The sequence below is a fragment of the Erpetoichthys calabaricus genome, chromosome 16 (genome assembly GCF_900747795.2).
Source record: "Erpetoichthys calabaricus chromosome 16, fErpCal1.3, whole genome shotgun sequence".
Lineage (NCBI taxonomy): Eukaryota > Metazoa > Chordata > Cladistia > Polypteriformes > Polypteridae > Erpetoichthys > Erpetoichthys calabaricus.
The window spans coordinates 26,654,186-26,942,543 of NC_041409.2; the positions used below are offsets into that span (position 1 = coordinate 26,654,186).

Genomic DNA, 288,358 nt, shown 5'->3' on the forward strand with positions numbered 1-288,358 from the left:
TCTTGCCCTACGTGTACCTTCTGTGCCTTTCCATAATAAATAAACCTATAAATACCTGGGAGTGCAGCTGGATGATAAACTGGACTGGACTGCCAATACTGATGCTCTGTGTAACCTTAGAAGGCTGGCGTCCTTCAACACCTGCAATCAGATGCTTCAGATGTTCTATCAGATGGTTGTGGTGAGCGCTCTCTTCTATGCGGTGGTGTGCTGGGGAAGCAGCATAAAGAAGAGGGACGCCTCATGCCTGGACAAACTGGTGAGGAAGGCAGGCTCTATTGTAGGCACGGAGCTGGACAGTTTGACATCCGTGGTGGAGCGACGGGCGCTGAGCAGACTCCTGTCAATAATGGAGAATCCACTGCATCCATTGAACAGGATCATCTCCAGACAGAGTAGCAGCTTCAGCGAGAGACTGCTGTCACAGTCCTGCTCCACTGACAGACTGAGGAGATCGTTCCTTCCCCACACTTTGCAACTCTTCAGTTCCACCCGGGGGGGTAAACGTTAACATTATACAAAGTTATTGTCTGTCTGTATACCTACATCGTTATCACTCTTTGATTTAATATTGTTTTATATTAGTATGCTGCTGCTGGAGTATGAGAATTTCCCCTTGGGATTAATAAAGTATCTATCTATCTATCTATCTATCTATCTATCTATCTATCTATCTATCTATCTATCTATCTATCTATCTATCTATCTATCTATCTATCTATCTATCTATCTATCTTTCCAGAGTATCCTGGTGTGTCGGAGCCTCTCTTGACCAGTGCTCCCTCCCTCTCTCGACTGCATTCCCATAATGCCTACTTCCCAGACTCTGTCATTTGGAGGTGTCTTGCTCGCTTCCTGTCCACATTTATACTTCACGTCTGTGAAGGCGACTCCCAGCGTGACTCCTACACCTTTTCTCCTCCTCTTGTGTCCCAGCCTCTTTTTCACAGCTCTTCCTGTTTTGATCGCATCACCAAAGCCAAACTGACCAATCAGATTGCTCTAAGGGTGCGGCCGCACATGCAGACCTTACCGGTTTATTATACAGTAGATAGATATAATAGATTCACACACACACACACACACACAGACACAGCATATATAGTAATGAACTATCGTATGGAGGAGTTAGTTGGGTTGGTTTGTGCCTTCTAGTACTGTGATCATGAAATATATCCAATTTATGGTACAGTGTGGCATACAGTACATATTGTGACCGGAAGACAGACGTGCACAAGCCTCTTCATAATGTGTAAACAGAGTGAACCCTTGAAATAAAATTAAATGAAACAAAAACTGGATGTGATGGCATTAACACAAAGATGGCATTTTCAGCCCAACAAACAAAATGCTTCTTAGCTTAGAAAAACGTGATGACTCTTGCTCCAGATTAGGTTACGGGTCCAATATCAGACACCATCCTGGAAGGTCAGCTGCCCTCACTTGGTGGCTTCTTGAAACTGTGGGGGAGAAAAGGAGAGACAGTTAGGATGACCGCCCCCTCTTGTCCTGGAGTGGCATTGCTTACCTCAGAAGATCCAGAATGATAATCCCAGGCACAAGTGTGTGACAAGATTTATACACATACAGATTTTTTAAATTTTCAATACTGGTGTGTATCTATAAAACAAATGTATGGGTGTTATTTGAGTGGCACTTATTTGCAGCTAAAGCTGGGTAAAACATGTCAATTTATTTATCAACAAAGGGCAGCACAGTGCTGAGTGCTGCAGACGTTTATTCCTTCTATCGACTGGCTTCTCTCAATGTGGAGTTTGAATATCCATCTGGGTTTTCTCCATTACGCTGTCCCTATCCCCATCAACATCATACCCTAAAGACACACATATTCGATTAATAGGCTACTCAAACGGACCCGCTATCACCTAACGCTGGGGGTTACGTGACTGTGTCCTTTCCTGCCTCTGGCACCCTGCGACCTTGAACTGAAATGAGCAGGTCTGATCAGTAGCTGGATGGATGGACAATAATGAACCGCTAAAGATGACTAGCTTTCTGTCTATTTATGTTTGTTATTTTCTCCCCATGTTAATAAAGATTATCATAAATCCATGTACAGAAAAACCTTGGATTACAAGTAACTTGGTCTGTGAGAATTTTGCAAGACGAGCTAAAATTTGTAATAACTGTTAACTTGATAAACGAGCGAGGTCTTGCAATACGTACGTTACAGTATACGCTTTGTATGCTGAGCGTCACGGGATCACAACTGAGCAGATGATTGTGGGTAATCATCTCCCATGCTCGTTCTCAGTCGGCGTGCCTCACTCGTACAGTCAACATCCGTACGAGCGTATACTGTTTACGACAGCATGGTGACCGCGAGTGTGTGTGTGTGTTGTGACATGTGAGTCCCTGTCATGCACCCCAAAACACGAGGCTGAGTCTCAGTACTTTAGCAACACCAGCTTTATTCAGCGTGAAACAGGGACAGCGCGGTTATTTATTGTAGCGGGTTCTGCCGCTCTCCTATACACAGACACAGCAGTCAGACAGCGTCATGGCCAGGTTAGTGGCCCAGTAATCCTGTGCCCTGCATTTCTAATGTACCTTGCATCACCCATCAACGGCAGGCGCTTATAGCATGTCCGCGATCTTTTCAGATTCGCTTTTACGGAGAACTGCTACAGCACTGGGAGCCTGCAATTGTTTCGGGACGCTCTTCTGCATGTCGTCCCGTTGTGAGGGATCCCAAAAGAGTTTAGAATCCTTACAGTGCGTAAAGCATTTTATTTTATTTTGTGTCCAAGTGTGGTGACTCTTCAGGCAAAAGCAACTGTCATTGGAGAGGAATCTTGTTCAAGTCGCAAAAAAGAAGAAGATTCCAGTGTGCCAACAGATAGCAGCGTTTCCATTAGTTAGAGTGAAAGTCGTCCTACATGATAACCTTCCTCCTCCTCTCGTCTCCCTCACACCAGCCATGATTGTTTTCACAGGTAAAGTGTAGGTTCATTTGTCTTACATATTTTTACTTTATATTTTGTATTAATCTTTGTTATATGAATAGTTTTGGGTTGTAGAACGAATCATCTGAGTTTCCATTATTTCTTATGGGGGAAATTCACTTTGATATACGAGTGCTTTGGACTACAAGCACGTTTCTGGAACGAATTACACTCGCAATCCAAGGCACCAGTGTATATATTCTCGTTCGTCCTTATGTCGGTCATTATCACAAACTTAAAATTTCAGATGTTAGCTTTCGACTGCTGAGACGGTTGCAGATTCTTTTCACCTTAAAACAAAGGCAGGACGTCGTCTTCGAGACAAAGAGATGCAGGTGCTTGATGCTGGGTTCATTTTCTTTTGGTTACACAGTCGCACTCAGCCTGGCACATTGAAGACGCACCAGTTAGTTAGGAAAGCCCAGGGAAAGCCTTTCTGAGTTGTGAAGGGTTCATCTTGTTGAGAAACAAACTTGGCCTCCACTCATAGACTGGTCATCACTTGCGTGGGGGCTTTTCCTAACACAATTGATTTTTTACAAGTTCAGACAGGCCAAGCCCAGGGCTCTTAGACGTACTCAGATACACTTAGATTTGGCATTGAAATAAAATGGATGAATCAGAATTTGGTTATCTGAGCCGTTCTTCTCCGCAAAACTTTATGTGAAGTACTATATGAAATAGTGATGTTTCATGAAATGCATCTTATTTATTTTTCTGACATTTTTATCTAAAGCAACTTAAAAATCAACCTATTTGAACAATATGAGGACTGTCAGGCCGAGTGTCTCACTTCAGGTCATGTACTGCACCGGAGGGGACACTTGTGGTACACCGTCTGCTGCCTTACCAGTTTGTCACATTGTCCGCATAAATGGTGGGACCTGGGAGAGCCTTCTTCCATTTGAATGAAATTTTAATAGCATAATACTGACATTATTTTTAAAAAAATCAAAATTCTCACCTAGTGTCCATAATGAGCCAGAAATGGATGAAGGTTTTGAGGTGCCATAAAACTCAGTTTCACTGTTTGTGCACAAATCCTGCATGCTGCTTGTTTTGTAAGGCTCCCCAATCTACGTACTTCCTATCAGATGTGTCTTGAGTTAGTCTCCACAGTGCCAATGCTCTCAGCCCATCACACCATGCGGCTTTGCACAAAAAACGTTTTCTGCCGTCCAGTAAGAGTGGAAAACAACTTAGGATTCTGAGGTTGATTTTGATTTTACAAACAGAAGAGAGAGCATTTTTAAAGTGCGTTGTTTAAGGTGGAGTGGCTAGGGATCTGCACTGGCAATCGGAAGGTTGCCTGTTCGAATCCTGTAAATGCCAATAGGGACTCTGCTCTGTTGGGCCCTTGAGCAAGGAAGGCCCTTAACCTGCAATTGCTGAGCGCTTTGAGTAGTGAGAAAAGCACTATAGAAATGCAAAGAATTATTATTATTATTTAAGCCTCTGCTATAGGAATTGTTCTTATTTAGGTAAGCCATTTGACTTCCACGGCAAAAACTGTCATGTCACAAATGAAAGTAACGACATTAGGAACAATTACAACACATGCAAAAATATTACCTCAAATATGCTTCTACACAAGTGTGTCGGATAGCTGCATTACAAAGACAAACATTGAAAATGAATGGCAAATTATGTGATAGGAGAAAATTGTGTGCCATAGATATGATTTACATTTTTAAAACTGTTAATCTTCTAATAAGTGTACTGAGCAGGTAGGGGTGGCACAGTATTGCTGCCTGGAAACAAACCATTACAGCCACTCATACAACAGATACTGACAGACAGAAGACGCGCCACTGGGCGGCTCTCACGTCCTCACTTACTCAGGCTCTTTACTTTTGGGAGAAATGAAGGAAATGGCACATTTACACATTTTCTTTGGTTCACTTTCCATTTTTGGTACATTGATAAGAGAGCTCAAGTTCTATTTTTGACGTGTTACTTTTATTTTTAATGAAACTATTAATTCCTACTTGTGGTATACTATAACAAGGGATTTAATTCCTGCACGTCGGCTTTGCCAACTGAAACAACACATGACGGCAAACAGATAGCCTGGTGAGGCGGGGAGCCGCCATGCAGCACATCCCTCTGTGGCTTTGGGGTGCGTCCTCACCCCCTTCATTTTTAGAAAGATACACGCGATCATCACAGGCTGGTCTGTTTAGAGTCTACCTGCTTAGATCTGGGCAGACCAGACAAGTATATACAGTAGATAAAGAAGGCACTATATAAAACAGAGAAACATAGATAGATAGATAGATAGATAGATAGATAGATAGATAGATAGATAGATAGATAGATAGATAGATAGATAGATAGATAGATAGATAGATAGACTTAGCGTAGTTGGCAGGATTAGATAGATAGATAGATAGATAGATAGATAGATAGATAGATAGATAGATAGATAGATAGATAGATAGATAGATAGATAGATAGATAGATAGATAGATAGACTTAGCGTAGTTGGCAGGATTAGATAGATAGATAGATAGATAGATAGATAGATAGATAGATAGATAGATAGATAGATAGATAGATAGATAGACTTAGCGTAGTTGGCAGGATTAGATAGATAGATAGATAGATAGATAGATAGATAGATAGATAGATAGATAGATAGATAGATAGATAGATAGATAGATAGATAGATAGATAGATAGACTTAGCGTAGTTGGCAGGATTAGATAGATAGATAGATAGATAGATAGATAGATAGATAGATAGATAGATAGATAGATAGATAGATAGATAGATAGATAGGACTTAGTGTAGTTGGCAGGATTAGACAGACAGATAGATAGATAGATAGATAGATAGATAGATAGATAGATAGATAGATAGATAGATAGATAGATAGATAGATAGATAGATAGATAGATAGATAGATAGATAGATAGATAGATAGATAGATAGACTTAGCGTAGTTGGCAGGATTAGACAGACAGATAGATAGATAGATAGATAGATAGATAGATAGATAGATAGATAGATAGATAGATAGATAGATAGATAGATAGATAGATAGATATGAAAGGCACCATACAATTACAAGGATGGACAGATAGACATAGAAGGTGTTATGATAGTTATGAAAGCATTTCTATGAAACAGAGATAGATGTGAAGAGATGTATGAAATTAATAAGCATATGGATGTTGAAATAGTGAATAAAAAGTGTTGCAAATATCAAATAATCTCAAAAAAAATTTAAATGATCTGAAATTAGTAATATTTTAAATAAACATATATATATATATATATATATATTTTTTTTTTTTTCTATTAAAATGTGTAGAATTTTCAGCACCATTTACAAAATAAAGTAATTCTTCATGTTCACAGCTTTAATAAAGAGGTTTATTCGAATGTGAGAGTCTCAGCATTTAAAGACTGTCACATTTTATTTCGGCACCCAGCATGGCTTGATCCTTTTTTATTCTCTAACTTGGTTTGACAGGGAAAGACCCGCGGAGATGTAGCATCTTCTCCCCACAGCTGTGGTGGAACTGCAACATATTGGACAAGCAGCATGAGGTACCACCACTGTTTGTTCTTGGTCTGTACCTGATGTTTATACAAGGATACCTATGCAATTAGGTTCAAAAGACTGTATATTGAAAAAGACAAGACGATCATCCTTTTTGGAGTCAAACAAACACCAGCATTATGTTGATTTTTATACCTTAGCTAATAAGATGGCTCTGAACAAACTGCTTGCAGGCAAACTAATCATTGATCTTCAAAAAGCTGTAGCCAGCCATAGCCTCAACACATATATTTTATATATATATATATATATATATATATATATATATATATATATATATATATATATATATATACATACTCATGTAGATAGATAGATAGATAGATAGATAGATAGATAGATAGATAGATAGATAGATAGATAGATAGATAGATAGATAGATAGATAGATAGATAGATAGATAGAGATACTTCAAGACATTTTAAACATTTTTCTTAATAATATTTAGATTAAAATAGTCTACAGTAATTCTTCAGCCTTAACATATAGTATATGTTTAATTCCCTTTTATTAGTTCGTAGCCTCAGAATGCCAACAATGACAGAATATCAGTCATAAATCTGTGCTTTTGACTGTTATTATTCTGAGAAGCATTTTCATATCTATATATAATTGTGACACATGGGTTTCAAAGAAGTCCTTTTTTTTTTTTTTTGCTCAAAAAACCTTTAGCATAGCAGACCTACTCAGTCCACTTTTATTGATTTATTTCTTTTTATTCTGCATATGTTTCGACATGGCATCAGAGCAGTGAAAAGCTCCCTAGGATTTACTTTCATCAAAGCAGATGCTTCCGTGGGTCTTTAGAATAAATGCAACTACAGATAACAATTGGCAAAAAAAAGGGAGATTTGTGTCTTCGCTGAATGATGGACCATAATGATATTCAGAAGGAGGCCCCCTGCTGAGGGAGAAGGCAAACTGTTCCTAAGCAACAAAACACATTTTCTATTAAAATACAGACAAGGTCTTCAACATAATCTCCATAACACAACCCTGACTCTCAATGTGGATATGGAATACATAAAGCATAACTTCACAGCTATGTCTGCGGAGAGTTAGAAGAAATATGTCAAAAGGTAAAAGTACGCTGCTTCATTACCTGTAAAAATGATCACCTCAGGACTTTTAGGTGTGACATTATCAATCTGACAGCTATTTAAAATGTGATTAAAATCTGGGTCTGGACAGCCTCTCCATTTGTAGTTTGACTGGCGGCGTTCAAATTTGAAGAAGAACATGGGGTTAGCCTGCCATCTAGTGGCCATTTCCTAGAATCTACACAGGTGCACCATTGTACAATAGGATTGTTAGAATTCGTTTTTAATTCTGAACTCATCATCCTCATGATTGAAATAATTTAATTTGATAAAAAAAATATTAGTCTGCAAATATAAAAACGTATATTCACAAATTAAAACAACTGTGTGCATTGAAATAATATTTCAAATGGTGCAGTCACCATGTTACAGCATGCTGCCTGCTTGTACCAGAGCACAGCACAAATTGTTCAGAGCGTCAATCTGTTATGTATTTCACATATTTTAGCTCCAAAATATCCATATTAGTCATTCCACACTTTAGCATAACTGATAAATAACACAGACGGTATCTTTCTGCATGGCCATGGATCTTCATTGTAGTCTACTTTTTCCTTTTAAGTAGAGAACAGAGAAAGATTTCCACTTCTGTTCATAAAGCTACTCGGCCCAGTTAGGAGATATTTATGATACAGGAGGAGATTCAACAACAGATAGACAGACAGATATGAAAGGCACAAAGTAGCAGATACAGTGTTGTGAAAAAGTAATTGCCCCTTTCTTACCTTTCTCTTATTATTTTTCATTTTGACCCAACGCTGATGTTTTCAGGTCTTAATTCAGTCTAATATTAGATGACGGATGAGTTAGTACACAGATCACACTTCTTAAAACTTATTTCATTGACCTAATAAGCAACAACTGACAACGACTTCTAGTTAACTCCGTCCAGTCAAAGGGATGATTAGCGTCCTCTGGTCCTCACTTATTGTGACCCTTACCATCAGAGTGTTTTGCCAACACGTCATTTGGCAATCAAAAAAATAAACAGTCCAGACAGGGCCACAAAACCATTGCTAAGTCTCTGGGACCCCACCAAACCACAGTGACAGGCATAATCACGAAAACGAAAATACTTTACAGACGATTGAATCTTTCCCTGAGTGGCCGGCCTGCCAAGCTTCATTCCCAGGGTGCCACATAAAATCATCTCGTTGGTTTAACTGGACTCCGAGGGACGTTCAGTGACTCGAATATTTTCTGGTTTCCATCCCCTGACTTGAATCGTCTTTTTCACAGAGTTGAGGGGAGTGTTCTTTTTGTCTTCATTGTGTAGGTTAGGCCATCATCCTGACTCATCACAACTTGGACCTTCCACATGCAGGAGACATTTGCAATGCGATCAGCTAAAAGCCCAGACAGGGTATCTCCATTGAACCAATTCGGTTACTTCTAAAGCCAGCGAGGCTGCACCAGCGATGACTTAGGGGTGTCTTATTAAAGCTGTGTTTCTGTTTGTCATTAATTCAGGCCACTGTGCAGAGATCTGTTTTCATTTTTTCTGTTGATCAGTGCCAAAAAAGTCCAATGAAACCCACTGTGACTCAACGCTGTACATCAATACAATGGGAAAACGTTCAAAGGCGGCGAATGCTTTCCAGAGGCTCTGTGACAAGGTGTGGAGATTATTCTGTCCATTAAAACTCTACAAAGGATACCCTGAGTAACAGTTAGGTCCATAAATATTTGGACAGAGACCACTTTTTTCTAATTTTGGTTCTGTACATTACCACAATGAATTTTAAATGAAACAACTCTGATGCAGTTGAAGTGCAGACTTTCCGCTTTAATTCAGTGGGGTGAACAAAACGATTGCATAGAAATGTGTTCCAACTAAAACATTTTTTGAACACAATCCCTTCATTTCTGGGGCTCAAAAGTAATTGGACAAATGACTCAAAGGCTATTTCATGGGCAGGTGTGGGCAAGTCCATCGTTATGTCATTATCAATTAAACAGATAAAAGGCCTGGAGTTGATTTGAGGTGTGGTGCTTGCATGTGGAAGATTTTGCTGTGAACAGACAACATGCGGTCAAAGGAGCTCTCCATGCAGGTGAAAGAAGCCATCCTTAAGCTGCGAAAACAGAAAAAACCCATCTGAGAAATTGCTACAATATTACGAGTGGCAAAATCTACAGTTTGGTACATCCTGAGAAAGAAAACAAGCACTGGTGAACTCAGCAATGCAAAAAGACCTGGACGTCCACGGAAGACAACAGTGGTGGATGATCGCAGAATCATTTTCATGGTGAAGAGAAACCCCTTCACAACAGCCAACCAAGTGAACAACACTCTCCAGGGGGTAGGCATATCGATTATCCAAGTCTACCATAAAGAGAAGACTACATGAAAGTAAATCCAGAGGGTGCACTGCAAGGTGCAAGCCACTCATAAGCCTCAAGAATAGAAAGGCTAGATTGGACTTTGCTAAAGAACATCTAAAAAAGCCAGCACAGTTCTGGAAAAACATTCTTTGGACAGATGAAACCAAGATCAACCTCTACCAGAATGATGACAAGAAAAAAGTATGGAGAAGGCGTGGAAGAGCTCATTATCCAAAGCATAGCACATCATCTGTAAAACACGGTGGAGGAAGGCAGTGTGATGGCTTGGGCGTGCATGGCTGCCAGTGGCACTGGGACACTCGTGTTTATTGATGATGCGACACAGGACAGCAGCAGCCGAATGAATTCTGAGGTGTTCAGAGACATACTGTCTGCTCAAATCCAGCTCAATACAGCAGTCAAATTTATTCATGATACAGTGGACAATGACCCAAAACAAACAGCCAAAGCAACCCAGAAGTTTATTAAAGCAAAGAAGTGGAAAATTCTTGAATGGCCAAGTCAGTCACCTGATCTTATCCTAACTGAGCAGGCATTTCACTTGTTGAAGACTAAACTTCAGACAGAAAGGCCCACAAACAAACAGCAACTGAAAGCCGCTGCAGTAAAGGCCTGGCAGAGCATTAAAAAGGAGGAAACCTAACATCTGGTGATGTCCAGGAGTTCAAGACTTCAGGCTGTCATTGCCAGCAAAGGGTTTTCAACCAAGTATTAGAAATGAACATTTGATTTCCAGTTATTTAATCTGTCCAATTACTTTTGAGCCCCTGAAATGAAGGGATTGTGTTCAAAAAATGCTTTAGTTGCCTCACAGTTTTATGCAATCGTTTTGTTCACCCCACTGAATTAAAGCTGAAAGTCTGCACTTCAACTGCATCGGAGTTGTTTCATTTAAAATTCATTGTGGTAATGTACAGAACCAAAATGAGAAACAAGTTGTCTGTCCAAATATTTATGGACCTAACTGTATAACAATACCTACTCGCCGATTCCATTCCTTACAGTTGAAACTGACAGTTTAAAACCTCAGATATCTTTTTGTAGTCTTCCCCTAAACCAGGAGACTCAACAATCTTTGTTTTCAGATCTTTGGAGAGTTGCTTTGAGGATCCCATGCTGTTGCTCTTCAGAGGAGAGTCAAAGTGAAGGAAGCACAACTATGCTATTTACCACCTTAAATCCCTTTATATCTCATGATTGGACACACCGGTCTACGAAGTTCATGTCTTAAAGAGCTCATCACACCAAGTAATCAGCATTGAGCAGTGACAGGCATTCAAATCAGCACAATGACAAGGGGACCCACATTTTTGCACAGCCAGTTTTTCACATTTAATTTCATACAACTAAATACTGCGTCACTGTTTGAAAAACACCGCAGTACTCAGATGTTCCTAGGAAATGAAAGACATACCACGGTTACCTTTTTTGTTGAAAGGAGTCATTATGCAGGCTGAGAGGGGTTCCCAAACTTTTGACTATTTTAACACTTCAGTCATGTCACCTCTTAATAGGTTTGCTTAAACTGAAAAGGTTCAACGGCTTCAATCTCTCCTCATAACTCAAACCTCTCAGTCCTGAGGTCAGCCCAGACTAAAGTTCTGTAACAGTTATATAATATGTGAAGCATTTAAAGTTTTGTTTAAAACGGGTCTTATGATTGAAGAGATCTGACAAATTAAAGGTTAATGAATAACCAACCAACTCAACAAAATCAACATGTGGGATATGCAAGAATGCCTCAAAGGCCTATTGGCGGTCTAACAATCTACTCACTAGGGTGAAGTGGCCATTTAATGGATGCTGTCGTCTTATAATAACTGGACTAGGATGGCTAAACGAACAGAATCCTAAGAAATGAGTAAGCGAGCAAACAGGCCTCATATAAAATGACACAAATATGAGGGAACTGAAGCATACGGCATGGGGAAGAGGGTTAAAGTTGTAGGGGACATACTCGTTTGATTGGCTTCCCATCTTATAAAAGTCGACATTATATACAGTTCAACTTGTGTTGGTGTCTTTTGTTGGTCTTGTACCGCGCTGTCCTTGATCCTGGCAGACATACCAAAATTTCACATGACAAACTTGAACTTCAACTTAAGCAAAGATAAGCAAGTTATAATTCAGAAAGATGAAGAAAATAGCCAAGCACCACATATACTAAATAAAAAGACAGCAAAATACAGATTAGACTTTTTTAGATTTATTTTAATTTATTCAAAGGAACAAATAGGAAAATTAATCATTGGAAGTAAGGGCATGGAGGGGTGTAAATCCACACCGGAGCAGGTAGCAAAAGTACAATTGAGCTTCACCAAGCTTTGTTTTGCCACGAAAACACACGGTCAGGGACATGATAGGAAACCGAAATCCACGCACTCAAGACAGCAGTTAGAATCTGGAACACTAGCACCAATGATAAATTAATAATTATTAACTCAAAGATGAACACATGTAATACCGCACTACTACCTGGAACGCCATCATGACAAAGGAGGGTCGCTATAAGCAGAAGAAATGGATACTCCGGTATAAAATTGATCAAGCCTGTGGAAATCACGCATACAAACTGACAATATAATTGTGATGCTTCAAAAATGGGTCCTCACTTTTTATAAAAATTGTGTATCTGCACAAACATCCAAGTATGTGATTCACCAATTATGGAATTTATCAACACATTTTCAATTGCCATAAACAAAGATGAAACTGTGGACAATCTTACCAATGCCTACTCGTTCTTTTAGTACTAAGTGTGGCATTTACAAATACATTTTAAGTGAAAGTAGGTAAATTGTTCTGTACCCCTGAATAAGTATATTACTCTCACATACGCAAGTGGCAGAATCATTTTAAGAACTTGGTAGACAAAACTACAATGCTTGGCAACATGTAACACAAATATCAAACGGCACTGAAACCTACAGGCTAACAGAAGGGCTAACAACATTGTTTTGGCAAAAGTTTAAATAAAAAAAATGTGCGTTATGATATACTGACATGAATAATATACATGGTTTCTGGTACAGTAAACTTGGTGGATACTAAACAGAAAAGATCACTGCAAACCCCACTGCCAAGACTGAGCCTAGCATAGCAAAGCAGTGTTGCCAATATGGCAATTACTTGCCCAGTTGAGTAGACCTGTGTGTCACCTCATTCTTTTGTTTCAGAGGCAGTCTGTCACTATGCTCTGTACTGTTCACTTTGAAGTTGGCATTAAACCCAATACTTCCTTTTTAATTTCCTCACCGTCCAACTCTCAGACTTGATGATCTGCCCCATGGAATAGGACGATGCGGGCTAACCTCCACAAGATGAGCTACTCATGCACTGCCCTACACATTCATATGCCTTTACACACGCATTAAGCTGTCTCATTTAAAAAAAATAAAGTGATTCCTTAAATTAAAATGTGTGCGTGCGTGTTGGTCTAGCTTCAAAATGAACGGCATTTTTAATTTTTCTGTTCCCTTTTTGGGCTGCCTCATCATTTAATACTACATATATTTTTAGGAAAACTGTATGAAGAACGTGGATGGGAAAGATGTGTGTGTCGTACAACAACTGGTCTCTTATTACGTCTTGCAGCGAGGTCTACAATGGTCTTTTGAAACGCTGATAGAAAGACAATGCTTTTGCATACTTATTGTGTAAATACTAATTAGGACTAATGCAAAAAACTTTACTGTAGGTTAATTATTTGAGCCCAGAACTGTAAAACTATCATCCAAAACGTATTACTAAAAATCTGTGAAAGCTGCAAAATAAATTTGTTCCGTTCAAAAGTATGCGCCCCATAATCAACTGTTACTGAAATGTCAATTCAGACGGCTTGCCTTACACTCTCACTTTCTCAATATAACTTTTTCTACAAAATAAATTCTGAAGCACTATGTTTGAGATCAGGCATTAAATCTTTTATATTAAAAAAAAAAATGTTTAAATTGTTCACACACTCAAACAGCCCGTCATTTTATTACACATATACATTCAAACCTTATAACCAAAAAACTGGGATGAAGTATATCATTCCAAATATTGACAACAGGATTAATTTACTCCTGTTTATGTGAATGCAAATGAATGGGTTTTAAAATATTTCTTGAAATATAGAGAAACCATCATGTACAAAGAAAATTAATATAAGCAATTTATTACAGATTGTTATACTTCACGTTTATTCAAAATCTTGTCTTGGGTGAACAACACAAGGAAAAAATAGTCGGGGGGGGGTTAGGTCAAGGCAAGGGTATGATAGTCTATTGATGACTTGAGTGTACAGAATTTACTTGGGGGACATTCAACGTAAAAAACAGAGAGCACTAATATGTAGCACCTTAATTGATGTTGTGTAATAAATACTTCAATGTCAGTTGGTCAATCAGCAATAAGAAGCATCTTCTAGATGGTCTAATCATACGGACTTTTGTAGTATTCGGCGACAACCCAAGGTTGCCCTGGAAATGGCCGAAAAATACATTTCATTGAAAAAATGTGAAATCTTTGCCAAATAATGGATTACGGAAACCACAGAATAATTTAGAAATTTCTGCTGAATTTTGTGGATGTGCCCATTTTTCTAATGCTAATAGGATATCTTCCTGAAATTAAATGTTTTTATTTTAAATAAGCAAACATCTTTTTTTGAGAAAACGATTTCTAGTATACAACTTTTTGGTGAGGACAATTCAAAACCTGAGCTACTCCACTTTGCTTTATTCAAATTAAATTGTACATTTACTCTTTTGCCTGCCTTTAATTTCAGAAAAATAATCCTACAGAAAACAGAAAAGGCACTGAACAAGACATCACAATAGATTTGCTTATTAGTACATTTAGTGGTCTTTGAAAAATACAAGTCTTTTTATTCTTTGTGTTTACAGTGCATATCAACAGCGTAAAACAGGCTTCATTCAAATTAAAATGAAGTCTATTAGCTTAAAAATTGTTTTTTTGTTTCAATCCTGTAGACTTTTTAGTATAAACAATGGAAAACAATAAAAAACACACACTTAAGCATTTCTTGTACAATGTGAAGGTTTGACATCATTGTTGTTCATCTTCACCTATCACAGATTTTGATGTGATGCCATCAAGTGTGCACAGAAAGAAAGAGTTTCGATCCCTGATCAAAAAGGTGGAGGCTTCATTCAAGGTCCTTTTAGATTTACACCAGACACCTCAGTCTGTGACACATAGTGTATCTTATTCATTTTCATGTGTGAATGATTCAAGGTCCTTTGAGGGTTTTGCTGTCTTTCTACCTACTTAGTCTCAATTTTATTGAGTTTTTCACAACTGGAATGGGATTTGAAGGTAGAATGGGAACATCTGAGAGATCATTGCTAGGAGCTCTCTGCAAAAGAAACAAAAAATTGCATCAGTAATTATTCTCGATTCTTGACTAAAAGCAGAACTGAGCTTTGTTGGACACACGATCTTTTGTCATTTTTAAGGTAAACAATGCTTTTAACACTAGAATCCCTAAAGCCCAAGAAAAATGTCATAATGCCAGGCCACCTTAAATTCCTTTGCATCTCTTCATCAGCGTCTTTGTTTTGCAAATATTAATCAGCACAAGCAGCCTGCTATCCCATCCCCACCAACGCAGCTGAAGTCAGACACAAAAGTTTCAGAGCTCAAGTCTGTTTATCTGGGTGTGAGCTGGTGTCTGGAATTATACAAGAGAAATAATAAATTGTAATCTGGAATACATACATTTCATGTGTGTTCCATGTCTACAATGATCAGGGTAAATGAAGGATGACAGGAAATGCATGGCAAGAAATGCTGAACACAACTAAAACAGAAACTTTTTTCATGTTATAGTAATAATTGCCAAAATGTTGAAGTATATAATTTGTGAAGACTGAAGTCCAAATATCTAATAAACACTTTCACAAAAGGTATAACAAAACAAGTGGACTTTTATTCAAGAATACAAGCAAAGAAATAGAAATCGTTCAATATACAGGTTGCTGTCAATATGTAAAAACCGAAGCCCAACTATCAATCGACACAAAGCCGACATGTCAGCTTGGCTGGTGTAGAGTTAAGAATTGTTGCCTCTTAATCACCAAGTGGCAGGTTTGAGCCCATGTTCTCTCAGTTTTGAGCAGTGAGTTGCTATTATTATTACTGTTATATAATAAAAACATACATTTGATTTGAGTCTGTAACACCCAGTGTAAATTTTTGTTAGTTTAGCATTTTTATTTTTACATTTTTATTCTCTCAGTCACATTCACGTGGTACAATGAATTTGCCTCTCCCTCTCTGAGTTGATAGTATTTACTTCCACTCTTTTCACAAGAGCAGTGATGACCACAGTTGGTGCTGTGGTTGATGCCTGGTCAGAACTATTTGTTGTACTGGCAATCAAAAATACGATGCCCATTGCCTGCTATCATACTATCGCGTGGCATTTGCGCTCTGACAAAGACATCGGTGCAAAACGTGTGGAAAAATGACAGATTTGCTGAGATCTCAGACATCTGGCAAAGTTTTGTTGAGAACTATGTTTTGAGTTACAACCCAGTACAACATATTACTGTTGACGAGCAACAATTTTCAACCAAGGTCTATTGTCCTTTATTGCAATACATCTCAACCAAGCCGGACATATTTGGCATGAAGTCTTGAATTGTGGCAGATTTGGAGAGAATGCCACTCCTTACTTAGGAAAAGATGGCAGTCATCCCACGGGAGAAAGACTTTCCAAGACTGTGGTCATAAAGCCATTTCTGGACAAAGGCAGAACTGTAACAACAAACAACTTCTCCATGTTGCTTTTGTTGACTAATGGACTGCTGCACCGCAACACAACTCTGTTTGGCACCAAAAATAAAGTGGGATGGGAACTTCCACCTGTAGCTAAAGTCACTTCAGTACGCAAGCAATTTTCCACGCTAGTATTTAGATCTGGCAGTACGATGTTGAAGATGTATGTGCCCAAAAAGAAGTCTCTCTGCATTCTCAGTACCATGCACCATAATGTGGAATTTGGGCAACATCGGAAAAAAACCATGATGTTTAAATGTATGAAGGTGTGCGTGCATGCACAAGAGAGACAGAGACAGATTTGATGTCATTCAAGTACTTACTGGAATATAAACACTTTCACAAAGGTATAACGAAACAAGTGTGCTTTTATTCAAGAATAAAACTGAATAACAAAAAATTCAAGTGACTACAAGATACCAAGAAGACATGATTCGCCAGCGTTTATATGTCTGCTTATATCCATTCAGAGATATCTTTAACAGGTAGACTCAATTCAAATGCATGTTTTTATTACATAATAGTAACAATAATAAGCAGCTTACTACTCAAAACGGGGAAAACCTGGGCTCAAACCCACAACCTCTTGATTAAGAGGCAGTTCTTACCTCTACACCAGCTAGGCAGAAATATCGGCCTTGCATCAACTGATATTTAGGCTTGGGTTTTTATTCAGTGACAATAACATGTAAATTGAACAATTTCTTTTTCTTTGGTCATATTCTTGAATAAAAGCACACTTGTTCCGTTATACCTTTTGTTAAAGTGTTTATTTGATATTTGGACTTCAGTCTTCACACCTTATACACTTCATGTCAGAATTTTGGCATTATTACTATAACATAAAAAAAAAGTTTCTGTTTTAGTGTTCAACATTTCTTTCCTAATATTTCCTGTCATCCTACATTTACCCAGATCATTGAAGACAAGGAACACAAATGAAATAATCGTATTCCAAATAACAAGATATCATTTACCCTATACAATTCCAGACACCTCACACCCAGATAAAGAGACTTCAGTTTCAGTGTCTGAGTTGACTTCAGCTCCCTCTGTGGGGGATGAGTGAGCAGGCTACCTGTTGCCAGTGCTGACACATTTGTAAAACAAACACACTGATGAAGAGGCCCGAAAGAATTTAAGGTGCCCCGGCACGGTTTTTCCATAGGCTTCAGGTATTCTAGTGTTAAATCAGCAACATATTTTATTTCAATACTGGGCCTCTGCCCAAACCACACAACTAATTGAAGTACAACAGAAGGCTTCAATATAAGATGGAATTTAGTAACTACTGACAGAAGTGCAAAGCACTATAACCGTTGATTAGAAAAAATAATCAAAAGAAATAAATTCATGTAAACAAAAAAAAAAAACCTTAAATCTGCAATTAGCTTTTCTACCGATTCCTGCATGGTTGTTTTTACTATGAATAAGCATATTTTTTTTTTTGAACTGGGAGCAGAGATAAATGCTTTGCTTTGGCATGAGCATAAGGCTGAATTATGAATTAAAACTTGTCTACTTTGACATTAATCATGCATTACATTAAGCAATAATTCCATTTCACAGAATCCATGCTCTACTCTGAAATATTTAACCATTTCAACAAAATCGAATTAACATATTCCCTGATAACCCTGAGTTTCATTTTATCTGTTATTTACCTTGGGAACCAGTATTTTATGTTTTAATACAATTTCCCTTTTTAGCTAATTTTATTAGTCAAATGTAGTACCTATAATAATATACAGAGTGATTTAAAGTCATCAAATACTTTATATTACCTGAGCATATGTAACTTATGAGCTAATGACAATTGAAGTTTATCTTACAAATGTAAATCTTATTTGTTTATGAATTTAGTTTTTTTTATGTAAATACTAATATCAATATATTTAAAATTGCTATACATTAATGATAAAAGGAGGGCCTACAATAAATAAAAAAAAAATTCTAAAATAACCAACTGATTTCAGTTTTCTTCAGTATGTTATGTATTAGAGGTATTAACTTGTTTTCAATATAATTGTAAACATTAGCAGCTTGACATAATAGACCATCACATAAACATTAGAACATTCTATTTAACCTGAGGCCATATAGCTGATTTTCAAATAGTCTATGATGTAGCCAAATACAAAGTGTAAAGGAAAACATTTTGTGAAAAACTATAAAAGCCATTTCTTTGCTTGTTAAAATGCTTTTACTAATGAATATCTTCTGTCCATGACTTTGTTTAGGTATAACTGCTCCAAAAAAACAGGAATACCTAAAGTTTTTGAATACTACTATTGCTGCTATTTTCTACAAAATTTCCATTTTAAATGACGTTTTTTATTTTTATAAATGATCACTTGTTTCTTGGCTACAACATTACGTTTTACAACAGCGGCAAATGCAGTTATTCTCACATACCTTAATGCTGTCGTCACTTATTTTTTCACTTTCACCACTATTTACAGCAGGACTAATTATTTCACCATCCTACAAAAGTAATTTTAAAGATGAATTAAAATATATAAATTTAACTATTATTTGTTTAAAAATGTATATACTCCTTTGTGAGGTTAAAAAATACAACAATTTCAAAGTAAGATATTTCACTTAAAAATGCCTTCATGAACACAAAATGCATTAAGACAAAAAATTGTCCACCAAAATATATGGTATATTGTGCCGTGCATGTTATCTTCCTCATTCACAAATAATACTCTCGGAATGCACAAGCCTAATTTGAATATTACTTCAAAACAGGATGTTTTCTTGAAGATTGCACTCTTGATTTGCTCTCCTTTCCACTTTACCTGTAAATTAAAAATCTGTTCAAATATTTTGAAATTTGAATTTAATCTATACTTGTGAACGTAATATTCTGAAAGTAGCTAGACCAACTATACACAGACATCTTTTACTGCAAAATAGAAGAAGAAAATCCACATTGAAAATGTATTCTTGCCAAAGATGACATTAACAATCCTCCTTCTATTTGGAGAATTCAAATGGATGGATAAAACCAGCAAGCATCTTGTAGACAATGGAGAATTTTCTACCAATAAACCGGTAAGTAAATAGGAATATGTTATGTCTAGAGTCTTAGAAGAAAATAAGTTTGAAAGAACAGTCTGTAAATTAAAAAGTTATTCATATGGCCAAATAAGAGCAACACACTGTACACATCAGGAGAAATTTCAGCATTAGTTATAATCCATGTTCTGTTGCAAGATAAGGACTCTCTTATGAAAATAAAATGATATACCGTAGATACTCGCGTATTAGTTGAAAAATGTATGCCTTTAATTAATTCATTAAAAGAAAAAAAACAGGGTCGACTTATCCGTGTGGCAACACAATTTAATAATTATAAGCCAGCAATGGGTCTTTTTACTTCTGGTACATGCTTCCTCAGTTGGCTTGCCCAGTTGATTTCATACAAGGGACACTATTGGCGGATGGCTGAGAAGCTACCCAATTAGAGCAAGCAGTTAAGTTCCTGTGTGCTGATTGGCTCAGCGACGGAGCGCCACATTCGATTCCGTTGCATTAACCAGGAAATCTCGTCTCGCTCATTCAGCATCATCGTGTTTCGCTGTGTAAAGAGTTAACTTTTGTGCTCTTTTGTGTTTATCTTTGTGCATAGTTAAGCCCTTCGTTATGGCTCCAAATCGATCTGCTCCTGCTACTGCTTCAGAGGCTGTGCCCAAGCGCCAACGGAAGATGCGAATGATTGCCATAATTATAATTATTTATAATTAGTTTTACCCTCGACTTATACGCGGGTCATAACAAATTTCGTAATCTTCGGCTTAAAAAATACACTTAACTTATCTGCGAGATCGACTAATACGCGAGTATCTACAGTATACTATGAAGAGTCCGGGCGTACAGGTAAGAGGAATATTTGTAGTCTCTACTTAGAAATAAACAGAGGCTACATTTAAGATCTTCCAATTGTCAAAAGATAACTGAAGAGACAATACATATTTTGTAAAATATTTAAGAAGGCATGGGAAGTCAGTGCTTAGAGTATACAATTATTTTATTGTACCAGACGGTCAGTACTTTAACCAAATTTCCTTTGGTCAGTATGATCTCCCAATTTAAATTAACACAACACATTAATGCGTAAAAACGCATAGTATGTAGGACTTGACATATTTATTTTTCTACCAAAGACATGGTCAAGGTTTCCTAATCTTACCAGACAACTGTAGCTGAACAACAACTTTTTGGTCAGCTATCACAGCCGGCCCAGATTTTGTTAGTATTAACTTGCTTTTACTTTTACTCACTTGATCCATAATTTTTCTGTAATGGTTAACTCTTTGCTAAATGTATATCTTTTCAAAATGCTATTTTAAACACTGTAGAAAATTTTTAATAAATTTGCAAAAACCTCAAGTAAACTTTTTTCACATTGTCATTATGGGGTGTTGTGTGTAGAATTCGGAGGAAAAAATGAATTTAATCCATTTTGGAATAAGGCTGTAACATAACAAAATGTGGAAAAAGTGATGCGCTGTGAATACTCTCCGGATGCACTGTATATATTATATACTGTATGTGTGTGTGTGTGTATGTTACATGATAATAAACCTGAACTTGACATTATAGAGTAGAAGGTCCAGACGCCAAGATTGTTAAAGTCCTCTAATGCTTTTGAAACTTAAAAAATTCATAATTACCAACCAGTATTAAATGTATTTCCGATCATAATGTTTAATTATTAACGTTTTTAAAAACATTTTTTGACATTGGTTAATCATGTGCTGATTTGCCTTTTTTCTTATCTACTGCATATCCCACTAGGAGTTTGTTTTATATAAATACCAGTAATGATTATTATAAATTGTATGGATACGGGGCTACACAAAAAATGCCTGACCACATACTGGGGGTTAAATGTTTGCACCATGTTATGTACCATTTATATCTGCTTGGTTAGGCAACGGTATTTGTGTGGCCTACTACAAACTAGGGTTAGGCACCATCATATTGCCTGGACTTAAAACTCTGATTAATAAAAGGAGTTAAACCTCCAATGGAAAACAACATTGAAAGTGGCTACAATTGGTTGTTGCTTAGTAAATATGCTTGGTCGTATTACTGAATGATTAGTCTTGGAAAGCACACAGCTGGTTTATGCTCATTTATGTTGACACAGCAGCTGTGACGATGATCATTCCATACACTGTCTTCGTTTGCAGAACAAGATTTTACTTAAAATTATAACATCCTAGTTTACCTATAAGGTACCTCTTAGGTCTAATTCATTCTTCACATTACATGCACTACATTGAAAACACATACTGTGTACAAAGAAACAAATACAGTGAAATGCATACACTATTTTGTCTAATACATTACATACTAAAAGGCATGCAATGTATGATGAAATTTTGGCTCATAGATTATATACAAATACAGTCAACCCTTGATCAACAACCACCCTGACATGCGAACAACTTGCTTTACGACCAAAATTTTTGTTTTGAATTACTACTAACATCTTGCGTTACGACCCGAATGTGGTCACGTGTATCCGCTTGTGCGATTGTAAACAAACAGCCAAGAGCGTTTGTAAGCGTCAGTTGGACCCCAGAAACATGTTTGTGTGGATGTAATTTTGGTCAGTGCAGTGATTTATATATTATTAATTTCGATAATTGTTAAGGAAGGAAGCAAAGGTAAAGAAAGCGATCACAATTGAAATGAAGAAGGCAATTGTGTGGAAATATAAGAGTGGCGTTCGTGTGACCGATCTCGCTAATATGAACAGCATGTCGAAATCCACCATCTCGACAATTTTACAAAGAAAAGATTTGTATAAGGAAACTCCTTCCAAACAATAACCACCTTCCATTTCATTCTCGTCCTCCTCCCTTCCTGCAAGCCAAAGATGTCAACTTAAATGGTGAGTACAGTATGAAATTGTTGTTTCTGGTAGGCTAGGCACTTTTTATAACTTTTTGGTTAGTACATTAGAAAAAGTATTGGTGTTTTTGGTAAATTATGCACATTATACAACCCTTTTCTATTACAAAAAGTTAAGTAAGTGTTGCTGTGGGCGGTTCGGAACATATTAAGGGCATTTCCATTATTTCTTATGTGAAAAATAGTCTTGACTTACAACCAGCCCTCGCGAACGAATTGAGTTCGTAAGTCAAGGGTCCACTGTACTTTATTACAATAGTAATAGTGGTAATAATCACTTATTGACTTGACTGTTACAGACTTGTGATATATATACATTTTTAATTTGCAGGGTATTAGCAATTACAAATCAAAGAGGTTATGCATTTGTATGTATTGTGCTGTAGGTTTTCTTCAGATCAGCATCTAAGTATGGGCAAGTACATTACCTCTTACTGTCACCATGTTGTAATGTTTTACTCAGCACAAGTATTCTCCCTTCATAACAAAGAAGAATCTGCTCATTTTACACATAGATTCCATAAAAAAAGACTTGTATTTTTCCCATTTAACTCTAATCTCAAAATTCCTTAATTTCTGGGGCCTCATGTATAACGCCGTGCGTAGAACTCACACTATAACATGGCGTAAGCACAAAAGCGGGATTGTGCGTACACACAAGAATCCAGATGCAGGAATCTGTGCGCACGCATACTTTCACGTTCTTCCACTACATAAATCCCAATTTGCGTGAAAAGTAACGCACGTGCACGCGCCTTCTGTCCCGCCCCAACTCCTCCCAGAATTATGCCTCTTTGAATATGCAAATCAATATAAATGTGAAAAGACAATGGGAAAAGCACAGGGGAAAATGTAAGAATTTCAGCGAATACCAAGTGGAGGCAAAGGAAAAACATACTATTTGTTGGTTTAAACAGTGGTATAATCAACAAAAGAAAGTTGATCGAGTGACAGAGTGTCGGAAAAACTGGAAAGATCAAATTCACAAAGTCGCACAGTGCCCGAAATAAAAAAGAAATCACATATCAAAGTTGCTGTGAAAAGGCGAGTTGTAGCCCACCGTCTGAGTGTCATATGAAAGCGTATTAGGGTACAAACAAAAAACATAGGCACACAGTGGGAAAAAAGCACAAAATGTCAACTTTAATCTTGAAATTTCCACTTTAATCACGTAGTTTATTTTGCCATTAAAGAAGAACATCATAAACTTCATCTTAAAATCGTTTATTTTACTAGTTTCTCAAGTAGCATGTTAAATGGTTTGTTCTGTGTTTGATCTTCTATGTGCTCTGTGTGTGTGAATCACTACGTGCTTCCGTTCTTTCTCTTTCTCCGACAGGACACAGAATGCATTACATTCGAGATATTACAGCTCTCTGAATAATTAAAATACTGAGATGTATATGTGATATCATTTTCATGATGATAGGAATGAAAGCATGTTATTAAACATGGGAACACGGTGGCGCAGTGATTGTTCATATCTCACACAAGAGGCTTGCTGCGCCATGTGCGACCGTCGATGAAATAATTTATTACAGAAGTACTGTCTCTTTCAAACGTACTAACCTCCAATTCCTGTCCATACTTTTCTTTCTCCAATCGCCACACAATCAGCTCTGTAATAGACGTTAAGCCATTTGTAAGCTTAGAATGCCGATTCTTCAAAACTTTTAAGGAACATTGAAATATCTTCGTAGTACATGTTTAATTATTCTATTCGTCTATCCTTCCAGTGTCGCGTCAGCACCAGCAAGAATACAGCGCAAGGCAGGAGCTCTCCTTGAACTAGCTATACGCTGCGGCACCGTGTCCTCACATGTTTAATTATTAGCAATACAGATTATTTAAATGAAGTTAAAGTTTTATCTGTATACTATAAGCAACATATTTTGCTGCATTTCATCCTAAAAATGATATTGTCATCATACGCGCTTTATAAAGTAGCGCAGGTTGTGCAATATTATAACTGTAGTGCAAGTTTACAGTGAGGTGATTGAGTGCGTTTATAGTTCTTGGGATGAAACGGTTTCTGAAACGCGAGGTCCATACAGGAAAGGGTTTGACGCTTTTTGCTGTGGTTGAGGTAGTGTGTACTTGAAACTGTATACCGATAATTCTCTTTCCGATCATCTGCTGCTGTGATTCACACTCAGATACAGTGATATAAATACTCCGAGTGGTGCAGTGAGAGTAATATGGAAAAAGATGATCCGCAGTGGCAACCCTTAACGGGAACAGCAAAAAGAACAAGATGCAGTGAGCGTAACAACACTAAAGCAGTTCTGGTATTTGGAATACTATGGCTATTCCCTGGCCCATTATATTGCAGCAGGTTAATTACAATCAGATGCATTACACTAATAAACAATATGCAGTTAATTTCAGTGTATTTATAAAGCCGCGTCAGGAATGTGGAGCTAAGAAAGAAAGGATGAGCACACAGGAACAGTAGTTTGACCATTCTGTGGACCATTATATTGTTACAGGTTAATTACAATCAGATGCATTAAATTTATGAACGATATGCGGTTAATTTCAGTGTATTTGATAAAGCCGCCGCCGTGGATGTGAATCTAAGAAAGGGTAACCACACAGGAACAGTAGCACTGCTTTGACACTGGGTGCCGCCAGTCTGCAAAACCGGGCGGATAAATTGCGTACGCCAAGGAATGAGTTACCGTGGAAATGTGCGTGGCTTTACGCCAAGTTTAGGTTTTATACATCGCGATTTGAGCGTGGAAAGGTTCGTACGCAACATTTCTGTGCGTACGCACCGTTTATACATGAGGCCCCTGGTCTCTTGGGTCAAATAGGCATGGTATGGGATGAAGCAGAGCCAGTCCTGGCAGGATCACGCACAAGGCAAAAACCAAATTTTAAATGGAGAAAAAACACTTTTGCTTGCATTTAACATAAAATACATTCCAAAATGGAGTCACTGTGTTATATTTTGGATTGCATGCATTTTAGTATATGGTCCATAAAAATAATAATAATTCATTACATTTATATTGCGCTTTTCTCAGTACTCAAAGCGCTATCCACACAGGGAGGAACCGGGAAGCGAAACCACAATCTTCCACAGTCTCCTTGCTGCAAAGCAGCAGCACTACCACTGCACCACCTGTTTGGGTTTGACGATTTTAGAATAAAGTGTATAAACTTCACTATAAAGTGTACACATTTCAGTATATAGCTAAACGTGTTTCAATGTACATTCTGAAGTTTCACTACAATTTATACATATTTTATGGTATAATATTTCAGTATATAATGTATCTGTCACTGCAGGGTGTATGCATTTCAGTGTACAGTGTGCTTTAGTATATTGTGTATGCCGTTCAGTATATAGTGAAATCTTTTTCAGTAGACAGTGCGTGCATTTTGATATAAAGTATATGCACAGTTATGGATGATATAAGTCCTAAATTACACTTCATATTTAGCCATGCCACTTTTTACGAATTTCTAAGTATCATGACTAACAGCTAGGAAGCTGTTGTACGTGATGATGGTAGGACAGTCTCCAAAAATATTTAAAAGATTAACTGCCAGTATAGCTATTGTTTTATCTATAAAGGAATTTAACAGACTGTACACTAATATCAGAATTAGAAATTACATAGCATCTTTACACACTGTTAAACCTTTCCAGTTTTGCAATTATATGATATCTTCTAAATGTGAACTAACAAGTTAGGCAATATAGAATGAAAGGGCTGGGAACTGCACAGTACAAATTAAAATGTTACAGGGAATTCATGTGCGATTAGGAGACAGTTTATAGCCCAAATAAGTGTGATTATCCAACAGAAGGAAGTCCAGCCTGATGACCTCACTTCCTCCTCTAACCATATATAAACGCCATTTTGTAGATACCGTGATATTTATGTAGACAAACATATTTCCAGTAAAGATGGTTTATTACTAGTGCTAAGATAATGCTGAAAAACTATGTACCAATAATAAGAATCTTTTAATATATACAAAAGACCACTGATGAAGGTTCATGAGCACAAACTTATTAATTTTGTTTTGAATTTAAATTCCATCTATATTTTCTTTTAACAAAAAAAAAAAAATACCTCTTTGTCCACAGCCATCTTTACATCAGAGAGAACTCCATCACCATCGGGAACTGCAACATTTTCACTGGCATCCTAAAAAGTTAAACATGTATAGTAAATTGGAAAAAAAGGATGTATGGTAGTATATTCAGATCTACAAAAGAAAATTTGAAATAAATGTACAATCAAAATAATATTTAGATTTGTTGGCTTAATTCTTGCAGACTTAATCCTCGACAGAAACAGCACCGTATTTCGGCACAACCAATATTGACTTTGTAATGACGTTCATACCTCTGGTCCTTTTAATCTCTTAGGTGCTTCCTCTAAATTAGGAGATGCGGGTCTCTTCACACTTGGTTTTACAGCTGCATTTCCAGCAGGTCGTGGGGTTTGATTAATCACACGTGTAGAAGAAACTACTCTGATTAAATTGGGTTTTGGAGATACAGAGTTACCAGGAGATTTTACAGGAACATTTTCACCAGACAGACCTTAAAGTGGAATGATATCTCAATTAGATGTAACAAACGTACAAAAAGTTCAATATAAGTGATTTTAGCATGTACATACCCCCTGAAACAACTGCCAAGTCAGTCTTTGATGGAGTGTCATGTGTCTGACTATTAGTTGCAGAGGTTGTAGGACTAAGCCTGTTACAAAAGTTAAAAGATTAAAACAAATTAAAATTCACTCCACTACAATGTAACTTTCCAAAGCAGTTCATGATTTTAAATTGAATTATGTATTCAGTGGAACCATCTTAAACGGGCATGGGGCTGAGTAAAACAATTGACTTGCTATGCAGGCTTAAGAAGGTTTCTTAACTTGACAATTATATTAACTGCAGGAGATGAAAAAAAAAACAAAAAAAAAAAACGGTAACACTGATTCGGAAACCAAATCACATGGATAAAACAATCAGCTAATAAAAATGCAATAAATAGAAAATACCTAAACCTTCCAACTACAATACTATATATTGAAAAATAAAGCATGTATTAATTAGAAATTACATTCTAAGTCTACTATCAAAGTGAAGCTCAAAGCTGCATATAAGAATCTCACCAGAATACTGCTGGTACATATGTAGCCCAAAAGACTATGAATTGTCATGGTTGCAAAACATAAAAAAATACTGTTTAGAAAACTTATACATTCAGAAATTACCCCTGCGGACTACTGGAGCGTATCTGAGAGATGCTTTTCAGAACAGCAGTGGGAGAAGGCACTGACATACTATTATCACTGTCCAGAGATAGATCCAAGCTATTTTCATTTGCCAGTCGAATACTCTCTGTTGAGTGCTGTAAGTAAAGAAGGGAACAAATAACTCTTTTAAAATTATTTAATAATCATGACATTTATTGTCTATTTACCAAAGGTCAACCCAAAAAGAAAAAATTTGTAAAGTTAAGGCTTTACTATATGGGAATAACCAAAGTATATTAAAAATGTTCAATTGGCAAAAAAATCATTTATATTTTTCAAAGCTTGCTAAGAAAAAACTGAAAAATATGACAAAAAAATTAACAATTAGCTAATTTTTAATACTACAAGATCTCTTACCTTTCTCTTTTTTTGTATAACAAGATTTGGCAAAAGCTGATGTAATTGTTTTCTCTTGACATGCATTGCAGTTATTTTCATATCCTGTTCAAACATTTTACTGTTTATTGCTTGCCTGTAAACTAAAGCAAAATTGAATATTTAGCTGTGTTGCTGCTAAAACACTGGAAATGTCTTTTTACTAACCTTTCAATAAAGGAGTATCTAAAATCAGGTGGTTATAGGGAGACAGTTCATCACAAGCAGTTGCTAACAAGAAATTTATTAAGGTTTAGAGCCCAAATGCAGAGAACTGACATCCTTCATGCATTATCAATTTTCTGTACTAATATTCAAGGAACTGGACTGTCATTGCTCTGGATGATTAAATATGGTTAATTAAAGACTATAACCAACCAGTATCTAAATGACTTCTGCAATCGAAAAAAGAACGTACAATGAAAGGTTAAATCAATTTCAAATAAAACAAAAATAATAAAATGCAACAATTAACTTCAACCCAACCTTATACCTAACTTAATTCTGCTTTTCTCACCTTTGACTTTCCCTATACTGAATTCTCACAATACTTTTATAACCTTGCCTTGCTATCAGTTAGTCACCAATCTTCATGTGCGCACACATTGCTTTATAGAAGTGAACCAGCCTAGCGTGTGCCCGCTCACTTGCTCAACTGACATTGACAATGCATACCCAAGAACGTCTCTCTCCCAACTCGCGTATCTTCAAGCTCACACCTGTCAAAGCACCCTTTGTAATCCCCAGCTGGCACAATTCAATAAAGCCGCAAAAGCTAACTTTTCAAAAGACCGTCAAGCTTTTCCCTTCTTGCCATTTTCAATGTAGCGCCAACAGGCGAGAAACTATAAAGGCAGTGGACAGGTGGACAACCTCTCTCCTCAAGGACCCTTCGAGGAGAAACCACCTCAATACTATCCACCCCTCTTGCCACTGACATTGTCCTACTCCCATTCAAGTACACCTGAAAGGATTTTATTTTAAAAGCAGAAAACTTACAGGGCACAAATAAATTATATTCAGGTGGGCACTAAGAGAAACCTTTATTTCCACGGAGAAAGATGGCAAGCATACGCATAAAACTGAACTGCTGTTAAGTAAGTTGCATCCTCAGCTCATGTTATTAAAGATGCTGGTTGCTGACTTCGGCAACATCATACACATGACAGCTAGTGACGAAGAGGTTACTTACGTGCATAGTGTGCTTTTAAGTGAATGCGTTTGTATGTGTGTGTGTGTGTGTATATATATATATTTGTAGTCTGAGTCCCGACCCAATTGTATGGGTGGTTACCTACCAGGTAATGCATGTGGTTGGTCTGCCCTCGGCAAACATCCTGATGAGCCCAAATGAGGGCGAAACACGTGTCACATACTCTTTGCATTATTTGACAGTAAACTATGCAACATATATATTACACAGTATCTCACAAAAGTGAGTACACCCCTCACATTTTTGAAAATTTTTATTATATCTTTTCATGGGACAACACTGAAGATATGACACTTTAATACAGTGTAAAGTAGTCAGTGTACAGCTTGTATAACAGTGTAAATTTGCTGTCCCCTCAAAATAACTCAACACACAGCCATTAATGTCTAAACCGCTGGCAACAAAAGTGAGTACACCCCTAAGTGAAAAATGTCCAAATTGTGCCCAAAGTGTCAATATTTTGTGTGACCACCATTATTTTCCAGCACTGCCTTAACTCTCTTGGGCATGGAGTTCACTAGAGCTTCACAGGTTGCTACTGGAATCCTCTTCCACTCCTCCATGACGACATCACGGAGCTGGTGGATGTTAGAGACCTTGCGCTCCTCCACCTTTCGTTTGAGGATGCCCCACAGATGTTCAGTAGGGTTTAGGTCTGGAGACATGCTTGGCCAGTCCTGCAACTTTACCCTCAGTTTCTTTAGGAAGGCAGTGGTCGCCTTGGAGGTGTGTTTGGGGTCGTTATGTTGGGAATACTGCCCTGTGGCCCAGTTTCCGAAGGGAGGGGATCATGCTCTACTTCTGTATGTCACAGTAAATGTTGGCATTCATGGTTCCCTCAATGAAATGTAGCTCCCCAGTGCCGGCAGCACTCATGCAGCCCCAACCCATGACACTCCCGCCACCATGCTTGACTGTAGGCAAGACACACTTGTCTTTGTACTCCTTACCTGGTTGCTGCCACACACACTTGACACCATCTAAACCAAATAAGTTTATTTTGGTCTCAGCAGACCACAGGACATGGCTTCAGTAATCCATGTCCTTAGTCTGCTTGTCTTCAGTAAACTGTTTGTGGGCTTTCTTATGCATCATCTTTAGAAGAGGATTCCTTCTGGGACGACAGCCATGCAGACCAATTTGATGTCATACGTCTATTTTCAAAAGACAACCTCTGGATATGACGCTGAGCACGTGCACTCAACTTCTTTGGTCAACCATGGAGAGGCCTGTTCCGAGTGGAACCTATCCTGTTAAACCACTGTATGGTCTTGGCCACCGTGCTGCAGCTCAGTTTCAAGGTGTTGGCAATCTTCATATAGCCGAGGCCATCTTTACGTAGAGCAACAATTCTTTTTTTCAGATCCTCAGAGAGTTCTATGCCATGAGGTGCCATGTTGAACTTCCAGTGACCAGTATGAGACAGTGGGAGAGCGATAACACCAAATTTAACACACCTGCTCCCCATTCACACCTGAGACCTTGTAACACTAATGAGTCACATGACACCAGGGAGGGAAAATGGCTAATTGGGCACAATTTGGACATTTTTCACTTAGGGGTGTACTCACTTTTGTTGCAAGCGGTTTAGACATTAATGACTGTGTGTTGAGTTATTTTGAGGGGCCAGCAAATTTACACTGTGATACAAGCTGTACACTGACTACTTTACATTGTATCAAAGTGTCATATCTTCAGTGTTGTCCCATGAAAAGATACAATAAAATATTTACAAAAATGAGAGGGGTGTACTCACTTTTGTGAGATACTGTATATACATTCAAATGAAAAAGTTTGGAAACCGCTCTCAGCCTACATAATAATTTACTCTTTACTTTCAACAAAAAAGGATAACAGTGGTCTTTCATTTCCTAGGACCATCTGAGAACTGGGGTGTTTCCGAACAAAGATTTTTAGTGAAGCAGTATTTTGTTGTATGAAATAAAATCAAATGTGAAAAACTGACTGTGCAAATGTGGGTCCCCTTATAATTTTGCCGATTTGAATGCTTGTCACTGCTCAATGCTGATTACTTGGTTGATGAGCTCGTTAAGCCTTGAACTTCATAGACAGGTGTGTCCAATCATGAGATATAAAGGTATTTAAGGTGGTCAATTGCAAGTTGTGCTTCCTTCCCTTTGACACTCCTCTGAAGAGTGACAGCATGGGATCCTCACAGCAACTCTCCAAAGATCTGAACACAAAGATTGTTGAGTCTCATGGTTTAGGGGAAGGCTACAAAAAGCTCTCTCAGAGGTTTAAACTGTCAGTTTCAACTGTAAGGAATGGAATCAGGAAATGGAAGGCCATAGGCACAGTTGCTGTTAAACCCAGCAGGTCTGGCAAGCAAAGAAAAATACAGGAGCGGCATATGCGCAGGATTGTGAGAATGGTTACAGACAACCCACAGATCACCTTCAAAGACCTGCAAGAACATCTTGCTGCAGATGGTGTATCTGTACATCGTTCTACAATTCAGTGCAATTTGCACAAAGAACATCTGTATGGCAGGGTGATGAGAAAGAAGCCCTTTCTGCACTCACGCCACAAACAGTTGCTTGTTGTATGCAAATGCTCATTTAGACAAGCCAAATTCATTTTGGAACAAAGTGCTTTGGACTGATGAGACAAAAACTGAGTTATTTGGTCATAACAAAAAGCGCTTTTCATGGTGGAAGAAGTACACCACATTCTAAGAAAAACACCTGCTACCTACTGTCAAATTTTGTGGAGGTTCCATCATGCTGTGGGGCTGTGTGGCTAGTTCAGGGACTGGGGCCCTTGTTAAAGTTGAGGGTCAGATGAATTCAACCCAATATCAACAAATTGTTCAGGATAATGTTCAAGCGTCAGTTACAAAGTTGAAGGGGTTGGATATTCCAACAAGATAATGACCCAAAACACAGTTCGAAATCTACAAAGGCATTCATGCAGAGGGAGAGGTACAATGTTCTGGAATGGCTGTCACAGTCCCCGGACTTGAGTATCATCGAAAATCTAGGAGATGATTTGAAGAAAGCTGTTCATGCTCGACAGCCATCAAATTGAACTGGAGAGATTTTGTATGGAAGAATGGTCAAAAATACCTCCACCCAGAATCCAGACACTCATGAAAGGCTATAGGAGGACAGCAGCTAGAGGCTGTTAGATTTGCAAAAGGAAGTTTAACTAAGTATTGATGTCATATCTCTGTTGGGGTGACCAGATTTATGCACCTAATTTTGTTATGATGCATATTGCATATTTTCTGTTAATCCAATAAACGTAATGTCACTGCTGAAATCCTACTGTTTCCACAAGACATGTCATATATTAAAAGGAAGTTGCTACTTTGAAAGCTCAGTCAATGATAAACAAAAATCCAAAGAATTAAGAGGGGTTCCCAAATTTTTCATACGACTGTACATATATGTAAGCACCCGTTTCTGCATACCTTAATATAAATTGACTTTACTTTCAGATGACATAGTTAAATATCCTATTCAGACTTGCACATTTAGGCTTTTTCAATTTAGTGAAGTTGACTTGAACAAAACAGTCAAGGACAACTAATGAGGATAATTTTTACAGCAATGAGTGATTGTGAATATTAGAAGAAACGAAGAAGACTGCTTAATGCTACAATACTTCTGAAAAAGTAGATTCAAACTTACCCGTATCTGTGAAAGACTGTATATCATAAGTGAGATCAACATTGAGATTCTCGCTACTCTCCATTTTCTTAAATACTATTCCTATTACCCACATTGTGCAGAATTCTTCCCTGAAAAATATATACATAACACAAAAAGTTATCTATTTTAAAACTATGTCTTATGAATGTAGGATCAGTGACAATAAAAGATACAGAAAAAGGGCCCATATGATAGTTATTATTACACACTAACAGAATGATATTTAACTTGGAATACATTATCATCATGAAATGTAGTGCTATTTAAAGGACTTAGATTTTTTTAAATAGGAAACTATATACTTATTAGTACAACCGCTCAGTACCTGTTTATCTTTTAAATACTAGCAGATATCATGTCAGTACCTATCAAAACATCCAAGTATACTGTATAACACACTGTAGGTCATCCACTGGTCCACAAAACACTTAACAGTTTTTATAACATGTAATTAGAAAACAACCTCAAAAATGGAACAGATATTATCAGAGAGACAAGTATAGTAAAACTGTTTCCAAAATTTCTACTTAACTGCTATTTAACACGAAGTGAATGCCCATTTTATTTTATATTCCTGTGCTTCTAATGAAACTGCTCATTCAGTTACAGCATCATGAAAGTAAATGATACTTAAAGGTGAAGGGAACCAAACTTAACTGTGTGCAAGACTACAAAAACCTTTGTTAAACAAAGCAAAGTATGTATCTGTTAATTTACAGTAGCTATACTTATACAGCCAGTGAAGAGACCACTTATATAACCATCAAATTCACATAACATACGTATCACACCATCTGCCTTTCAGCAATCCATTCTTTACATTGTTTTACATCCCTCACAAGTAAACACAGTTCTAACTTACTAATTATTAAACTAATTGCTTTTAACGTTTTATCTAAGTGTTACATGTTAAAACTAGTTCCTTTAGATGGCTAACTAAATCATAATGTGATGGTGCTTTTTTTTTTGGTTACAGGAATAAAATATGGCAGCGGCATTATCTTTAACATAACTAAAAATGATTTGACAAATGGATCTTTCGCATTTAATATATTCAATGGTTTGTCCACTGAGAAACGCTTACAGGAAAACTAAGGAGCAGATAAACAAGTGCTAGAACTGGCTGAACAAGAAAAGAAAATCATAACATTGTGTAAGGGGGCTCAGCTGAAGTGTGCTGAACAAAGGCAATCTACTTTTAGCTTAAGGAACAGCTAATAGGTTTGTTTTTTGCTCACTGCATGAAGGGTCCAATTTGAGATTTTAGAGTGGCCAAGCAAACGGAAGGAAGCAAAGGCAATCACCATGCAAAATTATTCATGCCATTTTAATATACAACTCTGATCTATTGGTCTTATGAAACAAAAGTGTTGAGAATGATGTTCAAAGAAGGCATGTGTATCAAGAATTAAACAAAAACCCTTTAAAGGATAAACCCTCACAAAACTTTCAACAGTCTCATGAATCCATTACTCTCTATCGACCACATATGAGAGATGGACATACAGAACCAAATCTATGCCTCAGAGTGAGAGCATCTCACTGAAATGGCTGCCATAAGACATAAGCTGCTGCCTGTGGTGGTGCCCCCATTATTACACCATAACAAGCTGATACAATAAACACTGCCCCAATATTTCTGTAAAATTCTCAACTATTGTGTGACTGACTACAATTCTGTCTGTTTGCTACTTTGCAAGAGTCATGTCAAATTGAGGTCTGTATGATAAGCTTAAGAAGGACAATACTATTAACAAGCAAAATATATTAAGAATTCCACCAGAATATAATCAAGGCAATGCGCATACCTGTATATGCTGCATGCTACTCAGAAGCCCCCTCTTTTCTGAGGAAAACACAGTCCTTGCACTCACAACTTCATTGTGAACTGACATGAAAGTAAAATTAACGTGCTACATTAAAGATCTACTACTTTAGCCTGTGGTTATTTTTTTTTTTCTATCCTACTGCTCTGCATTTTGAACCACAAGAGTACTCAGAGCAGTTTTTCTAAAACTTCTCCAGAGATCTAAAAGTATCATTTTGCATATGATTCTGTCCCATTTAATCCCTGTTTAATGTTAAGTTCTTTTCATTAAAGCAAATGATAAATGATTTCCCTTTTACTACAGCACTTTCAAAATCCCAAATTTTAAAGAGACTTTGTGTCAGCCAAAACATCATGACATACAATCAGTCTATTTTACTTGGCTGTAGGTTTGAACAATGCATAAAACAATGAAATATAATAGGAAATATTTAGGCCACCTTTATTAAAATACAGCTATTTCTGCAAAGGATAAAAAAGTATGACAGACTGTGCAGGCCCCGACTTGATACTGTGAAGATCCTGGTTTTCCAGGCGCCACCAAAGATGCCCAACTGGCCTTTTATTCTAAATGTGTTTATATAAATGGTACCCTGCCACTGCCCATTGGTGAAATCCAAAATAATAAAACACGTCTGCTTTTGATCATTGTGCCTCTTGCCGGCTCTTTTACTTTGTTAACTATTCTCAAACTGTCACTCTTTCTTTCTGATCCTTGTCAGGATAGTGTGCCACAAAAGAAGACACGAAAAGGAACTTAAATCTTTACTGCAATTAACTACATCTTTGTTTATATTTTTACTTTTTTCTACTTGTCGTGTGTCTGCAAAACATGAATTGCTTTTGACAATGCTGCATGGTTACCATTTGTAGCAGCTGGGTCATATTATGCACTAAAAAAGTGTTTCGAAGTGTCTCGCTACTACAAGTACAGCTGCAAGGAATGGGCACAGGGCATTTCCGCAGGAATAGTTGAGTAACATGGGTGAGGGATACTGCCTTTGCGCTCAATAGGAAGAGCAGTTTCACTTGTGCACAAGCCATCAGTTCTAGACTGAAAAGAACATGGCAGTGGTAATGCTTCAGCTTGGGATTTTGATGGCACTTATATTTAAATAACATTTGCTTGTGTACCAATAGGATTTTTTTTCCCCAAAAGCATATACAAACATACATGTAATGCACAGAATCATTACCTAAAATCAAATATTTTTACATTTTTTAAATCTGAACATTCAAACTTAATTTTTTGGCTAATTTGACAGACCTAACTTACAGGATGAAGACTAAACAGAAAAGTACGCATTATGTGTACTGAAAGTTAATAATTCAGTAAGCATCAGCACACAAAAAATATCAAGAATAAAATTAAACAGTTACTGTACTTCTGCCACAGTGAATAACTAAAGACACCTGAAAAGAAATAGCTCTTTCTTCAAGAAATCACATATTTAAATTGTTAGTTGCTAATTATTTAGTTGAAATGATTTTATAAACTTGTTGGTATGAATGTTGCTATGTAATCTTCCTCCCCAAAAGTATGAAACATACTTTACATTCAGCAAATATTTCATATCTCAAAATTGACTTGTCATCTTTTATGGCTCATCATCCACTTGTAAAAATGTTTAAATGTTTTGCAGTCATCACCGCATATCTCCATTTTTTTTTGTCTGCTTCCGTTTAAACACTCCTCCTTCATCAGCATGCCATTCTATTTCAACACACAAATATTCATTCACCAATTTGTAGGGAAAGTTATACATATTTTTCCACCACTCCTATTTTCATTAAGATTCTTGGTGAACAAGTAAGTAGTTTTGTACATAATGTTGGCCTGGAGAATATATTATATTCTGTCTTAATGACATGTAGATATTTTTGTTAAAAGCAAACATTACTGTATAATCTGAAGTTGGGTAACTGTTAGATTAAAACTTCAAAATGGAAGTTTAAGATATAGAGTAAAAAATATGGTCTAAAATGGATCTTTTTAAGTATTGTGTGTTCCCATATGATCTACCTATAACAATTTTTCATCTGGATTGTTCTAATGGGAGAATCAAGTGAATAGGTCTGGCAGGCTTCGCTGGACTGAATTGCCAGTTGTCATCTAGTTTGTTCTAATATTCTAATGTAAAAATTTATTTTAATGAAGAAAATTAAGTTTTGTTCAAGATGCATGCCATCCAATTGATCCTTCTTGCAATTTTCTAGTCTTCAGTTACTTTGAATTAATGTTTTAAGCTAATTAAACTGTTTCCTAAAATTGAATCCTCTGGGTGAGAATTACATTACATATATTTCATTTTAGATTGTTACTGAAATATATGTTTTGTTTTTTTAAAAGACATTTATATTATTCCTTTGATATTATTAATATACAGTGGGTACGGAAAGTATTCAAACCCCCTTCAATTTTTCACTCTTTGTCATATTGCAGCCATTTGCTAAAATCATTTAAATTAATTTTTTCCCTCATTAATGTACACACAGCACCCCATATTGACAGACAAAAAAAAGAATTTTTGAAATTGTTGCAGATTTATTAAAAAAGAAAAACAGAAATATCACATGGTCCTAAGTATTCAGACCCTTTGCTCACTATTTAGTAGAAGCACCCTTTTGAGCTAATACAGCCATGAGTCTTCTTGGGAGAGATGCAACAAGTTTTTCACACCTGGATATGGGGATCCTCTGCCATTCCTCCTTGCAGATCCTCTCCAGTTCTGTCAGGTTGGATGGTAAACGTTGGTGGACAGCCATTTTTAGGTCTCTCCAGAGATGCTCAATTGGGTTTAAGTCAGGGCTCTGGCTGGGCCATTCAAGAACAGTCACAGAGTTGTTGTGAAGCCACTCCTTCGTTATTTTAGCTGTGTGCTTAGGGTCATTGTCTTGTTGGAAGGTAAACCTTCGGCCCAGTCTGAGGTCCTTAGCACTCTGGAGAAGGTTTTTGTCCAGGATATCCCTGTACTTGGCCGCATTCATCTTTCCCTCGATTGCAACCAGTCGTCCTGTCCCTGCAGCTGAAAAACACCCCCACAGCATGATGCTGCCACCACCATGCTTCACTGTGGGGACTGTATTGGACAAGTGATGAGCAGTGCCTGGTTGTCTCCACACATACCTCAGTGCAAGACACATGACAGCCCGCATGGAGTTTGCTAAAAAACACCTGAAGGACTCTGAGATGGTGAGAAATAAGATTCTCTGGTCTGATGAGACCAAGATAGAACTTTTTGGCCTTAATTCTAAGCGGTATGTGTGGAGACAACCAGGCACTGCTCATCACTTGTCCAATACAGTCCTCACAGTGAAGCATGGCGGTGGTAGCATCATGCTGTGGGGGTGTTTTTCAGCTGCAGGGACAGGACGACTGGTTGCAATCGAGGGAAAGATGAATGCGGCCAAGTACAGGGATATCCTGGACAAAAACCTTCTCCAGAGTGCTAAGGACCTCAGACTGGGCCGAAGGTTTACCTTCCAACAAGACAATGACCCTAAGCACACAGCTAAAATAACGAAGGAGTGGCTTCACAACAACTCTGTGACTGTTCTTGAATGGCCCAGCCAGAGCCCTGACTTAAACCCAATTGAGCATCTCTGGAGAGACCTAAAAATGGCTGTCCACCAACGTTTACCATCCAACCTGACAGAACTGGAGAGGATCTGCAAGGAGGAATGGCAGAGGATCCCCAGATCCAGGTGTGAAAAACTTGTTGCATCTTTCCCAAGAAGACTCATGGCTGTATTAGCTCAAAAGGGTGCTTCTACTAAATACTGAGCAAAGGGTCTGAATACTTAGGACCATGTGATATTTCTGTTTTTCTTTTTTAATAAATCTGCAACAATTTCAAAAATTCTTTTTTTTGTCTGTCAATATGGGGTGCTGTGTGTACATTAATGAGGGAAAAAATTAATTTAAATGATTTTAGCAAATGGCTGCAATATGACAAAGAGTGAAAAATTGAAGGGGGTCTGAATACTTTCCGTACCCACTGTATTTTTGAAGTTATGTAGGATCTTGAAAAGTGTACAATCAAGTATAGTATTCTCAGTTTAAGACTTACTTGTCTCCTCCTTCTTTAGGGCCTGGGAATGACTGGGGATTTACATGTGCTAATGTGATGAATTCATTCTTTTCCAAGTTTCCAACCAAGATACGAATTTTTGATTCTACAAGACCAACCCTGTGAAGAAAAAAGCCAAACAGGTATCTTTATTTACCTGTGCATACCCAAATGGACCACAGTTCTACAAGTTGTTATAGTATAAAATTAAAAAGTCTAAAAAATTCTGAGGAATTAGGGACTTTTTTTAAGACAGTTATTTGTATTGCACTCATTAACTAGTTTATTGCAGTGTTACTTGGCTATGTATATTCATTTAAGGATTCACACTAATTTAGTTTTTTACTTACCATTCCAAGTGTTGCTTCTCTGTTGGTGCACTGGCTAGCAACACAATATAATGCCTTGGAATAAAAATAAAATGTACATTAAAAACACCATTTGACTGTATCCATTCAAAAACATTTCAGAACTTGAAATGTAAAGATCCTACTCTGAAAAGCAACCATATCAGGAAACGGTTTAGAGAATATTCTTCAAAAAGTCATCATGATCCAATCTCAGTTGCATTCTTATTTATCTAAACACCAAACTGCTGGAGGAAATGTGTGTTGTTACATTTTGTAATGTATCACTCATATTAAGCTGTGTTAACTTTATTACATTTAAGCATTTACAGCACAATTTAACATTTTTTTTGGCAAGTGCATTAAAAAATTAGGCTAAGACTACTCACTTGGGTATACAAAGGGGAACTGGTGACTAAAGGTTCATTTTATTCATTGACAAAAAGCAGCACAAATAGATGTGATGAAAGCAACAATAAAATCAATTTATAATCTATATATATAAAATTCTTTTCGCGTTTGAAACAGAAATTACGTATGACCACAGAGGAACAGGAAAAACATTTTTAATAAACCAGATTCTTGCCGAGAGAGCGAATGGTGACATAGCTCTGGCTGTAGCGTCATCGGGAATCGCTTCTACATTATTAGATGGAGGCCGTACAGTACATTCGGCATTGCAATTACCATTAAACCTCGCTCACAACGAAAATCCAATTTGCAACATACGCAAGGGCCCTGGAAAGGCAAAAGTCTTGTAACATTCAAAGATAATAGTTTGGGATGAGTGCACCATGGCACATAAAAGAGCTTATGAAGCCTTGAACCGAACAATGCAAGATCTCAGAGATCCTACCAAAATAATGGGAGGTACTGTCATTTTACTCGCAGGAGATTTTCGTCAAACATTACCAGTTATTCCACGAGGGACACCAGCAGATGAACTCCACGCGTGTTTAAAATCCATGCTTCTCCCACGGTCAGTTATGCAGTGGAACCTCGGTTCACAACCATAATTCGTTCCAAAACTCTGGTCGTAATCCGAAGCAATTTCCCCCATAGGATTGTATGTAAATACAATTAATCCGTTCCAGACCATACGAACTGTACGTAAACATATATATTTTTTTTTTAAGTTTTTAAGCACAAATATAGTTAATTAAACCACAGAATGGAGAGCGTAACAGTAAACTAAATGTAAAACATTGAATAACACGGAGAAAGCCTTGAACAACAGAGAAAACTAACACTGCAATAGTTCGCGCTATAGCACTTCCTGAGCAGCTATTCTTTACTCCACCCTAGCAGCACGCTGCTTCTCTTTCGTCGACATCTTTTCGCATTAAAACTGATTAAGTTAATTTTTGTGTTGCAATTACTTAGTGCGTTTTCTTTAACCTTTCACTTAATCTGGCCCTTAAGTCTTCGATCTGCCTCAAGAATGATTAGTGAAGGTGGTAGGGAATGAGAACGGCACCCATACGCATCCACTGCACGGCCACCCTGCTGCGCGCGGCCGAGAGTTGATTCTACAATAAAATAAAATAAAGATAAAAAGAGTAATAAAATCATCACCCCGAAAGTGGATAGTAGACGTCACGTAGTATATGTGTACCAAATTTCAAGTCAATAGGTGAAACGGTTTGCAAGCTACAGGTGATTTAAAATCATGGACAGACAAACAAACAGCCATGGTAGCGTATTATAGAAGAAGATTTTACTGTTTAATAATTTATATTTATATGCAATGTGCTTCTTATTTATTACTTCATATTCTCATATGATAATGATGTTAATAATGTTTATATTGATTTCTATGTTATTGTAAGTGCTCTTTATTTGTTGAAAAAATAAAACTGGCAATTAAACTTATTTTATAAATACAACATTTTATTTTTTTTCCCCTTGCACTCAGTGAGCGAAGCCACTGGGTAATCAGCTAGTCCTACATAAATTTTATTAACTGTAATGCACCAAATAATTTATTATTTTTATTATTCAAAGTAGCGGACACATTTCACTAGAAGTGTCAAACTTCCTTGTCTCGTATATCAGACTAATTAAAGATGTGAAACATTTTAATTAGGCTGCTGTTGTACATGGCTGGGGGTCAGACTCAGCCGGGACGCCTGGAGGGACCGAGAGGTGGCATATTTGTCCTCCGGGCCACAAGGGGGCAACTGCCCTGGAGCAGAAGAGGGCCACAGAAGGGGAGCAGGGAGGCTCAAGTCCGTGGAGGCCCATATCCACCGCCAGGGGGCACCCTGAGCCTCATGGCGCCCGGGACTTATTTACTTCTGCCACACCCATGGAGGACGATCCTTCCAGGGTCACCCGAAGTGCTTCCGGGTGTTCTCCTGATGCTTCCGCCACACCAGGACGTGACGTCAGGTAGAGCACCTGGAGCTCATCCGGGTGAGGATAAGAGGGGCTGCCTCCCTCCAATCACCGAGCTGGAGTTGTGAGCAGGAGCAGGACGATGCTCCTGGAGAGAGAAGACAGGTGGCCCAGGGACAAGGAGAGAGAAGGCCTAGGAGAAAGGTGACTGGGGCTAGAGGCACTGTGAGTTGTGCGGGACTGTGTTGTGGAAAAGGAAAATAAAAAAGATTTTGGATAAAGATGTGGTCTTCGACTGGTGGAGTCTGGGCAAAAATCACACTGCTCAGTAAAATACAGAATAGTATAGTGTACTACAGTACAGTGTGTATGTTTTAATATGCGCAGACCAACAGCTATAGACAAAATGAATAATTTTTGCTGTAAATTAATGCATTTGAGTGGAAAAGTGACATGTAAAGGTGCATGGGAACATCAAAGTAGGAACGAAAAAAAGGACAAACAAAATGGTAAATATAGAATGATAGTATATGTGTGTGTATATATATATATATATATATATATATATATATATATATATATATATATATATATATATATATATATATATATATATATATATATACACACACACATACATAAAATCCAACATCTGTATGTTTGTCCGCTTTTCACAACAGAACTACTTAACGGATTTAGATCAGGTTTTTTTCTATTATTTGCTTGAACATTCCGGTTGATTTTGTGACTTCTCCTATTAAACTAAAAATCAAAGTTCGCTTGCAGGAGTGATACATTCACGCTAATCCGAGAGAGTCTGTGGGATGAGGGGAGGAGAAAGCGTGACGTCAGGAGTGGGGAGCCAGACAGGGCCCTCTTCACTGCCCTGTTTCACTACTACACGGGCAGAGTCGCGGGGGACTGCTAGTTTAAAATAAAAATCACTTCACAATAATCCTGAGTATTATATGGCTTTAATCCTAAAAGAAACAGAAATAAACCGAAAATAATTTACACTCAATTCCCAGCATTCACAACTGGGTTAGAAATTACCAGAATTTTCTACCTTATTTTTTTTTTTTTTTTATATATATAAAAGTATTTTTCTAAAACAAGGGACTATAAGGAAGAAAATGTATTTAAGCCTTTTTTAACTAAATAAAACATAATAATCTGACACATAAAAAAAAACTTTATTTCAAAATTACATTAACAGTAGGAATACTGAAAATATGATACAGTGATGAAATTACAAAGCATGGAAAATAATCATGCAAGCATTACCAAAAATTTAAGTTTCTTCAAATAAAAAATGAAAATGAGGGTGGGGAGATAATCACATACAAACAAGTAACTTCTTTTATAATTGCATTTTGTAGTATTATTACTAGTGAAGCTAGTTCTGTAGAACTACATACTCTATATGCTCAATTTTATTGATTTAATATAATAATAGTAATGAAAGCACTAATTAATGTGACATACTTTCAGTTGCCAAAAAGATTAAAGAAAAAAAAGTACTGAATATATTTATGTGCATAAATAACAATTTTAGCTGACATTCATATAAATCTTTTGGTTTGCTGGATTCAGGTTCATTACTGAGTTTAACTACAGAAATATATATTTAAATTAAAATAATTACCAAGAAATAATGTAAATAATGACTTAATGGCGAATCAAGTAGAATAGCTTGTGAATAATATTTACCAATAAGGAGACATGGTTTTCTTGACAAATATGCAAAATAATTTTGCTAAGCTGATGTATATGGCCTAAATGCCCATTATATTTGCAGTACAGACAACACAACTTCCTGTGATGATACAAGCAAACTTTAAATTAGGTAGGGACAAGCTAAAGTCAGTTTCACTTCCTCATGTAAATTCTGTCAGTTTTGAAGAAATTACACACAGCTCCACCCAGATATCCCAAAATAGGCACTTATTTTAAATAAATTTAGGCTTCATTAAGGTTTATTATTTACATTAAAGTTTATTAAGATATATTTTAACCTATTTATTTTTGAAACATGTCTATAGTGTATATTATATACACATTATATTATATATATATATATATATATATATATATATATATATATATATATATATATATATATACACACACACGCATATATATATATACATACATACACACACACGCACACAACCCCCATTTAAAAAAGTGCATTTTTGAGAAAAGAAATACAGGGTGCACATTTTGTACTAAAGCATTTTATTATACATTTTTGAAAAATATGGAGAACACAAAGGATTTATAAAAAGTATTCCCTTAATTAATTACCAATTCTGCAAGATTTTGTTTCATTTAGCAGACCGCAAAAAATAAAAGTTCAAACTCCCCTTAAATATTTTATCATGATATAAAAGTTTACAATGCTAATTGGGCAAAAGTAAAAAAAAAAACAAAAAAAAAACCAAGTAAACAAAACACATACTTGTACTTCTGAAAAAAGTTTGGTGCTTCAAAAAGTTTGGACCATTCCGTTTTATTTTGCAATATTTCATCAGTAATGGCAAGACCTGCAGAAATATACAAAATATTCACATTGTGAAGGAAATTAAACCAAGTGAAAATTAAAATGCGGGATTCATTCAAGAATTTTGACTTCACACAAATATTACTGCAAAGGAGCATAGAGTTTGTACTGATAGATAAAGCTGGGAGTATGTAGTTCAGATATTCATAGTCCCATCAGACTTATTAAAGGCAACAAAATGGTAAAAATGTGTCAAAAACATATGAAAAAACTATCACTTATAAGGAATAATAACTAGTCTGAGTCAAAGACTAGAAGCACGAAGCTTAATAATACAGATCAATGCTCCCCTTATAGATGACTCTGAAAGATTAAATCAATAAGGTTACTGAGGAGAGAGAGAGTGAGAGAACCGATTGCCAAAAAAAAAAAAAAAATCACATTTGTTGGATATGATGGAGGGTTTTCAAAATTTAAAAATATTGCTGATGTCCAAAGCATTGAGCCAACATATATAGACATTCACAACCAAAATGACAGTTGTTATTTTGCTGGTTTGGGATACAGGACTCCATCCTGTGAGGGAAGAGGATGTATAAGCAAAAGTCTTGGTAGCCCAAGCCATAATTTTGTGAGTTCAGTCAGTAAATGGAACAGACAGGTTTCATTAAGTGATATTGAGCTCACTAAGCAATAACTAGTGAATGATGTGATAACATCCTAGACATGTAAGTGACCATTTCAAAAACCTCAGATGTTGAAAAGCATTTACTGAATAATTAACTGACTAGATAATGAAAAGATATACGATGCTCTAAGACATACTTTTATTGCTACAACTGTATGTATTGCCACATTAATGATTAAAACAAGATTTCTGTACACTGTTTATCAGTAAAGTGTAAAGCACATTATGCCCAATAACTGATGGACTTTCTTCATTATACCTAAACCATTCATAAGGAAGGCATGATGCTTGGCAAGTTATTGCATTTGGTCAGCTCTTGGGAGGACAAAGATATTACTCCAACTGACCACATACCAAATATTTAAAGAGATGATAAAATATTTACCATATATAACTTTTGAGGAAAAAAAATAAGATACATTTGGGATGGTCCAATTACCGCTGTAAGAATAAGGTTACTTTGTTGTAACTGCATTAACATAAAGTTAAATGCCAAATAGTGTCTATGAAGCAGTGGTTTTTAAAATATAGAAATTATGATTTAGTATTGGACTAATTTTGTAGTCAGACTGAAAAAAGAAGCTCTCAAGCTGAGGTCTGCTTGGGACTGATTTTAGTTCACTCTCCAGAAATGTTGCTTTGGTTCAGTTCTATTTTCTTGGTTATGAATGGTGTACAGTGGAACCTCGGGTCATGAATGTCTCGGAACACGTACAAATCGGGTTAAGACCAAAAAGATCGCCAAACTTTTGCATCTGTTCACGACCACACACTCAGACAACAAACAAACCAGTTTCCCTTCCGGTTTGTATGCGCCGATGATTTCCGCACATGTTCAGTCTCTCCCTGTGCATTCGCTGTGAACTCTTTGTGCTCTATTTCGTTTCCCATCCAGTTTGTACGCGCCGGTGATTTACGCACCTGTTCAGTCTCTCCCTGTATAGCACATTGTTCTCGGTCAGACGTCCATCGCGCAGGGGGACTTTACCTAAAAACTGTAATCTCCTCTCCACCCACTCTCAACTAACAAGGTTAGTTTTTTTGGTTGTTTATGGTTAGTTTTTGTATAAATTAAGGATTTTCAAATGTTCATTTTTTTACCCTGCGCTTAAAACTCAAAAAAAAAAAAAAAAAAAGGGTTTACAGTGAGCGGTTCGTAAGGCTGTAGCGTGAACTCTTGCAATGTTAGTTTTCTCTGTGTTATTCAATGTTTTTACATTTAGTTTACTATTACACTGTGCATTCTATGGTATAATTATTTTTGTGCTTAAAAATCTTTAAAAAATATATATTTACATACAGTTCATACGGTCTGGAACAGATTAATTGTATTTACATACAATCCTATGGGTTGCGACCAGAGATTTGGAACGAATCACGGTCTTGACCCGAGGTTCCACTGTATATAAATTCATACATAAATATTTTTTTTTAAATTTTTGTCACTGTATTACTAAAGAAGCTAGCTTTTTGAGTTATTTAAGACTAGACAGTACCACTGCAAGTACAAAATCCATAGCCTATTTAGGATGATCTTATATTCTACAAGCTTTTTAACCTGCTTAAAATAAATATCACTTACAAAATACGGATTAGCTAGATACATTCATGTTTTGTTGATTGTGTGACTGTTATGTTTTTATTTGTACAGGCAGGAATAATAAAGAAAAAATAGAGGAAAACAAAAAGGATTTAGGGAACTTTTAAGTACACAGCACAACAGCTGGAGTAACAACTGCTACAACAACACAGAATACAGAAATGCTGCTTCTAAAGAGCATTACAATACGGCAAGGCTTGGAGTTTTACTTTTTAAGTAGAATACACACTTTCTATTTTACCCACTGTATGTTGTATTTCTTAAGATGACTGTCATGTATTCACTGTTACTTCACCACACAACTGTAATGATATTCAAAGCAAAAAAGATATAGCTGACTCACAGTCGGAAGGACATTTAAGAGAAAAGAATTCCTAAGTGCCACATGCACACAAAATGTCTCCCATGTAGCATGCAAGACAAATTTCATATTTACCTTATAGAGAATCTTTTCAGAGTACACCATCACAAGGCTGTTTATCTTGGAATATACCTTTCACTATTATAAAATTATCAGACAAATTTGTTTAGAATCAGTTTTTCCAAAAATTGAATAATTTCAGTTTTAATGTACAATTCTAAAATGTCTACTAAACTCCTTGTTAAAAGTATGTTCTTTAAATATACATAGTATCGTGGATTTAAAAATTAGTGTATAAATACCTACATTTCTGGAAAAAAGAAAAGTCTATACAGGGGGTCCTCAGGTTACAACGTCTCGACATACAACGTTTCGAGTTTACAATGCTCACTGCCATAAAAACTTAAAATGGGGAATTGAGTGTTTCGTTAGCATTGTACTTACAGACTACGTGGGCAAACTAGTTTGGCTGCACGCGGCAAGTACACGGCGTCTGAGTGAGGGAGATGGTGAACTAGTTTGGTTGCACGCAGCACATGAGTTTCGTTTGTGTTGCTTTGTTTACCGACTTTTTGGCCCTTATCATGGCTCCTAAACGAAAGTCAGGGTCTTCAGATGGTAGTGCTTTGAAGAAGAGGAAAACCATCACGATGGAAGTGAAATTAGACATTGTAACGAGATCAGAAGGAATAAAAGGTAAGGAATTTTTTTTAACACTCATTTTTTGTCATTTTTTTCTGCTACTACAGTACAGTGTACAGTACATTTATGTCCTTTTACTGTGGCTTAGTTGTGTTTTTATGTACTAGATTATGATTTTGCAAATGTTTTAGGATAGGTAAGTAACTTAGGCTAGGGTGTGTTTCGACTTCCACCAAAATTCGGGTTACATCACTGTAGTAGGAATGGAACCGAGTCGTAACCCGAGGACGCCCTGTACTGATAAATATATTTATCATACCATCATCACAACAGACTGTCAGGGTCACGGGTGCCACGGTGTGGCAGCACTTGGCCCAAGGGCAGTAAACGGCTCTGAACGTGGTGTCAGTCAATCACAGAGGACTCTCAAATACATATATCCAAATAAAGAAACTCAAATATATTAATTCAATAAATAATTTTATTCTTCATAAAAATCAAGAAAAGAAAATACTTCAAAAGCAATACAAAATCCACAAACAAACAAAACTAAGTTTATATTTAAAATGTATTTATCTCTGTAAACACTTCTAACATACCATATGAGGACACAAACTTATGAACTAGAACTAAAACATTATTTTACTGTGTTTATAAAAGTATTAAATTTAAATATGCTTAACATTTTTTAAGAAATGAGCACATATCTTTTTGCAATTCACTTTAATCAAGTCTGTAATTTGAGAACTAACACACACTATTAAATTTTATTTATGATGGGCTGTGCTGCTTTTTTGTCATGACATAATAGGGGGAAAATGTACAATGGTACACCACTTAGATATGTATAATGGCTACATAAGGTAAACTTGATTATGGCCCTGTAGTCATTACAATAGTTAATTCATACACTAAAGACATTCAATCTAAACAGCATAAAGGCAAAACTGCATTTGACAAAGTGGAATTTTTTACACCGGGTAATCTACAGAAATAAAAAATTAACACAGTGAATTAAGTTTTCAGGTTGTTCTAATTAACTGAAACATAACAATCCATCCTGAAAGATATGTATAAAAAAGTGCATTCCTATAATATGTTGTTAAAATGCTTAGTGTTTCTTCTTATATTAATATAACTAAAGCAATGAATTTGCTTTCTTATTTGACATATGAGGTAAGACACAAAAATAACCGGACTGGTAAAAAAATATATATATTTATTGATGAATTACAGCATTCTAAACATTGTCACCTTCTCTCTACTCCCCCCTCCTGATCTCTACACCGTTCCACACATGTCTTCCATTGATTGAAACAGTGCTAGAAGTCTTCTTGCCCGAGTCTCTTCAACAGGCTTGCCATTTTTGTCTTCACTTCATCCATTAAAGAGAAATATATGTTCCCTTCAGGTCACTTTTTTTTTTTTTTTTTTGATCCCGAAAATCAAATCACAGGAAGCTAAAATCAGGCGAACAGGGAGGATGATCGAGGACAGGAATGCTTTTTGTCAGTAAAAAACTGCTTTATGGAAAGAGAAAATTCACGAGAAATTTGATGTGTATTTGCTGTTCGATTTTTTTCACCTGACATTATCGCTGCAACTAGTGTAGCGACTGTTGTGCAAGTACTGAGTGGGCTATTCACAGGATATACCTAGCCGGTTGGTGGTTTGAGAGGGCGCGTAGGAGGGGATAGAGTTCTATGATTCACATCCGGCCAACCTCCAGACGGTTTTTCAGGAAAGTCCCAAGCCCAGTCCGGTTACTTTTGTGTCTCACCTCGTATACTTAACTAAAATATGTTTTTTTAAATTTAACTATCTCAACATCTTAATGTTTTAGAATGCAGTAGGAAAGACACATGAAAATGGCTACACTTCATTTGCAGGGATATTTTAATTTACTGTGTCTTCTCCCTTAGAATCAGTAGAAATACACTGAGAAATTATGAAAGCACAAAACCATATCAGTGCTTTTACAATGGTAAGACAAGTTTAATCCCCCTCCATTATATACGAAGGCAATCCCAAAAGTAAGGTCTCCAAAGCGGTGGGGACGTAGAGAAACTGTTTGTACGGCTGTTGGCCACACTGTTGTGATTGGTGCTTCCTCCACTCCCAAACAAGCATGTGCGGCTTCGCTGGGATGCTCAATCTTGGCTTGGCAGCCCTTGGAAATGGAGCTCCCATTGAACGCTACCGCAAAGTGCGAAGTTCGCGCAGTTATTTGATTTTTGAACGCAAAAGGCATTAAACTGGTTGAAATTCATCGCCAATTGACGGAAGTGTATGGACAGTCGTGCATGGATGTCAAAAACGTTCACAAGTGGTGTAGAGAGTTTACAGCCGGTCATACTGAAATTCACCCAGTGACTACCACCTGTTCCGTAAGTTGAAAGAACATTTGTCCGGAAGGTGATTCTGCTCCGATGAAGAGGTGAAAGATGAGGTTCAACGCTTCCTGAAGGACATGGCGGTGAGCTGGTATGACATGTGCATTCTAAAACTACCACAGTGTCTACAAAAATGCATCAACCGAAATAGCGATTATGAAGAAAAATAAATCATTCTTTAACCTTTAAAATTATGTAAATATTATAGAAAATAAACGGTTGTTTGTATTTCTAAAAAAATAGGAGACCTTACTTTTGGGATTGCCCTCGTTCATATCAGGGATATTTTGTTGTAGTTTTTAAAAGTTAGGGATGGACCACTGAAAACTACAGTAGAACAAATGGATAGTAAGTATGGAGAGGAGAAGTTCTTGAATACACTTAAAAATATCACTCTTAATAGGAATTGTTCCTATTATTCAAAAACAGGGACTGTCAAAAAAAAAAAAAACTTTATGAACACTTGAACAATAATAATTCAAGCTTTCATCAGAAGAATGGTTTTATTAGTTAAGGTATCCTACTACAAAATCAATGATATACAGTATACCTCCTTGAAAATCTATGCACAACACACCTGCTAGAGCACATTCTTTTTAATTCATGTAGTTCTTTGTATGTATCCATTAAAAACCTATCATGTATCATGAAACGCCGCCCAAAGCAACTCAGGAGTTTATTAAAGCAAAGAAGTGGAAAATTCTTGAATGTCCAAGTCAGTCACCTGATCTTAACCCAATTGAGCAGGCATTTCACTTGTTGAAGACTAAACTTCAGACAGAAAGGCCCACAAACAAACAGCAACTGAAAGCTGCTGCAGTAAAGGCCTGGCAGAGCATTAAAAAGGAGGAAACCCAGCATCTGGTGATGTCCAGGAGTTCAAGACTTCAGGCTGTCATTGCCAGCAAAGGGTTTTCAACCAAGTATTAGAAATGAACATTTTAGTTCCAGTTATTTAATTTGTCCAATTACTTTTGAGCCCCTGAAATGAAGGGATTGTGCTCAAAAAATGCTTTAGTTGCCTCACATTTTTATGCAATCGTTTTGTTCACCCCACTGAATTAAAGCTGAAAGTCTGCACTTCAACTGTGTCTGAGTTGTTTCATTTAAAATTCATTGTGGTAATGTACAGAACCAAAATTAGAAAAAAGTTGTCTCTGTCCAAATATTTATGGACCTAACTGTACAAACTCCAATAACTTTCAAAATAAAAGGAGTTTAAAAGAGAATAGCAAGAAAGTAGACCTGGGGACCCACATTCTAAACCATCACCCATAATATATTACAGACATGTTGTAGAAAGTTCCAGTAAAACTATAGTGGAAGTGCAAGTAGTGCAAAGCAAGTGGACAGTATGCTACAAGGAGACTATCTGGCAGAAAGTGAAGGCCATTTTGACAACATTGCAAGACATTCCACCAGGTTGTCATACTCTTTAATAAGAGAAACGGAATGTAGGCCAAAACATATACAATAGCTCTATCTTTTTTTTTCTTAAACAAATCTATTTGGCTTCAGGATTTGCTTACCTTGTTTAAACTCTTCAATCATAACTGCACGTGTAGAAACAGATACATTATATGTTGAGTTCTGCTGAGGATATGCTGGTGTAATGATAGGCATCAAGTGGTATCTATCACTTGGATTAACCTTTTGGGAAAAAAAGGAAGAATTAACAATTATTTAAACCATCTATGTAGGGTGTTGATGATCTATTATTTTCTTACATGGTGTAAAAAGGACCACTCTTTCTTTCTCAAATCAGAGTGCTGTGGAACAAGTAAGAGGGAGATGTGCACCTCCGATACTATTACTTTCTAAAATTTAGCCTTGTATACAATCTCACCAAACAGTAATAAGTGTTCATCTGCACTCTTGCTCCATTTCATCCATACTAGGATAAGAAGCAGTAAGACATGCTCCTTTCAAACTATACCTCTGTCTTATTCACTGGCATTAAGTCATCTCGGTCTATGGTTATGAAACTTTGTTCTGTTCTACCTCTAGCTGCACTCAATTTACACAAGGTGCTATATTCGGCTCTTGTGTGCAGTGTCTGAGTCACCATAAAGTAAAACGGGTACATTGTAAATTAAAACCATTGAAATACATACATTTGAAGTTACTACTATATATAACTACAGTAATCCCTCGCTATATCGCGCTTCGCCTTTCGCGGCTTCACTCCATTGCGGATTTTATATGTAAGCATATTTAAATATATATCGCGGATTTTTTGCTGGTTTGCGGATTTCTGCGGACAATGGGTCTTTTAATTTCTGGTACATGCTTCCTCAGTTGGTTTGCCCAGTTGATTTCATACAAGGGACGCTATTGGCAGATGGCCGAGAAGCTATCCAACTTACTTTTCTCCGTCTCTGTCTTGCGCCGACTTTCTCTGATCCTGACGTAGGGGGATTGAGCAGGGGGGCGGTTCGCAAACCTAGACGATTCGGACGCTCGTCTAAAAATGCTGAAAGATTATCTTCACGTTGCTACCTTCTGTGCAAGCTGCTTCCTGAAGCGACATGCTGCACAGTGCTTCGCATACTTAAAAGCTCGAAGGGCACGTATTGATTTGTGCTTGTTTGTTTTTCTCTGGCTCTCTATCTCTCTCTCTCTCTGCTCCTGACGGAGGGGGTGTGAGCTGCCGCCTTCAACAGCTTTGTGCCGCGGTGCTTCGCATACTTAAAAGCTAAACAGCCCTATTGATTTGTTTGCTTTTTTTCTCTCTCTCTCTGACATCTGCTCCTGACTTGAAGAGGAAGATATGTTTGCATTCTTTTAATTGTGAGACGGAACTGTCATCTCTGTCTTGTCATGGAGCACAGTTTAAACTTTTGAAAAAGAGACAAATGTTTGTTTGCAGTGTTTGAATAACGTTCCTGTCGCTCTACAACCTCCTGTGTTTCTGCGCAAATCTGTGACCCAAGCATGACAATATAAAAATAACCATATAAACATATGGTTTCTACTTCGCGGATTTTCTTATTTCGCGGGTGGCTCTGGAACGCAACCCCCGCAATGGAGGAGGGATTACTGTACAGTACAAACTAAGAGGGATAGGCAAAAATCAAGTTCACTGTACTTTACAGGCAATGAGAGATATTTCACTATACAGAATTTTTCAATAGAGCCAATACCCAGGAATGTGTACCACATTTATGTACTGGACTTGAAGTACAGAAGATGTTTTATCTGAAGCATGCAGGAAGAAAACAATCTATTTTTTCAGCTATCAATACAACACAGATGGCTTAAATACTTGTAGTTTCAGCACCAAATAACACATGCTAATCTTAAATCTAAACTAGCAAAGACAGAGCAGATTTTCTTCCAACAGTTTACAATACCATTCATCTATTTAATAAACTCCATTTCATTATTTGACTAAAAAAGGCCACATATTATACATAAAATCACACTATCTTGTATCTGACAAATTTAGTTACCAACAAATACACGTTAACTGTAAGAGAAAACGTGACTTCCCGGAGGAAAGCCACTTGGAGATCCCGTAAACTCCAAACATTAAAAGCACCAGTTAGCAAGAGACCCTGGGTCCTAAGGAGTGCAAACTAACAATGCTATCCATTGAGACAGGCTGACATTTTTTCATTTAATGCAAAACCAAATCATTTGGTAAAAGACGACCAAGGAATCCCGATATGCTCATTCCAATGTGATAACTGGACAAAGGTGAAAGTAACTAATAGGATTTAACGGGTAAAATTACTTTTTCCTTGTAATGATGTGTATGGATATGTATGAAGAACTACAAAGGAATATAAATAAATAATAATAATAAAAAAAAAGGGATTACCCTTGGGTCCCAAACTGGAAGATTGAGGTTACAATCCTCTGGCTGCTTTAGAAGGACTGGATTTGGCCATTCCCTATAAAAGATATAAATACAGAAATGCTAATGTTGAATAATATCAGAGTTAAAAGATCTCTCTAGCAGCTTTAAATACAGTAAAATGCAGTATGTAGGTAAAAATCAATGTTTCATAAATGATCCAAAAGAATGGCACAAAACTGAATGCTTTCATCTCCCAATTAATCACAGCCAATTTATTAGAAAAATCTTCTGCATTGCCATCATATTTTTAAACATGGTACACAGTTGCAAAAATAAACAATAATTCTAACCTGCAAATCTTCATGACATGGAAGAAAATCACTGATGTAGCTAGCATATAACTTATTGATTTCAACAGAAGCACAGTATACAGTGCAAATTTACCAAAATTTATTCAAGATTCAACAATATGAAAGTTTACTTTTCATATTTTAGATAATGCCAACTCTTTTTTTTATATGTAACATATGCAATATTAGACTAAATTTTTGGCCTAAACTTGATCGATTTACAAATCAATTCACCAGTAACTAGGTTTCATTTAAATGTTAACATTAATATAAACAGCATAGAATGCCGCGCCTTCCGTTACACACACCAGGATGGAACCCCTAACTGATAAACTAAATGTGCCAAGTTCAAAATTTGAAGAAGCAAAACAATTTTAAACAAAAAGACTTGGGTATCTGCCATAAAAAATACATCCTGTAATTTAATAAAGACTTAATATGTTTTTATTGTATTTATGTATTAAATTTAGCTGCTGCGACTACTGCAATTAAAATTTTCAAATGTTAATATTTCAAAATTCAAACATTGAATTAAACTCAAAATTCACAACAGTTTTTCTTTCAAAGTCCTAAATGTTTATATCAAACTTTGAAAATTTCTAAGAAGTGGTCTTGCTATTGTTGGCATCAGCTTTTAAAAATGTGATACGTAAAAGCCTGAAATTGAACTGATAAAAATGTGTCAGAAAATCTATTTGGCTCTTAAACGCTGAAGAGTTCAAGCTATTCAAAATCTTTGTTGAGAACTGATCCATATGATTTTGAATTAAAGGGTTTACAAATATGTTTCCATAGAAACATATAGACAACAGACACACAGATCTTTCGACAAATGCTGAGAAAAATGTTCAAAGGATATCAAAACATGTTTTTAATTGAAAATCTCTTTTGTTCAGGAAAACAGTACTTCCTGCACTTGGAATAAAGTAAAGATAGGTGTGGCAAACTATGTACAATATTAATCAGAAAAAATACCAAGTACTGTATGTTTATTCATAATCAATTCAAGATAATAAAATATCAAATTATTAAAAATTAAATAAGTTCAGACGGACCATTAGTTTAGAAAACGTCTTAAAAAAGAAAAAATGATCAAGGGTGGACCAAGGAGGATTATTTTGCAATCATGTGTGATTTAACAATAGATCATAAAAACCTAATGATTAAAACCTTATCACTCAGAATCAAGAATTGTTTGGATCTTGCCAGCTTTACATAAGTATAAAAATTTACTGTTACTTTTTTTTTTTTTTTTTTTTTTTTAAAAGAACTTCCAAGCATAATAATTTTAAATAAGTTAAAAAGTAGATTAACTAATGCATTTTACTAAAATGTGCAGTAAACATTTACCATTTTGAAAAGACCAGGAAGAATTTATGCACTAGGGTAGATGCTACTGCATTTGGATACAGCTGACAAGTTCTTGCAACTAACATAGCCCAGGAAACACCACCAAGAAAGCCGAGAATATTGGAATAGATATTGTGACCTACAAAAGAAAATGGTAATAAATGGATTAGAGCATTGTGATTACGTAAAGTGTAAAAGCTGTAAAAAATACATAAATGATGGATAATCTAAGGGAAACTAATTTTTGAAGCTGTAACCAGTTAACGTTGTAACAATAGGTTCAACTGTTTTACAATAAGATGATTATTGAATGGGTCTAATTTGCTACATTTACAAATCTGGCTACTGATAGGTAGTATATCCATGGGGTGTTTAAACATGCACTCATTAAAAAAAAAACAAAAAAAAAAACCTTTAAAACAAATGCATTTTAACCCATAGTAAACTTCCGCGTATCTATGCTCAGCATCATTTAAAAATAGATGTACATATTTGTTAAAATCTGAGGAATACTTAGGGACAGTGAGTAGTCACGGAAACTGATAGTCAGGATGTCAACCATTACATCCCCTTTACAATATTACAGGATAATTTAGAGCAGATTGAAGATCAACGACAGCCCGGCTTGGGTGGCTTGGGGCCAAAAGGAGTGGGACTGATATAAATGAGGATTTTTCTTTTAACATTAATTCCTCTCATTCTGTCTTAATATATCCTTTCCATTTTAAACAGCTGCAATTCCCAGTGGGTCTATGTCGTATAGCCACGCATTTGACGTAATGAAGGCAGGTGTCTCATCTATCTACACCACCAACTGCAGCAGAGTCCTATCATGTGAAGCATGAAAACAAAGATGATCGATTTAGGAACATTTATGTTAGGCAGCATGCTCAGTAGAGACTGGGGAGTCTTTTGACCTTGGAACCCCCTAAAGATGTTTTTTTTTTCTCCAGCCTAATTGGAGAATTTTATTTGTTTTTTTCTGTCCACCTGGCCATTTGACCCTACCTTGTTTTGTTGTTACTTATTCTTTAATATAAATTGCCTCATCTGGTTTTTCTTTTCTTGGAACTTTTTCTTTGTCATCTTGTAAAGCACTTTGACTACACTGTTGTATGGAAATGTGCTACATAAATAAATGTTGTTGCTGTATTTATGTTCAAGCTCCTTGTGTTATGGACTACTTTATGGTGCTTGCTCAGACAATGCAAGAAAACACAGGTATCACTAATATTTTGTAGATCATAGTACCCTTAACTTTTGCAGCTTTGTTATATTTGGCTCAGAAATGGGCTAATTAGTTGCCCTAATGATGAAAATACAATATTGTTCCATAAAATTTACATTTTGGACATCTTTATAATGTTAACAATATAAAAATCATGATACAGTATTTCAGTATAAAAAATGCTCCTGGTAGTTCGATTGATGGACTCTATCCTTAACATATAAAATACAAAAATTTGAAAAGCTTAGATAATCAGGAATTTGTTTCTGATCAAAGAATTACTATAAGGAATACATGCAGATGTTATCTGCTTGAAAGGCACTCATGTGTCATATAATAAACCGAACAAAGACAAAAGACGGACAGTTCTTGCTCTGCAAGTTGCCTCCAAGTGTTTCCATACAAAGGGTCTTCACTGTAAGAAATCCTCATGTATGCCGTTTTACATATTGGTTTCAGATAATGCTAACTTTTCCCTAGAAATATCTACTAGTATGTCACATTTTAGATATTTTTTCATGAATGTTAAATTAGATGAAAAAAGTATTAGAAGACTAAATGTTAATTATGAAATTGGAAAGATGTGTATGTTTAGTATTGTACCAAAAAACATATTTAGCAAAAGTTAATTAGAATAATTCACACATGACCAATACTATATTTGTTTAAGCCTTTATGTTTAGGTTCCCATATTGGAATGTACATTGCATTTGGGTGGTGACAAAGCTCTGCAAGAAGTGTTTGAACTTTTTTTTTTTTTTTTTTTTGTAAATAAGTAAACGTTTTGATAATCATGCTTATTAATCCACAGATACCAGCCTTTATTACCCTCAGTCTTATTGTATTATATTACCTGGACTTGTGTTTAACCTTCTCACATTCTATCCCAGGCAATATCAAGTAACTCAACATCTTTAAATTCATGGAATTGCTTAGATATTTTAAGAAAGAACTTCTGGAATTATGTTAATATGTACTATGGTTAAAAAGAGAAGGGAAGTTGCAAATGCCTTTATTAAGAAGGATATAAATATGAAACATGAGTATAAAGTTAAACTGGAAAAGATGTTACCATCCAATGAAGACAGACACAAAGAAACATACTCACTAAAGCAATCTGTTATCAGGATAGCACAAGCCCCATTTACATTACTTTTTCCAAAATGGTTTTAAGTAATCAAACATCCACACTTCTGTCATTACAGATGCCTTCATGATACTGAGATAGCTACATGACCAAAATATCTGTTTATAACTCATTACTCAAGGATGTCCAATATGTCAAAAAACATGCAACTTTAAAGTATAAGGAACAGCAGTTTGAGACATGAGCAAATTACACAAAAATGTCATAAATCATTAGGTCATTGCAGTAAAAGGTGGCACATATATGGCAGCAAGTGGTTCTTAAGTAGATCATTTAACATAGGAAGTACAAATTACTCATTTTTATTACTAATTTTTTGTTTTTGTAAACTTTTGCCAAGGGACTTACCAAGCAAGTTATCATTATAAATACACACATTTTTATATACTTTGAACATAGGCAAGTTAAGTAACTTGCTTGCTTAGGGTCATACTGTGAGTCAGGAACTCGACCAGAAACCTTGTGATTTACAGTCAAGTGCCTTTGCCATTACACAATGCAGAAATGGAAAGCATCAGATTTCCTAAATGAACAGAAATACCCTAAATTTCAGTTGTTCCACTGTAGCATTCCATCAGAATACTACAATGTTACAATCAACGCATACTGACCCATCATTTGTTCAAAAAACACATTTTTTAATCATTTTGAAAAATGGTCCTTGTAAGCACCCAGAAGCATATTTAACACTAGAATTACCAAAGCCTACGAAAAAACTCGTAGATCCGTCCCACCTTAAATCGCTTTGCACCTCTCCATCAGCGTCTTTTGTCCTGTAAATGTGTCGATAAGAAGCAAGGAGCCAGCAGCCTACTATCACATCCTCCAACTGCCACACAGTTTTCTCAGCTCAAGTCTGTTTACCTGTGTGTCAGTTGCTTAGAGTTGTATAGAGTGAGAAGACAAGAAAAATGACACCTAAATACTATATGGTTATTTGGAACACATGCATTTCAAGTGTATTCCGTGTCTACAACAATCTGTTTTAACGATGTGTTTATAAACGTTTTTCATGTTTTAGTAATAATTGACAAAATGCAGACATGACGTGTTTAATGTGTGAAGCCTGAAGTCCAAATATCAAATAAACATTTCCAATTATAAAAGGTGTCATTTTGCTTGACTTCTCACTTTATACAACTCTAAGCAACTGACACGCAGGTAAACAGACTTGAGCTGAGAAAACTGTGCTGCGGTGGAGGGGATGTGATAGTAGGCGGTTTGCTCCTTGCTGCTTATCATCACATTTACAGAACAAAAGACACTGATGGGGAGGTGCGAAGCGATTTAAGGTGGGATGGGTCTACAAGTTTTTTTGTAGGCTCTGGTAATTCTAGTGTTAAAGGTATACTCCCAACCACAAAAAATGAAACTTTGTGTTCCTTAACCCAGGCAGTTTGTAGTAATGGTCAAGAAATATTTTTATATCTCGTGTTTTCTTGGACAGGAGCATATGGTGACCAACACTGGACAACAATTCACAAAACATCCTTGAAACTAATTGTTACTTGTGTTGCATAATCCACATGACAAGTTACCCAGTTGTATGCTCACAACATGTACATATTCTTTGCTAAAATATTGCTAAATAAATAACTCTGGAAAAAGGAAGTAGTCCAAAAATAGGGAGCTCCATCACAAGTGCTTGCACTTTAGAACTGAAGACAAGACTCTTGACCAGTGAATGAGATTATATTTTTTTTTCCTCCACCATCACTGCACACTACCTGGGGTAAATATTATTCTAAAAATTACAGATCAAAAAATAAAGGGCATGGCTTAAACACTTCACTAAAGTTTAAATTATATGAATTGCAGCTGCCTTTTCAGTATTTCAAAACTAAATTACACCGAAGCAATATAACAATTATATTAATATTTTGTTGATACCTTGAAAGAGGTTTATGGTAATCATCTTAGGTTTTAAGTTAAAATAAGTAAGTACAAACAGGTCAAAACAACTGTTAAAAACCTATTTTTCCTCAGTGGCAGATTTATTGAAGAGACCTGTGATTTGACCAATTAAGAGGAAATCAAACTGGAAACATACTGTTTCATACATGCATACTACATGCTGCACATAAGGTTGACATTAATTCCTTGAATATTTCTAGAAATAATAAATATAAAATGAATACTTACGCTTTGCCCATAATTTAATAGCCCTGAGGGTAAGTCTAAAGTTATCAATATTTGGTACCAAATGCAGAATTTCATCAGTAACTCTACAACCTATGTAGGGAGGAAAAATATATATTAAGATTTGAAATTTATGAAACTTATAATGATTTACAGTATATACAAAAATTACAGGTGCACCAATCACAGTAAAATTCAAAATTATTCTGCCAATCTCAAAAAGTCATAATATTTTGAAGATGCCACATGGAAAATTCTAATTTTCACTGGCAAAATGTATCACTTTAAGCAAGAAATAAGACACATTCTCAAACTTCTAAACATCTCCAAATGGACAACCAGACTTTACATCTATTTCCGTACCTGCCGAGCCCAATTCAGAGTCACAAGAGAACCAAGATGATTTGTTTATACCTTTAGAATAATAATTCATTACATTTATATAGCGCTTTTCTCAGTACTCAAAGCGCTATCCACACAGATAGTATACAGTAAATGGTAATAGCAGTTACATTCATGAGTGTGTGGGACAGAGTAGGTGTCTGCTTCAGTATACCTGTGTACTTACCACACAGGGTAGCACATTTGGAAATGTGCCCATTGCTGCCAGGTTAAACATCATGACCCTGAACAGGATAAGGATGGAAAAAAATTGCATATATGATGGTGTGGCATGCATTAAACATTAACAGTAGGCATCATTTGCTGAACATATGCTTTTAGTTTGTTTTTTATTTATTTTTTTTTTATTAATATGTCAGCAACAATAGTGCCCTTATTTTCAATTTTCTATTTCGCTATACCTGACCAAAAGTAACAACAGATGAAATTATGCAATAATCTATTTAATCACCATTTTAACCAACTGGAGTAAAGTAAAATGAAGAATTTTGGTGATGTAGCCATGCTCCGACGTTTGTGCAAATTTCATCATCTTTTCAAATAATAATTCCAAAGTGTTACGTATTTTTATTTTAAACTCAGCTACAATAATATGCAAACATAAATTCACCAGGATTATATACAGCTTCTAAATTGCTCCAAAAGTACAAAAATTGTAAATATTGGTGCTTAGCATATACAGGGGTATTGTGGAATCACATAACAGATCATTGAGGCAAACCAAATCTGTGTTGTTCAAAGTCTTGAGTACCTGAACATACCGAAATATGTCAGATAATCCATTCAGAAAGGCAGAAAACTTGCTAAAATCTTTTAATTGTTATTAATATTTTTTCAAGAAAAGCTGACAATGGACAGAGACATGGTGTGTATCAGCGGAGTATGTATTAGGGGTGGTCAATTCACACTTAACATTAGGTAACAAACCCGCCCAGACGGATTATGAGAACAAAAGTTGGTAAACTAGCAGGCTGGAAGAAGATTATCCGCTGTGGCAACCCCTAACAGGAGCAGCTGAAAGAAGACGACGACTCACAATGTCTAATCAGAAAGACGGTTATTTTCAGAAACATGTACAGAAGATCACAAAACATTCAACATCCATCCATCCATCCATTTTCCAACCCGCTGAATCCGAACACAGGGTCACGGGGGTCTGCTGGAGCCAATCCCAGCCAACACAGGGCACAAGGCAGGAACCAATCCAGGGCAGGGTGCCAACCCACCGCAGGACACACACACAAACACACCCACACACCAAGCACACACTAGGGCCAATTTAGAATCGCCAATCCACCTAACCAGCATGTCTTTGGACTGTGGGAGGAAACCGGAGCGCCCGGAGGAAACCCACGCAGACACGGGAAGAACATGCAAACTCCACGCAGGAAGGACCCGGGAAGCGAACCCAGGTCCCCAGGTCTCCCAACTGCGAGGCAGCAGCGCTACCCACTGCGCCACCGTGCCGCCAAAACATTCAACATGTTTGTAAGAAATGTAGCAGTGTGAGAGAAAGATACCATTTTTTTTCCAAATGTCAACTCTATATAGAAACAAATTGCACACAAATGTATAAAATAACAAAATGATTGTGATCATTCGCAGTGTTTTATAAAGCTTGGTACAGTAATCCCTCGCTACTTCGCGGTTCACTTTTCGCGGATTCATGACTTCGCGGGTTTTTAAATACAAGTGATTGCCCGCCTATCGCGGAAGTTATGTTCCAGACCCATCAGCAACAGGAGAAAATCCGCGATATAGAAAGACCATATAAACAAACATTTTTATAGTTTAAGCCTTAAAATACCCATCCCACATGCTTTAAACACATGTAAACTTATAAAACACACTTTGTTAACACATATGATAAGTGGATGTCGGGCTAAGGATATGAGTAACATCTCACTATTATAAAACATTTTAACTTCACACAAGACAAGACAGTGAGACAGGAAAATAGGTGCTGTACAGGCTTTTAAATTATTGACACGCAGAGCGACAAGCAGCACAAAGCCAGCACAACGTCCACTTCTCCTTAGCGTTCATTCAGCTCCCCACCCCCTTGACAATGCGAAGTGGCAGGAGCATACTGCGCCTCCGGGGAGGGGGGTTTGAGCGAACGTGCATTCAGCCCTCACACCCCCACTCCTCCTCCTCCTCCTCCTTCCGAACGCGCAGAGCGACAAGCAGGCATTTTGGCAGAAGCAGCACAAAGTCCATTTCTGCTCTGCTGAGAGTTCAGCTGCCCCCCTTCACAAAGCGAGTGCAGACACATCGACGTCTGATCGCTACGTGCAGTGTTGGTCTGCGGTGTTTAAGAATGTAGAAAGTGTTTAAGAGCATAGGAAGTGTTTATAAGAGTGTGGGAAAGGTTAACAAGAGAGTGAGAAAGGTTTAGAAGAGTGTGGGAAGGGTTTATAAAGCCTTAAAATATGTATAAATAATAAAATAAATATAGGTTGCTACTTCGCGGATTTTCACCTACCGCGGGGGGCTTTGGAACGTAACCCCCGCAATAGGTGAGGGACTGTACTTAAGTACTATTTGTCTCATGATGAAAATGTCTTATTTGCTGCATTGGAGAGAAGAGTTGTTCATGTGCTTTTGAATTCAATGTAGAAAAATTGGTATGCAGAAAATAATTAAATCCAATAATAAAATAAGATTGTAGCCTTTTACTGTATGCTACCTACCTTTACTGTAAAATTAGTATTTGTGTCGTGACATTTATTTGCCATATCGTGACTTCACTGTTGCAAGTTCTGTTAGCAAGTGGGGCAATACAAGATGGCAGGAGTCTTAGAAAGAGTTATATCATCATACATCCTCCGTAGAATTCTATGTGGAAAGGTAAAGAGCATAGTATGAAAGATTTTGTTGGGACTACCTTACTTGAACAAATATTAATTTTGGTGTATTATGCTTTTCCAAAATGGGATCACATACATGTCTCTATTTTTTCCTATTCCAAAAGACAAATGCTCTCCAAAAGTCAGATATGCTATGGGAATTTGCTGAATGCCATTCCGAACTAGGCTTTCAGCCGAGTCTCATGCTTTCCCCAAGTGATGCACTTCACGCTTGGAAAGCAACACCAGCATATTCATCAACATATGCTGTGTCCAGTGAAATCAACTGTTAGAAGAATTGTCAAATGACCATTACCTAGAGTTATACTACAGCTGTGTCTTCTCCTTGGAGGCGGAGACCAATTTAGCTTTTATTAGCATGTGAATATGGCTCCACTTACATCTGCAGGAACAAAGCAGCTGAAACTCTGCTGTTTCTAAAAAGGAGAAACTGCAACTTTTGTCTAATTCACCTAATTTTAAAAATAACATACAACACTTACAAATGTAACAACTGTTTAAAAGTAACTACCATATGGGACAGAGGGGCATCCCGGCTAAGAAAAGGGAAGAATTCTTACTTGGACGGGCTACCCCAGGTGGATCTACAGGCACCCTGGCAAAGCCCCAGATGGATGGATAGACATCCTGACTGGTTATACTTACGGTACCTTTCCTGGTCAGGATAAAAGGGAAGGACACTCTCAGGGGCCGTTTAAATACCCAAGAACAGTTGATGGCTGCAACCCTGGATGGATATAGATGCCCAATAGGATACCAACAGGGAATGCTGGAAATTGTAGTTTAGTAATGCAGCCCTGCTGGGGTCTGTGAGTGCCACAAGAGGGCGATGGAGGGAGTTACACTACAACTATTTGGGACATTGGAAGCACTTCCACATTGTACTAATGGGCAAAACCCTGATACAGGAAGTACTTCCATGTCCCCAATAAAAAGGTCAGAGCTGGGATGAAGGAAGGCAACACTCGACTGGAGGAGAGCGGGGAGGTGGCGAGAGAAAGAGAGAGGATGTAGAGACGACTTGTGTAAACAAGATATTTGTGTAATAAAACACTTTGTTTGAACCTGGGGCAGTTTTTTGTGCTTGTGTTTGGGGTCTCGGGCTCACTGACTTACATACAGTACGATCAAAATGGAACAGGCTTTGCCTTATTGGGAAGCCATCAGCTTACAATTGACCAATTAGCCTGCCCAATTTGTAGACTATCTGCTCTGCTACCTTGCCCTAGGATTGGAAGATAGATGGATACGTATGCTAAGATGAGGGTACGCACAGTACTGGATATCATCCAAAGTGAAAAATGTTGAATAAATTGCTCCTGTGAAAAAGTACCTAACTATCTGAAAACAACAGATTTGCTGGATTAGTTTAATAGGACACTTGTGAGTACAATCACTCTACTAAGAACACAGACTTTCAATAACGCAACAAGAACCAACAAACTGGTAAATGCAGCAAATATGTCTTAGCCATCATCAATAGGATTGTCTTGACAAGAACAAATATAACCATAATGATCATATACAAAAGCCAAAAATCATTATGAATAAATCCCTGGAAATCAGTTTTAGAGGACCCTTTTTTGCTATTGCAGAAAGACTAATTCACAATATAATCTACAAAAAAAGTCTTGTCTTTAAGACATTTCAATACCAGAATTGAATGGTTCTGTGTTATCTCATACAGTAAGACCTCTCCTCTAGGGAAACACAACCTCAATAGGTCTTACAAGGAACAACTAGAGTTCTTATGTGAGCACAACGGCATTTTTGAGCTTGGCTGCTAAGATGATCGAGTCAGATCTTCACTTAAAGAATATATTCTTCATGTGCAAGAACTTTCTAGATCCATGTCCTCACAGTGGCATTTAAGAAATTCCTTAAAAATTGAAACTTCTTAAAAGCAAAGTCCATGTTATTAAAGAAAACAATGAGCCAAATTTTCAAAGACAATGGAAGATACTTATCTACCCAGCCTATCTTACATGGCTCATATGCTCCCAGTAGCAGTAAATAAAGAGGTGCTCTCCCAGTGAAGCCTAAACTATATTGTAGCAATGGAATGAAAAATAGATGGACATCTGCCTCACTTGAATACTCTTGGCTTCAGAGTGTACAAACTCAATTAAATGAGGCAAATAAACACAACAGGATGTGAAGTTGGAAGAGCACATACTATAAGGTATAAAGTCTTTTGACAGCATAAACATACTTTAGACGAAAATGCCGCAGACCCTGAAAAAAACATTTGAGAGGAAACATTTTTGTAAGCTCCTCAGAAGGTGTGAGGAGAGTTAAAAAGATAAGCCCATTTATAGTGACCACTGTAGAAGACATCCCATCAACTGTTTTACTGAAAAGACTAGAAGGAAAAAATGATGTGCAAAAAATACTATTTTAGAGGCCATTCAGAGAGGATTCAATGACATGCTCATTAAGCCTTTTTACTATGTGGTTACAGTGCTCAATTCCAAGGTATGCCAGCAGCTACTGCTCTAATTAAATGTCTAATATACATATTAGTTAATTATTAAATTTCTTCAAACTACAATCATGATAAAATATATATAAAAAAAAAATTACAAAATATAGCAGTATAAATACTTAAATAATTATACACGTTTCTTGTCCTTTTTTTGGTACACTGTATTAATACCCAAGGAAAACTTTCAAACACAAGTCACAAGGAAAGTAATTTCAACAAGAATCACAATTTCACAAACGAACAAGCAAGGGAAATTTTACAGTTTACACAATGTTTTAAAAAAAGAGGAATAAAACTTAAGAGGAGGCTGAGATTACGTGAGCACAAACACAGCATGTCATCAGAGAAAATATTCTGCAGTTCTCTATTTGTGGTACATGATGAAATACTAGAGAAGAGTTTTCAAGTAGTGTAAACCCCAAGCACCCCTTCAGTATCTCAAAAGCGACCTGTCAGAAGCACTGGTTTCAAAAGGCAAAAAGACAACTTTTTACTAGCACACCAGTAAGAGTAATTTTCCTGCACTTGCTTAAGATTACCTTTCTGCACCCTGCAAGAGTACAGACAACAAATATTTTTTCATCCCTGTTCCACACTTGCTAAATGAAATAAACAGATTATTTAGCGAGAAAACTGAAAAGCTACGTTTTGTTAAGAAAAACCTGCCAACAATGTTAAGTGAGACACAACAATCTTAAAAGACCCGCTATCTTGAAACAGCTTTTTTACAGTTATAATCTACATATTTTACAATTTACTTTAATAAGGATGTAGCCTCTTTTTGTTGTAGCAACTGTGTAATATTTATACAGTACTACTGTAAATTGCAAGAAACATACATACACACACACAGCAGATCAATTTGAAAGGGCATGTCAAAATAACCTAAAAACACAAACAAAAAAATGTTGTGGAAGGGAAGGTAACCCAGCTACTTTGGTAAAGCTAACATCCATCACTCAAGAAACCGCTGCGTGAAAAATGTATATTATATATATATATATATATATATATATACACACACACACACACTTTGTAATTTTGTACTTTAAAATAACAGGCTTTTTTTGTCACAGGCTGAATCCTTTGGTGATGGTGTGGCTCTATTATGAAAGATGTGAACAGTACAGTGAAAAAACGTCCATGTGCAGACTTTTATCACACTAGCTGTGAAAAGCCCGGGGTCCTAGAATTAGTGGCAGAAGGAAAAGTAACTTTGTCTTTCTTTCGGAGGTTTCGTTTTGCTGATGTGCTGGCCCCGCTTGTGTTATTAGCGACTAAACGAGTTTTCTGTTTTCTCGGAGGTAGAGTCCTCACCCCGACTCCACCTGTCACTTCTAGGCCAGACAGACACACACTTCCACGCGTAGAGGTTTATATATAAGATATTCTGTTGCTTTGCTGATGCATATTTTAAACTGTTGGTGGAAGAGTGTGATGCATTATGTGTTTTATATGCATTAAAGATATAAACAGGCAGTGGCAACCATACCCCATTCTTTGATTATGTCAGTTTGCATGATGTGTTTCGAAAAGGACTAGGTTTTCAAATGTCACATTCATGTGAAAGCTGCAATTTTAAACAACTATGCATGAGCAATAAACATTTCATGCTCTGCAAAAAAAAAAAAGTGAAAACATTACTAAAACTTAAAAAGCATACAGAAATACACGTAGCACCCAGAATTTTTATCCTACATTTGAATATATTCAAATAGAAGTTATTTTTACCATGAATAATATAATCTTAATTTAAGGCTAATGTAACCCAGTGTCCCCAAATGCAAATTAAGGTAATTTAGAAAAAACAAATCGAGAATAAAAATCACATTTTAACAAATATTAAGGCATTCTTGTAACATGGTGCAGATTCACGGTTTATGTATACGCTTCGCCTATACACGTAAAAACTCGAACCAGCAGACTGAAAGACAGCTTTGTCCCCAGAGCTGTGAAGTCCATCTGCCCCTGCTGATACACACACCTACATCTACCCCAACCTTCGCCCCTGTAGACATGAAAACGCACTTTCCCTTGTAATCAAACACACACACTCGTATTCCTTCCCTGCAGACCCACACACACAGATCACTAGTCTCTGCAGCCGTACTACCTCAGGAAAAGCCTGGACTTGATAATGTTTTATTGCTGCTGTCTTTTATACTATTTTATTTTATTATTTATAGTGTATTGTGTATTTTAAGTATTCTACCTTGAAGCCAAGTCCTACCAACAAAAAATTTTGTTAAGTGTATGCATAATGACAATAAAGAATTCTATCTATCTATACATTGGAGCTGGTTCTTATCATTTTATTAATTGTTAACTTAAATTCACTTACAAGAGAGTTAAAGAAACAGAAATATTATTGGGGATAGGTTAACATATGTGAACAATGGAATTTGTACATTTGTAAAGGTCCGACTGAAATACAGTTATTACATTAAAAAAAAAAAAGTAGGATTTCAATGGAGCTAAGGTTGGGATGGGGTTTATGCAATGAAGAAAATAGAGCAAAGTCAAATAAACAAGAACAGAAGAGGATATTAGGTCACTTCTTTTTAAAGTAGTATAATATTTCACATAGGCACTGTTTATGATGCTGAACATGCATATGTGAATAACTAATGTAAACAAATTGTCAGGTTCATCTAACATACAATATTATGAGGCAAAATACAATTTTCTTAACTTTGAGAATAAATAGAATGCAGGAAGCCACCTCCGTCATCAATACAGAGGGAGCTAGATTTTCATAAAACATTTGTTCTTTTATAAATAACATTCTGCATCCTCCTACATATCACAATTGAATTTCCTCCCATACATATTTAATTTTAATCCATAAAAAATTACACAATTATTTTCAAGGAGGTAAAAATGTCTTCTATTCTGTCATGCACACTCAGTTTACAAAGGGTGTGTATATTTGTGCAAGTCTTTGTGTGTTTATGGGGCTGAATTCAATGGATCAATTCAACTTACAGAACTGATTACCTTTTATTGCGGGTCACATTTTGAAACAGCTTTATAGATTTTGGGTACTAGTCAGAAGCACTTGTTAAAAACAATAATTATGAAAAACTCTGCAGAATGTCATATCCTAATTATTTCTATCCTTAAATGTCTGAACAGCCACTTAATTGCTTACATACATATCAACATGGTCTTAAATAAGTAAATAGCCGTATTGCTCTAAGTTTCTGTAAAAGTTTTAGTTTCCCCTTAGGACATTCAGATAAGTGTGTTTTATTTGTCCCCATCTACACAATGACATCTAAAAATATACAGTGGAATCACAAATTGTCATTGGAGCAACAACTACAAGTGAATACTACAGCCTATGAAAAAATATAGATACAACAGACAGTCTAACACAATATTTAAATGTTAAATTAAAATGGAAAATAAGATCAAATCCAGAAAAAAAAAAAAAACTACAAAAAAAGAAGAGATTACAAATTGAAGATACTCACCATTAAGACTTCGTATACACCGGATATCAAGATTTTTAAGTAATCCATCGTCTAAAAGATCCAAATCTTCTGGGACTGTTTGCAAAGCTAATCGTGCAAACAAAATATCAATCTAGAAGGAAAGGTAAACATATAGACACAATTGTGCAACGCACTAAAAAATTTTTGAAGGCAAAATTAAATCTGTATGTGTGTGTAAAGCTAAAACGAAACCCTTACCTCTATACCATCAAAGCAAAGTTTTATTACAGGAACAAATGCTTCTTCTACAGCCTTCAAAAAAATAAAATTAAATGAAAAATGTATTATTGCATTTTTTTTTTTTTTTTTTTTTACTTTTGACATAACACCTATCAAAGCAAATCATATAAACTAAAATTTATAAGTGGTGGACTCAGTTTAAAATACTTTAAGTACAAGAGTTAAAATATTGTGCAAACTGAATAAACCCACAGCAAGTTGAAAATTTTGCTATAAAAATCATGCAATTAGTGCTTAAAAATTTAATTACCAATTCATACAGTTTAAAATAAAGTTCACACATAAAAACTAAACTGGTCTTTACTAAATGTCATAATTTCAATACATATGTACATATAAATTCTGATACCAACCCTTAAATCTTTGACTTCATCCTGTTGCTTAAGCTTCTCATAAAATGAAGTGAAAAAGTCTGATCTATCCACGTGACGAGGAGAAACACACAACGCATCAATATCAGCACCTAGAAAATTAATTTATCCAAGTTCAAAACAACAAATGAAGATTGTTTCATTCATACTGTATCTTTAATTCAAATACTGCACAGTGTGCTGGGCTTATACTTGGAAGTGCTCTTAATAAAAATACAATGAATTACTATTCCACACACTTTAGATGTGTTTGCCTTGTCTCCTTTTCATTTAGAGTATCACAGAAAATAGACAACAAATACCTTTTGTGTGAACTCCTAATCTATAGGAGCCAAATGTGAAAATTTTCCCACCAACATTTTCAATAACAGATGATGGTAAATTCTAAATGGAAATATAAAAATACAAAAAAGACGTTAATCAAATGAACCAGCCAAATCAATGCAACTTTAACACTTATACAACACTAAACTGAACAGTGTGCAAACTTCTGCCAGCACAGAAATACAATATATATATTAACTACAACAAATTCATGCATATTATCTACCCTACTGATTGAAACCAATGCTTTCAAACTGAATATAGGTAAATTTAAACTGTTAGGAAATATTAATGCCTACAGTACATCACTCAACTTTGCCCCCTAAAAAAGGTATAAAGTCTTCAATAAACATGGTATCTTTAAAGTAGCTTGTCACTGTATTATCCATACTTTATTATTAGATAAAAATAAATCTTTCAGGTAGTTCTGTCAAGATGAGAACACTTCCACTGAGCTCATATACACTAATCCTGGCCTGCAAACAGATATACATATCCAAAGTAGTATACATTTACCTTAGTTTCACTGATTTCTTTGATCCACTCTTTAACCAAACTGTTTAACTTTCCCAAAACTAAAATTCTACACAAAACAGAAAAAAATGGTAATTAGTTTGCTATTTTTTCTTATAACTCAAAATTATTTTCACAAAAATGTAAACAAAACATGAAAATGAGCTTTAATTTTCTTGCGATTCTTTTTAATAAAATTCAATTCATATTTTTAATAACTGCTATACTTTTCTTCTGGAAATAAAATAGTAACAACTATACAATTTTGTCACTTAAACAGTTTCCAGTATCGGTAACCACAAAATAAATATGCATTACTATATAAAGAAATACAATAATTTTCTTATGTTAAACACATCTTCTCTACAAATTGAGAAAGGAATGTAAAAATGTTTACCTCCGCTGAAGTTCCAGTTCCTCTTCAAATACCCCATAAGGCTTCAAAGCCTCAGTCAGTTTCTGAGTAAGACTTCTGTCAGACTCCTTGGGAGGGGCAAGGCTAATTGGTGAAGTGATGCCATAATGCTTTGCAGGTTGTGGTGATGCTTGATTTACTACAGGGCTGTAAAAAATATTTTGAGTAACTAGTTTTGTAATTTGTAACACTGCCTGTTATGATGTGTATTAAGTGAGAGAGCTAAATATATGAGACTTAAGACAGGTAAATAAAAATACTGCATATTTTTTAACCAAAACGAAAATTTCAAAAGCCACCGATATCGTGGGGAAAAAAAAATGCTGACATGTTGGAAAATAAAGTTCACTTTTTGGGAAAATAAGGGATTTGAGAAAAAGCACTTAGTTCTGTTTAATTCTTGATTTGGTATACTGTAGCTGCCGGACACCCTTGTAGTAGTCAATAATACATTTTAAAACAAGATGGTAACACAAAAATCTATATATGTAAGTATGGGAGCAAACCCAATTTTTAATTACTGACATAATGATGTCAAATAATTAGGTAAGAAAACAATAAATGTCCAATATCTGAAATTGCACTTAACACAATCACACCAATAAGACTGTTTTTTGCATTTCTTTAATGATGAAATAGAAATACATTTATGTAAAAAGTAATTATTTTATGTTTGTTAATTTGTTTCAGACTGTACATTTATTTGCTGCATAATCAAGCAAAAACAAAAATATTCTCTGTAATACAGAAACTTTTTCATAAAGTTCTATATACAAAAAAAAAGTAATCTCTGAGAATAATCTAACAACATGACATACCATTATACTATTTCGGTATATATACTAAGATATGCAGAAAATGTCAACCTGTATTTGAGGAGAAAGATCTGTCTTAAAATTAATTGACCTTTCTTTCCTACATTCACTGTGGCTCACTTGCCTTGCAGCAGTCTGCATCACAAAAAAGGAGACTAGAAGTTTTCAATTTATTGCAGAGGTTTACTTTCATACAAATAACATTTTGTCAAAAAAAAAAAAAAAAAAAACCTATACAAAAGTTTCATTACTTTTTTTTTTATTATTATTTACAAATTGTGACAAAAAATAGAAATGCATAAACAAAGTGCTTACAAACGTCCATGCCAACAAACGTAAAGCGGCAGGAAATGCATGTTAAGTTACCACATATGAATGCCATACAGGTGCAGGTCATTTGTTTCTTTGATTTTCGGTGGGACGCACTGAATATAGAAAAATCGTAACTGGATAAATTCGGGAATAGTTGTACTCTTTTGTTTTAATAATCTTGTTTACGTTCTATTCATCATAACCTCAATGCTTTTTTGAAATTGTCACTCTGTGGATTATATGTTAAGATATTTTCTAGACAACTTTTATCCACTGTTAAAGACATGTAATAAAACTGCAATTTCATAAATATCTACATTTTAAGACCGCTACATTAACAATGTGTATTCTACACCTAAACATTTGTTGACTGCGTTCGCTCAAGTGAACAGGGCCTCGTTTCAAGTTTGTTAACAATAAAATGTGTATTGTTGATTAGCGCAAAAGGTCAACCATCAAGCCCAAAACAAGTAATCAGAAAATTGTAAAGAAGAGTCGATCAAATAAAAAAACGAAATTAGTTTCTCATTGCAAATGATCTTACTCCCCGTTAATACCTTACAGGTGGATGTCTTCCAACTGGGACACATCACGTTTGCTTAAAGCATTCAAATTGAGAAAATAGACGATTAACGAGCCTCCGCCGCTTCCAAAATGCTTTTTTATTTCAACTGAAGTACACAAGTCATGAACGAATGCCTAAATTTACTCCACAAACACACGCACGCACACACACACATGTTAAACCAGGAAAAACAAAGTACCGCGTTGGTAAGGGTACCTACAAATGAATACTGTTTTGTACTGGTTTACATAATTAAAGTGGAAAATGGACCACTCTAGTAAACAAATTAATTTGTCTTCTCTTCTGCTTGCTTGCTTTCTGATGGTAGACGTTATTTTCTGTAGTCAAACTCGGAAGGCCTCTCGTTCTGCTCCAGGGTGATGAAAAACACTTTTCCATTATTGAAAGATGCAATACCTTGCAGTGTACTTACAAAGGCATGGTAACTCCAGCGCGAACTATTAAACACCCAAGACCGCCCTGGTCATGATAAAGTTTAATTTTTATGTACAATTGCCTGGGTACAAAAATAACAAAAAAACAAATTTCCTCAACTAAGCTTTTTCACTATTGTTGTCGTTTCTTCTTTTACGTCTCAACATGGCGCTGCCGCTACCACAGCAACCTTTGGGAATGACGTCAGACGTAAAACGTACAGACGCTTTTACGTAATGGTGCATACGAGTCCAAGAGTATATGGTAGGCTGCAGCTACTGCAGGTGTGGAGCTCCACTCTAGACGCCCCTGTATGTGTCAGGTGATTCAGCAGCAGATAATTAACGTAATGAGAACTTTTTCAATCGCGAGTTGTTTTGTATTCTAATAACACACATTAGATCATCAAACAGAGAGCTGTAAAGAAAATGTTCGTATGCGATTCACCAAAAAAAGGTGTTTAAACATTTTTTGAGAAAGTGGCAGATCTATGATTAAATACAATTCAGAGATAACCAGAATAACGACTTTGGTTAAATAAAAGTATAAACGGACCCGGTTATACTTATTAGTTGCAGCTTTCGGTTCTTCGTATTTCTTATCAGACATCTGGAATTATGCATCCGTCGTCGTTTACTTATCTTATCCTGATCAGTTCTACATTTCGTACTTGGCTTACGCTTGTTTTTTATATAGGCATTGATATAGATTGCCTCATCTACTCCAAGATATTTTAAGAAACTGGAATATTTGACTTTTAAATTATAAATACCCATAATAAAATAGAGTAATATTGAATTGCCAATGTTATGCACCTGTTTGCCGACTTCAGCTTTCAAATGCAAGCCGTAATTGCATTTTCTCTTATTTACGAGACGATCTGATTGATTTACGAAGCGTTAATTTGTGAAATCATTTTCAGCTGACTGTCATCATACCAAAAAAAAGGAGAAGGTTTCATCCTTCTGTAAAGCAATGTACATTCGGTGTAGTTTAAATTAAATGTTTGTTTTTAATGTAACAACACATCAATAAACATCGGTGCTAGTTTGGGTTCCATCTCTTCACGAACCTGAAACCGGATTAAGCCAAATAGCAGCAAATTTTAAAATTAATAATTTGTAATTGTTTTTTCTTTTCAATTAGTCGGTCTAAAATCATATGCAGTTTTGCTTAACATTTGTAGTATATGTTCCTTAACTGTTAAGCTTAATAGATACTAGTAGATTGAAATTTTTTTTTTTTTTTTTTATCATTTTCAAACAAGAAGTGGAGCTAATAAAGTGATTTCCATACACACTACATCAGGATAAAAGCTTTTTGACATTAAACAGAAGTAAAATGTTTTCATCTGTTCATTGTCCTTAGTCTGAAAGGAGATTATCGGTACACCCCAACTGCATACTTATATAAAAGAACACACTAATTCTAAATTTAATTATAAATTTCAAAAAAAGAATATTCACCACAAAGGTATTTTGGTTTGCAGTTCAATAAATACAGTTGTTAAGTGTGGCAATCACTTTTTTGTGCATATCTATATTTATAAACCTAAACTTTTAACAAATCAGTGGAAGTTATATTAAAAATTTTTATAATATCTACTGCATAGGAAAATGTGTTTGTCTTTTATCTTTTTATATCAAGGTCAATAAAATTTAAACTAAAAAAAAAACAATTTAGACTGTTTTGGGCAGTGCCATTTGGTAACATTTCCCATGTTAATAGATAAACTGGTTTAGTATGCCCAAGCCAGTTAAAAATTGAGACAGCACAATTCAAGATGGAAAGAGAAGCACTTCAGAAATATGAGTTAACTTGCTATTTTGAAAAAAATAAATTCATAGTAGATGTTTAGGAATTACTTGTGCGAATAATGCAGTGATGTGTATAAAAGCACCTACAATTCAAGAGTAAGGTGAATATACTGTATAATATGCCTACAATTCAAGAGAAACATACTGTATATTGTTTAACTTTCTTTGTCTGTTTTCATATTTCAATCTGCATCATACAAATCAAAATCCAAATGAGTTTATTTAAGATTACAAATGTAATTATTACAACAATACAGACATCTATCCGTATTTTATACTTGTAATAACTTTAAATATATACACTCCATCCAACAGTGTTAGGCCAGCACAATTTTATTTTCTTCATTAGTTCTTTCAGATGGTTGCATTAAAATATTTTCAGTCCAATTCTGCATTATTTCTGAAGAGATACTCTGCCTAAAATAAAAAAAACAAAAGGAATAATATGAAAGTTTATGCTTTCTCAATAAAGCAACATTAGAGTATTTCAGCAATTCATCAAGTTTAACCTTGGCTGTATGTATGTCTGCCTGCTTGTATTTTATTTGGGAATGCAGCAGATTTGTAGCTTGAGGAATTCAACAATCTACTCATCATAGATCAGCAGAATATATTTCATAAGGGACTAATAAAGTAAATGAAAACAAAAAAAGTCAAAGATGGCATACATACTGTAAAATAATACTTTCTCTTTCATTGTAAATGATACAGTTCACAATGGGGCATAAATATGTGCAAAGAGAAAATGCATCTTAGTTTCAGCTTCCAACCTGAGATGTGTACAGTTATTCCCAGTTTTGCTGGGTGACTGTCTACAAGTGTCATGAAAGGGAAAAATTAGCATCAGCACCAAGTAGGATGTGACCCTATGATCCATGCCCAGTGACCACATATGATTTGAAAGGTATATTGCTGTATGTCAAAGAAGCATTACTGAAAGCAAATCCAAATGCTGTATATAGACGGAGGAATAAAGTATGCAGTGTAATGCTAGAAATTAGGCATTACATGATGGCCACTGGCACTGAAAACTAACCTGGTATCATTGTACTTAACCAGCCTCAATCACAAATTCCTTGTTAGTGGGATATATATATATATATATATATATATATATATATATATATATATATATATATATATATATATATATATCTTAATGTCTGTTTTTTTTTAACATCATGTAAAAGACTGCAAAGTAAGATCAGACGATAAAATGAAGTGAATTAAAAGGCTATGGCAGTACTGTAGATTCAAAATAAGAAATAAGAATATTGTAATAGTATATTAATTAATTTTTAAATTTGAGAAAATCCTTGATACAGCAAAAAAAAGTATATATACAGTATGTATATGTGTGTGTGAGGGACAAATATAGTACTTTTTTTTTGGTTGGATTTAAAAAAAATAACTGGTACTACATATATTAAAAAAACAAAAATGCATTTTGAGCATGTTAAGATAATTCTCACTTGCATATATAAAACAACGTATTAGATGGCTTGGTTTTTTTATGTCCAAGTGCAAATATTGTGCAATCAATGTATGAAAACACTTTTAAGATCTTTATTAAGACCAATAAAGTTGATTTATCATAATTCCTACAATTAAATAGTGAATCTTATATTTGAGGACAACAGTGGAAAGCCATTATAGATGAAAGCCTGAGAAGCAATTCTTCATACAGAGAGTGATGAGATTTTGTAAGTCACCTTGTTTAAAGGCAACAACTAATTACACAGTAATAAAAAAAATTATAATAATAAAACTTACAGTATGTTGCCAAAAACACCAAAAATCCTGACTTGTTTTAAATGGAGCTGAGAAAGTTATGTTCTTGAAGAACAGATTTAATTTCAGTTTTTATTTGTTTAAAAGTCTCTTATTTATATTTTTATATATCTTTGTATTTACCAAAAAGTCCACAGGATCATCTGGCCTAACTTTACAACACTCTATCAGTCCTTGGGTGAGAGTTGGCATGACATTTCTCATGAGGTAATTTCTTAGAGGAATAGATTGAGCTTCAAGCATCTCGTGTTCCTGCCTTTTCACTTCTTCAAGACGTTTATTCTGAGTGAGAATAAGAAAATGGCACGTAAGTATTTATGTTCCAAGACAGGTGAGGGGAGGCAGAAAAGAACTTGTTAGTTTATTTTATGTAAATGTAGAGATCACTACAATTATTTGCATGCCCACGTGAAGCTGAACTAAAATAATAGACATAAGGGTAGTCACACATCTAAGTATTAATACGTGTTATTTAATAAAAATATTAGAAAGCATATAGGTTAAATACCTTCTCCTACTCCCTAGATTTCTTACCCATTCCTCCAAACGTAATGCTCTTTCAGCCTTCTCTTGTTCTTCTTTTTTTTCTCTTTCAGCTTGTTCAGTGGCTTCACGTTTCAAACGTTCATCTACCAACTTCCTGTCAAGCTCTGCCTGCTCTTCTGGAGTAAGACCATAGTTTCGAGGTTTTCCAATTATTTTTTTCATTTTCTGAATTGTGGCCTCGTATTCAGGATCCTCACTGGTGGAAACATCTAACCAAAAACAGTTTAAATTTAAAAGATACCTTTTAAATAGATCACATCTTACTCATTACTGAACATGAGAGTGCCCATACAAGTGAAATGATATTTGAAATGATAGAGCATTGCTACTTTTAGACTTTCCTCTGTATCAGTGTTTCACTTTGGATAATTTGAGTAGTAAGAAGATCTTTAAAATAATATAACTGGGGCCGCACGGTGACACAGTAGTCTGCCTTACTAGTCAAAGAGACAGCGTTCAAATAAAACCAATACTTTTCTCTGTGCCAGACTTTCCTGTGCCTTTTTGGTCTACAACATGCTGTTGTGAACGAGTAAATATGTGAATATGTTTGCCGAGTGTGGCCTGCAACAGGGGCTGGTGCCTGCCTCGTACCTAATGCAGCAAGGATCAACTTTCTCGGAAACCTTCAATTTGAGTATTTGGGTTCTGAAAATGGAGGGCTTCATTATTTTGAACTAATGATATTTTTACTAAATATGAAAGGTATTTTCAAGTTTGTTGTGCTAGTTAATAAGCGAATAAAGGACACCAGGAGTGGTCAGTAACGTTGTAAAGAAGGTACACTTAATTCCTGGCTACAGTGTTTTTTGGGTTCTGTCTGAATTTTTATTTGGGTTTTACCACAGTAATAAAGATATACTGCCATTTCTTACTAAAAAATTAAAACTGCCATATCATAAATGTGTGCGTCTGAGTGTGCCATTGTCTTGTACCATGGCAATTCTCACCTAGAAAGTAAATTCAATTTTATGTGCCAATTTTAATCTTAAAATCTCTAAAATACACCTAGGATATAACACTGAATGGAAATTAGGCAACATACCCAAATGGCATGTGAAGTCGCTCATCTTTAATAATTGTATTGCTATAATAATAATTAATTCTTCACATATATATAGCGCTTTTCTCACTACTCAAAGCGCTCTCCACACAGGGAGGACCCGGGAAGCGAACCCACAATCTCATTACTGCACCATTAAGTGGTCGCCCAGTTTTCCTCACTGCCTTGATTCTGGCCTTAATTTTTCAGTCTCGTTTTGGCATTCATCTTTCAGCTTTTTTCTATTATCTGCACTTTTCTTCTGTGCTGATTGTTAGTGGTACCTCACTTACATCTCCTTTACCCCACCATTCTGTTTTCCCTCTTGCTAGCTCATTTTCTCGGTTCTTTACTTGTTGTTTTTGGTTTATTTGAAATATTGATTGGTTAACATAGTACTTTTTTAGATGTAATTAAAATGTGGCCAAAACTAAAAATTAAGAATAAACTTTATGAACATGGTTGATTAAATTTATTTAATGGATATAGCATTTTGAAAAGACTTACCAATATGCTCAGGATGAATTTCCAGCTCATCAAAATAGTTGAGCACAGTGTCCTCTTCTGTATTGAGATCTCTAAATAAAGCTAAGCGGCGGAGAAACTGGTCTTGAGCATAATGTGTTCCAGCAACAACACTCTCAGGAAGGTTCATCACGCGCTTCTTTAAAAATTCATCAGAGGCATCCAGTGAGAAAATAACCTCTAGACATACAATAAAAAGACCATCGCAAATTAGAACATTTTTTACATGTTCTTTTAAAGATGTTAATATAAAATACAGATAAACATGCATTAAATAAATCTACTTGACTGGAATAGTTTCCATGTAAACTGCTAATAATGTTCAATTATGTTTAGCATCTGCACCTAGCAAAGATACTGCAAATTATATCACTGAAAACTGTATAAAAAGAAATTAGGGACAAAGCAATAAAGTAAATATACCGTACATCAAAAGTATGTGTTTTTACATTTTTACATACAAAAGACTAATTTACATGTCATAATGAAAAATGATTTGTATATGGTACAAGCAGTGCACACAACTATTCATTTGTGATTGGGAAAACACAGCACTGCCACTGAACATTGTGTAAGTGAGCTACAGGAAGGTAATAATTTGTAGCCTTTCCAAAGGGCCATATGATTTACCATCCAAGTTGATGTTCCCCTGCATCATGTAGGGCAGGGGTGCCCAATACGTCAATTGAGATCGACCGGTAGATCAGAAAGGTAGTGCAAGTAGATTGCGTTGCATTCAAAAAAAATTTTTTTAGAAGTTAGTCTATCATATATCCTCCCTATTGCATTTGACACTTGATTGACAGGGCGGCCAGTCTGAGATCTCTTTTCTTCTAACACACAGGTCATCCTGCACGCACGATCAAACACGCAAGCTACTGCAAAACTCCAGCGATCTAAGTGATCTAGTTAGCCTTCCAATTTATATCAACTAATGAAGGGATATGAAAAAAAAATTGTTAGTGGGGTGCTGGACATGTGGAATTGGAAGAGGAATATTTTCTCACAATGTCACAATCGAAGTGCGTTTGTCTGATCTGTCAATCTATCATTGCTATTCCAAAGAAGGGAAATGTGGAAAGGCACTTTCAAACTGTTCATAAAAACTATGAAACTGACTTCCTTCCGTAAAGCAATCTGAAAAAGAAAAAGGTGAGGGAACTAAAATTGCAGTTAATCGGACAGCCATCATTTTTCACTCAGCTGAATTCAAAAGCAAAGGCAGACACCAAAGCGTCGTTCCAGGTGAGTCACTCAATCATTAAGCACTAGGGGGCTCCGCCCCCTGCTCGCTTCGCTCGCCAACCCCTGGTGTTGGGAATGACAAAGAGCGTGATGTATGAATGAGATATAGAATAGTGTGAAGGTGTAGATGATGCAAATAGAAAGCAAACAATAAAGTGTGTGGCACAGTGTAAAGGTTTACTGGAAAATTTCTTTGTACACGCCGTTTAAGTGTAAAAGGTAATTCCAGGTCAGAACTTGTAAGGTCAATGAAGATGGTTATTGTTGTGATCAGAGTCAAGTTTGTCAGAGCTTATAAAGAGTTGTGTCTCTCCAGGAAGTAATGGAATGACTTGGGTATTTATGTTTTCCACATTAATATTTTTTGGACATAATATAGTGCGTTGTGTTAAAAGGGGCATTTGGTCTAATGAGATCGCTGTTCCAAATCTGTCTGTAACTAAGTCGTCGCAGATAAAGGCTTGAGAAATTGTAATAATATGTGGGTGAAGTCCATCTGTATTGGTGAGTGTACCATCTCCCAGTTGTAATAAGCAATTGTTATGATCTGGTTCTGGACATCGTATCTTTTTTACTAACTGTATCTTTTGAAAGCAATGCCAATTGTCTGCGTATTTTAAGGTGCACTGAACAATAGCTGAGCGCATGGCATGTGGAAGAATAGCTAAGCACTGTCTAAAATCTCCTCCTAATAAAAGTACCTTTCCTCCAAAGCGAATATCATTATTCATAAACGTTTGTAGAAGTTTATGAATGGTGTTGAGTAAGTGACTGGATGTCATTGTACATTCATCAATAATTAACATTTTTGCAAGACGGATGTCACGTGCAGTGCCACCGTTAATGTTCATAGTGGATACCGATTTGTAGGATCTAATGCAGTTGATAAAGATTTCACTTTCAGGTACATCGTTAGTTAGAAGCTTCTGTAGATATTCAGGATATGAATGTAAAGGAGGCAGTCTAATCTGACCCTTTTGACAACAACGTGTAAATGTATTACTTGTATTGCCAGTTGTTTCTTCAGGGAAGTGAACTGAATGACAATGATTGCAAATGACATTCATTAATCCGAATGAATTTTCCTGGTGTATGTTTTGCTTGTGTCGTTTGAGAGGCGCGTTGTTGCATGTGTAGTATTTGTGACGTGTTGTTTTGGAGCTGTAATCGATTTGCCTGTGCTGTGTGAGAAGCCCTTTGTAGCCTTCCTTGCCGTTAACGTATGTCTGAGACGGGAGGTGTTTCGTTTTGAATCCATGCCTGTTGCGATGCAGCACTTTGATTGATAGATTGCGTCATGTGGATCTAGGATGTAGATTTGAGCATATTTGCGTTGTTGATTTGTTTCAGGGTGCACTGTTCCAATGCGATGCAGTATTTGTGCACATATGGGAAAGCAGTATAGGCCATTGCCTTTTGTTGGCCTGATATTTACTCCGGTAGATGCAAAAGCAAATGAACTATTGTAGGATCTAATGCAGTTCATAAAGTTTTTACTTTTAGGTACATCGTTAGTTATAAGCTTTAGTTGAGCTTTGCGTTTTTGGAGCCGAGACATTTTTTCTTTTAGAAATATGGATAAGTAATAAGGAGTATTGCACTCACTGTTAATATGGAGCCTTTTCTGTGGTTGAACGGTTAATAGTGCCTTATTGTAATGAGATCCACCTATGCTGCATAGTGTGAATTGTGTTTGGTCCCGTTATCTGAGCCGTATCGTTTTGTACCTGTGATCGTGAATTCATGACTTGTTTGTTCTTGAGCGTGAGAAATATGGATAAGTAATAAGGAGGATCGCACTCACTGTTAATATGGAGCCTTTTCTGCGGTTGAACAGTTAATAGTGCCTCATTGTAATGAGATCTACCTATGCTGCATATTGTGAACGTGTTGAGATGACGTATGTTTAATACGGACGGTTCATTTAGAAATGGGGCTTTGTGTGTCACTTGTTATTTATGTTACTGTGGTCGTAGATTTGTGCATATTTGCGTTGTTGATTTGTTTCAGGGTGCACTGTTCCAATGCGATGCAGTATTTGTGCACATATGCGAAAGCAGTATGGGCCATTGCCTTTTGGTGGCCTGATATTTACTCCGGTAGATGCAAAAGCAAATGAACTATTGTAGGATCTAATGCAGTTCATAAAGTTTTTACTTTCAGGCACATCGTTAGTTAGAAGCTTTAGTTGCGCTTTGCGTTTTTGGAGCCGAGACATTTTTTCTTTTAGAAATATGGATAAGTAATAAGGAGTATTGCACTCACTGTTAATATGGAGCCTTTTCTGCGGTTGAACGGTTAATAGTGCCTTATTGTAATGAGATCTACCTATGCTGCATATTGTGAATTGTGTTTGGTCCCATTATCCGAGCGGTATCGTTTTGTACCTGTGATCGTGAATTCATGACTTGTTTGTTCTTGAGCGTGAGAAATATGGATAAGTAATAAGGAGGATCGCACTCACTGTTAATATGTAGCCTTTTCTGCGGTTGAACGGTTAATAGTGCCTCATTGTAATGAGATCTACCTATGCTGCATATTGTGAACGTGTTGAGATGATGTATGTTTAATACGGACGGTTCATTTAGAAATGGGGCTTTGTGTGTCATTTGTTATTTATGTTACTGTGGTCGTGGGTCTGAATCGTCGTTTTTGTGTACGTTTCGTGTGCTATGTCCGTAGTCTGTCCCGTTTCGTGTCCAATGGGCTTTGTGTGGTGCTCGCGGCTTCTTTTTTGTGTGTGCTTGTGGCTTGTTGAATCCTCCTCTTTGTGTGCGTCCCATTTCGTGTGCAATGGGATTAAATCCTCCTCTTTGTGTGTGTCCCGTCCGTTGCTTGTGTGTGTGTGGGGCGGGGGGGGGGTTTGCGGGCTCTTTTTTTTTTGTGCCAGGGGCTTGTTGAATCGTCCTCTTTGTGTGTGTCCCGTCCGTTGCTTGTGTGTGTGTGTGGGGGGGGGTGGGTTTTGCTCATGCGGCGCTGTGTGCGTCGCCTGCGTTTGACTCCTTTTTTCTGTGCTCACTCCTTTTTTCTGTGGTCTTGTCCGCCTCTCGCGGCGCCTCATTTCTTGGGGCGCCTGCGCAGTACGTCTTTTTGCGGCTACGGCCCATGGCCGGATGTCCCTGCGTCCATCCGGTTTGGCATTCTCGGTTAGTAATATGGATAAGAAGTCCTTCCAAGATGGCGAGATGATATAAGAGGCCTTTGTTGAGGCAGATGGCTAGGGAGACATTCCTGCTGAGATTTCGAGACCCCTGGCCGGAGATAAAGGAGTTTCTCCTTGTCATTAAACATGTAGAATACAAGCAACTTAATAACGATCAATGGCTGCTAGACTTGGCATTTTTTTTACCAATCTGACCAACATGTTGAATGAGCTTAATTTTCAGCTGCAAGGAAAAGACAAAACCATGGTCAATATGATTAGCTCAGTTAATGCTTTCAAACAAAAAATGCAACATCTGTCCTCAAAGCTGCAGCGCCTTGATTTGGGGAACATCCAAAACCTCTCATCAGAGCTGGAGACGCAATGGAAGGCGCAACTTGACGGCATACGCTACACAGAGCAGATTGAAAATTGCCTGTCAGACTTTGACAGATGGTTTCAAGACTCAGATTTACTTGAGCCAATCGCTACATTTAAGTGCTATCCATTAAGGGAAGATGTTGAGGGGGATTCACCCGCATCAAAAACTGCAACACTGTTTCACCTAAAACTCCTCTACAGTGGAAGATAGATAGATAGATAGATAGATAGATAGATAGATAGATAGATAGATAGATAGATAGATAGATAGATAGATAGATAGATAGATAGATAGATAGATAGATAGATAGATAGATAGATAGATAGATAGATAGATAGATAGATAGATAGATAGATAGATAGATAGATAGATAGATAGATACTTTACTAATCCCAAGGGGAAATTCACATATTCCCGCAGCAGCATACTGATAAAGAACAATGTTAAATTAAAGAGTGACAACAATGCAGGTATAACAGACAATAACTTTGTATAATGTTAACGTTTACCCCCCCAAACCCCCCAAAGGGGTGGAATTGAAGAGTCGCATAGTGTGGGGGAGGTATGATCTCCTCAGTCTGTCAGTGGAGCAGGACGGTGACAGCATTCTGTCGCTGAAGCTGCTCCTCTGTCTGGAGATGATACTGTTTAGTGGATGCAGATTTTGACACTACAGGATGACATTCAGCTGAAGTATGGGGCTCATGGACAGTTTTGGAACTTACTGACAGAGGAAAAGTACCCAAACATGAGGAAATGTGCTACCTCCTTGACTGCATTATTCGGCTCTACTTATTTATGCGAGTCAGCCTTTTCCCACATGTAGATTATTAAGTCCAAATACCGTTGTGACCATAAATGTATTGAATTGTTATTGTGTTATAAGGGTTATTCAGTTATGCAAAGTACGCCAACATATATTTTATATATACAGTATACTCAGTATATATTTTTAATGTAGGTAGATCACTTTGACCTGGTCATTTTAAAAGTAGCTCACAAGCCAAAAAAGTGTGGGCACCCCTGATGTAGGGTATAAGTCCATAATTTATAATACACTAGTCCAGGAATGCTTTAGGTTAAGGAGTACTGATGGCTGGGATATTATAAAGATGATTTGCAGGGGAGATGCCATAATGGGTTGGATAGAAACTCTGACAGCTAGCTTTTATATGTTACCATCAGATAAATCATTCTAAATCCAGTTCTGTGCATCGAGACACTGGTGCTCTACATGCTGGTATGTCTGGTTCTAGAAGCTGTGTGTGTCAGCACATTTAAAGTCTCATTAAGTGTATGCCTGTATACATAGAATGTTGTACATATTCTCTAGAGGCAGCACAATTTAGGAGTCACAGGATTCAACTCAATCAAAAAATTGAATGTATAAAAATTTACTTCAAAAACAATCCAAAATCAAACAAAAAACATAACATGTAAGCCCCACTTGACAAAGAGTACAATGTAAATAGAGAACCCCCATCAAAAAAGTTCCTTGTATAGGATAATACAACCTGTAGAATAAAAAAGTTAGATATAGGCCTGGCCTGTTTACTTTAAAATGATATTAGTGTGTTCTTGCCAAGTTCTGAAAAAAGTATTACACAGAACCACACAAAAAATAATTTTCTTTTTTAAATTTGAGATAATACAGAATATGATGTTCTTAGCTAGCTAGTGTACTGGGACTCTACCAGATGAACAATACAAGTATTTGTGTAAGTAATGTAATATGGAGTCACTTTTAACCATCTATCTGGTATTTCTACAAATACTGCTGTGAAGGTGTTAGGAGTGTTATTAATCCAAGAATATCTGAGATATATACCAAAAGTTTTGCCTATTATAGTTTAAGTGTGGGGCATTCCTGAAAAACATGCAATTTAGTGACGCAGAAGTTTAAAAGCACATGTTGGGCTTTGTCCTCTGTACATTTTACACAATTTTAACAAGATATATGTAAGTAAATGCATTTTACGAATGGCTGATTCATATTCCTTTTCTGAGATTTTAAACCAGGTAACGCTTGTGGTTAGTCTGCCAGTCAGCAAACATTTGCCTCATCCTCTCAATTTCGAGAAGTAGATCACAGATATGGGATACAGTGCCTGCCAAATAATACAATAAGTGCACAACACGTGGTTCACCTTAATTGTGACTCATCAGGTGTACGCACCTTTACTTCCCCTTACAGGGATTGAACCTCGGACGTCAGCGCACAGATTACTATTCAGACCTATGAATGTAATAATCTGATCTTCACCCTGTCAAGTAAATTAACTAGCCACCGTGGCGCAACGTCAGGGGCTTCGCCTCAGGTGCTGATGTCCAAGGTTCGAACTCTAAATGTTATAGTTCTGAGTGTCTTCCATATATGGAATGCTACAGGACATTGGATAGAAGATTGAAAATTATCAGTATGGGGCAAACAGTTTTCTTCCTAAAAATGTGCCATACATTGGATTCATGTCTCTACTATAAAAAAAAATCCTGGGAGGGAGACTAGGGAGACGAGACGTGATCTTCTCGGAAGACAATTTGACATCCCGCGAGAGACACTTTAACGTCACACGAGACAAGGCAACGAGACAACATTTAAAACAAGTTCACGGACATCTAACTAAGCAGTTGTTGGAATGCTTTTGACAGACAGACATCATGTGCTCCCAGCTCTTAAAATAACGACAAGCAGAACACGCAGTTTGCCAAGAGCAGCAGCAGGAAGCCAGCAGATGATCCAACTGCTTCTCCTTAGCGTGCGTTCAGCCAATGCCTCCCCCCTCCTTTCACAACGCAAGCGGCAGAGACGTGAAGTGGGAAAAGGACAGCTGCTGTACAGGCTTTGAAATGATCGATGTGCAGCGCGACAAAAAGAACACGCAGCTTGCCAGCAGCAACAAGCCAGCAGATGATCCGACTGCAACTCCTTAGCGTGCGTTCCGCCAATGCCTTCCCCCTCCTTTCACAACGCGAGCGGCAGAGACGTGAAGTGGCAAAAGGACAGCTGCTGTACAAGCTTTGAAATGATCGACGCAAAGCACAACAAGCAGAAAACGCAGCTTGCCAGGAGCAACAAGCCAGCAGATGATCCGACTGCAACTCCTTAGCGTGCGTTCAGCCCTACCCCCCTTCTCAATGCGAACGGCAAAGACACGAAGTGGCCAAAGGACAGCTGCTGTACAAGCTTTTAAACGATCGACACTCAGCGTGTCAAAAAGAACATGCAGCTCGCCAGCTGTAGCAGCAGCAGAAAGACAGCAGATGATCCGACGGCATCTCCTTAGCGTGCGTTCAGCCCTACCCCCCTTCTCAATGCGAATGGCAGAGACACGAAGTGGCCAAAGGACAGCTGCTATACAAGCTTTTAAACGATCGACACTCAGCGCGACATAAAGAACATGCAGCTCACCAGCTGTAGCAGCAGCAGAAAGACAGCAGATGATCCGACGGCATCTCCTTAGCGTGCGTTCAGAACACGAGTAGCGTAATACGTCCTGTGAAAAAGATTTAACCACGGCCAGGGCCAGAAATAAAGAACAAGTATTGTTTTTACAAGTTTTAAAGTAAAAGTGAAAATAATGCATATGTAACAATTCCCATGAAAATAACAATCTCTTTAAATTGTATATCTGGTAAACCAAACCCGGGGGTGGCTGAGCAAAGTGAGCAGGGGGCAGAGCCCCCTCGTCTATTTAATAAAAATGTGTTCTAATAATAATTCTTTGCATTTATATAGCTCTTTTCTCAATACTCAAAGCGCTCAGCAATTGCAGGTTAAGGGCCTTGCTCAAGGGCCCAACAGAGCAGAGTCCCTTTTGGCATTTTATGGGATTCGAACCAGCAACCTTCCGATTGCCAGTGCAGATCCCTAGCCTCAGAGCCACCATTCTATATTAGCTTCAATCTGTTTTATAAAAATGTCCTCTCCTAGCAAAAGAGATGCAAAGTTTAAAGCATATTTAAAAAAAAAGGATTCCTATAGTGTGAAGTGTAACCTGCAAAACCTTTTTTGATTATATGTTTGGTCTGGCTCTTTTAATTTATATTTTTTTCAACACTGGTAATTGCCTGCAATCCTTTTGAACGGATAAATGCCCTGTGTCCAGTTGCTGTACTTTTATTAATATCCCAATAAATTCCTCAAGAGCATCCTCCTTCTCCTTTCTTAAACTCTAGTCTCCTTCTCTAACTCATGCACCTCGGACATGCATCACTAACTAAATTTCTATCATGATATGAATACCAGTAGCACATCACCACAACTCATATAATATGAAAATAATTCTGGAGAGAAAGAGCGCTGTGATTTTAGCACTTGTGTTCATTTCTGCCAACAACCAACGAGTTTGTCATTAATGTAGCTACTGCATTATATTGACTACATAAAATTAATACACAGACACTATGTCCATTTAAAAGTGGGAAAGGTTTTGATGTCTGAAGCATATTTATGACAACAAATACACTTCATGCATATATAAGAGTAATAAATATGTATATATCCTTATCACGGAAACTATGTATCAAATAATATATTGTAGGGGCTTAACAGAAAGCAAAAAATAGTTACCCATCATCATGTAGGAATTTTAAGTCACCTGGTGCAAGCTCACTGACACGATCAACAATTAATCACAATTAAATATTGATGCGTAATTAGGCTGCAGCCTACAATTTTAAATGAGAAGCCAAATACATGATTATTTTTTATCACAATACCCTGAGAAGAAAAATTATTTATTTTTGTGAAATTGGCACAACTTTCTCTAATCGGTGTATCAATTATACTGTAGCAGAAATAAAGCAGCCATGGAATAATACCTTCACACCATCTGATTGGAAGCGAGCGTGTCTCAGTGAGAGTGTTATGGAGTCTTGCTGGATGCGGACATACCCTTCTCCAGCTTGTGCCAACAGTGTGTGACCACAACAGTGTTGTATTTTTGATTTGTCTGCACAATCTTCCAATATATTTTGCTGCTTCAACTGAAATGCTTACAGAAACTACTGGCATTATTTTTAGGTTCAATAACTGTCAGGTATTTTCTAGGATATATGACATTCTGGTAATTTCAAAGTTTTCCAGGATTACAAGGAAACATGAGAACCCTGAAGATGTGATCCAGACACATTATTGGAATAAAGAGCTAGATATGCATAATAAGAACAAAGCACAACCTTCTACACTTTAGGGCAGTAAGTAGCCTGAAAGAACTTGCCAGACATGCACCTCATTTAATGGAAACAATTTTGTAAATGTTCTCAGAGACGAAACACCTTTTATAGGATTCTTCTGTCTGCACTAAACATAAAACAACATACATCAACAACTGACCTGGCATAATCTTCTTGTCATACTGGGGAAGCTTGCCTCGTGATTCTTCTTCTTCTTCTTCATCTTCAACTTGGAAGAAAAAATTTCAATATTAAAACAAAATACTATATATTAAATGTGTTTGAAGATTATACTTTAATGTATTTGGGTCCATGCTGTGTGACTTTGTTTTAATTATTTGTTCGGATATCTTTTTTGATGTGTAGACTCTACATGATTGCCATTGTTTTATCAGGCCTGTTGTCCACAATTAACACCACTGTCTCACCATCCCAACACTGCTGCAGATTAGTGTTAAACAAAAATCTTTTTCAAAACTCCAGCAATGAATTTGTGGTGCAGGAAGATTCAGAGTAAGGTCAAATGTTGCCTTGCAGTTATTGCTGAAGGACCAGATGCTGTTTTTTACCTATGATACTGTATTGAGCAAACCAGAGTCAACACAGAATGGTGAATAGTTATCCAAGTCCATGTGAATTGTTTTGTACATTTTTTATAATTTAAAATCAATATCAGTAATTTTAATCACAGTTTCAAATACTAAAAAACAACACTACAAGCAATAACAGCATCTAACAGTTACAATTTATGAGGTGTTTTAAATAATATACTGTATGATTCTGTGATACTATATTGTACTGTATATACATTTTTATATTATTTATTTTTATAAAGAGGAATGTGGTATAATATATTTTCTGAATTATTTTCATGAGTTCATAAAATATCCAGACAAATCTATTTAACACAGGATTGTGCTGCATAGACATTTTCCACTTTTACTTGTTTTTATGTATAATAGCATATTTCAAACTTGATAGATTAATAGACCATCATTAAAACATTAGGGCAATACTTGGTTTTATTTAGAAATTTTATAATCAAATTAAGGGTGGCACGGTGGCGCAGTGGTAGAGACCAGGGTTTGCTTCCCAGGTCCTCCCCGCGTGGAGTTTGCATGTTCTCCCCGTGTCTGCGTGGGTTTCCTCCCACAGTCCAAAGACATGCAGGCGATCCTAAATTGTCCCTAGAGTGTGTGTGCTTGGTGTGTGTGTGTCCTGCGGTGGGTTGGCACCCTGCCCAGGATTGTTTCCTGCCTTGCGCCCTGTGTTGGCTGGGATTGGCTCCGGCAGACCCCCGTGACCCTGTGTTCGGATTCAGCGGGTTGGGAAATGGTTGGATGGATAATCAAATTACATTATTTGTTGTAATATTTTATTTCTTTACTATAGTTTCATAAGCTTGAATCCCATGTAAGTGTAACACTGTTAATTCTCATTAATATATTAAAGCTGTGCACATTCCAAACATTTGAAAGACAATTTCAACTTTTTTAATTATGCCAATTTTATGATACATTCCACAATTAAATACCATGAGAAAATATATTTAATACTATTTTGCTTTGAACTGCTAACAATCATATTGATGATGACAAGCATATCTTACTATTAAAAAGCTCCTTAGCTTGGTCATAAGTTTTAGGAAAACCATCAAGAACAAATCCCTGATTCTGACATTGCTTCGATTTGAGTTTATCCTTCATAAAACGTATGACATATTGGTCATCCAGGCGGTCTGAAAAAAAAAAAAGAAAAGAAAAACAAATATTAACTCATTTGTTCAGTGGGGCATTTAACTTCCACCCAACTTACTGACATTTGTTTCAGTTTAGCCACTTTGTCCAGGTGTTCAAGATGATCAGCGTTTCTATCACAAATTCTGTTATTTGTTCAGGGTTTGATTGTAGTACTTGTCTATTTACATTTTTGTATTGTTTCCTTTTTGGTCTGTTATTCTATTTCAATGCTTTTCTATATTCTATATTTATTTAGTGTTTCATGAGAATATTACTTGAATGCAACTTTGTGTATACACCTGTATAAACACACATCCTCCACCCTTACCCTGAGCACTGGTGTGCTGCAGGTCCCCTTCTCTATGCACTCTTCACCCACGACTGTCAACCCATCCACCAATCAAACATTATTGTTAAATTTGTGGATGATACGACTGTCATTGGGCTTGTAACAGACAACAGTGAAGCTGCATATAGGGAAGAGGTTCAGAATCTGACAGAATGGTGCAACACCAACAACCTGGTCTTAAATACCAAAAAAGACCAAAGAAGTGATTCTGGACTTTAGGACCACTAAAAAGACCAATCACAGTCCAATAACAATCAATGCAGATGCTGTAGAGAGAGTTTGCAGCTTTAAGTTTCTAGGAGTCACCATCTCAGAGGACCTGTCCTGGGCTGACAACAGTTTGGCTATAACAGGCAAAACACAACAACAGGAAGCTAAGGAGAGCTGACCTCCCTTAGAAGCTGCTGGTTAATTTCTATTGATGCACTATAGGGAGCATCTTAACTAAGTGCATGATGGCCTACAGGTACAACAGCTGCACCAAGGCTGCTAAAGAAGCCCTGCACCTGGTCGTAAAAACAGCAGAGGCCATTATTGGGACTGAACTGACGTCACTCGAACTCTTGTATAAGACTCGCTGTGTGAGAAGGGCCAAAAACATTCTCAAGGACAAAACTCATCCTGGAAATTCTTTGTTTGAGCTCCTCCCGTCAGGCAGACGCTTTAGGTCAATCCTGGACTACGCACAAACAGCCTAATAAAGAGCTTTATCCCATCTGCCATAAACTTTCTGAACTCTGAATCTCCTCAGTCTGAGATCATTTTTAATTGAACATGTGCAATAAGCTATATTGGTAATGTGCAATATACTAATGTAATACAATATAGAATATGGAATGTACTATTCATTAACAGGTGCAATAACAATTTATTGCTAATCAATAATAATTTGCTCTGGTTACTTGATCACTTAACACTGTATACGACATATTTGGAATTATTTGACTTTTCTTTAAGTGCACCTTGGGACTGTCACAAAAAAGTAATTTCGTTGTATTACACAATGACAATAAAATGCTTGAACTCTGAATTTCTGTGAAGCCCTTTGAGCATGGGAAAGATGCTGTATAAATAAAATGTAATATTATTATTATTTTAGTGAATTTTAGTGAATTTCCCCTTGGGATTAATAAAGTATCTATCTATCTATCTATCTATCTATCTATCTATCTATCTATCTATCTATCTATCTATCTATCTATCTATTATTATTATTATTATTATTATTACAAGCAACTTCTTCTAGGGTACTGCGGTGGGTTGGCACCCTGCCCGGGATTGGTTCCTGCCTTGTGCCCTGTGTTGGCTGGGATTGGCTCCAGCAGACCCCCGTGACCCTGTGTTTGGATTCAGCGGGTTGGAAAATGGATGGATGGATGGACTTCTTCTAGGAGAAGTCAAGCTACCATTTCTAGGATTAGGAACAGACTGGGGAACTCATGAGGTTGGGGATATTTCATGAGAATCCGTCTAGAGCCCCAGCTGTCTCTGTAGCCTTCAGTTAAAGGGCCAGGCAGTCCTCTGAATATGTAAGCGTCATAATGGAGAGCGGGGAGATGTAGTTAAGGTAGTAAATATCCTTGCTGACACCATGCTCCCCATCATCTCCCACTGCCCCAGCGGGATACTCATGACACCTTCAGAGTGGAATTAGGTGTGAGGCTCTAAGGCCTGTCATCATTTGAAAATTTTCTAATGGTGTAATGTTCTAATCCGCCCAATTTACACAAACAACATTTATATTGGCCAAAATTAGGAAGTACTGTATCTTAATGTGTTATTTAATTATTATACCCCCATTCTGCTCCATGTTTTCTCGAATTGCTTCAAGTAATTCCTGAGCATCTTTTATCATTTCTTCATGGTCTTCTTCCTGATCCTCATCCTCGGGTAACTGAGTACGTTTTTCCTATAAAAAGCAATGTATCATGTTGTGAGTTGATGGAAAACTAATCATTGAAATGTTCCAGATACTGTATAAATCATAAATAATCCGGTTTTTCCTGGGTCAAATTAAGACTAAAATTAAAAGTTGCAGAATGCTATTTAAGGTTTGAGGCTTACGAAGAAATCATAATTGCCTTTCCTTTATTAAAACTGTAAGCCGTCAAATATTAAGCCTTCATTCTCAATGAGTTGCAAGTACCAGCTTCTAAAATATTCACCATAATGCTAACATTGTAACAAGAAGGTATCAAGGACTGAAAAAGGCTTCAAATTACAGTACAGTACTGAACAAAATGCATTATTACCACCCCAGAATCAAAACAAGACATTTTTAAAATGTGCAACTTACAATCGCATCAATCGCTTCAGCAATAACATCTTTTATTTTGATATGATGTAGCTTGTATTGCTTACAAATCATTTCCGATACTGTACTCTTGCCAACAGCCGGAGGGCCGAGTATACAGATTTTTACAGGCTGAAAAAAAAAAGTTTGGATTTTATATATTTGAATTTATCATACCACAGGCAAACTATCAAAGAGCTGAGAAAAACACAGTTAGAAGCAGAATGTTGTGATGCTGTTTCATTAGGAGTGTTATTTTCCTATTATTATTATCATTATACTCTTACAATATTATCAACCTATTATTTAAAATAAACATTTGCAACCTATCCTTGTATTTCTTAGTCAACTATACAATCAGAATTAGTTGAATTAAGCTGCCACCTAGTGGCTCTGTAAGAAACAGCTTTTACAACATGACAGGTTTCCCCGTTGCATTCCGTTTTAACCTGTGATTTTTTGAATTATTGCAGTCAAGACATGACAGGAGTCATAGTTTCTTCTAGCAGATTCAAGTCATGTTAAAAAGCACACATCATTATTATAGATTAGGGATTACTAATACAAAACTCACCTGAAGTCCTCGGTTTTCCTTGTATTCTTTAATTATGTTCTGTATGTTTTCAACTATGCCAGTTTCAGCACTCCAGCTGATATTAAAATTTTCTTTAAGAAAAACAGCTTCCATGCGGAGATTAACCAATAATGTATCGATACTGGTTTGCTATAAATAGACACAGAAAGAAATAGTACTCCAAATGTCAACATTTTAACAGTTATAAAAAAATAAACACAGATAAGTGTGGCACGGTGGCACAGTGGGTAGCGCTGCTGCCTTGCAGTTAGGAGACCCGTCTGGGTTCGCTTCCCGGGTCCTCCCTGCATGGAGTCTGCATGTTCACCCCGTGTCTGTGTGGGTTTCCTCCCACAGTCTATAGACATGCAGGTTAGGTGCATTGGCGATCCTAAAATTGTGCTTGGTGTGTGTGTGCGTGTGCCCTGCGGTTGGCTGGCGCCCTGCCCGGGGGATTTGTTCCTGCCTTGCGCCCTGTGCTGGCTGGGATTAGCTCCACAAGACCCCTGTGACCCTGTGGGTTGGGAAATGACTGACCGACTAGACTAAACACAGTGAATATAACACATTCAGACATTAACACATTTATTTACATGCTGTATTTATAATAAAATATAGTTACTTACCGTTAGGTCTCGGTTGAGAAAAACATTTTCCTTTGGCACTTCTTGTATTTTATCGGGTCCAAGAGTTGTGCTAATAACCTTTTGAACATAAAAGTCATATTACAGTTATAAAGAAAAATAAGCACTTAGCTGCTGTTTAATTTTAATTTTAATTTTTTTTGACATTTAATCAAAATAACTTGAAGAATGTCCCCTCTCTGATATCATCACTATTCCTGTCACAGTGACTTACACATTTTACTGTAGGTATTCCAGACTACATAAGAAGGTACATTTTCTGTAGATTATTCCACACAACCAGCCGAATACAACAAAAAGGAAGAATGGCAATAACAACAGTTATTAGCCATTGTTAACAAGCCATTTTCGTTTCTAAATCTTAGTGGTAAGCTTTGCAAACTAATGTACATCCAGAATACGAAAATGAAAGTGGCCAAGGTTTAACATGTGAAGTAGTTTTGTACAGTAAACCCACCTTTACTATCTCTTCAAGCGTATGCTTAGAATCATCCACAGCAATCAGATAGTGAGTTTTGGGATTGTGGTCAATTGTATTTTGCATCACTCTATAAAGAAGCACATGACAGTATAATCAATTCTACTTTTTCGCATTCAAAATATGGACTTTATTTTTATGCATCATTCCTAACATGTATACAATACAGAAAGAGGCAAATGTAAGGTGAAAAAATAAAGCTGTCAACACACTTTGCTAAGTCATTAATGTGAATCGTTGGAATGATGTTGCTTCCATTTCCAAACACTGGGAGTGAAGGCGCATCTCCAAGCCAGGCCATCTAAAAGAAAGTTAACAGAGACACCTAGAAGTCAGGCATTCAAAATAATATTTAATACTGAAATCTAACATGCCCTTATCTTTCACAACTAAATTATCTATTTTTTGCAAAACAAGGCATGCTAAGCAGTAAATTAAATGACGACAACTGTAGAAATGTGCTGCTCAACTGTTTCACAGTTGTTCAAGAAAATCAGTGCTTCAGTATATAACTTTAAGTCAAAACAGAAATGCAACATGACTTTTGGATTCTCATTTATCTCCACAGGAAGTGTCTTTTCAAGATTTAAAGTAAAACATCATTTATGAAATTAACTGTACCTTAAAAAAGAAGTGGAAATCTTTTTCTCCCATTCCATACTGAAGACCTGAAGCAACGACATAGGTGGAAAAACGGCTCTTTTTCTGCAAATGGAATAATAAGATAGACTGAGATCACTCAAATCGTTCACCCACTTGCTGCTTGTATTTTTAAAGATAAACAACAGCAAACACTTTATTTGTTTATTGAAATAAAACATGTCACTAATAGTTTTAGGGTTGTCTTGTTAAAAGATAAAACGTTGATTAGAGAAGTTGTATTACATGTGCCTTTGTACATAAAATCAAAATTGCATTTAGTTGCATACTCACAGTTTTTCCAAACTTTATAACCAACTTTTCAACACTAATGTGATCTTTAAAATTGGGGTGAGGTCGTCTTCGCCTGTAATCGTCCTCGGTAAATGGGATTTCTGGATCATCCTGAAATGAACAAAATAATCGAAGATATTTAGCATAAGCACATTGATCACAAACCTAAAGCCATGTTTCTGTAGTTCCTCATTCAGCCACTCCTCATAACCTTCAGGTGAGGGACACAGTGTTTACCAGTAAAGTAGGTCAGATGAAACTGCCTTATTCCCAGTATGACTCCAGCACTCCCTGGGACATTATAAAGATGTAATCCATCAAGCGAATCCTGGAGATACCCTGGGTCTTCTCTCAGTAAACTGAGCCTTGCAAATCTTAAATGAGATACAGCCTGGGACATTCTCAAAAGAACAACTCATATGGCACCTCTGAGTCCACAAAATCAAGCATTTAGTTTCCAAAGACCTTCTGGAATCTTGAGTTCTTCAGAATGTTAGGAAGGAAACTCAACTGCTCCAAAGAGAACCCTTATTTCTTAACTTTGCACGCACAAGTATAGGGTTAGATACTGTAGTTTCATCCTAAACCATCACTGCCCAGTATGACACCCACAATACTGCTGAGCTCTCAGTGTCACAACCATTTCTGCCTTAATTGGGGCTACAACCCCTGAGGTATGTCAACTTCTCCAACTGGGATTGATGCTCCTCTCTCACCTGCAGAGAGGGAAACCATTTTTCCTGAATAAACCATGACCAGAGATATGGAGGAGCGGATTCTCATCCTTATCAAGTTCACATAGCTGTGAACTGCAGTGGTGCATGTTGGAACTCACAGTCAAATGAGGCCAAGAATACAAGGTCATCCTCCTACAGCTGGTATGCAAAACTCAGGACACCATACTGGCCTTGGCTGCAGCTTAACTCTTTGAGGGCTGAATATTTTTTCCAAAAAACATAGTTTCTGAAAAGCAATGGTTTCACACAGAAATCAACATTAAACGTCTGTTGCTGCATGCTGCGACTGCCAGTTTGCCAGGCTGTCTTTGTGTGGCTGGGGCAGCAGCAGCAGTGGTCACGGTTGCAGTGTATTGCAATCTGGTTTCTACCTCTTATCATTGTTAAGTGGCAGTCCTCCTTGTGAACATTACTGTAGGCATGTCAGCTACATGAACCTGTTCAGTACCACGATTAGCTGAAGCTGAAACCTCACATTCGTTTTCGAACACTTGTATCAAAATTGGAGTCCGACAAGTCATAGTCCAGTTCAGAGAAAATACGCAAAACTTTGTCCACGGAGTATTTTGCTTTACACATTCGCTTTGAAATCTCGCCATTATGTCAGTGCCATTTTTCCTCCTGTTTGCTCCTTACTACTCACACAAGCACAGGAAGTCTCGGTCAAGCCAATGAAACTAACTTTCCTTAAAGCAACGAGAGTCCAAATAAACATAATGGTTGGTTTTGTCACCGTTTACAGTTGATTACCATCCTTTTGACAAAAGTCGACATCAGCCCTGACAGAGTTAATATCACATCCCTGGAAATTACTAACATGAGAGAGAACAAGATGGATGGCTACACAAACTTTTAAAGGGATTACGATTAGTGCCTGTCACTGGGCAGTATTTATTTTGAAAATTACAGACTGAGTAACATGAAGCACTTGTCCCAAAGGCTCATAACCCTTTTACACAATAATATATATGATCAAAAGTCATCTCTAAAGATATAACGGGATTGTAAAAAAAAAAAAAACACATCCGCACAGCACAAACACGGATTCATCCACTGCACATTTGAGGCTGGTCTCTGTGTCTGGAACAAAATACTTGGCTATATTCAAATAAAATTAGAATTCTATCAACTTACAGGGTCGATGGGTTTACTGAGCGCCCAAGTCATTACAGTTGATAACAAAATGAACATCTTTGGCCCGGTGAAATGCTCCAATTCTGAATGAAGAGCTAAAAATGGACAATAGACAAAGAAAATACATTTTGAATATGTGAATATCTATTTATCTCAATTGTTATATTGTTATTTTATTTTGAGTATTCCCTAAATGTAATTTCAACTAGACATTTTTGGCACAGGAATAAAGGTCACTGCGATCTACCCTCGTAGTAGTAACAAATAAGTACAAGGCACACTGAAACTGGGAAGATTAAAGTCACCAGTAAGCATTAGTTTCACATCTGTGGGATGTGAAAGGAAACCAAAATACCAGGAATAAACGTAACAATCAGATGGTCGCCTACAATCGTAAAAATAATCGTTCTGCAATAGTACTTTATTGAGTTGTGTGTGTGATATGTGGCCAGCTTGTCATTCCGGCCAATACCCCCAGGCCGCCAGGTGGAGCTTTCCCTGCAGCATGGACGTGCCCCGGGTTCCAGCAGGGACTCATGGACTATGTAGTTTTTATGCACAGCCCTGCTGGATGCCTTGGGGACCACCAGGAGTCGCTGTAGGGAAGCCCGTCGACTCTTATATGCCCTATAACCCGGAAGTACGTCATAATCCCAGGACAGGAGAAAACGGTGTACTTCCGGGTTGAAGAAAAGGATTGTTTACCCTGACCCGGAAGGAATAAGGACTTGTGGGTTGTGCCAGGAACCACTTCCGGGTCAGGGAGTATAAAGGACTATGGGAAAGCCCAGTACGGGGAGCTGAGCTGGGAGGTAGGGTGGCGACGTGTCTGGGAGTGGTGGTTAGTGTATTGATTATTGTTTATCGATTACTTATATGAGTGTTATAGAGGATAGGGTGCTTGGTGCACATATAGGTCTAAATAAAAGTTATATTTGGACTTTTATATGGTGTCTGACGTCTGCACAGAGGGTTCAAGGGGTCAAGGAGACCACAATCTTTCACATGTGGTTATTCGTAGAACCCTTGCTAGACAAAGAACCTTCTCATTTACGTAAGTGGGCTGATTGGGCTTTAAGATATGTGGAAATGTTCATTGTCTTTAAGGCTACAGCAGGATACTAACAGATCAAGTATACAGCAAGACTCCATTTAAAGTCAGGAACCCATTGGTATTTCACAAATCTGTTAGAATGTATTCATAGTTATTTATGGAACTAATTACAGATCTAAGTATTTTTTTTCCAGAGCCTTCATGTGTCTGACTCTTTGAGGAACCAACAATATCTCCCCTCTGGCAGCACTCAGAAGAACCACGTTATTTTTAAGAGTGTATATTTGGGAATCAAGCACAAGTTCTTGAAGCAGCGAGGCAGCAATAGTAACCACTGCTCCAACCTAATCATTTTACAAATGACTTTATATCATATTTTCTCTTAGGAAATATTTATTAAAAAAGCTAAAAATATTTTTCTTGCCCCCATGCTTGATGCACATATAATATCTGAAATACCTGGTATTACAGGGGTCCTCGAGTTACAACGTCTCGACATACGACGTTTCGAGTTTACAACACTCCCTCCCATAAAAACTTGAGATGTGAGAAGGAATAAAGGTAAGGATTTTTTTTTTTTACACTCATTTTTTCTGTTACTACAGTACGGTGTACAGTACAGTACATGTATGTCCTTTTCCTTTTTCTGTGGCTTAGTTGTGTTTTTATGTTCTAGATTATTATTTTGCAAATGTGTTAGGATAGGTAAGTGACTTAGGCTACGGTGTGTTTCGGCTTACACCAAAATTTGGGTTACATCACTGTTGTAGGAACAGAACTGTGTCGTAACCTGAGGACCCCCTGTATTAGAGATCATACACTAAAATTTGTTGCACAAAATGTCAATATGGATTCAAGAGCAAAAACTGGAATGGCAGATAGACAAGGATTAAAATGATTATAAATGACTCTTTTGGTATAAGGTCTCCTTTAAAAATAGCAGTTGGTAGCCTTTATAATGTAATGAAAAACATTTTTTAACACTACTTTTAAAAATGTAAATAAGTGCGCCCACCATTTTAATCAAATGTCTATAATAACCTATTTTGCTCAACTATCAATATTGGAAACTCACATGTGAATTTATATTCTAGTAGAAGCATTTTATATAGTAAGGACCTTTTATAAAATGGTTTTCATTTTCATTGTCCTTTTTCAAACTGTTGTTATAAACTCTCATATTAAAAAAACATCGCTGCTTAGCTGCACCAGAGGCTTCATTTTCTTCAGTGTACCCCCACGTTTATTGTTTTACTTCCTGCTATTCTCTGCTCTTTTACTCCGTATAAGTATTTTGTATCACTCGTTTTTGGTAAAATGTATTTTAGAATTATATGTACTGTATATGCTTTATTGGTGATGTGACATTTTCAGTGATAATTATATAAGAAAAAATATTTCAATGAAATCAGATTCTCTCCTGGAATTGATCTGATTGTCTCTTCCAATTGAGAATTTGGTTACTGAAAGTGGAGGCAGTATGGGTACTAAACATAACATTTCTTTATGTACCCGTGTATACATCAAATGCAGCACCCAGTCCCACTTTCACTGGGGCCTTGTGAACTTAATGGTATGGGGAATAACATCTCTCAATGCATTGTGTACATGCTACCCAAAATGAAAAGGAGCGCAAACCTGAAACAGCCCAAGAGGCCTCCTCAATTTGATCAGCACGTTCAGCTATGTTATAAATGATAATATCACATTCCATAAGCAGTAAAAGGAGTTCTTCTCGATTTGAAACCTGAGAAAAGAAATAGACACAATTTGTGAATGTATTAATTATAGATAGATAGATAGATAGATAGATAGATAGATAGATAGATAGATAGATAGATAGATAGATAGATAGATAGATAGATAGATAGATAGATAGATAGATAGATAGATAGATAGAGAGCTTTATTTACTTTATTGGCAGTCAAAATCACAGTGAGGCATTATGCAGGCATATTGCAGTTGGTGTAAAGGTATAAAGATATTCTGTCTGATCAGTATGCCTGCAATATCAATGTTTCAGCTCAGCTTTAAATTAAATGCAAACATAATCATAAAAATCTACAGAAATTGTTCTGGGAATGAAGGTGCAAATTGCAGTAATGATTACAAATCTAGGATTAGTATTCTGTTCCTCAAAACATAAGGCATTGCATTTGGGCATCAAAATATTAACAAAAAAATTTTGAGAAAACAAATCATTGTATAGGGTGGTCCAGATCTAACTATGCAATTATTGCACTGCATTGCATTAAAAGTTGCATAGTTAGATCTGGACCACCCTGTACTAGAAGCAAAAACGAAAAAATGAAAATGAAAGGAATTTTCAGATTTTGATTTTTGATTAAAGAATAAAATGAGGGAAAACAAGGTATTTTTTAATTCTGCGGTAACAAATAGCAGTCATAAACTTAAATTACACATACTTTTGTGGATTAATTTGTGATTCAAATAATGAAAGTTGTAATAGCTCAAAAACAAAAAAACAGACGCATTTTCGTCGTCTCAAACCGGAGGTATTGTTCTGCGCGATTTTTGACGACACGCGCGAACAGCCCTCCTCCTCACAACACATCGATCGACGGCCCTGAAGTTACACTGCACGGCATCAGCAGAGGACGGACCATTGTGTTGTTTTTTGGAACAGTAAAAGAGTGACACTCCGGGACGAGGACATGACTGCAGAAAAACTGAGTCGCATCTTTCAGGTAAAAATATAAGCTTTGCAAACTTTGCTTCATTGATGTAGCAATTCTTTTATGAACGTTATGGTTGTTACTTACTGTGAAACGGCTAACATTTGGTGATTTCATTTACTAACACTAAGTCTTGCAATTTTTATAGTGCTAGCATTTTGAATGTGTGTCAATGTGTGAATGGTTGCTCATTGACTTTTACCGGCTACTAGTTACTAGCTAATTAGATAGATAGATAGATAGATAGATAGATAGATAGATAGATAGATAGATAGATAGATAGATAGATAGATAGATAGATAGATAGATAGATAGATAGATAGATAGATAGATAGATAGATACTTTATTAATCCCAAGGGGAAATTCACATACTCCAGCAGCACCTTACTGATACAAAAAACAATATTAAATTAAAGATTGATAACAATGCAGGTAAAAAAACAAACAATATCTTTGTATAATGTTAATGTTTACCCCCCCCCCCAAACCCCCCCAGCCACCGGGTGGAATTGAAGAGTCGCATAGTTTGGGGGAGGAACGATCTTCTCAGTCTATCAGTGGAGCAGGACGGTGACAGCACATTAGTAAATGTTTCGAGTATTAACAGCGTGCCCAAGTGTAGCACATGTTAGGAGAGCAATGTGATTTACAGAAAGTTAATTGTCTTCTTAACATGTGTTACACTTATCCTGTCATGTCCTCCCGTAATGGTCTGCTGATGCCAGTGTAACTTCAAGGCCGTCGATCGAAGTGTTGTGAGGAGGGCTATTCGCACGTGTCGGCAAAAATCGCGCAGAAGGGGAAGTACCTCCGATTTGAGAAGACGAAAATGCGTCTGTTTTGTTGTTTTTGAGCTATTACACCTTTCATTATTCGAATCACAAATAAATCCAGAAAAGTATGTGTAATTTTAAGTTTATGACTGCTATTTCTTACCATAGAATTAAAAAATACCTTATTTTCCCTCATTTTATTCTTTAATCAAAAATCAAAATCTGAAAATGCCTTTCATTTTCATTTTTTTCGTTTTTGCATCTAAAATGAAATTTCAAATACCAAAAAGTAGCCTACACGGACTCGGAAGCTTGTAGATGTTTGATTTTTAGTGGAAATTAAAAGGAAGCTATGATCCACGGATGGCATACTATCCATCCATCCATCCATTTTCCAACCCGCTAAATCCGAACACAGGGTCACGGGGGTCTGCTGGAGCCAATGCATACTATATAATATATATTATATTTTGGAGATTCTGTTCAGTTAAAATACAATGACAGTTTCAAAGTTAATAAATGGTGAGCGAATGCAGCCGGCACGTAGATGTGACTCTTGCAGATACATACGTCGCTGTGTGCGATTTAGACCAAAAGGCATCGTTTTTTTTAAACTTACTGTGTATTCCTCCATTGCAAACCCGGACTTTTCTCCTTGTTTGGACAAAGTGCCGACAATCTGAAAAGTGCCTTCTTTCGGTTTGCCAGTATGTGCCTCTGCTGCGGAGCCCTCTTCTTCTTCCTCCTCCTCTTCGGCAGGCTCTTCCATAGACGCTCCAACGACACATTTTGAGAGATACTACAAGAAATAAAAGTTATAACTGATGACACGGTGAACACGAAAACTATTACGTGATTTGATGTACTGTATATCTTAGATTGGTGACTTAAATATGAAGAAGTAGCGGTGTCATGATGCGGTAAAGCTATATAGTACAGTTCCGCTAAACTTTGTAGCACTGTGACTCTAAGATGGTGACTACGTTTTATTTATTAGATAAACACACAAAACGGATTTTTTTTTCCTCTTACTTTCCCGATGTTTCTAGCGGTGTAAGTGTCAACGTGGTTCAAAAACACTCTTTTACTGCGGATCACTTCAACTTCGTCGTCCATGGTGCCAGACTCTCGCGTCCGCGACGGTCGCTACACAAACAATCGTATCCAGGATGTGACGTTTTTCTTCCCAGCAACTTCCGTTAACGCGACCGGGAGAAAAAGATAAACAACAGAGAGAGAGAGTAGTGTGTCGGTTGTTTAATTACAAGTGCTTTTTTACTAACGTGAAACTTGTAAAAATAATTAATACATTTATCATGCAAAGAATGTATAAATGACATATGTTTTTTGCGTATTTAAAGAAATATTTGACATTTCTGAATATGTATGGATTCAGTGCATGAATGAGGTTAATTCTTAATAGAGGTCCTTAATAATATAATAAACTAGCAACTTGTGTTTAAACCAAAGCATTTATACTTTGCGATTGATACCAGTATAATAGCATTAAATTATATTCCATCTAGTATAACTACCGATGTAGACAAAAGGGTGTTAGGAATCCTCCCGTTATAATTGAACATAACGTACAAATCTTAAACCCAATTACTCCATTTCAGGGTGCTGTGGTTCCTTATAAATTATGCAATTGAAAATAATAAGGATTTTTTTGGTCAAGGCTTATACCCGAGGTTTGCCTCAGTCCATTTGTATCACGTATTGTCTATTCATTGGGGGGACTGGACGGGGTCGGCATGTATACCAGTGCCGCAGACTTGCTGCGTAACCGAGACAGGAGTTCAACACAGTAACATTCATAGGTTGTTGAAAGGTGTAAGAGTTTTTGATCAAATGTTACTCCGACAGAAGCAGATAACAGATCTTGCCTTTGTGGCGGTTTGGAGTTTGGCTTGCTGCTAAACTGAGCGCATTTTAAAGTTCTGGCTCTGCTCACACACTCTAATAATTACAGTATAGCCGTACACTCTGCTCCAGTAAATGCATGAAGTAGTTTTTATTTTCCCCGTTTCTTATCATGTGGTATAGATGATCATGTTAAGCCGAAGTGTATCAAAAATTATGAACATGCACAACTGAACACAATTTTGCATGTGGAAGTGTCACTCACAATAAGTGATGGACTCGGCAACGTGCATTTTTGCACAACAGATTTTCAGAGCCAATTTTGTTATAGGATTTCAGCTATCATGATATTAGAATTCCAACTGAGGACACTAATTCATACAAGCTTCACAGTGCAAAGCCACGTTTGACTTTTTAAGACCAAAAAGTACTTTGAAGCAAGCTCTTCCAGAATGACATATTTGCGGAGCCTGCTACGTTTTTCTTTTAAATACTGTCAGCAGAAACAAATTCAAACTATTTTACAGCACACGGCAAACAGAGAGACCACAGAATTATGAGTACAGAGTGAAAAGAGAATTAGCTGGGTAAATCTTTTGAACATGATGGAGCTTCTACCACCGTCACATTTCATAGGAGTCACTGTGTAGAGCACCAGAGTTTTGATATACTTATAAGGACAACTGTTGTCAGATAAGTCCAAACAATTATTAGCAAAATTAATTGAATTATAATTAAGTATTTATGGGACCAAACATTGCTTCTTTCATATCTCAGATTGGCTTAGCAAGCATGGCAATCACCCCCACAAGTTTTTAAGGTAGTAACTTCCACGTTTTAATCTGTGTTATCAACACTTTATTTCATTGTACAAGATGTCCATGCACAAATTATAAATACATGTGCTTCCGTAGTTCACTTTCTATTTACAAACATTCATGTTTTTGCATCATTCCTAAGACAAAGTGGATCACTACTTTTTAGAAACAATGCTGGAGCCGAATATGGCTAGTTCAGAAAGACCCCCATTAGTTAGAACTTAAAACTTTCACATCCCAACCCACCGCTGTTACTTCAGGTGGGCTCTGTCCTGGGACCCCTCCTTTTCATTATTGACCTCCTCCCCCTTGGTAATATCATCTGTAAATATAACATTATCTTCCACTGTCATGCAGATGACCCCCAGCTCTATCTCACTAGCAAACCTTTTTCTTCAAATTTTCTTAAATTAAATAACAAGTGACAAAACTGAGGTTCTCCTCCTTGGTACAAAATCAACATTATCCAAAACTGATCATTTTTCCTTTGTTATTGATAATTCCTCTGTCTCCCCTTCCCCATGTTAAGATGCTGGGTGTCATCCTTGACAGTACTTTATCCTTTCAGTCCCACATCAATAACATCTCCCGGTCTGCGTAACTTTAATCGTATTCGCCCCACACCACTGCTATCCTTGTTCATAGCCTTCTCACTTCTCGTCTGCAGAAAAAAAATCTCTTTATAAGCTTCAACTGGTCCAGAATTCAGCTGCCCGCCCGCATCATTATTTGAACCCCCTCTAGTCACCATATCACTCCCGTCTTGCAGCAGCTTCACTGGCTTCCAGTTAAGTTCTGCATTCAATTCAAAATTCTTCTGTTAACTTTTAAGGCTCTCCACAACCTCACCCCTCCATATCTGTCTGACCTCCTCCATGTTGCCATTCCCTCCTGCACCCTTAGATCCTCTTCCTCCATCCACTTGACTGTCCCCTTCGTCCGTCTTACCACCATGGGAGGGCACAGCATTCAGCTGCTCTGCTCCCCAGCTCTGGAACTCGCTACCATCTGAGCTTAGAAATATTGAATCATTTTCACTTTTCAAATCTAAACTTAAAACTCATCTGTTTAAGACTGCTTTCTCTCTTTGACTACAATTGCTCTGTTTGATTTTAAATTTTGTTTATAATGTGTGTTTTATCTATTGTTCGGTGTCCTTGAGTGTTTAGAAAGGCACCTACAAATAAATAAAATGTATTATTATTATTATTATTATTAGCATTTCATAATGTGAAAACCTGGTTGCAAACACAAAACAGAGACCTTCTGAAAACATTCCAGATTTACTACACATAGGTTGGTCCACATGTAACTATGCAATTATTGTATTGCATTAAAAGTTGCATAGTTAGATCTGGACCACCATATATATATATATATATATATATATATATATATATATATATAGTTAGGTCCATAAATATTTGGACAGAGACACCTTTTGTGTAATTTTGGTTCTGCACATTACCACAATGAATTTTAAATTAAACAACTCAGATGCAGTTGAAGTGCAGACTTTCAGCTTTAATTCAGTGGGGTGAACAAAATGATTGTATAAAAATGTGACGCAACTAAAGCATTTTTTGAACACAATCCCTTAATTTCAGGTGCTCAAAAGTAATTGGACAATTGACTCAAAGGCTGTTTCATGGGCAGGTGTGGGCAAGTCCGTCGTTATGTCATTATCAATTAAGCAGATAAAAGGCCTGGAGTTGATTTGAGGTGTGGTGCTTGCATGTGGAAGATTTTGCTGTGAACAGACAACATGCAGTCAAAGGAGCTCTCCATGCAGGTGAAAGAAGCCATCCTTAAGCTGCGAAAACAGAAAAAACCCATCCAAGAAATTGCTACAATATTACGAGTGGCAAAATCTACAGTTTGGTACATCCTGAGAAAAAAAGCAAGCACTGGTGAACTCAGCAACGCAAAAAGACCTGGACGTCCACGGAAGACGGAAGAATCGCAACGCTGTCAGAAGAAAGGACACACTACCATTGACCTACACGCATACTAAATCAACAGGACATACATTTAACTGGGACAATGTACAAGTAAAATTCAAGGCCAGTACCAATAGTGCCAGAGAGCTGGCCGAAAATTGGCTATCAAATGAGAACGCCAAGAACAGACATTTGGACATACAGTAAATCCAGCATATGCAAACTTAAGAAGAACATGTTCATAATAAATAAAACTTTACAACCAATAACCCCCCCCCCCCCCCCCCCCCCCCAATCACACTGACTTGATTCTTGTAAGTCTAAGCATTATCCTCTGATGAAGACCCCTGGCAGGGGTTGATAGATCAGGAATAAAAACTACTTTATGATACGCAAGTCATTTTCTCCCTTTGTGGATCTCCAGCTGCAAATATATTATATATATTATATACACACATATATATATATACTATAGAGAGACAGAGAGAATCCCACACAAATTACTTTGATATCTTAAATGTGAGAACAAGCGTTAGCATTTCCGGTACAGTCTGTTCAGAAGTTTATTAGTTTATTATCCTGGAATAAATGGCAGGATATTTACTATGGGTAACATTTTTTTTGGGTTAAAATACCGGTTCAGCCCTACTACACTTTATCCCTTAACCGTGGCAGACACGTAGCACTTCTTATTGTTTCCTTTTCTGCCTAGGAATTTTTTACTATCAGCATATTACTTGAACTTTACATTTCTATTAACCTGTTATTATTATTGTCATATTCATTTTTAATTTTTCCAACATAATAATGTATTCATTCAATTTTCACACCAGCCCGTTCTAATGTAGGGTCCCAGGCATTTGGAAGTAACTGCAGCAGCCGCAGGTTAAAGAGAATCTGGATGGTATGGCAGTTCAATAATTAATACTGCAGTTACAGTACATACAGTAGGTGGTGATTTTCTCCTATACTAGCCATTCAAGTTTTGAACATCTGTTGAAGTAGTAAATGTATATTTTACATGTTTTAGAGTATTCTCTGTTGAGAAAAGCCAAAGAAAATGACCGTTTTTATTGGCTAACTACAAAGATTACAATATGCAAGCTTTCGAGGCAACTCAGGCCCCTTCTTCAGGCGAGATGTAAAAGGTGTCATTTTGCTTGGCTTTTCTCTACATTCATAATGGCTAACACGGTACAACACCCTAGTACTACAGTATTCTCTGTTGAACTTCATAGGTTTCAACTTTTATCTTAGTAATGTTTAAAAAGCATAATAGCAATTATTGAATGGCTTCACAAAATTCTTACAGTATGCAAGTTATAGTACATGAAGCACTCAACACCACATCAGACCTTGAACCATGTTTCGAATTTTTCTAATAAATAACAACCACCAATATAAATAAACAGCATGCTTCAGTTTATGCTTTTCTAAACTTTTATTATATTTTATACACTGCTTATGAATTAAGAATCAGAAATGGCTTTATACAATATGTAATTGATTATTCTGAAATTTGAAATTTCAATTTTTATTACAAAAAAATGATAAAAATTCAGTGCATTTCACAATTCTGGGGGAATGAATAGAATCAGTGCAATTGTCTTTATTCAGTACCTCAAGTATTTGAACACTGCCTGTTTTAAAAGTCAGCTTTTGTTATAATTTCATCAAGACAGCATGAAAGAACAGACCTAAACTTGGAGTAAGTTGCTGATGTAGTTCTCACATATAGTAAATAAAAAAAATTTAAAAAAACTTGTTTTTGCTACATTATGATCTTACTTTAAATTTTTCCTCCATATAAATAATAAATAAAAAACTAAATATTTTGTTCACTTAATAATTCACAATAAATTAAAATAATAAAAAATAACATAAAATGGCAGACAGCAACAGATGTAATTTCTACTAACATGAAATACAGTAAATGTATACATGAAAATGAAAAAGTGCACATTTTCAATCTCCTATAATTGCACATTCAAAATGTATGCAATAAATTTAAAGGCATGGGGTAGTATTTACACAGATCTCCTTCATTCAAAAGCCTTAGATTTATAATCAGAAAACCATTACATTTAATAATCAATTTTTACAGTATATTGCCTAAGAATTTCTAATAAAATTAGAAGAGCATTTTGGTTTTGCACTCCTGATTAAGTATGACATTTTAATATAGCAATTGGATTTTTTCAGTCTGCTTCCAGAAGGAAGTTATCAAACTGTGTTTTTTCAAATGTTCCTGTACCGATAGCTGCCCAGCCATTTTTTGGTCCCAGGATAAGTAGGTTCTTCCATAGTGGGTATCCATTCAGAAAACCTGACGCTTCATAACCCTGTGGGATAAATGCAAAATAGTTACACAAAAAAAAATTTTAAAATCCAATGAAATCTGCAGATCAAACGTAAAATGAACTCGTGTGTAAATGAGAGGGAGGTCAGAGGAATGGTGAGGATGAGGGGAATAGAGCTGGCGAAGGTGGATAAGTTTAAAAACTTGGGATCAACAGTACAGAGTAATGGGGAGTGTGGAAGAGAGGTGAAGAAGAGAGTGCAGGCAGGGTGGAATGGGTGGAGAAGAGTGTCAGGAGTGATTTGTGACAGACAGGTATCAGCAAGAGTGAAAAGGAAGGTCTACAGGACGGTAGTGAAACCAGCTGTGTTATATGGGTTGGAGATGGTGGCACTGACCAGAAAGCAGCAGACAGAGCTGGAGGTAGCAGAGTTAGATTAGAAATGAGGACATTAGGAGGGTCAGCTCAAGTTGGACGGTTGGGAGACAAAGTCAGAGAGGTGAGATTGCGTTGGTTTGGACATGTGCAGAGGAGAGATGTTGGGTATAATGAGAGAAGGGTGCTAAGGATAGAGCTGCCAGAGAAGAGGAAAAGAGGAAGGCCTAAGTGAAGGTTTATGGATGTGGCGAGAGAGGACATGAAGGTGATGGGTGTAACAGAACAAGATGCAGAGGAAAGAAAGATATGGAAGAAGATGATCTGCTGTGGCAACCCCTAACGGGAGCAGCCGGAAGAAGAAGAAGAAGAAAAGTAAAATAAACTACTTCACAATGACATCTTTTTAATAATGTCAGTTAGAGTCTAACCTGTAATATCCTAACTACAGGGTCACGGGGATCTGCTGGAGCCAATCCCAGCCAACACAGGGTGCAAGACAAGAACAAACCCAGACAGGGCGCCAGCCCACCGCAGGGCACACACACCCACACACACTAGGGACAATTTAGCATCGCCAATGCACCTAACCTGCATGTCTTTGGACTGTGGGAGGAAACCCACGCAGACACTGGGAGAACATGCAAACTCCACGCAGGGAGGACCCGGGAAGTGAACCCAGGTGAGGCAGCAGCGCTAACATTGCGCCACCATGCTACCTTTTTAATAATTTTTAATAAATCTCAAATATATTTGATTTTGAGGCATGCTTTGTTTATACAGTATAATCGGTCCCAAAGCTTCCTGACCCAACACGTCTAAAGGTTTACATATCAGAAAACCCTTCACAATGCATGTCATTTACATATTTACATGAGTGTTTTGCTGTGACGAGAAAATGATTATAAATACATTTCTTGAAGACTGATATTTATTTTTACCAAACAGTTTGATGCGAGGAGGTTTTTCTTACTCATCCAAAAAAAAAAAAAAAAAGCTGGGGAATTTTGAGTTGGAAGGTTTTTAGTCAAGGTGTACTTAAACTTGTGGCTGCAATTGTAAATATGTTATTTTAGAAAATCATTGTGATAGTGTGAAGCCTTCTTCTTGTGAGGTAACTAGTTAAGTATTTTGGTTTGCAGTGCAGAATGAAACATATAAGCATTTCTTTTAGAAATGTCATAAAGAGACTGATTGGCTCCAGCAGACCCCCGTGACCCTGTAGTTAGGATATAGCGGGTTGGATAATGGATGGATGGATAAAGAGACTGCTGAAATGGTCAAGTAAACAAGCAGAATCTTCCATGGGGATGGTTCAAGAAACTGGCTGATCGAATGTTCTTTCACCCGCCTAGTAAGACCTACTAGGTGGCGTGTATACAGTTTTTGTAACAGAATAAGTGCTGAATTCAAAAGATATTGAAGAATGACGGTATAATGGAGGAAGACTAATTTTAGGCTGGTTGTTCATCTCATGAATTTTAACCAATCAGAGTATTACATGTAGGCATTTATTCAGCAGTGTTAAGACAAATTCAGTTGTTTATAAAACAGACCTCTACTCTTACTTTTTTGACCATTCTGTAACAGACTGCTGTGACGGATGCTCCCTGTTCAGCGTGGTGCTGCAAGGGTAAAATAAAGGATACAGATGGACAAGCTTTCTCCTGCCTAATTACTGACTTAAAAAGGATTTTTTTTTTCAAAACTTGTCCTGGTAGAGGATAAGCTTCTTTCTTTAATTAATATGTTGATTTCTACCACATATGAAGTACACTTTTTAAAGTCAAGTTTCTTCTTTCATTGTGCTATGGATCACAGACTATTTGCTCTAACTATAAACTGATAGGATGTTAAGCTGCAGCACTGTGTGTTGGAGGTGGTGGTCAGAAACACTAGGGCTCCCCAGGGAACTACTCAGTCTCAGTTTCTTTTCCTTCTCTACCCAATACATTTTAAATGCAACATCCGGTTTATTTAACCTAAATCCGTTTTCACAAATTATGCATTGTAGACTGCATTGACAATGGAGATGAAGATGACTATACAAAGGTTGTGGAGGACTTGGTCATGTGGTGTAAGAACCTCCACCTGGAATTGCACATTATCAAGACAAAAGGAGTTGTTGGTGACAATTTGATGTTAAAGAAAGTCTCTGAGGTCAGTCAGCATAATAATAATTCTTTACATTTATATAGTGCTTTTTTCACTACTCAAAGCACTTTACATAGGGAGAGGGAAGCCACTTCAACCACCACTAATGTACAGCAACCACCTGGACGATGTGACAGCAGCCATTTTGCACCACACATTAGCTGTTAGGTGGTGAAAAGGTGACAGATAGTTAGCCAGTTAGAGGAATGGGATGAATAGGGGGCCAGAATAACTAGACAGTGGCGGGCAACTTAGCCAGTATGTCAGGGTACACTCAACTCTTTACAAAAGGACCCCATCACTGCACTATGGCATTGGGATCCACATTCAGACCACAGGGTAAGAGCCCTCTGCTGGCCATGCCAACACATTTTCCAGCAGCAAGCTATTCCTGGTTGTTCTCTCATAAAAGTACTGGCCGGGACCAAACATGCTTGCTTCAGGTGAATTACCTGTTCTGAAGTGCATGCGGTATGCTTGTATAATGGTGAAAAAGGTAGTGCAGATCGATCTGAACAGTAGACTGGGCCAGCTCAAAAACAGACTTATTTTTCAAAAAGCAACAGAGCTGGCTCTTCATTTTGGAGATACTTAAGTCCGTTAAAATTTGTGGCTGGATGCTGGGGATGTTCCACAAATTAATTATCAAGGTCCAGGAATACAAGTTACATAACACAACAGAGCATGAAGACCAGGTGTATGCCTGAACTGACCCTAGAATTAATGAAGGCTGTAGCAGAAAAGAGGGTGATGGGAAATTTAGAAGACATCATAACTGATGATGATCACCCTGTCCATATGGTGTTGCCCTGGAGCACTTTCTGGACTCTTTTTTGCCTGCTGAAATCAAACTATGTACCTCCCAATAGACACACAAAACAGGGACAATATTTCTATATAATAGAATTATTATATTGTAAGTATAGTTCTGGGTTTTGAACTTATATACTATTTTGCACCTTGTATTTTTCATAATGTGATACACACACTGTTTTATGTTCTATGCTGCTGCTGAAGAAACTAAATTTCCTCTAGAGATCAACAAAGTGCTAGTAAATAAAAATAAAAATTGGATTAACATTTATATTTAAAACACAAAATTAAAAGGTTTAACACAATTAAACGTGAACAAGTTTATGTATATTGTAATAAGCAGTAAGTGTTTAATATTAAGTTATCCTGATAAAATGCAAAATACAAACATCCAGCATCAGAAATGACAAAATGAAATTACACAAACCTTTATTTGCAGGGTTAGTGTATGCCAAATGCCTGCTCTCGTACCCGATTTACCTACGGCTAACACAATATTTCCCTCTGTTAAAAAAAAAAAAAAAAAAAAAAAAAACACAGTTTAAAAAAAGTAATTAAAAATGTAAAGACAGAATACCGTCAGAAGCAATACAACATATTTGTGAAGTAATTACTGCATGTACTCAGAAATGGTCTCCGTGTATGTATTAGTTTTTCTAGGATATCCCAGTTCTTATCTCATTGGCTCTGCCCCCTGCTCGTTTCACTCGCCAACCCCCAGGCAGGTGCTATGTGCTGACCTCTTCGCAGATTGTCTGCTCGCATATGGGGAAGCGAATGTGCAATTTAAACAGGTTGTTATTTTCATGGGAATTGTTACATATGCATAATAGGACTAAATATTTTACATTACAGCGAGCAATTAACCATATTAAAAAATAGTAAAACGTAATAAATGGAAAGAAAATTATGTTTCATGTTGCATTAGAGGTATTCGTTGTGTTATAAGTTTTCATTCTGTTTGGCTTTCAAATTTATTTGTAAATACTTTTCAAACTTACAATTTTACGGTAAAACTTCAGTAAAAACAACTTTTTAAATTAACTTTTCATCAATATCACATTGAATTTTTGATTCTGTGTTTGGACTTACATTGTGACAACACAACGTATAACTGCCCGTGAGTGAATATCATTTCTTTCTCTCTATTAAATAAACCAACTTTTTCGAATGTTTGTCCCTGTAATTTGTTAATTGTCATAGCAAAAGCTATTCTAACTGGAAACATTTTAATACGAATGGCATATCAAGATCTCCTTTGGTGTCTAATGTTATCCGCGAAAGATGTACTACATTACCTTTCTTGTCATCTGTTAAAATTTTACGTTAGAATTGTTCAACTAAGTTTGAATACAACTACAGTAATCTTGTCCTATTGCACAGCCCATCACCCAGACATAAATTACGCAATAACATTCCTATACATCCACCTTTCTACAGTAATTCGGGCCGGTGGAAGACCAAATGGTGTTAACGGTTGTAGATATTCTATGGGATATTGTAAGTTGATGTTTTCATCTTCCGCAACATCACCACCAACTGTTTCAGCAGAGTCTATTTGATACGCATTTAACCAATTTGCAATGTAACCGATCGACAATTGGACATAAGAAGTCTTCTTTTATTGGGAGCTTAACTCTTTGAGGGCTCAATAATTTTTTCCAGCAATGGTTTCACACATACAGTATATCAACATAAAACGTCTGTTGCTATGTGCTGTGGCTGCTGTTGACGCATGTTCAGCATCTGTGGCAGCAGTGGCTGCACAGGGACATCTCGATAGTCAGCATGAATGCACTGTGAGCCAGCTGCCTGCCTGTCTTCGCACAGCAGGTGGGTGGCGGTGGTGGTCGCAGTGTGATGAAATATGACGACAAGAGGTACAAACCCTAAGCGGTGGTCCTCCCAGGTGAACACTGCTGTAGGCACATCAGCTACATGAAAGAATTCAGCACCACGATCAGCTGGCGACCAATCAGATGATGCTGGTACATCATTTTCGTTTTTGATCTACATTTCCAGATCACTTGCATCAAACTCTGAGTTTGATAAGTCAGAGTCCTATTCAACGAAATTACCTAAAACATCCATGGGGTATTTTGCTTTGCACATTTGGTTTGGTCTCTTGCCAGATGTCGATGCCATTTTAGAGGTTGTTTGCTCTTCGCTACTCTTGCATGCATAGGGAATCGTGGTTAAATCAACAAAAGCTATGCAACTTTCCTTCTAGCAAAGAGTCGCACTAAAATGTAAGGGCGAGTTTTGTCGCAGTTTACAGCCGATTACTGTCTTCAACCCCTGAATACTGACAAAAGTCGACATCAGCCCTGAAAGAGTTAAAGTGAGGAAAAGGTAAAAATTTATGAGCTGAGAGTGCAGGAACTGTGTCTGACAAAAGCATTGACATCAATGAAAGGTGAGAGGACCGTGGGCGTGATTGAAAATGGTTGAGAGGAGGGCGGGACTTGAAAAAATCTCTTGGCAATAGTCTTGTTTCAAGATTTTCTTTTATAATAGAGATAGTACAGTTTATATATATAACTCAGCAAACAATCGACTTGAATCAGAACCCCCACCCCACCTGGCACTCACTCCCTTATCACCACAAGGTGTCTGAAGGTACAGCACGCATCCTGGTCAAGTCAGGCGTCAGAATAGCACACAAACCCACGAACAATCTGTACACGGTCCTCTTTCTGCTATCGATTTCTTGTTTTTAGCATTAAACATGAAACGCAGTTTATAGCATTCCATTCAGTTCTTGCTCAGCGGTATACATAGGACAAACTTCAAAAAGAATAGCAACACGTATACAGGAACATCGCAACGCCGTCAGAAGAAAGGACTCGCTTTCATTGATCTACACGCATACTAAATCAACAGGACATACATTTAACTGGGACAATGTACAAGTAAAATTTAAGGCCAGTACTAAAAGTGGCAGAGAGCTGGCCGAATCTTGGCTATCAAATGAGAACGCCATCAACAGACACTTGGACATAAATCCAGCATATGCAAACTTAAGAAGAACATGTTCATAATAAATAAAACTGTACACTCATTACCCCCCCCCCCCCATCACACTGACTTAGCCACAAATACCCCACCCCCCCCAGCGTAATGTTTTGCTATATACTGCCTTTGATTCTTGTAAGTCTAAGCATTATTCTCTGATGAAGGCCCCTGGCAGGGGTTGAAAGCTCAGGAATAAAAACTACTTTATGATACGTGATTAATTTTTTCTCCCTTTGTGGATCTCCTGCTGCAAATATGCAAACCGTACCACAGACCTACTCTTCCATATTATATTATATATATATATATATATATATATATATATATATATATATAAACTGTACTAAGACAAGTGAGACTTTTTGAAAGTACCTATATCAAGATGGGAGATGACCTACAAAATCTATACTAATAAAAGGCGAAGGAAGGAAGAAGGACGGACTGACTGACTGACTGACTGACTCACTAACTAACTAGGTGGAAGGCTGAAATTTGGCAGGCTCATTCCTTACAGCTCACGTAATCACGTGAACTGACTGTGAAGGAGAAAGGACGGCCTTATATGCCGTTCATTTATAAAACAGCGGACAGGCTGTGTAAAGGCAGCTTCACAAAAAAACAGATCCTTAACAAATTGTTACTGGTATATTTTTCCCTCAGTTTAAAAAGGTTTTCTTTTCTTCTTAATAAAAATTTAAAAGCAGAACTTCGACGCTGCAAAGCGCACCTGACTTTATTGAAAAGAAACTAAACTTGCAGCGCCGCCACTATTCAATGACACTTGCCTATCGCCTGACTTTATTGAAAAGAAACTAAACTTGCAGTGCCGCTATTCAATGACACTTGCCTAACGTCTGACTTTAATGAAAAGAAACTAAACTTGCAGTGCTGCTATTCAATGATGCGCCGCTATTCAATTACACTTGCCTTACGCCTGATGAGCCAAGAATTAGGGCGAAACACGTGTCGCGTACTCTTTGCATTATTTGACAATAAACTATTTTCAACCATTCTATGATCTGCTTCTCACAACTGAAGGCACCGTGGCTGATGTTAGCTGACTTGCTGGCCAACCATAAGCGTTACCTTGTAGGTAACCACCCATACAATCAGATTGTGATTCAGACTACGAATGCCGTGAATGTAATTACCCCGATCTACATACTAGAGAAAACCTCAATGAAGAAGAAACAGTTTGCACTATCTAAAAAGGAGAAACCCTCATTTATAAAGGTTTGCTGCAGATGACTTAACTGAAAATAAATGAATAGTTCTTATGTGTATAATACATATTTATCTATTTGACTTATGCCTTTATTCCAGCAACTTGCAACATCTGAGGTACAATTTGTTACATTACTTTTGTTTTTTGCAGCACAGGCAGGTGAAGTGACTTCCTCAGGGTCACACAGTGGTGTCAGTACCAGGATTTGAACTGACAAGCTCCGGGTTTGCTGAAATATTACTGAAGAAAGAAAAAAAACGAAAACGGGCAAATGGGGCTATGCATACAAATGTCCATCCATCCATTATCCAACCCGCTATATCCTAAATACAGGAGCCAATCCCTGCCAACACAGGGCACAAGGCAGGAAACAAACCCCGGGCAAGGTGCCAGCCCACCGCAGGGCACACACACCCACACACCACGGACAATTTAGAATCGCCAATGCACCTAACCTGCATGTCTTTGGACTGTGGGAGGAAACCGGAGTACCCGGAGGAAACCCAGACAGACACGGGGAGAACATTCAAATTCCACACAGGGACGCGAACCCGGGTCTCCTAACTGGCACCTTTCACTGCGCGCCACCATGCCGCCCGCATACAAACTTAAAAGGTTTAAATAAAACAGAAATATATACCTTTATTTTTACTTCCTTAACTTGTGGAGGGTGTATCCTGTAGCAAAGCCCTAAGTTTTTTCATGAAAGCCCCTTTCAGTCAATAAGCCTTAAAAACAGGTGTAAACCTAAACTTGCAGCACCGCTATTCAATTACACTTGCCTAACGTCTCTCCTAAGGGGAGATACTGTGGGATCTGGGCATCCGTCAAAGCACCAATCACAGGCCCGATTAGAAAGCGGGAAGCTGTGATTTGTCGTCTCCCTCCCATGTAACAACCACAGCCCGTGTTACAACGCACTATGTATATATATATGTATATGTAGATATGTGTATATGTAGATATGTATATATATGTTTACATAACCTCTTTAACACACTACTTCTCCGCTGCGAAGCGCAGGTATTTTGCTAGTAATACATAATTCTTACACTGGCTTTCACTTTCTACATCTGTCTAATCCCTTTTAGGCCTGTTGAAATAATCTAGCATCAAGTGGTACAAAGGAGGGATTCACCAAGACCACATCTTCATTTCCATCCTTTTGTACACACCGACACACACACACACACACACACACACACACACAAATATTTAAGCCATATTAGTATTGCCAACATCTCTTTGGTGTTCATAAATAAACTAGATTTATTTAGGGAAATCCATTCAATTATTGTTAAAAAAAACCCAACACTATTTTCTAGTCATGCTCCAAGCAATTGGCTACTGATCGAGACCTGCTGATTTTCATCACAAATAACCTGATTTGTGATCGGTGAATGATTTTTTCAGAATCTGCTTTTCTAAGCTTTACAGTAATTAAGTTGTAGAGTTCCTTCATGAGAAGTATTATGGTAGTTAAGGAATCACATGGGTCATTTTGCTGCCACATTTCCTGTAAATAGAAAGCAGACAGTCACACTTCTGGAAAGAGTGAAGGCAGGAATATTGGCTTTCTTATTAAAGAAAGCGGAGTAATAAACAGAGAAAAGGGAATACGAGGAGTTGGTGTTATTCATGCACAGCATGGCAGAGTGTAAGAAAGCAGCGGCATGTTTTTGGCAGAAATGAAAACAGACTGAGTTCAGACCTTTTCATTTTGTCCTTTAATTAAAATGGATACTCCTTGACCGAGTGTGGATGGTGAGGGAATTTGCATTTTGCGTTTACAGCAGCTCATATTTTTAATTTAAAAAAAGAACACAAAGAAAATTTTGCCCTCTCTGCTTAGCAAAGTATAGGGTTTTTAGCTTAAGAGCCAAATGTGTTGATTTTATTTGTAAATTTGTTAAGCATGTTAGCCTTGCATCTTCTTGATATAATTGTGCCTTGTAAATATGACAAGAAATTTTCTTTTCTTTTATGGCATATGTATTATTGAAATAAGTATTCTGTACCTGTTTTCTTAGTTTAAAAATGTTTAAGGCAATTTTATTTATTTTAGTATTTTGTATGGTCCCTGAACAATAATCCCATACAATTTATTTTGTTAATAAGAAATGAACAAGCAATACCTTTGTTCTGCAAATACAGACCATTAGGTTTTTACATGGTTGGTTAAAGAGGGGCTTAATGAAAAAGAAATTTAAAAGGATAAAGAAAACAAATGGGAATCAGTATCATAATTGGCCAGTTCAAGGAACATGAACTTGGTAATCAGCACTGGCCCTAAAAAACCTGATCAGAACATTCCTATCATTTTCCAACTGTTACTGTAATATTTTAATTATTACATTTTGACAGTGCCTATGACCAATCCAAGTTATCTGTTTATTTTTACAGGTTTGTTACTTTTAAAATTATTTAATCCCATGAGTACACCTCATTATATCTTTGCAATATACAGAGATAGAGTAGCAGTTCCAACGAGTCAGCCTCAGTATGTAAAGGGTAAAATGTAGGATTTGATTGGATGATTTAGAATGGTTTATGAATAATTATGTTCAATAATACTGTAACACTGTAAGCAAAAAGCTAAATTAATAGTAACAATAATATTATTACTACTGACTTCATAATCTTGATGTGAGTATACTGTATAATATATATCATATTTCACATAAACAGGTAATTTTGATAAAATAGTTTTTTTTCTTAATGTCCTGGGCTTCACAATAATTAAATACTTCTAAGTATAAAAAATTAAATTGTGACATTTGTTTAAACTTACGGATATCACTGGTAACTTTGTAAGTTCCTTTTGGAAATACCCAGAAGAAAACTCCTTTTGCATTACGGACTTCTCCTCCTCCTTTTGTCACTCTTCCAGCAATAAAGACTCCACCTTTGTTAATTGCCTCCATATAGACATCACAGCTAACTGTAATATTCTGCCTAAAATGGTAGAAAGAAGCCAACAAAATGTGCATAAAACAAAATAACAATTTAGCTTACAGAATTTAAATTAATGGAAAAAAATGTACTCCTTAAGCTTAGAGCACACACTGGATTATAACATCATTTTGAGTCATACAGTAGTCATACCAGGAACATCAAAGGAAAGCAATTTTAAAATAAATGGGGTTAAAACTCAAAAGTTCTCCTAATTTGCTGCCAACATTTCAACCACAATCAAGTTTACATGTCTTGAGGCAGTCAAAATGATATTGATTGGAATAAAACAACATTCATTTTGTATTAAGAAAACATGACAAATCCTTTAACCATAAAATCAATTTGATTTATGTTCATGGCTGTTGTTAGGACTAAATGCACCAGTCAAATGAAAAAGCTATAATGTTAATTTTTCGCTCTATCCCAACTGTCAGACAGAGCTCTAACTGTATTTAATATCTGACCTCATGCCAGTCCAATCTGCTGCAGCAGTTTCAATTCGTTTAGATTAAGCTGAACTTCAGCATCATCATCTCAAATGAAGAGTTCTTGATAGGTTCTGTTGCATAAGGAGTCTAGTGACCCTAAAATTTCACAAGCAGGCTGCGAAGTGTCAAGTGGTGACTTGGAGAAAGAGGAGGTCCCACCATGCTGTTAATTGTGTTACAAAACTAAAAGCTAGGATTTGTAAATGTGTAGGAGGAGGTCAATCTGCACAATCTATTTCTGATTTGTAGATGCATGTGCTTTGTTACCATCTTTTACAAGAGTGCCTGCAGATCCTGCAATGGAGACTTCTGTTAGTATCAAACTGTCAGCTCTTGGCTGAATTTGGTGGGTCGGCCAGTCCTGGACAAATTGATAATCGTTTAAAATGTATACCAACTGTAGATGAGTCTCCTAATAGTGGAATGATTCATTTTGAAATAACTCAGCAATCTTTTAAAATCATTTGCCTGGCTCATAGGTGTCCACAACTTTCTTTCTGGCAGATTTAGAGAGCTCTTTTGATCTTGGCATGATGACACCATAACCATCTATATCAAAGAGAACTCCAAATCCTAGATATCTGTGGTGCGCCTGCATACTCCCTAAGGAGGTGCTAGTCTTTGGCACCTGATCTGGAACACCCGATCCTACTTTTATGGATTTGTAGTGGTAGTAAATGTATGGCTTTGCTTACTTTTTCCATTTGACAAACCGATTTTTCTTAATATAGATTACGAGAATGAATACAACATATTAGTTTTATGGATCGTTTATTCAAGTATATAACCTTAATCTGTAGGCACTGTCTGCACGAAGATCCAATGTTTACTTGTATACTTTCTTTTTCACATGACTCTACACAGTAAGAAACTGGGCACTTATAAATTAATTTTAATGAAAAGAAGTTACTGACCACAATGGAAACCTAACTAGAAATGGCAGCCTTGACCATAAAAGATCATATAAAAACCATAAATCAGAATGGCAGGTTTCTTTTTACAGAGTCTTCAACAGTGTGAGCCAATATATGCCTAATACTGTACAGTTTAAAATGATAGAATTTTTTTTACCAAATAAACTGAATTAAATAAAAGTCCAAATTCATTTTGTAAATACTGTAGCCTGCGGTGGGTTGGCACCCTGCCCAGGATTGTTTCCTGCCTTGTGCCCTGTGTTGGCTGGGATTGGCTCCAGCAGACCCCCGTGACCCTGTGTTCGGATTCAGCGGGTTGGAAAATGGATGGATGGATGGACATACTGTAGCTATTATTATTATACATACCAATTATAATCCCCAATAACACTAATCGTTTGATCAGCATCTGCAACCCATGTAACTGGACGCTGAATGAGAACTTGACGCAGAGTAAATACATGGTCCCCAGGATCAGATGTATTAATAAAATACTCAAAAACACCAGTCTGATCAGCAAAGTATGGAGCTTCGGAGAAATTAGGGTTTCCTGTTAATGAAAAACAGTAAAGCAGCAATGAAGTTAAGTATTATCACCACCTTATCTTAATGTACTGTGAATATAAAATGCAGGAGTTACAACATGCAATCAAATTTCATAGAAAATTTCATTGAATAATGGCAGTCCGGGAGTTTAGTCAGCATGCCCTTCCTTCATCATTGGATATTCAGTCCTAGAGGATACTTTGTTCTATACAGATTAACTTGCTGTCCCTTATTCTCCCTATTTGTGTCTAATGGACCTGGCCGTGTCTCAAGAAATTGTCAGTTCAGGTTTCATTTGTTTAAATTTGTACCAATAGTCCCTGTGACATTTTAGTTAATTCCCAAGTACTACCAGTCCAGTCGACAGAAATAATCTTTCAAAATGTCTCATGAGTACACTTCTGGGTCTCTGGGAGAGGAACCCACTACATGTCTAAGTCAATTTGATTGACTGTACTTTAAACAAACATGGAAGTCCCCTCATCTTGTCAAACTGCCCACCTTATACTGGAGAGTGAGGCCCGGCTTTACCATTCAGGAACCTCATGTCACTGCTTGTATGAGAAATCTCATTTATTTCAACCAGTACCCAGCCACTCATGACTATAAGCGAGGATAGGGAAATAACATGACCAATAAGTAAAGCCACTGCTTTTTCAACACTTACTGATACTATGATCCCTAAATTGTGGCTGCTGCACCAATTAATTCTCAATATCACAATTAATTCACTTGGGGCAACTGTTCCTTGGCATCTATAAACAGAAAGTCACTCTTTTCCAGGAGATGACCATAAACTTACATCAGCTAATTCTCATGATGGCCACATCACACTTCTCTGAGAACCACTCGATTGCACATTGGGTATCACAGTCTGATCAGACCAAGAAGACATCATCATCCTCTAATAGCAGGACCCAAATACCATGTCCATGAAAATTATAAGCAGGAAGGAGGCAAGACGCATCCATTTTAGACTTAGCTTGATGCCATATATGTGAACCAAGTCCCCACTCTGCACAACACAGGGACCAAATAAAACACAACAGCAGCCCCTGGAAACCATATCTTTGCAGTAGCTTCTGAAAGATACCAAGGGGTATTTAGCTTTGTTCAACTGTATAAACTACATGTATACAAACTCCTGAGACCCCCTCAAACATCCACTCAAGAACCAGGAGTGATTTCAGTAATGAATATGCATTTTTCCTCTGGAATATGAGATTCAATTATCAGATAAAGGCTTTTCTAGGAAGGCTGAGATGTGTCACCCTTTGATTACCGGCACCAGTGGCATTTCTGCATTAAGGGCCAGTATCACACTGCCCCACCAGACATTGTGCAAAACAGGTAACAAATTTACTAATTTATTACATTGTTTATAACAGCTCTCAGCTTTGTCTTCTTAAGCATTTCTTCAAGCATATGCTCAAATTTCTTACCCAGGAAAATATTGCTTTTTGTAGTATATGAAATTGTCATCTATTTGCCCTTCAGCATTCTAGTGTCACATGTGCAACCTGAATTTTCCATTTTACTATTACATTGAGGACTGTTTTTTAATTGTATGTTTGTGCTTTTAGTGGGGTTGCCACAATTAATCAACTAAAAATTTGATTTGAATTATATTTTCTTTATTGACTAGTTGTTCCTGCCCCAGATTGTGTGCTGGCATAATACGACTCTCTGTGGGTATTTCACCTAAACATCATATATAAAATTAACTGCAAGAGCTTTGTATTTCTGAGCTTTTTGAAAGAATTCTTCAGTTTTTGAATCTCCAATACATAGTATTTGAATAAAGACTTGACATGGTGTGCTCCACCCTGGATTACTTATTTGCCTGAAAATTGCAGATCTTAGAATTGAGAAAAATAATTCTTAAATAACTTTGATGGGCTGATGCTGTGTCCAGTGATTGTTTCTACCTTGCGCCCTAGGCTCTACTGTCCTGGAACCCTGCTTGCGACAGATCAGGTTTAGAAAACGGATAGATAGATGAAATTCTTAAGTGGGATCTGAATCCATTTTTTGAATTGGATAAACATCTTTAAAGCTAAAGTTGCAGGAGCACATGTATGACAAGCCATTTTAAAATTTCATGCCTTGTACCATATTATACAAGTCTCAACCTGTCTTAATCCAATTCAGGATTGTATGGGCTGGAGCCTATCCAGATGGTATTGAGCAAAAGACACCCTTGGACTAGGCCCCCGTCCATCACAGTGACAAATCACACATACACAGGCTGATTTAGAATCTCCAGTTAACCAGATCTTCTCATCTTTGAGGATGTGAGGTGAAGACCAGAGTACCTGGAGGAAATCACACACAGACAAAGAGAGAATGTATCAAATCTACACAGATAAGGACTGGACAGGGATTTCGAACCCAGGATACTTACGAACATTAAAATCATCCATATACTTTTTAGGAAAAGGCTGGGAGTCAGGTGGCTTTGAATGATTTCCTTTTAAACCTGTCTTAAGTGTTGTTAACGTATATACTTCATCCTCTTGAAGGTTGATTGTAAAAGTGCCCCCCCGATAACTAAAAAAATAAATACTCAGAATAAATATAAAATTACATAAAAAAAGATGTTAACAGTGATCATATATTGGGATTAAAATATTTAGCATCCAGTTTATAAAGAAGAACAGTTTATTCAGTATTTTAAGGTCAAAACTGACATTCTCTGTTAACTGTAATCCAGGAGGCTTTTGTATTAATAACACTCCATATATTTTAGGGAAATAAGCACATCATGTTAGTTCAATTTTAAACTAAAATTTCAAAATAGAGCTTAATGAAACAAATGTAAAATATGTGAAAATATATTTTTATGCTTTTAAAACATAAAACATTTTTATTTTTGGCTTCTCACCTTAATTGGAGCGAGTTTCTCAAAGAATACAGGGTTGTTGGTTTTGAAAGCAAATCTCGAGTGCCATACCTGAAGCTCTGTAAGAGTAGTCTGAAATACAGAAGTACATTTTATGTTTGAAATGTGTTCAAGTTTATTAAAAATAAAACACATAAAATGCCAGATTAGTATAATCTGTAAAAAAAAGAATGACAAATGTACAAATAATGCATTTTAATTGGCACTCATACTTACAAATGATCCTTTTAAAAAGAACGTGGCAGTCTGTGCAGAAACATTGTATGCTGGCAATGGTGGCCTTATGCACACAGAGTGATTACGGGTCTGCAAGGCAAATACTTAAATTATTTAAATATTTGTACCTTTCAATTTTATTTCTTGTAATACTTTACATGAAGTGTCCATAAAACCAGTTCAGAAATATTACTCTTAAACTTCATACACTGCTTTATCCTTAGTATTAAGAATTACTGATACTAAACAAACAAATACCATGGTTTCTATGATGACAGTGAGATTTCCTAATCCATCTGTTAAAGCAACATAACTTCCTCCACTTTGTAGATGGCCAACAGTTTGAAGATAGAACCATCCAGGCTCTGTAAACTGTGTAGTGTGAGCTTAAACAGAAAAAGAAATAATAATTTAGGTTGGGCAGATGTAAATTGTATTTTCCAAGAAATAAATATACTGTAAGATTTTAAAAAATCAATTTTAAATACTATTATACTGTCTACAGAATAGAAATTGGCTCTAAATTACACTCATTTTGAAAATTAAAGAATCAATCATATTGTAATATAAGTATACCTGTTATCCAAATAGGAGACTCTACAACATAATTTCCACTCCATGGTTCCTGTGCAGTCATCAGTCCATCTTGTCCAAATGGCAAGTCTTGATAATAACTAGCAACCAGGTTCCATGATATAGTTCTATAAAATGGGAAACAAAACAAAATGTTTTAAAATTGCCAAAAGAAATCTGAGTACATAAAAAAATGAAACTAATCACTATGTGTAAAATATAATATTTATATTATTAATATTTACTAGCCAACCCGCAGCGTAGCATATGCCGCATAATTATTTATTGATGGGTGAACACTTCCTGAAAGACACAGTTGTCCAAATGGGGTGGGTTTGAGGATACGACTGTGAGTGAGTGAAAAGATGGAACTCTGGAGAGAGCAACATACAGTTGTCCGTGACTGAAAGCTGGTTTTGGTAGATACAGGCATATCTTTTTGAAAGTTTGGCCCTGTGCCTTATTAATTGTCATTGCAAAGGCTAATCTAACAGGAAATTGTCTACGCGTAAAAGTAAAAGGCAAATTTGAATCTGATGGGGTCAGGGAAATCCGGGGAATATGGACAGTTTATGAGGAAGCAGCTGCGATAGTTTTATACTCCAGTACATTGCGGTGAATGCTGGTAACAGTCAGGTGGGCGGGCAGGCGGGCAAGCCAACAAAAACACTATGCTCTTAGTATGGTATGAATCAGGTTTATGTAGACAAAAGGTTTTCCCTGTTCCTGCAGGACCATCTAAGAAGAAGCATGTTTGTCGTGGATGGGAATCGCTGTATGCAGCATGTAAAACAGTTTGCGAGGGTGGAGATGGTCGTGCGTATCCCATGACGCGGGAGGAGTGTTAGAGTTGGTGGGCTCTGTCGTACATATCCCATGGTCTCTGTCTTGCGTGCCATGGCCGGCTCCTTAGTGAATTGTTGGTGGGCATGGCTCTGTCATGTGTATCCCATGGTGGGCTGCTTAGTGAATTATATATATATATATATATATATATATATATATATAGATATAGATATAGAGAGAGAGAGCATTCCGCTGTGGCAACCCCTAACGGGAGCAGCCAGAAGAAGAAATAGTGAAATTACAGTAATCCCTCCTCGATCGCGGGGGTTGCGTTCCAAAACCCCCCGCGAAAGCTGAAAATCGTGAAGTAGAAACCATGTTTATATGGTTATTTTTATATTGTCATGCTTGGGTCACAGATTTGCACGGAAACACAGGAGGTTGTAGAGAGACAGGAACGTTATTCAAACACTGCAAACAAACATTTGTCTCTTTTTCAAAAGTTTAAACTGTGCTCCATGACAAGACAGAGATGACAGTTCTGTCTCACAATTAAAAGAATGCAAACATACCTTCCTCTTCAAAGGAGTGCACGTCAGGAGCAGAGAATGTCAGAGAGAGAGAGTGAAAAGCAAACAAATCAATACGGCTGTTTGGCTTTTAAGTATGCGAAGCACCGCCGCACAAAGCAGTTGCAAGGAAGGCAGCAGCTCACACCCCCTCCCGTCAGGAGCAGAGAATGTCAGAAAGAGCGAGAGAGAGAGAGAGAAATAGAAACAGATAAAACAATCAAAAATCAATACGTGCCCTTCGAGCTTTTAAGTATGCGAAGCACCGTGCAGCATGTCGCTTCACGAAGCAGCTGCACAGAAGGGAGCAACGTGAAGATAATCTTTCAGGATTTTTGACGAGCGTCCGTATCGTCTAGGTGTGCGAACAGCCCCCCTGCTCACACCCCCTCCGTCAGGAGCAGAGAATGTCAGAGCAAGAGAGAGAGAGAGAGAAAAGTAAAAATCAATACGTGCTGTTTGATCTTTTATGTATGCGAAGCACCGTGCAGGAAGCATGTCACTTGATAAAGCAGCCATATGTAAGCCCAGCAAAGAAGAGAGCAATGTGAAGGTAATCTTTCAGCGTTTCTTGAGGAGCGGCCATATCCTCTAGGGGTGCGAAGAGCCCCCGTGCTCACAATATATTTGAGGAGTTTTATTTAATAGGTAATACGCGCTCTGGTTGGGTAGCTTCTCAGCAATCTGCCAATAGCGTCCCTTGTATGAAATCAACTGGGCAAACCAACTGAGGAAGCATGTACCAGAAATTAAAAGACCCATTGTCCGCAGAAATCCGCGAACCAGCAAAAAATCCGCGATATATATTTAAATATGCTTACATATAAAATCCACGATAGAGTGAAGCCACGAAAGTCGAAGCGCGATATAGCGAGGGATTACTGTATAACAAATAACATTACATTTATTATACAGCACTTTCTTGAAAGTTAATATATATATATATATATATATATATATATATATATATATATATATTGTTCTTTACATGGCATGCAGGCATACTGTGACTAGGTCTTTTGACTTTGTTATAATTCACCATGGGCCCCTCAGAGGTTTATTTTATCCAGGAACACTTCTGACTGGTGTTTTGTTTTCCTCTCTTCTATAGGCAGTTACAGATTCAGAAATATTCTATAAGTAAAAATTTACTAATGCTATTGGCACAAACTGTGAATATAAAAGTTGTTCACGTACGAAGTCATTAGTCCATTTACATAGTTTTGATTAAGAATCCGAGCCCAACAACCACCGCCAACGTTGTCATTGAAGGTGCTGTAATCTTCTGAAGACCAGAGAGTTTTGTTTGTCTTTATGGCATCTCCAACAGTATAAGTACCTGGATAATGTACTCTGCAGAAAAACAATATGTTCAAATATTATAAAAAAAAATGTTTATATTAAAGATACAGTATATTAAAAATATCCATATTTAAACATACTAAAACATGCACCAATTTACATAAATGTTTATACATAAAATCCGTGTTTAAAAATGTATCAACTCCCTCTACAAATTTTCTTTACTGCTGCATATTTTTCACCAAGAATTTAGTCAGAAATGTTCATGGTTTGCTGGGAATGTAATGGGAAACAAAAATAAAATCCAAATTCATTTGTTTGTGTGTATAATTATTAATCAGGCAGTTACTGGATGTGAAAAATGTATTAACCCCACTCAATTAAAGGGATAATAGATGTTTAAAAATCTTGTGGCAGCCAGGCCTAAAGGCGGATGGCCTTGCCCAGTATAAATCGGACTAATTTTGACTCTACCATCTGGTTTTCCAAGTACAGTGTGTTCTAAATGAAAGAAAGTCATAAAGGTCTTCAGACTAAGATTGTTGATGTCTGTCGGTCTGAAAAGGATTCCAATACATTTTTTTAAGCCTTGGGGCTTCAACAAGCCACAATTAAGCCATGACATTTACATGGATAAAATTTAGAGCTGTAGTCACTTGGAATGCCTGATCTGCCAAATTTACAAGGCATATAATTTTGAATGAAGTCATATGAAACCCAAGAACAAACTGTTAACTCTGGATTAAATGGTAAGAACCTTATAACAATGGCCAAGATTTTTTGCTGTGGTATCAAAGGTTGCTAAATTGTAAAGTGCCATTAATTCTGCTTGTACTGTATCAGAGGCTTCCATATAACATCCTTTTGTGAGCTAATATTAAAATGCATCTGGGTCATGTATTAAAACAATGGGGGGAAAAAGTCTGAATGTTTAAAGATAAACAAATTTACACTTTCAAACTGCCTAGTCAAAATCTGAACCTAAAGCCCACTTCACTGGAATACTGGGCCTGGACTCTGCCTATGCTCCCTTCTTTTTGAGTCCGTAGTCCCCTTTGAAAGTGTCTGCTGCTGTGCAATGTTAAATGTTCTTCACTCAGGTGATGGGGGGCACTAGGGGAGTCTAACTAGAGGTCTTCGCTCTATCATCAAGCCCATTTAACTTTGTGTTCTAAAGTCTTAGAATGTTTATTGCTTTGTCATCTTTATTTATTGCTTTGCATTTCCCGGATTCTGTTTTTCTTCTTGCATGTCAACGTTTATTTTTTTTAATAGTTTGCTTCCCAAACTATGTACATTGGTTAAGTGCAAATCATTTTAACTAGTTTACAACAGCTCCTATTCCATCAGCTAATTCAGCTCTGTACTGCCAATTGCACTTTAAAAGGGCAGTACAAACACACTGCCATCCTTCTGGTTGTATTTTTCCATCTTGTGTTTTGACCACTGCCTGTTTTTTGATTCTTACACTTGGACTATGTACATTAATAAACTACAGCTTATTTCATCCAGTTTACAACAGCTTCGGTTTCACTGGTACATCCAGGTCTATTCCTCCCAATTTTTGTTAGCACTGCCAGGTGCTCTGCAGTCTTTTGAGTGTCTCGACAGTACCCATGACAAGTCTAATGATACGCACTCAGCCAGCATCATTGAGCTACATTAAGCTCACACCTTCATCTCTGGGCTAGTCAGAACAGCACCTACCCGACAATACCGAGATGCTGTAGCAGGTCCTGAAATTGATGCTTTCATGCCCAGAATTAAACAAATGTTACTAAATTGAAACCAGATCTGTAAGAAGGAGTATGCCTAAGTTCCATTAAAGCACTGTATAAGAATAATAAATTAAAGTAAGCTCTGGTACAAGTTACTGCTTGTAAAGATAGATTAATCCATAACTGGCATATATTAAACACCAATAATTTAATTAAAGTTACTACTTTAGATGAACAATGTATTAAAACTGTAAAAACAGATCATAGATTAAACAAAAAATACACACAGAGCGGCGCTAATAAAAATAACTTAATTCCTGTTCCCTATATCAATAACGCACATATTATTCATCTCTGCTCCTCCGAAACATTGAATATGGCACTATTAAATATTAGAGCTTTAACTAACAAGACGTTTTTTATCAACGATCTTATTAGTGATAAAAAAATAGATTTTATTGCACTAAGTGAAACGTGGCTTAGCTCAGATGGCGCAGCTGTTTTAATCGAATCTGCGCCTCCGGATTACAGTTTTACTCGTGCAGATCGCCAAGCAAAGAGAGGGGGCGGCTTGGCAAACATTTACTCAAGCAGGTTAAAATGTAAAAATATCAGTTTTGGTAAATTCAAGTCTTTTGAGTATCTCGCCATTGTTATTCAGGGAGATTCTCACGTTCTAGTATTATCCGTGTATAGACCTCCAAAATTCAACGCGTCTTTCTTTGAGGAATTCTCTGACTTGATGTCAATCTTAATTACGAACTATGACACACTCTTAATAGTCGGCGACTTTAAATTTTCATATAGATAATCAATGTGACCAAAAAGTAAAAGAATTTATGAACCTCCTGGACTCTTTTGATTTGAGACAGCTCGTTAATCAGCCTACACATAAAGCAGGTCATACGTTAGACTTAGTAATTACTAAAGGACTAAAAGTTGATATAAAGCAGGTCATTGATACGGGTCTATCAGACCATTTTCTTCTACTTTTTAATATAGAAATAATGATAGAAAACACTCATGAGAAGCATATTGTTAAAAAAAAACGCTTCTTTGGCTAATAAGCAACTTTAAAACTTACAAACATTCTAACCAATCAGTCCGTTTATAGTGCCTATAGCACTATAATAGCGAGGAGAATGTAAATAGTAAGGTAGAAAGATTTAATACTAAAGTGAGAGCTGCTGTTGACATAGTTGCACCTGAAAAGACAGTTAAAAAATCTTCTAGCATTGTTATACCATGGAAGACCCAGAGTGTCTGATTTAAAGAGAACATGCCGTAGAGCTGAGCGTAAATGGAGGAAAACTAAACTAACTATTGACTATGAAATATTAAAAGTTAAAATAACAGAATACAATAACACAGTCCATCTTGAGAGGCGCTGCTATTTCTCGAAGATTATAAATAACAATGCTAGTAATCCCAGAGTCTTATTTTCGACGATTGATCATCTGTTAAACCAGGTAACTCAAAGGAATGCCTCCTAAGTACTTCCAGTAAAACCTGTGAGGCTATCGCTGTATTTTTCAATCAAAAAATTAATGATATTAGAAATAACATAGTATATCTCCCCAACACTAAGGATCCTCCGAAACCCCAGTACTCCATAATAAACAAATTAAAGTCTTTCACTAGGATAGATTTACCTGATTTACATAAAATAATTTCTCAAATGAAACCCTCCACCTGTGCCCTTGACCCAATACCAACAAATTTTTTCAAAGAAGTATCGGGTGTGCTTATTGATAATGTTCTTGACATAGTAAATTCGTCATTAGATACGGGGGTCTTCCCAGACTGTCTTAAGACTGCGGTAGTTAAACTACTTAAGAAAAATAATCTCGACCCCTCTGCTCTTGAAAATTATAGACCCATCTCTAACCTGCCTTTCTTAAGTAAAATTCTAGAGAAGGCAGTCATTATACAGTTAAATGAGCACCTCAATAAACATGCTATTCTTGATAAATTTCAGTCAGGTTTTAGAACAAATCACAGCACAGAAACTGCACTCGTTAAAGTAGTAAATGACTTGCAGATAAATGCAGACAGAGGCCATTTATCTGATCTCATCCTCTTAGATCTGAGTGCCGCATTTGACACCATTGATCATAATATTCTTAGAAATCGCCTTAGTCAATGGGTGGGCCTCTCTGGCAGTGTCTTAAATTGGTTTGAATCCTACCTGGCAGGGAGAAAATTCTTTGTTAGTTGTGGTAATTATAACTCAAAGACACATGATATCCTATATGGTGTTCCACAAGGCTCTATCCTGGGTCCGCTGCTCTTCTCAATCTACATGCTTCCATTAGGTCAGATTATCTCAGGACATAACGTGAGCTACCACAGCTATGCTGATGACACACAGCTGTATGTATCAATAGCACCTGATGACCCCAAATCTCTTGATTCGCTAACACAATGTCTAACCTGTATCTCAGAATGGATGAATAGCAACTTTCTCAAATTAAATAAAGAAAAAACCGAAATCTTAGTGATTGGCAATAATGGATACAATGAGGCTATTAGAAATAAACTGGATGCATTAGGATTAAAAGTGAAATCGGAGGTAAAAAGCTTAGGGGTAACCGTTGATTGTAATCTGAATTTTAAATCGCATATTAATAAGATCACTAGGACAGCATTTTTTCACCTAAGAAACATAGCAAAAGTTAGACCTCTTATATCATCGAAAGATGCAGAGAAATTAGTTCATGCATTTGTCTTCAGTCGGCTAGATTACTGTAACGCACTCCTCTCAGGACTACCCAAAAAAGACATCAATCGTTTGCAATTAGTGCAGAATGCAGCTGCTAGAATCCTTACCAGGAAAAGAAAATCCGAACACATTTCTCCAGTTTTGATGTCACTACACTGGTTACCTGTGTCATTCAGAATTGACTTTAAAATTCTGCTTATGGTTTATAAAGCTTTAAATAATCTCGACCCGTTTTATATATCGGAATGTCTGACACCTTATATTCCAAATCGTAACCTCAGATCCTCAACTGAGTGTCTCCTTAGAATTCCAAGAGCAAAACTTAAAAGAAGTGGTGAGGCGGCATTCTGCTGTTATGCACCTAAAATCTGGAATAGCCTGCCAGTAGGAATTCGCCAGGCTAATACAGTGGAGCACTTTAAAAAACTACTGAAAACACATTATTTTAACATGGCCTTCTCATAACTTCACTGTAATTTAATCCTGATACTCTGTATATCCAATTCATTATAATAACTATTCATTCAAAATCTGTACTAACCCCTACTCTCTCTTCTGTTTCCTTTTCCGGTGTCCTGTTGGTGGTGGCGCTACCCAAAGCACCATGATGATCCAACAATGATGGATAGATTAAAAGCCAGAAGTCTATATGACCATCAGCATCAAGTGACTCCGTGAAAACCCGAACTACAAAGAGGACTATTTCATTTATGTTAGGTAGAATGCCCAGAGGGGACTGGGCGGTCTCGTGGCCTGGAACCCCTACAGATTTTATTTTTTTCTCCAGCCTTCTGGAGTTTTTTTTTGTTTTTTCTGTCCACCCTGGCCATCGGACCATACTCCTTTCTATGTTAACTAATGTTGTCTTATTTTAATTTCTTATTTGTCTTTTATTTTTCTTTTCCTCATTATGTAAAGCTCTTTGAGCTACTTTTTGTATGAAAATGTGCTATATAAATAAATGTTGTTGTTGTTGTAGATTTTCACAGCAAATATTGATTATTGCAATATCTGTAATAAATATAGAAGTATCAATCTTTTGTATTATTTGTTCAATCAAAGTATTTTTAATTCAATATTAGGCTTTGATTGCTGTCATCCTGGTGACATTCATTATGACAAATACCAAATATTTCAGAAAAGCAGAGGAGAGAAGTACTTTTCAGTATATCTTATACATACATAGACATATAATTATGTCATAATAATGTTCATTCAACTGGGCTCTGTTATGAGGAAACATTTAGTGGGGATACAAAGAGGATGGTGTTGACAAACAGACGTTTTACTACTGTGTCTGGTTTCTCATTGGCAAAGGAAAAATTTCAGAGGAATAGCTGCACTGCAGGTTCTAAAATAGAAAAGGGCCTGCAAAAATTGTATGGACACCATCAAAGACTTGAGAATCTACTTTTGAGACAGAATAGATAGAGACAGAAACAGGGTGTCTCACCAGCATTATCAAAAGAGATACGATCGGTGAAGTGCTTTAACGTCTCATTTTTGTCTTCTCAATAACACATTAAAAGGGATGGCTGTTGTCTTCCTAAAATTATGTTAACCTTCAAAAGCATTCCTATTGCTCTATATGTAAATGCATACAATTCATATTGCTCTCAATGTCTATACATACCCAAACAGCATACCAGGCGATTCAAAAAAGTTTCTCAGTAACTATCTTTTGAACATGTAGTACAGTGAATTCAGAAAGTATTCAGACCCCTTCACTTTTTCACAATTTGCTATGCTGCAGTCTTACAATAAAATCATTTCATTTTTTTCCCTTTAAATGAAACAACACTCCCAACCCCAGAATGACAAAGTGAAAACTGGATTTCTGAAATTTTTGCAAACTAAATTAAAAATAAAAAACTAAATATTAAATTACCACAAGTATTCACACTCTTTGCTATGACATTTCACATTTGCCTCAGGTACATCCGATTCTATTGATCATCACCGAGATGTTTCTACACATGTATGCATCAGAGTAAAAACCAAGAAATGAAGCCAAAGCAATTGCCTGCAGAGCTCAGAGACAGGACTATGTTGTGGCACAGATCTAGGGAAGGCTAGCACTGAAGGTTTCCAAGAGCACCGCTGGCTTCATAATCTTTAAATGGAAGAAGCATTTGGAGCTGCAACTACAGTGCATCTGGAAAGTATTCACAGCGCATCACTTTTTCCACATTTTGTTATGTTACAGCCTTATTCCCAAATGGATTAAATTCATTTTTTTCCCTCAGAATTCTGCACACAACACCCCATAATGACAATGTGAAAAAAGTTTACTTGAGGTTTTTGCAAATTTATTAAAAATAAAAAAACTGAGAAATCCCATGTACCTAAGTATTCACAGCCTTTGCTCAATACTTTGTCGATGCACCTTTGGCAGCAATTCCAGCCTCAAGTCTTGTTGAATATGATGCCACAAGCTTGGCACACTTATCCTTGGTCAGTTTCACCCATTCCTCTTTGCAGTACCTCTCAAGCTCCATCAGGTTGGATGGGAAGTGTCGGTGCACAGCCATTTTAAGATCTCTCCAGAGATGTTCAATCAGATTCAAGTCTGGGCTCTGGCTGGGCCACTCAAGGACATTCAGAGTTGTCCTGAAGGCACTCCTTTGATATCTTGGCTGTGTGCTTAGGGTTGTTGTCCTGCTGAAAGATGAACCGTCGCCCCAGTCTGAGGTCAAGAGCGCTCTGGAGCAGGTTTTCATCCAGGATGTCTCTGTACATTGCTGCAGTCATCTTTCCCTTTATCCTTACTAGTCTCCCAGTCCCTGCTGCTGAAAAACATCCCCACATCATGATGCTGCCACCACCATGCTTCACTGTAGGGATGGTATTGGCCTGGTGATGAGCGATGCCTAGTTTCCTCCAAACGTGACGCCTGGCATTTACACCAAAGAGTTCAATCTTTGTCTCATCAGACCAGAGAATTTTCTTTCTCATGGTCTGAGAGTCCTTCAGGTGCCTTTTGGCAAACTCCAGGTGGGCTGCCATGTGCCTTTTACTAAGGAGTGGCTTCCGTCTGGCCACTCTACCATACAGGCCTGATTGGTGGATTGCTGCAGAGATGGTTGTCCTTCTGGAAGGTTCTTCTCTCTCCACAGAGGACCTCTGGAGCTCTGACAGAGTGACCATCGAGAATCTTGGTCACCTCCCTGACTAAGGCCTTTCTCCCCCAATCGCTCAGTTTAGATGGCCGGCCAGCTGTAGGAAGAGTCCTGGTGTTTCGAACTTCTCCCACTTACAGATGATGGAGGCCACTGTGCTCATTGGGACCTTCAAAGCAGCAGAAATTTCCTTCCCCAGATTTGTGCCTCGAGACAATCTTGTCTCGGAGGTCTACAGACAATTCCTTTGACTTCATGCTTGGTTTGTGCTCTGACATGAACTGTCAACTGTGGGACCTTCTATAGACAGGTGTGTGCCTTTCCAAATCATGTCCAGTCAACTGAATTTACCACAGGTGGACTCCAATGAAGCTGCAGAAACATCTCAAGGATGATCAGGGGAAACAGGATGCACCTGAGCTCAATTTTGATATTCATGGCAAAGGCTGTGAATACTTATGTACATGTGCTTTCTCAATTTAATTTTTAATAAATTTGCAAAAACCTCAAGTAAACTTTTTAAACTCTTTTTAACGTTGTCATTATGGGGTGTTGTGTGCAGAGTTCTGAGGAAAAAAATGAATTTAATCCATTTTGGAATAAGGCTGTAACATAACAAAATGCGGAAAAAGTGATGCGCTGTGAATACTTTCTGGATGCACTGTATTTCTAGAGCTGTCCACCTGGTCAAACTGTGCAGTCGTTTTAGAAAGGCCTCGATAAAAGAAGCGACCAAGAATCCAATTCTCACTCTGGCTAAACTCCAGTGAACCTGTGTAGAGATAGGACATCATCACCACAATACTTCACCAATCTGGGGTTGATAACAGAAAGGTCAGACAGAAAACTCTCCTCAGTAATAGACCCATGGAAGCTCTCTTGGTGTTTGCAAACAAGATTTTCTAGTCTAATGATACCAAGATTAGCATTATATCTGGAGAAAACCAGGCACTGCTCATCACTTGTGTAATACCAATTCATTGGGGAAGCACGGTAATGGCAGCAATCATGCTGTGGGATTGTTTTCCAGCAGCAGGAACTGAGACACTACACAGTGTTGATGGAACAGCTGAACGGAGCAAAATACAGAGATATCTTTAATGAAAACCTGCTCAAGAACACTCTGGACCTCAGACTGGGCTGAAGGTTCACTTTCCAATAGTACAACAACCCTAGGCACAAAGCAAAGACAACACAGAGTCAACTCTGTGAATGCCCTTGATTGGCTCAACCAACCCAGTCGAATCTGTGTGAAGACCTGTGTGTGAAGCTGTCCACCAACAGTCTCCATGCAGCTTAACAGAGCTTGAGAAGATCTACACAGACGAATGGCAGAAATTCCCCAAATCCAAGCTTGTCTCGTCATAACCCAAAAAACCAGGCTGGAATTGCCGCCAAATGTGTTTCAGCTAAGTAACTGAGTAAAGGGTCCAAATACTTGTGTTAATGTAATATTTCCGTTTTTTTTTTTCTTCTAATAAATCTGCAAAAATTCCTAAAATCCTCTTTTTCATTATGGGGTACTGAGTGTTGCTATATGTTATAGAAATAATTTAAACAATTTTAGCACAAGGCAGCAACAATGTAAAGTCTGAAAAAAAGTGAAGGTGTCTGAATACTTTCTGAATCTAATGCATGTGTCAGGATGTACAGTTATTCTTATATTTTTCCCACATTTTGGTGCTTGAGGAAAAGGAGGAATTTATCATGGCTGCCATGTCAACTGGTGGTAGTGATAAGCTATAAAGGCTCTGAGTCGAATTAAGACTACATGATTGACCTGCCTCAAGCGACACATGGGGTGGACATTCAGCATTTGAAAGATTAAGGAAAAATGTGACAGTTCCTTTACAAATTGATTTAGACTACATACTGTAGTAATATGGCAGTTAATTAAGGAGCAATACTTGTTTAAATTGTTCAATTCTATCCAAGTCACCCTGTAATTTTATTCACATGTACAAACACACATTTATACTGTAATTGTGTTTATGTCCGCCATGTAATATATGCACATGCACAAATACACATCTATGATTGTGTTTATATGCATATAATGTATAAAATCACTGACACATTTATATTACACAAGTATGTTTATAGTTTACATACATTATACAACAGAATAGGTTTTAAAAGAATTAAACACTCCAATGATATGAGGAAGGATAAAATAATTAAGAAGTGCGGACATAATCTAAAACTATCAGAAAATAGATTATTAAATATAAAACTGGTACTGAAATTTATTTTCAGAAAAAATTCATACCCTAGCACACTGACCGCATCTTGAAGCTCTGCATCATGCAGCACGGAGAATGATATTGGCTGCCATAAGTTATCGCTGGCTATGATTTTTACCCGCTCCAAACCTTGTTTATCCAGTGTGTATCGGAGAAGCTTTTTCAAAAAATATTAGAAAGACAGAAGGAAGAAAACAGAAAGAAAAGGTAATGACATAGAAAGTATTAAATTAAAACACTTAAAATAAAAAGACAAGATTTTAAAAAAATGAATAGCTTTCTTCCTCACTGTGTGCCTTTACATTTAGTGATAATTTACACTATTGATTAATTATCAAAAAGAAACTGTCCAAAGTGACCCCATCAGGCAATGTGCCTAATTGGTATGAACTTCCAGGTTAAGGCATTTTCCCTAAACTCAGTCTTTTTAAACATCTTTTCTAAGCCATAAAATACACATAATACCACCATTAAAATAATAATAATAATTCTTTGCATTTATATAGCGCTTTTCTCACTACTCAAAGCGCTCAGCAATTGCACCACTCTAAGTAATGACAATCTAAATGCAGCGTAGACAAAGAAGTCTGAATACATTTTTTAAATTCAGCCACCAACTATGAAAGGAATAGTTATTATTTCTAAATTAAGTTACTGATTAAATAGTGGTTACTTTGACATACTAAATCTCAAACACATTCAGGAGGTAAAATATCTAACGTGTAAAAAAAAATTTTAATAGTCTATCAACATCTCAGAAGCATCCATAAAGTTAGTCCAGAAATCATTTTTTCCACCAAACAGCCCATTACATACAAACACACGCAAAGTGGAAATTCTGAAACACTTACAAGGGATCACATAAATCTGAGACGAACTACTGAATCAAGTAGTTGAAGTGGATGCCAGGATTTCTTTTAAAATTTCTCTGGATAAGAAATTGAAAAAACTTGGCTATAAACTATTCAGATTTGCTTGATGGACAGAATGATATCATCTAGATTGTAATATTAATATGATCTTAATAAAGGTATTTAGTTAATATAACAAGTCAGCACAAGGCAAATACGTTGTAGATATGCAGAGTAATCCACTATTTAAATCACATGGTGTCATAAAAAAGTAAGCAGGGTTTTGGATTGCTCCATGCATTACTTCTGTTTCTAACAATGCACACTGTACCTCAGGTTATGCCTGCGATAAGGATGAGGGAAAAGGACCTGAAGTCTCCTTGTTGTTTTAGTTATGACACATGTCCTTGGCATTGTTTCTTTTTTGCAATCGTTTTTTTTCCTACAGGTACACCATGTGATGGACATAAAAGGAAACTACATAATATTAATGTAAAGTTTTTAAACTTTAACAAAACAGAAAAAACACACAGTTATTTTTAAAGTGGTCATACTAATCTTTTGTAAACTGAAATGAAAAAGCAAGAAAATAAGATATAGAAATAAGAAGATAAGAGAAGGTTAAAGTGAAAAGTCTAGACAAACAAAGAAATAAGAAAAATATCCTAAGACATAGCTTATGTCACAGATGTTTTGTTCTCACAGCTAAAACACCTTTAGCGTTAGTTAAAATTAACATTTAAGAAGCCTATGTAATTTTTCTCCGAAACATGGGTCACGATGCATTAAATAAAGAAACACATCTAAACATTAAAACAAAAGTCCACAGTCATCTTTATCTTTAAATTCCCATTGATGAGATTTTCTGCAAATGCAGGATTTGTTCCTGCCTTGCGCCCTGTGCTGGCTGGGATTGGCTCCAGAAGACCCCCATAACCCAGTGTTAGGATCTAAGTTTTATACATTAAGTTTTTCAGCAGTTTGTGCTACAGTAGCTCTTATGTGGGATCAGACTAGTCAGGCTAGCCTTTGATCCCAACGCATATCAGTGAGCCTTGGGCACCAATGACCCTGTTGCCGGTTCACCGGTTGGTCTTCCTTGGACTACTTTTGGCAAGTACTAACAACTGCATACCAGGAACACCCCCAGACGACCTGCTATTTTGGAGACGCTCTGACCAAGTTGTTTACCAGCCACAATTTGGCCTTTGTTAAAGTTGCTCAAATCCTTATGCTTGCCCACTTTTCCTGCTTGCAGCACATTACCTTCAAAAACTGACTGTTCACTTGCTGCCTAATATATCCCATCCCTTCAGAGATACCATTGTAATGTGAGAATCCATGTTATTCACATCACGTGTCAGTAGTTTGAATGTTTTGGCGGTATTGTGTAGTTATTAAAACTCTGACAAATTGTTTAACATGGGCCATTGTAAATTGATAATCAATGTTATTCACTTCACTTCTCAGTAATTCAGTAGTTTTAATGTTGTGGTTGATGGGTATATTGTATAGGACACAGCTCACCACTACCTAAGATGGCAAAGGCATATACAGTACATATTTTGAAACAGAAATGCTTGTGCATGGAGTACAGTATATGGAAAGTTTACTCAACAGTTTCACACCAATCACGGCCTTCTCTTCTCCATGTACAATGATGTTAACCAACCTATGCTTCTTTCCTTAAGCATTTATTTTTCTTTAAACCACAATTTTCTTAGCCTAAACCAAAAATGAGAAACAAAGCTAAAACCTAACACTAAAGCTGGCAATTGTTACTCTGGAAAGTGGTCTAAATTTTCCGCCATACCTGAATGTTGACATGTTGTGTGTTTTTTCTAAGCTATTTTAGTAAAAGTACCATCTATCGGTAAGCAGTTCCAGGTAGCACCTGCACTTCCTATACTTACCCAATAACCTGGACAGCGTCATTAAAATATGGATCAAATAACATTATTTTAGATATGGACCAGTCTCCATCAGCAGCGATGATACCAACTCTGGTTAAGCCAACTTTGTCCAAAGCTTGACGAAGAACCTTAGTGATAGACAGGGAAACAAATTTCATTCATTCAAGCACACACATACTGCACATTTGCTTGCATTCACACACACATAACTAAGATATTATTACTTAAAACAGTTTTCATCCATGTTGGCTGGAATAAAATTATCTATAACGGTATATCCCTAAAATATTTTATCTAAAACTATATTTTCTCTTCTTAATTTCAAATTTGGTGGCTCATTTAAAAATGTTTTCTATTTTTTCGCAAATTTTATTAAACTTAGAAACTAACTTTCTGTCTTTAAATAAAGATATACAAAATGGAACTCTTTGTTTATACTTCAACATTTAATATGAAATGTCCTGGAAGTCTCAATTTTTAAATCTAAGAATCATAGCAAAAAATCTTTGCTTTGATTTAATCTCTTCAACAACACTTCTTAAAATGGTTTTCATGTACAGTAGAACCTCTGGTCACGAACATTTTCGAACACATACAAATCGGGTTTCAATCAAAAAGTTAGCCAAAATTTTGCGCCTGTTCACGACCACACACTCTGTGGCAAACAAAAACACTGGCGGTCAGTTTCCCTACGCGCAAATGATTTTATTTTCCATTCTCCGTTTCCCATTTTCTTTTGTTTGCATATGCAGGGCCTAACAAAGCAGCTGATGTTGCAAAAGGAGTTACAATGTTAACCAAGCAGAGGCCTCAAGTGCTGGAAGAGACGGAAAAACTTGCTAGTGTGGCTGAATGAGAAGCAACTTGCAGGGGATAGTGTGAGCGAGGCAATCATATGCGAGAAAGCCGGGAAGATTCATGGCGATTTGCTTCGAGTGGCGAAGGCGAGGAATTTAAAGCCAGTAGAGGATGGTGTGAAAAGTTTTGCAAGAGAAGTGGCATTTTAATTTTTTTCCTGTGCTTAAAACTCATAAAAAAAAGTGTTTACAGCAAGCGGTTCATAAGGGTCTAGTGCGAACTCTTACAATGTTAGTTTTCTCTGTTGTTCAAGGTTTTCTCAGTGTTATTCAATGTTTTTACATTTAGTTTATACCATAGAATGCACAGTGTAATAGTAATTAACTATTTTTGTGCTTAAAAATATATATATATTTACATACAGTTTGTACAGTCTGGAATAGATTAATTGTATTTACATACAATCTTATGGGGAAATTACGTTCGGGGCGCAACCAAAGCGGGTTGCGTCCAGAGTTTTGGAACGAATTACGGTCGTGACCAGAGGTACCACTATAATACTGCATTCACTGTCATTTATCATTAATATTTAGTTTTATAACAGCATTCCACAAAGAAACCAATATTTCTAATTCAAAAAAATATATGAAAATGAAAAATGAAAATTTTGGTTTAATGAAGATAAATCTGTTCAGCCTAAACAATCAAACATCTATTAAAAAAATTGCACTTTGTGTTTATTACAAATTTCTAGAAAAATCAGACCATGATCCTGTTTTTTTACATACCTTTATGTATTTTACATCAAAACTTCTTTCATTCCATATCTGGAAGTACAAAATATATTTTAAATAATTATGTTAATGACATTAAACAGAAAGTCATGCAACTTTATTTTGTAAAATACCTTTACGAAGATATTTTCACAATATCATCACTTATCAAGGTGGACCGAACGTGAACCCATTTAGGACAATCTGGGTCTACATTCAAGAGGGATTTTTTTTGCTTGCACTTTAGAAGGCAACAATCATCAACACATACTGGAACTAGCTCATAACTTTCACATTTACATACTGTAGAAGTGAGATGGGCTGAAATGCAAGTCTTCAGCTGGCACCAGAGTCTCTGAATCTGCTCTCAGTCAACACATTATATTCTCATTGCTTAATGTTCCTTGCTCACCCATTAAATGATCCACTGAACAAACAGTTCACGTTCAAGTTCAAGTTCAAGTACTTTATTGTCATTGTGTAACACAACGAAATTACTTTTTGTGACAGTCCCAAGGTGCATTTAAAGAAAAGTGAAATAATTCCAAATATGTCGTGTTAAGTGATCAAGTAACAAGAGCAAATTATTATTGCTCAAAGTACAGCAGCATAAATTGTTATTGCACCTGTTAATGAATAGTACATTACATATTCTATATTGTATTACATTAGTATATTGCACATTATCAATATAGCTTATTGCACATGTTCAATTAAAAATGATCTCAGACTGAGGAGATTCAGAGTTCAGAAAGTTTATGGCAGATGGGATAAAGCTCTTTATTAGTCTGTTTGTGCGTAGTCCAGGATTGACCTAAAGCGTCTGCCTGACGGGAGGAGCTCAAACCAAGAATTTCCAGGATGAGTTTTGTCCTTGAGAATGTTTTTGGCCCTTCTCACACAGCGAGTCTTATACAAGAGTTCGAATGACGGCAGTTCAGTCCCAATAATGGCCTCTGCTGTTTTTACGACCCGCTGCAGGGCTTCTTTAGCAGCCTTGGTGCAGCTGTTGTACCTGCAGGCCATCATGCAGTTAGTTAAGATGTTCTCTATAGTGCATCTATAGAAATTAACCAGCAGCTTCCTTGGGAGGTCAGCTCTCCTTAGCTTCCTGAGAAAATAGAGGCGTTATTGTGCTTTGCCTATTATAGCCAAAGATAAAGATATGCACAGAAAAATCACAGCTGCCTTTTGTACATCTTCTGTTTGCAGAAATTATCTGTAGAGGTCTCTTGTTATGACGGACGAGAGTTTGACAAAACCTAAATACCGTAATAGGAGTTTGGTCTGCTAAAGGTTACATTGTATTAAAGACTGGACCAAGATACTTTGAGTACCATTGTAACCAACAATATTTGAAAAATGTAAAATGTAAGAATGATTCTGCAAGGTACTTTATTTAAAACAAGTTACCATTAACTCTGTAAGTGAAAAGTATTCTGAATATACAGTAACTTAATGCAGGAAAAGCAAGTAAAGAAAATGTTGGGCTGGCTTTCCAGTTTATTGCATGTTAAAATTTTTCCACATTGAAACTTTTTCCCCCCACTAGTATCTTTTAAAAACACACAGCTTTGTATTTTTTCAAACATCCATATATCCAGAACACTGCAAAGACACCACAAGCACATGTCAACTATAATCCCTGGTAGTCTACAATCCTTTATGCACAATTTTGAAATTTGAACAGCACCAACAATTTTTTTTTTGTTTAAATTTTTTGCTAGATGTGAACCAACATCAGCGATACCAGATAGTGCACAAATTCACCTGTGATCATATACAGGAGATTAAAATGGGCTCAGAAATGAAAATATGCAGAGAAATGAACCAAGTTAAAAGGACTGCACAAAATTGCACTTGTTTTCTAAAACATTGCTTTTTTTAAGGTTCTTTTGCTGTTGCTTCACTTTGCGGTGTATTGGTCATATTATGCACAATTATCAAAATGATAGATAATAATATTTAAGGAGGAGTTTAAAATTGGTTGCTTAAAACGAATCAACCTTTTCAAATGAACCCATTAGAGGACCATCACCAAGCACCTAGAGCACATCCGGGGCATGATAAAAGGGGCCGCCTCACTCCCTTCAGGGAGCCGGAGTCGGGAGAAGGAAGACGGAGCTTGTGAGAGAGGAGTGGAGGCGGCCGAAGAGAGAAAGGACTGAGGAATAGTGAGTGCATGGGTGGAACCAAATTGTAATATATCCTTATATATAATTTGATAGTATCCGTAGGTATGGTGTTCGCGTCAGTACCTCGACTCAATACAAGTTAGAACCATGCAATGGGACTCTGCCTCTGTAGTTAGAACATAACGTGGCAAACGCGGATGCAGCAGCAGAATTTTGAAGAAGTTGTAAGCGATGGATAAGTTTTTGTAGGATGCCAGATAGAATAGCATTATAGTAATCTATACGTGAGGTGACTCGGGCATAATCAATACTTCAGTACTGTGTTGCGCAAGAACAGGACAAAGTCTAGAAATGTTTCGGAGATGGAAGAAGGCAGTCTGCAAAATGTTACTTATATGGGAGGAATTATTTAATAATTATTAAAAATTATTAGTAGTAGTAGTATTTAATAATTCCCTTTATTACTGTATAAATGGATATAAATAATTACATTTAAACGATTTGCCAAAATCTGTTGTATGTATTTTTATTATTATTAGTAGTAGTATTTAATAATTCCCTTTATTAGTGTATAAATGGATATAAATAATTACATTTAAACGATTCGCCAAAATCTGTTGTATGTAAACAATACTTTTTTAAACGTTATTGTTTTTTCATCAGAAAACCCAGTTTCCACGTCTACGTGTATTAGTTTAAATGGCACTTTTACCACTCGCAATAGGGCGGACGCGCTGACGTATCATGTCGACTGGGCAACACAGTGAATGCGGCATCTATCTATATATGTCTATGATTTGTTCGCTTTCCGACGTAGTGTAAATAAAGTTAATTCATCTCACTGTGGTGCATATTCCGTACGTAATACCATGTAACACATTATATTTCTCTTGCTTTACGCGAATATACCCATGCCACCGAAAAAAAAAGACGTACAATTCCATGGCCCACTTCAGATGCCAGAGAAAAGTCTATTTCATGGGTGTCTCAAACGCCACAGCAGACACAATCCAAAGTGGACGAACTTACAATAAAATGTGAATCAGAAAACTGTTTGTTCTATTTCTATGTTCTGTTTCTTTCATTTGGGAAATTCACCAGTTATAGATTCCCGGGCAAAGCCGGGTACTCCTAGTTGTAAATAAACCCGTGTGTTTTGGACATTGGTGTCATGTCTGTCTGAGGCCGGGCTATCTGCTACAAAGACATATAGCCACATGGTAGTTTAGAAGTATATTATCAGGTTATATTATTTTACCAACTCTCATTGTACTCTTCTCTTTTGGGTATATTATCTATAATGCATGAATAAACATGCAAGTTTCTATTCCACCTGTTCTGGAGCTCTAATTGCCTGGGGTGTTGAACTCTAATAGCATCTCAACCCTAATGTGGTAAGCATATGAGATTTGGGGCAATTTGTTATGTTCTACACAATAAAAATTCTGAAAGGGAAAATAGGGTCACTTTAGGGTCCTACCACGACAAAACAGATCCTTTGTGTGTCTTAGACAGAGATGCTGTCTGCAGAGAATTACAGGTAAAGCAGGTGTGAGACAGAGGCAGTACTGATCACGTATTTTGAGGAAAGAGTTTCAGGCACAATAGCTGGATGGCTGTAGCATTCTGCAAGTACCCTCATGAAAATTTGTTTTAAAGTAAATATGAGTAAAATATGAATACTTGCTTCTTTATAGTTATTCCCTCCTTTACTCTTCAACAACAGTAAAGAATTACATTCTTTGAAAGGCCCAATGCAACTTGGTTCCAAGTTCTTGACGTTTAGTAAAGGGGAATGGGCAAATCTGAGATCTATGAAGTGGTTCTACCGACACGCCAAAGAAAACAGACCCACTTAGAACCACCTTTATGAGAGACAGCACCAAACTACTCCTTCATTCATTTTGGTTTTCTCTCTGTCTCTCCTCAGCAACACAATATTGTATATAAGCAGGGATTTACAGTAGGACAAATATTGAAAAATGGAATGCTTCTAGGATATGATGTCTTATTCAGAGACAACACTATTTAAAAAGATTTTGTTTAGACATTCACATTTTAAACTATATTATAACAAAAATATCCTTACCCTATATAATCAATATCCAGATTGTGGTACCGTTTGGCTCCAATAATCCAAGACACAACATAATATGCAGTCACATCAGGAAAGTCATATGGCCAGTTCTTTCCACGTCCAACCCATCCAGGAAAAGCCCAAGGCAAACCTTTGAAAGGAAAGGAAGCATTGGCAAAGGTCAAGATAAACTTTATTAAACAAAAAGAACAATTACTTTATTCACATACTGTACAAGTAAATGTCACAAAGTACAGACAATATGAAAAGTAAGTGCTCCTGTCAGCCTTGAACTGAAAGAAGAGTTTTAGAATATATTATGAGAAAAATATAGTACAAGTCTCAAGAAACCTTAAACTCCAAAAAAAACAAAGGAGCTTGTGGTGGACTTTCAGAAGAAGTAGTCTTCTCCAGCTCCTGTCACCATCCATGGGGAGGAAATAGAAATCGTTAAAACCTACAAGTATCTGGGTGTTTACCTTAACGATATGCTGGGATGGGAGCAGAATGTGGAACTTTTGTACAAGATGGGCCAGAGACAACTCTTACTTTTCGGACGGTGAGCTCCTTCGGTGAGAGATGCCTGCTGCTGAGGACTTTCTGTGAGTCAGTGGTTTTGAGTGCTATCTTTTATGCTGTGTTGTGCTGAGGCAGCAGTATCACAGCCAAGGATACTAACAGACTGAACAAGATCACCAGAAAGGCCAGTTCAGTCTTTAGGGTGAAACTGGACACTGTGGAGGTGATAGCAGAGAGAAGGATGCTGGTAAAGATGTCATTAATTATGAAGACCCCCTCTCATCAGCTCCATAAACTGCTGCAGGGCCAAAAGAGTGCAATGAGCAGCAGACTGCTCCTCCCCTGCTGCAGGAGGGAACATTTTCGCAGGTCTTTTCTTCCTGCTGCTATTAGACTATACAACTCTGGGCTTTAATTGGCCTATCCTTTACTGGATTACTTCATGACTTATATGTATGGGGTACCAGGCTCTGTAATCACTGGTACTTTATTAATCACTAGACACTTTATCTGTGTACTGTACATATTATATTAATGTGATACTGCAGTGGATTTATTATTGGCGATTTGTAATATATCACGATTTTTGGTATTGTATGTTTTTTAGTTATCTGTTTCATCTTAGACATTTTTTAGTTGGTTAATTATTTAATCTATATGTACTTGTTCAATTTTACTGTGAGCTACTGGAACATCCCAATTTTCCTTCGGGGATTAATAAAGTGTTATCTTGTACCTCACACGTAACGGGTTGAAATTTCATCCATTCGTTTTGTTAATCTATTACATTCTTTGATTAGACATGTTTTACCCTTTAAACGCCTAACTAAAGAAGGTAAAAATTATGCCTTGAACTGCATTACAGGATTTGGTCACTTATCAAAAAGCTAAAACAGTATTTATATTTGAGAGGGAGTTCAGGATCTTTCAAAATCTGGTCAGACCCAATGACTCCCCTAGTGCTTGTGATTTTAAATGGGTGATGTAGTTTATGTTGATATTGAACATAAAATGCATTATTAGAGAAAGGCCTAAGAGGAGGTTTATGGATGTTGTGAGAGAGGACATGCAGGTGATGGGTGTAACAGAACAAGATGCAGAGGACAGAAAGATATGGAAGAAGATAATCTGCTGTGGCAACCCTAACAGAAGAACAAGAACAAGAAGATAGGATACTCTGCACAGTAAATAAACAGATTTAAAAGTTAATGGTTGTTTTTCTTTATTTAAAATATTCAGTTTACAAAAGAAAAATAGCCTTTGCTAGAATTTCTTTAATGTACTTATAGAAAAATACTACAAAATCTCAACTGTCCATCAACTAAGATTCTCATGTATTTGTAAAATATGACCCACTCATCCAATATTACATTTTTTTGAGCACATAGATCTAATTTTTCTCGTCTCAGTCAATTGACCAGTGCTTTTCACATTTATCTCAAGGAATTAATCAGCGATCCATTTAATTAAATTTCATTTCATATCATTAAAGGATGGGAGTAAGCATTGGAATTTAAAAATACTACCAGTGTAGTACCTTGCATATCTCTTCATTATATAAAAAAAACTTGGGACAAGATGAGACTTTTTCAGAGAGACAAGACAAGATATTTTCAAAGAGATAAGTTCACGTCCTGCGAGACGAGACTTTGTGCCAAGAGATGAACTGATAACCAAACAGGTCCAAACGGGGGTGGAAATAAAAGACAGACAGTAGAAGAAAAGACAAAGAGAAGACGACGAAGTGCAACGTCGTAAAGACGTTCAAAAACATTGGTGCAATACACAAGCAGAGCAGGTTAGAGATTATGAAAGTACTACAATTCAAAAAACTAATAGTAAAGATTGCTTTAGCGCTAACAAACAGAAATTATTACTCAGTGAAATAACAGAACAGCAAGAAGAGATCAAATACACGTATGGACATAGGTGATATGTCTGAGCTACTACAAGTTTAATTTCAAAGAAACCACAATTCAGTCAGGTTTATATTTATGATCACAAAGAAGCAATGCAACATAGAATCGAAAGAGTTAAACGATCAGACATATTAGAAATTCTACAGCCAATAATGGATACAAACCATACGTCCAAAAGTATCGCACTTTACCAAAAATGTATCTCAAAAACATGGATAAAAAAAAGTTCTCAGATTTCTATATGAATCCGAAAGATTACGCTCACATATATAATAAACCAACACGAATTGTTAGCGATAACAGTTTCGAAAGACGGAGATATCAAAGACAGAGTTGATATTCCTGTTTATCCAAAAGAACAGCAAGATTCGTTGCAAGCAGCAGATCTGGGAAATGACTAGTGTGTAGGACCCACACGGGGGTTAGCGAGCAAAGCGAGCAGTGGGCTGAGCCCCCTAGTATTCAAAATGTTTGAGTTGGACATTAATCATGGCCCTTAATTTTTATAAACCGCACAAAGTAACAGGAGAATAACATGGCCTTGCAGGGTACCTTTGTTAATGGAGCTAGACAGAATAGCTAATAAGGAGATGGCCATTTAGTAAATCTTCCTTATTTGCAGTTAGTATTGCTACAAGTATTTGTTCATAACCTTACTATATCTGTTTTTCTCTTATAAAAACATATAGATGTTAATGATTCCAATGTTAAATAGTGTACACAGGAAATAACTGAGAGTTACTTTTAGATTTTTTTTTAAACCTAAACACATTTGTTTCCTTCTTTGTAGTAAAGATATTTTTAGTTGCATTTTGGTGAAATATAACCTTATTACACAACCCGCCTTTCAACATTTTAGCCCATAACTAATTTCAAGAAAAATAGTTTTGCAACTAAACATTTTTAAAACATGTATCAACCCCAAACAAATAGGTTGATACTTTGAAATTATCTGTTTATGAACCAAGTTTTATAGTGAAGAGACATTATTGCCATGCTTTGTAACATAAATTTGAGATCTGCTTCTATTACAACAGGAAACAAAAACCTGCTGATACCTATGAGCTTTATTTTAGGATTTCTCTTCTTAGCTTCTTTCATCAGCCACCATTCATAACCTCGGAAGTAGTTTTCATCTTCTTCAGAATGCTTATGAGACGGTTCAGTTCCATCTATAAAAAACAGTTGTTAATAGGGCTATTACACTTTATACACAAAGCATAGTCTTAGTCTAATAAAATCACACAAAGCTAGGCATACAATGTTTATATTTCTTAATGCTGTTTTCTGTCTTTTTTTCAGATACTCTGGTTAGTGCAACGTTAACATAATATGCCCAAATTATCAGGCATACCTTTTCAAAGAATACAAATATCACTGTATGAGCTTAAAAATTGTAATGACTGGACTCACAATTAAAATTTATAAAAATTATTTCTAATAAAAGAAAGCAAGCATTTTTGTGGTGTTTTCAGTACAAAATCTGAATAATAATAACTACTGTTGCAACTAAGCAAACAAGAAAGAAGATAACACCAAAGACAGAGTCATGAGTAGAAGGTTACAACAGTTTCAATAATTCATTGTACCCTCTTCTGGATGAAGAATCCCCCCCCCCCCCCCCACACCACACCACACCAATATCGATAGCTTGGGATTCTCAGATACCCACATGATGCCCTAAATAGTATGACTTTACACCTGGTCATTCAACACTGAACGCTGTCCTCAGCCTGTGCCTACTTTCAGGCCTGCACCAGGAGTGTAATCACCCACTGTGTATCAAGAGTGCTGGCTTAGATTTTGTTAACAAAGAAAATCATTATGGCAAGAAGTACAGGAGTACCAACAGTGATTTTGATTGCATGCAAGACATTCCCAGTGGAATACTTCTTGGCAGTAACCTCTCAAATTAGGTCGGTGTTTCATCAAGTGTCCAGCAAAAGTATAAAGTGGCTTCTCTGGCACCGCTTTGACAATGAGCTACACTACACAGAATTATGCATGGAGGTTCACTTTGTGCAACACGGTGACATCTGACACCACGCTATAACTTCTAGACTTTCATTTCTGATAGACCAAGACAAAGGAATGAAGTCTAAGTGCAAATATTTACTTATATAAGCTATCAGTGTTAAGATTTGAACTTATCAATCCATTATCAAACAAGTTCTCATTAGACCATGTTACATCATAACACATGAGCCAGGGGGAATCAAAAATGCATTTCCAGCAGTAGTTGCTCCTCATAAAACGATTAATCTTTGTGACAAACCATTAAATCTTGTCAAGGTTTAATCTTCTTGTTTTTGACAGATTCAGACTCTCATGGTTTAGATATCTTGTTCACATGGGAAGCAGCATTCCATTACACATAATGAAAACATACACAGTGGACACCCACCTCTAGCTGACTGGCAAAGATGACCTTCAAACTCATGGGTAATATGGCTACTGCAGAAATTAACATACCATGGTGCCTTACTCAAGGACACAGTCATCACAACTAACTTGTACTGGCTATGGAGACTAACTGAACTTTTTTTACTTTCTTTTTTAAATGTTCACATATCAAAGCACTATAGCCCTATATAATTTAACTAGTTTTATGAAATACATTACAATTAGTATAATACAGTACAATAGAACACAAAACAAGAAATACTATACTTCACGATTCTTGAAGAAATGATTCTTCAGCAAGTCTTATGTCGTCTTTGGAAAATAATCAAGCTAATTTAAGCAAATTTACCCCATGATTAGGTGAAATTTACCCTTGGTTGGGAACCTGTTTTACGATATGTCTTTATTTTTAAAGTATCACAGAAATGCAATTTTGAGAAGTTTTGTTCTAATTAAGCGTAAAATTGTGCAGTGCTTCCTCACAGTAGTCACGTATACAGTATAACCAAGATGAAAGACAGCCAAGTAAAAAAAAAAAATACTAAAATATTCACCCATTTCAAACACCGCCAACAACGAGACAGAAACAAAAGCAAAGTAAATCTCTTCATCTCCAGCATGTTACAGAGCTGCTTTGAAACGCTCTGCTCTCTAGTAACAAACATATCCACATATAATTACAGATACAATGAAATCCTAACTTCTTGAACTAAAAGATGAAAAAATTTCAGATTAATAAATAAACTTGCACATAGTCAACACATTCACAATATATTAACAAGAGAAAATAAAGATACATTACTAACAAGAATAATCATAATAATATTCTTCTGCCATTCTTAAAGATATTAATACGTTTAATTTTCATTTGTGCATTTTACTATGCAGCAAAAACAAAGACAGGGTATACATGATTTATAGTTTAAACTATGAATTTAAAGCAAGATAAAATAAATTCATAAAACAAAATAAACTACACAAGGGAAAAGTGGAATGTACATTCAAATAGGAATTTTGACTAGAAGTATAAATTCTCATTATTTTAAATATTTATGTAGAATTTTGCAATTCTGTAACTGGCTAGTGTGGAGGGATGTTTCTTTACAGGTTGTGCAGGTGCTTTTTCTTTTAGTCTAATCCTTACTGGACCAGTAATGTGGCCTGAATTCCAAAGAATATGTAGTAGCAAATCTACATGGCAAAGAGACACTCAGATCTCAGCAGACATTCATTTCATCTTCATCAATCACCATATTATAGTTTCCTCTTTTCTTGCGCAAAGAATTTTTTTATTTTTTAAACCACCAAACTAAGAAATCATAAAATGGAGAGATGGCCTAGGTTTGGCATTACAACAAGGAATTTGCAAGCCCTTTTATACTCCAGCGTTTTCAGTAAAGCTGAGTATGCATACATTCTGCCATCTTTATCAGTATGCTCTGTTTGTTTCCATATGTCCCTAATATTTTAATAGTAATTTGGTCAGATTAATTAATGGGTCAGTTTCTTATCTAATAACTATCATATAGACAGTTTCTTCATGTGTTATTGCACAGGATCAGAAGCCTAACTGCCTGACATAAGGAATTTGCAAGCAGTATTTTTACCTTAATATTTTAAAATGCTTATTCCAAAAGTTCCAAAGAGAATAATTTTCAATTTAAAAATACCATACCACGGTTACATCACTGTTTAAATAAATTTAAAGACATATGTTAGCAGGGAATAAGCTTCATACTGAATGCCACTAAATCAAATATCAAGGTTTTCACTTTTTCAAAAACAGCTGAAAAATTAAATTTAATACAAATACATTATGAACAAGTTGCAAAGTATCCAGTATCCAGTCTGATTTAATCTCCTGAAAAATGTCAAGTGTGCTTGATATAATATGCTTTTTTGCAATAATTCAATTTACAAGAAAAAGGACTGCTGTCAACACATACAGTACTTTTAAAGAAATGATAATGATTCTTTACAATGTAAAGTTAAAGGATTAGCTATTTCTTCATAAAAATGGCATATATCAATTTGTTATGAGAACCTTTGTTCTAAAGTTAAGTGTTCTATATAAATTTAAAAAAAGATCTTGCCCTTACTGGCGCTTTACAATGGAGGCTACTGGGTCATAGAACACCACCAGAAAATAACTTAAAAACTTACTGAATACGTTGTCGAATACTGATCCTTATTTTGCAATTAAACACATTGTAAAATAGTTTATACATGTCATTTATAAGCAAAGAAAAAAAACACCAATAACATTATAAGAGCCATTTTAAAAGAAGACCAGCCATACACACCACCTCAGCATTTGTCTATTGCTGCAATAAGCGTAGTCTCCTCTCAAAAGTTAAAATTACAGTAAAATTTTGCATCGTGTCGCTGGTTTGGTTTTGATTTACTTCCACATTTACGTTAGAACTCACACAAGCAAATAGGAAATGTAGCCTTGCCTCAATAAAAATAGTACCAGGAACATGCAATAAAATCATTATTTCCAGATCCCTTTTGTTGTCACGGATATGCAGCGGAAACACAGAAGCCATGTTTTCTCACACTGAAACTTTTGCCACTTCATTGGTAAGTTTTTAGGCTTTTATTTTCTGATGGCGCCCCATGCCCTCCACTGTAAAGCACCTACGTAGGTAAGAAATTTGTTTTAATTTGTAGAAGACGCTTAACTTTATGACACAATTTTGCATGGCAAATGCATATATACCATGCTTGTGAGGAAATAAGTTTGGTAGTTTTCAAGTGGAAGTTAAGATATTCCTTTAAGATACTTTGTTGAAAATGACATACATGTATAATCACCAGCAATTAATTAATGTTATGGTCATACCTGTGGTCTGTGCATCTCCTCCAATTTCAACTTTAAGAATATCTAAAGATGCTCCAAAATTAGGCTAGAATAACAAAATATGTTTCTGTTACTACACAAGATCAAGACAGGTTTTATTACTGTCAAAGGATGTAATTTGTTAAAAATGACAACCATAAAAAGACAATATGGAAGAAAAAGCATGCATTAAGAAAAAAAAACAGTTATATAAAATTTGATCAGATAATTTTACTACAATCTGGTGATAATCTCACATAGTGTACATTTTATTCTACAACCAGCCCTGAAGTAGAAACAGGGTTTCATTTCATTCTGTTGCTCTCCACTCTTGCATACTCTCTTCTTTCACCACCCTTTCTGCATCATTGTGATTGTGAGTGTGTAGAAGCATCATAGAAGCAACCAAATGTAATCATCTACTATTATTTTAAAGTAAAATGTATCTTGTGCCCTGCATTAAATTTAAGGAGTCGAGAATAATCTTAGGACAGCAGCATTGGTTACTTGATTTTATTTTATTTTTTAATTAACAGTTGTGTTTCTTGGACAGAAGGCAGGCCATATTAATCTGAATGACTAAATATCGATTGTGGAGCTTACTTTCAGGTGTAGCCTTTTTACAAAATCTCTTTTTTTAAATTTTGATAAACTTTTTTATACTGTATTTTTAAATGGATTTTTAAATTGAGGACATGCAGCGGTCATCACTGAATTGAGAGTGTCAACTCCTCTCAACTGCCTTGTGGATGAGCTGTAACCTTGAGAGATGTCACATGGTGAGTAATTAGGATCCAAAAAGATACCTTACGTCACAACATCTGTGATTGTAAGAGACTTTGAGGAATATTGCATATTCCTGTACTCCGATGGAAGCACTGCAATCACTACCATCAAAAGAGCTATCTCATACCATATCAGAAGACGGCTGGTCTGAGGATGGCAAGGGTGCATATCTGGAGTGAGGTAAAAAGTAAGGTGGAAATGATTCAAAACTGGCCAGCCTCAATTCAGTTTAAGTTGAAAGAACTATCACATCTCATAGCGAGTTGCAGAGTGTTCAAGTATTTTGGCATTTTGTGTATTGCGGAGAACTAGCTTAAACCTTCTGTTTCAGATGCTGTTTAATGCTGGACAGGTTACATCTGATATGAACAGACACAGTGGAAGGCAGGAGAGGTCTGGAGTCATATGTGAATAAGATATACTAAAAAAGTAAGAACATTACAGTTGAAGCTGAAACATGCTATCTAGACTCTGAAATGCAGCCTGAATTCATCCACGTTCTAGAAAAGGGCTGCATCATGTTGTTGATGCTTATTTTTTAAACTCGGCAACAGAAAAGAATCACTCCAATATGAACACTGCAAAGTTGAGTTATTCTGAACACTGGTGTCTTCAACCAGGGATCGTGAATAGAACGGTCTTCCATTAGTTTGTTCCTTTTGTGGACACAGTAAGCCGAACTTGATTCAATTGTTAATGCCTTTAAATGTAAACCTATGGTACATCTGGAGAGGTCTCCCCATTTTACTACCACCTACAAGCCTGTATTTGATGGCAGCTTCATTATCCATGAACTTCATGTATTCTGGGGTTTGTAACTTGTTTATAATAACAAATATATACAAAACAAAACAAATATATCTTGAGCTTTTGTAAAGTTTCAAATACACCTCAGCGACAAAAAAAATATATATCTAATCTAATCTATGTGCATACAGGCTTCTTCAAATTCCATTACAAGTACCCACCCCCAGAAATGAACAATTATGCAGTTATTGAAAAAGTGGCACACTTATTGCTTTTTTACAGCAGCTGCAAAAGAACACAGATGGTAAGCACGTGTGACTGCAAATCAGCAGCATTGTCGCTGGAGTCCCACCTGTATCCTTTTTAATTTTTTATCTTGATCTGTACACGTGAAAATAATAAACCTATAACCGGCCTTATTTATATTTTATAAACAAAAAATACATGCTGAGCAATAAAACTACATTTCTCTGATTGACTCATTGACAAAACGTTCCTTGCTAATTCCAGATAACCTATGGAAAAATGGCTTTCACTAATGGATTGCAATCTTATGACTTTGTGATCCACAAAAAAAAAAAATCACTGAAACATCTTAATAATAATAATAATAATCTGAGAAAGTTGCAGTGCTTGTCTGTAGTGCTTACAGAATAACCCAGATGGTAGCATGCCCAGCTACAAATAAGTGGCTCTGTATTTTTTTTTTAACTTATTTTTATATATGAAACATAAATATGCATAAACAAAATATCAGTATTACAGAAATCAAATAAAAAATCCAATACAAAAAAAAAAAAAAACAGTGTACCATATTGTTGTAAAATATGTAAAATGTTTACTCTATTCACATAATGCATTTCTTTTGTGTTTTTATTTTGGTGTATGCAAGAACAATAACATCTTTTGATTTCTCTTGAGTTTTCTGTGCCCATCTTGTGTAATTTAAACTGGTTACATTAGCAAAGCCTCTTAAAGAATCTCTCTCTGTCTTGCTTTGTTCTTTAATAGTTCACATGTCTAACTTGCTCATGGGAATTTAATACACTTAAATACTGTAAACACCCACCATCAGCTGTTTCTGACACCTAGCATAAAAATTACCTCTACATTCTGTTCATTTGCTTTATGTCTTGAATAGGAAAGAAGTCCATTGATTACTGATTAAACCCAGAATTTTAACAAAAACATATTTATTTTTTATGTTTTCTTTTATGTTTGATTTTTGGCTAAAGATTTACAGCTCAACTGAGTTTAGACACTGGAGTTAACTTGGACCAGTGACAATGAGAAGAGAGAGCACACAGGTCTCCTGACACTTTGAGTTAAAGTCAGAGCTGAGGAGAACCTGTAAACTCCACACAATGACTGGGTGCATAATTTAAACCATGGGGCGGCATCATCTATACAGCACCATTATTTGCTAATCGAATCGAACAGGTTTTATTTATTTATGGTAAATATACATTATTACACAATGGTGGATTTGGAGCTTAATATACATAATTATGCAATGGTGGATTTGGAGCTTATGATTGTAAGAACAAAACGTTGCAGTTTTAATAGACTTTTCATAGTACTCAACCATCAGTATACACAAGTGATTAAAAAGGCTCATATGGTGTTGGGTTATATAGCAGCATGCTAAGTGGAGTACAGGTCTGGAAAAACTAAGGTTAAGCCGAGTAATGTCCTTGTAAGGCCATATCTGAATATCTCTGTGTAGTTTTGGTCATCACAATTGCTGGATGTACAACAACACAGCACTGAAAATAACAGATAATTTCAAGCCAGCAGGATATGACCTATGTATAACAAAAGAGTGAAGGAGTCAAATCTGTTCATCTGTATAAGGTGACATGACAGAACGGTTTAAAATGAGGAAATATGTAATGAGAATGATGATAAGGTGTTACACACCTCAAAATTATGTTCCTCACAGAGGCACAAATGGATGTTGTTTAAAGATAAATATTGTATGTATTCCAAAAACATGCTTTGCATACACAAAGAGAATTATAGCTATATGAACCAAAATAACAATAGTTTATTAGAAGCATTTTAGCATCATTATAATCTTGACTGAAGTGATATTTAAAAAAATAAATAAATAGATGAATGCCTAATGCACACAGCTGAAGAGCCTTTTCTGATTTCCTGCTTAATTTTCTTATTCTCAAAATAGTAAAGGCAAAACATACTGTAAGGATATTACTGTCAATTAAAAGTACGTAAAAATATGCACATGTTTATGTTATGTTTTTCACTTTTATTATTTTCAATTTGTAAATCTGTTCAGCCCAAATTACCTGTCTTCAGTCATAACAAGAATAAGTTGAACTTAATCGGGAGCCTCCTACCAAGTGTAGCCAGCATGGAAGCTAACTCTTAAATGCGGTGACTATCCTTTAATTACCTTTTCTATTCATTTACCAAACTGTATATCCATGTGTAAACTTAAGTTGTGTCGCAATTGCCAGAGATGATCCTGTCATCACTGAGTGCAATACAGGAAGAACACCTGGACAGGATTCTGTTATATTTTTAAATATATAAATTGCTCAGAGATCTTTATATAGACAATATCTTTGCATCCTTTGAACAGTTACATTCCAAATTGAACCTTCCAGCTACACATTTCTTTCACAATCTTCAAATTAGAAACTTTGTCAAACAGAACCTGCCTGATTTTCCTCATCTCGTACCCTCCACCATGCTGGAAAAAATACTGCTCAATCTCGAGGACTTAAGACACCATTTCTGCAATATATAAAATTTTATTAAGAGTCCCTTCCTTTCAAAGATCCAAAAGGACAATGGGAAAAAGATCTCTTAAGTAATATATCAGAAAAGGAGTGGAAGGTAGCAATGCAGAGAATTCACTCGAGCTCCATATGCACAAAGCATAGAATTATTTGACTCAAAATTATATATCGAGCTCATCTGTCTCGCTTAAAACTGTCCAAAATGTTTCCACAATTGATGTCACAATCCCTCCTAACCCACTAATAGCTGTGTTCGGTGTTCTTCCAGATGGACTTGAAGTGGAGAAGAACAAACAAACGGTGATTGCATTCACTACACTTTTGGCATGCAGACTGATTTTATTAAATTGGAAGAATCCTAACTCTCCTCTAACAAGTCAGTGGGAAACCGATATTTTATATTATTTGAAATTGGAAAAAATCAAATTCTCAGTTAGGGGATCTGTACAGAATTTTTTCAAAACCTGCCAGGACTTAATCAATAACATTTTAGAATAAGAAGAAATAATTATTTCCGCATTTCTTTTCCTTCTCCATTTATCTTTTTTTGCCCTATTAAACTCAATAATGTAGGCATGTTTACAAGCCTTAAGTATTACTCCTTTGGCCATGCTCTCCTTCTCAGGGGTGGGGTTTGATTTGCTTTCAATCCTATTTTTCGTAAAAATTGATCTATATGTACGGAATGATTACAATAAAATTAATTAAAAAAAAAAAAGGATTCTGTTATATTGCATGGTAAACTAAAACCAAATATAGTGGGCCAACTTTGAGTTGACAATCAACCGAACATGCACCTCTTTGGCATGTGCCATGAAAACTAAAATAGGAAAGAAGGTAAAAAACAAAACAGACACACAGACAAGGTGCAAATGTGTAAACTCCATGCAGACAGTAACTGGGCTGGAGGTTTGAATTTGGTCTTCTGGAGCTTTAAGAAAAATAGTGTTATCGATCGTTTTATTATTACCATTTTACATTATTACCGTAACGGAACTAGTTCTTCCAAACTTAATTTGATAAAACCCATAACAGAAAAAAAATAAATAAATACTGATACACAACATAAAGACAACAGTAATGATCATTCTCCAGAAGCTCCCATGCAACCAAGTTCACTTTGACATATACAAATCAATGTAAAAGACACCAAGTTAGAGATGTTAAGTTCATGCTCTCACGGGTTTCACTTACTATTCAAGTGTTACAGGTAGTCCTGACAGACCTAAGATGTTCACCAGACAGAAAGTAAGTATAAACTGGATAGGCAGGTAAAGATAACACCTAGCTCTGTGTCTAATAATGTGTCTAATCCTTAGGGACAAGCTGACAGAGATGGGAGTAGATTCATACCTAGTGGCATGGATTGTGGACTATCTTACAGACAGACCTCAGTATGTGCGTCTCGGGAACTGCAGGTCTGACATTGTGGTCAGCAACACAGGAGCTCCGCAGGGGACTGTACTTTCTCCGGTCCTGTTCAGCCATCGGACTTCCAATACAACTCGGAGTCCTGCCACATGCAAAAGTTCACTGACGACACTGCTATCGTGGGCTGAATCAGGAGTGGGCAGGAGGAGGAGTATAGGGACCTAATCAAGGACTTTGTTAAATGGTGCGACTCAAACCACCTACACCTTATCACCAGCAAAACCAAGGAGCTGGTGGTGGATTTTAGGAGGACCAGGCCCCTCATGGACCTGATCATCAGAGGGGACTGTGTGCAGAGGGTGCAGACCTATAAATATCTGGGAGTGCAGCTGGGTGATAAACTGGACTGGACTGCCAATACTGATGCTCTGTGCAAGAGAGGACAGAGCCGGCTATACTTCCTTAAAAGACTGGCACCTTCAACATCTGCAATAAGATGCTGTAGATGTTCTATCAGATGGTTGTGGCAAGCGCCCTCATCTACACGGTGGTGTGCTGGGGAGGCAGCATTAAAAAGAAGGACGCCTCACGCCTGGACAAACTGGTGAGGAAGGCAGGCTCTATTGTAGGCACGGAGCTGGACAGTTTGACATCTGTGGCGGAGCGACAGGCGCTCAGCAGGTTCCTATCAATTATGGAGAATCCACTAAACAGTGTCATCTCCAGACAGAGGAGCAGCTTCAGCGACAGACTGCTGTCACCGTCCTGCTCCACTGACAGACTGTGGAGATCATTCCTCCCCCAAACTATGCGACTCTTCAATTCCACTTTGGGGTAAACGTTAACATTATACAAAGTTATTGTCCGTTTTTACCTGCATTTTTATTACTCTTTAATTTAATATTGTTTTTGTATCAGTATGCTGCTGCTGGAGTATGTGAATTTCCCCTTGGGATTAGTAAAGTGTCTATCTAATGAATTCACGCTTTCTCCAAAAATAACTTGCTCATAATGACTAACTTTATTTAGTTGATTCAAATGCGTAGACAATTCTGCATGATGTGATTATCTATCATGATATAACATTATTTTAATCATCACTATGATGTATTCTTTAGGACGGCAGGACAAGCAATATAACATAAGAAAAGTAAAACACCTTAAAGAGGTAGTCCAGTATCTGTCCACGGTATGGTTCGGGATAGTTTACCAAAAGACGGGAAGTCGCCTGTAGGAAAAAAAGAAATTAAATCGTTTGTAAATGGAAACACCTTGCTCCGAAATATGAAGGTTTAAAATAATGACATATTAGGATACAATGCTGCTCCAAAATATGTACAAATGTTCAGAATAAAGTGAACCATAAATAAATACCGTTTAACTAACGCGCTGACTAGGCAGATACTCGTTCATTTACATAAGCAGCCTTGTAGACTTGCCTTCGGTCTTTAAAATTGCGTAATCATCGCAATCTTATCACCAATATGTATTGTACAAAACACTTCAAGAAGAATAATGTAAGCCACTTCCTGTAATCAAATAAAGGGAAGGAGTTACACAGGTAACTTTACACACATGGGATTCCCCCTTTCATTTCTTCCAGGGTACCTTTTGAAATAGCTACTTTCACGGTAATAACCACAATAACGTTTAAACCTTTTTTTTAACCAGGTGTAACAATGATATCTATTCCATACATAAACGAAATTGGAGGTACCGTATACCAGCACAACAATAGTAGTTACTTGAGCACAATGCGTATCATTGGCACCTAGTCTATCACTAAAGTTAGTTGGAAACATCAAGTACATTTTCGCTCGCCTTTTTGCTCCGCGAATTTAACAATTAAAGTCTAATTCGATAAGATGAATGCAGAACATACTGCCACTCACCCCGCCACCGCTCAAACCACCGATTCCATCGAACTGTCTACCCAGTCCTTTTTGGTCATCCAGCACGTAAGATCCATGCTGGCTATGGACCAAGGTTAACCGAAGATAAAATAACAAACAGACGATGAGGCGATCCTGATGAGATGCCCTGAAGTTCCAGGTAAGCACAGAGATTCCTGAACCAGCCATGTTCACAGCACCGCTCACTGCCTGTCATATGATCTAGTCACACGCTCCAAAGCAGGAAGTTGTTGTGCGCTCCACTCCATAGACATATATAGGTAGACGCTGCCGCATTCACTGTGTTGCCGAGTCGATACGGTACGTCAGCGCGTCCGCCATATTGCGAGTGGCAAAAGTGCCATTTAAAGTGATACAGGTAGACGTGGAAACCGGGTTTAAAACAGTATCGTTTATATACAACAGATTTTGGCGAATCGTTTAGATGCAATTATTTATATCCATTTATACACTAATAATGAAAATTATTAAATAGATAGATAGATAGATAGATAGATAGATAGATACTTTATTAATCCCAAGGGGAAATTCACATATAAATATAAATATATAATATAATATATCATATTTATATATAATATAAATATAAATATATTATTTATATATATATATATATACAGTGGTGTGAAAAACTATTTGCCCCCTTCCTGATTTCTTATTCTTTTGCATGTTTGTCACACAAAATGTTTCTGATCATCAAACACATTTAACCATTAGTCAAATATAACACAAGTAAACACAAAATGCAGTTTGTAAATGGTGGTTTTTATTATTTAGGGAGAAAAAAAAATCCAAACCTACATGGCCCTGTGTGAAAAAGTAATTGCCCTCTGAACCTAATAACTGGTTGGTCCGCCCTTAGCAGCAATAACTGCAATCAAGCGTTTGCGATAACTTGCAATGAGTCTTTTACAGCGCTCTGGAGGAATTTTGGCCCACTCATCTTTGCAAAATTGTTGTAATTCAGCTTTATTTGAGGGTTTTCTAGCATGAACCGCCTTTTTAAGGTCATGCCATAGCATCTCAATTGGATTCAGGTCAGGACTTTGACTAGGCCACTCCAAAGTCTTCATTTTGTTTTTCTTCAGCCATTCAGAGGTGGATTTGCTGGTGTGTTTTGGGTCATTGTCCTGTTGCAGCACCCAAGATCGCTTCAGCTTGAATTGACGAACAGATGGCCGGACATTCTCCTTCAGGATTTTTTGGTAGACAGTAGAATTCATGGTTCCATCTATCACAGCAAGCCTTCCAGGTCCTGAAGCAGCAAAACAACCCCAGACCATCACACTACCACCACCATATTTTACTGATGGTATGATGTTCTTTTTCTGAAATGCTGTGTTCCTTTTACGCCAGATGTAACGGGACATTTGCCTTCCAAAAAGTTCAACTTTTGACTCATCAGTCCACAAGGTATTTTCCCAAAAGTCTTGGCAATCATTGAGATGTTTCTTAGCAAAATTGAGATGAGCCCTAATGTTCTTTTTGCTTAACAGTGGTTTGCGTCTTGGAAATCTGCCATGCAGGCCGTTTTTGCCCAGTCTCTTTCTTATGGTGGAGTCGTGAACACTGACCTTAATTGAGGCAAGTGAGGCCTGCAGTTCTTTAGACGTTGTCCTGGGGTCTTTTGTGACCTCTCGGATGAGTCGTCTCTGCACTCTTGGGGTAATTTTGGTCGGCCGCCCACTCCTGGGAAGGTTCACCACTGTTCCATGTTTTTACCATTTGTGGATAATGGCTCTCACTGTGGTTCGCTGGAGTCCCAAAGCTTTAGAAATGGCTTTATAACCTTTACCAGACTGATAGATCTCAATTACTGCTGTTCTCATTTGTTCCTGAATTTCTTTGGATCTTGGCATGATGTCTAGCTTTTGAGGTGCTTTTGGTCTACTTCTCTGTGTCAGGCAGCTCCTATTTAAGTGATTTCTTGATTGAAACAGGTGTGGCAGTAATCAGGCCTGGGGGTGGCTATGGAAATTGAACTCAGGTGTGATACACCACAGTTAGGTTATTTTTTAACAAGGGGGCAATTACTTTTTCACACAGGGCCATGTAGGTTTGGATTTTTTTTCTCCCTAAATAATAAAAACCATCATTTAAAAACTGCATTTTGTGTTTACTTCTGTTATATTTGACTAATGGTTAAATATGTTTGATGATCAGAAACATTTTGTGTGACAAACATGCAAAAGAATAAGAAATCAGGAAGGGGGCAAATAGTTTTTCACACCACTGTATATATATATATATATATATATATATATATATATATATATATATATATATATATATATATATATATAAATAATGATAATAAGAAGATTGTGGGTTCGCTTCCAAGTTCCTCCCTGTGTGGATAGTGCTTTGAGTACTGAGAACAGCGCTATATAAATGTAATGCATTATTATTTGTCCTTTTCTTATGCAACACAGTACTGAAGATTTGGTTAATGCCCGAGTCACCTCACGTATAGTTTACTGTAATGCTATTCTATCTGGCATCCCACAAAAACTTATCCATCGCTTACAACTTCTTCAAAATTCTACTGCCAGGATAATAACCTGCTGTTCTCAATCCACTGAACATATCATGCTGTTTCTCTCTCAACTTCACTGGCTCCCTGTTAACTACCGATTACAATACTAAATACCGCTCTTAACATTTAAAGCTCTCCACAACCTCACTGATCTCCTCCAGACTGACACTCCTCTCGCTCACTCAGATTCTCATCTGCAGCTCGACTTTCTGTACCACACGTCAGACTCTGTTCTATAGGAGCTCAAGCGTCTCTCATAGTGCTCCTCAACTCTGGACTCCTCTTCCCTCTCATATATGTCAGCTCAATTCAATAATACATTTTAAAACTACCCTCAAAACTTATCTTTTCAAACTGGCATACCAATTGTGAATTTTGCACTGTTACTGCCAGTTATCTTTGTTTGTCTTTCTTTTAACAGTGAAATGATCCACTCAATGACAAAAAGAAACAATTTTATTGTATACAAATTGGCTTAATAATTTCTGAAAGCATTTCACTCATTCCTCTCTCAATCTCTCACTCACACACACACACAATGTGGTTACTTAAATATATACAGGATAGGATCTAAAATCCTTGAAACAGAACTGTCTTCCATAGCTTTTTCCGTGCGTTGCCACTCTGTAATTTGAGAGTGTTCAGTCTGGCAATATGGTGCAGCCTTATGTTTGTGGAAGACAGACACACCTAAAGACATGAGCATAAGATGATGGTTGTCAATTTCAAACTGTGTTTCCTCAATGTGCTCCTTGAGAAAAAACATATCATCTGAACCGATCTCAGCCCGAACAAACTGATTGATCAAAGATACACTGACAGCTTGTCCTAATGTCGACTGTCGGATAACACGCTCAGCTACTTTGACCACCTTGACTGGACCCTCAGAAGGTATCATCAAACCTCCTTTGTTTTTTTAATGTGAGCGAGTGGTAGCTTTGATCATGTGATGCCGGTACAGCATCTGTTACCAAACTAGCACAGCACACATCACAGGACAGCTTTCTCAAAATCTCGTCTAAGAGCTACCTCTCACTGCTTCCGGAGGTGGATTTCTTTGGGAAACTTTCAAAGTTTGAGAAATGTTAACAGCTAAAACAATCTACATAGTTAATGACTAAATACATTTAGCCAAAATGTTGTTTAGAGGCTCACTTGAGCAGACAAATGCATAGCTTTGCTAGCTTAGCCTGGTATAGCTAAAGTTAAGATTATAAAATGGGATTTTCTAATGGCCAAATATAACCAAAACAATTGTTCAGCTTTACCTATGAAATGTAATCCCTATGATCTGGTTTGGAGTGTACAGCAGTTTGTACAATCCCAAGCAGCACATGCGTGAGGCATCTTTATCCATTACTTCACTCCACAGCAGTGCCACTCGCAATATGGTGGCGACGTTGACGTACGATGCTGCTGGTCATGAGGCATCTAGTAATTCTACGTCTATGGTTTAGGGGGCTCGCTTGCCCTTAAAAAGACTACTTGCCTTTGCCACACTAGATGAAATTCTGTTTATGACATTGCAGGCTTTCTGTTTTTATAAACACACCTACCCCTGGCACTAAAGCTGCTCTTTTGCATGATGGAATGCCAGCACATACTAGCCACTCATCACTAGTTGGGGCAACTTGTCACCACCATTGTTTCTGTCCACTGAACTCCCCAAAACACCCACAGTGCTTGAAAGTTTGATATGTGAAACACACTAATAAACTAACTGGTGATTGAAACAAAGTAGCTGATCGCCCAATTCAGCACAAAGCAAACGCTGTGAAAACACCGTAAAGTAGATGTCTTATCTTCATTTAATAAACCTACACTTCATGTGCTAATACAGTAATCCCTCCTCCATCGCGGGGGTTGCGTTCCAGAGCCACCCGCGAAATAAGAAAATCCACGAAGTAGAAACCATATGTTTATATGGTTATTTTTATATTGTCATGCTTGGGTCACAGATTTGCGCAGAAACACAGGAGGTTGTAGAGAGACAGGAACGTTATTCAAACACTGCAAACAAACATTTGTCTCTTTTTCAAAAGTTTAAACTGTGCTCCATGACAAGACAGAGATGACAGTTCTTTCTCACAATTAAAAGAATGCAAACATATCTTCCTCTTCAACGGAGTGCGTGTCAGAGAGAGATAGGGCTGTTTGGCTATTAAGTATGCAAAGCACCGCCGGTACAAAGCTGTTGAAGGCGGCAGCTCACACCCCCTCCATCAGGAGCAGGGAGAGAGAGAGAGAGAGAGAAAAACAAAGAAGCACAAATCAATACGTGCCCTTTGAGCTTTTAAGTATGCGAAGCACCGTGCAGCATGTCGCTTCAGGAAGCAGCCGCACACAGAAGATAGCAACGTGAAGATAATCTTTCAGCATTTTTAGACGAGCGTCCCTATCGTCTAGGTGTGCGAACAGCCCCCCTGCTCACACCCCCCTACGTCAGCGCAAGAGAGAGAGAGAGAAAGTAAGTTGGGTAGCTTCTCAACCATCTGCCAATAGCGTCCCTTGTATGAAATCAACTGGGCAAACCAACTGAGGAAGTATGTACCAGAAATTAAAAGACCCATTGTCCTCAGAAATCCGTGAACCAGCAAAAAATCCGCGATATATATTTAAATATGCTTACATATAAAATCCGCGATAGAGTGAAGCCGCGAAAGGCGAAGCACGATATAGCGAGGGATCACTGTATTTTATTTCTTTTTTCAAAATCTGTCTAATATCACATGTCTATGGTTCCCTATGAAGGCACAGGGACTGGTTAATAAAATGTTCTTAAATATGTCCAGGAGTGATCATCTTCTTCTTCTTTCGGCTGCTCCCGTTAGGGGTTGCCACAATGGATCAACTTCTTCCATATCTTTCTGTCCTCTCCATCTTATTCTGTTACACCCATCACCTGCATGTCCTCTCTCACCACATCCATAAACATTCGCTTAGGCCTTCCTCTTTTCCTCTTCCCTGGCAGCACTTCTCCCAATATACCCAGCATCTCTCCTCTGCACATGTCCAAACCAATGCAATCTCGCCTCTCTGCCTTTGTCTCCCAACCGTCCAACTTGAGCTGACCCTCTAATGTCCTCATTTCTAATCCTGTCCATCCTTGTCACACCCAGTGCGAATCTTAGCATCTTTAACTCTGCCACCTCCAACTCTGTCTCCTGCTTTCTGGTCAGTGCCACCATCTCCAACCCATATAACATAGCTGGTCTCACTACCGTCCTGTAGACCTTCCCTTTCACCCTTGCTGATACCCATCTGTCACCAATCACTCCTGACACTCTTCTCCACCTACTCCACCCTGTCTGCACTCTCTTCTTCACTTCTCTTCCATAATCCCCATTACTCTGTACTGTTGATCCCAAGTATTTAAACTCCTCCACCTTTGTCAACTCTACTCCCTCATCCTCACCATTCCACTGACCTCCCTCTCGTTCACACACATGTATTCTGTCTTGGTGGTCCTACTGACCTTCATTCCTCTCCTCCCATATCTCCACCTCTCCAGGGTCTTCTTAACCTGGTCCCTACTATCGCTACAGATCACAATGTCATCTGTCAGTTCATCCACTTGCATGCTTACAACATGCAAAATGCATGCATTTTTGCTGAAATATTGTTAAATAAATAAGTATATAAAATACAAATAGTCCACAAATAGGAAATCTGTTCCAAGAGGATTGTGCTTTTAAACTGAAGACATGCCCCTTTGACTGATGAATAAAGAGGAGAGGTGGGTCTCGATTTCAAAAGTGCAATTTATATATTTATTTGTTTGTAGAGATTTTTTTCATGAATATTTTTGACATTATTTACTGTCGTCTAGTATTAGTCACCATAGTCTCCTTTTCTACCAAAAACATCGTTATCTCTTTTCTCCATGAAAACATGAGTTTAAAATGTTATTTCAGCTTTTACTACAAATCGCATGGGGTAAGTAACATAAAAAAATCATTATTGGTGGGCATATTTCTTTAAATGCAATGAAAACACAGGCACATGATAAAGATTTAGTGACCCATGCCAGGTTAATCTGTGTTTAATATTATTAACTTTGCAATGGTGTGTAAGTAACTCTGCTGGCAGCATCTAATGCACAAAACAGTCCCCACTGAGCTTCTGGCTGCTAGACCTGTTTTGGTGATTATTCCAGTGGATAATCTCCTTGAAAGTACAAACACCACTTGAAGTGAGATGCTTTTCCTAACTTCATTGGACTCCTCAGACACATCCTTCATCTTGTAATTAGTGAGTTAATTTTGCTTCGCTGTATTCAATAACATGTCATCCATTACTAGTACATTTTCTTCATTTTGGTTCAGCTCGCCACGTAACATTTCTGTAGGAATAATGCAGTATTTTGATTTTTGGTAGGTCAACTGACCCCACTGTACCTAACGTTGTGACAAGTTCGGTAAGTTTCTAATTGTGATTGACTACTTCATCAGTGTAAGATTTTCCACTCTCTTTGTCTATATATTGAATAGTCTTTCCTCTTTTAAGGACCAGTGATCTTGTTTGAGTGGTAGTTGTGGGAGGTGAAGCATTTCCTCCCTCATCTCTATCTTCAGTATTAGCCATGTTCATATTCTGTTCATCCTCTACATTTTATGAAGTGGGAGATGTACAGTACAGTAGAACCTCTGGTCACGAACGTTTCCAAACACGTACAAATCGGGTTATGATCAAAAAGTTTGCCAAAATTTTGCATCTGTTCATGACCACACGCTCTGGTGGTGAACAAAAACACTGGTGGCCATTTTCCCTACGCACGTTTCTACGCGCCAATGATTTTCCATTCTCCATTTCCCATTTTCTTTTGTTTGTGTATATACAGTCATGGCCGAAATTATCGGCAACCCTGGAATTTTCCTTGAAAATGCACAATTTCTCCCAGAAAATTGTTGCAATTACAAATGTTTTGGTATACACATGTTTATTTCCTTTATGTGCATTAGAACAACACAAAAAACAGAAAAAAAGCCAAATCTGACATCATGTCACACAAAACTCAAAAACCGGGCTGGACAAAATTATATAGCCTTTGAAAAAGGACCTTGTGCACGTACCCAACATTCAATAAAGTGTTGCACAAACACTGAAGATTTGTTTGAAATGACAATACTGCTAGCACTAAACCATTCAAAATAGTTGATAATATGTAGACACAATGTTCTACAGTAATTCATGTACAGTAGATACTATCATTCAATACTATCATTCCCAGGCAGCTGATCAGTAAGCTGGATCTGCTCGGACGCAACACCTCCACCTGCAACTGGATTCTGGACTTTCTCACTGAAAGACCTCAAACAGTACAGATTGGAAATAAAAGATCTAACACCATCACACTGAGCACAGGTGCCCCCCAGGGTTGTGTGTTGAGCCTGCTACTCTTCACACTGTTGACCCATGATTGCACCTCCAACTCTGACACAAACCACATTATCAAGTTCGCCGATGACACTACAGTAGTGGGACTCATTGAGAACGACGATGATGCGGCGTACAGAGAAGAGGTGGAACGGTTGGCACTTTGGTGTAAAGACAATAATCTGTCTCTCAATGTTGAAAAGACAAAAGAGTTGATTGTTGACTTCAGGAAGACAAAGGCTGTCCATCTCCCACTCAACATTGATGGCGTCACAGTAGAGAGAGTGAAGAGCACCAAGTTCCTAGGTGTTCATATCACAGAGGACCTGTCCTGGACCAAAAATACCAACTATCTCACAAAAAGAGCCCAGCAGCATCTTTACTTCCTGCGACGACTGAAGAAGGTGCACCTCCCTAAACCCATACTTACCACCTTCTACAGAGGCACCATAGAGAGCGTCCTGACCAGCTGTATTACAGTCTGGTATGGAAACTGCCATGCCTCCGACCGCAAAGCCCTTCAGAAAATTGTGCGGACTGCTGAGCGCATCATTGGAAGCTCTCTACCCAGTCTGCAGGAGATCTACACCTCACGCTGCCTTCATAAAGCTACTAGCATCATGGCTGACCCCCACCACCCCTCCCACCAACTGTTTACTCCTCTTCCATCTGGAAGACGACTCTGCAGCATCAGGAGCAGGTCTGCGAGATTGTGCAATAGTTTCTTTCCCCAAGCAGTCCGGCTCCTCAACACCATGCTACCCTCCTCCACCACACTGGACTCTTTACTCCATACACTCTCTGGAATAAATAATACTACGTAATACTGTATATGTTTTTTAGTTTTATATATATATATATATATATATATATATATATATATATATATATATATATATATATATATATCTTGTGTACTGCACCTTTTGACTCTGGAGGACGATATTTCGTCCCACTGTGTACTGTAAGTATATTGTTAGGATGACAATAAAGCTCTACTACTACTACTACTACTACTATACACAGCGGTTTCACTGCTATTAGCAAGCCCACTGCTGGCTTTAGTTGGGGTCTGCTGTACTTTAAACGTGTGTGACATCTGGTCAATATATGATATAATAATGATATAATATTGAACTGATGTTGTAAGTTTTAAGGGAAGGACCCGCCTGAACATGGCAGCGTTGTAATTTTTAACAGCAAGTACTGTTCCAGCCTTCTTTAGGAAAGACCTGCTTAATCACAGAAGAATGTTTTATCCTCTTTACTTCATATGATATGAGGGCAGCTTTTTTAACAAAATAAAACTCTCTTCCATACTTATCAAGAGGGTTAGCAGGGCCCTTGCCTGGTTATTTTGGGATAACTTGCTGCTGTTTTTTTTCACGCCCAGCATTCTGCTCCTCTGTCTAGAAATGATACTGAGGTCTGTCTGTTGTCCTGTTTCCTTCATCAGGCCGTGATCTTCAGCTCTCTCTGGATCGGTTCACAGCTGAGTGTGAAGCAGCTGGGATGGGAATCAGCACCATGAAATCCGAGACCATGGTCCTCAGCTGAAAAAAGGGTGGAATGCCGTCTCAGGGTTGGGAGCCGCTCCATGGTCTTCATCACATGTGATGTCAGAGTGACAGGCTGGAAGTCATTCAGCTCACCTGGACGTGATACCTTTGGGACTGGGGTGATGTTTTCCAAAGCCTCAGGACTCTGCCCTGTTCCAGGCTCAGGTTGAAGATGCGCTGTAGAGGACTCCCCAGCTCCAACGCACAGTCCTTCAGCAGTCGTGGCAATACTCCATCCGGACCCGCTGCTTTGCTGGCACAAAGTCTTCTCAGCTCTCTGCTTACCTGGGCTGCTGTAATTGTGGGTTGGGGTAAACTCTCTCCTATGCTGGTGTCAGCAGAAGGATGGGTGGAGGGTGCAGTACTCCGAGGTGAGAGTGGGTTAGGATGGTCAAACCTGTTAAAGGGAGAAAATGCAGACTCCATACAGGCAATGTTCCAGCCCAAGATTTGAACTTTATTTCAATGCATGAGATAGACACTTTTATGCAATAATACATAAGAAATAAGTCAGATTTCCATTTTCGTTATTCTGTAATGAGTATCTTTATTTTTGGTACTCCTAATTTATCATTTGAGTCTAAAAATGGACAAAATGCCTGAAAAGGTGATTGAGTTATGCTTTATAATAATGTTCCCAGTGATAATTAACTTATGATATATGTTGGCTTGGGGTGATCTGCTAATTGATTATTAACAGATTCTAGGCACTGAATCATGTTCAGGAGAAACATAATCAATGAAACAAGCAGCTGTAGCCATTATACATTCTCTAAGAGACTAGTGACTTTGCCTTTCTGTACAGAGCAGATTATTATCGATAAGAAGAAAGTTAAGCCTACGTGACCTACATAACATAAAGTACAGGGAGAAAGTTCTTATACCTGCCGTCTATAGAAATCAAAGGTTTCTTAATTCTCAATTTACCAATTGTTTTTAAAACAGGTGAACAGGAAGACAGAGCCAATCCTAATGGTATTGGCTCAAGATAGGAATTAGCCTTTAATTGGGCACCAGTCTACTGGAGAGCACACTCATACACAAACTCCAGTTTCAAGTACTGGATTAATGCATTATATTAATAGGAAAACTGAAGTACTAAGAGAAGTTCCATGTGGCCACACGAACAATGCGCAAAAAACGCAACAAAGACAGATAGCAGGCCATGATTTGAACTCAGGATCCCAGAACTGTGAGGCAGCGACACAAAACACGGCCACACTAATCTGATAATATAATAAATTGAAAAAGTGTGAAAGAAAAACACGAAATGGAAAATGTCATTTAAATCCCTGTTTGCGCAATTATGTTTTACTGTAAGTTGTTTATAACCTGGACCTGTTATTTTGATTCTCATCTAAACACAATTAACATTCTTCTGTATGACTCAACAATCTATATATATAATTCACTAAGCCGCCGACAAGTAGACACCCATGGAAAGCACGCAAGACAGCCATGCCCACCAACTCTAAGACCATTGGATACGACGACAACTCGCAGAGCCACGCCCACCAACTCGGACGTGACGCCTCGGAAAACATGCTGTCATTTCTGTTTGTCTGTACTACAGTCCACATGCACCTCTGAGCCACGTTGACTTTTCAGTTACGACGCACGACCGCGTGCAACATCGCAAACTATTTTACACGCTACATACATGCGTCTTCTTAGATGGTCCTGCAGGAACACGGAAAACGTTTCACCACCCACCAACACTCCTTATTCCCTGGCCCGCGTCCACCCTTACTCTCTAGGCATTCACACTGCCTGCTCATGTGCCCAGACGCAACAACTCACCGACCACCCCGTAAGTCGCTTTCGTTTGTGCTAGGAGTCCAAATGCACCTCTGTGTGTCTACCCGGCGCAGAGAGGCGTGGGTAAGCCGTTGAACACCATTCATGCTGGAAACCGGGGCTTGCATTTGTTCCCCACGAACGAGGAATTCAAAGTAAGTGCGGGTCATACGCGCACACTGATTACGTCCCTGCCCTTTGTACACATTCTACTACCATGGTCGGGTGACACAAAACACGGCATCAATCCAGCTGTAAGCCGCGTTGACTGTTCATTTGCCTTCCATGGCCACCGCTTCAAATGTATTTCATGGAAACAAAACTTCTTTCAATGTTATACAGATTCCTGCATCAGGTAACTGCACGCGCTACACTGAATGGATCAACGTGTGTCTACCCGGCGCAGAGTGGCGTGGGTAAGCCTTTGAACCCCATTCGTCTTGGAAATCGGGGCTTGTGATTGTTCCCCACGAATGAATAATTTCCAGTAAGTGCGGGTCATACGCTCGCACTGATTACGTCCCTACCCTTTGTACACCCCCTCCCCCCCGCTACTACCATGGTCGGGTGACTTGAAAAGCAGCCAGAACCACAAAGACCAATGAAAAGTTTACGTGACTCACAGGTGCGTGTGGACTGTGCAAAGACGAAAACGACTCAGGTGACGAGTTGGGGGTGGGCATATGAACAGGCAGTGCATACTGAACGAGAAATCAGCAGACTACCATGATGGAGAGGGCGGAATGGGCGTCCTTCCCCTCTCCTCCCGTTCCGCCCGAGCACCGTCCACTCCCGTCCCTCGCTCTGGGAGGAGAAGGCGCGACGGCAGTCCTCCAGTTTTCAGTCACGGACAATTGTATGTTGGTTCGTACCGTGCATTGTTACAATGTTACTTTTCTTGGTGGTTTATTAAATTATGGATTTTTCAAATGTTAATTTTTTCCCTGTGCTTAAAAATCATTAAAAAAGCAGCCTGATTATGTGGTGTACACGCCGCGATTTGGCTAGTAGTTGCTATTTCAGACCTTTTCACAGGAAATGTATATCTGCAGAGATCTAGAAGCTAGGCTTACTTCACTAGCTGGAAAACAAATGACTTGAAGATTGACCATACATGTTCTTAGACAAGAACATGACAAGTCACACCATTTGCTTGAGGGTCAGCTCAGGAATTAACAAGCATTGAATGGGATGCAAGTCATTAGCAGACCAGACTCCAAAACCAATACACAAGGAAAGCAGGCCAGTTAAAGGTGGATAATGGCCCCTGAAAGCCAGGGTGATGGCACACTTCTTAGTATTACTACCTCACAGCTGAAAATCCCTGCATTCAGTTCTGTTCTGCTTCATTTTTTGTGTAGAGCTCTTCACTGAGTACATGTTTACACATATTTCCAACTACAATACACTAACAGTATTACACAACATTTATATACAGTACATCATCACACACAATAAGATAAGTTACAATTGCTCTACCTCTGCACAGCATGCATGTTCATGTTGTCTCTGCTTCAGCTTTTTCTGCATGCTTTAGTGCCACCTTGAAGATACAGAGGTAGGGTGACTGGCCATTCTTAAGTGGCTGGATGGGTGGCCTGTGATGTTTGGTGCCCCATGGAGTTTTAAATGTGAGGTGAAAAAAGATTGGGGGGCACAACCGACGACTTCTGATGAGACTGCCATCCAGGAGTACAACATAAGCATATTTTCTGCCCACTTCTGTAAATAACAGTTGGTCATTTAATTAAGACTAATCTTTAAGGGGAGGCCAGGGATGCAAAAAGCTGGATACCTCAAGTCTGAATAAGAAGCTCAAGTTTGCAAAAGTCCTTCCAGCGTCATAAGAGATTCAGTTAGACCAGTTAATCATCATCATCATACACACACACACACCTTCCTGGCAGCTTGGAGAAATCACCAACAATTCCACACAGCCATCCAAAGAGACTGAAGGAAGCTGTACATTGAAAGAGAGACAATTACATCATGTGTGTCTCGATAGAGTTTATAGCAAACGGATCCTGGAGACAAGTGTCACATTTTTTGATTTGTCTGGGAGTAAGAAAGTGCCTTGTAGCAAACAGTGCTCTTGATGTGTGTTGCTAATGAGTGCATTTCTAATGACTTGCAATGCCTAGTCTTTATAGCAGCTTAAATATATTGTCGTAGTATGTTGATGTGCATTTACTACTTAAACATTTCACTATGGATAGTTTCTTTCAATTCCGAATTCTATCATTTGCAATATGTAATAAAAGTTAAATGTCTATCTTAGTAAAACTTGGTCTATGTGTAACAGCTTATTATTTTTTATGATTCACATGTGTAAAAATAAATTTAAGTTTCAGTGGAATTTTTGTGTTGAACGTCCCCTCAGTCCCTAAGATATTTACAAGTGCTGTCCATATGCTGTACTAAATATTAGCTTTATTGGCTGTATAAATTACAACTCTGTCCGACATACAGTGCTAAATACATTTTATTCAAATCAAATCTGACATCCATTCTCCTCACTATCTAGAAGGCAAGAAATCAGAAGATTTAATATGAAATAATCACTTGGAGATATCCTAAAGGCTGGCACATGTACAGTATACCTTCAAGGAATTTATTTAGAAGCAATTTTTAAAATCCCACAAGCGATGGCCTCTATAGTGTAACCGTCTTTGGCAATGTGATTGTTATGCTGCACTGACACCATTACCCCTGCAGAGCATCTTTAGCCAGAGCAGTTAGCATCATTGTATCATAGCTAGCCCACATGTCAAACACTGTTACACTGTAAAGGTCATCACTAACATCCATCTCAGTGCCAGCAGCATTGGGTGCAATACAGGAATCAGCCTTAAATGGGATGCCAACTTGCAGTAGGGATACAGTACCTTACTAACCTAATTCACATCTCTTTATTATATAGGTACATTGTGCAGAAGAAGCCCACCTTGTCACAGGTAGAACATGCAAACTCCAGACAGTCAATGGACACTAGGGAAGTGAGACGATAGTCCTGATCCCTGGGTCATTTTGCAGGCATCATCATTCTTAATTTCTTAAGTATCTTAAGTTTAAGATATTAGTCTGGATGAATTTTGTATTACTGTGCTGTTTTGTAAATCTTTGTTACTTGCTCATTTTTTGACTTACCTTGATTAATTGGAGAAATACTAATCCAGTCCCCAAGACTAAACAAATTTTATATTAAAGAAAAATTATTAAAAAAATCTAATGAGGAATGGTGCAAAGCTTTTTCAGAATTTGACAAGAATTCTTTAATGGTGTTCTAAAATATGCCTCTTGCCTCTGTTTCGTATTCTTTTGATGTTTTAACTCATTTGATATGGAATGGATTTTTTTTTTTGCCCCGGTCATAAAGCTGAAAATTTTTCAAGAAAAGTTGCATTTTGTTAAAAATGTCAAAACTTCATTATTAAATTAATGTATGTTGATAAAACATTTGTGCTTATTATGTATGATCGCAACCGGTTAGGATTGGGACATATACAAAGATCTGCTCAAAATTAATATGAGCATCTTATTTTGTTAACACTTCTTTCCTCCAACTTATCAACAACGACTTCCTCATTCTTGTTCATCTTTACTCCACTTTCCTCAGTTTGAAAACCACCTGCTGCAGCATACATCTCCAAATGCCAGCAGCTCTTTGTGCAGTGACATGTGCCTATTCACCCACAGCGTTCAACTATCTGTTTACTCTCTGAACCTGCTTGGTCCAGTTCAAGGTTCCAGGGGCCTGAATCTGTCCTGGAAGTGCGGAGAACTGTACAGAGGGAAACCTACCACCACATACCAAAATCACATACCTGCACGTTCTCACTCACTCGTTACAAGCCACTTGACACTTCACCTAATTTGCATGTCTTTGGTATGTGAGCACCTGGAGAAAAAACCCTCCCAGACATGGGAAGAATGTAAAATCTCCACACATCTAGTGGTATTATTGTTTTTTGAACAATCTTGGCTCATCATTTTTTTGATTTCTAATCAATAAAAAAACATTTTTTATTATTTCTTTGGGGACATCATCCTGGTGCCATTTTGTAAGTGAACAGGGTTTCCAGGGGACGTGGTTTTTGACATCCTTTCTACTGTGACTATTTAATCTCAGAGATACCAGCGTCCAAGATTCCGGATAGAACCCATTAAAAAAAAAATGAGGTTCTCCTCATTGGTACAAAGTCAACATTATCCAAAACTGATCATTTTTCCTTTTTTATTGATAATTCCTCTGTCTCCTCTTCCCCACAGGTGTCATCCTTGACAGTACTCTTTTTAATCCCACATCAATAACATCTCCCGGTCTGCATATTTCCACTTGCGTCACATTAATCGTATTCGACCTTCCCTCACGCCCCACACCACTGCTATTCTCATTCATAGCCTTGTCACTTCTCATCTGGATTATTGTAATTCCCTTTCCTTTGGTCTTTCTCACAAATCTCTTTATAAGCTTCAACTGGTCCAGAATTCAGCTGCCCGCCCGCATCATTACCAGAACCCCCTCTATTCACTGTATCACTCCCGTCTTGCAGCAGCTTCACTGGCTTCCAGTTAAGTTCCGCATTCAATTCAAAATTCTTCTGTTAACTTTTAAGGCTCTCCACAACCTCGCCCCTCCATATCTGTCTGACCTCCTCCATGTTGCCATTCCCTCCCGCACCCTTAGATCCTCTTCCTCCATCCACTTGACTGTCCCTTTCGTCCGTCTTATCACCATGGCATTCAGTTGCTTTGCTCCCCAGCTCTGGAACTCACTGCCATCTGACTTTAGAAATATTGAATCATTTTCACTTTTCAAATCTAAACTTAAAACCCATTTGTTTAAGACTGCTTTTTCTCTTTGACTACAATTGCTCTGTCTGATTATAAATTTTGTATTTTAGTTTTTTTTATAATGTGTGTTTTATCTATTGTTCAGTGTCCTTGAGTGTTTAGAAAGGTGCCTACAAATAAATAAAATGTATTATTATTATTAAAAAAAAAAAAAAAATGACACCAGGATTCCTTGCATCAGAAGAAGGTGTGATGAGATCACCATCAAGAGTGACGGAGAAGGAGTTTTAGTGCTTTAGTGGCACTTTGCAGGAGTTCAGTTTTGTTGCAGTTTAATTTCACACGGTGTCACATACACGTGTCTGGGCGAGAACTTTAAGGGCCGAGGTTGGCGCTGCCTCCTAAAGCCTCTCCTCTCCTTTCCTCTGAAGATCTGGAGAATCACGGGCAGACAACGCATGACTTCACTTCTGGTTTTGAGACACCTGAACTTGTCCCTTTCACCTTATCGATTTCATTACTGGCACCACCACCATCTCTCCCCAGTCTGGTCGCGGACTCCCGTCTGTAAAGACATCCTTTTTTTCCCAACTTCACAATATATGGGGATCAGAATTCAGTGCTCCAACCCATTACCTTTTGTTTGTGTTTTCTTATTACAATGGGAGCAAGTTAGATGGTGAACTGCTGGCTCCTTTGTCATTTGGATCTCAGTGTTAATTGGTAACTGTCTAAAAATACAAGAAGTAGTTAATAACAGGGAATGGAGATGTTTAAGATTAAGTGAAGGAAGTAAGATTTGGAACTAATTTGGAAGGAACTAAGAACAAACAAGTTAACAAAAAGGAAGGACACAGATGTGTCTTAAACCTTAACTGCTCCAGCAGTAATAATTAGCTTCTAAATATCAAACTGGGCTGGAACAAAATCCAAGGGCCTCTGTGTCCCTGCAGGACTGGACCTGAGAAGCACTGGTCCTAACCATTATATCATTGCTTTACGTGTATTTCTTATTTTATACAGAAAATTGTTGCTGAAAGGCTTCAAATTAACAGATGTAATGATCTTGCTAATATGATTTTCTTTCCGAAGCTGTTATGTTTAATTTCCAGCAGGACTGTGTATATAGTACTGCAATATTTGGCTTGATTATGTTATATCTTTAAGGGAATTATGCACAATGACTTAAGAAGGTCCTATCCAAGCTGACTGGTGAAGAACTAAGTAAAAGTTCTAGTAATAGTAATACTAATAGTAATAACAAGAAAATTATGGGTGAGAGAGGATGAAAGAAAGACAGCATGGAGTTTCACTTCAAATAAGTATAACCAGAGGAGTAAAGGTTGCTGGACAATACTGTTACCATTTAGATGGCGAGAAAGGCGAAAGATAAGGTCTTTTTGGTCGTTCTGCAGAGGGGTATCGCTTTTGTCAGTTGCAGTCAAGTCTGAGAATGGTCTTTGCTGGTAGGCTGAACACTTACGTATACTTGGATTCTCTTCCCATGTAATTTGTTTCTCCTCTATGAACTGTTTTCACGATAGGCTATTGTTTAATTAATAATGGCTGTTTTATCTTTATGTGTCTATATGTACATAACATTGTAGAAAGGGGATAGTGTTCTTATGTTTGGGCTATAAAGGACATATATAAAGGACAGAGCTGACTGTACTTCCTTAGAAGACTGGCGTCCTTCAACATCTGCAATAAGATGCTGCAGATGTTCTATCAGACGGTTGTGGCGAGCGCCTTCTTCTACGCAGTGGTGTGCTGGGGAGGCAGCATAAAGAAGAGAGATGCCTCACGCCTGGACAAACTGGTGAAGAAGGCAGGGTCTATTGTAGGCATGGAGCTGGACAGTTTAACATCTGTGGCAGAGCGACAGGCGCTGAGCAGACTCCTGTCAATCATGGAGAATCCACCGCATCCACTAAACAGGATCATCTCCAGACAGAGGAGCAGCTTCAGCGACAGACTGCTGTCACCGTCCTGCTCCACTGAGAGACTGAGGAGATTGTTCCTCCACCACACTATGCGACTCTTCAATTCCACCCGGGGGTAAACGTTAACATTATTCAAAGATTTTGCTGACTGTCTGTATACCTGCATTGTTATCACTCTTTAATTTAATATTGTTTCTATCTATCTATCTATCTATCTATCTATCTATCTATCTATCTATCTATCTATCTATCTATCTATCTATCTATCTATCTATCTATCTATAAGAATATTGCAATTCATCATTTTACATATTTCTGTTCTTTTTGTAAGATTACTGTGGTGTTTGTAATATCTATCTAGAGGTGTAGGAAACTTAATCTTCACCGCTTTGCCAAAAATATTATACTAAGGTGTAATCAACACTGAAAAGATTTCATGTGAATAAGTATTGTCTATAAAAAAAATTTAAAAAACAGGGGTTATGAAAAGATTGTCAAAGTCAGGTTGGTCTATTATAGAGAACGAGTAAGACATCCAAAGAGGCGGTGGTATCAAATATAAACCCAAGAAATTTACACCAATCATTTTTGATTGGTATTACATTTAGCAGCTGGCTAGTTTGAATATTTTTGTTCAGTCTTATGTGAATCGTTAAAGTTATTTAGGTGGAATTATTACATATAATTGAAATAGGTTTATCCATCAATCATGGATGTTTTGAGGGTACATACAGTTTATAATAAACCAGACAATCACCGTCTCTCCTGCCCTTTCTTGCCTCCATGTGTTTTCCTACCACAACACTTAAATTTGAGTAAATTGTGTATTATAGACAAATGGTAAACAGATGCAGGTAGCTTTATACAGGAATGGGATCACCGAAAAGACCAAATACCTAGTGGTGTGCCCCTTTTTCAGAGAGACACTACTATCTCAGCACTTTAAATACACTGGGACATGTCTCAAATTACAGTTCACAATTGTCATTTTGACTTTACACACTCGTACTAGTTTCCTAACTCCAATTCTTGCCCCTGCCTTACTTCCTTCCTTTCTCTGCCAATGTTATAGCTTATCTTTTTCCTTTTGGCCTTTATATTGATTCTCCTCCAGCCACCACATAAACACCCCACTCTTCCGATTCTTCATATTTTCCTAGTAATTTTGAAGAAGCTCCTCAGATACTGTTTCATTTCCAAGCAAAATCATTTTCCTCCCTAAAATAAATTGAATTTAGTGACATAATTTTCTTAGACCTCCGAAAAGCCTTTGATGCCGTTCCACAAATGATTAATAGGCAAGCTGCAGCCATAGCATCTGTGGTGACATATGTAAGTGGATTGAGCACTGTTTAATTGGCAGGAAACAGAAAGGACAGATAATGGAGTAATGCTCAGCCAGGAGTGAGTTCATTAGTGGGGCTTCTGGGGGATTTGTGTTAGGACCATTACTCCTCCTATGTTATATTAATTTTTATTAATGATATAGACTCACATATTGGTAGCCTGGTGAAACATCGCCAATCATTCATGAGGAGTGTTTGGATCATCTATAGGGACAGTTTGTTCCCCTTAAACAAATGGAGATGAATTAAGAAACCCAATGGAAGGCTGCTATATCCTTTTATCTCTTTTTATCTTAACAGAACATTTGGTTCATTTGGGATGACGCCATTAATCATTTTGAAGGGCAATTTTTCCAAGCAAAACAAGAATACATTTGGACAAAAGCATATTTTAAAAGTTTACTGTCTGCATAACTCCAACATGCTAAAACAAACAGTTGAGTGTTCTGTGTTAGGCAGCCTGGCGGTGCCGTAGTTATCACTGCTGCCTGACAGCTTCAGGGACCAGGGTTTAACCTTCAGCCCTTTCACTGTCTGTGCCGAGTTTTCTCATTCTTCCCATGGTCTCATGTTTTTTTCTGGGTACTATGGTTTAACGTGACATGCACTTTAGATTTAGTGATTGCTCTAAAATGGCCAGACACCCATGATTACGGCTAAGTGAATGGGACCTGTGATGAACTGGAGCCTCATTCAGGGTTGGTTTTTGGCCTTCACATGATGCTACTGGGATATGCCTTGGTATCCTGCAGCAATGACTTGGCTTGAGTGGTTTCAGAAGCAGGACAGATGGATCGATGTTCTGGGTCGACCTGTGTGTTGGTGCAGTGGATTTTATGCTGCTTCACTCCTGTGGGAGAGTGGGTTTGACTCTGACCCAGTGAACATCAATGTGGATTTGCACTTTCTCCCTGAGCCTGCATGGTGTGTCTATGCCATTTTTACTATTACATCACTACTGCCGTAACAGGAAGCAGAGTTTAGATAAGCATTGTGGTTCTACTATATGTACATACTGCACTACACAGTAATGTTAACTTACTTTAGTTTTTCAGTGTGCTTTCCGCACATATTTATATGTTTAATAGGGTCTTTTTAGGAGACTTTTTTTTGGATGTAGACATTTTATTGTAACTAGAGGCTTGATCTCTGTCAGACCAGGTTAACAAGAGCATTATTACCCTTTGCTGTTTAAATCACTGCCCACACCTGGAGTGCCTCCTTCATGAGCCGATGGATTGGTTTAGAAATGTGACACTCAGTAAGCTGACTAATTGTTCCCATCCACTTTTAAGCAAAATTCACTCATGGTTGTCTCCATACATCTTCTTCTTCTTTCTGCTGCTCCCTTTAGGGGTTGCCACAGCAGATCATCTTCTTCCATATCTTCCTGTCCTCTGCATCTTGTTCTGTTATACTCATCACCTGCATGTCCTCTCTCACCACATTCATAAACCTTCTCTTAGGCCTTCCTCTTTTCCTCTTCCCTGGCAGCTCTATCCTTAGCATCCTTCTCCCAATATACCCAGCATCTCTCCTCTGCACATGTCCAAACCAGCGCAATCTCACCTCTCTGACTTTGTCTCCCAACTGTCCAACTTGAGCCGACCCTCTAATGTTCTCATTTCTAATCCTGTCCATCCTCGTCACACCCAATGCAAATCTTAGCATCTTTAACTCTGCCACCTCCAGCTCTGTCTCCTGTGCCCACGTGTGTGTGGGACGATGTGGGTTTGCTCCATGCTCCCATCTGACTTCTGGGAGCTCTTGAACCGACACCGTCGGTAATGTCACCAATGAGCTAGGCAGTGAGGCACAACAAAGCAAGGGGATGGTGCAAAAAGTGCAAGGTGCTTTTATTAAAACCAACAAAATCAAAGTGTCCAAATTAAATAAAGTGCAGTATATCAAAATAAGTCATTAAATAAATAATCCATAAAACAGGTTAAAATCCAATACAAAAAAAATGCTTTAAAACCCGAGGTTAAAATAACGGCTGGAAACAGTCTCTTTAAAAATCCGGTGCCTTCTTGTTTACCCCGGGTTACTCCCCTACTTCTCCCTTCTGGGCCCTTCAACAGAGGAGTCGCCCTACCAGCAAAATGCAGATCCTTCCATACTTGTCCGGTAGCCTTCCGATCCCTGGCTACGTCGGGCTCCAGCCGGACTGAGACTTGGGTTTCTTCCCCAGCGGCCAGGGCGCTCACGCTGGGGCTCAACACGCCCAAAGCCTCCACGACTTCCGCTCCTTTAAACGACCAGTCGTCTCCACTGCCAGTCACTCCAGCTACTCCCAGTTACTCAGCTGGAGCGACTGCTTCAATCTGCCCCCTCCGAGAGTTGGCCACACTCCTCCGCGGCTCTCCTACCAGCTGCCTGCCTTTGCTCATGCGAGCCTGCTGTTGCTTGCTCGCACCGACTCCCCACTTCTTCAGCCATCCTCTTCCTTAACCTCCCATTCTCTCTCTCTTAACTTTTTTGTCCCCTCCTAGCCACCTCGCGCTTCTATTTATTATGGGGACGTGGATCAGATGTGGCAATTAGAAGCTCCCGGCACTAATTACGGATGCGGACGACTCCTCACCTGTGCACTTTAGCGAGGACCGTCCGCATCACGCATCACCCGGGAACCACTCTGGCCGCACATACCACGCCACCTCTCTAAGCCGCGAGAGCGTCGACTATTTATTTAAAAAGTGGCCTTTTTGACATGAGCTGTGGACCCGCTACACCACAGTGTGACAAATAGCATTGGAGGTAAACAAATAATAAAAACAAGTTATATTTGCTTATTCTAATTCCCCCCTTTAATGTTAAGAGCCAGTGATATTAGCTCGACTAACATTTATATTTTTATGTTCAAAAATAACACCTGAAAACATTCCATGTGAAAATTTTGCAATAAAAATGGAAATATGAACCTTTCTTAAATTCCATTCGAGGTCAAGAGCTTGTTAATAATACATGAGCTCCAGTCAACTCCAAATTTAATTTATATCACAGTCATATTTTGCCCAGTACTATATTCTAATTTCTTTTTGTTTTTCACATACTTGATAATAATGAAGGTTACTTGAGTGGTACTCTGTTGCATGGTAGACATATATTAATATTCATGAGTCCCAATAGTTTAAAAATCAATAAACTGAAAAGAATGCCCAAGGAACACTTGACCTTCAATATGCCCGCTGTTTTGTTGAGCAGTAGTTGTCATTTTAAACATTCGGCCTCTGATCTGAGAGATGTTAAGGGTTTGCCACAACTGAGAGTGATTATAGGAATCTGCCACATTTTAACAGTTCTGTGGTAAACAAGTAAGATTCAGAATTCCAAAGTTTTGGCTAAAAAAAAATGTGACTTAAATGCAGGTCCCGAATGAGCCTGCCTTTCCAGTCCCATTCTTAATCCACAGAGTGATCAGCTTCATCTGGTGTGGCTAAACAGTACAGCATGCACCCTACTGCCAGCTCTGGTGTCCAATAAATGCAGCCTTGTAGGTCTCAGCCTTCAGCGTGCTTCCGGTACTCCGCTACACAAAGTGTTTTGGGAAAGCAGTCACGCCCAGCAGTAAAATATCCAGCTTCAAGCAAGAAATACAACTTTTAAAAGATGATCCAATTCAACCCACCCACAGGGGATGCACAAACCAGTGTGTTTCTTCGTGCCGGTCCCAAGCCCGGATACTGTAAATGGGGAGGGTTACGTCAGGAAGAGCATCCAGTGTAAATTTTTGCCAAATCAATATGTGGACAACAATACAAATTTCCATACCGGATCCAATTCCTGTCTGTTGTCTGTGGGTCAAAAAGAACAATTTCTTAGTTAACCAACAGAGATTTCTGGTGAAAGCCTTATTTGAAAAAGGAAATTAAACATTTTCATTATTATGTACAGTAAACATTAGGATTGTCTTCAGGGTTATTTAAATGACATATTCGATCATTTAGAAAGTAATTTGTCATAATTAATGTTTCAAATCAACCATAAAGCATAACAAAGAGTCAGACAGCTTTTTCTCTTTCTCACCTCTGTATATTCAAAAATAAGCATACAGTACTCTCAGGTTCATCACTTCTTTTCAGTAAAGGTCATCTTCTGTCTGATTCCTTCAATGGAAAGGCAAAATTGAGTAAACCTCTTGTGCATCATGGCAGTCCTTACAATGTTATGTGTTGTCATCCTGATGAAGACTGTATGGTGATGGAGACAAAAATGTCTCCCTCTCACTGTCTATAAGGATTACTTCAAAGTCGGACAGGCTCTGGGTTGTATTCGTTATCATCTTCTTGTTCAGATATCTCCTCTTATCTATCCCCCTGAACATTATTTTTTTTCAGACAAAATCAGGTCAAAGGCATCTTGAGCAGAAAGCTGTGCACTCGTGATTTCCGAGAAGAGGAATGTGACTACTGCTATGTCACCTTTATTTACACTATGGTCCGCAAGAAAGGCTAAATTTGTTTTGTCAACTGATGTTTTGTAACTCTTTTCCCGGAACTGAAGGTCAGCTCCCCATGCATCTTCTCTCACACACACACGTGAACGCATGAATGCATGAACGCACATAAATTGAGAGAAGAGCAGAAGGGAGGAAGAAAAAAAAAGTCTTGTAAGAAAGTAATTCTACAGAAGCTGAGGAAAAGTAAACAGAATGTTTTTTTTTTAAGATTTTGTTTATATACTTTTTAGAAAAGAAACTTTATAATAAGAGGAAAATGGGGCAGATCATTTTCTTCCCAGAGGACAACAAATGTTTTAAGACTCTGAAGCCAACAGACAGTTAAACTGGTTCTTCACTATGTGCCAGAATGTGGCTTTTCTCTGAAGTCTTGCCTTACCTGAAAACTAAATTTGTGGTGGTGGTGTAATCCAATAAAGAACCTGAGAAACATTAAAATCTTCACTTTTATTTTTGGACACATTAAGTGAATAGGAAATTATGAGTTTGATGAGCTTAATAGCCTACTCATGTCTCTAACATAACACAGATAATGTGTCAAAGGTACACAATTTCATGCCACAGTCTTAAGAGGAAGTACTTCTACAGTTCTTGACACCTTCTCCAGTCAAGTTCCTCTTAGGAACTGAGAATATCACAAGGAAAGAGCATATTACCCACCCCTAGATACCTTAATAATCGACAGTCTGTTTGTCTTTCTTCTCAAGGACAGAGCCACCTAAACCAGGTTAGAATAAAAACCAGAGAGGTACAGATATGTCCAAAAATATTAAGTTGAATAAGAGTCCATATAGGCCATTTCAAGGCCATTGAAAAGATTTGTAGTTGCTAATTCCGACCTTCATTTCACAAGAAGGCGGTTCTAGCAGTTTGTGATCATCTCTTCTTCTACTTTTCAGTGATATATGTTAAAAGAGCCATTAATACAAGTCATCATCAGTGGTATACAGTATGTACACAGAATCACCAATAGCGCAAGTCACTGTGAGAAGCACCATGCCTTTCCTGTAACAACACTATGGCTTCATGTAGCACATATATCATCCAAATCAAGTGTGCTTTCAGTTTTAGTACATGTTGATAGCCTCACTGATAACAACCATGACAGCACATACAGTATATTACATGTTCCCTAGGGTGAACTTGAATTTGAAGTTAGAGATCATCAGCCCATTGGAAAATGCACTGCTTTCTGACTCCTGTGGTGACCAACAAGTTGTTCACTGCATGGAAGATTTGCTGGGTTCACAGGCCAAAGCACTCACCACAGCTTTTTTTAATCCTTTAAAAGAAGTAATTTTGTTGTCTCAGCAATGAAATACGTGATTTGTAATCTACAGTTTGCCAGCAAAGGGTTTTCAACCAAGTATTAGAAATGAACATTTTATTTCCAGTTATTTAATTTGTCCAATTACTTTTGAGCCCCTGAAATGAAGGGATTGTGTTCACAAAATGCTTTAGTTGCCTCACATTTTTATGCAATCATTTTGTTCACCCCACTGAATTAAAGCTGAAAGTCTGCACTTCAACTGCATCTGAGTTGTTTCATTTCAAATTCATTGTGGTAATGTACAGAACCGAAATTAGAAAAAAATTGTCTCTGTCCAAATATTTATGGACCTAACTGTAAATGTTCCTAAATCAGTCCTCTTTGTGTTCATGTTTCACATGGTAGGATTCTGATGAAGTTGGTCTCGTGGACGGCCTAGACACCCATCTCCATTCCATCATCTCAGGGGGCTGCATGTTGCCTTGATCAGGTGGTGGTGGGAGCGCAGATCGCTACCACAGAAGAACCAGAAAAGACAGCAGAGGGTAGTGGGGATTAGTACAGATTTGCGGATGCTTGAAGAAAATGAAATTCTCTACCCCTACAGACAATTGGGAACACAACTGAAATGTAGCTATGAAAAAGCTATATTAAAATAATGGTTTTTTAGTAGCTTTTTCAGATATTCCACAGTATTAGCCTGGTGAATTTCTATAGCGGCAAGCGGTTCGTAAGGGTCTAACGCCAACTCTTACAATGTGAGTTTTCTCTGTTGTTCAAGGTTTTCTTAGTGTTATTCAATGTTTTTACATTTAGTTTACTATTACACTGTGCATTCTATGGTATAGTTAACTATTTTTGTGCTTAAAAAATATATATATTTACATACAGTTCATACGGTCTGGAACGAATTAATTGTATTTACATACAATCTTATGAGGAAATTACGGTCAGGTCGCGACCAAAAGGGTCGCGTCCAGAGTTTTGGAACGAATTACGGTCGTGACCAGAGGTACCACTGTATTCCTAAAGTGAAAAAATGCAGTCCTTGTAATCTGGTTAACATGCGATTTAAAGTTTTGACCTGAGTCAATAACTATCCTTAAATTCTTTACCTCCACCTTGATTTTTTTGTTCTTTCTTATGATTACTTTCACTTTTTCATACGTACGATCTGAGTAAAAATTTGCCTATATTATGGAGTACAGTAATCCCTCCTGCATCGCTGGGGTTGCGTTCCAGAGCCACCCGCGAAATAAGAAAATCCGCGAAGTAGAAACCATATGTTTATATGGTTATTTTTATATTGTCATGCTTGGGTCACAGATTTGTGCAGAAACACAGGAGGTTGTAGAGAGACAGGAACGTTATTCAAACACTGCAAACAAACATTTGTCTCTTTTTCAAAAGTTTAAACTGTGCTCCATGACAAGACAGAGATGACAGTTCCGTCTCACAATTAAAAGAATGCAAACATATCTTCCTCTTCAAAGGAGTGCGCCTCAGGAGCAGATAATGTCAGAGAGATAGAGAAAAGCAAACAAATCAATAGGGCTGTTTGGCTTTTAAGTATGCAAAGCATCGCGGCACAAAGCTGTTGAAGGCGGCAGCTCACACCCCCTCCGTCAGGAGCAGAGAAAGAGAGAGAGAGAGAAAAACAAACAAGCAAAAATCAATACGTGCCCTTTGAGCTTTTAAGTATGCGAAGCACCGTGTAGCATGTCGCTTCAGGAAGCAGCTGCACAGAAGGTAGCAACGTGAAGATAATCTTTCAGCATTTTTAGACGAGCGTCCGTATCATCTAGGTGTGCGAACAGCCCCCCTGCTTAATCCCCCTACGTCAGGATCAGAGAAAGTCAGCGCAAGAGAGACAGAGAGAAAAGTAAGTTGGGTAGCTTCTCAGCCATCTGCCAATAGCGTCCCTTGTATGAAATCAACTGGGCAAACCAACTGAGGAAGCATGTACCAGAAATTAAAAGACCCATTGTCCGCAGAAATCCGCGAACCAGCAAAAAATCTGCGATATATATTTAAATATGCTTACATATAAAATCCGCGATGGAGTGAAGCCGCGAAAGGCGAAGCGCGATATAGCAAGGGATTACTGTAATCTAATGCAGCTTGGTGGTATAGTGGTTAGCACTGTTGCCTCATGAGTCCTGCATCCTGAGTTTGAATCAAGCGATTGCTTACTGTCTACATGAAGTTTGCATGTTGTCTCTATCTCTACCTGAGGTTATCTCTCAATAGTCATTCAGTAGATTTATTCCCACAACCCCAAAGACATGTGTATGTATGTAGACAGATTTGGAATTGACAATTGGCATTATAACTGCATGAACGAGTCTTACGATGGATGGGTGCTTTGTCAAATGCAACCTGTATATATTCTGGTCTTTTTGGGAATAATATATTTAATGAATGGAGGAATTCAGTTACATTTGGCAGCAGTGACATACAAAGGTTTTGAGAGATGGCCGGCAGTTTATCCTGGCCAATACCCCCAGGCCACTAGATGGAGTCCTCCCTGCAACATGGAGGTGTCCCAAATTCCCACAGGGCATCATGAACAATGGAGTTCGGCTTCACAACCCTGCTGGATAACGTGGGAGCCGCCAGGGGACGCTGCAGGGAGGCACAGTGATTTATATTTTCCTTATAGCCCGGAAGTGCTCCCTAGTCACGGGACGGAAGAAATGAAGTACTTCTGGGCTGAAGAAAAAGGGGAGTTTCCATCTGACCCGGAAGTGCTATGGAATCACATGGACTGAAGGACAGAAGCACTTCTGGGTCGACGACTATTTAAAGGACTGTGGGAAACCCAGCAGACTGAGCCGGAGTTGGGAGGAAGTGTGACAGAGCTACTGGGTGGAGTGGAGGATTGAGTATTGTGTTATTGTTATTGATTATTGTGTATTGTGGAGGTGCTTTGTGCACATTATTGTAATAATAAATTAATTATTGGGACTTTTTACCTGGTGTTTTGGTGTGTTGTCTGTGGGTTTGGAGGTGCAACAGCGCCCCCTATTGTCACAGGTAGAAGAGGCAGCCTGGGCCATTGTAAGCTATTTCTACATGCTGGAAGGTTTGAACAGTAGGATATTTGAGCCAGTGATGTTGACAAAAACACATTCAATATATAATTTCTGACACATAATGTTGAAGCCCCTCTCCAAATGTGAAATGGAAAACCTGACATTTGCATTTAATACAATAAACTAACAAACTGAGGTCTTCACAAACTACAAATTTGCAGCCCTAGAATGTACTAGCTACAGCTAGTGGGGCAGATGCAAATGAGCATTCAAGATTGACTTTGTTGCCCTTATTACACAGCAAAGCTAAAAAAAATATAAGTCCAGGTACATTTGACAGACCTTTCTGGCTAAAGGTTCCGGAGTTTATACGAGGGCAATCCCAAAAGTAAGGTCTTCAAAGCGGTGGGGACGTAGAGAAACTGTTTGTACAGCTGTTGGCCACACTGTTGTGATTGGTGCTTCCTCCACTCCCAAACAAGCATGTGCGGCTTCGCTGGGATGCTCAATCTTGGTTTGGCAGCCCTTGAAAATGGAGCTCCCATTGAACGCTACTGGCAAGTGCGAAGTTCGCGCAGGAGACCATCAATTTCCAACGAGACAGTTGCGAAGGTTGAGGAAATCATGCTTAAAGATCGGCGGTTGGAACTTCATCACCCACCCACCCTATAGTCCAGACTTGACACCCCGTGACTACCACCTGTTCCCTAAGTTGAAAGAACATTTGTCCGGAAGGCGATTCTGCTCCAATGAAGAGGTGAAAGATGAGGTTCAACGCTTCCTCGAGGACATGGCGGTGAGCTGGTATGACATGGGCATTCTAAAACTACCACAATGTCTACAAAAATACATCGACCGAAATGGCTATTATGTAGAAAAACAAATAAGTCTTTAACCTTTAAAATGATGTAAGCATTATAGAAAATAAACGGTTGTTTGTATTTCTTAAAAAATAGGAGACCTTACTTTTGGGATTGCCCTCGTGGCATTGAAGACAGAGGGGGTCTGGCTGTGTCATGCTCTAAGACTACAAAAGTATATGAGTTTGCCAATCTTCAAAACCCAGTCAATGAAAAAATGGGGCCTACTTCTGGACTTCAGAGATGTCTGTTAGTTCAGGGATGTGTGGAATGTCAGACAGGAGAGGAATGGCGATAGGAGTGTGTCATTAGAGAGAAATTTGCTTGGGTGGCAGTTCTTTTGGTTGTGGGTGTTCCTTTGGAGCAGTTAGACGCGAACTTGGATGTCAAGACTCATGCGAGGTTCCTGTTTGTAGACTTCTCATCTGCTTTTAATAAGCATTCACCTCAACGTCTTGCAAAGTGACTTATTAAAGATTTTAATTTGGATCTCAATTAAGGCTGATTGACTTTTTAACGGACAAGACTCAGACTGTAAAAGTCAAAGGCTGACTATCTGGCATGCTGTCCTTCTCCACAGTGTCCCCCCAGTGGTGTGTTCTTTCACCTCTTTTATACACTCTCCATACTTATGGTTGTCTTGGTGAATCTGAAAATAGCTTCCTCTTAAAATTTGCTTCTGGCTCAGTGATTATAAGCCTAATTAATGAGAATGAAACTAGTCATAGTGCAATGCTAGATGATTTGATGACCTAATTGGTACGATAATTCTTTCTAAAAACTAAACATTATAAAAAGTTAGGAGCTACTAATCAAGTTTAGAAGAAACACCACGTGCTCACAAGAAACAATCATCACAGACCAGACAGTTGAGATTGTTGATAGTTATAAATATCTGGGGACAATCATAGACTCAAAATTAACATTTCACAAAAATACAGTAGCAGTCTGCCAAAAGGAACAACAGAGGCTCCACTGTCTAAGGAAGATGAGTTCTTTTCAAGTGAACCCTAACATTACAGTATATCAGTATTTTACAAATCTTATCTTGAGTCTGTCTTTATTTGTGTTCTGGTGGCCTGGTTTGGAAATCTTAATGTCAGCAATAAAAATAAAATAAATAAAATTGTAAAGTGGACTAACTGGTTCAAATACTCCTTCATACCAACTAATCTTTTAAATAAGTACAACTGTAATAAACTTCAAAAGACTTAAATCATATAACCAGGGCAGAGAATATAAGGGCCGCACGAGTTAGCTATTGAACAGCTGGCACACTAATAAGCTTGGCCTAGGGCACAAAATAATCTAGCGCCAGCACTGTATATAACAAACAGTTAACATTTGCTTGGATCATTAGGTCAAGTTTTAATGCTGGTTTAATTTTTATTAATAACAAGTATGATCTAATGGTATACCATCAGTATTATGTTCAGTGTCATATTTTTATATATTTGTAAATGTACAAAGTTTATGTTTGATTTTGTGTTCTTTGATGATGTGTTTTTGACAATACGTCATGGTCTTTCTGTAAAACCTGCTGACAAGCCAACTTTCCCTCTTGGGACAAAAAAAATAATGAAATAAATAAATAAATAAATACTAGATTCAGAGTTCAGAGTTCCACAGTGGCATCTTAGCCTGGCAAGGTAAAGAAGAACATCCTTAATTCCACTGTCTGATATAGTTGTCCTGTAATCCTGAGTTTTAGCACTTTCCAGGAAATCTTAATCCTGGCATGGATTGGCTCATGAAGGTGGGGAAGATTGAGGAGTTATCTTGGACCCCATGTGAGAATTTGGTACAGGTAATGGGCAAGGAAGAGAGGACCAAGACAGGCCTCTGGCCTGTATACATAAAAAAGCCAAAGTCTATTAATGCCAAATGGGAGAGGGGAACTGTGACCCCCAGGTCCAAAAAGGCAACTCAATAATTTCTAGAATAAGTTTTATTAATAAAATTATTCCATAAAGGCACAATACATAACAGTGCTTCCTAAGATGAGGCTCATAAATGAACAAAACCAGAAAACCGTAAGTCAAATTCAACACCAAAAAACAAGAGCAGAGAGTCTATAAAGTAAAGAATCAAACAGCATAAACTTTCAATTGTTTTCAAGAAATAACTTGTGGCACCTCAGGCTTTTAACACGTTGACTGTTAAATATGAGCTAACTAGTAGTAGGCTCTCTATAGACCAACACCACCTACTGTATGTGTTATTTCGTTAACCATCTTTGGATCGTAGCATCAAATACGAACATACTCATGGGTAATATTTGTAAGTGGAGTCAGCATTATATATATTTGCATTAAGGAAGACTGTGGAAGATTATGGGTTCGCTTCCCGGTTCCTCCCTGTGTGGATAGCGCTTTGAGTACTGAGAAAAGTGCTATATAAATGTAATGAATTATTATTATTATTATTATATCACAGAACAAACTTTCATTTTTTTTATTACCAATGTTTTCTGTAACACTCATTTTTAACAAAAATAATTTAAATATGTAGAACCACAAACATCTGAATATCTTTCATTGATTAGCATCTCACCACTTCAAAGTTCAAATGGAAACTAAGACGAATTGATCTAACTTGTTAGATACAGCTGAGTTAGAACATTAAAACACTCTAGACGAGAACAGGCCACTCAGCCCAACAGCTCACCAGTCCTATCCACTTAATTCTTCAGAAAAAAAAAATCAAGTCTAGTTTTGAAAGTCCCTAAAGTTTTACTGTCTCCCATTCTATTTGGTAGCTCATTCCAAATGTCTATGATTCTCTGTGTAAAGGAAAACTTCCTAATGTTTGTGTGAAATTTCCCCTTCACAAGTTTCCAACTGTGTCCCCGTGATCTTGATGAACTCATTTTAAAATAACAGTCTTGATCCACTGGACTAATTCCCTTCATAATATTTAAACACTTCAATTATGTCACCGCTTAATCGTGTTTTGCTTAAACTGAAGAGGCTCAGCTCTTTCAATCTTTCCTCATAATTCAACCCCTGTAGCCCTGAATCAGCCTAGTCGCTCTCCTCTGGACCTTTTCAAGTGCTGCTATGTCCTTTTTGTAGCCTGGAGACCAAAACTGCACACAGGACTCCAGATGAGGCCTCACCAGTGTGTTATAAAGCTTGAGCAGAACCTCCTGTGACTTGTACTCCACACATCAAGGCACTATACTGTATAACCTGACATTCTGTTTGCCATCTTCATGGCTTCTGAACACTGTCTGACATTTGATAGGTGTCGAGTCCACTACGACTCCTAAATCCTTCTCATAAGGTGTACTCTCGATTTTTGTTTCCTGTGTCTGAGCCAATTCTGCACCCATCTAAACACATCAGCCTGAACTTTAACTTCTTTTAGTTTGATGACCAATCTATCATGTGGCACTTTATCACATGCTTTCTGAAAGTCACATAAATATCACTAGTTCCACTTTGATCATACACTTTTGTTGCTTCCTCATAGAATTCCAGCATGTTATTAAAACACGACCTCCCTCTTCTGAGCCCACGCTGACTGTTCAGTAAATCTCCTGTCCTTGCCAGGTGTTGCTCAATCTTATCCTTGATAATTCCTTCTATTAATTTTCCTGTGATGCACATTAAGCTTATTGGCCTATACAGTAGTTGCTTGGATCTGCCCGGTCACCCTTTTTATATAACAGGATAATATTTGCAATTTTCCAGTCCTCCAGAATTTCCTCAGGGTGCTGAGACTCCCTAGTTATCGTGTAGCTGGCATATACAGAGAATGTACTGTAACATGTGCCAACTGCTGGACAACTCAAAGAGATATTTTTTAGAGAAAAAGAATGATTGTGAGTTTTGCTCAAATGTATTTAATTAATATATTAAAATAACACTCTGATTTTATATTGACATCAGAAACAAATGTATCTGTTTTCACTGCGGCAGTCATCATGTTAAATGGTCCAACAATTGTCATAGATGCAGCTCCCTTTGGCTCAATATGCATATATCAAGAAAATAAGAAAATGAACTGACATAACAGGATGATGAAAAGAGAACAACTATCAAAATGACTGAAAAACAAGAAAACACTAAAGAAAGGGGATTAACACAAAAACTATATAATAACGTAATTTACTAAAAACAATCAAATAAGACAACAAAAATTAACGAAGCTAAATACAGAGATAAAAATGGTAGACTCTGTCTATCATTGCCCGAGGGGACGTAAGAAGTTCAAATGCTAAAGGAGACAACTAAATAGAGAGACCAGACATAAAAAACAAAAGATAATATTGTAGTCAGTGGTAAAAAAAGATTTCAAATCAAAAGTCCTATTACTATCTTAGGTTACTTTCTGTTAAACTAACTCTACCTTGAAGTTTCTTTACAGAATAGATCCGACACTAGGATATCAACTGCTGCGTCCCACCATCTTAAATAGGGGCTACACAATGATATCACAGCGTGGCCTGAACATGTGAGAGCTGTGGACTTAGTCGCTACAAAAACACCAAAAAAATGGTAGTAACTGCAGTGGACAAACATCCAAAATGGTGCTGTAATGATGTCACCATCATAATATTAAAAATAAAAAAAAAAAATTTGAAAATTTCAGTTATATCAAGAAAAGACCTCAGCACAGATGCGTGACACTTTTAATAATACAATATGTGTTTCATGAAAATGTGAAAATGTGTTATTGGAAACACCTTAGTTTAGGTAATGCAAAAATGCATCTATTACTCATTTACTATTATGTAACAAGACTTTAGAATACAGACCTCAGGGTCTTCATAACACATATAAAGCATCAGTAAAGTGTCTCTTCATCTCTGCTGTGTGACCTGCTAACAAAGCTTCACTTTGGTCTGAGACACATTTCTCTTGATACTATGTTTTAGTATAAGACTTGTGAATCCTTCATATTACCATCATGTCAATATGCCACACTGAACAAAGATGATGAATAATCCATCTACTGATGTTTTGTAAGTGTCATGAAGACCAAAAGAAGCCTTTTCTTGCAGTACCTGCAGTGTTACCGATTAATTAATTTGGCTAATATCATGAAATCTTTAGGTTTGAAATATCTCATTCCTATGGCACTCCTGAACATGGTTGATTTTGATTACAGACTAGTTATAGTGTTAACTCACCAGTTAGATGGATTACATGGTAGTAGAGGAATGTCATGCAACCAAATTAAGACTATGAGTAATTTAAGGTAACTGTAATTATAATACTTGGTCATTCAGCAAAGCATGCACTGAAAAAATGTACAGTACTATGCAAAGCTATTCTGCACTTTGGGGAATGCTTTCAAAAATAATTCCATGAATTGTTTTTATTATCCAATACACTTTGTAGAAAGCGCACTAAACAGAAACAAACAAAAATGAAATCAATACTTGGTGTGCCCACTCTTTGTCTTCTCTTTGGTCAACCTGTACACAGTTTCCAGAGGGCCTTCTGTGGTTGGTTGTTTCATGTGTCTTTCCACGCCTCATTTGGGTTCCAAGCCTCTGCAGACTTTGGCTAGCTTGCTTGCTTCTGTTTCTCAGTTGGCTGTGATGCTGAGATCAGGTCTCTGTGGGGGACATGCCTTTCTGTTGTGGGATTCCTTGTTCCTCTTTTTGCTGTAGATAGCTTTTTATGATTGTTATCATAAATATGTCATGATGCAGAATGAAGTTGGGACTGATCTGATGCTTCCCTGAAGATACTGCATGATGGATAAGAATCAATCTGTACTTCTAAGAAGTGAGGAGGGCATCAATTATGATCAAATTATCAGCTCTGTTTATGGAAATGCAGCCCAAAACCTGCAGGAACATTCAACATTGCTTCTCTGTTGCCTTCAGACATTCAGCTGTGTACCATTTCTCAGTCCTCTTGTGGATAATCTGATATCAAATTTTGACTCATCAGTTCAGAGCACCTGCTACCATTTTTCTGTTTTCCAGTTCCTGTGTTTTTGTGTGGAGGTGAATAGTTTGGCTTTATTTTCACCTGCTGTTTTGGTCAGAATTCTTCCATGAAGGGATTCGGGTCTGACAAAAGCCTGGTAAGACTTGTGTGGACTGTAGATGGGTGTACTAGAATCCTAATGATTCCTTCCAGGTTTGAGTACACAATGGTGCCGGACATCACCTAATTCTGAAGGGAGGTACACTTGAGGTGCTGTATCTGCTGACCACTGTGTCTCCAGTCCTTAGTCTTACCTGCTTGTTGAATCCTCTTGGACATAACAATTTGCTGTGAAATTTCTACTTGGGGAAAGACCTGGATGACACAGGATGAGCACCTTATGTCTTGTCGTTATGCTCACTTTTGACAAGATCTGTAGGTGAAACTGACACACCTATGGCAACCTCACCCTTAAAGTCTGGTGGTCCCTCGAGCAATTGGTTCATTCTTCACAGCTGTTTTCATCTCAGTTCATCACTTTAGTTCCACCTACACATGATCTCATTGATCATTAGATGTGAGATATACTGGTTGTTAGATTTACATAATCAAGCCCTGGGCTGTAAATCTAAAACGATCTCCTGCTTTTAACTATAAACTGATCTATTACTTTGTTAGTTTCTTTCTTTATGGACATTCAAATATCTTACTGGTTCACTTTTTGCCAAAGATGCATTTCAAACTCTAAAATACACTCTTTTTCTTTGACACACTAATCCAGGAGGTTTCAAATAACCATCTAGGACAATGTTTTTGTGAACTATTTAAAGTGCACTTTGAACTGTACTGTATGTCTTAATCATGATATCAATTCCTCCTTACTTACACAACTGGATCTTACTATCTTGTTCTCTGATGCTTTGATGATTGCACCTTCATTCTTGTATTTATTATAACTTGCTTTGTAAGTCACCTTGGATAAAGGCGTCTGCTAAATAATAATAATAATAAAATGAAGAAGAAGAAGAAGAAAAATTAGTCTAGAGAGTCTAAACCCTCCACTGGTATATGCATTAATTTTCAATAAATTCATTTGAACGTAAGTGTTTTACAAAAAGGAGTGGATCTGTTAGCCTATAGGCAGTGACAACAAAATTTTGCACTCATTCCACTTTTAAGAAGGCATCTGATAACAGGCATGCAGAGGTGCTAATGGTATGGAAAATGCCTAGTGGGATGTATAGCTTTTTACACTTGTGTCTGCTCAGTGTTAGGTGACAGCTTCAAAGAATATTTTAAAATAAGATGAATTAATAAACTGACAGAGTACACGAAATGAATTTCTGTAAACCAATTACTACAACACCCATCTACTTTGTTTCAATTTGTGCAATATACACGAAAACTTTGAAATCAACTAATGTAAAATTATACTTCATACAGTCATACTTAAATATTAATGTATCCAGGAAAAATTTGCTTTCAAAATTCTATTCCAAATAGCTGATCATAGCTTATAATTTAAAACTCTTAGCTAGAATTCTGAACCAACTGGTAAACACACAGTATGTAGTTTGCAAAGCTGACCACAAGATGTCAGTGTTGTACCAGCAAAATGCTTAACAACTGCAATTTATTTCAAAAATACATTCAAACATAATTGACAAATACCTTAGCACCCGATACATAATTGGTCTAATAACTGTAATGATGACTTCATAATTAATTAACAAGTGGGCACATTCAAATTTGCACAGCAGTACAAAACAAGGGCACAAAATCAGAAAGTATACATCTTAACTATGTTTTATTGTTTGTTGGCCTGAGTATTTAGAAAATGCAGTTTACTTTTTTTCTCCTTTTGCTTCAAGTCTTTTGGGAAATAAAGTATTATTGTATTGAACTCTTGTATGCCACCGATAAATCAGCTGAATAAAGTAAAAATATACAGTATTTATAACAATAGCGGCCCTTTTGTACCTGATTAATATTAACTGTAATGGCTTATGAGAGCTCAGTAATAATATTGAAATAATAATATAATTCATGTTTTACCCAATCATTTATCACCGATTCTTCCAAAGCACACAAACAGCTCTCATACTGCACAGCTAGATAATAAGATGCGTACGCTCTTTGAATGCAAGTCGCACCGTAAATGAATTAGGGTCAATGTATAAAGGGATCTGTCATCTCAGGAACTCCATTGAAGACCACCCTTTTAATCATTCAAATGATTCCATTACACAGATCAGTTAAGACTGTTTGTTTTTAAATATCCTGTCAGTGTTATGTTAACAATTTTTTAATTAATTTTAAAATAACAGGGACAAGCATTCTGTTGAGGGTTAGTTTGTGCCTTGCACCTGATGCTACCAGGCTAGTCTCCCCACAACCCGGAACTGAACTGGGTGGATTTGAGAATGTCATGGACTCTGTCCAGCATTGGCTCCAGCCCTCTGCTCAATGCATTTTGGATAAGCTATGGTCCTCCCCAACCCTATATCACAATAAGCAAGTTCAGTAAATGAATCAATGAAAGAACATTTTTTAAAAAGTTATTGTAAACATCAGGAAGGAGTAAATTATAGAAAACATAATACAAACATCACCATTTCAAAATATTTTAATTAAGTAAGAACTACATTAAGCAGCCATTTTCTTTTCTTTACTTTTGAATTGGGCTGGAGGCCACAAGGCTGCCAATTCAGTCCACCATTGACTGACTGTATGACCTTCACCAGTCTGCATGAGCTCCATTTATTAACAATATATTTTCAAGCACATGCAAGTAGTAGACATCTTCAAGACTTGTGCCAAGCAAGCATTGCTGCCCTAAGTTGAGAGGGGGCGCATTGCTAACTTGCTATCCCTTCTCTTCCACAGTTCAGAGAGACACCAGCTGGGAGACGACTGACAACACCTCCTTAGCACAAACCAAGATGACAACCGGGAGGGCCATTCGTCTTGGACCCCGGACTGGTAGAGACGGCACTCCTAGCTAGAAGTGCCTTTTCTTGTGATTCCTTTCTGTAGAGGTAAATAGCCGTTATTTTGCATTATTTTATTTTTATTACTTTGCCATCATTAAAAGGGGTTTTGCCATGGTGGTATTCCAAATCTATTTGCTGCTAAACTTTCATTATTTCCACAATAAATATTTGGATCATACTATAGCTAGTTTACTGCAGAAGGCGCTATATACATTAAAAAGTGTTTGGTTTGAAGATAATCTTGGTAGTGCAAATCTTAGCACAACTACCACACAGCTTAATGGTGGTGGGTTCAAATCTTGGGTCAACATAGTTTACTTGTCCATAGGGGTTACTCTCCAGTATGGTCAGTTTCATTCCAAAGATATGTACAATATGTGAATTAAGTTAACTTCCTACTCTAATTCTTTCTTATGTGAGTATGCATCAAGGTTTTTATAGTTTTGCCTTTTTATATTAATTTTTATTTCAATATTTTTTCTGACCTTACTTGGAAATTCTGTTTAGTTTTAGTTTTCCTTCATCATTTATTTTTAGTTTTAATTTAGTTCTTATTTCACAAAGACATTTCTATTTTATTTTTATATCTATTAAGTTCAGTTTTAGTTTTAATAATTTAGTAAGTCTGTATCGCTTTGTTATTAAATGATGTTTTTAAAGCAAAAGTGATTGGTCAGTAACAATATGCTGATCTTGTATGATGACCTAGTCAGTCTCTCGTTCAGTGTCGTTTTATTTTCAAAAATCGGGAGTGGTCTCTCCTCGACTTTCTCATATGGGGATGGATTTTTGAGGAGTAAACAGCAAGACAATGATTATATTTTTATGTTATGTACATTAAAAAACCATCAACAACAAATCAAATCAAATTAATAATATATTGAACAAAAATTATAAAAGTAAAGTTGAATAAATCTGACTCTGCTGCTGCATGAATAAAAAAAATCGAGTATGTCTTCAGTTAACATACCATTTCCAGTTGATGAATTTGGCCCAAAAGTTAATACAGATCTACAATTTTGGTGTAACAACCACATGCCAAATTTCATCCATCTATCGTGTTGCGTTTTTGAGTTATCGTGTTTACACACACACGCACACACACATAATTCCAAAAACACTGTATTTTTGGACTCAGGGAGGTCTATAACATTAAGATTCATCAAAATTTTGAGGTCAAATTATTTTCATTATTACTATACTTTATACTTTGTATACGAGAAAGTAAAAATGATTTCTACTTGTGCGAAGTGGCAGGTGAATTAGTGTCAACAGAAAGCAGCTACCTGAGAAGTAAACTGAAACGTTACTCACTCGTGATTTTTCTGTCCATATGGTAAAGGTTTTGTTGACCAGCACATTCCGATTTCAGCCATTTGAATTATATCTTGAAATACAACAAGCACAAAGAAAGGCAGCACGTAAATCGCTTTCTATTTCACACACTTTACGCACATATTCATCTCGCCCTCTGTCACCACAAATGCTGTGTGAACACCCACCCTCCATCAGCAGCTGCCGTTCACTGGATAAATACACGAGGGCGGCTTGTGGGAGATGACTTTCAGTTTTACAGTTAAAAGTTACAAGGGTTAAGGACTAAAAATATTAATTCAAAAATGAAAACTAAAAATATTTTTAGTAAATTATTATTTTATTTCAGTTAGTCTTTACAGCTACTTTAATAGTTTCATTTAGTTTTAGTTTTTTATTTTGGTTTTGTTAATTAATTTATTTCAGTTTACAAAAATGTTTTTTTAATAATAGTTTCAGTTTTGATTTTAGTTTTCGTTAATTATAATAATCTTGGTATACATACCCTGCATCAGACCTTTGGCACCAAACCAACTAGCTAACGAAGAAGGCAGGCTCAATTATTTAGTAGCAGATGAGAGAATAAAGACAGAACTCAGTGCCATTGTGAACAATGCTGCACATCCTCTCTCTGACACACTAACACTGAGGACTTTCAGCCACATGAGTCATTCAGCAGAAGTGTGTCAAGAAACGTTACTGGGGCCCCTTCATAACAGCGGTAATACACCTTAATAACTCCTCACTGGGACTGGGATTTGGACCGCTCTCTTATCATTAGTCAAGTTTTCATTTTCTTGGAAATCCTATGTGTGTTGCTGTTTACAAAATGCATTCTTGAATGGTTTGCTTCCTTCAAGAGAAGAAAAAAAAATACAGCCAGGTAATTTTGATTCATGTTCTTCTACACATAACACATTATGAAACATATACTCTAAATTCACCTCGCATTAAGGGCAGTGCCATCCCACTGCACACACCCCCATTTTAAGCTAGCTACTCTTTCATCATACTTTCTAACACAGACACACAAAGATACAAAGTACTAAGACATTTTGTTGCCTTACCTAGCAGAAAATGCTTACGATTTTTCTGAAAAGGTTCATGTAGATGGCCAGAAAGGTGTCATGCATTGGTAAGTCTGAAGAAAGACTTTAGGGACAGTCCAATAAGTGGGACAAACATTTTATATTAAGCACAAAAGGCTGTTCATTTTTGATGATTAGCATATCTCTCTATTATAAAAAAAAATCTTGGAAGGAGACGAGACGTGATTTTCTCAGAGAGACACTTTCACATCCCGCAAGACGAGTCTTCGTGCCAAGAGATGTAACCACACCTGGGGCCAGAAGCCCCGTGAGACAAGAGCTTATGCAAAGAGATTTGGAAAAGTCCTGCCCACATAACCACGCACGCAGTTCAATCATTTCTCATTTATGTGAATGCTATTGTCAGACACATTTCTTGTAGAGAGAAAGAAACGATATTCACTCATGGGCAGTTATACATTGTGTTGTCACAATGTAATTCGAAACACAGAATCAAAATTCATTGCGATATTGATGAAAAGGTAAAAGCGAAAAGAGATCGAATATATGTACATACAGCAGGTGATATGACAGAAGATGTAGATCACGCGGCACGGCAGTAGCAGCAAGCCAGCAGCTGATCGAGCAAAGAGGAGGTAAAAAGAAAACTGTATTTGTTTCCCATTGCATCACCGTTTAAGAAGGGGTGTCGGAGGAGCGACCACATCTCCTTGGGGTGCGTTCAGCCCCCCTCTTCACAATTCGAGCGACAGAGATGCAAAATGGCCGCAGGCCCCTCACAGGGGTTGGCGAGCGAAGCAAGCAGGGGGCAAAGCCCCCTAGTCTTATTTATTTCGCCCTATGATCCTGAATTCAGGTCTTTGGAGGTGATCTGTGGGTTGTCTGTAACTATTTTCACAATCCTGCTCATATGCTGCTCCTGTATTTTTCAGAAAATGGATGGCTGGAATGCATATATTTGTTTCTCCTTTGATATTTATAAATGTTATCAAATGTGAAGATGTTGCCTTACTTACTCATGTTACTTAACAAGTGAGACACAATTCTTTATTTCTCAAATCAAGTAAACTGGCATCCTTGTTCTGAGCACTGTATACTGCACTCCTGGTGTTTTACTAACAGCAGATGTATGTTCAGTTCAGAATTTCAAAGCAGGCAGTCATATGAGTCGTTTAACCTGAGGCCCACTGTTTCATAGATTAAAGGCTCTCAGGTTCATTCCAAATGTCCATCATTGGAGCAAAAGACAAAAAAAATGTGATCACGTCTAGAAAAAAAATGCATAACGGCGTCCTCCTGCCTGCAGCACCACATGGAATAAATATTACGACTTGACTAAATTCAAGGGGTAATTGCACTATTCCTGGAATCAAGAAATTATATATTAGGCCCATTAATCAACATGAATATGCAGATACATTCATTGTTGTTATTCATGACTTGCACAAATGAGCAAATTTGGAAAGCTGTTTTAAATGTTATGAAAGTGTTCACTTTTTTATTAGGCTTCTGGGCTCCATTATTTACCAAAGTAAGGCATAATTGTCATGATGCTTCTCTTGCCTTTCTCCTGGGGGATTTGATGTACTTTAATTAACGGTGTTTATTTAATAAGAACCAGTCTGGTTTTGTTTCTTTTTACAATTCTTTAAACATTGATTGCACTACCGGGATGGGGCGGCAGGGGGAGCCGTAAGACACAGAGAATGAGCAGCTTTTGATTCACTGCACTGTTAAACTACAGGAGTTCAGCCAAGTGGGCAGGACTATGAGAAGCCAGCAGGGAGAGAAGACCTCACATCCCATATGAATTATGGCTTAAATATTAAGTAAAACATGGACTGTGAAAAGGCAGACTCCTGTGAACAGCAGCACAGAAGCTATTGTTCTGCAAACTTTTTTGGACAATACACTGACCATATGACCTGTATTAATTCACACATAAACAGTGACAATTAAGTATAACATCATTTACATCTACTTGTAAGTTTGTGCATAACTGGGTCACCTCTTAGAATTGCAAAAGGCACAACTGACCATCTCAAAATAAAAGGAAAGGACACTTGTTTAAATAGAAAAACAGAAACAATAAAATGAAATTAAATACTTGATGGCATATACAGTAAACCTATCAATGATTATACATTTCAATTTTCTTTTTTTGCCTCCATATTTTTACTTGTGCCACTATTTGACTGGCACAAACAAAACACTGGCTGTTGACACTCCATTCAGACTTTATCAGCGTTTACTAATGCCAATGAAAAATCTGTCTCTCTCTTGGCATCTTACTTGCTCTCTCCAAAAATATTTTATTGATATCCCACATTGATTTAGTTTGGTCTCTACTCCTAAAATCTGCTGGAGAAGCTGCCATGACTAGCACCTTGTTCAAAATGTCGCTTGCCTAGTGGCCAGTGGCTGAGTCTACTTAGGAAGATGGTATTATATGCTGTGGTAATGAACTCTGGATGAGTTCTGTTTTTTGTAACTGCATGCATTACCATAATAGCTTGAGCAAACCACATGGCATTTTCCTCAATTTCACTTTGCTTACATACTGTATGTACAGTCATATGAAAAAGTTTGGGAACCCCTCTTAATTCTTTGGATTTTTGTTTCTCATTGGCTGAGCTTTCAAAGTAGCAACTTCCTTTTAATATGCCTTATGGAAACAGTAGGATTTCAGCAGTGACATTAAGTTTATTGGATTAACAGAAAATATGAAATATGCATCATAACAAAATTAGACAGGTGCATAAATGTGGGCACCCCAACAGAGATATGACATCAATACTTAGTTGAACTTCCTTTTGTAAATCTAACACCCTCTAGACGCTGTCCTCCTATAGCCTTTAATGAGTGTCTGAATTCTGGATGGAGGTATTTCTGACCATTCTTCAATACAAAATCTCTCCAGTTCAGTTCAATTTGATGGCTGCCGAGCATGGACAGCCTGCTTCAAATCATCCCATAGATTGTCGATGATATTCAAGTCAGGGGACTGTGACGGCCATTCCAGAACATTGTACTTCTCCCTCTGCCTCTGTACATCTCCAACTGTGTTCTGGGTCATTGTCTTGTTGGAATATCCAACCCCTGCGTAAGTAACTTCAACTTTGTGACTGATACTTGAACATTATCCTGAAGAATTTGTTGATATTGGGTTGAATTCATCTGACCGTCGACTTTAACAAGGACCCCAGTCCCTGAACTAGCCACATAGCCCCACAGCATGATGGAACAGTGCTCCACCAAATTTGACAGTAGGTAGCAGGTGTTTTCTTGGAATGCGGTGTTCTTCTTCCGCCATGCAAAGCGCTTTTTGTTCTGACCAGATAACTCCATTTGTGTCTCATCAGTCCAAAGCTCTTTGTTCCAAAATGAATCTGGCTTGTCTAAATGTTTGTGGTGTGAGTGCAGAAAGGGCTTCTTTCTCATCACCCTGCCATACAGATATTCTTTATGCAAATTGTGCTGAATTGTAGAACGATGTACAAATACACCATCTGCAGCAAGATGTTCTTGCAGGTCTTTGGAGGTGATCTGTGGCTTGTCTGTCACCATTCTCACAATCCTGCACATATGCCGCTCCTGTATTTTTCTTGGCCTGCCAGACCTGCTGGGTTTAACACCAACTGTGCCTGTGGCCTTCTATTTCCTGATGACATTCCTTACAGTTGAAACTGACAGTTTAAACCTCTGAGATAGCTATTTGTAGCCTTCCCCTAAACCATGAGACTGAACAATCTTTGTTTTCAGATCTTTGGAGAGTTGCTTTGAGGATCCCATGCTGTCACTCTTCAGAGGAGAGTCAAAGGGAAGGACAACTTGCAATTGACCACCTTAAATACCTTTATATCTCCTGATTGGACACCCCTGGCTATGAAGTTCAAGGCTTAACAAGCTCATCCAACCAAGTAATCAGCATTGAGCAGTGACAGGCATTCAAATCAGCACAATGACAAGGGGACCCACATTTGTGCACAGCCAGTTTTTCACATTTAATTTCATACAACTAAATACTGCTTCACTAAAAATCTTTGTTCGGAAAACACCGCAGTACTCAGATGTTCCTAGGAAATGAAAGACATACCATTGTTATCTTTTTTGTTGAAAGGAGAGTCAATTATTATGCAGGCTGAGAGGGGTTCACAAACTTTTCATATAACTGTATGTGTATATATATATATATATATATTATATATATATATATATATTGTGGAGACTGGCTTGGACACAGACAGGCAGACACACTCATGTCACCCAACACACGTTTATTTACACTATTATTTACAATTTTCAAGTGCCACAAACCCCAATCTTCCCCAAAGTCCAGGCCAACCACTCTCCCTCTTCGGACTGCCTCCTTCTCTCTTTCTATCACCTTGTCCTGCTTCCACCCGACTCCAGCATCGAATGAAGGGAGGCGGCCCCTTTTATCTGTACCCGGATGTGTTCCAGGTGTACACCGGCAATCCCGCGGACACGCCCTAGTGTGGCGGAAATGCCGGCTGTCCTCCCGGAAGCACTCCAGGTGTTCCCTCTCTTCTTCCCCCTAGCACTTCCTGGTGTGGCGGAAGTACTGGGGTCCAGGGTCCTTCAGGCAGGGGGACGCCCCCTGGCAGTGACCACGGGCCCCTACAGGGTTGGGCTTCCAAGCCCTGTACCCGTGGCCCCCAATACAACCAGGGAGGACGCCCCCTCGCGGTCTGGAGGAGGAATGAGCCCTCCTCCTGTCTTCCTGGGCGTCCCGGCCAGGCATGAGCCCCGTCCGGGTGCCACAGTATATATATATATGTGTGTGTGTGTGTGGGTATACAATTATACTTTTTCCTGTGTTCTGTTGTATACTAACCCCTTAGAAGTCCTGTATATCTATTTTGTCTGTTTTAGCTTTTGTGTCATTTTAGCACAGCATTAAAAATAATGTGAAAACAATTTTATATAAAATATTTTATGGGCAACACTTTAGAATAGGAACTACCGAAACCCATTGCAAAGAACTTACTGTACTTAACTGAACCCTTGGTTTATGTGCCCCTTAGTTTGGCTAGCACTTTGCATTTTACCTTAAAAAGTCTAAATATATATTGGTAAGACAAAAATGTTCTGAGACTTTTCAAGTAAGGAGAACAGACGTTGTGAGGTGACCCTGTAGTTAGGATATAGTGGGTTGGATAATGGATGGATGGATGATAGTCATATACCATAATCATAGCAATGAGGAGCAGTGATGTGTTACATATTGATTAGCACACTATAGATGTCACTGTACTCTGAACACTTTACAATAATGACTCTATTCATATAAACATAGGTACATTGGTTATTCGTTACCACTATGTAAAAACTCCTCACCATAGGCTTTGTTCGGTCTTAGGTATTGATGACACTTTAGTGTAGGGTCTCCTTTTAGTGAGCCTATTAGTCACATCTGGGTATGTAACAAGAAGAAGACCTTATGCAGAACTTTGCTTCATGTTAATAGATGACTTATAGATGCACTATAACAAGCCCGTAAAACTCCAATTCTAAAATGTTCTGTAATTTCATCTCTCTATGTAATAACATCTTTAGACAAGTCAATAATACAGCATTTTTTAACTGAAGAGAAAAAAAATTGCTATGATCAGTTTGGTATAAAGCTTAAAAAAAAGGCTGATTGACTTTCAATGAATTTGGTATTGAGGAGTGAAAAGTACATCTTGGCTCTGATGGTCTGGACAGGCACAGCAGTAGGTAAATTGTAGGTATTACCTATGAAATGATTTCATTCACCTATTGATTTCCCAGGGTGGTAAAAATGTTTAAAATGGTCAGAACCTACTTCTCAGTTTTAACAAAAAATAAAAAAAAGTTTCATTTTCTTTATAGAGGCTTATCTTCTTAAATATGATTCATAATGCCTGAACAAATATGGTTTGTAATCTATATATATAAAATTCTTTTCGCATTTGAAACGGAAATGACATATGTCCACGCGATATGGAAATTACGTAAAAGTGGTAAACACAAACACGCCTATCTATCCCATACAAGTGCGCCCCGCGTTGCCCTCTCCCAGCCCTCCTCTTCTGGACTCCAGTGCTGAGCCGTCCGCCGCCAGGCGTGTTCTCACAGAGAAAACTGCCACATTGTAACTTTTTTTTAATTCGCAGTACTTGATAGTAGAAAAGATGAACAAAACAGCTTTGCGTCTTTCTGCTTTTTAACTGCGCCAAGCTGTAAACAATGTGAAGATGAGACCGCCTTCAGCGGCGAAGGGTCGTAAGAACAAAGTGGACGCTGGGAGGCGTGGAATGTCGGACTTTTCCTGTGGGTCGATAGCTTCGCAGTTTCGGGCAGCGTCCTCTCCTCTCACACTGTTTGGCACACTTCAGGTGCCCCGTCGGCTCCTGGGATAGTGGAAATCTTTGCTATCGAAGCGGGACTCTCTTGGTAAATTGCGGTGCACAGCTACTTACTGTCCCTTAAGATGAATTCGGGTCACTAAAACCCCGCAACATTCAAGGTTGCTTTTGTGATGAATTCTTTCAATATGATGGAGGGTTTACATCTAAAAAGATGTACCGACCTCTTCATGTTAAGTATTGGACTTGGGAATTGTTTGGACCTTCTGCCCGTTAAGCACGGAAAGGCAGCGTCCACATTTCTCAGAATAATTTTTCGCTTAAATCACAGGCACATAGTGCAAGGTAGTCAAGCAGGTAGTTTGCCCGAAACCACTGCAGTACTCAATGTATCTTTACTTCTTAAATGTTAATGTTTGACAGTTTAATAATTTATACACTTCTTATATCTTCTTCAAATTCTTTTATCAAAATGTTTTACTATTTAATAATTAATATTTATATAATTTCTATGTTATTGTAAATGCTCTTTATTTGTTCAAAAATAACATTGGTAATTAACAAACTTATTTTATAAATACTATATTTTAGTTTTTTTCCCTGGCACTCAGTGAGCGAAGCCACTGGGTATTCAGCTAGTAATATTATAAATAATAATTAGAAAATCCATGATTTAGAATGTTGATCAATGTGTTACCTTCACAAAGAAATACATCTTGATTTAAGTGGACCATCCCCGGTTTAGTCTAGTTCCTTTGCTCTGTCAGTCTGTCACTGTATCTAGATTTGTATAGAGATATCAGATCTATGTCAAGAGAAGCCTCTCATTCCAAACAGAAATGGGTAAAGAATTACAGTCCCATTCCTGAAGTCTTGGCGGAGACCACCATTCATTCTGTTTACTCTCACTTGCCTGTCTGGCAGTGGCCTCAGGATGTTGCAGAGATAAAATGACATTTTAATTATATTATCTTACAACCAGATAAACAAATGAAAAGTGAGCTTTATTGTGCCAACCATTGTTTCCTGGCTGGTTCCATGCCAGATTTCATTAATAAAGATGCTAATGATGACAATATACACGATGAGGAAATCAAGAAAAGATCTTTAAAGTGGTCATCGGAAAACATGGCTTGTGTATTGTAATCCATCTCAGATATTATCAGAAAGGCTCACCAATAACTTTGCCTCGTCAGATATGAGCTTAAAGCCTGGCTGTCTCCATCAGTGCTCATCAACTTACACAGGAGCACAGTGGAGTGGAGTCAGTCCACACTGGCTGTCTAACTCAAGGTGGTAAAGTTGACACACATTATTACTGGTAATCAGCTCCCATTGTTTTTAGGACATATAAAACATACACTTCTTTAGAAAGACACACAGTAATGTAAAACAAAAATAAATAAATAAGTAAAACAACTCAGCTATCCTGCACATAGAATTTACCGCATTCTTCCAGTCTGGCAAAAAGTACAAGACCATTAGATTTCTCACTAGTAGATATGGGAACGTTTTCATCCACTTGTCAAAAGGCTACATCATTGACCATCACACTGGTAACTGCACGTGAGTTTCTTTAAAATATCATCTGATGCTACATTTAATGCATGGCTTTATTGATTTTGGTGCATTCTGTTGTTGGTATTGTGTTTCTGTCACTGAGGCAGAAATTCAGCTAAGAATTTCACTGCATTATGCATACTTGACAACTAATTTGAACAACTCGTGTAGCCTGTAGTTGTAAGTCATCTTGATAAAGACTGTAGCCACACAATGTACATAAAAACAGGCACAAGTGGAAGGAAAAAATAAAAATCGAAGGTTTATCCAATACAAATAGGTCAGACTGGGACAAAGTTGTTAATGTGATGCTATCTCTTCACCTAGGGGAGTTTAACGTAATGAAAATTTGGAAAAACTCAAGTTTACCGCTCTGTTTTATGTGAAGAAATGTTATTGGTGGGTTATCTTTAATTAAAGATTCAAAGACAATATAGCTTTTAGCACACATAGTGTCCACTTGCAGTACCGTATTCTGCCATTTGGTTTATATGGAACCACACTAACCCTTTCAGTATTTGCTATAATGGTTAAGATGCTGATAAGTGCAAGTGTTCTTTCATTTAGTGGGATATTAGATAGATAGATAGATAGATAGATAGATAGATAGATAGATAGATAGATAGATAGATAGATAGATAGATAGATAGATAGATAGATAGATAGATAGTGTAGTTGGCAAGAATAGATAGATAGATAGATAGATAGATAGATAGATAGATAGATAGATAGATAGATAGATAGATAGATAGATAGATAGATAGATAGATAGATAGATAGATAGATAGATAGATAGATAGATAGAAAGAACTTTATTTGTCCCCAGTGGAAATTTGGCTTTCACAGAAACTCATCACACAAATAAATACATAAATAGGTAGATATATTAATAAATAAATAAAATGCATACACTATGCTCTAAAAACACACGAGAATGACTAAAACGCAAGGAAATTAAAAAGAAAGAAAACGTTTGATTTTGTTGTCCCAGTCCCAGTAAGGCAGTATGCAGATGTATAGCCGTTGGTATAAAGGAGCCCCAGTTATGTTTCTTGACGCACTTCTCCTGAATGATTCACTGGCTGAAAGTCCTCAGTGTTTGTGTGTCCGATAGAGGATGTGCAGCATTGTTCATAATGGCACTCAGTTTTGCTTTAATTCTCTTCTCTGCTATGACCTCCAGGGAGTCTAGAGTGTGTCTTATAACTGAGCTTGCCCCTTTATTTAGATTGTTGATTCAATGGGCTTCTCTTGAAGTGATGTCATCAATCCTTTCACACTATATATTTAAACCTACATAGAAAAAAAAATTGATCAAATAAGCAAAAATGTTAAATGTAGAAAAGGAACCCTAAGCCTAAATAACAGCCAAATTGTCTCCTGTAAATGCTGATGTTCTCAACTATGTTGTCTCACCCCATTTTACCACAAATCCATCAATTATGGAGCACATTGCATTTTTCCTCTATTTCCTTCTTCTCCGTGTGTTCCAAGGCATTGTTTAGTATCTTGTGAATACCATTTTTACATTTTCTTTGCAGTATTAAAGTTATATACAGTATAAAGTGTAGCTGGGATGGCCATTTGATTGATATGAATGTCTTAAACCAATGTGATGTGAAACTCCTTCTTTGCTTTTGCCTTTATCAGTATGGCAGTAAAAGAGTGATCCAGCCACACAGTTGGTAAATCACAGAATTGTTATTAATGAGTGGTTAGGAAATTAATTAAATATGACATGAGTCCTCGGGCTTTTCCATCTGTGACTGTGATTCATAGAGTGTCATTGCAGAAAGTCCAAAGATAGTCTGCGCAGTCATGTATTACAGTTTGTTTTCCAACTTGTTCAAGATCACCTTGCTTTTAATTGACTTGCCTTTATCTACGACTTCATCCGCCTCCAAGCTAGATTTAATCTTGGGAGGGGCACATTCGTCTGCAATAAAATTGAGAGTGGGTATATAATGCAGTTCCCAAAAAGATTTTGAAAAAAAGCAACACTCATAGCTGTCTGATAATGAAACGCTTCAATGAGATTTGTTACAGCATTGTCTTATTATATTAAAAACTAAGCAGATTCTCTATAAATTGTACAAATGGTCTGCTAACCTCAGCTGCTTGTGTTCATGGTTTTTAAGACAGATACTTTGTTATACCCTTTACTTTAGCTGAATATGATCTTTTTTTATTTTAAGGCTGAAAGAAACGGATTAGGAAAAAGTGATTCTCATGTATCTGTCAGTTCTCAGTACCATAAATGGCACCATTTAACTGCATTTTTATAGAGGCTCTGTGTGTGTGGGGCCAGGTTGACCTCAAGTGTTCATGGTAATATTTTCTCCTCTGAGCTCAGCATATAATCCTATATTTGATAACAGGCTTTCACAGTAAGCATAATGTATTTTTGTCTTTTACTTCAATCAAATTGAGTGATACAGTAAAAAGGGGACAACAGTATCAAAGGAAATGTGGATAAGAGTGGATTTTATAGGATGCCACAGTGCTACAACATAAAACAATGACATTGGCTGGCTTTAACAAATAATTTATAACATGTCTATTATGCTACACCTACTCCCACATTTGCTACAATAAAAGTGATGAGATGTCAACTGCATACAGATCACAAGTCTGAAATATACGAGGAAGTCAAAAATGTACTTTCAATATATTTGTTAAAATGAACTGAAAGAATACAGCGTTTACTTGAGCTTAATTTTTCATCCTAATCTCAAAGGTTATCAACATGCTTATTGTAATGGCCACATGTCTCTTAGCACTGGGTCACAAGCACATGCAATATTGCCAGCATTAGTGGATGGGGATCATTCTTCACCTCTGACACTCGTGTTCATTCTTGAAGCTTCGCAGTCTATTCATAGACATGGCACTGAGGCAAATAGTCGTTTCCATATTGTGTCAAAGGTCCTCGATGGATCGGGGTTCTTGGTACACATTCAGCATTCAAAAAACATAACAACACACCGCTCTTCTTTGATACATATGGGGAGTGGAATAGCCTTCATAATGATGGAATTCATTGGCAACAAATAACCAGACCAATTTGGACCTGTGTCACTGCACCATAGACAAACAAAAGTCACACTTTTATTCTTAACTACCACTGTAGCCAACAGTATAAAAAGTTCAAACATTGCTGATGATCCTTTCTGGCATAGCCCAACAAACTATCTATATATATAAAATCAATATGTGCGTCCAGGTGTCCGTGTGTGGGTGTCTTCTGGTGAAGTGCGCATGCGCAGGGCACGGTGCGATGCATGATATTACTGTCAGAGAAAGTTAGAGGCGTTTTACGGAAGTACAAACCAGTATTACTGCGAGAGGAAATTAAAGGTACACAATACAGTGACGCATATTACAGCCACATACAAGCCAGTATTACTGTCAGAGGAGATTAAAGGCATTTTACCGACGCGAACGCCTGTATTACCGCCAGAGAAAATTAAAGGTATATTACGGACGTACAAGCCAGCGGACGTACAAGACGGTATCCTTCCATAAGGGTGCGCACAAAAAGGCGAGCCTCAAAAGGGCGACCTCAATTAGTCGCAGCGAACAAAGGCGCGCGTAAATAAAGATCTGCACCTTTGTTGCTCTTCACATATTCCAGAGCCATTTGAACTAAATTATCTACGAACGCCTTTATTCGCCAATTGAGGTCGCCCTTTTGAAGATCGCCTTTTTGTGCGCACCCTTATTGAATAGAGCCGGACAAGACAGTATTACTGTCACAGAAAATTAAACACACACAGTACATGGCGGCAGCCCATGAAGAACAGTCAGCTCAGCAAGTAAACATCAACAAAAGAAAGGCTGAAAGAAAGAAAAATACGACCAACAAAAAGAATGCTAACTTGCCATTTAATATAGACTGTTCCTACTAATGTTTATGCACTACTGTTCTAGCGCCCGTTATTGTAACGGGCTAAATGACTAGTTATATAATAAAATGCTAAGGTCTGTGTTTGTGCCTGATCTTCTGAGCATACTGATTGGTCAGTTTGGCTTTGTTGTGATTGGTCAATTTTGTTTTGGTGACACGTTTGAAAGAGGAGGTGAGATTGTGAGACAAAGAAGGAAGATTAAAGGTGTAAGAGGCACACTGAGTGTCGTCTTCAAAACTGGGAAGTATAAAGCGAACAGGAGGCGAGCATGGTACCTCAAAATGGCAAAGTCTGAGAATCAGGCTTTACAGGAACATGCTCAAGAGTGGGTTTCAAATAGATGAGGATACCGAGAAAAGGTGGTGAAGCTACACGTAGGGCAAGAGATATTAAATATTTTAAAATTAGTTCTACAGAACGGTAGTGAGACCAGCTATGTTATATGGGTTGGAGACGGTGGCACTGACCAGAAAGCAGGAGACAGAGCTGGAGGTGGCAGAGTTAAAGATGCTAAGATTTGCACTGGGTGTGATGAGGATGGATACGATTAGAAATGAGGACATTAGAGGGTCAGCTCAAGTTGGACGGTTGGGAGACAAAGTCAGAGAGGCTAGATTGCGTTGGTTTGGACATGTGCAGAGGAGAGATGCGGGGTATATTGGGAGAAGGATAAAGCTGCCAGGGAAGAGGAAAAGAGGAAGGCCTAAGAGGAGGTTTATGGATGTGGTGAGAGAGGACATGCAGGTGATGGGGGTGACAGAACAAGATGACGAGGACAGGAAGATATGGAAGAAGATGATCCGCTGTGGCAACCCCTAACGGGAGCAGTCAAAAGAAAAAGAAGAAGAATGTGGCTAGTATTGTATAAATCTTTGTAAGGATTACTTTAATTGTGGTATTTAAGTTAATGAAACTATCAAAAATTGTCATAATAATTAAACACTCAAATAATGAGCAAAATTACCTGATGATTGCATACACAGCTAGCAATGTATCTAACTTCCTAACCCACTCATACAGCTCAGGGCCTATGCTGGTCACAATGGGCACTAGGTGGGAGCCAGCTCTGTTTACAGGGCACACTAACGTACAAGTCACACTCACTCATAGAGAAACAATTTAGAGTCTCCAATTACATGCACGTCTTTGGAATGTAAAAGGAAAAACCATACAGGTAAATGCAGAACATCCAAACTGCAAATGTGCAGGGCGTGGGCTGTGATTTAGATGTAAGGCAGCCATGCTAACCACCATATCAACTATAAAGGAGCAAACTCTACATATTAAAAAAATGAAAGTTAATATAACAAGTATATCTAAATCAGAGTACAAAACAAAACGTCATATGTGAAAATATGTTATTTCTCCAATTTGAAGTGCAATATGTTATTTTTATCACTATACTGTATGTACAGAATCAACTCAAGAGACAAAACATTAAGACTGGAACTCTTTTTTTCTATGAAGCATAAATTCTCTTTGTTCTACACATGCAGCTTTTCTTTCAAGCTACAGACTTGAAATTTGATATATATGGCTATTTCTCATCAGAAGTCAGATTTTTCACATGCAACTTCAGATTTGTTCCCCTCGAGGTTGGGAGGTGGGTTTTTTCAGTGTTGGTACAAAGGACATGAATTATTACAGTGAGATCGATCAGCAGGAAAAAAGCACCATGCAGGTTATGATAGTCATGTAAGCACACTTGGATTTCAAACATGGAATTCCAATTTGATTCCCATCCATTACATAAAATGGTTTTCCTGCACTATTTCTGTCATTTCCTCAAGCCCCTCTGGTCATGGGCATATTGTCTTCAGAGTGGGGTGGCAAATATACTCACATGCTATTTCATTACCCTCTCAACCTGCCTGATACGGTTTCTCTGTCATATTTGATGCTGTATTCTCTTAACCAGTAGCTGTCATTCTAGTTCAATCAAACTCCTAACAAACAGGGATCACAGATTGTATTTAACCTAAACACAATTTTTCCCATTTTAAATTTAAAGGGATCTTTTGAAACAATAGCCGATTAATAATGCTATGGCTACATAAATAAAACTGACTTGGTATGCTTGTATTGGAATCACTCAAAAATGACTGTACAAATTTTCATGAAAACTGGAAGATAACTTATGGATAGTTCAACTTAGAATATATGCTACATGGTGTCTTGATACAGTGGTGTGGTGACTTGGTGAATTTGATTTTGTCAGTCTTTTATCATGAAGTTCCATCTCTGCAATGTCAGAGACTAGCTTGGAAGTTGATTGACTTCAGGTGAATGACAGTCTCATAGGGACAGAACAAATCCTAATAAGATGTGATAAAGGACAATCCATATTTATATAGAGTCCTCTTACTCAATCAAATTATCCCTTCTGTTTGAAGTGATTCATTTTTTATGCCATTCTTCTCTTGTAAAACTTCTTCTTTCATGGTCAGCTGTTGTCGCTTACTCAGATGAATGTTCAGTAGAGTTTATAGTGACATTGTGAAACAAAATACAGGCAAAGCCAGGAAAGCCCACTAGTAAGAAAGAAAAGTCATTTGCATTGGGGGTCAAAAGTTAATAATCACAACATATCCCCAAGGAGGATTTCTTGAGGCAAAACATGTTTCAACCACTTATTGTCCTAAAGACTTACCATTTGATAGTTTAAATAAAAACAAGCAAGTGATAGCATCAGTGGCAAGATGTCCTCACCTGTTATGTCCAGCGGCATCAGATTGTTGTCTATCTTAGATGTGAATTTCAAAATTCAAAATATCTAAAATTCCAGCACCTTAGTATGCCTGCATTGTATTTTAGATTTTTAAGATGCCGATTTATAAAATGGTGCCACTCTTATGAGTCCTGCACCAAGTCTCAAAAAATTGCTGATTGCACTAAATGCCACAATGCTTTTGGTGGTTAAAGTGAATAAAGTACATTAATTTTATCTTAGAAATCAAAACTAAACACAAAGGCTTTTAAAACACCTCCAAAAACCCAATACAAGTATTTTGATTTGATTTGATTTCTTTAAACTTTGAAAACAGAGAGTTTTGAAAATGCTATCCAGAGCTGTATATATTACTGAAAATGCCAGCGCAGTATGGGTGGGTGCTGAGAGCTTTGAAAATGAACACTACAATTGCGCTCTGATTGGTTTGTGCTTATTACATGACTCTTCCCTGATTGGATCTGATTACAACATCTTATTCCCTGATTGGTCACTCTTTAAAAAAAGAAAACCATTTCCCAACAAAGTGGATATTGAAGTGTTGATTTCCATGGTGCTTGTAGCGTTGCTTACTTGTACGCATGTAAACTGCATTTTATACAATTTGAAAGCTGCATAAATGGGCAAAAGGCAAATAATTTACTGTTTGCTACAGTTTTGTAATAAATTCTGTGGCTGGCAGCATTACCACCAGTTTTGTGTAAGGTCTGGATGGAGCAGTGCTTGCCAGGACAATTATACAAAGGACGTTGTGGTTCCTGAAAAATGGCGAGAAAACTTTAGAATGTCTAGAACATCTGTATTCACTCTCAGTAAAAACTATGTCCTTGCATAAGAAGGAAATAAAGCACAAAAGAGATTGTGAACATAGGCACAAAGCTTTCTCCTGATGTTTACATGCCCAGCATAGGCAAATGATAAGTCATATGTGTTTTTGGTTGTTTCATTCTAAGCAGAGATACTTTCGTACTCATGTTAGTGTGGACGGAGACTGTTTTAATATTAAAAATATTAAAGCAGTATGGATGCAGCCTTAGATCCTGGAGTGCTACAGCGACTGCAGGTTTTCATTCCAGTCACTTCCTTAATTAATAATTACTGGTGCTAAGCAAACGCACTTCTTTTGCTTAACTTTAATTGGCTTGCTTCTTAAGATTTTCACTCCAAACAGTTTTTTAATCAGATGCTAATACTAGCAATTAATAAAAAAAAACATTATTTAACTCTATAGCTTGTAAGTAACCTTATTCTTAACACACATTTACAAAACTATTGATTTGTGTATTTTTTGAGAGCACCATCAAAATGTTGCGTTCACCAAAACACAATAATATATCTCAAACCTTCACAATTTTCAAACATTTTACCTCAACAGATATCATGGACCAAAAGTTTCCCATGTTATGATTTTCTTCAGGTAAAAATAGTTTTTTTTTTAGAGAATAAAGCACAATGCTTAATTGTATACGTTGTAACAGTAGGGGGCGCTAGAGCTCCCGTGAACCCTCAGGTACCACGCCAGACACCAGGTAAAAGTACAACTATTATTCTTTTTATTATTATTACGTGCACTAAGCACCCCCCACTCCACACTACTCATATAAATATCAATTCTCTCACTACACAATTCTCTCTCCTCCTCTCCCAGACACTTCGCCACCCTCAGCTCAGCTCAGTGTCTGGGCTTTCCCACAGTCCTTTTATACCCCCCGACCCGGAAGTGGTTCCTGTCCAACAATCCACAAGTCCTCATTACTTCTGGGTCTGAGTAAAAGTCCTTTTCTTCAACCCGGAAGCACGTCCTTCCCTCTGGTCATGTGATCATGACGCACTTCCGTGTTATAGGTCACGTAGCAGTCTGAAAGCCTCCCTACAGCGGCTCCCCATGGTATCCAGCAGGGCTGTGTATACAAACTACAAGGTCCATAAGGCCCTGCTGGAATTCGGGGAACCTCCATGCTGTTGGGAGGGCTCCACCTGGTGGCCTGGAGGTGTGGGCCAGAATATTTAGCCGGCCATCCATCACAGCGTATTAGTGGAACTTTGAGAGAGGAAAGGTCCATTGCTAGTACTAAGCTTAACTTAAACATATTAACTGGAGTAGCTTTTCTAAAAGAATTTTTCATATTTGACTCGATTTTTGAGATTTTATGCTCAGCCTACTAGTATCACCTTCCTTATGTTTCAGTCAGTGTTGTTGCCCTGGTTAAGCTTGTTTTTTTTTTTTGTTTTCTTAATCTTTATGTTGTTTTTAAAAATAATACGACAGACGTCCAAAAAGTTTCCAGAGTTTTTTTTAAACTCTGTTTATTAAGAATTTTAAAAAGAAATTTTCCACATTGTCACCTTCCCTTGCAATTCAATTTTCCCAGCGTTACTACTCCGCCAGTCTTTACTGTATTCCTACAAAAATATAAAAGCATGGAAAGTTTTTGAATGTCCCTTGTACTTTGTGTATTCTGTTGTTCTTGGTTCGTTTATATTATGTTTATTGATTACTGCTTGGTTTATTGCTTGTTTAATTGTTCTGTTTGTCTTTTTGATTATCTGCCCTGTCTCCTATATGTGGAACTAAAGAAAGCATGGCCACCTAAGTGTGCAGCTATGGTAATGCCCCTTCAGTATTGTCTCTTCAGGATTTCTAGATTTCAACCTGCAATTCTTGTATTTTTTACATTGACTGGCTTTTACCACTGCATTGTCTTAAGGTGCTGTTATTGGATTCTGTTTTTGGACTGGTTTGTATTTTTTTCTTTTATCCTGGCTTCACTTTGTGCTATTCTTTGGGTATGTTTGGCCAAAGGTTTCAATGTTTTTTTGTCTCTCTACTCATGATATTTGCTGACATTTTAAAAATCTTGGAACTTTAAAAGCCCTACCCAAATTTTGAGCCTGTGCAGGCCTGAAGGCCTGTCTTTTGAATCTGGGACTAGGCAGTCTGCAGATGAGGCTTTTCGAGTTGGCTTAGACTATTATTAATTGCAGGTCTGGCCTTTTGTTCTTTTTTTTTTTTTAGAAAATAATTTCTCATTTTTGTACTTCATTGTGGTGGAAGGTCACAACACCTTGTAAACTAAGGCATCAAAAACATTTCTAAAGCACTTTGTTGGAGAATCAGGCTCTGGAATAGAGGATAGGACAGGCAGCATTTTTAAGGCAAACTATCTACAACTGTTTATTTGTTTGATTTTTTCTTAGATTATGGAATCAAATTTCATGACTAAATTCTTACCTTCTTATGAAATTTATATTGTCAGGGTCTGCAAATGTTTAAACTCATTTTCTCTTGCTTGCAGGATTCCTCTACATTTACATGCAGTTTATTTTTGCATGTTTTACATTATGTTTGCAGCATCCTTGACAACCTCATTCCCATTTGTGCCACAGTGGTTTCAAGGAGCACACTACTGTTTATGCTGCGCTGCTGTGCAAGCATTATTTAGTGAGTGAGAGGATTGAGGATTTTTAAATATTTATTTCAATTAAAGACTTATCTTCACTCACAATGGAATTTCATGGTTTGGCTTTACCTGCCTCATGACTAAATAGTTTTGCCCCATTAAAACATTTGCACACCGACTGTTGGATAATGATTACATTTATTAATACCAACCTCTTCCTTCAAACTGCAAAAATTCAGCATTTAGTATCTCTGGAAAGGTAATTCAAAGTTGTTTGAAAATTGATTTCAAACTAACACAATTAATGAATCACTACTCCTCTGCATATTAGCTCCCACAGTTCTGAAATTTACAGTACATTCTGCTGTACAGGCATCCATCTGTTTAAAGGATATAACATGTTAATTACCTTTGTTACAATTTGCCAAAAAATATCAAAAAGGAGAGGGAAAACTTGGAGAAAAAACCCTGACTACTCAAATAATTTAATTATCAAAATTTACTTGATTAAAAAAATATAAGCCTAATAAGAGTTTACTCATTCAAAATGTAAATATCAAAAGAAATCCTAACATTTAAAAAAGTAAGGGAAAATAATCAAGGAGAAATTTAAATCTGAATCTGTAAAAAACAAAATAAATTCAAATAAGAGTCTAAAAATGGCCAAGGCTACTCAAGGTATTATGTTCAGGGAACAGACAACCAGAACAATTCGAATTTATGGAGAAGCAGACGAGGAAATGGATGAGCGATATGGCTGAATGTATTTGCTGGGGAAGACAGAATCATGGTCAGAGGAATTAATTAGAGGCAAACATTGAAAGTCTAAAAACAGGTCAAAGTCAAAGCCTAACTGATCAGAATCCCCCTAATAAAAATAAACCTGAGCACAGAATGCAATCCCTGTTTTTAAGTCGGACAAAAAGGATGTCTGCACTGATCACAATGTCTTATTTTATTGTCTGCAAAACATTACATGATAGTAAATGTCTTAGCTACTAATCACAATATGGCCACAGCCAAATGAAGACATTGCAAAAAAGCAGCATGAACATCAGTGTACAATGACCAATGACATGCCAAAATAACAATAAAAACACTCTTGAAATAAGAACATTTTCATACAAAATGATACATGTAGCCTGATTAGGGGTTCAAAATAATAGAACTCATGATGGCGTGATCTAAATTAAAATCTTAATACAGAAACAAAAGTCAAAATCCAAAAGGTGAAACGTTAAATGGTCAAAAGAACTCAAGACTGTGAAAACCAAAAGAGCACAAATTCAAAAAAGGAGAGTAAAGAATATAATATAAGATACAAATACAAGATAAAGCCTTGCCATTTAAATTGTGCTAATCCACAGTATTTATAGCCCTGGTGACTCAAAACTAAACAAATAAAGAGTACTACACTAAACTAATACAAAATACTAGACCAAAACAACCAAAATGAAATGAAAAATAAAATACAAAGAAAACACCCATCCATCCATCCATTTTCCAACCCGCTATATCCTAACACAGGGTCACGGTGGTCTGCTGGAGCCAATGCCAGCCAACACAGGGCACAAGGCAGAAACCAATCCTGGGCAGGGTGCCAACACACCGCCAGGACACACACAAACACACCCTCACACCAAACACACACTAGGGCCAATTTAGAATCGCCAATCCACCTAACCTGCTTGGCTTTGGATTGTGGGAGGAAACCGGAGCGCCCGGAGGAAACCCACGCAGACACGGGGAGAACATGCAAAGTCCACGTAAGGAGGACCTGGGAAGCGAACCCAGGTCTCCTAACTGCGAGGCAGCAGCGCTACCACTGTAGCCACCGTGCCGTACACAAAGAAAACAAAAAGACAAAATTCACAGTACAACGTAACAATCTTGCTCTCTGCCATCTTGAAAGCAGCATTGAATCATCAAGATATGTTTTCAAACTGAACGCAGTTGCTGCCCATAAAATATACTGCATGTGGCCCTCCCTAAAGGTTTTCCAGTTAGTTTTTTTGTCTTGGTAGAGTAATACTTTGCTCTACTTTCCCCTTTTGTATTATTAATAAGTAGCCTTTGTCAGAATGCCTCAAATATTAACAGACTTACCCCTGTTTATAAGGTATTACAGTATATAACTTCTCCCCACCTTCCCTTCTACATCTACAACCTCAGGCAATTAGGTGTAGTAAAAGACAAGCAGGAGTTAAGTTACAATTTAAACAATGTTTTATTGAAAATATTCATAAATAATAACAATATGCAAAGTACAAATTAATATTGGCAACCATACAACCTGATAAATGGTGATGTGTAGCTTCAGGCGGCACCCAGACTTGTTAGTTACTTAAAATGTCTCCAGTTAAGGCATCATTTGTGGTCAGCTTTCTTCAGAACAGGCCGCATGCCTGTCTCAATATGGCTGCCGAGCTGTGCTCTTCATTGTGTTGTCCTTTTCAGTTCATGGTGTGTGAGATGGTCATTCATCAGTTTGGTAAGAGAGAGAGAGGGAGGGAGGGGTAAAGCAAGCAGATGTATTGATTTTCTGTCCAAACCCCTACAGCCAATAGGGCTTCTGATACAAGCCAATTCCAGACAGCCATACTTCAGACCAATGGGGCAGAGAATTCCTTCACACCTTCCACCCCCCAAAACCATTTGTGAAGGTGAAGCTTGCCAGTTAGGCAGTCAGGCTTTCCTGTGGGGGTTGACTGAGAGGGTCCAGCAGAGAAACATTTGCCAGGCTTGTTTGAGGCACGTCTCCCAACCCTGTCGTAAAACATTCACTATCCTGACTTAGTCCTAGGGGCGTAAACATGAATGCGTCTCACTAATATTACACTGCTTTGCCTAAGTTACACCTGCATTTATCTAATCAGCTAATCGTGTGGCAGCAGCACAATGGATAAAATCATGCAGATACAGGTCAGGATCTTTACTTAATGTTCACATCAAACACCATAATGGGAGAACATGTGATCTGAGTGATTTCATCTGTGTCCTGATTGTTGGTCACAGATGTGCTGGTTTATTGCTGTAACTAAAATAAGATAAGATTCTTTCATTGTCATTGCATAACACATGCAATGAGATTCCAATACACTATGTGAAATGATGCTCAAAACTATACTTTAAAAACACACACACACATCAAATATCTAATATCCCAACATATACAGTTCACACATTACAGAAGTGTCAGCACATGCAAATGTTTTTTAAATATTGCACAAGTTAAAGTAATACATAAATAATAGTGATGAATACAGTATTTCACAATTGTATCTATAAATTGTGTGACTTCAGTTCAGAATTTAGATGATTTCAGAATTTTGCAGATCTCCTGGGATTTTCATACGTAACAGTCTTAAGAGTTTACTTAGCAAAAAAAAGCAAAAAGCATCTAGTGAGCAAGTCCAGAGGAGAACGGCCAGACTGGCTCAAGCTGACAGAAAGGCTACTGTAACTCAGATAAGCACTATGTACGACTGTGGCTAGTAGAAGAACATCTCATAATGCACAACACATGACTCCTGTCAGCCAAGAACAGAAGGCTAGGACTGCAGTGAGCACATGCTCACCAAAACTGGACAGTTGAAAACTGGAAAAAAGTATCCTGGTCTGATAAATCTCAATTTCTTCTAAGGCATACAAATAGTAGAGTCAGATTTTGATGCCAATAGCATGAATACATGCACCCGGTCTGCCTGGTATAAATAGTCCAGGCTGGTGGTGGTAGTGTAATGGTGTGGCGAAAGTTTCTATGGCACGCTGTGGGCTCATTAATACCAATCAATCATCACTTGAATGACATGTTGCTGGCCTTGCCATTCATGGCCATAATTTACCCATCTTCTAATGGCTACTTCCAGCATGATAATGCACCATGTTCCATGGCAAACGTCATCTCAAACTGATTTCACGAACATGACAATGAGTTCAGTGTTATTCATTGTCCTTCCCAGTCACCGGATCTAAACCCAATAGAACACCTTTGGCATGTGGTAGAATGGGAGATTCACAGCATAAATGTGCATCTGACAAATCTGTAGAAACTGTGTGGTGCACGCCTGACAACATGAAGTGGAATCTCAAAGGAATGTTTCTAACATCTTGTGGAATCCATGCCATGGAGATCTTAATCTGCTTTGAGAGCCAAAGGAGGCCCTAACGAGTATTACTGTAGTTTCTAATAATTTATCCAACAAGTGTAGATTGGCTGTTCAAACTTTGATAAAATAAAAAGTCTACTGGTTTGTATACACCAATGCACTACCATCAGCTCCAAAATCTGAGGGTATAAACTTCAGTTCTGCCAAATCCCATTAAATTGTAGTTGTTATATTTGACCTAGATATGTCTCTTAATGCTCACATTAGCTCACTGCTTGCTCCAGCTTATAAAAAATGAGCAGCTAAGGAGCTTCCTTGCTGTTCATTGTAAAGAAGAGCTGATTTATGCATTTATATACAACAAAACTGAATGTTGCACGCTGCATTTTCATCTCTGTCTCTCTATCTAGTTAATTTAAGCACAGCAGGAAGAATCTTAAGCAGACTTGATCATATCAAGTCCTTGCCGTATGCGTTAACTCTTTTAATAAAGTTGGTGCTGGGACATCCTCAGTGATTACAGATGTAGGTTATTTTATAATTTCATCTATAAAAATCTGTAAGTAGAGCATTTAGGTACAAGTCTCCAGAAGATAGGGGATGATTTTCTGGGCTATTTATGAGGTGCTCACTCAGACGCTATTTTCATATCTGTAGACACAGTTATTTTCAGTTACATTTTTATTATCAGTAATGTATATCTGTCAGGCACCATTATCTAAAGTAACTTGCAATGCTGTAGTGCATTACACTTGCTTGGTTAATTGACAACAGTAAAATGCCGCCATTTGAATGAGTGTGGGTATGTCTGTGAAGGATCCCTTGATGGAGTAGCAGTTCATACAGAGTTGGTTCCTGCATTGTGTCCACCATCCACCGCTTCTTGACTTGAACCCTATGTTGTTGAGATAGCCTCTGGCTTCCCAGAAACCCTGAACTAGATAAAGTGAATTCTTTATGGGAAGAATAAAAAGATGAGTTACAGATGAGTACAGATACACAGTTGCTTGGTTCTCTACCACACCTCTGCAAGGATAGACTCTGTTCTTGTTTTCTGGTAAGGATGTGCACGTGAATTCTGCCTAAATCTGTGAGGGTGGGGAGAGATCACATTACTTGCTACACTTTTTGAAATAGCATATTTTGTCTTTCAGATGGTTAATAGGAAATGAATAAATAATGCAGAGCATTAAACCATAATTTTAAAAATCCTAAGTTAGTATTTTACCCATCCCCTGCAGAACAATATCACCACCAAAATGAGGGGTAAACATCCTCTCTCAACCCAGGAAGAAAACTGCAAATAAATAAATAATGAAATAAAAACAATAAAATATAAGATTCTTCCAGATATGCTCTATTGCTGTGGACTCGCATCACAAAGCATCTTAGTTTGCAGACTTGCACTTTAGTGAAGTGCTGGTGGTCAGCTGCAAACCCAAAACATCTGACTCAAAAATGGTCTCCTTATACCATAAGCTAATAGGTGAACTCTTACCCGTGAATGTGCGGAGGCTGCTCCTGAACACTATGACTGGAGCGCTTCCTGGTGACTTAAGCTTCGTTCTCTCTCCTCTCTTTCTCTCAGCCTCAACCTTTTCTGTACATCACTGGCCCTACACTTCACCCATCCACAGTGCAAATCTGATCCTCATCACCAAGTATATTACCTTGGAGTACCACCATGAAGAGTCTGCACTCCCACAGATGTAATTGTCACTCCTCTACACATACTGTATGTGACCACCTTTTTCATTCAGTTCTTTCTGCTGCTTCCCTCTTCTCCTCCAGCCAGGGTATCCTTCCGCTGACACCTCCACTCTCTCTTTCCCACCCATTTCTCATCTATAGTCTCATCTGCTCTCACTCCTCCTGACATCAGCACTGCCACAGACATCCTATGCTCAACTCTGTCTTCCTGTCTTGACAATGTTTATTCTCTCTCTTGTAGGCCTGTGTGCGAAAAACCCTCCTGTCCGTGGCTTTCCAAAGCACTCCGCAATCAACAGACAACTGAAAGGAAATGGTGGAAGTCCAAAGCTTAGACAGATCTGGCTAAGTATCAGTCCCTTCTTGCATCATTTTCTTCTGCCACCATCAATGCTAAGGTAAGGTTCTACCAGACTAGAATTAACAGCACCACTGACACACACTCTCTGTTCTCTGCTTTCACTTCCCCTCATAACCCTAACACTAGACCCCCCCCCACCCCCCTTGTCTTCTGATGACTTTGCCACCTTTTTCCAGGATAGGGTGGCTACCATTAGCATTCAGTTCTCAACCTCACTGCCACCCATTATGCCTCCTTCCAAGAAACACATAACATTCTCCATATTCTCTCCACTGCCTGCCACTGATGTTTCTAATCTGCTCTCCAATCACCCCACTACCTTTTCACTCGATTCTATTCCTTCACATCTCCCTCAGGCCTTGTCCCCCTCACTCATTCCTGAAATTATATACACCATTAACACCTCACTCAGCTCAGGAGCATTCCCTAGCATCTTCAAACACGCTCTGATAACCCCACTTCTCACTCAATCCAAAGTTAACAACTACAGACCTATCTCTCTCTTTTCCTTCTTTCCAAAACACTTGAACATGCTGTTTCTAACCAGACCTCGTCCTTCCTTATACAGAATGATTTGCTCGATACCAACTGTCTCACTGACTGTGGTTGACCAGCTACACTGTGCTAGAGCTACCAACATGTCATTAGTCCTGTTTCTGCAAGAACTTCTTCTGCCTTTGACACAGTCAACCACAACTTCCATCCTGCCATCCTCTCTGACGCTGGCATCACTGGAACTGCTGTCAGATGGTTTGAGTCCTACATCTTGGGCAGATCATAGTGTGTCCTGGCAAGGGGAGTTGTCAAAGGCACACCAGACATTTACTGGTATACCCCAAGGATCGGTGCTGGGTCCTCTACTCATCTCTCTGTACGCCACCTTGCTGGGCTCCATTTTTCAATCTCAGAGGTTCTCTTATCAGTGATATGCCAATGATACACAGCTGTACCTGTCGTTCCCTCCAGGGGACAATATGGTATCAGCTAGAGTCTCTAAACCTGGATGAAGAACCACGATCTACAGCTCAACCTGGCATAAACCAAGCTTCTTGTGATCCTGCCAGCCAGTCTGCTTATCTCCTCATCTCTGTAAAGCTTGGCTCACTGTTGCTAACACCTGCCAAGTCAGTACGCAGCCTTGAGGTGGTAATTGATGAGCAGCTATCTTTTATGACCACATTTCTACTGTTTCTCATTCATGCAGGTTCACACTGTACAACATCTACAAGATCAGACCTCATCTGACAGAGTATACAGCAAAACCTTTGGTCCAGGGTTTGGTCTTGTCATGTTTGAACTACTGCAACTCACTTCCAGCAGGGGTACCCACATGTGCTAACAAGCCTGTCTTGTATTCAGCCATCTGAGATGGGCACATGTCATTCCTGTCTTCAGGTTGCCACATTGGCCCCCTGTAGCAGCACACATAAAGTTCAAATCTCTGATGCTTGCCTACAGAGTTCTCAATGGGTCATCACCTGAGTATATGGAGACACTGGTGAAGTGTTATACTTCTTTTTGCCTATTCAGGTTTGCGAGGGAATAGCTTCTGGTAATGCCACCTCTATGTAGACTTAAGTCTCAATCCAGGTTCTTTTGTTATGTAGTTCCTAGTTGATGGAACAGGCAATTGAAGAACCATCTGTACTGTGAATATCTGTATATAATTGATGAAAGAAAAAAAAGAAACGTTACTCTTTGATATTTTATACTCTTAGTTCATTTCTTTAAATTTAATTGCTTTAGTGATTGTAAACTGTGATTGTAAATATATGACTTATTACATCTTTTCACTTGTGGCAATCAATTTTTGTTACCCGTCTTATTATACTTGCTGAAACAGGCCAAGGCCTAACGTTACTTAATTGTTAACCTCTTTTTTAAGTTGCTTTGGATAAAAGTGTCTGCGAAGCAAATAAATGTAAATGTAAATGGATTCAAAAATTTTAAAGCACAACTGTATAACAGCATTCCAAGACTTGCTGTTTCAATATATCACAATACAAACAGGGCATTTTTGAACAGTGTACTGCAGAGAATGGTCAGATAATCTACTCTTAGTGTTGGTATAGTGGTGATGGAGGTAATAGTAGCATCTCAATACACTTAAATCCTCATTTTAGTCTTTTACTGAGATGCCTTATGGGTGAAGTTTATGTGTTTGGGTTGTCTGCGTGGTATTCTTCTGGGGACTTTGGGTTCCAGCACATAATTCCAAGTGTGCATGTGTGTAGATGTGTGATGTCCTGTGCTTTGGTACTCCAGTACAGAGTATACCTTGGACAACTTGTAATTCATGGCTGAACATAACCAGTGGGAGTGAGAGACACAGACAAGAGAAACAGTGGTGCAAAAACTGCTGTTCAGTGCCATGCAATTCTATCTATTGCCATTAAGAAAGGAGTGACACAACAAGAAAATAAATAGATAATGAATATCTACTTACTGTACATCTGCACATCAAAAAGCTATGCAGTAAAAAAAAAAACTAAACATAGTAAATAAATTGGTTCATTCTTCTAATGGGAAATTAACAGTTCTGGAAGTACAGTAAGAACAAAAGCACAAATAGTAAATCAAATGGCTTACCACCTCTTTTTCCAACACACTTCCATTACTCTCACTAAATCGGAGTTCTAATCCTCAGTGCACTGTCTTTGCCACTAAAAGTCAATCAGAAGACAAAAGACTATAAGATAACCTCTAGCGTCTGCTTAGGCATTTTATATCATCACAGTGTTTATCCAACCACTCAACCTGAGACATTTTCTGGAATTCTCCTATTAGAATTCATGCCGTGACAGACACTTGCTGCGCAACATGCTTCTCACAGGTAAGAAATTACGATAACGGACCCTCAGTCTTGTGCGTGCGTGCATGCAGTTTGGCAGGTGAATTTTAATCTCCACCTTCTAGTTTTCCTTTCGACTTTCTTTCTGCCATCAATTGTTTCCAACTTCAATGCTCCTCTCTTCTGTCATGGCAGACTAATATTGGGATGTCAGTCCCCCTTTTCCCCAGAGCTGAGCAGAGACTCATAGGCCTTCAAGTCTTACACATGCCATGAGTTAACCTCAGCCAAAGCACGTCCGTGTTCCAATATGGAGACGTTTTCAATGGCGCAACAATTCACACCTTCTGTTTTCCTTCAGGTAGGTTCACTATATTTACAATTTGTTTCTTCAACTGTAAAAATGACACCAAATAATAACAGCTCTGTGATGTAGTCCATCACAAGATGCCATGCCAAGGTCAGGTTGTGCCCTTGGACTCTTGGCTGAAGGACTGGAAAGAGCTCTTGCTGTAATTTTGCCAAAAAAATAGGACTTAACATTCAGTGAATATTAATTGGCAGTGTTCTTGCTGAGTGATAAAAGGTCATCAATAATATTTGCAGAATTTCTATCCAAAACTTAGATTGCCTTCTTGCAATCATTTTCTTTGTTACAAAGGGCTATAATGACAACTGATGAAAAATGTACTGTATGTATGTAACGCGAAAGAAAGAAACACACAACAGAAAGAAAGAAATGTTAATTCTGCAAGATGCCAAGTCGCCATTCTATTTTCCTTTTCCACTCAACGCCTGCTGTTTACTTCTACTTAAACTGAGATCTCTGTTGTTAACACTTTGGGATACAAAAGATACCAAAACATCCTTGGTGATCACATTAGACAGGGTATGTGTCAGAGGGGGACATTTTTTGTGCACTGGGTGGTTCCATTAGGCACCCATTGTTGGGACTGGGGGGTGAGAAGTTGAAAGGCTGTCTGCAGGATGGAGGTATTTGCCGTATTGCAAAGGAGTCACTTTGGCTGGTTGAGATTACAAACAATACCAAGTGGTGATAACAGAACTGCTCCTTCCTTGGAGGATGTCTGTATTTACCTGAAATTAACATGTTTGACAATATTGGTTTTCTAATCAGCAGATCTGTACTCATTAATGGTTGGTAACAATATATTTTGTTAACTTGTTTTTTCATTAATTGTTAAACCCAGGAAATTTAGATGTGCCATTGATTAAACTGATTGTACAGGACTGACAACGGCAGGGACTGAAGGAGATTTAAACTCCTGAGCAGCAGAAGGCAGAGAAGGACGGTCCACTGAGAACGCTGCCAAGACACTCGGACAGAGCACAGGGGCTCGTAGGCAGACGAGGGTACCTGGCTGGCACGACCTGAGGCACAAGGACCGCAACACTTACTTCCAGGGAGGAAGAGACAGCTCCACAAGGAGAAGCCAGTTGTGGGTCTAGTGAGAGAGGGAAGCCGCATGAAAGGACCAAACAAAGCTGGCAGACGAGAAGTGAGGTGTGCCTAGGTCACAGCAACACAAGGAGCCCAGAGTGGAAAATAAAGGAATGACGAAGAGACGCTGACAGGGATTCAAAAATTTGACACAACTTCTGTTGGGAAATGAGTGTCCGGTGAACAGAGTGCATCCGTGGACAGTTGAACAATTAAGTGTGGGGTAACACAGTGCGCAGACTGGACTCTGCATCCACTAAAGGTTGTATCCTCCAATTCTTGTTTTTAACAGACTTTTAGAGTGTGGACTGTGTGTTTTCCTTTTAAAAAAAGCAAATTCGTTCCTGATATGTTTAGATTTTGTTATGTTCGTTTATCTTTTTAATGTACTTTATATTGTCTTGTGTAATAGAACTTACTGTTGCTTTTTTCTGAAGTTACTGTTGTGTCTTTCATTGTGACACAACACAAGAATCCTGTTTGGAGCTAAAGAGTCCTATGTGGAGCCATGTTTCTTGGGTTTCTTGGCACCCCCCAAGTGGTCACACTCGGTATACTCCAAACCGGAGCATGACTCAAAGAAAAAGATGCTTATCCATCCATCACATTTCTTAATCCGTTTAGCCCTAGGCAGGATCACAGAGAGCAGAAAGTCATCCAATCAGCATCAGGCATTAGGCAAAAAATCAAAGCTGAATAGTATGCTAATACTGACAGTAGTAAGACGCTTTCACATGCAAACCGTACTCATCCTCACAGACACTTTCAACAATTTCAACAATCTAAAGTAATGTAATATATTGCAATCTTTCTGCTGATGATGATGCATGCAACAAAAGTGTCCCTATAAAACAGCCCCTGATTGATTAATCTTTGCCTCCTCAGATTTTGACAGCTACACGTTTTCTTGCACTGAATCAAAGTTACATGCAAGCTGAATCAGTTTAGCTTTACAAATTTAAAACCATGTGTTTAGAAACTGGAGGAGAGCGTCAAGCAACACCCATTACAGCTCTTAAATATGATATAGAAATAGTTCAGCTAAGCTGTCAGACCTTCTAATATACAGAAGGTTTGATCCGTGTACTTTTTAAAATAAACTCTAAAGAAATTTTTATATTCACTGCCATATACAAGAACATGCATACCCTTGAAATGCTGCACTCATGTATGTCTCCAACGGATTTTCCAGAATGATTGTAAGTGATTTGTAAGTGACCAACAAGCTGCTACACTTGATGGGCTCAGGCCTACACACAGTGGCAAATGTAACATAATCTTTTGCTGTGTGACAAATGGGCTTGACAAATGCAAATCATGCATATAACATTGATTTATAGCAGGGGGGCATTTATCCTGTATTTAAAGTGCACAGTGGCCTTTCAGACCTGCAGGCTTATAGTATTACGCACCCGTGGGATGTATATGATTACATAGTTTTTACAACTGAAATCACTGTAAAATATTTTAAAACTAAACAAATGAAAAGAACAGGAGCTGGCCTCCATTTGTTCATTTTTGTCTTTGCATATGTGAACTTTTAGTTCATGCAACACATTAAAGATTTATTATTTTTGAGGTAATCAGTTAAAAATGTAAACTTACATTTCTCACATTAGAATTTCTTTAATTTTCTTGCCTTATACTCATTCTAGTATGTGTTCAGTCCAAAGTTATGTTTATTTATTTATTTATTTATTTAAAGAGCTTCCATAAAAAGCCCAAATTCCCCATAGGGACAAATAAAGTTCTATCTATCTATCTATCTATCTATCTATCTATCTATCTATCTATCTATCTATCTATCTATCTATCTATCTATCTATCTATCTATCTATCTATCTGTAGTGCCTTTCATATCTATCTATCTATCTATCTATCTATCTATCTATCTATCTATCTATCTATCTATCTATCTATCTATCTATCTATTGTGTTGGACGACCGGCTACAGACTCCAGTCGCCACCCACAGGCCGCTAGGGGGAGCCCTCCGGACAGCATGATGGTGCCCCGAGTTCCAGCAGGGCCTCATGGACTTTGTAGTTTATACACACAGCCCTGCTGGATACCTTGGGGGCCACCGGGAGTCGCTGTAGGGGGGCTAGTGGGCTCTTGTGTGCCCTATAACCCGGGAGTGCGTCATCATCACGTGACCAGAAGGAACGACGTGCTCCCGGGGTGAAGAAAAGGACTGTTTACCCTGACCCGGAAGGAAACGGACTTGTGGGTTTGGCCAGGAACCACTTCCGGGTCAGGGGATATAAAAGGACTATGGGAAAGCCCAGACACGGAGCTGAGCTGGGAGGTAGGAGGGCGAAGTGTCTGGGCGAGGAGGATTGGTTTATTGGAAGAGTTATTTGTAGTTTATGAGTGTGGAGTGGAGGGTGCTTTGTGCACAGTGTAACAGTAAAATAAATAATAGTTATACTTTTACCTCGTGTCTCAAGTGGTACCTGAGGGTGTTAGTGGTGGCTCCATGCCTCTACTGCGACACTATCTATCTATCATTATATAGTGCCTTTCATATCTATCTATCTATCTATCTATCTATCTATCTATCTATCTATCTATCTATCTATCTATCTATCTATCTATCTATCTATCTATCTATCTATCTATCTATCTATCTGGGTGCATACCCTTATTCAAATTTCACTTTAAAAATTTGGAGGTGTTAAGAGACAAATTTATTCACAGCATCAATGGGCACAAGGCAGGGATCAACCAGGGGGGGACATGTTCACATCAAAGCTAAAATTGAATTGTTTTTAATTAGTGATCTAACTACAACATTTTTGTTTCATGGGTCTAACAAGGAACTCCATTGTTTGAAGGAACAACACATATTGTACACAGTGGTAAAAAAAGACCATGCCGATTTTAGTCATCAGTTTATTATCCATCCATCCAATTTCTGAACATCTTTTTTAAACATTTAAACAGTTTTGATGAGAACAGGTCGTTCATGTAACTTTCATAAAATAACATCATGTTGAGATTTGTAGATCACTAAAAGCCTACTCTCATCCACACTATTTATTTATTCCACGTGTCTGTGGTTTTCTGTATGAAGAAAATCTTTATAATGTTTGTGTGCAATTTACCATTAAGTTTCCAGCTGTATCATTGTGTTCTTGCTGAAGAACATGATTTGAAGTAATAGCTGGGATCCACTGTAACTAATTTTATAATTTCATCTCTTAACCTCGATGTGCTTTAACTGAAAAGGTTCAACTGTTTCCAAATTTCCCTCATAGCTCAAACCTCTTAATCCCAGAATCAGTGTAATCACTCTACTCTGGATATTTTCTTGTGCTGTTATGTCTTTATTGTAATAAGGAGACAAAAGCTATACCCAGTACTCCAGATGAGGCCTCCCTAGTGCATTATATAATGAAGTTAGCTTAAGCATAACTTCCTTTTACTTATACTCTACACATCAATCTATTTTACAAAGCATCCTTTTAGCCATATTAATGGTTTTTGTACTCTGTTAATTTTTAATTATAGTTTTGTGTAGATGCTAAGCCTTTGAAATGTAAAAGACAGCCCTGGAAGATGATCCCTGGCACCTGCAAGATATAACAAACCCTGCTCAAACATTTGTTCATTCACATGTAGAGTCACCAGATAACCTGAGATGTGTAAGGAAATGGCAAGACACATAGAAAATCAGTGGGGTCTTTTTAAAAAATGGGCAATCCTAGTAGTGACCAGACTACAATTAGAACCCAGGTCTTCAGAGTTATGAGGCAGCAGTGCCTACCATGAGCTGTTCAAACATTTCATCTTTTCAGTGTGTTCTGTAGTGAATACTTTCAAAAAATGTTTACAAATGTCCCAAGAAGCAAACATAGCAAGTATTTTCTTTGTTAAAGCAGCAACCAGAAAGGCACACTGTATATAAGTATAGTGTAACCCTGTCCAAGTGAGTTGTGAAGGCGGTGGAAACTGCACAGTAAGGTGAGGTCTGAGTGAGAGAGAGAGCTCAGTTGATGTCACCAGGAAGCACTCCGCTCGCAGCGTTCAGAAACACTTATCAGCTCGGCCAAGTTGGGAGTCTTCTATTAGCTCAGGCTAATAAGAAACTGGCTCTAAGAGTTGTTGTAATTTAGATGTTGTGAGTTCACTGCTAGCCACTGGCAGTTACCACAATGAAAATATGGGAACTCAAATGGCTCATTGTATGTGTGTGTGAGTCTATGAAAAAATATATGGCGTAAGCTTTAGCCTTTACACTGCAGAGAAGTTGGGTGTAGAGGTGGTGGAGCCATGCAGTAAGGTAATGGCTGAGTGGGAACGAGAGCTCAGGTGATATCACCAGGAAGAGCTCCACTCACAGTGGTCAGAAGTACTGTCTGCTTGGCCAAAGCCAAGAGTCTCCTATTAGCTCAGGCAGTTAAGACATTGCTTTGGAGGGCCGTTGTAATCCAGGTGTCACTGGATTTTGGCTGGCCGTGTACGTTACCCCAGTGCAAATCTGCAAACTGAGATGGCTCTTGGTATGAGTGTGAGTCCTTGACCAAATGTGTGTCAAATCACCATTCCCATATTGTACATCTTCTGACCTTTTCAAGATGATGCAGGTTTGGAAGATGAATGAATGAATGTACAATATGCTGGTCTAATTTCATTATTTTCTGATCCCATTGTCTTTAAAGAATGGTTGCAGGAAGAACAAATTTAACAGTAGTGACAGGAAATATTCATCAATAAATCAGTTCATCCATCTGCTCAAACTGAGTTTCCTCAGTGAACATTTATTATGAATAAGTTTTCTTCCAGAAAAGAAGAACTTATGATTGACAAGACAAGATGACTCACCTTGCAAAGCATCAAATCATAGTTAATACCACACAAGAGCCAGTAGATAATCCATTTCAGGAACAAGAAATCACAAATGTTCTTGGCCTCCTTCACATTTCTGGGATATTCTGTCCTGTATCATCGTGACTAAAGACATTTGGGGAGATTCATCTGCACATTCATTTCCTGAATTAGCTTATTCAAATTCAGGGTCACACTCCCAACCACATCTACACACACACACTTTCTGGGCAAGTTAACATAAATGTCATTGAGAAACCCAAGAGTTGTGAAGCAGGACCGCTATTCACTGAGGCACTGTAGCACACTGGGATCAGCAATGGCACAAGTTATTGTTTTATTCAAATGCATTAAATCAACGTTACTTGGATTTGGAAAAATATTTGATACACAGATTACATTTTATTCAATACTTAACTGTAGTAACAAATATGAAGTTTGTATGTTGTGGCCTGCAGAGGGCACTCCTGCAAGCGCACATGATTTTTATTTTTCCTTTTCCTCGTGGGAAACGCCTTCCCCCGTTTCCCACAAGCACAACACAGTCACCAAGCATAGCACAACACTGTTTCTTCTTCCTTTTCTCTTTCTCTTCTTCTTCCTCAACTCCTCAGGGCAAGCTTCGTCTGCCTCCTCCCGACTCTGACTCCCGGAGTAGTGGCTGCTGGCTCCTTTTATAAAGCACCCGGAAGTGCTCCAGATGCTCTTCTGGGTGTGGCGGAAGGGCTGCCCATAAGGGCTCAGTAGCAGCTGCAGCACCACTGTGAGCGTCCGAGGTACTGCGGAAACCAAGGGGGGCTGCCACCTTGCGTTCCAGGAGAGATAATGCTCTGGATATGCTCCCTCACCTGGTCCTTCCAGCGTGGAGGCGTCCCAGCTGCTCAAGGGCCCTGGCTGTATGCCACAATGTGTATAAAGTTTGTCAATAAGATAAAGATTATTAGATTATATAACTCCTGTGACCCTGAATTGGACTGAACAGATTTGTAAAATGTAGTGTAATGTAAATAATATAAGCCTGTAACAATCTCAAACATTCAGATGTAAATACAGTATGTATAAGAAAGTACAAGTATTTTCAGCTGTTTTAAATTTTAGGGTTTATTTTATTCTTCTTTTATGGGTTATATGAACTGAGTTCATCTTTATCCAATTTTTTTTTCACTGCAAGTCATTCACTTTGAGTGACACAGTATTTCAAGAAATCATTATCTGATATAATAGCTTGCATCTCTCATAAATGCTTTCTGAGACAGTTGGAAAGAAATCCATATCAGGACAGTAAAACAAGACTGCAAAGCTCCACAATTCCACATGATGCAATTGATGTTAGATTTGCAGTTTTATTTCATGAATTTTGTAGTAAAGATTGTATTTTTGGCACAGATGATACAGAACTCTTTGCCGTGGGTTCTGTTTTGTGTGGAGTTGCTTGGCTGCATGTGTTCTCTATTGGTTTTGATAAGACATACTAGTACATTGATTAATATTGTTAAAGAGACCCCCTTCTGATTAATTCTTCAAATCCCCTGAAAGACTCAAAATCAAAATTGAATTTGTGTCCCTGAAAAAAAAAAAAAATTTAAATCATGTGTTTTAAATCCCTCAGTGCTCATTACTGGCTTTGCATGGAAATAAGCCAAACTATGAATTCAGAGAAAGCCGTTGCTGCTTTTCCCCTGAAATGACCTTCTTCAGCCATCCGAGCTCTTAAAGAACTGTGCGGTGTTACGGGAGCGTTTCTTTTAGCTTGATTTCACTCCAAAACAATGATAAAGGTTCACTGCTTGTAAATTTGGGATTTACTTTCCCAAAAAAATGTAAACTGAACAATGAAAATGTTGCACACAAACTGAAACCAAACGTTTTGTTGACTTTGAAGCAAGGTTTGATTTGTGTTATGCCAAGTAGCTGAGCCACCTGATGCTAGTCAGAAGTACAACATGGCGTGACTTTTGCAGATTGCGCATCCTTGTATGACACAGTTAGTCTCATTAACATATTCATTTTGTAAGTGATTGCAGTTTTATAGTTAACAGTGTATTCCAGAGTAAGAGTTTTATGTTCATCTAACCATGGAGCACAAACGCAACCTCCCAGTTTCCACAGGGATATTTCAAACTGCTTATTGTCATGATGATTTGAACTTTATCTTTTTTATTTCTATTCAGTTACTCTTTTGTAGCCTTTTCTTTGGCCTCTAACAATAACAGAAGTAGTATTTTGGCAGATTTAGAGATCTGGTCATTTTTTTGCTTTATGATGTTTTAGAAAGCACCAATTTTGAAATATGTCTTAAGAGGGAGCCATTTTTTTTTAGAATTGGCGCTATTGTTGATTCTTGTTTGTAATGCAGGGTTGCTAGACTAGGTACAACATCCGGGAGTGTGTGACACGTGACATAATTACCGCAATGGCATAAAGGTCAGTGTCATACTCTCCTTTACAACAACACCAATGTATGTCTTGCATAGCATAAAATCACAAAAGGAATGCCTCAATGGGCTTTAACAGGCCCTGTTTTTTTGCACAGTTCAAGATTGTAACTATTTCAAAACTTTAAACTCTAGTGTTATTGTTGTTAAAGATCTCCGACTACAAACTATTTTCTGTTCCTGGACTTTGATTTACATTTTTGGCATTTTAGACTTAGGCTACAAGAAATGCTCTGGTTTTTGACTCTCTCACTGCGCTTTTCAATGTACGATTTTGTTTCACGTCCTGGCTTTTGTTTATTTGAACCTTATTCTCCTTTTTCATCCTTGGCTCATTATGATTTTGTTCCATCTCCTGATTCTGTCCTACTTCAAACTGCTGTTTCCCTCTACACATATGATGAAATGTCATAAAATTCAAGTTGGGTTTCTATTGCCAGTTACTGCTGGACTGGATATGAATTAGTGACGTCAAATGATAAATGATACATGAAGGCCTGAGCTTAGTCTACAATACAGTCTTCTTGTGGTCCAATGTGCTCAGATATGCTTTTACAATGAAACTTAAAAATTCTCTCTAAATGCCAACTGACAGTCACAGAAGGCCAACCAGTAGTTTAGTTAATTCCTTTTCAGTCATTTTCTAACCTGCTTCATCCTGAATAGGATCACTGGAGTCTATCCCAGCTAACACAGGGCACAAGGCTGGAACAAACCCTGGACAGGGCACCAGTCCATCCCAGTGTGAGCACACACACACACACACACCACAGCCAATTTAGGATCACCACTTCACTTAACCTGCATGTCTTTGGACTGTGGGAGGAAACTCTCAAAGACACAAAGAGAACATGCAAACTCCACAGGGGGGACCCAGGACACATACTGAGAAGGCAAATTTCATGTTTTCCTGTGTAAACATGACTAAATAAAGAAACCTAACCTAACCTAACCTAAACCTTACTGCAAGGCAGCAGCACTACCACTGTGCCACCCACCATGCTGCCCTTATTCCCTTTTATTTTTTCGTATTTCTCAAAGATTCTTAACATATAAAATGGAAAATTACCAAAGAGCAATTGGAAATGACGTGAATAAACTTCATTCTGAAAAGAGAATAGTGTTTTCATCCAAATAATTGGATTAAGATGTTACAGATTTCCATAGGTTTCATTGTAGCTCATGTACAGTATATGCTGACATATGGGTCTGTCCCTTGATGCATTTTGTCTTTTGTGTTCTTCATTCATAGGGAGTTTCTCCATATGTCCTGGACGCTGTATTTCAGCTTTCTTCTACTGATCTACTGGTAAGGAAGGCAGGCTCTATTGTAGGCATGGAGCTGGACAGTCTGACATCTGTGGCGGAGCGACGGGCGCTGAGCAGACTCCTGTCAATCATGGAGAATCCACTGCATCCACTGAACAGGATCATCTCCAGACAGAAGAGCAGCTTCAGCGACAGACTGCTATCACCGTCCTGCTCCACTGACAGACTGAGGAGATCGTTCCTCCATCACACTATGTGACTCTTCAATTCCACCCAGGGGGGTAAACGTTAACATTATACAAAGTTACTGTCTGTTATACCTGCATTGTTATCACTCTTTAATTTAATATTGGTTTTATCAGTATGCTGCTGCGGGAGTATGTGAATTTCCCCTTGGGATTAATAAAGTATCTATCTATCTATCTATCTATCTATCTATCTATCTATCTATCTATCTATCTATCTATCTATCTATCTATCTATCTATCTATCTATCTATCTATCTATCTATCTATCTATCTTTTCAAATTCCACATTTCCAGGTTTTCTACTTTCTCATATTTCAATCCTCTTTCTTCATAGTGATGATTCCTTAATCATTCTTTTTCCTATACCAAAATGCCCAGTTGATTAGAATTACTGCCAGTTACTATATGCTAGTGCGTAGATAGAAAACGTCTTGGCTAAAAACATCTTCCCTATTTCATTTACACCATATCAAGATGAAAGAGATCCAGTATATACCTCTCTACAGATTAACTTATCAGCATAGATGAAGATCTTTTTTGTTTTTCTCTATCAGTCTAGTGTTTTGGACAGTAGTGGAGAGATGCTGGTTGACATTGTCATACATGGCTGGGGGTCAGACCCGGCCAGGACGCCTGGAGGGACCGAGAGGTGGCATATTTGTCCTCCGGGCCACAAGGGGGCAACCGCCCTGGAGCAGAAGAGGGCCACGGAAGGGGAGCAGGGAGGCTCAAGTCCGTGGAGGCCCGTATCCACCGCCAGGGGGTGCCCTGAGCCTCATGGAGCCCAAGACTTACTTCCGCCACACCCATGGAGGACGATCCTTCCAGGGTCACCTGGAGTGCTTCTGGGTGCTCTCCTGACACTTCTGCCACACCAGGACGTGACGTCAGGTAGAGTACCTGGAGCTCATCCGGGTGAGAATAAAAGGGGCCGCCTCCCTCCTATCAATGAGCTGGAGTCGGGAGCAGGAGCAGGAAGAAGCTCCTGGAGAGAGAGAACAGGTGGCCCAGGGACGAGGACAGAGAAGGCCCAGGAGAAGGGTGACTGGGGCTAGAGGCACTGTGAGTTGTGCAGGACTGTGTTGTTGTGTTGGAAAAGAGCAGAAAATAAAGCATATTTTGTATAAAGATGTGGTCTTCGACTGGTGGTGTCCGGGCAAGTATCACAACATAAACATCTATGGATATCATGCGAATCTCTAAATTAGTAAGTCGAAGACATAGGGAGGCTTCTTTATTGTTCACTTTTTTGATATTTAATGTATTTGCCTGTAGTGTTTTAGGATGGTAGAAAATCAGGTATATCGCCTCTTGCTGATGTCAGTTCTCTGTTGAAGAGAAATTTCCACTCCACATTTCCTATATTTCTACTTTCTCATATTTCAAGATTTTTACTTTCTCATATTTCATATTTCTTCATAGTGATGATTTCTCAATTATTCTTTCTCATATACCAGATTGATTTTAGCTACTGCCGATTACTATATGCTATCATGATGACAGAAAACTCCTTTGCTAGAAATGTCTTCTCTATTTCATTTACCCCATCCAGACATAAAGGAGAACCAGCAAATAGCTCTCTACAGATCAGCTTATCAGCACAGATAAAAAATATAATCTCTTTATATTTTCTATCTTTCCCTATCAGTCTAGTATTTTGGACAGTAGTGGAAGGACGTTGTTTGACATGAACATCTATGGATAATGTTTCTAAATTAGTAAGTGAAAGACATGAGAAGTCTACTTTGTGATTCACTTTTTCACTATTTAATGTATTTGTCTGAAGTGTGTTAGGATAGTGAAGTAAATCAGGTATATTGCCTCTTTCCAATGTCAATTCTCTGTTGAACAGCAAATTGTGTTTTAATTTGTGAAAGTAACCAGAATGAACCGCTGAAGCAATGTCCGCAGCCATAATTGGAGAATGATTAGCTATAACCTACTTGAAGTGTCAAACTGCACATCTTATATTTCATTACAAATTACGATGGTAAGAGTTTCTTCCAGGGGTTGTTAGCATAATGCAAGTACATCTTTTTCTTCTTTTCCTATTTCCTGGTATTGAGTCTGCACACCATTTCAATCCAGCCATCTGTTCATTGTCACTCATTTGCGCTTGGGAGGCAGCCTTAGGGCTCTGGTGATTGTAGTTACCTACCAAAACAGGCGATGGCGCTGTGTGCAAATGCCTTCTCTCTTCCTCCCTTCTGCAGAACAGGAGATTGACGGTTGTTCAATCTATGATGTCACTTCTGTTGTTCGCCCTCCTGGACCCACTCCTTCCTGCCTGGAACCCATATGATGAGCAGTTCAGCCATCTTTGAGTCAGTTCACTATCAGACTCCCATCTGAAAAGACATCAACTTTATCTTTATGAAAAGATAATTTCCTTTTCTTTTTATTTTCATTATACGGGGTCACAGATGTGTCCCAAACCCTTTTCTGTATCTGCTTCTTGTTTTACACTATCCTTTTTTTATTTTTTAAAAAAGGGTCTCTTATTGTAGTATTCGTGCGTTTTCATCTAATTTGTGGTTTTGACACATTTCAAATACATTTCTTTAGTTTGTTTTTATGATTTGTATTGAAATTTAAAAGTTTAATTTTGTTGTCATCTTGCCTTTCTTTGCTTACATGACATCTGTTTAGTTGATCAAGTGATCACAATGTAGCTGGGCCGCATAGGTATTGTTGTTTATAGTGTTTGCACCCAGTCACGTCTCATCACAGCACCCCGTTTAAACTAATACGTGTCTGTTTAAATGTCGTCCCCGTAATGAGAAATGGGGAAGAATGGTTGCGGGGAGGCAGCGACCCCTGGACACATCAGTACATCCGGCTCTTTATTATTTAAATGATCAGGAAGGAAACAGGAGGAGAAAGGAAGGAGACGGAGACTTCAAGTATCGACAACTGATCAACATTATTCTGCTATTATTTACATCGCGCCTTGTTCCAGTTTGCTTCTCATTCCGCCAGAATCACGACAGCACCATCATTGCCAGAAACCCCGGGGTTGTGCATTATTATCCACCATTCGCCGAGGAATCATGGTGAGGTTGTTCTGTTTTACTCGGGAGATTCAAACACATCCATTTTTGATCGGTCATCCGTATTCTGGACAGTGATTTACCTGGACTCAATTTCACGTTCATTGTCATTCAGTACTCATCCATTGACATTATTTGTGTTTTGTGTTTGTTATACGTTTGCAGGGACAAGGGAGGTTTTATTATTGTGTATGTGTTGTTTTCACTTTGCTGCTTTGGTGGAGGGATATATATATAGAGAGAGAGAGATATATGTTACGTCGTGGGTTTGTATTATTGTATCTGTCATTGTGTTTCATTTAATATATTCCTACACTTATTTTACATATCTGCTCTTGTTTAGTAGTCTTTGAACCGTCGATTGAGGAGGAGGGAAAATATTATTTGTCAGAGGTACGTCTTGGTATAGGTAGGTTTTCTCAGTAATTCATCCAGGCCACAGGTCCTGGTAGTGTGGCCGCCGGCTGGGTAAGGGGTCGGCCGTTATAACAATTATCGTGCTAATGATGCCACTGTGACATTATACAGTAAATATAGTCGTGATTACTCATTGCCTTATCCCGCGGCGCATAATATACCCTTCATTATTCTTTCAAACAAGTAGGCCCAGGCAGTAGGACTGAACTTCATTTTATTATTGTGAAAATATTTTTCTTTATTTTTTGTGACTTTCCATGCTGCCATTTAAGGTTTTGTAATTCCTGGTTACTGACGGCATTGCCAACACATGACTGATGGCCAGGATATTATATAAGATGGTGACTAGTGAGGAGCAAAACAGGTACATTTCCACGTCATAATGTAAAAAAACAACACAACCATTATACAAATACTTATTATACATTATATATAATGTTTTAACCTGACACAACATATTAATTTTCCTACCCATATTCACAGTTGTATGTACACTAGACCTGATTTGGTTTTTCTGAATTTGATAATATTTCTGTCTCAGGTTTCTTCTGATCATAAACTGATAGAAGGTGACTTTTCTATTCCCTTTCCTAAAATCCCAGGAGAAAGCAACTGTATCCTTTTTGGAGTGTTAGTCTAGTGATCCATTTGCTTTTTTCCAATTCTTAGAGGAGCTTTCTAAGTTAGACTTTTCTTCTCACTATATTTACAGCTGTTCTCATACACATATTTATTTTGCCCCTGTAGGAACCATACAGGTTCCTGCTGCTCACTCTTCCCCATGGTATTGTTAAGAACAACTGGTCTTCAGCTTCAGATAACAAACATCCTTTTGGAAAATGTTGTAAGACATCTGCCTTACCGTCCACTCTGTGACTTACAGTAAACACATACTTAAGTGTAGGGATGCTTTAAAGAAAGCCTGTTCCACTTATTATTCTTCAGTTTTATCTGAACGTATCTTCAGTCCCAAGAATCTTTTTTCTAGAATTTGCAAACGTACACAACCTCCACTATCATCTGCTCCTCATTCTGTCAAGCAAGGTCAAGGATTTTTTATGCCTCTTTGGAGACAGTTAGCAACAGCTCTCAGCAGTTCCCTTCAGTTCGCTGCTTTTTACACTTTCCCATGAGGACCTTCCTACAGTTTCTGAGTCTTTATGGGCTAATTTTGTGAGAACAGACCATTTGTGCATCACTGAGTTAATTTCAAAGTCAGAGTTTTCCACCTCACAACTTGATCCTGATCCTACTTCTCTTCTCAAGTCCTGTGTCTCAGTTAGTGCAGGTACCATTTCTGACCTGATTAATACATCTCTAGCTTTGGACTGTGTTCTTCTCTTAAAACTGCTGCTGTTACATATCTATTCATCTATCATATCATATTTACTGTATACCATATCTAAACCAGGTCTTGACCCATCCTGTCTTGATTGTTACAGGCTTATCTTAGACCTTCCATTCCTAGCTAAGGTGATGAAAGAAGTTGTCACTAAGCATCTTCGGACCTATTTAGTTAAACAACATCTTTATGAACCTCTTCAGTTTGGCTTTTGCATGATACACAGCACTGATACTGCTCTTTCAAAAGTTGTTAATGATCTCTTTTATCTGCTGTTGCTGGGGAACTCAACATTCTCCTACGTATTGATATCAGTGTAGGTTTTGACACTATAAATGATAATATGCTTCTGTCTTGACTTACCTCAATTGGCATAGTTGGCACAGTTCTGTCTTGGTTTAAATTGTATCTACTTGATAGAAAGTGTTTTGGTATAACTGGTAAGTGCAAATCCACTTGTGAATTTCCCCTTGGGATTAATAAAGTATCTATCTATCTATCTATCTATCTATCTATCTATCTATCTATCTATCTATCTATCTATCTATCTATCTATCTATCTATCTATCTATCTATCTATCTATCTATCTATCTATCTATTTGTTCTTAGACCCCTTCTTTCTCTAAAATACAATGGTATATGCTCCCATTAGGGTAATTTTTTTGCCAGCATGATCTCAGCTTTCATTTTATACTGATGACACTCAGATCTATCTTATTGCCTGGTCTAACACTGATCTTCCACCTCCTTCTTTGCTGGAATGCAAACTTAAATTGAATGGCAATAAGGCTGAAGTGTTGTTAGTTGCTCACAAGTTAACTGCCTCCAAGATTTCAGACTTCAGTATTAACTCTGATGATGTTTTGGTTCAGCCTTCACAAGTTGTGCATAATTTAGATATCCTTTTAGTCTCGTCACTTACCTTTAAGCCTCATACAGTATAAGCTTTCTTATCAAAACAAATTTTTATCACATTCAGTATATTGCTTATCTTCACCTATTAAAAGAATTAACTCCAGTCAACAGGACAAGATCCAGATCAGAGGGGTAGAAATGGAAAATGTCCAAGAATACTTGGAAAGTGCAGTAAGCACTACCAGAGGCACTGATGAGGACATTAAGGCCTGGAAGAGAAAGGCACAGCAGGACTATGCAAAATTAAGACCAGTTTGGAGAAATGGGACAGAGGACAAATGCTAAACTCAGACTTTTCAACTCCATTGTGAAGTTGGTACTTCTTTTTGGATCAGAGACATGGAGAGAATCAACTACTTTCATTAAAACAGTTACAAGTGTTTCTCAACTTTTTTGGTGTGAGGTGGCCAAATGCAATCTGCAACACCTCCCCAAGACAATGGACAAAACTACAGCCCATATTCACTGCAATTAAGATTAGAAAGTGGAATTGGACTGGCACACAATAGGAAAAGAGAATAGTAACATTACAGAGCAAACACTGGAACAGGACCTTCAAGAGTGGTGGCTCTGAGGCTAAGGATCTGCACTGGCAATCAGAAGGTTGCCGGTTCGAATCCCGTAAATGCCAATAGGGGCTCTGCTCTGTTAGGCCCTTGAGCAAGGCCCCTTAACCTGCAATTGCTGAGCGCTTTGAGTAGTGAGAAAAGCGCTATATAAATGCAAAGCATTATTATTATTATAAGAAAAATAAAAAAAGGAAGACCAAAGAACATGTGGTGCAGGGGATTAACAACTGACCTGCAAAATATTGTTTATCTCTTGAATGAGATCTGGTTGTGCTGAGGCTAGACCTGGCCAATGCATATGGGTCAATACCACATAAGTTGGTAGAGTCTGCATTAAACCAGCACCATGTCCCTAATAAGATCAAGGACCTCATCTTGGATTACTATAACAACTTCAGATTGAGAGTCACTTTTGGGTCAGTGACGTCAAACTGGCACCGACTGGAGAAGGGCATTATCACTGGGTGCACTATAGCAGTCATCCTCTTTGCCCTACCTACTGTATGAACACAGTAGTAAAATCTGCAGAGGTGGAGTGCAGAGGCCCATCACCAGGTCTAGCATGCAACAGCCCTCCATCAGAGCTTATATGGATGACCTCACAGTCACCACATCCTCTGTACCTGGAAGCAGATGGATACTCCAAAGGCTGGAGCTTTAAGTCTTTTAAGTCAAGGTGACTTGTTCTGAAGAGAGACAGAGTTTCACACAAGTTCCACTTTTCCCTGGATGGCACCAAGATTCCAACTATCAATGAGAAGCCAGTCAAAAGTTTGGGGAAACCTTTTGACCACTCCCTCAGAGATGTGACAGCCATCCAGATCTTGTTCAAGAAGGTGGAGACATAGATAGATAGATAGATAGATAGATAGATAGATACTTTATTAATCCCGATGGGAAATTCACATTCTTCAGCAGCAGCATACTGATACAATAAATAATATTAAATTAAAGAATGATAATAATACAGGTGAAAAAAACAGACAATAACTATGTATAATGTTAAATATTAACGTTTACCCCCCCTGGTGGAATTAAAGAGTCGCATAGTTTGGGGGAGGAACGATCTCCTCAATCTGTCTGTGGAGCAGGACAGTGACAGCAGTCTGTCGCTGAAGCTGCTCTTCTGTCTGGCTAAGCAAAGTGGACAAGTCTGGATTGCCTGGGAAATTCAAGGCCTGGATATACCAATATGGCATCCTGCCTCAGATCCTCTGGTTTTTGCTGGTTTATGATATGCCCATTACATCAGCAGAGAGAAGAATCAGTGGATATCTCTGCAGGTGGCTTGACTTTCCATGCAGCCTGAGCAGTGCAGCTCTGTACATGAAGAATAACATTCTGCAGCTTCCTTTACTTTAAGGTCTCCTGTACTAGAGAAGCACTGTAGTACAGAGACTCCAAGAACCCCAAAGTCTCAACGGCAGGCATTGAGGTCCATACTGCCAGGAAATGGAGTGCCACTAGGGAGCTGGAGATAACTGGATCGAGGCTGAGACACAAGGATGTGGTGGGGGCAGTGGCAACGGGAAGATCAGGATTGAGCTGCTTTCCAGTGCCTCTATACAACAAGGTCCAGTGCAAGGAGAGGTGACTGATTGTCCAAGAAGATGTGACAACAGCAATGGTCGAGGAAAGAACCTGCAGGCATGAGGCAGTGGGGAGCTTGGATGAGATAGGAGAGTGCAATGGAACAAAGGCTCACTTGGACGGACATCTGTCGAGCAGAGCTCCAGCACATTAAGTTCTTAATCCAAGCTATATATGACATCTTACCTAGCCTTGCAAACCTACAGTTTTTGGGCAAAGCTGACGCACCTTCCCGTTCACTCTGCTCTGGGAGAGGGACTCTCGAACACATCCTGGGCAGTTATCCAAAGGTCCTAAGGAAGGATCGCTACCAGTGGTTCCATGACCAGGTGTTGAAGACAGTTGCTGAGAGTGTGTCCTCAGCCATAACAATAAGCAGGCCCTGCTGTCCCCCTAAGAAGCAAGTAGCATTCATCAAGGTGGAAGAGCAGCTGAAACCGCAGCCTAGACCTGCTGCAGGTCTATGTTCCACTGCTCAGGACTGGCAGATAATGGTAGATCTGGGCAAGCAACTTAAGTTTCTGGCACATATCGAGGCAATATCATTGTGACCAGACATTGTCATTCTGTCAGAGGGCTCAGAACAGCTTGTCCTGATAGAATTGACTGTACCCTGGGAAGATCATATAGAGGAGGCTTATGAAAGGAAGCTGGCTAAGTACCAGGGGCTTCTGGAGGATTGTTATAGACAGGGGTGTCAAGCACACTGTCCTCCAGTGGAAGCAGGCTGCAGAGGCGTTGCTGGCCGCTCTCTTTACTGAGTCTACACCCTGCTGGGCATGAGTGGACTGCTCAGAAGGACAGCAATCAGGACTGCAATGGAGTCAGCAGAATAGATTCCAGGTGACTGTGGTAAGCCATGACGTAATGTTGCTGGGATGCAAGTCGGGGCTTGATTAACCCCGGCTGGGTCACCTGTATGATGTTGTGAGACCTGAAACTCCCTATGAACCCCAGAAAAATTACTGAGGATGCATTCAAATGCATCCGTAGCATGTATCTTTCACCCTGCGGTAAAGCAAAGAACATGGCCATGGACAGAAAGAGATGGAATGCTGCTGTGGTCACTGCATGTCCCCCATGGGATGAAGTGGACTAATGCTGTGTTCCATTTGAAGTCAGACTTTATGAGTTCCTAGTCAGAATTTTCATCTGGAACATCCCCACAAGTCAGATTTCCTACTTGAAAATGTATAGCTGGTCTTTTGTCCAACTTCAGATTATGACGTCACTCCAAAATGGTGACATACACCTCAAATTTTAGTGAAAGTTGTAGTATTATATAATTTATTAGCACTTCTGTCTATTTGTGTCTCATTAAATCAGTCATTCACACAGTACTCTCCAACCTCTATCTGTGGACATGATGCTATGGTGTTTGGATGAGCAAAATCCTACAATCCAATGTGTTGTTCTGTAATTTCTGTTTTCTGAAAGAGCCAGCGCAAGAAAGATTTTCGTGGAGAGTGTGAAGAGGCTTGAGTTTCCCCCTTGTGTGTGCTCCTGATTTCTTGATAGTACAGTAATCCCTCCTCCATCGCGGGGGTTGCGTTCCAGAGCCACCTGCGAAATAGGAAAATCCGCGAAGTAGAAACCATATGTTTATATGGTTATTTTTATATTGTCATGCTTGGGTCACAGATTTGCGCAGAAACACAGGAGGTTGTAGAGAGACAGGAACGTTATTCAAACACTGCAAACAAACATTTGTCTCTTTTTCAAAAGTTTAAACTGTGCTCCATGACAAGACAGAGATGACAGTTCTGTCTCACAATTAAAAGAATGCAAACATATCTTCCTTTTCAAAGGAGTGCGCGTCAGGAGACAGAGAACAAAGCAAGCAGTCAAAAAAAAAATCAATAGGGCTTTTTGGCTTTTAAGTATGCGAAGCACCGCCGGTACAAAGCTGTTGAAGGCGGCAGCTCACACCCCCTCTGTCAGGAGCAGGAAGAGAGAGAGAGAGAGCCACAGAAAAACAAAGTCAAAAATCAATACGTGCCCTTTGAGCTTTTAAGTATGCGAAGCACCGTGCAGCATGTCCTTCAGGAAGCAGCTGCACACGGCCTCCCTGCTCACACCCCCCTACGTCAGCGCAAGAGAGAGAGAGAGAGAGAGAAAGTAAGTTGGGTAGCTTCTCAGCCATCTGCCAATAGCGTCCTTTGTATGAAATCAACTGGGCAAACCAACTGAGGAAGCATGTACCAGAAATTAAAAGACCCATTGTCCGCAGAAACCCGCGAAGCAGCGAAAAATCCGCGATATATATTTAAATATGCTTACATATAAAATCCGCGATGGAGTGAAGCCGCGAAAGGCGAAGCGCGATATAGCGAGGGATCACTGTATATTGTTTTTTCAAAAAAAAAATCATAAAAAATAAGATGACAGAAGGTTGCATTATGGGGCCTTCCCAATAATGTACAATTATGCTTCAAGAAATAAATGAATACATTTCCACCAATTAATATGATTTTACATCTTGTAAGAAAAATGTGTCTAAGAATATCTAGAAGATAAAGTAAAGAAGTAAAGTAAACTGCATCCTGCTGCACTGTGACAAGATAAACCTTTGGGAGGCAAAGACTAACAGATGGCATTTTCCAAATCTGCTTATTATGAACTGAATGTGGGCTTTTCAATGGTGGCATAACTGGCAGTGTCACAGTCTCACAGTAGCTGAGTCTCAGCTCTGATTCCGAGCAGAGATGCTAATTGTGAAGCTACTGTAAAGCTCTCTCTTCCTGTGTTACCAGGGGTCTATCGTGTATTCTCTGGGCCTAAAGATATGCTGTCTGATGATTGGTAAAGTGGATTTCCCTGGGGAGAATTTAGTTGTGTTTTAACTTACCGTGCAAGCCAGTTGCACTCCATTAAATGTGACTTTCTGTTTATATGTGTTTCTGTCTACATTAACTCTCTCTCTAGTGTTTAGTTTACTTTCATCGAAAGTCATCACAGCTTTTAAAAAGCACCTGGAGTACATGAGATATACGAGACAACTTAGATATTGGCTAACCAATACGACTAAAAGACTTAATAGTCTCTTCTCATTGGTAAAATGTCTCATGGACTCTTCTCAGATTTTGAGGCTGCCACAGTGGCTTTCTGCTGGCATCATTTTACTATGTAGTGTAATTAGTTTTTGGTATTTCACTTTTTTCACTGTATAGGTTGTCACAGAAGGCTGAGGTTCTTGCCCAGCCGGGACACCAGGAAGGACCGGGAGGTGGCATTTATGTTCTCCGGGCCACGAGGGGGCAACCGCCCTGGATCAGGAGAGGACCACAGGAGAGGAGAAAGGAGGTTCCAACCCGTTGGTACCCGTGGCCACCGCCAGGGGGCGCCTCAAGCCTTATGGAACCCAGGAAACAGTTACTTCCGCCACACCCAGGAAGATGGAGGAAGATCCTTCCAGGGACGCTCGGAGTGCTTCCGGTGCAAAGGGCAGCACTTCAGGAAGTGCTGCCGGAAGAACGTCACAAGGCACCTGGAGCACATCCAGGTAGAAATAAAAGGGGCCACCTCCCTACAATCTGGGAGCTGGAGTCGGGAGTGGGAGGAGGACAAAGCTCCCATGAGGAGAGGAAAGGCAGTCATGGACATTGAAAGAGAAGCCCGGAATAGGGATGATTGGTGCTGGGAGCACTGTGTGCTGTGTGGGACTGGATTTGTGCTTAAATAAACGTGTGCTTTTTATATAAAGATGTGGTCTCCCTCTGGTGGTGTCCGGGCATGTCTCACAAGGTCAAAAACTGACAGGAGAGCACAACTTAGACAACTATTCAAACTCACATTAAGGAGCACATATAGCAAAAGAACACAAAGGGATGGTGTTGTGATGTGAAATTTTGCATACAACTTCATAAATATTTTGTATGTCTTTATTTGTAACTTAGGCAAAGCAATGTAATATTAGTGTTACGTTAGTGAGAAGCATTCATGTTTACAACCCCCCCACTAGGACTGAGTGTCTTTGAATGTTCTGACAGGATTTGGGGAAAGTGCCTAAATCCAATTTGGCAAGTGTTTCTCTGCTAAAGTCTCTCTCTCAACTCATCCATCCATCCATTTTCCAACCCACTGAATCCAAAGACAGGGTCACGGGGGTCTGCTGGAGCCAATCCCAGCCAACACAGGGCACAAGGCAGGAACCAATCCCGGGCAGGGTGCCAACCCTCCGCAGTCTCTCTCAACCCCCCGTAGGAAAGCCAAGCTGCCTAACTGCCAAGCTTTACCTTAAACATATGGTTTTGGGGGATGGCAAGTGTGAAGGTGTTCTATTCCCCCATTGGTCTGAAGTATGGCTGTTTGGAATTGGCTTGTATCAGAAGCCTTTAAGTACCATGACGTCCTATTGGCTCTAGGGGTTGGACATAAAACCTATAAATTTGCTCACTCCCTCACTCTCTCTCTCTCTCTCTTACCAAACTGATGAATGACCATCTCACAAACCATGAACTGAAAAGGACAACACAATGAAGAGCACAGCTCGGAAGCCATACTGAGACAGGCATGCAGCCTGTTCTGAAGAAAGCTGACCAGAAATGATGCCTTAACTGGAGACATTTTAAGTAACTAACAAGTCTGTGTGCCACCTGAAACTACACATCACCATTTATCAGGTTGTATTGTTGCCAATATTCATTTGTACTTTGCATATTGTTATTATTTATGAATATTATCGATAATACATTATTTAAATTGTAACTTAACTCTTGCTTGTCTTTTACTACACCTAATTGCCTGAGGTTATAGCTGTAGAAAGCAAGGTGGGGAGAAGTTATATACTATAATACCTTATAAACAAAGGCTACATATTAATAATACAAAAGGGGAAAGTAGAGTACTATATTACTCTACCAAGACAAAACAGATGGAATGAATCCTGTTAGAAAAGAACGCACTCAAATAAACACAATTGCAAAACCCTTCTGCCTCATTGTCCCTTTCTTTCCTCCCAATACTCTCACATTCAATTCCTCTCATATATTTTAAGTCTCTCTTCCATCTCTGGTCTCTCCTCCATGTCAGAATGCTTTGTCTCTGCTGAATGAATCAGTCATTCCCAAACATAGCATGGTGGGTGACACCTCAGCATCACACCAGTTCAGATGGAATGGAACAGCACGTTTTCCCTGCAGGTTGGAGGACCTGCTTGCAGGGCTGGATGCAGATTAACATCATACCCAGGATGGAGCAATTGCAGGTTAAGGGCCTTGCTCAAGGGCCCAACGGAGTAGAGTCACAATTTGGCATTTATGGGATTTGAACCAGCAACCTTCCGATTCCCAGTGCAAATCCCTAGCCTTAGAGCCACCACTCCACCACTGATGACTGTAAGGTAAGTTCAATAAATAACAAATGCAATCAAACAAGTTTTCTCACATGGTATAACCCATTGCTACCACTAATCCTAGTTTGTGATGCTTCACGTCGAGGAGAATGTGATGCAATTTCTCATAAAACCATCACTGACAGAAATTCCACACAGTAAGAGAAATAATTACTAAGACTTGAAATTCCATGAATATCTGAACATTCTCCAGAGAGGAAGATTGCTGGGTCCTTAGTTTATTGGTCAGGGATATCTTGTAAGAGGATTTTGGTTTCTGAGAAACCTCAGAAAGGAAACCAAGCTAATGGTCTATAAGGTTGTTGAAGTCACTATTCTCCCAAAACATTGTATTCCATCGGCACTGCCTCCTGAAGATTCTCTATATCAGCACTGAACAACACTAGTCTGAATACAATATCCTAATCAACGCAAAGACAAACCTGTATTGAAGCTGTGAGCCGGAAGGATCATCTCCACTAGAGGGAATGCTGCATCAGAATGCCAACTTCTTGAGAAGAAGTTAATTACTCCTAGCTGAGTCTAGATTAGCAAACACAATTCATAGACACCCTCAGGGTTTACTCTGCAGATGGTGAGATAAAAATTTCTAGCACCAAGGCCCTAGCCATGGAACATTGCTTTTGACTCTACTTGATTATCCAAGGGATCACTTTACCTTGAAACCAACTGCTCCACTGACTAGAAGGACTAAAAGATAGCAATGGAAGGAAAAGGAGATTTGCAAATGAATCTCCATCCACCACTGTTCCAAGGTGTGACTCAGTCACTGCACTTCTAGGCTACATAAGAACATACACCAGGCTGTTTATAGTCTATCTGGGGTCCAAGCAATATGTCTGTTTTAATACTCCCATTTCCTTTCCCCGTCTTGCCTATGGGGGTTAAGAGTATCCTAATGGCCATAAAAGACCCAAGCAGTCACTTAATTCACTTATACCGGGAAGTAGCCTATGACTCCTAGAAAAACTTGGCAGATATCACTCTGTTTTCATTGATTACCATGAGAGATTTTAAAGCTTACCTTCTTAAATGATCACTGCATCTTGAGCTTCACTAATGCTGGTAAGGACCATACAAAATTTGAAAAAGCTACCAAGAAAGCCTACGTGTTCTCCGTTTCTAGCCTTGAAGTGTACTCTGCACTGTTGCCAAAATTCTACATGAGTGCTGAAAAACAACATCAACATTTTTCTTTTATAGCTCAAAATCACACAAGGAATGCATCAATGGGCTTTAACAGGCCCTGGTCTCTGACAGCCCACCAGAAGACAAGAAAAAAGTCCTGAAGAAACCTCGTGGTGATAAAAAATGGAAGAAATATAGGAATGATGGGCATGCAATGGATGTCTAAAATGGGGTAAATACAATACACAAAACAGAACACAAGTAATCCTCTTCACAGAGCTAGATGGCCGATCTATCACTGCCACCTCAGAAATGCAACAAAATAGTAGAATCTTCATTGTTTTTGCACAATGCACCACACCAAGTGCAGGCAAAGAGTGCCACAACAACTCCCAAGGCCAAATGCCAGATTAGGTTATACCAGGGGTGGGCAAATTCATTCCTGGAGGGCCGCAGTGGCTGCGGGTTTTTGTTCCAACCCAGTTGCTTCAATTAGAAAACAATCCTTGCCATTAATTACATTTCATGGCTTGTTAGTGCTTTAACTCTGCAATGTCAAGTCATTCTCATATCCTAGATTTTTTTTTTCCATTCTAAGGATATCATCCAAATACTTTGAAGTGTAACACGGATGGGTAATTCTCAATCCTTCACTTTTTTCTCTTCTCTTTCCTTCCAAGTATTTAATTAAACCAAATAGTGCACGATAAATACACACAGGTGTAAAGGGTAACAAGCAAAATGGATAACTGCTGGTTTCTTTTGTCATTTGCATCTTATTTACAGTACATCTTATGTACAGTAAGTGCCAAGAAGAGTCACATAATTGTAATAGTTTATTAATAGGAATAGTAATAGTTTATTAATAATGTGGCTTTCTACTTTACTAATGACAATAAAGGGCATTTTGTATACAGAGCAGAGCATAACGTTTTCTATTCCAAAATTTTGTGATGCGCTTCAACCTTACAAGTTCAGATTTTAGAAACACAATATCTGTTTTTTGATTTTCCTGAATTGTATTTTTCAGAAACTCTATAAATTGTCAAGGAAAAGCCATTTGTTTTTTTTCCAACATGACTATCAGCAAATACATCTTCTGCTGAGCTTCCTTCTGTTTTCACTTGTTGTGCAGCTAAATTATTTGAGTCCATGTCTGCTTTTACAATTGTTATTTTTTTTACCTTACCTATATTACCATTCTTGTTATCAGATTTCTCTTTCTGCACGCTGACAAGATGACACCATTTCGATCTTATGAATTCCTAAAAATTGGATTCTAATAAAGTTACTAGAATTAGGCAGTCCCTAAGAGAGACTAGAATTTATTTTTTATAGTAACTCCGAGCATCACAGCAGAGATGATCAGTTTTCTGTTTATTATTAGTTGAACTCGTTCTTGTGATTTAATATAAAATGCCGGGTATATTGAACTGGTATAAAAAGAGAAGCAAAACAAAAAGAAAAGTTATGCCCTAGTGTTCAGAATCATGACATTTTAAACTATATAATGAATACAGTATTCTATGTGCTATTTTAATTCTGAAAGCAATTCCAGACTTTAATGTTTGATACTCATTAAGAACTACTAAGAATAATACATGAGTAACGGAGCAGAAAAGCAGAAAAGCCACAATGTCATATTTTGCCTACAAAAAATATAGAAATCCTGTATATTGTGAAGAAGCCCTTTAGCGCGGTGCTTCTCATGTTCAGTCCTGGGTACCCTTGTGGCTGCAGGTTTTTGTTTCAACCACTTTCACAGTCAGTGACAGATTTTACCTTTAATTGATCTGACTATTAAATTAGAAGCCCTTTAATTCATCTCATTTTGCATTCAGGAGAGTGCAGTATTGTGATATTTGTACATATAAGAAACTGGCAGTAGTAGTACCGGGAGTTGGCCGTGTATATTTGTATAATGTGTTAAGGTAAGAAAGCAAATATTTATGTGTTTTATGACTCTTATGAGTCAAGAAGGTATTCTTTTGTGCATGGTTGGATGTCATAACTATAATAACTCCTTGCTGAGTTAAAACCATGAATTCTATTTTTTTGCATTTCCTGGTTTTTTGTGGTTTCAAAAATATATATTTAATCCCACATTAATAAACTGGATGCCTTGTCAAGTAATTAAATCCATGCGCACTATCTACAGTAGAGAGTGCCAGAGGATTTAGGTTTACAGACATCATGGCAGGCCTCCGTAGTATTACAGGAGACAGCATCAGTGGTGGAATTCATATCATATTTTAAAGACAATTCACTGGTGAGTCATTCAGTGTCGATTGAAATGATTACAATCTACAATGCTCAATTGGCAAAGACCTAAAAATTATATTTTATAGTTAAAATTATAAAATGGACTTGAACAAATGTCTAATAGGTAGTAAAGGTTACTAGCGTCATCCTCAGTCATTCTCTTCTACCATATTCTGAACAGTGATTCAGCATGCCATAGTGGCTGACCTCTATTGCACTTAGTAACGATATGCAGTTAGTATAATAGTGTTGCCTTTTTCCAAAAATGGAAGGTCTTTGCGTTGATAAAAAAAAATGTTGTGTCATCAGTTCATTTTAGAGTTATTGTCACATGCACATTTTGTGCACTTGAACGACATGCTCCATGCTGCCATTGTTCCTGTCTGGCTGTCCAAACCTCTCTCCATAAATTATGTCTAAGACAACATCACAAAATAATAAGTAGTGATGACTGAAACAGCCAAGCTTCCTTTCACCTGCACTCTCACTAAATTAACGCTAAACTGAACTTTATTTTGCATGCGATTTTGCAACCACGAAACTCACTAAAAAGGATATTGTCAGTTGAAATAAAGTAATATTGCTTCGTAATAGTTTGGCCAACACTGTACACCTCTTTTGGACCCATATATTTGTCAGAAAAGGGTCTAGATGAAAATAAACATGGAAATTCAACATGGCTAAACACAACCCACGGTAAGACAAAAAGACGTACTCTTAGAGAAAAGCTGTAATTCACCGAGACAATGAAACTGTTATTTAAAGTAGATGAGAAGAAAATGGAGTAACTGTGGTCTTAGAAGAGGTCCCACTTTGTGCGCGCTGATAACCGTGACATCCCATCAACCCTTAGCACACCCCTTGGTGCCTGATGGGAACTATAAGTCTACACATTGGCCCTGGTTTTTGGGTTGCATCCCCATTACAACTCCACTCCCCAATACGCCAAATATTCTACATTTTAAGATGTTCCAACAGCAAAGCACATGCAAAGTTTTGCATGATTGACAAAGAAACAAACAACAAACAAATACAGTGTATACAATTTAATTTATATCGATTAGAAAATTTTTTGTCATATCTTTAAAAACTTAACATTCTTTTGCCATTTTCTGATTAAACTCAGGGGAGTTTACACCCTTACTTGTATCCTAATTACGACAATCAATAATGCGAGAAGTAGACATAGAGGCAAACAACGCTGAATTCTGAAAGACTGCAGTTCCAGTGTTAGCATGGCTAATAGCAGATAACAGCTTAAATAACCGCAACACCTGAAATAGAGGAGTGAAAATCATGATGATGATAAAGATAAAACATTATGCGCATGCAACATACACCTACTGAGGAAATTATTAGGAACACCTGTGCACCTGCGTATCCATGGACTTCCAATCAGTCAATCCTGTGGCAGCAGCGCAATGCGTAAAAAAATGCAGACACAGGTCAGGAGCTTCAGCCAACGTTCACATCAACAAACAGAATGGGGAAAAATATGATCTCAGTGATTTCAACTGTGACAAGTTTATTGGTGCCAGATGGGCTGTTTTATTTCGGTAACTAAGATAAGATTCCTTTATTGTCATTGCATAACACACTATCTGAAATGATGTTCAAAACTATACTTTAAACACACACGCACACATCTAATATCTTATATCCCAACATATACAGTTCACACATTACACAAGTGTCAGCACATGCAAAAAAATTATCCATCCATCCATCCATCCTCTTCCACTTATCCGAGGTCGGGTCGCGGGGGCAGCAGCTTGAGCAGAGATGCCCAGACTTCCCTCTCCCCGGCCACTTCTTCTAGCTCTTCCGGGAGAATCCCAAGGCATTCCCAGGCCAGCCGAGAGACATAGTCCCTCCAGCGTGTCCTGGGTCTTCCCCGGGGCCTCCTCCCGGTTAGACGTGCCCGGAACACCTCACCAGGGAGGCGTCCAGGAGGCATCCTGATCAGATGCCCAAGCCACCTCATCTGACTCCTCTCGATGTGGAGGAGCAGCGGCTCTACTCTGAGCTTCTCACCCTATCTTTAAGGGAAAGCCCAAACACCCTTCGGAGGAAACTCATTTCAGCCGCTTGTATTCGCGATCTCGTTCTTTCGGTCACTACCCATAGCTCATGACCATAGGTGAGGGTAGGAACATAGATCGACTGGTAAATTGAGAGCTTCGCCTTGCGGCTCAGCTCCTTTTTCACCACGACAGACCGATTCAGAGCCCGCATTACTGCGGATGCTGCACCGATCCGCCTGTCGATCTCATGCTCCATTCTTCCCTCACTCGTGAACAAGACCCCGAGATACTTGAACTCCTCCACTTGGGACAGGATCTCGCTACCAACCCTGAGAGGGCACACCACCCTTTTCCAGCTGAGGACCATGGTCTCGGATTTGTTAAAGTAATAAATAAGATAGTAAGCCCACCAGCCAGATGGGCTGGTTTGAGTGTTTCTGTAACTGCTGATCTTCTGGGATTTATACTTACAACAGTCTTAGAGTGTAAAGAGAATGGTGTGAGAAACAAAACACATCCAGTGATAATAAGATTTGTGAACAAAAGTGCTTTATTAATGAGAACAGTCAGAGGAGAATGGCCAGACTGATTTGAGCGGACAGAAATGCTACTGTAACTCAGATAACCAATCTGTACAACAGTAGTAAAAGCTTCTCAGAATGCACAACATGTCGAACTTTGAGGCAGATGGGCTACAAGAGCAGTGGACTATGTTGGGTTCCACTTCTGTCAGCCAAGAACAGAGCTCAGTGATGGTGTAATAGTATGGGGAATGTTTTCTTGGCACACTTTATGCCTGTTAATATCCATTAATCATTGCTTGAATGCCACTGCATATTTGAGTATTGTTGCTGACCATGTTCACCCCTTCATTGCCACAATTTACTTATCTTCTAATGGCTACTTTTAGCACCATGTCATCTGAAAATGGTTTCATGAACGTGACAATGACTTCAGTGCTCTTTAGTGACCTTCCCAGTCACCAGATCTTAATCTAACAGAGCACCTCTGGTTTGTGGTAGAAGAGGAGATTCACCGTATGAATGTAGCACTGATCTGCAGAAACTTTGTGATGCCGTCATGTCAACATGGAGCAGAATTTCAAAGGAATCTTGTGGAATCCATGCCGTGCAGAACTGAGCATGTTTGTAGAGCAAAAAAAGGCCCCAACCAGTATTAGTATAGTGATTCTAATAATTTGCTCAGGGACCTTTTATTAATGCTTTTGGAATTCCAAAAAACGTTTAGCAGATCCATTTTCTGTAATTTGTGAATTAACACTAACATACAGAAACTGTAAAATAACAGCTTGAATAATTTAAGGCAGAAGTGTAATTAAAAGTGCAAGCTGGTTGGAATTAAAACCTGCAGCCACAGTGGTCTCCCAGGGGTGACCGTTTGAACACTGACTACTATATGTGAAAATGAACTAGCTAAAAGTTAAGAGTTGGGTTTGCTAATCTCAGTCTTCTCTTTTTGTGCTGTTTTTGTGCCACTTCTTGAATTATAGAGTTACAGCACAGCACAGAGAGCAGCACTGGGCAAGAAGTAGCAACAAACCCAAAAGAGAGGCTGCCAGACCTTTAAAAGAGCACTCACACAATCACACTGACTCTCAGCGGGCCGGTTCTGAGTTGACGATTAGTCTTCTGCACAAATCTGGATGCAGGAGGAAATCTAGACGGGCACTCTTACTAGTGTTTTACTTTAATTATGCTCCTGAATCATGCCGAGTCAAACATGCACATGAAAAGAGCAATAATGCAACGTTTTTTTTTCTGGTAGGGATGATCAAAATCAGATTGTGCTGACATATTTTAACAAAAAATAAAAACACTGTATATCTAAAAAAAGGAAATCAAAAGAATGCTGAGGAAGCAAGACACAGCCCAGTCAATGTCCAACTTATTAAACCTCACAATAAAAATTAATTATATTTCAGGACTGTCACTGTTGCATCTCTAAATGTGCTAGTAGGAACGCAGTGTAAATTACAGGCTAACAAATAATTCATTTGTTAAATGCAAAGTTTGACAGGGTCAGCAAACAATATTTTAAATCATGGCAATGTCTGAGTCAGGATTTATACCAGGAAATTTCCAATCTGTGTTGGTCCATCAATGCAAAAAAAAAAAAAAATCAATAATTAGTGTAAAAAGCTTCATAAGTCTAAAAAAAAGCTGGACAAACAGTGCATTACTGGCTATAACCTGAGCCTGCCATTTAATCTTCTTCTGTCATGATGCCTCTTGATTTCTGTCTTAACATCAACAAAAGCTGAAATTTGAAAAACGGTATGTAGACTTTTTATATTTGATATATGGTCTTTTTTATAATAAATTAAGTGCTTAAAATTTTAAATTGTACTAATATTGTAATACTAATATTCTAATTTGAAGGTGTCATTTATGGCAAAGGCTTTAAATTGCAAGTAATGTTTAAGACATAAGACTCAATAGCCTGAATGCTGTGGGGCCCACTTTCTTATACAGTCTGTCTTGCTGTGTGCTGTCAGTTCTTTTTTAAATAGCTATCTATAGAAGATCCTGATAGGCTCAAACACCACATGACCTTGAACACAGCAGAGTGGGTCTGAAAATGTTATAAGTAACTGCAGTTCTTATTTATATTAAGACTAGCTGTGTAAGCCCGTGCTGTTAAAAGCCTGGGGTCCCAGAAACTATTGAAATCGTCAGAAAAAAAAATTGAAATGTAGAGATGTCAGGTAATTGAAAGGAACTACTCTGGGGGTCTCTCTCCTAGGAGGTTTCGTTTTACCTATGTGTTCGTATCGCTTGTGTATTAGCGGCTAAGCGAGTGACTCTTTCTTCTGAGGTTTCGTTTTGCCAACGTGCTGGCCTCACTTGTATATTAGCAGCTAAGCGAGTAACTCTTTCTTCTGAGGTTTCGTTTTGCCTATGTGTTTGAATCTCTTGTGCATTAGTGGCTAAGTGAGTGACTCTTTCTTTGGAGGCTTCGTTTTGCCTATGTGTTCGAAATTCTTGTGTATTAGTGGCTAAGCAAGTGACTCTTTCTTCTGAGGTTTCGTTTTGCCAACATACTGGCCTCGCTTGTGTATTAGCGGCTAAGCGAGTGACCCTTTCTTCTGAGGTTTCGTTTTGCCTATGTGTTTGAATCTCTTGTGCATTAGCGGCTAAGTGAGTGACTCTTTCTTCAGAGGTTTCACTTTGCCAACATACTGGCCTCACTTGTGTATTAGCTGCTAAGCAAGTGACTCTTTCTTCAGAGGTTTCGTTTTGCCTATGTGTTCAAATCTTTTGTGCATTAGCGGCTAAGTGAGTGACTCTTTCTTTGGAGGTTTCGTTTTGCCAATGTGCTGGCCTCACTTGTGTATTAGCGGCTAAGCAAGTGACTCTTTCTTTGGAGGTTTCGTTTTGCCTATGTGTTCGCATCGCTTGTACAAGCACTGAGGAACATAATTTTCAAATGGAATAATTTTGGATCAACCATAACTCTTCCTTGAGGTGGCCACCTGGTCAAGATGAGAAAATGGGGGAGAAGAGCCTTGGTAAGAGAGGTGTCCAACCACCCAATGGCCACTTTGGCTGAGCGTTGACTGTGTGGAGATGGAAGAAACTTCCAGTAGGGCAACCACCACTGCAACACTCCATTATTCTGGGCTTAATGGCAGAGCGGCCAGATGACACATGAAGTCATCATGGAGTTTGTAAAAAAGCATCTAAAGGTCTCTCAGGCTATGATAAAGATTCCCTGGTCTGATAAAGCCAAGATTGAACTGATTGTCCACAATTTTAGGCTTCACAAGGCACTGCTCATCATCTGTACAATATCTTTCCAAAGGTGAAGCGTGGTGGCAGCGTAACACTGTGGGGTGGTTATTCAGTGGCAGTGACTGGGAAACTAGTAAGGGTTGAGGGAAAGCTGAACGGAACATAGTGTAGAAATATCACTAAGGCAGAGTGCTCTAGGCCTCAGGAAATCATTGCAACAGGGCAGTGAGCCTAAGAACAAAGCAAAGACAACACAGGAGTTCCTTAGTAATAATGCTAGGAATGTTCTGGAATGGCCCGTTTAGGGTTGAACCCAATCAAACATCTCTGAAGAGACTTAAAATAACTGCCCACTGACAGGGCTTGAAAGGATCTGCAGAGAAGAATGGCACAAAATCCTCAAATGCAGGTGTGTGAAACTTGCGTCAAACCCAAGAACACTCCTGGTGTGTAATCGTTGCCAAAGGTGCTTTAGCAAAGTCCAGAGTAAAGGGCTTGAATGTGTGTTTTAATGCGATACTTCAGTTTTTTATTTTTAATAAATTTGCAAAAATTTCTGAAATCTTGTTTTTGCTTTTATATTCTTGGGTGTTGAGTGTTGGCTGATGACAGAAAAATGAATTTAAATAATTTTAGTATTTGAATGCAACAACAAAATGTCAAAATGTCAAGGGGTCTGAATACTTTCTGAAGACACTGTAAGTATTCATCTTTTTCTGGATTTGATTTACAATGCCCTCTTGAAGACTTTGGGGCAATACTTTGAGGATGTTACAGAGCTTATCAGTAGCTTTAAAATAGCTTTAGGATATGAACAGCAATCTTGACATTAGGAAGGTCTTGTAGTACTTGCTGTACTCTTTTCTGTAACAACTGAGAAGCTAATTAAATGCCAAACCCTGGCCTAACATGCCTCCTCAGTTCATAGTGTTTCGTGAAATTTGTGAAATTTTGTGAATTACTGTAACTTAAAATGATGGTAGCCTATACTGAAGTCTCTTCTGAAGAACAGCACTATAGTGTTCACTTTATGAATGAGGTCTTCAGTTGTCCATGACCTGAAAATGTTTTGATAGTCAAAACGTAGGTGCAGCAGTTGGCACACTGGCAATTGGTTTGTTGAATGTAAGTGAAGAAGAGAACAATAATTGTAATGAAAGCATTGAACAACAATTGTAATGAATCCGGATCTTATACAGTGAATTACTTTAAGTAAAGGGATAAGTCGAGTTTACAGTGATGTTTTATTGTAAATAAAATTATCATTTGAGTACTTATTACCATATAAAGAATGCTTTCTTATGTTTTTATTAGTTTGGCCCCCCAATGACTGAGGCCTTTTTCATTTATATTTCGTGCTACTTATACCTTGTACAGAGTGTCAGCCTACATAAACCTAACGTTATATCAAATATGGGCTCACGACAGTAAGAATTTTAAATGTCTGTATTAAAAAAAAAAAAACAGGACATTGGTGTTCATTTATGTGACAGCTCTCAAAAATGAGTGAAAGTTTAATTTGTATTAAATATATCTTGGGGAGTTTCAGGACATCATTACTAGAGACAGAGCAGAAAAGCTACGTGAAATGTGCCAAAGGAAAGCTTTTAATGCCTCCTCTATGGCCGCTTAATAGATCATTCATTTTCTTTCAGCAGCTGATCATAAAATTACAAAAAATAACTTAATAGAATATATATTTAACAGACACTTTTGACAATGTGTCAACTGATTTAAAATTAGGATGATGTTTAATGAAGGCTTTGGAGAACAATTCATGTGGAGGAGCTGAAATGTCTCGAGTTTTGGTGAAAATTTCAAGTGAAAGAAAGGTTTTCGTTGATTTATTTCTGTGTCATTTCCAGGAATTAAATATATTCAATGCACTTAGAACTATGCACTACTATCTAGCATACCAGAAAAAACAATATAGAAAGATTCCTAGCCTGGTGATCTTAAAGCAAAAATAGCGTAGCACCTGTTGGTCCTGGGTTCTACCTGAAAGTGACCCAGGGTTCGGGTTTAAAGCCACCTCATAGTCAAAATTAAACTGCATTTGGTATCAGGAGGCGACTTTTGGCAAAGATTCTGTTAATGGGAGACAGTGTGGCCCAAGGAGAGAAGGAGAGAAAAAGAGAAAGGGAGTAAGCAGAAAACTTTGTAATACTTGCGACAAAACTAAAACTACGTAACATATGCACAGAATAAAGAATAACAGAATATACCAAAAGCTACACATCATATAGTCAGTACTGAAAGTAATATTTCATCAATAAAATAATGCTGTAATTTGTACTGCCTGAGGATTTTGCAGCCATTCCACAATATGCCTCAAGTTGAATTCTATTGAGCTGTGTAGCGGAGTATCACACGGATGCTGCTTCTCTCCACTTCTTCGTGAATCAAATTCTAGATAGCTTATGTTTTGCTTATGTTTTCTATTACCTGAATTCAAATTGTGCCCTTTCTGATGGCTTTCCCATGAATAGGATAGATAGATAGATAGATAGATAGATAGATAGATAGATAGATAGATAGATAGATAGATAGATAGATAGATAGATAGATAGATAGATAGATAGATAGATAGATATGATAACACTATTAGATAGATAGATAGATAGATAGATAGATAGATAGATAGATAGATAGATAGATAGATAGATAGATAGATAGATAGATAGATAGATAGATAGATAGTATTTTATTTGTCCTAAGGGGAACATTTTACAGAAGCTCAAGAATTATATTAATATATATAATACTATATGTATAATCAATGAAGCAAGACACTGAAAAGAACAGCAAGTCTTTATTTTTCGGCTACTTCCATATAGTAAACAGCTTCATGGGAACTGCAGTTCCTAACGTTACACCTCCTCCTTTTAGCTAACTTATGCTTTCATTCAATGCCAAACTTACCTTTTCTGTTCCTAAGCTTCCACGTCTCATGGCCTTTCGTAACATTAAGAATATTAACTTGAATTTGCTGTCTTCTAGAATTGATTCCCAAATGGACTTTTATAATTTATCCACTCCCATAGAACTGGTCTCATATTATAACACTTGTCTTAATGGTATTCTTAATTCTCTTGCTCCACTAAAAACCAGACCTGTTTCTTTTTCTTTTTCTAGAAGTCCTGAGTGTCACTTGTCACGGAGGTGATGTGCAACATTGTTCATAATCCTCTAATTTTCTATGGCCTTCAGAAGGTCCAGAATGCACCCCATAACTGATCTGCCCATTTAATTAGCTTGTTGATTTAGAGGGACTTTCTTGAAGTGATGTTACCAGCACTGGCCATCATAGTGTCGTAGAATAATAATAATAATAATTCATTACATTTATATAGCGCTTTTCTCAGTACTCAAAGCGCTATCCACACAGGGAGGGACCGGGAAGCGAACCCACAATCTTCCACAGTCTCCTTACTGCAAAGCAGCAGCACTACCACTGCGCCACCTGTGAAGATGTGAAGGATGTCACTTCCCAGGATCTGAGCTGTTCCTCCACAACCACAGCATACATTGTTTTTTTAGGAACTTGGATGTTTTGGATGACTGTTTCCCAGACTTTTATCATTTAGATTTGAATAAGACTCGCTGATTTTCTCTGGAATGTTTTAAGAATTTACACATGTGTTTAATAATCTGGACCCAGTTTTTTGAGTGGCATCATATGAGTACATTATAACACCTCACTTTGGAGAGTCAACGAAGTAATTGGCTATTATAATATTTCTTAATTAGGTTTGTCAAGCTTCTCTGACTTCCTTCCTGTTGGTGGGTCATCTTCCAAGTGGGACGCCACCTTTCAGAAATGCCTTCTTTTCATAGCTCTGGGTGGGTTAAGTTGCCCTAACTGGGTGGCTTCTCTGGACTATGGGTGGAAAAGGAAACAAGGTTGTGAGCAATTACGCCCCCTGATGTCCCTGGGTGGTAGTTCTTACCTTTGCGGAACTGGGAAGGTGACCGACTCTGTGACGCTCATGCGTGACACTGGTCATATCCTGTCCAGTACTACACTGGGGAGCAAACATCTGGGTAAACAGAACTCAAAGAATACAGTATGTACAGTATATACAGACATGAAGATACTTTCCTCAGTCTTGACACAAGTTGACCTGTTCTTTATCAGAGGATGGAGGTTTTCAGTATCTATAAGTTATAATTTTTGATCCTCTTTCATTCTTTTTAAACTCACTGTGGCTTTGGGAAGAGTAAATGAAGCTGCTTAATGGCTGGACACATTTTATTGGTGTTTGATGTAAAATGGCATTTTTATAAAAGGCTGATGTCTATGGTGTTTTGTTCCAAAAAGACTGCCATGGGGGGGTCTCTTTTTGGTTATGCACGTGAACTCCTGTTGTAGCCAGGTGAGGTTTGCACTAACTGGTAAGAAGAAACATTTATAAAATAATGTTAGACCACTCAAATTTTACCTGATTTCTGAATCCGAATTTTTTAAAATATTGTATTTACTAAAGCATATGGCATATATAGTAAGTTTTTTTTATTTAATATTACATCTGTTACTTGCAATCCATAAAAACATACTATATGTGCCATATGCTTTTGTAAATAAAATACTTTAAATAAAAAATGAGAGCAGATGCTTGTTTAGAGGCTGGAAAAAATATTATCACAAAACACCCGAACTTTAATGTAGTGTTGCCAGTTTTATAATGGGTGCAATCTAATTTTTATATTCAGTCACTGAACAGGAATGGATAAATAATTATTCTTCATAAAGCTACTCACTTTTTAGACTAAATACAAAGAAGAACAGGCTGTGTCTATTCATTTATTGAACAATGGTATAATTTTCAATCTTCTTTGCTCGACATTTATTTAATAGCATTGCCACCTATAGCTAATAGAGCATTTAGAGCTCAAATTAACAGCCCATGGGAAAGCACTGGTATTACCCATGTAAAAGAAATCATCATGAAGGATAATGGCTGCTTCATACTGCAATAAAAAATGTAGAAATGTGACATAATCGACAGAAATGAGAGTCACCATCATTTACAATACAATACAATACAATTTATTTTTTGTATTAGCCCAAAATCACACAAGAAGTGCTGCAATGGGCTTTAACAGGCTCTGCCTCTTGACAGCCCCCCAGCCTTGACTCTCTAAGAAGACAAGGAAACTCTTGTAGGGAAAAAATGGAAGAAACCTCCGGAAAGGCAGTTCAAAGAGAGACCCCTTTCCAGGTAGGTTGGACATGCAGTGGGTGTCAAAAGAAGGGGGTCAATACAATACAATACAACATTTTAGAAGTACGGAGCAGAATTTAACAGTAGACGATATCACATAATAAGATTTGGATATATTTAGAGTCCTGGAGACCTCATCCATCAAGTGGCCTCCCCCATTTGGCCATTCCACAGCTGAAACAGTGCCAATTTAATCTACAGTTTTTAACTTATCAGTGTTGTATGATGGAGTCACAGACATGATGAAAGGGAGTGTGAGACCTCCAAAGAGAGCCACATAAAGCTGGCCAGCACATTAACTGGTCAGACCCCCCAGAGGTTCACTCCAATCGAGCTATTCCTCTAACTTCTACCTCCAGGCTCTGGCATAAGCAGGCCCCAAAACAGAGAGCTGGCTTTAAATGTTCAAAAATGGAAAAAAGTCCTAAAATATATCAAATTATTTCATAAAGGAGAAAGAACCTTAAAACTTGTTATAGAGACCAATCAAACAGGAATCTTTATAAATTATGGGAATTATTTTCAAAATGAGAAAAATAGCAAAAATAAGGCAAACAAGATTTGCCTAAAAGGCAATCCAAAGTGAACAAGTCCCAAAACACAATCCAAGAGCAGAAACCAGAAGAAGCCATACAGGAAAGGAACATTCTGGAGAAAGGAAGAAAAGAATACATTCACAATTTGAATTTATATTTAAAAAAATCTAAATGTCAAGAAACATCAACAATATTGTCTGTTTTTTCCTGCATTGTTATCACTCTTTAATTTAATATTGTTTTTTGTATCAGTATGCTGCTGCTGGAGTATGTGAATTTCCCCTTAGATACTTTATTAATCCCATCTATCTCTATCTATTGCAAAATGTAAAGGTGATCTGTTAGTTTTGGAGTTTTAGAAAGCCCAATGACAAACATGTAAGTATCATGGACCTGATTTTGAGGTTGAATGGGGAAGTTGCATGCTTCTCATTCCACCGCTAGAAGAAATCATAAAGAAACTCATTCAAAAAAAGAAATGAAGAAAGGAAGTCTCTGTCATTTTAAAGACCAGCACAGCATGAGGCACTACTATGGTACCATAATCTGCCGTAACTGATTACTTATTTTTTACAGTTGGTAATCCAGCCTTTCATATTGATCTAGTCTTAACAGGGTGCTGTCCTTGATCTCAGTTTTATTAATTTGATCTAGTTGTTTGTGTTCACTATTTTATGTTGTGTGTTTTGTGTCATATTTCTATGTTAATTATCTTGTTAATTTCATATACTTTATATTTTGTTCTGTCTTTATTTTCTAAAGTACTTCCGTCATTGTTCATTTTGTTAATTCAGTTTATACTTGTTATTAGTTTATTATATATGTTTGGGGCAGGACTGTGCCTCAGGCTTGATTTGAAACATGGCAAAGCTTCCTTTTCTCATGTTTGTCAGCTTTTTGTTAGTATGGATTTCCTAGGTTTTGCCTTTGTTTCAAGGATTTGGGACCGGTTACATTTTACAGATTTAATTTAATAGTTTTGTTTTTCATATTACGTTATTTTCTTTCCTTTGAAATATTTCTGAATTCTTTGGTTTAAATTAATAAACTTAAGTAAACTAGGAATTTTTTTTAAATTTTTGATCCAGAGACATTTACAGAGGATCCGGGGGTTTTAGGCCCTTTTAAAAAGTGTGATGAATTTAGGCCTTATTTGATTTATTAAGGCCCTTTTGAAGTGTGTAAACTTGCAACTGTTTGTTTCTTTTGTTTTCATAACTATTTATTTACTTATTATTTTATTTTTCCATTCATTCACCATATATAGCAAATCGTCATTTAAAAAAGGAAATGGGTGGCATATACTTTCTAGAACATAAGACATCTGACAAGCAACAGCTGACCATTTGGTCAATCAGGCCTGCTGGGCTAGCTAATAGTTATGATGTTCCAGTATTTAATAAGAACATAACTAATAGATTTACAGAGAAGACAGAAAAGTGGTGACATGATTAGCGCTGGTGCGCTGTAGCTTCTGGAGAATTTTACTGTTATGATTAGAGTTCCCTCCAAAGCAAAATTCAGCCAAGAATTAGGCCAGGATTTTCACTGTTCTGCCCAGAAGAGGCTCACTTAGGCCCCAAATACTAACTGCTGGCTTCTGTTGGTGCAGGCCCTAAAATGAGTAGTTGGTAAAACAACTATAAATATCACAAAAATAAAGCCAAACCACCACATGGGAGAGGGTCACCTTAAACCTCTGGCTTGATCACAAAGAGGGCTACAAAGAATAAATAAAAGATTGATTGCAATAAATGGTAAATAACAAAAGCTCAAAAGAACTAAACAAGGCAAAATGAGTTGCCTAGAAAGGTGATCCATAATGAGCAAGTCCAAATACATATAACAAAAGTCAAAAGCTTTACTTCTTCTTCTTCTTCTTTTTCTTTCGGCCGCTCCCGTTGGGTTAGGAGTTGCCACAGCGGATCATCTTTTTCCATATCTTTCTGTCAAAAGCTTTACACAGGGCTACACAAATTTAGAAAAACAGAAAATCCAAAGAAACTATAATCACAAAGAGAAGAATTTGCCAACATCAGCACACACATTGTGACTTGGGGCACCACACTTCCGATGAGCCTTTATAGGTCTGGGAGCAGTCCCTCAATGGAGACTGAGATTGGGGAACCATCCACAAAACATAAGCAACATAGCAGAACAGGCGTCCCACACACAGAAGCCAAACAGTATACAAAAGTGATGAAAATACATAATCATACACATAATAAACATAAACGATAATAACCAAAGGATCAAAAATGAACAAAATGGACATAAAAAAGGAATTTACACATAATCCATGGTAGTGACCCTGACTTAAACATAACACCTACACTAGTTCACTAGAAACTGCATGGAGAGCCTCGTTCTTCCTGTACCTCGGTACATTTTTCATTTGGTATTCCACTTTCTAAAGATGTCCTTCCTTGGTTAACTGGTAACTCCACATTAGCACAGTGTGGTTATATACAGTATGTAACATTTACTGTGCACCGTCCAGGACTGTCCTGCTCCTGCTGCTAAGACATTTAGCAGTAGTACAATTTACAGTAAATAGAATCATTGTTTTAAGGACTCTATTTCTCTATTAATTATGTGTCGTATTATTCATTTTTGTATACTATTTATTCTTTATTTTTCTTATCTAATTGTAATTTGCTTTTTTTCTTTGCTTATAACTATTTCTTTGACATTTTTGTAAAGCACTTTGAGCTACCTCCTTCGTATTAAAATGTGTTGTAGAAATAAATGTTATTCTTGTTGTCAGAAAGTGAAAAGGAGGGAAGCAAGGCGCCTTGAACTGACAAAGTCTGAGTGGCAGGCTTTACAGAAATGCGATCGAGAGCCGAAGAGAAGTTGAAACACACCAAAAAAGGGTATAGGAGGAACGGTGAGATAACAAGTAAAGCAACAGATACAGTATGAAATATCAGATAGTGTTAAATTTATACTATTACCACGTAGCTAGTAATAAAAATAAAAAAATAATAATTTGCAGTAGGGAATCCATGACAATTCTAATAGTAGTCAAGATATATCTTACTTCTCCTGTAGCTGAAGCTTTGCCTCGCAGTTTGCACAAACCTGTCAGAAAATAATCAGTGTAATGATTTATTGATGACTATACCAAGCTGTCAAAATAAAGTGAATCTAAAAGGGTCACTTGCTTCACCGTGTACCTGAGGCAACTCAAGTCAATTCAAATACAAGGCAAAATACTGCAGATTTTAATTGTGGTATCTCAGTTGTGCTTGTAAGTATAAAGCTTATCAGATGGGATAGAAGTAGTCATTCATTACATTTATTTATTTAATTATTTTCTACTAAAAGATATTCCTTATGATTTTAGTTTTGGTTTCAATTTCTGCTGTAGAAAGAGAAAGAAATGAAGGCATCTGTGGCAGCACATCTCATCTAAAGCCTTTCAGCCTTTCAGAATGGTGTGGTATCTAAGACTGGAACACGATATCATGGCTTTAGCCTGAAAGCACTCTCAGTGTGATAAAACAGATCTGGAAAACGAATAACTAAAATCTGCAGGGTAAATGTAACTGATTCAAAACAAAGATTTCAGAAAGAACAAAAATCATCCCCTTCTGAATTAGAGAGATGTTGCTGCCTATTTGGAGCTTCTCTTATACTTGTCTGTTGAACTTGAAGTTTAAAGGGCTTGCTTCCCATAAAACACTGGTGCCACATATGGTTTAATTGCATTTGGTTTTTGTCACAAGGGTGCCATTGCTCTCATATAGTCTTAAATAACTATAAGCAAGAAAATGACCCTGGAAAGATTAGCCTGCCTTTGTACAAGCTTAGATCACAATGTCAGAAGGGTGCCTTACAGAACTAGATGATCCCTAGTGAGTCGCTAATCCATTATGCAAATAATATTTTCAGAGTTTAATTACCCTTCTGTTGTTAATCGTTAGATGTATTGCCCTTGTCACACATATTGCATAATAGTAGCACAAATAAGGCCAGAAACACTAAAGGGTTCATTGGGGTTTAATTGCAAGTGCCATTTGAACTTCATTATCACCTCTGAATATTTACTTTCATTTCTTGCCATTGTAGGCAGGATTACTTAATCTCTGTTGTTTTTAAGCTATAAAAGCTACTGTCCCCTTGCACCACCATCTTGCATAAAAGACAAAGTGCTCTAAATTTACACAATTTCAGTTTCACATTGAGTTATGTGAAAAAGTAAACACTCCCTATGAAATGATTTTTCTTTTTTAACATATGTGGACATATCAAGATTTGATCTTCATTTAAAACCATCTTTAGATAATGGTGATGCAATTGAAAAAATAACAATGAAAATATGACTTGGCAATAATTTACTCAATGAAAAATGAACAAACATGCCATTTCTGTCTGAGGAAAAATGAAGTCCACCCTTGGCTCTAATAGCTGGTATTGTCTATTGATTCATACCTGGTGGCATGGATCGTGGACTATTTTACAAACAGACCTCAGTATGTGCGTCTCGGGAACTGCAGATCTGACATTGTGGTCAGCAACACAGGAGCGCCGCAGGGGACTGTACTTTCTCCAGTCCTGTTCAGCCTATATACATCGGACTTCCAATACAACTCGGAGTCCTGCCACGTGAAAAAGTTCACTGACAACACTGCTATCATGGGCTGCATCAGGAGTGGGCAGGAGGAGGAGTATAGGAACCTAATCAAGGACTTTGTTAAATGGTGCGACTCAAACCACCTACAACTAAACTCCAGCAAAACCAAGGAGCTGGTGGTGGATTTTAGGAGGACCAGGCCCCTCATGGACCCCGTGATCATCAGAGGTGACTGTGTGCAGAGGGTGCAGACCTGTAAATACCTGGGAGTGCAGCTGGATGATAAACTGGACTGGACTGCCAATACTGATGCTCTGTGCAAGAGAGGACAGAGCCGACTATACTTCCTTAGAAGGCTGGCGTCCTTCAACATCTGCAATAAGATGCTGCAGATGTTCTATCAGACGGTTGTGGTGAGCGCCCTCTTCTACGCGGTGGTGTGCTGGGGAGGCAGCATAAAGAAGAAGGACGCCTCACGCCTGGACAAACTGGTGAGGAAGGCAGGCTCTATTGTAGGCACGGAGCTGGACAGTTTGACATCTGTGGCAGAGTGACGTGTGCTGAGCAGACTCCTGTCAATCATGGAGAATCCACTGCATCCACTGAACAGGATCATCTCCAGACAGAGGAGCAGCTTCATCGACAGACTGCTGTCACTGTCCTGCTCCACAGACACACTGAGGAGATCGTTCCTCCCCCCCACTATGCGACTCTTCAATTCCACCCGGGGGGGTAAACGTTAGCATTGTACAAAGTTATTGTCTGTCTGTATACCTGCATTGTTATCACTCTTTAATTTAATATTGTTTTTTATCAGTATGCTGCTGCTGGAGTATGGGAATTTCCTCTTGGGGATTAATAAAGTATCTATCTATCTATCTATCTATCTATCTATCTATCTATCTATCTATCTATCTATCTATCTATCTATCTTGTCCCCTTAAAAATGCATTTCCTAGGCTGCCTAACGTTTTTTCCCACTATCCCATATAGAATTCTTTCAGCTGTGTGATGTTTGAAGGGTGTCTTGCATGCATAGTCGATTTTAAATTGACACAAGAGATTCACATCCAGGCTTTGACTTGGACAAGTGATTAGGGGGCTAACATCTTTCTTATCCTTCTACTTGATCGTAATCATTTTGCCTTTTTAGCCATGAAGTTACTTGCACAAAGCTTCAAGCAATCAAATTTCCCATGCATAGCACAGCAGTTCAGTCATGCAGTGCTGTTTTTATCAGTTTCACTATCCGTGTCAACATCTAACGAACAATTCACATTTTAATTCCCATGACTTGGTTGAAGTAACAGTTCAGTTTCAATTTTTTTGATATCTGGCTTTACAGCTTCTCATTTACACAACATTGTGTTTTGTTTGAAGGCTCCATCTCAATCATGACAAGTTAACATAGAGTGGTAAACTGTGTAATAATATACATGATTTGTTTGCAGCAGATGGATGGATGGATGGATGGATGGATGGATAATGTTATTTTATCCAGTAGATGGCTGCAGAATACTGTCTCAAGAGTTACTCAGGCATTACATTGCAAAGCAGATCCATAAATGCCACCCTGAGTCTGACTTGGGGTTAACCATAATAACACAGAATTCCAAGCCTGAATCATGCTCAGGATTAATGTCAAGGAGGTTAATATCCTACTCCTAACATATTACTGGAAAGTAACTACAATAGGAATTATAATCAAAAATGCTTTAACTAATCAATGAATGCACAAATATGCAACAGTCCTCGGTGGCCTTCCTTTGTCCTAGGTCACTGCCGTGCCAGCTCTGTGCTTGGGAACTCTTGGTAACTTTTTCTATGGGTAACCCTATACAATATTGTAGTGGTTTGGCTGTGTAAAATGAATTTACAAAGCTTTTCCAAAAATAAAACAAGTCTCACGTTGACAGTGGAAGAATATGTAAACTCCACAAAGACAGTAAGTTGGCTTGGACTTAAGCTATAGCTCTAGCCACTGTACCATTAAATCTACATTTTTCTTCCTCTTAAATTGCAATGACAACTTTTTTTATAAAATGACTTCTCTGTGTTTATGCATTTAATGCACATGATGTATTAACTGGTTTTCTTCTTAAAAGATAGAAGTTCTAATTATCATGGAGTCAAAAGAATGAAAGCTACAGCAATGTATATTTTATTTCTAGCATTAATGCATACTCCCAATTATCACTTTTTTTTCTTTAAAACACGTAAAGTACAATTATTATTTATTTATTTATTCTTAAGTTGTGAAGGACATACAGGAACTAATTATTCTGTGAAGCTTATTTCCTTGACATTTTAAGAGCAGCAGGTCTTACCTTTAGCTTAATTACATCTCAGTCTGATCTCAGACTAACATGGAATTATAACAAGGTGGCTTCACTTCACAGCAGCATTACAGTAGAAGAAGGGGGTTAAAATGAAAAAAGGTGAATTCATATCTGCAGAAAATCTTCTTTCCATACCCAATCCCACATTTACTTTTGATATTATTTGTCCCATGATTTTACTTTACATTTGCGCCTTTACTTGACTCCTCTAGATATGTAATTACATTACTTACAATGTAAACCAAAAGACATAAAATAAGCTATACAATATTTTTGCTTGACTGGTTTGGTCTGTAGTACACTATTGTCACAGGTTGAGTTCAGTGCATGTCACATCTGACTCAATGAGTGGAAGAAGAGGATGTCACCCGTAAATATGATGAGCAGGTTATTAGAACAGTCCAGTCAAGATTCTGACTACAACACCTTAAGGAAAAACATGGAATGAGTGCTAATATTGAAATAAAATTTAAAATAAGAATGGTGCCAGTCAGGCATGCCACTAAAGATTTTAGGCCCCATGAAATGATTTTATATTGGACCCACCACTACAACCAACCCAATGCAACTGGTGTGTCACCACATCCACACCTCCAAATCCCATTCAAAGATTTTGATAACTTTTCCCATGAAGGCTGCACTAGCGAACGTTGAGTCCCAAACTTACTAGGACAGTCAAATTATCCAAAAGAAAAGATTTGAAAATTTAAAAAAAAGAAAGAAATGTTCAGATATAGATTCAAACCAGCTTCAATTCTATAAAATGTGTTGAGTGTTTACCAGGAAAGTACTAAGTTAACAAACATTAAAAAGCTGTCCATCATTATACAGTAGTCATCAGCAAAAGAAACAGGAAGGAATACCAGCAGAAGTGTGGAAGAGTTTAGCAGAAGAAGGAGTAGATGTGTTTGGGATCTAATGCAGAAGAACAGGAGAGAATACCAGAGGAGCGGAGAAACAGTGCAATTTTACTCATTGTCACATATGTGTGCATGGGAGGCAGCCAAAGGGCTTGAGTAAAGGCAATTCCGAATCAGACTGGGATGTGGCAGAGTGCACTGATTCTTTTTCTCGCTTCCCTGAAGACCATTCACGGGAAATTCCACCTGGCCCTGGTGACGTCATTTCCGGGTGCGAACCTATAGATGAAGACCTTTCCGGTTCCGGCCCCTTGATGTCATGTCCGAGCCCGAGCCTATGGTTGAAGACCCTTCCGACCCCAGCCCCTTTGACGTCACTTCCTATCCTGACCTTTAAAAGCCTCCACCTTTCCCCTACTCCGTCAGTTCTGTTTTGGACTCTGATTTGTGCACACCAGTGCTATCTTTTTTGTTTGCAATTTTGCAGCCAGGACAATAATATACAGGTGGCTGCCCCAAACCTTGCTATGGCTCGTGATCAAGTTTGTGACACCATTTATAAGTAGAAGGGTGATACTCAGGAATGTGGAACTACACAGAGAAAAAGCGGATGTCACATATGAAAATTTGGGAAAGGGTTATAGAAAGAAAGCATTGGGAAGAGACCACCATAAGGGAGGAATAGTTTGGTTTTCTGCCAGGGAGAGGAACAACTGATGCAGTCTTTGCATTGAGAAAGCTGATAGAGAAGCATTGAGAAAAACAGCAAGGATTGCATATGGTGTTTGTTGATTTGGAGAAGGTTTATGAAAGTGTGCCACGTCAAGAGCTCTAGAGGTGCATTAGTGAGAAACGAGTACCAGAGAAGTATGTAAGGATTGTGTGAGATATGTCTGAGAGGACTCAGGTTAAAAGCAGTGTTGGCGTAAAAGAGAAGATCTCAGTTAGAGTAAGTCTGCACCAGAGATCTTCTTTAAGTCCTTACCTCGCTGATCTGGTTTTGAGTGTGTTGGGGTAAAAGACCAATCCCCCTGGTGCATGCTTTTTGCTGATGACACTGTGTTGTGTAGCACCAGAAATGAGGAAGTGGAAAGGAATTTTGAAGAATATAGAAAGACTTTGGAAGATAGAGGGTTGAAGATAAATAGGAAGAAGACAGAATACATGAGGTTTAATGATGATCAGGATTCAGAAGTTAGAAGTTCGTTCAGAAATCTCTCCTACAGGTGGGGCTATTGATAAGAGTGAATACATTTAAATATCTAGGATCAGTGGTAGCCCACAATGAAAAATTAGATGCAGAGATAACCCATAGAGTGCAGTGTGGGTGGAACAATTTTAAGAAGGTATTAGAAGTATTGTGAGACTGAAGAATTAAGGCGAAAGTTAACACTAGAATCCCTGAAGCCTACGAAAAAAGTCATAATCAAGGGCCACCTTAAATTCCTTCTCACCTCTCCATCAGTGTTTCTTGTTTTCCAAATGTGTCGATCAGCACAAGCAGCAAGCAACCTGCTGTCTCATCCCCTACCGCCACTGCACAACTTGGGCAAAAAGTTCTTGCCACTCAAGTCTCTTTATTGTGGGGTGAGTTGTATACGGTAAATAATATATCGTTATTTGGAAAACATGCATTTCATGTGTGTTCTGTGTCTGCAACGATCTGTGTAAGTGTAGGATGAAAAGAAATGCGAGGCAAGATATTCTGAACACATACCAAAACAAGAAACATTTTCCAAGTTATACTAATAATGACGTGAGGTGTATAATGTGTGAAGACTTTAGTCCAAATATCAAATAAACATGTGCACTTTTATTCAAGAATATAACCAAGGTAAAAAAAAAACATTCAATTTACATATTGCTGTCAATGAGCAACAAACCCAAGCTCAAATGTCAATCGACAGAAAGTTGATATGTATTCCTGGATGGTGCAGAGGTAAGAACTGCTGACTTATAACCAGAAGGTTCAGGGATTGAGTCCGTGTCTGGGTCCGAGTTTTTTCGTAGGCTTCAGGGATTCTAGTGTTAAAGGTTAGGATTGTAACACAGTGGTAAGTTCAGCAGTGATAGCAGAAATGGGAATGTTGACTAGGATGTGTGGAGTTACAAAAAGGACAGAATAAGAAATGAGTTAATCAGAGGCACAACCAAAGTGGTAGAGATACTGTATCTAAGAAAGTACAGGAAAGTAGATTGAAGTGGTATGAACATGTGATGAGAAGAAACAATGAACATGTAGGAAAGAGAGTGATGAGAATGGAAGTACACAGGAAGAAAATGTGTTGGAGGCCAAAGTGGAGGTGGACTGATAAAGTAGAAGAAGATCTGAAGGAAAAGGGGTTGACTGAGCTGTTTGGAGAAGGATGTCCGAGCACATAGACCCCACACAAAAGTGGAAAAAGATAAAGCGGAAGAAGAAGAAGAAGAAGAAGAAAAGAAACAGTTTCTATTTAGTGTGATACAGCACATTTCTTGTGGGTTACTCAAGAGCAAGCATTTGCTTGTACAGCTTATTCCAACTGGATTTTAATTAGATCTTTTGGTTGTTGAGCTAGATCGAGCAATCCTATAAACCAATTTGTTTGCATCATGTATGGAGAATGAACTACTGTTAAAAACTGACCTTTCTTTGAGAAAAATTGGGTGGCCAACTGTTACACTTTCTTCTCTTGTTCAAGCTTTTCATGCCTTTCTGTTCTGAAACCTGGAATTTGGCTTCAACCAAAATGGAAATGCATCTAAACCTTGCTAGCAAGTGTGTGGATTATAACTATGAGTCAAGTACGTGAGGACCGGTCAGAACCATTCTGGCTAAAAGAGTGTGCGGAAATACAATGTGGAGACTGCCTGAATTACTACATTTGGCAAAAAAATGAGTTTCTAAATCATAAATAAAGTATTTTTTAATGTAATTTCAATAACTGGCTAACAAAAACTACTAAAATTATATTCCAATATTTTTTTAAACACCCTGTCAGTCAAAGGTCCTTGGAATCATCCTAACGTCCTCCCACCTTATTCTGCCAGTAGGAAACCAAACACTTATTAGTTATTTCCCAAGTATTCATTTTTAGCAAAAATACAGTTTTAGGATTTTCAAAGGATGTACTGTATATGCTTTCTCAGTTTGGCCTGAGAGAGTGTTTGACATTCAGCTGAAGTATTCTGTTCACTGCCCATGTCTAGAATGTCATTGCCGTTACATTCACTGAGCCGTTAGCTGGATCATCTGTTTCCCAAACACTAAACCTGAGTATTCATGGGGAATACAACTTGAGTGTTTAGCAATTGTAGTTAAAAATTAAAGGATTGTTCACAAATTAATTTTACAACACTCTGATAAATGCATAAATGTACAGTGTTTATTGTTATATTTTATTTTGTAATTTATTAAATGGAAGAGGTAAAGAGTCTCAACCAATTCAAGGATTTATGCTAAAACAAATTATATTAGAGCAGACAGCTCATTTTGTTAACATTGACAAAAATATTCTTTTTTTCCTTAATTACTTTGCCTTTTCGGAGTGAGACACTGCTATTACAGAGATTTTGGTGTTATTTATAACCTGTTTTTAATTAAATATTTGTGAAGAACCTTTGCATAATGGTATTATTTAGTAAGTCTTTTAAAGGTCATTTTTTATTTTAGTGTTAATTCACCAAACTGCTACTTTCTCTACTGTTTTTGTAATGTTGTGCTTTTAACATTCACTTTAGGATCGACAGCACATGTCACTTTTGTCATTTTGTTCCAAAGTTGCAGTGACATCCCACTTGAGCTGAAGGAGTGTTCATTAAGATCAACTGAATGAGAGCTTGATTTTTATGGTCTATCGGGAGCGAAGACTGCGTGAAGACCTTGGCCAGAGGCACTGTCACTGTGCAATAATGGCACCCTGCCTCTTCTGCCTCTTCAATGATGTGCTTTGTTTCTAATTAGTCCATAAATCAAGGCTCATTAAAGTGATTAAATTAAGCTAATTAAATTAAAGTAATTAAAGTGGCTATTGTCAAGAAGGCTCATCAAAGCCCGCACTTTCTCAGACATCTGAGGAAAACCCAGATGGCTCCATCTATGCTCACCCACTTCCATAGATGCACAGAGAAGCCTGTACTCACTGGCTGCATCACATTCTGGTATGGCACCTGTTCAGCTTAGAATTGCAAAGCACTACAGAGGGTGGTGGAGGTGACACAAAATGTTACTGACACGCACATCCCTTCTGTTCGAGACATATATAAAGGCAATCGGTATTATCAATAGCCTTAGCTATGCTACAGAGTTACTCTCCCTGCCCCCTTCATCCTGTTAAATTGTACAGGACCACACACATCAGCACATACATATCTACAGTCATATGAAAAGGTTTGTGAACCCCTCTCAGCCTGCATAATAATTTACTCTCCTTTCAACCAAAAAGATAACAGTAGTATGTCTTTCATTTCCTAGGAAGTACTGCTGTGTTTTCTGAACAAAGATTTTTAGTGACGCAGTATTTAGTTGTATGAAATTAAATCAAATGTGAAAAACTGGCTGTGCACAAATGTGGGTCCCCTTGTAATTTTGCTGATTTGAATGCCTGTCACTGCTCAATGCTGATTACTTGCAACACCAAATTGGTTGGATGAGCTCGTTAAGCCTTGAACTTCATAGACAGGTGTGTCCCATCATGAGATATAAAGGTATTTAAGGTGGTCAATTACAAGTTGTGCTCCCTTCCCTTTGACTCTCCTCTGAAGAGTTACAGCATGGGACCCTCAAAGCAACTCTCCAAAGATCTGAAAACAAAGATTGTTCAGTCTCATGGTTTAGGGGAAGGCTACAAAAAGCCATCTCAGAGGTTTAAACTGTCAGTTTCAACTGTAAGGAATGGAATTAGGAAACGGAAGGCCACAGGCACAGTTGGTGTTAAACCCAGCATGTCTGGCAGGCCAAGACAAATACAGGAGTGGCATATGAGCAGGATTGTGAGAATGGTTACAGACAACCCACAGATCACCTCCAAAGACCTGCAAGAACATCTGGCTGCAGATGGTGTATCTGTACATCGTTATACAATTCAGCGCAATTTGCACAAAGAGCATCTGTATGGCGGGGTGATGAGAAAGAAGCCCTTTCTGCACTCACGCCACAAACAGAGTCGCTTGTTGTATGCCAATGCTCATTTAGACAAGCCAGATTCATTTTGGAACAAAGTGCTTTGGACTGATGAGACAAAAATTGAGTTATTTGGTCAGAACAAAAATCACTTTGCATGGCAGAAGAAGAACACCGCATTCCAAGAAAAACACCTGCTGCCTACTGTCAAATTTGGTGGAGGTTCCATCATGCTGTGGGGCTGTGTGGCTAGTTCAGGGACTGGGGCCCTTGTTAAAGTCGAGGGTCAGATGAATTCAACCCAATATCAGCAAATTCTTCAGGATAATGTTCAAGCATCAGTCACAAAGTTGAAGTCATGCAGGGGTTGGATATTCCAACAAGACAATGACCCAAAACACAGTTGGAAATCTACAAAGGCATTCATGCAGAGGGAAAAGTACAATGTTCTGGAGTGGCCATCACAGTCCCCTGACTTGAATATCATTGAAAAGCTATGGGATGATTTGAAGCTGGCTCTCCATCAAATTGAACTGAACTGGAGAGATTTTGTATGAAGAATGGTCAACAATACCTCCATCCAGAATCAGACACTCCTCAAAGGCTATAGGAGGACAGCGTCTAGAGGCTGTTAGATTTGCAAAAGGAGGCTCAACTAAGTATTGATGTCATATCTCTGTTGGGGTGCCCAAATTTATGCACCTGTCTAATTTAATGATGCATATTGCATATTTTCCGTTAATCCAATAAACTTAATGTCACTGCTGAAATACTACTGTGTCCATAAGACATGTCACATATTAAAAGGAAGTTGCTACTTTGAAAGCTCAGTCAATGATAAACAAAAATCCAAAGAATTAAGAGGGGTTCCCAAACTTTTTCATATGACTGTGTACAGTATAATTGACTTTAAAATCCTGCTTATGGTCTACAAAGCCTTAAATAATCTCGCTCCATCTTATATTTCAGAATGTCTGACACCTTACACTCCAAATCATAACCTTAGATCTTCAAATGAGTGTCTACTTAGAATTCCAAGAGCTAAACTTAAAAGAAGTGGTGAGGTGACCTTCTGCTGTTATGCACCTAAAATCTGGAATAGCTGACCGATAGAAATTCGCCAGGCTGATACAGTGGAGCATTTTAAAACACTGCTGAAAACACATTACTTTAACATGGCTTTCTTGTAGCTTCGTTTTAGTTTAATCCTGATGCTCTGTATATTCAATTAATTATCATTATTATTCATGGTGGCTCTAAAATCCGTACTAACTCCTACTTTCTCTGCTGTTCTTTTTCTGTCTTTCTGTGGTGGCAACCTGCGCCACCACCACCTGATCAAAGCACCGTGATGTCCCTACTGATGGATTAAAGGCCAGAAGTCCCCATACCCGTCATCATCAAATTCTTCCATGAGAACCCCGAATACAATAAGGACTGATTGAGGTCATTGATGTTAGGTAGAATGCCTAGAGGAGACTGGCTGGGTGGTCTCGTGGCCCCTGCAGATTTTTTTTTTTTTTTTTCCAGCCGTCTGGATTTTTTTTTTGTTGTTTCTGTTGTAGCGGGGCCACATAGTTAGTGTTTAAATGTCAGTTCTGAGTGCGTCTCGTTTCATTGTCCCGTTTACTGTTTGTGCATCAGTTAATGCCGTCCCCGTAAAAGGGGACGGATGATGGAAGGAGACCACAGCCACAAACCTGGAAAACACCTGTTTACAATCAATCAATCACAGCTGTTACAGGATTATTTAAGCCATCAGGAGGAGGAGGAAGAGAGGAGAGAAGGAGATTTTTTTTTTTCACCATCACGACCACACTGTACCTGTTCTTTTCCATATCACGCTTAGCCATCCAGTTTGTTTTTCCATCTGCCGGATTTACTTCAAGGACCTCACCACGAGAGACCCCGGGGTAGGACTTAATCATCCACCACACACACGAGGATTCACGGTGAGGCTGTTCCATTTTTTCCGGGGAGAATCAAACAACGCAATATCACTAATTCAGTCATCCGCTTTCAGGACAGTTTCTTTATTACCGGACTCACGTTCTCATTCATTTTCAGTTTATCATTCATTGTTGTTCGTGTTGTGTGTTTATTTGTTACAGGGACAAGGGAGGGTTTTTTGTTGTGTGTATATATATATTTGGTGGTGTCTTGTTATTGCTGGGGTGAAGGGATATTTATATTTATATATGTTTCTATTTTTTGCATGTCTTATTTTACTTAATACATATAACCCGTTTAAATTTTACATCCTGTTTTTGTGTGCTTATATTTTTCACCGTCGATTGTGGGGGAAAAGTTCAATTGGTAAGAAGTACGGCTTGATAGTTAGATTATTTCTCAGTAAATTATCCAGGCCACTGGTCTTGGAGGTGTAGCTGCCGGCTGGGTAAAAGGGGTCGGCCATTACATAAAGTGGTGCCCTCTCTGAGGAATCTAAATAAATATCTATCGCTGTCTGCCTTTAAACATTTCCCCATTTAACATGTCTATAGTGCGTGCCAAGCAGGACGACACCATTGCTTCGCCACGGTGTGATGATGGAGTAGCCGGGGCGCGGCCCGTCACGGTCAGAGCGTGTTCAGCGGTGCGGGAGGTGGTGGATTCATTGCAGTCGCTGTACCTCGAAGATCACCATGGACCTGAGGAGGAATGCCTGGAGGATGTCTCACCTCCGTGGGAAGATCTGGCGCAACAACTAACCCGGCTGGATGAGAAAGTCCGCGAGGTTGCTGAAAGTGCGCTCGGGCGCGAAGATGCCTTGCGGGCTCGCATCAGCAGCTCCCAGGAGGAAATAAAAGAATACCTCAATGAGCAAGTTCAACTCCTGGGGCGGGAAATCGTGTTGTGCCTCCAGAGGCGGGATCAACGCTGGCAAGAAACTCTTCAGGGGGAGGTCCGAAGGAGTCTCCAGACGTTACGTCAGTCACCCTGTCATTCAACGCCGTACGGGTCTCGTGGGGGGGGTGAATACATCAATCGGCCCTCTGTTCCTGGGGTGCGCCTTTCCTTTCCCAAGTTGGGGGCCCCTTATAACATCGATGATGTCCTCAACTTTGTGGAAGAAGGGGAGGCGTATCTGGCTGTTAACCCTTTAACCCCAGAAGAGCTTATGGGGGTGATAGGGGCATCCCTCTCGGGGCCGGTACGGAGCTGGTGGCTGACGGCCAAGAAGAACATTAAAGACTGGGGATCTTTTCGTCGATCTTTCCTCACGGCTTTTCTTCCGGAAGACTATGAATCTGAGCTGGAGGACAAGCTGCGATCCATGGTGCAACTGCCTTCGCAATCCATCCGGGACTTCGCCTATGAATATCGGGCTTTGTGTTTGAAGTGGCGGCCGGCTACGTCTGAAGAAGAGGTGGTCCGCCGCATCCTTAATGCCTGTAACCCGCGGTTAGCTGGGGGTCTCAGGGGGGTTGTGGGGTCGGTGGAAGACCTAATGAAGGTGGGCTCACAAGTGGAACGGGACTGGGGAAACTCAAAAACGTACTGGAATAAAGTACAAGCCAGTACACGAGAAACCCAGCCCCTAAAACCCCAGCGAGCCAAACCTTGCCGGTCGGAAGCCGATCTCGCCATCATGCAAACGAGTACGTCCCTCCTGATCGTCCCAGTGAAGCTGCAGGGGTGGCAGGTGGATGCGGTGGTGGATACAGGGAGCCATCACACCTTAATCCGCTCAAGCATGTGGAAGAAGATTAGCCGACCGAAAGACAACTTAACATCTGCCCCGTCTGTCCGATTTGTATTGGCAGATGGGAGTGAACACAGGGCCCTGGGCAAAGTCCCCTTGAGGTACAGTGTACTTTCCACCACCTGGGAGATGGATACGTATGTCCTGGATGACCGGCACCTGTCCGTCCCGTTACTCCTTGGGCTGGACTCTTTAACCACCATGAGGATGACCATCCATCTCAGTCCCAGGGGGTATACGGTGCCAGGGGAAGGGGTATGCGACTTCATTCATAAATCCAAAGAAGATCTGGGCTCCGAATTCATTGGCTTCTACGCGGCAGTGAGAAGTGATGCAAGCACGTGGAGGAACAGCCCGAAGAGGTAAGGCCGGTGCTGAAGAAGTGGGCCGAGGTGTGGACTGAGAAATTAGGAGCCGCCTGTGGAGTTACCCACGTGATCCACACCTCGGACGAAGTTCCAATAAGGCACCAAGCCTACCGCGTTTTTTCCACTAAAGAAGGGCATAATTAAAGAACACCTTGATCGAATGCTCGTCGAGGGAATAATCGAACCATCTTCCTCCTCCTGGGCGTCCCCTGTGGTCCTCGTGAAGAAGACGGATGACACCTATCGTTTCTGCGTGGACTACAGGGGGGTTAACGGGAAGACGAGCCTGGATGCATATCCCACGCCCCTGGTTCATGAGATTCTGGAGTCACTGCATGGAGCTGCAGTTTTCAGCACACTAGACCTCCGCAGTGGCTATTGGCAGGTGCCGATGGACGAGGGGAGTAAGAAGAAGATGGCAGTCATCACCCCTGAAGGCTTGTTCCAGTTCAAAGTCATGCCTTTTGGGCTTAAAAAATGCTGGGGCCACCTTCCAGCGGCTCATGGAGCAAGTCCTGAGGGGGTTGATAGGCAAGATCTGCTTTGTATACATCGACGACGTCATTATTTACTCCCCTTCTATTAAACAACATCTCCAGGACCTGGACACCATCTTCCAACGATTACATCAAGCGCACCTTACGCTGAACACGAAAAAGTGTACCTTCATTCAACCCCACATACGCTTCCTTGGGCACATTCTTTCATCTGAGGGGGTCGCTGTAGACACCGAGAAGACCTTAGCCATCCGAGACTACCCCACGCCCACGGATTTGAAATCTTTGCAACGTTTCCTTGGGTTAGTGGGGTGGTATCACAAGTTCATTCCCCGGATGGCTGATATAGCGGCTCCCTTGAACAATCTAAGAAAAAAAGATGTCCCGTGGGAGTGGACAACAGAGTGCCAGGACGCGGTCGAGCAACTAAAGACCCACCTTCAAGAGCCGCCCGTTCTGGCCCAGCCAGATCCGCAGCTCACTTTCCAGGTACAAACAGATGCCAGCAACCTGGGGCTTGGCGCCGTGCTCACTCAGAAAATCCACCAGGCTGAACACGTCATCGCTTACGCCTCTCGAGCCTTGCACGGCGCTGAGCTCAATTATTCGACAGCTGAAAAAGAGTGTTTGGCTGTCGTGTGGGCTGTGGAAAAATGGAGACACTATCTGGAGGGGGTTGAATTTGAAGTGTACACCGACCATCACGCTCTGACCTGGGTATTTAATCACCCAAAGACCTCCTCCCGTCTAACCAGGTGGGTGTTACGCCTCCAGAACTTTACTTTCAAGGTGACCTATCGGAAGGGCTGTGGCAATATTGTGCCTGATGCTCTGTCCAGGGTGTCAGAGCCACCGGGGATGGTGTGTTTGGCAGAGGCAAAGAAAATGATCCTCCCTCTGCCAAGAAGCCTGGAAGACCTGGCTCAAGCACAAGCCACCAGTCCATTCTGCCAGAGCATCATGGAGGGACTGGAACAGCAGCGTACTGACCGGGTACACTTCGTGGACCTCCAGGGGGTTCTGTACAGGACCACTCCATCCTCCCTTGGGGGTCTGCAACACCAACTAGTGGTCCCGCAAGAGCTCATCCCAGACTTCCTAACTTACTATCATGACAGTCCTTTAGGTGGTCACCTTGGAAGGACAAAAACTTTATTAAAGATCCTGGGGGTTGCGTGGTGGCCGTCTGTCCGGAAAGATGTTTGCCACCACGTGAAGAAGTGCATCACCTGCCAGCAGCTCAAAAACCCACCTGGTAAACCGGCAGGATTTCTACAATCGACAATTGGTGATGGACCGGGGGAGACTTTGGGAGTTGACCTGATGGGGCCTTTTCCTGTTACCAGCTCGAGGAAGACCGTCCTGATGGTGGTGATTGATTATTTTTCAAAGTGGGTGGAGCTGTTTGCCTTAACGGATGCCAAAATTAACAAGATCTGCTCCACCCTGAAGAACGAAATCTTCACCCGCTGGGGGGGTGCCGAAGAACATCGTCTCAGACTGGGGTCCGCAGTTCACAAGCTCTCTATTAGATGAACTTTATACAGCCTGGGGAGTGAAGAAAAACCTGACAACAGCTTACCATCCCCAGGCTAACATGACAGAGCGAGTGAACCGGACCCTGAAGAACATGATCGCCTCCTATGTGGGTGAATGCCATCAGGATTGGGATAAATGGCTCCCCAAGCTCCGGTTTGCCCTGAACACCACTGTGCATGAAGCCACAGGTGAGACGCCTGCTTTGGTTGCGCTGGGCAGACAGCTAAAGGGCCCGCTTGACCGACTCCTTCCCAGAGCCCCTAGTCCAGAAACCACCAGCTACAATAATTTATTTAAAATGGAGGAATTACGGCGGAGAATCCAACAGAGGTTGGCGAGTTCGACATCCAGACATGCCAAGTTATATAATGCCCGGCGTAAGGAAGCGCACTTTCAGCCGGGTGATTTGGTCTGGATTAGAGCTCACCATCTCTCGGATGCCAGCAAAAAGGTTCTCCGCCAAGCTAGCGCCTAAATGGTTAGGTCCAGCCAAAATCATATCTCAAACAGGTCCAGTCAACTTCCAGTTTCAAAGGGGTATCGGCACTGACTCCAAGATAGACACAATCCATGTGGCCAATCTCAAGCCGTACTTCGGCCCTCCCTTGTCCAAGGTTGGGGGGGGGGGGGGGGGAATGTAGCGGGGCCACATAGTGTTTAAATGTCAGTTCTGAGTGCGTCTCGTTTCGTTGTCCCGTTTACTGTTTGTGCATCAGTTAATGCCGTCCCCGTTAAAGAGGACGGATGATGGAAGGAGACCACAGCCACAAACCTGGAAAACACCTGTTTACAATCAATCAATCACAGCCGTTACAGGATTATTTAAGCCATCAGGAGGAGGAGGAAGAGAGGAGAGAAGGAGATTTTTTTTTTTCACCATCACGACCACACTGTACCTGTTCTTTTCCATATCGCGCTTAGCCATCCAGTTTGTTTTTCCATCTGCCGGATTTACTTCAAGGACCTCACCACGAGAGACCCCGGGGTAGGACTTAATCATCCACCACACACACGAGGATTCACGGTGAGGCTGTTCCATTTTTTCCGGGGAGAATCAAACAACTCAATATCACTAATTCAGTCATCCGCTTTCAGGACAGTTTCTTTATTACCGGACTCACGTTCTCATTCATTTTCAGTTTATCATCCATTGTTATTCGTGTTGTGTGTTTATTTGTTACAGGGACAAGGGAGGGTTTTTGTTGTATATATATATATATATATATATATTTGGTGGTGTCTTGTTATTGTTATATTTATATATGTTTCTATTTTTTGCATGTCTTATTTTACTTAATACATATAACCCGTTTAAATTTTACATCCTGTTTTTGTGTGCTTATATTTTTCACCGTCGATTGTGGGGGAAAAGTTCAATTGGTAAGAAGTACGGCTTGATAGTTAGATTATTTCTCAGTAAATTATCCAGGCCACTGGTCTTGGAGGTGTAGCTGCCGGCTGGGTAAAAGGGGTCGGCCGTTACACTGTCCTCCCTGGCCATCGGACCTTACTTTTATTCTATGTTAATTAGTGTTCCCTAATTTTAATTCTTATTTATTTTGTCTTTTTTCTCTTTCTTCATCATGTAAAGCACTTTGAGCTACATTGTTTGTATGAAAATGTGCTATAGAAATAAATGTTGTTGTTGTTGTAAAATACAAGATGGGGAACTGTATGTCAGTGCGTATTTCTGTTTGTCTGCATTTTTCTGTGTGTCTGTGACACCCACACAGTCATTTAAATTCTTTCATTGTTCTGCACCACTGTGCAAGTTAGAAGTTTTGTTTTAATTTCTTATTTATTAAAAGCAAGCTGGATGTTTACAGAATATTTCAGAATTTTGTGTCCTTACTGTATTTACACACTGAATTTTCAATAAGAGCTGCTGTGTCTTTCATGGTTTACAGTTGAACAGTTTTATATTTTTTATACTGTTGGGTGTGTTCAGTGCTTGTGCTTATGATCCTTGTGGGAAAAGGGATCATACATTCTTAAGTTATTTAGAGGTGAAAGTGTACTGCATTTCTCATGGACATTTGTTAAATTTTATTCTGTATATTCCACTTGGTGCAATGTATCTTGAATATGAAAAATTGTATAACTTGCAATTTTTT

The 288,358-nt window shown here is 38.1% G+C and overlaps 3 protein-coding genes across 4 annotated transcripts; all 3 read right to left on the reverse strand.

The window, feature by feature from the left end:
* Positions 1 to 12,798: 12,798 nt before the first annotated feature.
* papola (poly(A) polymerase alpha) lies at positions 12,799 to 74,076 on the reverse strand. Of its 2 annotated transcripts, none has more exons than XM_051919794.1 (22): positions 73,826 to 74,076; positions 71,126 to 71,290; positions 70,732 to 70,798; positions 70,194 to 70,275; positions 69,874 to 69,983; positions 69,479 to 69,532; positions 69,260 to 69,371; positions 60,030 to 60,119; positions 55,513 to 55,651; positions 53,834 to 53,906; positions 51,540 to 51,660; positions 44,285 to 44,369; positions 39,490 to 39,543; positions 39,140 to 39,259; positions 33,221 to 33,330; positions 28,337 to 28,458; positions 27,938 to 28,074; positions 27,341 to 27,420; positions 27,062 to 27,261; positions 26,786 to 26,860; positions 19,182 to 19,250; positions 12,799 to 15,342 (listed from the first exon to the last, which is right to left on the reverse strand). In XM_051919794.1, exons 1-22 carry the CDS (start codon positions 74,044 to 74,046, stop codon positions 15,247 to 15,249), a joined length of 2,382 nt encoding a protein of 793 aa, XP_051775754.1. In that variant the 5' UTR covers positions 74,047 to 74,076; the 3' UTR covers positions 12,799 to 15,246. The 2 variants fall into 2 exon arrangements, with proteins under 2 accessions (XP_051775754.1, XP_051775755.1); XM_051919795.1 differs by lacking the exon at positions 73,826 to 74,076 and adding an exon at positions 73,269 to 73,483.
* Positions 74,077 to 75,288: 1,212 nt separating this feature from the next.
* ak7b (adenylate kinase 7b) lies at positions 75,289 to 103,502 on the reverse strand. Its single transcript, XM_028821983.2, has 18 exons — positions 103,373 to 103,502; positions 102,960 to 103,139; positions 100,509 to 100,617; positions 97,817 to 97,911; positions 95,946 to 96,056; positions 95,634 to 95,717; positions 95,225 to 95,313; positions 94,992 to 95,082; positions 94,517 to 94,594; positions 93,891 to 94,040; positions 93,320 to 93,448; positions 92,818 to 92,932; positions 90,545 to 90,673; positions 89,096 to 89,164; positions 78,974 to 79,171; positions 77,413 to 77,633; positions 77,002 to 77,160; positions 75,289 to 75,504 (listed from the first exon to the last, which is right to left on the reverse strand). Exons 1-18 carry the CDS (start codon positions 103,454 to 103,456, stop codon positions 75,466 to 75,468), a joined length of 2,130 nt encoding a protein of 709 aa, XP_028677816.1. The 5' UTR covers positions 103,457 to 103,502; the 3' UTR covers positions 75,289 to 75,465.
* A 4,885-nt stretch (positions 103,503 to 108,387) lies between these two features.
* galcb (galactosylceramidase b) lies at positions 108,388 to 161,913 on the reverse strand. The gene is made up of 17 exons (XM_051919809.1): positions 161,688 to 161,913; positions 160,955 to 161,023; positions 154,130 to 154,193; positions 149,940 to 150,053; positions 146,455 to 146,594; positions 142,247 to 142,285; positions 137,923 to 138,053; positions 127,990 to 128,145; positions 125,441 to 125,565; positions 125,123 to 125,250; positions 124,865 to 124,954; positions 124,622 to 124,720; positions 124,151 to 124,286; positions 121,570 to 121,750; positions 119,635 to 119,798; positions 113,031 to 113,107; positions 108,388 to 109,303 (listed from the first exon to the last, which is right to left on the reverse strand). Exons 1-17 carry the CDS (start codon positions 161,874 to 161,876, stop codon positions 109,160 to 109,162), a joined length of 2,046 nt encoding a protein of 681 aa, XP_051775769.1. The 5' UTR covers positions 161,877 to 161,913; the 3' UTR covers positions 108,388 to 109,159.
* Between the last annotated feature and the right edge of the window lie 126,445 nt (positions 161,914 to 288,358).

Excerpts from the sequence above, each read along its gene's own strand:
- galcb (XM_051919809.1), bottom strand. The coding sequence starts at position 161,876 with ATGGCTGGTTCAGGAATCTCTGTGCTTACCTGGAACTTCAGGGCATCT. Across the intron at positions 161,024-161,687 it reads GTGGTTTGAGCGGTGGCGGG|GCGACTTCCCGTCTTTTGGT; the intron begins GTGAGTGGCAGT and ends TTTTTCCTACAG. Across the intron at positions 119,799-121,569 it reads GTTATTGGGGATTATAATTG|GCAGAATATTACAGTTAGCT; the intron begins GTATGTATAATA and ends CTACCATTTTAG.
- papola (XM_051919794.1), bottom strand. The coding sequence starts at position 74,046 with ATGGGTATTTATAATTTAAAAGTCAAATATTCCAGTTTCTTAAAATAT. Across the intron at positions 39,544-44,284 it reads AACTTTTTTCAGAAGTACAA|GCATTATATTGTGTTGCTAG; the intron begins GTATGTGTTTTG and ends TTTTATTCCAAG. Across the intron at positions 19,251-26,785 it reads AGATGGCTGTGGACAAAGAG|GATGGTGAAATAATTAGTCC; the intron begins GTATTTTTTTTT and ends TTACTTTTGTAG.
- ak7b (XM_028821983.2), bottom strand. The coding sequence starts at position 103,456 with ATGGACGACGAAGTTGAAGTGATCCGCAGTAAAAGAGTGTTTTTGAAC. Across the intron at positions 95,083-95,224 it reads CACATTAATGACTTAGCAAA|AGTGATGCAAAATACAATTG; the intron begins GTGTGTTGACAG and ends GCTTCTTTATAG. Across the intron at positions 75,505-77,001 it reads ATGATCCTGTGGACTTTTTG|GCAGAGTATCTCTTCAGAAA; the intron begins GTAAATACAAAG and ends TTTTTATTTTAG.